At 43.5% G+C, this 258,954-nt stretch overlaps 2 protein-coding genes and 1 pseudogene across 6 annotated transcripts; 1 reads left to right on the forward strand and 2 right to left on the reverse strand.

Annotated features, from left to right (window-relative positions):
- Positions 1–2,234: 2,234 nt before the first annotated feature.
- LOC120517595 (CD44 antigen-like) lies at positions 2,235–47,996 on the reverse strand. 4 transcript variants are annotated; one of them, XM_039740007.1, is made up of 7 exons: positions 47,800–47,996; positions 40,452–40,614; positions 34,427–34,563; positions 28,710–28,808; positions 19,167–19,379; positions 5,890–5,968; positions 2,235–3,729 (listed from the first exon to the last, which is right to left on the reverse strand). In XM_039740007.1, the coding sequence occupies exons 1-7, from the start codon at positions 47,882–47,884 to the stop codon at positions 3,540–3,542; spliced, it is 966 nt and encodes a 321-aa protein (XP_039595941.1). In that variant the 5' UTR covers positions 47,885–47,996; the 3' UTR covers positions 2,235–3,539. The 4 variants fall into 4 exon arrangements, with proteins under 4 accessions (XP_039595941.1, XP_039595948.1, XP_039595955.1 ...); XM_039740014.1 differs by lacking the exon at positions 47,800–47,996 and adding an exon at positions 47,483–47,656; XM_039740021.1 differs by lacking the exon at positions 47,800–47,996 and adding an exon at positions 46,102–46,141.
- A 47,832-nt stretch (positions 47,997–95,828) lies between these two features.
- On the reverse strand, positions 95,829–239,828 carry LOC120523050 (CD44 antigen-like). Of its 2 annotated transcripts, XM_039744003.1 has the most exons (10): positions 239,477–239,828; positions 157,649–157,811; positions 154,515–154,651; positions 151,329–151,427; positions 137,524–137,718; positions 120,903–121,130; positions 114,362–114,586; positions 111,574–111,642; positions 106,320–106,398; positions 95,829–97,661 (listed from the first exon to the last, which is right to left on the reverse strand). In XM_039744003.1, exons 1-10 carry the CDS (start codon positions 239,559–239,561, stop codon positions 97,472–97,474), a joined length of 1,470 nt encoding a protein of 489 aa, XP_039599937.1. In that variant the 5' UTR covers positions 239,562–239,828; the 3' UTR covers positions 95,829–97,471. The 2 variants fall into 2 exon arrangements, with proteins under 2 accessions (XP_039599937.1, XP_039599945.1); XM_039744011.1 differs by lacking the exon at positions 111,574–111,642 and having other exon boundaries at positions 239,477–239,827.
- Positions 239,829–258,854: 19,026 nt separating this feature from the next.
- The window catches only part of LOC120519939, a 117-nt pseudogene continuing 17 nt past the window's right edge, over positions 258,855–258,954 (forward strand).

Below are 258,954 nucleotides of genomic sequence, written 5' to 3' on the forward strand. Positions count from 1 at the left end.
ACAACGGAAATGTGAGTGTGAACATCATCAGGGGAATACATATGTGCGCAGAATTATTAGGCAACTATTAGTGTGCAGATTTATTATGCAACTAAAGGAAAAATGAAAATTTTCCCATCTCACTTGTTTCTTTTCATCTGTTATAGTGAGAATAATAAACAAACACCTCAAAATTTACAAATAAACATCTCTGACATTTCAAAATCAATCAATCAATCAATCAATGACCAATATAGCCACCCTTCTTTCCAATAACAGTCATAAGCCTTTCCATTCATGGAGTCTGTCAGTTTCTTGATCTGTTGACGATCAGCTTTTTGTGGAGCAGTGACTACAGCCTCCCAGACACTCTTCAGAGAGGTGGATTGTTTTCTCCCCCGTAAATCTAGCGTTTAAGAAGTGCCCACAAGTTCTCGACAGGGTTTAGGTCAGATGAGGAAGGGGCCATGTCATTATTCCTTCATCTTTAAGGCCTTTACTGGCTGGCCACGCAGTGGAGAACTTCGATGCAAGTGATGGAGCATTGGCCTGCATAAAAATCATGGTCTTCTTCAAAGATGTAGACTTTTTCCTGTATCACTGTTTGAAGAAAGTGTCTTTGAAAAACTGGCAGTAGGTTTGGGAGTTGATTTTGAGTTCATCTTCAATGCAAAAAGGTCCAACTAGCTCATCTTTAAAAATACCAGCTCATACCAGTACCCCACCTCCACGTTGGAGTGGAGCTCTGCGCCCATTACTGATCCACAGGTCCATCCATCTGGTCCATCAAGAGTCACTCTCATCTCATCGGTCCATAAAACCTTTAAAAAAAATGTCTTCAGATATTTCTTGGCCCAGTTTTGACGTTTCAACTTATGTTTCTTGTTCAGTGGTGGTTGGGTTTCAGCCCTCCTTACCTTGGCCATGTCTTTGAGCACTGAACACCTTGTACTTCTGGGCACTCCAGGTAGGTTGCAGCTCTGGAATATGAAAGTACTGGAGGATAATGGGTTCCTGGTAGCTTCACATTTGATTCTTCTCAAATCTTTGGCAGCTAATTTGCGTCTTTTGTTCTCAACACGTTTCTTGCGACCCTGTTGACTATTTGCAACAAAATGTTTGATGGTTCTGTGATCACACACCAATATCTTAGCAATTCCAAAAGTGCTGCATCCCTCTGAAAGACTTTTTACAATTTTTGACTTTTCAGAGTCAGTTAAATCTCTTTTTTGGCCCGTTTTGCCTGAGGAAAACTAGCTGCCTAATAATTCTGCACACCTTGATATAGGGTGTTGATCTCCTTAGGCCACACCCTCCCTCATTACACAAATACACATCACCTGACGTGCTTAAATCCAATAAGCATTCAAGTTAATACAGCTTGGAGTTGGAATATACGCATTAAAAATGATGATATGGTCAAAATACACTGTGTGCACAATTATTAGGCAAGTGAGTATCTATCTATCAGTGCCTGCCTGTCTGTCTGTCTATCTATCTATCTACCGACTTGTTCATGAATCAAGTGAGTTAATTATTAATTTGATTTGTTCTTGATGGTTGTTTCGGGTGGCATGGTGGCGCAGTGGTAGCGCTTCTGCCTCACAGTTAGGTGACCCGGGTTTGCTTCCCGGGTCCTCCCAGTGTGGAGTTTGCTTGTTCTCCCCGTGTCTGCGTGGCTTTCCTCCCACAGTCCAAAGACATGCTGGTTAGGTGCATTGGTGATTCTAAATTGTCCCATAATAAAATTGTAATTCCGGGGTTTGTTTCCTGCCTTGTGTCCTGTGTTGGTTAGGATTGGCTCCAGCAGACCCCCGTGACCCTGTAGTTAAGATATCGCGGGATGGATGAATGGATGTTTCTTTAAAGTACATAATATAAAAATATCATTGTCTTGCGGTTTACACCTCAAATATCCATCCCCATATCTGAATATACGAGAAGTCCAGGGGACACCACTCCCAATTTTTTATTTTAGATTTCTTTCTTGAGGTTATTTTTCTTCATGTAGTCAATTTTGTGCTCCCCACTTGTGTGTATTCATCATATCTCAGCACAATTAGGAGTTTACACGGCACCGTCTACCTCCTGTCTATGGCAGAATTTGCCGGGTAGCTGTATTTAAGGTCATTTTGTTGATTTCATGAGAGGGTTTCCATTGCACAGTGAAAGCCTTCAAGACACTCTTATAAAAGATGGCACATGCATAATCTTGCTTTTATGAAATATTTAATTATATAGTACACGTTGTTCGATCTTAACCTCATTCCCAATTTTATAATGACAAATAGACCTCCTGGTTCACAATTCCCAAAGAAGGCACAGAGGCTGATTACTGAAAGAAGCTGGCGATTCCATATCCAAAAAAAAAACGAAAAGGAACTTTATTTAAAAACAGTAAACACACATCAAATAAAAGAAACAAACCCCATCGCCACCATTCGGGCACAACTTACTTAAGAGTATGCAGATCCGAAATCCGTGTAAAATTGTAAGTAGGAAAATAAAATATGCAAGGTGGTCCAACCCACCATTTTTTTTTTTATCATATTTTCAAATAGTATCAAGACAGTTTGAGAATAAAGCTGACGGCTGCTTTATAAAAACAAAATAACACCATATTATACTAACTACCCAAATCATAACAGCTAAATAAAAGCAGCCCAAAAATAACACAAATAAAAGTGAAGTGTAGATTGAGTGAAGGGTATTTTCCGGCACACAAGCGCCCCCTTCTGGACGGCGCGCCGCTGGCAGGTGGATGGACGAGTACAATACGTATTGAATAAACGACTTCTGGTGCAAATCCAAAGGCAGAAAACGTAACACAAAAAAACGAACAAATCAACACTCACTGCAAAATTCACCCTGACTGACTAACGATGCCACAGCGGGTACTATCAGCGGGAGTCTTGAAAAGATAAACCGAAATGAATTTTGTGAGGACCATCACTAATGACCATTCATCTTTATAAGGCACATCTTTGTAACACTGGGGGTACCCATGGCTTATTTAATAAAACGTATTGAGGAAATTTGACTTAAAATATCATTTTCCGACACTATGGATCAACTCTGTGACTTTTCCACCCCAAAAAGGTGAAACCAGCACTGAGATTTTGACAATGACGTGAGAGCAGTCGATGGACAGACGTTGTGGATCTATAGATTAGTCTGTAATGGAAAGAGCAGGCGCAGAAAAAGTGTGGCTGCATGGGTGGGAGGATGTCTCTCTTGGGTAGGCGGGCGTCTTTCAGATGGCACCCTTGGTGAAATTTCCGCTTTCTCTGGACTTGATAAGCGAAGTCATGCCTGATAAAAAACGCAAGAGCGATAGCGATGTCAGGAATGTCGTGAAAGGTTTTTCAGACATTTTGGTTAACAGTCCTGGGTCCTGCCTTCTACAAGCCGTGTAAAAGAAGGTCGGCGGGGCGCCTCTATAAATATCTTGACTTTAACTCTATAGCCCACCCCCCCCCCCCTTACAAACACAAACCCCTCCCACAAGTTGTTTCAGTAGCATGGTCACACGTCTCCTCCCGATGCGCGAGTCCACACAACTACACCTGATCTACTTGCTCATCAAGTATTATGACTGTGGAGTCTTCATTTGTGCCTCCATTCTCCATTATTTTCTGTTGGTTCATCAGAAGGACCATTTCCTGATCCCTTTCTTTCTGGGCTGTCCCCTCTTGATTGCCCTCAGTGGGTTGGCCTGAGATCACCAGCTTCTGCCTCTTCCTATTGTGCCTAAAAGCAAAAAGAAAAACAGAATTTCATCTCTTTGATGACTCGTTCTTGATGGCAGGTCACTTTACGTAGTCATTTGGAAGTGGAGTTAGTGAAAGTCCATGTCAGTGTGTATCCGCCAAGGAAAAACATTAACTGAAAAGAAAAGAAGGATAAGAACACCACATACCAGCTGTATAGCCTTCAGCAGGTAACATAAGTAGAGGGAAGGAAGGAACAAAGCCAGGGCAGATGGAAGGAGAAGAGGTGACATTAAGTGACAAAAAGCTGCCATTAGAGGTGATGAGGGGACAACTGAAAAAGTCAGTCTGTCTTTAAGACCTGGAGGACTTGTACATCCACTGACTCCCACACTACTCTTCCCTACACCTCCTTCCATCCCTAGAATCCAAAAAAACTCTCAACCTCGTTTATACTCCCTTACACTCCACCTCCTCTGCAGCAAGTATATATGTATATAAATACATACATTATATATATAAACTGCTCAAAAAAATTAAAGGAACACTTTGAAAACACATCAGATCTCAATGGGAAAAAGAAATCCTCCTGGATATCTATACTGATATAGACTGGGTAATGTGTTAGGAATGAAAGGATGCCACATCGTTTGATGGAAATGAAAATGATCAACCTACAGAGCCCTGAATTCAAAGACGCCCCAAAACTCAGAGTGAAAAAATGATGTGGCAGGCTGGTCCATTTTGCCCAAATTGAATTGCAGCAACTCCAAATTGGACGCAGCACTTTGTATGGCCCCTGTGTTCTTGTATACATGCCTGACAACATCGGTGCATGCTTCTCATGAGATGACAGATGGTGTTGTAGGGGATCTCCTCACAGATCTGGACCAGGGCATCACTGAGCTCCTGGACAGTCTGAGGTGCAACCTGGTGGCATTGGATGGACCAAAACATAATGTCCCAGAGGTGTTCTATTGGATTTAGGTCAGGAAAGTGTGGTGGCCAGTCAATGGTATCAATTCCTTCATCCTCCAGGAACTGCCTGCATACTCTCACCACATGAGGCCAGGAATTGTCGTGCACCAGGAGCCACTGTACCAGCATAGGGTCTGACAATGGGTCCAAGGATTTCATCCTGATACCTATTGGCAGCCAAGGTGCCTTTGTCAAGCCTGTAGCGGTCTCTGTGACCCTCCATGGATATGCCTCCCCAGACAATCATTAACCCACCACCAAACTGCTCATGCTGAATGATGTTACAGGCAGCATAATGTTCTCCATAGCTTCTCCAGACCCTTTCACTTCTGTCTCGTGCTCAGGGTGAACCTGCTCTCATCTGTAAAAAGCACAGGGCACCAGTGGTGCATCTGCCAATTCTGGTATTCTATGGCGAATGCCAATCGAGCTGCATGCTGCTGGGCAGTGAGCTCAGGGCCCATTAGAGGACATGGGGCCCTTGGGTCACCCTCATGAAGTCTTTCTGGTTGTTTGGTCAGAGACATTCACACCAGTGGCCTGCTGGAGGTCATTTTGTAGGGCTCTGGCTGTGCTCATCCTGTTCCTCCTTGCCCAAAGGAGCAGATACTGGTCCTGCTGATGGGTTATGGACCTTCTATGGCCCTCTCCAGCTCTCCTAGAGTAACTGCTTGTCTTCTAGAATCTCCTCCATGCCCTTGAGACTGTGCAGGGAGACACAGCAAACCTTCTGGCAATGACACGTATTGATGTGCCATCCTGGAGAAGTTGGACTACCTGTGCAACCTCTGTAGGGTCCAGGTATCGCCTCATGCTACCAGTAGTGACACTGACTGTAGCCAAATGCAAAACTAGTGAAGAAACAGTCAGAAAAGATGAGGAGGGAAAAATGTCAGTGGCCTCCACCTGTTAAACCATTCCTGTTTTGGGGGTCATCTCATTGTTGCCCCTCTAGTGCATCTGTTGTTAATTTCATTAACACCACAGCAGCTGAAACTGATTAACAACCCCCTCTGCTACTTAACTGACCAGATTAATATCCCATAAGTTTCATGGACTTTATGCTATACTCTGATTAAAAAGTGTTCCTTTAATTCTTTTGAGCAGTATATATATATATATGAGAGAGAGAGAGAGAGAGAGAACACACAGTACACATACATACACACAAACACACACACACACATTATATATATATAAATATATATAAAAGTTTGTTTACCTTTGCTTCTGCACAATAGCAATGCAGACAAAGCTGAATATTAGCACGGCCACGATGACAGCAGAAATGATCAGCCAGTCTGAAATAGAAGATAAAGAAGTTAAATGTCACACAAAAGTTGTCCATACAGAATATGAAGGCCTCGAGTACAATAACACCTATCTGGAGCTCAATCCAATGTCCCTGGACGATGCCCTTGGAACAGCCTGCTGTCATCTTATACTCAGCAGGAATCAAAATGAGAACCGTATTCCACCACTTACCGATTGGTCACACATAAGAGATGTCTGTTTTTACTCTGCGTGAGAATAAAAGTTTTGATGAAGACTCTACAACTACTTCATTCTTCAGGACTCAAATCGCTTACACCTGAACACCAGCAAAGCCAAGGAGCTGGTGGTGGATTTTAGGAAGACCAGGCCCCTCATGGACCCCATGATCATCAAACATGACTGTGCAGAGGGTGCAGACCTGTAAATACCTGGGAGTGCAGCTGGATGATAAATTGGACTGGACTGCCAATACTGATGATCTGTGTAAGAGAGGACAGAGCCGACTATACTTCATTAGAAGGCTGGCGTCCTTCAACATCTGTAATAAGATGCTGCAGATGTTCTATCAGACGGTTGTGGCGAGCGCCCTCTTCTACGCGGTGGTGTGCTGGGGAGGCAGCATAAAGAAGAAGGACGCCTCACGCTTGGACAAACTGGTGAGGAAGGCAGGCTCTATTGTAGGCATGGAGCTGGACAGTTTGACATCCATGGCAGAGCGACGGGCGCTGAGCAGACTCCTGCCAATCATGGAGAATCCACTGCATCCACTGAACAGGATCATCTCCAGACAGAGGAGCATGTTCAGCGATAGACTGCTGTCACCGTCCTGCTCCACTGACACACTGAGGAGACCCCACACTATTCGACTCTTCAATTCCACCAGGGGGGATAAATGTTAACATTATACAAAGTTATTGTCTGTTATACCTGCATTGTTATCACTCTTTAATTTAATATTGTTTTTCATCAGTATGCTGCTGCTGGAATTTCCACTTGGGATAGATAGATAAGATAGGAAAGGCACTATATAATAGATAGATAAAGTCACTATATAATAGATAGATAGATACATACATACTTTATCTATCTATTATATAGTGCCTTTCCTATCTATCAATCGTTCAGTTAATTCTGATCTCTCCCTCAAATGCCTTGTTCTCCATTTAGCTAATATATTTTTGTTCATGCTGGAGTATCAACATACCTAGCCAGGTTCACAAAGGATTTTTGCACTTAACCCTAGATTAACATGGTGCCATGCCCTTCATGCCCACCTTGTTTACATACAGAGCCTGTTATAAAGATTTTCTTTGGTGCAGATTTCTTCATTAGTCAAATCCGGCCAACTATAGAAGTACTGGTCACGCTACCATGAGTCATTCTTCCGTTACTTTAGGCATGGCTTCAGCGGAGATCCAGCTGAGATCATGTCCATTAATAAGGAGGGGTCACACACGTGCACATGGGAGGCAGCCAAAAGGACCAAAAGAAGGTAATTCCACACCAAGCCAGAGGGTGGCGGAGTGCAGTAAACCTCTCTCTTTTATTCCTGCAGACCAAACATCAGAAATTCTGCCTGGACCTGATGATGTCACTTCCTGTTCCGGCCTCGATGACATCACTTCTGCCAACCTGCCCTAAATACCAGTTAACTTCCGCTTGTCAACTCAGTTCTGTTTTGGACCTGTACACAACTGCACTACCAATTTTCATTTCTTTGCAGCCTTATTCGAGTATATGGGTGGCTGCCCCAAACCTTTTTCCTGTGTCAAGGCATTTCCTTTCACACCAGGAGCAAAGGAGAACTTCAAATGGCACACAGCTTGGTTAAACTACTTGTCACAGATTGCACTCCCAATTTCTAAAAGGTTTCAGTGAGCTGCTCTTAACTGGTTCAGGTCATATCTAACTGGTAGACACTTTTCAGTGACTTTAAATTCCTCTTTTTTGTCTACTGCTCCTCTTAAATATGGTGTTCCTCAGGGATCCATTTTGGGTCCTATCTTATTCTCTATATACCTTCACCCTATTGGAGCTATTTTTAGGAAATGTAACATTTCTTTTCACTGCTATGCTGATGATACTCAGGTTTATATTCCCGTCTGCAACTCTGCAATAAATCAACTGCAAGACTGACTTTCTGAACTGAGATCCTGGATGGCTGATAATTTTCTTGATCTGAAATAAAAACAAAATGGAGGTGCTTATAGCGGGTCCATCAGCTAAAGCCCAAATTGGTCTTGGACTTCTCGGCTCTCTCTCTGTCTTTTGCAAACCTCAAGTCCGCAATCTTGGTGTTATCTTTGACAGTAACCTCTCTTTTGAGAAACAAGTTAATTCTGTAGTCAAGAGTTGCTTTTTCCAGCTTCGTCTATTAGGTGAGATCAAGCCTTTATTATCTTCTAGGGATCTTGAGAAAGCTACTCCTGCTTTTATCTTTTCTCGCTTCGATTACTGCAACTCGCTGTATTCTGGGATCAGCAAATCTCTGATACGCAGGTTTACAGTTGGTCCAGAATGCTGCCACTCGCTTTCTGGTTGGGACAAGAAAGTCCGACTCTGTTTCTCCAATCTTAGCTTCTTTACACTGGCTGCTGCCTGTTAGTTTTCAAATTGATTTTCAAATCTTGTTGCTAGTTTTTAAATCTTCACATGGGCTCGCTGCTGCCTATTTATCTGAACTGTGTGTTTTATACCAGCCATCTAGAGTGCTGAGATCTTCTGGTCACTTGTCTCTTGTTGTCCCTCGTACCGAGTGTCAAACTAAGGGGGACAGACAGGGCTGTGGACCCCTAATCTGTGAAACTCTTTACTCGTCACATAAAGGAGTCGTCGACAATTCAAAACGACATTAAAGACTCGTTTCTATTCACTTGCATTACGTGACCTTCAGTAATACTGATGGCTTCCTCATTGTGATTACATAGCATTACCTCTATTTATTATTTGTTTTATCTATGTTCATTTATTTTATTTCTATTTATGTTATTCATGTTAATTGTACATTTTTCTTTTATTCTATTATTGTAAAGCACTTTGGCCACAGCATTCCTATGTTGTTTTAAATGTGCTATATAAATAAATTAGAGGTACAACTCATCATCATATGGTCCTAAATTGTCCCTAGTGTGTGCTTGGTTGGTGTGTGTGTGCCCTATGGTGGGCTGGCCCCCTGCCCGGGGTTTGTTTCCTGCCTTGCGCCCTGTGTTGGCTGGGATTGGCTCCAGCAGACCCCCGTGACCCTGTGTTAGGATAATGGATGGATGGACGGATGGACTTTGTATAGAAGGGAAAATGAAAATGAAGTCAGAGCTAAAAATTGCAGAGGTCCTCCAGCAATAAGTTCTTTAGCTCACCTCCTGGTATTAAAAGTAATCCCACCTGAATGGAGCATTAAGTTAAAGATTCCTCACTCCCACTCTGCCTGTCTTACTTTGTAATCTGAACATTTTTAATTTGAGAATCGTGTGAGCTTGTTGTGATGTGGGTAGATTAGCGTCCATAGATGTGCGCTGGTGTCATTATCTGAGATAACACTCTCCAGTATGTCCCTGGGACAGTGAAGGTCAGTCCCACGCTAATGGGAGTCTTGTGAACCTGCCACCGCCGATGACACTGCAGAGGGACAAGCCAAGCAAATGAGGGCACCACACAAAGCAAGAGGAAGGTGAAACAGTGCTCAGTGCTTTTATTAAAAAAAAAAATTAAAAAAACCAAATCCAATTAATGTTCAAAAGTGCCGTGTAAAATCTGTAATAAATAAATAATCCAGTAAAAGTGAAAGTGGAGATTAAAGTTCAAGTAGATAAATCCATTAAAAGGGAGGTTAAAAACCATCTGGCAGGACACTGTCCTCTTCTAAAAGCCTGATGCATCTTTCTTAAAACTGACGTCTCCTCTGCTTATCCCGTACGGGCGTCGCAGCGGAGGAGTCGCCCTGCCGACAGACTCAGCCAACCTGCCACGGGGTCCCTCTCCGGACTTGGGCTCGGCTCATCAAAGGCTGTGACGCTCATATTGGGGCTCTCAGTCCAAGCCTCCTTGACCCCTGCTGCATTCATTCCCTGTCTTCTGCGGCGAGTCATTTACACACTTGCTCAACCGGAGTGATTCATTTCAACTGCCCCGAGTGTCGGCCACACACTCCTCACCTCTCCAAGGGTTCACTTTCTCTCTCGAGCCCACTCTCTTCATGTCGTTGTCTCTCCATTGCGTCTTCCGGCCCTCTTCTCTTTCTTTAACCTCCACTCTAATGTCCGTGTTTTTTTATTGCACTTACTTTCCAATTGGCCTTTAAAATCCCTTGCACCCCCTTTTTTATGCTGGGGATCAGTCGAAGGTGCGATCACCTGATTGCTGCCCTAGGCTGATAATGAGACAACCAGACCGGCTGCACATGCCGGCTGGCAAGGCAACTCACCAACCTGAAGACGCGCCATCTTCTCAGACGATCGCTCTCACCAGCACAAGCACATCCATTATTGATTTATTTAAAATCGGCCACCTTCTTCTGAGCCGTGGACCCATATACCACAGTCCCATCTAATGAAGGTGGTTCAATTTGTATCACCATTGTGGATGTGGTGAAGTGTCCGAAACTGACGCTCACTCAGTATTTGTATCATTTTTATTCTCTTTACACTTCTGACTGTATACTGTTTTACAGTAAAAAATAAAAATGTGATTTTTTGAGCCCAAAAAAATGCAACGCTTTTTACATGTTTTTTTCGAGAAAAAAAATGAAATGCTTGCTGATGTTCTACAGATTGTTTGAAAAAGCTGAACACGTTCAATAATTTCTATTAATAAACAAGCAAAGAAGTCCAATCTTTGACACTATACACTAGTGTGAAAAACTATTTGCCCCCTTCCTGATTTCTTATTCTTTTGCATGTTTGTCACACAAAATGTTTCTGATCATCAAACACATTTAACCATTAGTCAAATATAACACAAGTAAACACAAAATGCAGTTTTTAAATGATGGTTTTTATTATTTAGGGAGAAAAAAAATCCAAACCTACATGGCCCTGTGTGAAAAAGTAATTGCCCCCTTGTTCAAAAATCACCTACCTGTGGTGTATCACACCGGAGTTCAATTTTCAGGCCTGATTACTGCCACACCAGTTTCAATCAAGAAATCACTTCAATAGGAGCTGCCTGACACAGAGAAGTAGACCAAAAGCACCTCAAAAGCTAGACATCATGCCAAGATCCAAAGAAATTCAGGAACAAATGAGAACAGAAGTAATTAAGATCTATCAGGCTGGTAAAGGTTATAAAGCCATTTCTAAAGCTTTGGGACTCCAGCGAACCACAGTGAGAGCCATTATCCACAAATGGCAAAACATGGAACAGTGGTGAACCTTCCCAGGAGTGGCCGGCCGACCAAAATGACCCCAAGAGCGCAGAGACGACTCATCCGAGAGGTCACAAAAGACCCCAGGACAACGTCTAAAGAACTGCAGGCCTCACTTGCCACAATTAAGGTCAGTGTTCATGACTCCACCATAAGAAAGAGACTGGACAAAAACGGCCTGCATGGCAGATTTCCAAGACGCAAACCACTGATAAGCAAAAAGAACATTAGGGCTCGTCTCAATTTTGCTAAGAAACATCTCAATGATTGCCAAAATACCTTGTGGACTGATGAGACAAAAGTTGAACTTTTTGGAAGGCAAATGTCCCGTTACATCTGGCGTAAAAGGAACACAGCATTTCAGAAAAAGAACATCATACCAACAGTCAAATATGGTGGTGGTAGTGTGATGGTCTGGGGTTGTTTTGCTGCTTCAGGACCTGGAAGGCTTGCTGTGATAGATGGAACCATGAATTCTACTGTCTACCAAAAATCCTGAAGGAGAATGTCCGGCCAACTGTTCGTCAACTCAAGCTGAAGCGATCTTGGGTGCTGCAACAGGACAATGACCCAAAACACACCAGCAAATCCACCTCTGAATGGCTGAAGAAAAACAAAATGAAGACTTTGGAGTGGCCTAGTCAAAGTCCTGACCTGAATCCAATTGAGATGCTATGGCATGACCTTAAAAAGGCGCTTCATGCTAGAAAACCCTCAAATAAAGCTGAATTACAACAATTCTGCAAAGATGAGTGGGCCAAAATTCCTCCAGAGCGCTGTAAAAGACTCATTGCAAGTTATCGCAAACGCTTGACTGCAGTTATTGCTGCTAAGGGTGGCCCAACCAGTTATTAGGTTCAGGGGGCAATTACTTTTTCACACAGGGCCATGTAGGTTTCTCCCTAAGTAATAAAAACCATCATTTAAAAACTGCATTTTGTGTTTACTTGTGTTATATTTGACTAATGGTTAAATGTGTTTGATGATCAGAAACATTTTGTGTGACAAACATGCAAAAGAATAAGAAATCAGGAAGGGGGCAAATAGTTTTTCACACCACTGTACGTACATACATACATACATACATACATATATATATATATATATATATATATATATACACACACACACACACACACATATATATATATAAATGTCAAAATAGTAGTATTCTTACAGGAGACTTACTTACTGTAACAAATAAGGACCAATTTTGACTGGAAAGAGATTGGATGGACCAAATTTTCTCTCTGGCTATACAAATTAAAATAGAGCTGTGGGAATCTTAATACATAAAACAATCTCATTTGTAACATCAAACGTAGCATCTTATCCTAAAAGCGTGATATGTTCTGCCCTCCTGAACCCGCCCCTTCCTGGTCACAACACTGATAGCTGGCTGTATCGCCATCTTGGACAAGTCTGAAGAAGACTCCCATTTGACTAAGATTTCATTTATTATTTCTTTCACGCAAACTTCCTTTTTTTTGACTAACATAATATATGGGGTTCACAATGGCGCCCCAAACCTTTTTATGCGTCTCTTGCTTTTCATATATATATATATATATATATATATATATATATATATATGAGAGAGAGAGAGAGAGAGAGAGAGAGAGAGAGAGAGAGAGTATATACATATATATTCATCCATTCATTATCTAACCTGCTATATCCTAACTACAGGGTCACAGGGGTCTGCTGCAGTCAATCCCAGCCAACATAGGGCACAAGGCAGGAAACAAACCCTGGGCAGGGTGCCAGCTCACCACAACAGTATTTATCATTCGCTTTGAAAGATTATCATTTAAGCTAGAGGTGATGGCACTCCTCAGAAACAAGCAAGAGATTATATATGAAAATAACCACATTCGTATCTTCCCTGATTTCTCTCCAGCAACAGCTACTAAATGCGCAGCCTTCTACAACATTAAACAGCGGTTACGGCAAGCCAACGTCAAATACAGCCTCTTGTATCCGGCCAAACTGAAAGTGGAATTGCAGGGTCAATTCTATGTCTTCGCTAGCAAGGAAGAAGCAGAAAAGGAATTAAGAAAGCTGATCCCGGGACTATTCTGATACATAATAGTGAGTCATGGTCATTAATGATATGGCAAGGATTAATAATCTACTGTCTGATCTATTTGTTTAAAATATGGGTTTTTATCATCATATATTCTCATTATTACTCATTATTAGTAGGACGCTATCTGTTTATGTTTTATTGTGCTTAATTAGTTTTCTTTTCTCTCTTTTTTTTTTTTTAATCATTTAATTATTTTCTCTCTACCCTAAGCGAGACTGTTCAACACCGTACCCTTGGTTTATTGTTATTACTATTATTGCATTAATGCGGATTCTGGACAAACACCATTCCCTGGGTTTATTATCCGGGTGTATTATCTTAATACATTAAGATTGCTGAAGATTATATATATTTTAAGTGCACAATTTTTTTAGACTATATTGGTAATAGATATCTCTATTTTTAACCCTAAAACGCCGCTACATGGGGGCTTGTTTTGCTTTGGACGTGCTCTGGCTCTGGGTATGTCAGAGGACTGGGACTGTGAAGTGGGTTTAGCCTCACTTGGGGAGGCAAAAGGGAGGGTGGGGGGTTAAGGGGAGAGAAAGAGAGCAGGCTTGATCTATACCTAATCTATCCTTTAATCTTTATAATTATAACTACCAACGTAATAATAAGCTGCATGGCAATAACTCTTGGGGAAATAGGAAATTAAGGCCGAAGCTGTCTCACTTCCAGTTAAGACTATAAAATGACATCAAAAACTCAGAATCAATGTCTCCATGATGGGACAGTTAACTTCGTGAGCTGGAATGTTAAAGGCCTGAATCACGAATTAAAGAGAAAGAAAGTACTCTCTCACCTAACAGGTCTAAACGCTAAAATAGTATTTTTACAGGAGACCCACTTACTAAGCAAGGATCAGTTCGCTGCAAAAGACTGGACTGGCCAAATGTTCCATTCTAGTTTTACAAAGAAAACTAGAGGTGTGGGAATTCTCATACATAGAACAGTACCATTTGTAGCATCAGATGTAGTATTGGATCCTGAAGGGAGATATGTAATGGTCATGGGAGACTTATCTAACTGTAAAATGATTTTGATAAATGTTTATGCACCTAATGTTGATGATAAGGAATTTATACAAAATTTATTTGCATCCATTCCCAATCTGAACACTCATAAAGTTATAATGGCTGGGGACTTTAATTGTGTTTAAATCCACTTTTAGATAGGACTTCTCCACAGGGGAACGGCATCTAACACCGCAAAGATAATTACAAAGTTTATAACTGATCACAACTTATCAGACCCTGGAGGTTTTAAACCCAAATTCAAGAACATATTCTTTCTACTCACCAGTACATCATTGCTACTCAAGGATTGATTACTTCTTTATAGACAATAACTTCTTGCAAATACAATGCTATTGTTATTTCTGACCATGCACCTATGATCTTGGAGCTAAAATTACTAAGCCCCATACACTCACCCGCAGATGGCGCCTCAACTTCTATTAGCAGACGAGAATTGTACAGAATTTATATCCAAACAAATCAAATTTTTCTAGAGACAAATACATCCTCAGAGATCTCTGCAGGAATACTCTGGGAAACTCTTAAGGCCCTCTTAAGAGGACAGAAATAAATTAGAAGCCAAGAAAGTAGCAGAGATAAAAAGCGAAATTACTAAAATAGATGAAGAACATGCCAGACTACCAAGCGAGACTCTACATAGGAAAAGGCAGGCTCTACATTCAGAATTAAACCTCTTGACAACTAAAGAAACTGAACAACTAATTTACAAATCCAGACATCATTACTATGAACATGGAGAGAAAGCTAATAAGCTTTTAGCTCAACAAATTCACAAGCAAGAAGTGCACAACGCAATCTCAGTAATCACCAACGAACGGAGATAAAATCATGAACACAAAAATATAATGCACACTTTCAGAGACTACTATAAATCCCTATATACTACTGAGTTTAAAGAAGACAATACACAATCTAATGCATTTCTGGATACGTTACAGATACCACAAATAAACACTTTTAGTGCAGAGGAACTTGATAAACCTCTGGCGTTATCAGAATTACTAGATGCTATAAAGTCACTCCAAGGCGGGAAAGCAGCAGGCCCTGATGGCTACCCTGCAGAATTTTACAAGAAATTCTCCGCTCAGCTAGCTCCCCTCCTATTAGCAACATTTACAGAAGCCAGAGATAACCAATCTCTTCCTCAAACCTTTCGCCAAGCACTAATCACTGTTTTTCCAAAACAAAATAAGGACTTATTACAATGTGCATCATACAGACCAATTTCAGTTCTGAATGATGTTAAAATACTCTCTAAAATCATAGCTAGAAGAATGGAGAAGGTGCTCCCCTCGGTAATATCACAAGACCAAACTGGATTTATTAGGGGCCGACACTTATCTTCAAATCTTCAACGCCTGTTTAATGTAATATACTCACCAACTAAATCAAACACCCCAGAAATATTATTATCATTGGATGCAGAAAAAGCATTCAACATGATTGAATGGAAATACCTTTTTACTACATTGGAGAAGTTTGGGTTTGGCCCGAACATTTGTGCATGGACTAAATTACTGTATACTAACCCAGAAGCTTCAGTTTGCATCAACAACATTTGCTCAGATTACTTTAAACTAGAACGTGGCACTAGACAAGGATGCCCCTTGTCACCGCTATTGTTTGCAATTGCCATTGAACCACTGGCAATACACTGTCGAAATACTGATCAGATAAAGGGGATTATCAGAGAAGGACTGGAACAGAAAATCTCATTATATGCAGATGATATGGTATTGTATATTTCGGCCTCCCTGCGTGGAGTTTGCATGTTCTCCCCGTGTCTGCGTGGGTTTCCTCCGGGCGCTCCGGTTTCCTCCCACAATCCAAAGACATGCAGGTTAGGTGGATTGGCGATTCTAAATTGGCCCTAGTGTGTGCTTGGTGTGTGGGTGTGTTTGTGTGTGTCCTGCGGTGGGTTGGCACCCTGCCCAGGATTGGTTCCTGCCTTGTGCCCTGTGTTGGCTGGGATTGGCTCCAGCAGACCCCCGTGACCCTATTCGGATTCAGCGGGTTAGAAAATGGATGGATGGATGGATGTATATTTCGGACCCAGAAAATTCTGTGCCTGCAGTCTTAACAGCTCTCACAGAATTTCAAAAGATCTCTGGTCTCAGAATTAATCTGAATAAAAGTGTACTCTTTCCTGTGAATTCTCAAGCATATAATATTAGATTAGATACCCTACCTTTTATCATTGCAGAACAGTTTAAATACCTCGGGGTAAACATCACAAGTAAACATAAAGCTCTATATCAACAAAATTCCGTCTGCATGGAAAAAATTAAACAAGACTTGCATAAATGGTCAACCCTTCATCTCACACTAGCTGGAAGAATTAACACTGTTAAGATGAATATTCTTCCTAAGCTCCTTTTTTTATTTCAAAACATTCCAATATACATTAATAAATCGTTCTTTAGGCAAATAGATTCAACAATAACCTAATTTATTTAGAATTCAAAACATCCACGCATCCAAAGAACGACCCTACAAAGACAAAAGGCAGAAGGCGGCATGGCTCTACCTAACTTCCAGTTTTATTACTGGGCGGCAAATATATATAGGCGATAAGAACCTGGACACAAACAGAAGAACATACACAGGCTTGGTCCGCAATAGAAGTAAAATCCTGCAGTACTTCTTTATATTCCCTGCTTTGTGCTCCAATAAACACACGTTATCGGCAATACACTAATAACCCAATTGTGCTCCACTCACTTAGAATCTGGAACCAATGGAGAAAGCATTTTAAGACGGAGAAGCTTCTATCTGTGGCACCTCTGCAAGAGAACCACCTCTTTCAACCTTCACAAACATATGCAGTTTTTAATATCTGGAAAAAATTTGGAATTAACTTGCTTAGAGATCTTTATATAGACAACGTCTTTGCATCCTATGAACAATTACATTCCAAATTTAACATTCCAGCTACACATTTCTTTCACTATCTTCAAATCAGGAACTTTGTTAAACAGAACCTTCCAGATTTTCCACATCTTGCACCCTCATCCATGCTGGAAAAAATATTGCTCATTCTCAAGGACTTAGACTCCATCTCTAAAATATATAAAATCATTTTACAATCCCTACCTTTCAAAGATCCAAGAGGACACTGGGAAAAAGATCTCTCAATTAATATATCAGAAAAGGAGTGGAAAGTAGCAATGTAGAGAATTCACCCGAGCTCCATATGCGCAAAGCATACAATTATACGACTCAAAATTATATATCGAGCACATCTGTCGCGACTAAAACTCTCCAAAATGTTTCCAGGACATGATCCAACCTGTGAACGTTGCAACCAAGTCCCAGCCTCACTAAGTCACATGTTCTGGGCCTGCACCAAATTTACATTATTCTGGACAAAAATTTTAATTACCTTTCAGACAGCCTTGGACTCACAATCCCTCCTAACCCATTAACAGCTGTGTTTGGGGGTCTTCCAGAGGGTCTTAAAGTGGAGAAAGACAAACAAATTGTGATTGCATTCACTACACTGTTAGCACACAGACTCATTCTGCTAAACTGGAAGAACCCAAACTCCTCTTTTGAGTCAGTAAGAAACCGATGTGTTATATTATTTGAAATTGGAAAACATCAAATACTCAGAGGATCCGTACAGACTTTTTTCAAAACATGGCAGGATCTAATCAGTAATATTTTAAAATAAGCTAATAAAGCACAGAGAATTTATTAATTTAGGTATGTTTACAAGCCTTAAATTTCACGCCGTTTGCCTTGCTCTCTCTCTCAGGGGTGGGGATCGATTTGTCCTTAGCTCAATTTTTCTTTTTGTAAAAACTTGAATGATTTGTATGGATTGCAATAAAATTAATAAAAAAAAAGTATATATATAGATTATATATATATATATATATATATATATTGTGAACGCTGGCCCCGGCACAGACAGACGGACAACATTTTCTCACCCATCACACTGTTTATTTACACTATGTACAATAATCATGAAAGTCACGTGCACTCACAACCCCAGTGCCTCCAGCACTGATTCCCCCAAGTCCAGGGCCCACAGTTCTGTGCCTTGCTTCCTGGCCGCCTCCTGTCCTCGCTCTCCAGCTCAGTCCGCTTCCTCCCGACTTCCACCAATGACTGGAGGGAGGCGGCCCCTTAAATAAGGTTCCCGGATGAGCCCCAGGTGTTCCGTCCTTAGCCACGCCCCAGCGTGGCGGAAGTGTCGGCTGTCTTCCTGGCAGCTCTCCGGGTGCCACACAAAGTCTTCCCCGGCACTTCCTGGTGTGGCGGAAGTGCGGGCTCCCGGATAGTAGGCACCGGGCGCCGCCTGGCGGTGGCCACGGGTCCCTACAGGGCTGGGCTTGAAGCCCTGTACCCGAGGCCCCTGCCTAACCAGGACGGACGCCCCACTCTGTCTGGAGGAGGCACTCGCCCTCCTCCGGTCCTCAAAGCGCCCCGGCCGGGCTCCAGCCCGACCGGCAACCGCGGGATAAACCGGCATCGGCGCCGCCTGGCGGTGACCACGGGCCCCTACAGGAAGGGCTTCCATGCCCTCAACCCGTGGCCCCAACAGAACCAGGACAGACGCCCCCTCGCGGTCTGGAGGAGGCACAAGCCCTCCTCACGTCCTCCTGGGCGTCCCGGCCGGGCTCCAGCCCCGGCCGGGGGCCACTATATATATATATGATATTATTTAATAATAATAATAATACATTTTATGTATATAGCACCTTTCCCAAGCTCAAAAAAAAAAGACTAACCTACGTAGTAGAGAGTTGAATTTTTTGAAGATGGTGAACCAGCGCCCTTCTCATTCAACTTCAACTCAACAATTGGAGAACTAGTGAGTTCAAAAACAGGAGGTGTCCTTGATGTGGTAGTAGTTACCAATGGGCTAGTTGTGGGAGAAGTCTCCTCTACTATTTCTTCAGTGGTAACTGCATACAGAGTAGTGTCATCAGTGGTAAATTTCTCTGAAAGAACAAAAATTGGATATAAATACTAAGAAATACAAATTCAGTATGGTAGCCAACACGAAATGGAAATGTCTTTCAGTTTTAGGCCAGTCACCATCTGCTTGGCATTTCTGTGTCCCCCATGTATCTACATGGGGAACATTGTCCTTTAACTTTCCAAAAATGTGCCATTTAATGTTTCCTGGAGACTCTAAATCAACTGTGTATGGGCTTGTGTGTCATCGCATCCCGTGAGACACCACTAATCCTTCCATACTTGCTTTTGGCCTTTGGTTGTTGTTGTCAGGATGGCACCCACATATGTTGCTGTGAAGGGTAATCTAAAGGAAGTCTGATTAAAATCTATGCACCTAATGTGGATGACATCCAAAATGTATTGCCATCTACTCTCAATATGAACACTCATAAAATTTGAATACATCTTATTGATTATTTTCAGAGACAAATGCATCTTCAGAGGTCTCTGCAGGAATACTCGGGGAAACTCTGAAGGCTTTATTAAGGGGAGAGATTATTTAATATCTTTCCCATAAAAATAAAATGAGAGACCAAGAAGGCATCAGAGTTGATCAGTGAAATTACCAGAATAGACTGAGAATACGCCAGGCCTCCAAATGAGGCACTTTATAGTCAAAGACCGGTTCTGCAATCACAATTTAATCTCTTGACAACAAAAGAAACAGACCACCTCATCTTCAAATTGCAACATCATTATGAACACGGAGCAAAGGCTCATAAGATCTTAGCTCAACAAATCCACAAGCAGGTTCTCAAGTCAAAGCTTTTCACACAGCTGGTTCAAACCAAGGACCTCTTTACTGTGAAGCAGCAGCTCTTCCTCTGCACCACCTGTGTGATCTGCAAGACACCAGCGTCTCCACTGTGACACTCACGTGTCTATCAAATATAACCAGCTGAAAATGAAACGTACAAACACACACATGCATGCAAACATCTTTATTTTGTACCGACTGATATTTGGACTTTGATTTTCCGTACACATTCACAACATGTCATTTGAACAATTTCTTTTTCTCTGGTTTTATTCTTGAAAATAAAAGCACACTTGTTTTGTTATACCCTTTGTGAAAGTGTTTATTTGATGTTTGGACTTCACGTCAACATTATGTTGTTACCCATCCATCCATTATCCAACCCACTATATCCTAACTACAGAGTCACAGGGGTCTGCTGGAGCCAATCCCTGCCTTTGACACTACTGACCATGAGACATTGCTGTTGTGGCTTCAACATCTTGTTGGGCTTAAAGGGGCCGCTCTTAACTGGTTCAGGTCAGATCTAACTGGTAGACACCTTTCTGTGACTTTAAATTCCTCTTTTTCGTCTACTGATCCTCTTAAATATGCTGTTCCTCGAGGATCCATTTTGGGTCCAATCTTATTCTCTATATACCTTCACCCTATTGGAGCTCTTTTTAAGAAATCTAACATTTCTTTTCACTGCTATGCTGATGATACTCAGGTTTATAGTCCCGTCTGCAACTCTGCAATAAATCAACTGCAAGACTGACTTTCTGAACTGAGATCCTGGATGGCTGATAATTTTCTTGATCTGAATACAAAATAAAATGGAGATGCTTGTAGCGAGTCCATCAGCTAAAGCCCAAATTGGTCTTGGACTTCTCGGCTCTTTTTCTGTCTTTTTCAAACCTCAAGTCCGTAATCTTGGTGTTATCTTTGACAGTAACCTCTCTTTTGAGAAACAGATTCATTCTGTAGTCAAGAATTGCTTTTTCCAGCTTCGTCTATTAGGTGAGATCAAGCCTTTATTATCTTCTAGGGATCTTGAGAAAGCTACTCCTGCTTTTATCTTTTCTCGCTTCGATTACTGCAACTCGCTGTATTCTGGGATTAGCAACTCTCTGATACGCAGGTTACAGTTGGTCCAGAATGCTGCCGCTCGTTTTCTGGTTGGGACAAGAAAGTCCGACTCTGTTTCTCCAATCTTAGCTTCTTTACACTGGCTGCTGCCTGTCAGTTTTCAAATTGATTTTCAAATCTTGTTGCTAGTTTTTAAATCTTCACATGGCCTCGCTGCTGCCTATTTATCTGAATTGTGTGCTTTATACCAGCCATCCAGAGTGCTTAGATCTTCTGGTCAGTTGTCTCTTGTTGTCCCTCGTACCGAGTGTCAAACTAAGGGGTACAGCTGTGTCACCTCGCCTGTGGAACTCTTCACCTCGTCACATAAAGGAGTCGTCGACAATTCAAAACGAGATTAAAGACTCATTTCTATTCACTTGCCTTCCGTGACCTTCAGTAATAATGATGGCTTCCTCATTGTGATTATGTAACATTACTTCTATTTATTATGTATTTTATTTATGTTCATATATTTTATTTCTATTTATGTTATTTGTTTGTTTTCTTTTATTCTATTATTGTAAAACACTTTGGCCACAGCACTCCTATGTTGTTTTAAATGTGCTATATAAATAAATTGACACTGACCTTGACATTCCCAGCCAACACAGGGCGCAAGGCAGGACACAAACCACGGGCAGGGCGCCAACCCACCGCCGGGCTATGTTGTTATTACTGTAACATATGAAAAAATGTTCTGCTTTTGCTACGTGTTCAGCATTTCTTGCCTCACATATTATATGTCATCCTACATTTACTCAGTCCGTTGTAGACATGGAACACACATGAAATGTACGTTTTTCAAATCATAGTATTTCATTACCTACATAATTCATTACAACTCATTATTAGATAAAATCATCAACATAGTCAAAGTACTTAACACCTGTCCTGAAGCCTCTGTCTTTATTAACAACATTATTTCAAACTAGAAAACAGTACTCGGCAAGGATGCCCCCTATCGCCATTGCTCTTTGCAATGGCCATTGAGCCACTGGCTGTTTACTTTTTGAATTGCATCAAAGGTAAAGGGGATTATCAGAGGAGGACTTGAACAGCGAACACCACTATATGCAGAAGACATGAAACTGCATGTACAGTTGTGCTTGAAAGTTTGTGAACCCTTTAAAATTTTCTATATTTCTTTATAAATATGACCTAAAACATCATCAGATTGTCACTCAAGTCCTAAAAGTAGATAAAGAGAAACCAGTTAAACAAATGAGACAAAAATATTATACTTGGTCATTTATTTATTAAGGAAAACGACTGAATATTACATATTTGTGAGTGGCAAAAGTATGTGAACCTTTGCTTTCAGTATCTGCTGTAACCCCCCTTACTAAACGTTTCCGGTAACTTCTGATCATTCCTGCACACCGGCTTGGAGGAATTTGAGCCCATTCCTCCGTACAGAACAGCTTCAACTCTGGGATGTTGGTGGGTTTCCTCACATGAACTGCTCACTTCAGGTCCTTTCACAACATTTCGATTGGATTAAGGTCAGGACTTTGACTTGGCCATTCCAGAACATTCACTTTGTTCTTCTTTAACCATTATTTGGTAGAACGACTTGTGTGCTTAGGGTCTTTGTCTTGCTGTGTGACCCACCATCTCTTGAGATTCAGTTCATGGATAGATGTCCTGACATTTTCCTTTATAATTCTCTGATATAATTCAGAATTCATTGTTCCATCAATGAAGGCAAGCCGTCCTGGCCCAGATGCAGCACAACAGGCCCAAACCATGATACTCCCACCACCATGTTTCACAGATGGGATGAGGTTCTTATGCTGGAATGCAGTGTTTTCCTTTCTCCAAACATAACGCTTTTCATTTAAACCAGAAAGTTCTATTTTGGTCTCATCCGTCCACAATACATTCTTCCAATAGCCTTCTGGTTTGTCCACGTGATCTTTAGCAAACTGCAGACGAGCAGCAATGTTTTTTTTTTGAGAGCAGTGGCTTTCTCCTTGCAACCCTGCCATGCACACCATTGTTGTTCAGTGTTCTCCTGATGGTGGACTCATGAACATGAACATTAGCCAATGTGAGAGAGGCCTTCAGTTGGGGTCCTTTGTGACCTCGCCGACTATTACACGTGTGCCTTGCTCTTGGAGTGATCTTTGTTGGTCGACCACTCCTGGGGAGGGTCATGATGGTCTTGAATTTCCTCCATTTGTACACTTGTATCTGTCTGACTGTGATTGGTGGAGTCCAAACTCTTTAGAGATGGTTTGGTAACCTTTTCCAGCCTGATGAGCAGCAACAACTCTTTTTGTGAGGTCCTCAGTAATCTCCTTTGTTGGTGCCATGATACACTTCCACAGACATGTGTTGTGAAGAGCAGACTTTGATAGATCCTGTTCTTTAAATCACACAGGGTGCCCACTCACACCTGATTGGCATCCCATTGACTCGAATTTCACCTTCAAACTAACGGATCATCCGTGAGGTTCACATACTTATGCCACTCACTAATATGTAATATTCGATCATATTCCTTAATAAATAAATGACCAAGTATAATATTTTTGTCTCATTTGTTTAACTGGTTTCTCTTTATCTACTTTTAGGACTTGAGTGAAAATCCGATGATGTTTTTGGTCATATTTATGCAGAAATATGGAAAATTCTAAAGGCTTCACAAACTTTCAAGCACTGTATCTGACCCGTAGTCCTTAACGCATTAGCAGAATTTTAAAAGATATCTGGACTGAAAATTTATTTGAATAGAAAGTGTCATTTTTCCAATCATCTCTTTAGCAAACACTACTACAATTGACATCTACCCATTTATTTTATGAAATCGGTTTAAATTACATTCACAAGTAAATATAAAAGTCTTTTTTAACAAAATTTTGCTATCAGCATGGGAAAAATTAAAAGAAAATGTGAACAGATGGTCTACCTTCCATCTCATATTAGCAGGGACAATCAACATTGTCAAGATGAACACCTTTTTCAAGCTTCTTTTTCTATTTCAGACCATCCCCGTACAGATTAACAAATAATTTTTTAATAAAAATAGGTTATTGAAATTCGAGCCAACGATGCATTCAAAGGGAGACTCTACCATGACCTAAAGAAGAAGGGGCCATGGCACTGGCTAACTTTCAATTTTATTACTGGGCAGCAAATATACAAGCTGTAAAGACCAGTGGCCTCATGTATAAATAGCGTGTATGCACAAAATTTTATTCCACCCACACTTTGAGATGTATAAAAACTAAACCTGGCCTAAAGCCACACACATTTTCATGGCAGCCTCACCCCATGTGTGCACAAGTGTCTGCTCGGTTTTGCAAACAGGAGGCACCCAGCGTCAAAGCAGTGCCGCTCTTTCTGTGTTGTCCCCCTTTTTTCAGATTTTGCATCAATAAGGTGGGATTTATAAGATACACCAAAGTTAATTGCATATTGGTAACAAATTGAATTCACTTGATTGCCTTTGCTTTTCCAACAGGTGGCATATCACAAATATTTGAAGTAATGCATTTGTATTGCTACAAATGTTTGTGATGTGCCATTTGTTGGAATGACACACTTTATGACTACATGCATCATGAAATACATTCCAACAGGCGGTGCACTGCAAACCTTAACTTTGTAGTAGAGAGTTACTTTTTCCTGCTTCGTCTTTTAGGTCAAACCTTTTTTTCTCTCCTAGGGATCTTGAGAAAGCTGTGAATGACAGGGAGGTCAGTGGAATGGTGAGGATGCAAGGAGTAGAGTTGGTGAAGGTGGAAGAGTTTAAATACTTGGGATCTACAGTACAGAGTAATGGGGATTGTGGAAGAGAATTGAAAAGGAGAGTGCAGGCAGGGTGGAGTGGGTGGAGAAGAGTGTCAGGAGTGATTTGTGACAGACGGATATCAGCAAGAGTGAAAGGGAAGGTCTACAGGACGGTAGTAAGACCAGCTATGTTATATGGGCTGGAGACGGTGGCACAGGAGACAGAGCTGGAGGTGGCAAAGTTAAAGATGTTAAGATTGGCATTGGGGGTGACGAGGATGGACAGGATTAGAAATGAGGACATTAGAGGGTCAGCTCAGGTTGGGACGGTTGGGAGACAAAGTCAGAGAGGTGTGATTCTGTTGGTTTGGACATGTGCAGAGGAGAGATGCTGGGTATATTGGGAGAAGGGTGCTAAGGATAGAGCTGCCAGGGAAGAGGAAAAGAGGAAGGCCTGAGAGGAGGTTTATGAATGTGATGAGAGAGGACATGCAGGTGATGGGTGTGACAGAACAAGATGACAAAGACATTAAACAATCTGGTTAAAAACTCCACTGCCATCTCTCCTAAGCACCTCCATGATTCCACAGGTATGCCATCTGGACCAACGGCTTTTCCATTTATGGCTACAGCATTACTGATGTGGTTTAAATGTGCTCCATAAATAAATTGACATTTAGGTCAATGTCTTAGATTTCCACCTTTGTTAGACGGGCAGCACAGCTAGTTGGGACATAAAAGAGCGCATTTTAGATCATATTATTTCACACTAAGGACTGTAAATTCATGGAACTGGTAGTCGAGCAGAATTTGATTCAAAGTTAATCAAAATTTTGTTGTGCACATATTTTTCTCTAATGACATGGCAATGTGGGTGCAATGCAATGTGCCCTAATTGGTGAATATTGAGGACAGTCTGGTTGCGTGGGTGCCAGAATGATGAAGAAAGTGCTGACTGTGACATAACAGGATATCCCATTGCAAGGAAGATATGCAAATATATTTGAAGTGCCTCTCTTCATGTGCGTCATCCACTCAAGAGAATATCCTCGCTCTGCCTTCAACGTTTTTGGTTAATGGGTTTTGCACGCACACACACACTAGTGAGCAATACTGCGAAACTGTACAGCAGGTATGTAAAGCAAGTAAGACAAACAATAGTATCAAGCTGTAAAGCAACTGGGGCGGCATGGTGGCGCAGTGGGTAGCGTTGCTGCCTTGCAGTTAGGAGACCCGGGGTGTGCTTCCTGGGTCCTCCCTTTGTGGAGTTTGCATGTTCTCCCCGTGTCTGCATGAGTTTCCTCCCACAATCCAAAGACGTGGTGATCCTAAATTGTGTGGGTGTGTGCGCGCACCCTGCCTGGGGTTTGTTTCCTGCCTTGCATCCTGTGTTGGCTGGGATTGGCTCAAGCAGACCCCCGTGACCCTGTAGTTAGGATATGGCTTGGGCAAATTTGTGGCAGATAAAATTTAATGTCAGTAAATGCCATGTTTTACAAATTGCAAGTTAAAATGTGAGGTTTGAATACCCAATGGGGGGTCTAAAAATCTAAAGTCCACCTTATGAGAAGGATTTATGAGTCATAATGGACTCTAAGCTATCGACTACCAGACAGTGTTCAGAAACCATTAAGAAGACTAACAGACTGTCAGGTTATATAGCGCCTTGATGTGTGGAGTACAAGTCACAGGAGGTTCTGCTCAAGTCTTTATAACACACTGGTGAGGCCTCATCTGGAGTCCTGGGTGAAGTTTGGGTCTCCATAAAGACATAGCAGCACTAGAGAAGGTCCAGAGAAGAGCGACTCGGCTGATTCAGGGCTACAGGGGATGAGTTACGAGGATTAAAAGAGCGGAGTCTTTTCTTGTTTAAGAAAAAGACAATTAAGAGGATACCTGACTATTAAAGTGTTTAAAATGTGGAAGAGAATTAGTCCAGTGAAACGATACGGTGACTTTAAAATGAGTTCATCAAGAACACGGGGGCACAGCTGGAAAGTTGTAAAGAGTAATGTTTAAACATCAGTGAGAAGTCAAGCAAAATCACACCTTTTAGTGGCTAACTAAAAAGATTACAATATGCAGGCTTATGAGGCAACTCAGGCCCCTTCTTCAGAACTCTGAATAACTGAGAAGACATAAAAAGAGCTCTCCTTGTTTGTAGCTGAAGAAAACCAAAACCAAGACATTGCAAAATAAAACAAAATACTCGCCAAAAGGACCTGTTAACTATAGGTTAGTCTACAGAGAGACCAGTTGATATGCCATATGAAAGGTTAAAGTCAGCTAGCAAGTCCAACATATTTTAGTCGTTCTTTATGGGGTCTAGACAATACACATCTCAAGGTTATAAAAAACTGAATTTACAGCCATCAGACGGGAAAGCTAAACTGAAATGAACTGTTACACGAAATTAAAAGGATGAAGAAAAAGCTAAATGCTAAAAATCGAAGCATAAAGCTGTATTAATAATGTGTAATTTGCATTAATTAATAATGTAATAATTATTTTTGAAATTATCTATAATAATAATGGATAATGTAATAAAAATGTGTAATAAGTCTCATTAATGTGTAATGTGTAATAATAATGTAATAATTATTTTTGTCATTATCTATAATAATAATAACAATAATGTAATAATTAATGATGTGTAATAACGCTCATTAATTTGTGATCTGTAATGTATAATAATTAATAATGTAATAATTAATAATTATTATCATTATCTATAATACTGCGGTGGGCTGGCGCCCTGCCCGGGGTTTGTTTCTTGCCTTGCACCCTGTGTTGACTGGGATTGGCTCCAGCGGACCCCCGTGACCCTGTAGTTAGGATATAGGGGGTTGGATAATGGCTGGATGGATTATCTATAATAATAATAATAATAGATAATGTAATAATAATGTGTAATAATTAATAATGTAATAATAATGTTAAAATTAATAATGCAATAATTATTATATATATATCTATAATAATAATAATAATGTAATAATTAATGATGTGTAATAACGCTCATTAATTTGTGATCTGTAATGTATAATAATTAATAATGTAATAATTAATAATTATTATCATTATCTATAATACTGCGGTGGGCTGGTGCCCTGCCCGGGGTTTGTTTCCTGCCTTGCGCCCTGTGTTGGCTGGGATTGGCTCCAGCGGACCTCCATGACCCTGTAGTTGGGATATAGCGGGTTTGATAATGGCTGGATGGATTATCTATAATAATAATAATAATAATAATAATAGATAATGTAATAATTAATAATGTGTAATAAGGCTCATTAATATGTGATGTGTAGTGTGTAATAAAATAATAATGTAATAATTATTATCATTATAATAATAATAACAATAGATAATGTAATCATTAATGTGTAATGTGTAATAAGGCTCATTAATGTGTGATGTGTAATAATAATAATATAATAATTATTATCATTATCTATAATAATAATAATAGATAATGTAATAATTAATAATGTGTGATAATATAATAACAATGTAATAATTAATGTAATAATAATTTAATAATTACTTTGCATGTGACCATAGAAATGCAAAAGTCCCAAAGTTGCAGTTTCAAGTCTTCTTCCTGTATTATGCTACCAATCTGACTTGTCGTCAATGAGCACAGAATGGACGCCTCGTCTTTATTTGCTTCGTTTTCTGGCCATGTGACAGGTGCCAGCGCACGTCTTACCTGTAAAGCCTGAGGTCTGTCCACCGTCTGTAGCAACAGTCCACGGCTCAGGTGAAGTTGGGACTAGGGTACGTGTTGCACAGTTAATTGGCTTTGTTTCTGCAAAGAAAATGTAAGAAAGTAAAATGGTGTGAGTGTCAGACCAACAAGACAGTCATTTAAAGCATTTAAAAAAAACATGTCGACCGTATCACAGACAAGTAGAGTTATATATGATATTGCAAAAAATAGATGACAAGGCCTTTGGAAGATTTTCTATTTATCACTGTGTAGTGAATTTCACTTTGTTAAAGTCCAAGGTAATGGAGTAATGGGATTAATTAAAATGAGTTAAGTTTACTCAAAATCCCCCTTCTTCTTGAAAACACTTTAACTGCTCTTTATTATTTTGTCAATTGACCATTTTTGCAGTTCTGCTATTATTTGCTCTGCAGTTGACTACTGATGAGAATGGACGAATGTCAATATATAATATAATTTGTCTTTTATTCAGCATCCACATCCAGCAGATTATACAATACATGGACTTGGCTGTGTCCCACATATGGCACCAAGACTGGCCGCCTACGCACTGGTGAGTAAACCTCATTCTTATATGATGAGGTGTAAACAGACCTAACCTAACTGGTCCTAACCTGGTTTTTGAAGGTCCCATTATATGCATCTTTAACACATTGACAGTTGGACCATTTGTTACAACAGAGGTCTATGAATACATCTCTCTATTATAAAAAAACATCCTGGAGAGAAACAGTAGGGTGACAAGACATGATCTTCACATGAAGATCACGGAAGACGCTTAAAAGACCCGCGATATGAAAGAGATTGGCCACGGAGCGTCTCACGGGGACCTTAAACATGAGACTTTGTGCCAAGAGATTGACCCTGCAGGACCGTCTCGCCATGACGTAGAACATGAGATTCTTACAAGACACGCCATACTTGCACATAAATAAGAGCGCGGGCAGCAACTCACTTAGTCGTGTAAAGGAGGCTTTGAGCAGACACAGATCAGGGCTCTCAGCGCATATGAAGTGTAGAAGGACAATACGTTATAAATGAAACGCAGACGACTGAGTGAAGAAGAAAGCAGCGCGGAGAAAAGAGACTCAAAAGCATTAGAGAGACAAAAAAGAAAAAGAATAATCGAGGTGCAAATTTAGAAAATAAAGAAAGTAATAATCAGCCCGGAACAAGTGGAATTGAAACGAACAAACACATCCAATTGGGCAATCCCTGGGAATTAAAAGGGACCTGAGTTGCCTCGAAAGCTTGCATATTGTAATCTTTTTAGTTAGCCAATAAAAGGTTTCATTTTGCTTGGCAAAGGGTAAAAGACAAAGTAGAACTTCATAAAGACGTTCACAAACGTTGGCGCTAAACACAAGCAGAGCAGGTTAGAGATTAAGAAAGCAGTGGAATTCAAAAGGCACAAAAAAAAAAGCTGCAATACACATGTGGAGAAAGTTAAAGAATATGAAAGTAGGAAAATTAGAAAATATAAAAAAAAGAAAGTAAAGATCGCAGGAGCGCAAACAAATGGAAATTATTACTGGAAAAAGGGAAAATAACCGCCAAAATGACCAGCAGGACAAAGCGAGGTCAGAAATAAAAGACAAAGAGTAGAAAACAAAGTAAAATGTTATAAAGAGGTTAAAAAACAAAGGGGGCCAAACACATGCACAGCAGGTTAGAGAAAATGAAAAGTGGAATTCAAAAGACTCGGGGGGGAAAAAAAAAAGTAGGCGCGAAATACAAGAGAAAAAACGACAGGGTCAAAACAAAGAAAGTAAAGATCACATTAGTGCAAAGAAAGAGAGATTATTACTTGGAGAAATAAAGAAAAGGCGAATAGAGATCGAATACATGGACACCAGGTGAGCTTTGAAGTTTAAGTCAGAGAATTTCAAAAACGGAGTTTACCTCACATGCTTTTATTGGTTACTTTGCAAAAAAAATGATTAACTGCTGATGATGAAGATCGTGTTGTCTGTGCTGAAATTCCAAACGGAGACACCTGTCCTGAATTACGGTACAAAGTCATCAAATGCACATCTCACTGACCTCATTTAAAAGATTCAGCACGTTGGGACTCCAAAGATTCCACATATTGTTTTTACAGAAGTTCTGAAATAAAAAAGATTGGCTCCAGCAGACCCCCGTGACCCTGTAGGTAGGATATAGCGGGTTGGATAATGGATGGATGTTCAGTACTTATTCCCTTTGTCATCTCACTTTATTACAAATAATTTATGGACTTATTTGTTTTGATTGCTTTCTAAATACTCGCAGATCTTAGCTGGCTTTCCATCCTTTTTGCACCTCCTTTTCTTCATGGGTTCAATACTTTCTCCCTGTGTCATTCCACTTTATTATACATAATTTATGGACTTACTTGTTTGGATTTCTTTGTATGTGTGGATTACTTGGGTTGTTACCAACAACTGGTGAACATTTCATGTCAATAGCCCCATTAGAAGTACAGTATATTTACTGAGAAAAACATTGACATGTTCAATGCTTATTTTCCCTGGTGTATACTCTCATTTTATACTTTCATTTATTCTTGCATTTTACACAAGAACTTATCACAGTACACTGCACCTACACGAAGAGCGCTATACCAAAATAAATGTAACTGAATTTAGTTATTCAATCATAAAAACCATGGTGTGTGTTGTGGGGTACAAAATCTGTAAATGTTTAACGATATTTTCATTATACTGCGGTGGGCTGGCACCCTGCCCAGGGTTTGTTTCCTGCCTTGTGCCCTGTGTTGGCTGGGATTGGCTCCAGCAGACCCCTGTGAACCTGTAGTTAGGATATAGCGGGTTGGATAATGGATGGATGGATGGATTTTCATTATATTTTGCTCAAGACAAAACAACAGATGAACTTAATACTTGCATGGACAGTTAAGATCCAAGGAAATCTATTTTCCTAAATCACAGTACCATTTGTTTGAACTGACCAGCAATTCAGGAGATTCCTCAGGCTATTTTGTTTACCATATATACTTGCAGAGAAGTTGGGACTTGATTTTATCGTGTGATTTCTGGTATTTTATAATGTCAGTCATATACGAGGTGTGGCAGAAAAGTAATGAGATTGATTTTTTATTTACCAAAGTTTTTATTTTTTTTCAAACATCAATGTTATCCCCTTCAAAGTAGTTCCCTTGGGCAGCTACACACCGATGGAGACGTTGTTCCCACTGTTGGTAGCAGCGCTGGAAGTCTTCAACCGGTATGGTCTTCAGCATGTCCATTACACTCTTTTGGATGTTTTCTAAAGTCCCGAAATGACGTCCTTTGAGGACATTTTTCAGTTTAGGAAAAAGTCACACGGACTGACGTCAGGTGAATAAGGGGGCTGGGGAACCACAGGAATGCCTTTTGAGGTCAAACATTCTGTTATGGAGAGGGCAGTGTGACATGGGGCGTTGTCATGATGGAGCATCCATTTGTCTGCAATGTCTGGTCTCACGTGAATGACCCTTTTTCTGAGCCTTTCAAGGACGTCTTTATAAAAAACTTGGTTGACAGTTTGTCCTGGAGGAACAAATTCTTTGTGGACGATTCCCCTTTTGTGACGCACAACCAAAAACACAACTTCGCTAATAGCAGTCACAAAAATCACGTAGTTAACGGAAGGAGTTGAAACTCGCACTGAGCTATGGGAGGGTACTGATACACGTGCTCTATCAAGGACAACAGCGCAGCGTTGCCAGATCGCTTGCAGTGTTGCCAGTCTCATTACTTTTCTGCCACACCTCGTAAGTCGAATGTGGAAAACTCACGCTATTGGTCCAAGGGATTACAATATGCTAATGCCATCTAAGAAAGTAACCACGGAGCACACGGCCTTTTTTTCTATGCAGGTGCAGCAATGCGCTGTATTAACGTGTGCTCCTAACCCCTCTGTCTCTGTCTCTTTATTGTGCCTGCATGACCACACAGTAATACCCAAACTATTTTGAAGTGATGTTTGCACCATTTTGTGTTTTTTGTATCTCACACCCTCACACACCTTTATCATAAGAGCAGCACTTAGAGACATAAGAGCAGAGACGTCAGGAGAAGGGAATAGAGCGATGTCAGAAGAGGGCGCTAGCAACATGCGGCCATTTCCATCTGATCATCAGAAAAGCATCTAATGAACAACTACGAGTGCTCGATCACAAGCCACCTGTGACATGCATCCTTGTCATCTTTACTTTTTCTAAAAACTATATACATCCAGACTTTCCTATCAGTCCTATTTTCTATTATTCTTTGTTTCACTGGTATTATTATTATTAAATATTATTATTTTTCCTGTAATAAATATAATACTGCTGTTACGTTTTTTTGCTTTGTCTTCATGTCTAGAGTCATTGAAGTAATAAGGTAGATTTCTTTGAGCACCTGGTGTAGCCGGAAGTTTGCCATACGCTTTGTGCTGTGAGGTTTATTAAGGCGGAGGGTAGGGAACAGGACATAAAATAAGGCATTTTTGGCTGATAAATGGCCTATAGTCAAGGATGCCGAGCCTTTGTATGTTTGAATATTTTCTTGGAGACCAAAAGTAATATTTAGGTCTGAGATCTCATTAAAAAACTAGACATTAAGCCCGTTACAATAACGGGCGCAAGAACAGTAGTGCATAAACATTAGTAGGAACAGTCGATATTAAATGGCAAGGGACCTTGTATGTGGTTGTAATATGCGTCACTGTATTGTGTGCCTTTAATTTTCTGTCTCAGTAATACTGGTTTGTATTTCCGTAAAATGCCTGTAATTTTCTCTGACAGTAATACGGTGGAACCTCGGTTCACGACCATAATTTGTTCCAAAACTCTGGTCGAAACCCGATTTGGCTGTGAACTGAAGTAATTTCCCCCATAGGATTGTATGTAAATACAATTAATCTGTTCCAGAATGTACGAACTGTATGTAAATATATATATTTTTAAGTTTTTAAGCACAAATATAGTTAATTATACCATAGAATGCACAGCGTAATAGTAAACTAAATGTAAAAACATTGACTAACACTAAGAAAACCTTGAACAACAGAGAAAACTAACACTGCAAGAGTTCGTGCTATAGCGCTACGAACCGCTAGCTAAAAACACTTTTTTAATGAGTTTTAGGCACAGGGAAAATAATGAACATTTGAAAAATCCATAATTTAATAAACAACCAAGAAAAGTAACATTGCAACAATGCAGGGACCTGTGTGTGTGTGTGTGTGTGTCTCTCTCTCTCTCTCCGCACACGTGCGGCCCAGCACATACGCACTTCACCAGAAGACCACACACACGAACACCTGGAAGCACACAGGAGTTTTATTAAAGAGGATTGTATGTTGTTGGTGCCGATAATAGCTAAGTCTCTTGAAGTGCTAGGAGAGTGACAGGTTGTGTTATTCCTAAGGCACTTGTGTGGTTTAAAGTGCTAGAGGTTAACCAGCTGTGTGTGTGTCATTCATAGGGCACTGTTGAGTTTCAGTGTGTACGCGTATGCCTATGAACCTGTATGTATGTGTAATCTTAAGGTGTGACAGTAGACCAACCCGGTAACAAATCTGTTAAGTACACTTACCCCTAGGTAAAGGGTAAGTAGAGGGTTATACCATGAAAATACAGTGTGCATTGTCAATAGGAACATTGAAAACAGGAAATCAGCCATGACTGACATACCAGGGCCAAGTAGAACATAAGTGAGTCACATTACCTGTAGCGTTGAAACAGAAGGCGTCGTATTTTTCTGTTTTGTTTGTGATAATGAAAGATCCAATTTTGCCAGGTAAACACACCTTTTTAGAGTCTAACTGGGTTATCAGAACTGTTTCGTTATCAATCCAACCATATCTATAAAAAAAAAAAAAAAAAAATTAGAAATACATGATTAAGATGTAAACATTGCCAGATTTGAACACAGATGTCATATATACAGTTGTGGTCGAGAAAGGAGCTGCACATCATCACTGGAATATGCCTGTTCGCCAAATTGGTTGTCCCCGTTTAATTCCAGTAAAAGATATAAAAAAGTCGAAAAAAAAAATAAGGCCTGCTGTGCGTCTCAATTCAAAGGAATTTTGCTTAAACAAGTTTGCCATCAGCCTACGTAAAGCTAGTAGTGCAAGGAAGGAACAGCAGTAAGGTTGCTCAAAGACTGAACTCCTCCATCCAACAGCAGTGGGATTTATAGGTCAGGGACCGGAAGGGGCGGAGTCAGTTGCCCTTACTGAGCGTCTCCCTCTGTGCTGCTGAGAGAATAAGAGAGGAGATGGTTAGCAATCAGCGGCCTCTCTCCATCCAGAGCAGTAGTACACACCTCAGATGAACCCGGAGAGTAGTCTGCAGATGTGCATGACATATATCAATAAACTAGCAAAATACCCGCGCTTCGCAGCGGTGAAGTACTGCCTTAAAATTTTTATTAAGAAGAAAATTAAACCTTTTTAAACTGAGGGAAAATATACCAATAATTATTTGTTAAGGATATCTTTGTATACCACATTGTGAGTTCGGCCCTCCGGTTGTAATATGACCAAGCTGTGCGCTGAGCTTACTCTTGAGCATGTAACGTACAGTTTGCCATGTGAACAGTAATCTTGTCTCAAATCTCACAGCTTGAATTGCTGCTGTCATCATCGGTTTGAGTTTCATGGTTTGTTTCAATTATGACAGTATTTGTAGGACTTGTGTTGAAGTGACATTCGGCATCTGTCAAGCGTTGTAAGCACACAACCGGTTTCATCGATAAAATCACATCCAGCTTTTGAGAGTTTAAACATTCATAAACATCAAAGTGTCCACTACTGAAAGCGTCACCTGTGAATCTAAGATGTTTAAGAGGCATTGGTGGTTGTCCAAAGGTGTAAAATATTTGGCCATTTCGGTACACTTGAAAGCAACAACTGAACAATTCAGCGCCAGCCATCAACTCACATGCAGATCCATAGGTGAAGGGCTTAAGCATTTCATTCTTCTAGTGCTCCTGTGTAGTCTAATTATCTCCTGTACGTCATCAGTCCACACCTTGAACCTGTCCCAGTCATTCAATACATAAGACACAATCTTCCTCCAGATATCAAGAGTGAGCCTGATATGGCCGTGCAATATGTAACAAAGAGAATGGAAAAGGCAGGTGGTATCTCTGGGCATGGAAACCACTCGGTAAGTGACAGTTCTTTGATCGATGGTGATCACCTCGATAGACATGTTAATGGGGGTACGGCTGGAATGATAAAGGAAATGGGGACCTGAACAATGTAAAGTAAGTCTAAAATACCTACACAATAACTATAATCGTAATAAATTAACAATAAAACAGCGTAGAAGCCGTGGATTAAACAAAAAGCCTGTAGTTATCAGCAGGGAGACGTGAATCCCGTGGCGTAGCAAGGAAGGGAATGTAGAGACCGGAGCGACGGACGGCCTTATATAGGCAGGCAGCCAACAACGTGGGAGGCGTTAGGATGGGGGACCCAACGCCGCCTCACACGGTGACCGAGCTGCAGGCTATGGACGTATATTTGTACGTAAGTAGGATTCAGTTAGCGTTGGGAACCCGTGTACCAAATTTCTTGAAGATGGGCCCATAAGTAACAAAGATCTTTGAAAAGTTCAATATGGCGGCCGACAGTGGCATCATACCACCGAAATAAGTACGTACATTGGTTTCGGTTAGCGCAGGGAAGCTGCCTACCAAATTTCGTGAAGATGGGGCCATGAATAAGAAAGTTTAACATGGTGAACGTTGTCAACCGTTATGACCGTTACGTGTAGAATTTCGAAATGAAACCTGTTTAACTTTTGTAAGTAAGCTGTAAGGAATAAGGCTACCAAATTTCAGCTTTCTACCTACATGGGAAGTTGGAGAATTACTGATGAGTGAGCGAGTCAGTCAATCAGTCAGTCAGTCAGTCAGTGAGTGTGGGCTTTGCCTTTTATTAGTAAAGATACGACAAAAGGGAAAATACAAACAGTATAAAAAGCTAAACAATCCCACAACACTAATGTTTGAAACCGATGTCTACTATTAAATGGCATGGCTTGCCCACTTGCTCACTTCTTCGGGACCACCCTTCTTTCTCACCTCCTATCATTTGTCTCCCAAAATCACAATAAATGCCTCGTTTATTTTTTGTATTGTATTCTTGTTCTGAGGTGAAAATTAAGAACTTCACTGTACTACAAACACACAACAACAGACTTGACGTGACCTGAGATCTCCTTTCTGCCACTCTGGGTCTCTCTCATATGTGAATCTTGTGGGACTTTTCTCTGCCTTGTACCACCCTGATGGATCTTCTACCCAACCAACTCTTACCACAGACCAAAATGGTACAAAGAAAGCAAGGAACAGTGAAAACCAACAAACTCTTCCTGGCAAGTGAAGGAACCAGTGTCTGTGATAATAGCATGAGAAGACACACGTGACAGACCAGAAATGTAAAAGGGAGAACGGGAGATGTATAACTGGACATGTGTAAACCTGCTAGAGGACACTAGAAGTAGGTGAACCCCTTAGAAGGCTGTGGATCTGTCTGTCCATCAAGGGAGGTCAAGGACTGGCCACACTTTCACACAAGTGCCAAGAGGAGATGGTGCACAATCTCTGACCAGAATAACAACTGAAGAGATGCCTTGAAGACAAAGCAGGCCAGCCAGGCTCTCAAAGTACCCTCAGCAGGAGGCTAAAAGGTCTCAGGCCAGAAGTTTAGTTGAGTCAGGACTTGGGGGAGAACTTGGAGTGAAGGCTGAGAGCTGGGAGGAACAGGTGACAGGCGGACACGGCTATTACCTGGCCGGGATGCCATCTGGATGGAAGGACCGAGGGAGGCAGGACAATACCTTCCCTGGGACGCTAGAGGACAGCCCTTACTGGGCAACTGTGGCACTGTGGATTCACGCAGGGAACGCTGGGAGTTGGAGTTTAGCAAAGCCCTGTTGGGTTCCATGGGGGCCGCCAGGGGGAGCTGAAAAGCCCTACATTGGGCTTTCACCACCCCTTGGAGTGATTCCAGGTTTATGAGCCACCTGGAACATTCCCAAAGGGCCAACATAAAAGGAGCCGCCTCACTCCATTCAGGGAGCCAGAGTCAGGAGGAGTGGAAGCAGAAGGGGACTGTGATTTGGATGGTGAGAAAGGGCTGTTAATTGAGCTGTACGGAGTGTGCTGTACTTTGGGAAGGGAGGAAGAAGCATTTCCTCAGCTATAAATCAACGTATGCTGTGCTGAATTCAGGTGTCTGCCTGTCTGTGTTAGGTTAGGGAGGCTGTAAGCACCCCAGTGGTCCACAAAGGGAATTCAACCTACCTGAAGGACAGGGACAGGGACAGGACTTGTATCTGGAAGGTCTGAAGAGCCCTCTGTATGTCATTTTTCTATTTTTCTCTGTACTCTGTGTGAACACTGTCCGCTCTCCAATTATCATACACCCCATGTACATATGAAAATTCATCTATTATTATTATATAGTGCATTTCACATCTATATCTATCTATCTATCTATCTATTATACAGCACCGTAAACATCTATTATTATTATTATATAGTGCCTTTCACATCTATCTATTATTATTATTATTTTATAGTGCCTTTTATATCTATCTATATATCTATCTACAGTGCATCTGGAAAGTATTCACAGCGCATCACTTTTTCCACATTTCGTTATGTTACAGCCTTATTCCAAAATGGATTAAATTCATTTTTTTCCACAGAATTCTACACACAACACCCCATAATGACAACCTGAAAAAAGTTTACTTTGCAAATTTATTAAAAATAAAAAAATTGAGAAAGCACATGTCCATAAGTATTCACAGCCTTTGCCATTAAGCTCCAAATTGAGCTCAGGTGCATCCTGTTTCTCCTGATCATCCTTGAGATGTTTCATTAGAGTCCACCTGTGATCAATTCAGCTGACTGGACATGATTTGGAAAGGCACACACCTGTCTATAGAAGGTCCCACAGTTGACAGTTCATGTCAGTGCACAAACCAAGCATGAAGTCAAAGGAATTGTCTGTAGACCTCCAACACAGGATTGTCTCGAGGCACAAATCTGGGGAAGGTTACTGAAAAATGTCTGCTGCTTTGAAGGTCCCAATGAGCACAGTGGCCTCCATCATCCGTAAGTGGAAGAAGTTCAAAACCACCAGGACTCTTCCTAGAGCTGGCCGGCCATCTAAACTGAGCGATTGGGGGAGAAGGGCCTTAGTCAGGGAGGTGTCCAAGAACCCAGTGATCACTCTGTCAGAGCTCCAGAGGTCCTCTGTGGAGAGAGGAGAACCTTCCAGAAGGACAACCATCTCTGCAGCAATCCACCAATCAGGCCTGTATGGTAGAGTGGCCAGATGGAAGCCACTCCTTAGTAAAAGGCACATGGCAGCCCACCTGGAGTTTGTCAAAAGGCACCTGAAGGACTCTCAGACCATGAGAAACAAAATTCTCTGGTCTGATGAGACAAAGATTGAACTCTTTGGTGTGAATGCCAGGCGTCACGTTTGGAGGAAACCAGGCACCGCTCATCACCAGGCCAATACCATCCCTACAGTGAAGCATGGTGGTGGCAGCATCAGGAACTGGGAGACTAGTCAGGATAAAGGGAAAGATGACTGCAGCAATGTACAGAGACATCCTGGATGAAAACCTGCTCCAGAGCGCTCTTGACCTCAGACTGGGGCGACGGTTCATCTTTCAGCAGGACAACGACCCTAAGCACACAGCCAAGATATCAAAGGAGTGGCATCAGGACAACTCTGTGAATGTCCTTGAGTGGCCCGGACTTGAATCCGATTGAACATCTCTGGAGATCTTAAAATGGCTGTGCACCGACGCTTCTCATCCAACCTGATGGAGCTTGAGAGGTGCTGCAAAGAGGAATGGGCGACACTGGCCAAGGATAGGTGTGCCAAGCTTGTGGCATCATATTCAAAAAGACTTGAGGCTGGAATTGCTGCCAAAGGGGCATCGACAAAGTATTGAGCAAAGGCTGGGAATACTTATGTACATGGGATTTCTCAGTTTTTTTATTTTTAATAAATTTGCAAAATTTCATGTTGTCATTATGGGGTGTTGTGTGTAGAATTCTGAGGAAAAAAATGAATTTAATCCATTTTGGAATAAGGCTGTAACATAAGAAAATGTGGAAAAAGTGATGAAGCGCTGTGAAGACTTTCCGGATGCACTCTATCTATCTATCATATAGTGTCTTTCACATATCTATCTAATTTGTCCCCAAGTGGAAATTAAGACTTCAGAGAAGCTCAATAATAATATAAGTAAGTATATAAGTATAATAATATAACAAGCCACACCCCCCAAACACAGAGAAGAACGTCTGTCTTGGGTACAAAGAGGGCTGCTGTGTCTGATAACAGGCTTGTAGGTGACAGTGACATGTGGTCAGATTGACATTTAAAGACATTTCTGTTTGGACAGAGCAGGTCCAGCTTGTTGTGTCCACAAATGAAAGGTGCTGATAGACGTTTGTTCCTTCCAAAGTTTCCCGAGTTGAAGTCAAAGGCATTCTACGATCAGAGAGACTCATCAGTGGAGTGTTTGTTGTCACAGAGTTTATGAATCTTTTCGTTGCCGAGTTAATAAACATTAACCGGGATGAAATAAGTGGTAATGTGGACAGATTTTGCCTTCAATTTAATGTCTGAATAATATGTTTCAATTTTAATTACCATGTGTTTCCTTTTTTACCTTAATGATGTTTTTAACCATAAGGTGCTCACCTGCAGGTCTGGAAGTTGTTCTGGTGGGCTACTTTCAGCTGCTCCTCATTTGCCAAGACAACGCCCAACGCCTGGCAGAGCCCATCCGCCTGATCATATGTAAGCTGGTATTGCCCCCTCTCCACGTGGAAAACACCCATATAACTGCATCCCATGATGACATCTAAAGATGAAAAAGAGAGAAGAAGCGGTAGATCTTAAACATGAGTATGTAATTTAGTGCAAGAAAGCAGTTTTCTCATTTTGTCTAAAATTTCCCTTTAGAAGAAGACTTTCCACTTTTCCCTGATGTCCAACTCTGGTTTCACCGATCCCTGTCACCTTACTGTTCTTACGTGGAGTTCCAAGGCACAGAAATCCCAAAAAGCTGCAAAAGTATTTCCAGTAATGCCCACTAGAGTGGCTTCTTTATATTATTTTTTAATGAAGCTACAAACATTGAGAAACATTAAACTACATACAAAACTTACAAAATTAAAAACGCTATATTTTTAGCAAAAGGCTAGAATAAAAAGTTTATTCAAAAGTTAGTATTTGTCAGTCATTAGCCAACCCACTATATCCTAACACAGGATCACAAGCAGTCAATCCTAGCCAGCACAGGGCGCAAGGCAGGAACAAATCACCGGGCAGGGTGCCAGCCCACCACGGGGCACACCAAGCACACACCAAGGACAATTTAGGATCGCCAATGAACCTAACCTGCATGTCTTTGGACTGTGGGAGGAAACCGGAGCAACCGCAGGACACCGACATGCAAACTCCACACAGGGAGGACCCGGGTTCACTGCAAGGCAATACCACTACCCACTGCGCCACCCCAGGGAGGAATGTTTTAGACATACATAAATAAAGACGCCAAGAAATTGGCATCAGAGGTAATTTACAAAGCTGGCCCTCTAGCTGGTTAACCAGCAGGAGGCAAAGAGTACAGTGGTGGCCAAAAGTTTAGAGAATGACTCAAGTGTTGTTTTTCACCAAGTTCTCCTGCTTCAGTGTTTTCAGATCGTTCTGTCAGATGTTTCTCTGGTCTACTGAAGTAGAATGACAAGCAGTTCAGAAGTTCCAAAGGTTTTTATTGACAATGACATGAGGTTTATGCGCAGAGTCCATATCTGCAGTATTGGCCCTTCTTTCTCTGCAGGTCACCCTGGCAGGCTGTCTGTCCATCAACTTCTGGGCCAAATCCTGACTGATGGCAGATATCCATTCTTGCATAATCAATGCCTGGAGTTTGTCAGAGTTGGTGGGTTTTTGTTTGCTCACCTGCCTCTTGACCACAAGTTCTCAATGGGATTGAAGGTCTGGGGAGTTTCCTGGTCATGGACCCCAAATGTCGTTTTGTTTCCCAAGCCACTTAGTTCTCCCTTTTGCCTTATGGCCCGGTGCTCCATCATGTTGGTCACCCAACCGTTCTTGGATGGTTGGCAGAAGTTGCTCTCGGGAGGATGTTTGGGTCCCATTCTTTATTCGGGGCTTGGGATCAGGGGGTTCGGGGACACCACCAGGGCAGAGCTTGCTCAAGAATTGGCAGCAGGCAGGTGTGAGTGAGGCAAAGACTTTTGCAGAATGGCCAGGTGGGTGTCAAGAAGGGCAGCAAAGAAAAACATCAGGAACAGACTGATATTCTGGGACTGGACTGCTGAGGACTGCTGGGGGAAATGTCATTGTCTCTGATGAATCCCCTTTCCAATTGTTTGGGGCATCCGGAAAAAAGAAAAGGTGAGCGGCGCTACCATCAGTCCAGTTTCATGCCAAGAGTAAAAGCATCCTCAGACCATTTACGTCATGTGGGGATGCTTTTCAGCCAAGTGAGTGCAGAGCTCACTCACAATTTGGCCTAAGAACACAGCCATGAAGAAAGAATGGGACCCAAACGTCACCTGAGAGCAACTTCTCACAACCATCCAAGAACAACAAGATGGAGCACTGGGCCAGAAGGCAAAAGTGAGAACGGAGTGGCTCGGGGAACGAACAACAAATCGAAATTTGGGGTCCATGGCCAGGAAACTCCCCAGACCTTCAATTCCGTTGAGAACTTTATTACAGAAGAGTGGGCTGTCCAGAAGTTGATTGGCAGACAGCCTGCCAGGGTGAATTGCAGAGGTCTTGAAAAAGAAAGAAGGGCCAAAACAAACGCTTGGATAATGACTGTACAGAAAAGGGGAGAATGGAGACATCAGTGGAGACCCTCAGGTGGCTGTCCTTGGACCCTCATTATTTTTTCTGATTTATATTAATGACATGGACTCTGGCGTAGACAGTAAACGTCTCAGATTTGTAGAAGACACTAAAATTGGAAGGATGAGGGGGCAGCAAAAAGACCTGGACAGCCACCTGGAAAATGGAGTTTAATGTAGAAAAGTGAAAAGTGGTACACGGGGGGCAAAAGGAACATCAGTTACAGTACAAAGACAAGATGGGAGACCCCGGGCTACAGGAAGCGACCTCTAAAAAGGATTTAGGGGTTTATGTGCCTTGCGCCCAGTGGCGTAGCTAGAGGGTGGTGGGCAAGGGGGGACATCGCGCCAAATTGATGTTACGAAATTTTAGAACGAAATGTTTTCCATTCTTAAATGCACTAAAAATTAAATAACAAACATTCGCATCTCCGCCCATTACTCCATCAGTATGAGGAGATCTTTTTCCTGTTTTTTGTCTCTTTCTGATTTCAAAGCACGTATTAGTTCTTTATACCCAACAGACAATAATTCATCCCCTCTACGACTCTAACATGCTTGACTCCCACCCAGAAACATTTCTGACGTTATTAAACATGTCGCACGACTGACATGAGGCGTTAGTGTGTCCTTGTCTGTCTAAGTTGTGACAAACGCCATTGCTGTGTGCCAAGTGATTTGTGTTTATGTGTTTGATAGAAAATTGATTGGGCCGTGGTGAAGTATTCAAGTAGATGGCTGCCAAACTCTAGACGTTTCCCCATCATATTCTCGTACGAATAAATTGTAAGTAATGCAGTTTTTATAAATATATAATTATTTTGCTTTATAATTTGCTATATACTTTCTTTAAAATCATTTTTAAATGCGAAAAACTATTTTTTTGTTACAAAAACTAATGACTAATGATTTTAAAGAACACGAGGCGGCGTTATCATTTTTGGAGACTTGTATGAAATTTTTTTCTTAAAATACTATTATTTTAAATACATTTTCTAAAATTTTCTTTCCCTTCCCCATTGCATTTTGGCAAACAGGAGGGGGCGCGAAATCTTCAGTTGTCCCCGGTGCACTGAAAAGTGTATTGTATTGTGGGTGGCACGGTGGCGCAGTGGGTAACGCTGCTGCCTCGCAGTTAGGAGACCAGGGTTCGCTTCCCAAGTCCTCCCTGTGTGGAGTTTGCATGTTCTCCCCGTGTCTGCTTGGGTTTCCTCCCACAGTCCAAAGTTAGGTGTGTGTTTGGTGTGTGTGCCCTGCGGTGGGCTGGTGCCCTGCCTGGGATTTGTTCATGCCTTGTGCCCTGTGTTCGCTGGGATTGGCTCCAGCAGACCCTCGTGACCCTGTGTAAATAGGATATAGCATGATGGATGGATGCTGACACCACATTTCCGTCGACTAAAGCAGTGCACAGAAATAATTCAAAAGCCCAATAAAATGTTAGGTTATAACATAAAAATCAGATGAATTTAAGTCAGGGGGCGTTATCCTCAAACTATAAAATGCACCACATCTGGAGTGCTGTGTGCAGTTTTGGACACCACAGCACTTGAAGCTGTGCAGAAGAGGTGCATCATGGGAGTAAACGGTGTGGCCATACTGAATTCAACCTGTTCAGGTGCATCATGGGAGTAAACGGTGTGGCCATACTGAATTCAACCTGTTCAGGTGCATCATGGGAGTAAACGGTGTGGCCATACTGTGACACGCTCAGGGAATTCAACCTGTTCAGGTACATCATGGGATTGAAGGGCGTGGGCTACTGTGGGCTACACGCTCAGGGAATTTCAAACTGTTCAGTCTGAACAGAGGAGACGGCGTGGGGACCTCAACCAGGTATTTAAAATCCTCAAAGGCATCGGGAAAGGAGACCTGGCAACATTGTTTTAGCTTAAGTGTGAATGCATTTAAATTAGATTAACTTTTAAATTACATTACATTAAATCAAATGTGTTTAAACGAGAGGACATTTAGGGAGACGTGCATTTAAAACTGCAGGCAGAAAGCACTTGTTTTTATGCAGAGAGTCGTGGGACGCTGGAACAAACTACCGAGACATGGAGTTGAAGGAGAAACCCTGACCACCTTTAAGAAGGACCTGGAGGAGATGTGGGGACAGCTGAGCTATTAGCTAAACAAATGGACTGAACGGTTGACACTCTTTTATCAAACTTCTTATTTAAATGAGATTAGATAAACTTTATTAATCCCAAGGGGAAATTCAGAAGCTCATCCATCAGCCCGAGTTTTGTGTTGTACACCAGCCGTCCAGAGACCTCCGGTCTGCCAGTCAGGTGTCTCTCGTGTTCCCTCATAGAAAGTGTAAAAAGTGAGGGTGACTGGGCCTTTGACAGCCCATGCAACACACACGTTTGTGGAATTCTTTACCTTTCTTCATCGAGGATGCACCTTTTATTTGATCTGTTTATAACTAGAATGAAAACTTAATTTTTATTCTAGCTTTTCGGGAGCTTCAGTGATAACTGGTAATCTTACCCACCTAGTCGCTGGTTTGTTTCAATCTACTGTGGCTGTGTTATGTGTTTTATTTTTTCTGCTTAACTGTTAGTTCTCTTTCATTATTGTATGGCCCACGTAAAGGACTTTGGCTACACCATTGCTGGTGTTGTCTTAAAATGTGCTCCATAAATAAAACTGACATTGACAGAATAATCCCAAGGGGAAATTCATGCATCCATCCATCCATTATCCAACCTAACTACAGGGGGGTCTGCTGGAGCCAATCCCAGCCAACACGGGGTGCAAGGCAGGGTGCCAGCCCACCGCAGGGGTAAATTCATGTCTGTTGTATTTCTTAAGATGAACAATAATGGCGGTTTTTGAATACATATTGATTATTATTTTCCATGATAATCAAATTAAGACAATCATCACGTAATATTAATGATAGAAACAAATGTTACAGATTTTATATATCTCTATATAGAATCCAGCGTCTGTCTGTCTGCTTTTCACGAGAGAACTACTTAAGGCCTTGTTCACACGGGCGTTAAGTCTTTGGATAAACGAACTTGCTCTGAACGTCCTAGACGTTTATGTTGCATTTTGTGGTGGCGATCGATTGACTTCTACACCGGCGTTCGTTTGTCTCTGTCTAACACAAAAAAACGCTCGATTTTAACGCCCGTGTGAACGGATTTAGATTTTTTTTTTCCCTATAAGGCCTTGTTCACACGGGCGTTAAAATCGAGCGTTTTTGTGTTCGTAGCGTCCGGTGAGCGCGGATCAAGCGCCGAGTGTTTTCTACACGTAGGAATCAATAAGAGTGTTCGTTTGTCCGGCTGCGCGTTCATACGGCATCAGAAAAACGTTGCATGCAGCTTTTTCTTGGCGTTCAAAACCCAACGAACGCAAGAAAACCGCTTCTAGTTCGTTTTCTGCGCGTTTATTTTACGCTGCGGTTTCAGTGCATAACACCGGTGTAAGCGCACACTCGACTACTGTTTCCTTACCTCAAAGTGACAAGTAGTCTCTCTTCGGGGCTAACACCAAGTCGCATACTGGTTGATCGGCGTGCAATGTGGCATTGCACCAGCTGAGCAGACAATCAAAAGTGGAAACCGACATCCGACAGTAATTAAAAAAACTTGCGCGGAAATTTTCGCATTTCTTCATAAAGCACAAAAAAACTTCCTTTAACCCGACGTTGTGCAGTCAGAGGATGAACCCAGTAGCGGCGGCGATTTTTTCTCTCCCTACGTCGCCGTATTACGAGTATTTTTAAAACAAGAAGATTAATATCTAACATAGCAAAATGGTCCATATTGAAAGGAGGCACCCTTTCATATCCAGTTCCCGACACTGCCTCCACAGGCTAACACACAAACTACAATTTGGGCTGCAGGCTGGCGTTAGACAGAGACAAACGAACGCCGGTGTTGAAGTCAATCGATCACCACCAGAAAATGCAACATAAACGTCTAGGACGTTCAGAGCAAGTTCGTTTATCCAAAGACTTAACGCCCGTGTGAACAAGGCCTTATCCTCATCCAGCTAACAATTATAGTTTGCTTGCAGACAGAGGCTGCGGGCCGAGGGGAGGGGTTAGCGTGACGTCAGGAGTGGGGAGCCGGGCAGGGCCCGCCTCGCTGTCTTGTTTCACTACTCCGAGGGCGAAGCCGCGGGGGATGGCTAGTCTATATATGGACAGCCCTGCCGGGATCCCCACTCCTGACGTCACGCTAACCCCTCCCCTCACTCCTGCAAACGAACTTTGATTGTTAGCGCAAAATCAACCAGAATGTTCGAGAAATTATAGAAAAAAAAAGTTTTAAATCCGTTAAATTGTTATCTGAGGAAAAACGGACAGTAATACAAACAGGTCTAAATATCTATAAGAAATTTCGCGCTTGGACCACGAAATTTTGAAAACCGTTTCTTACCGAGCACCTATGGGCCAAGGGTAAACTACATTCCGAATTTTCAAGTCCCAAGCCCTTATGGTTGGGGAGATTTGTAGTCTGAATCAACTACATGCTGTCAAATCAACGAACCACACACCGTGGCGCAACGTAAAGAGTTGCTGCGAGTGTGAACGCCTGATGAGCCCAGAATTTGGGCGAAACACGTGTCGCGTACTCTTTGCATTATTTGACAGTAAAACTATACATATAATCATGTCTTAAACATGTTTAAGCCAGACAGTCTAAAAAAGGAAGTTCACTGTCGCGGAACAAAAGGAATAACTCGATCTAAGACACGCCAACGAAGTAGGTTTGACCGGGAGAAGAAGATTCGCAGGCCCCGCGCACGAATGCATTTTCACACTGGCACGCACGTACAGAAAGAAGCGAGAATCGAGTAATTCTGTCAAACACAGCCCCCCATACATACCCGCCATCACTCAGCCCCGCGTTTACTTGTTAGCCATCCTGCCAGCTTCTCTAGCACTCAACTCAGACAACTCCCTCGTCCATTTTGGGGTGGTTAGCGGAATTACAGATTACACTCAACACATCCCATCGATCTCCCCCATAGATACCTCACGGCCAGGTGATGCAATAAACACATCGCATCTCCTCTCCAGGCAAGACTGGCAGCACTGCGCTCCGCCACCCTTCGAGCCGTTTACTTCTGGCAGCGCGTGTCGGCGACCCTCGAAGAAACTGAGAAAATATGTCACTTTGGAAAAAAAAATGAAAAGAGCTTACCTTTCAAATCGTCCGAAGTCGGAGTGTATCCACCGGTGATGGGCGACAGAAGCAGCAGCAGCAGCAGCACCGAGGTCCACGACATTGTCCGCGTAATTTCTGGGGCGAGTAACAGGTGCGCTCCGTGATGATACAACCTGCCAGTCAGCCGGTCAGATGGAAATGAAACCGCAGGGCGAATCGCGCGCGTATGACTGTGTGCGGGAGCGCGCGAGCTGCGAGACTTTCTGTAACTTTTTGCTGTACGTCCGCCAGTTCGTCTTCTCTGCGGTGTGAGTGGAAAGCGCGAGAGGCACGACAATGGAAGAAAACAGAAAGCGGCTGGGACGGGTGAGGCTCAGACCAACACTACTTCTTCTTCTTCTATGTGGGGTGAAGATGCTTGATCAAACCTTTCCATACTGATCAATCCAGCACCTCCTCCCCAATGAGATCCTTTTCCTACTTTCTAGGAATTAACATATTTTCTTCTTATCCATCTTATTTTTATTGTTTCTTTTTCTTCATCTTTTTCCACTACTTTATGGGGTCAATGTGCCTGATTAGCCTCCTCCATACAGCTTGGTCCAGCGCCTCCCCCCAGTCAGACCCTTTTACTATGCCCTTGGAATTTACATATCTTCTTTTTCTTCTTCTTTCTTCCACCTCAGTGCCAATGTGAAACTGGATCTAAACAAGTAGTTGCCAGCATGAGATGCTTACCCTGTGCTCTGAATGTGGATCCAAATGCCCCAGTTAAGTAATGGGGACACTGTGCTGTAAAACTGGTGTCCAGAGACATAAAACTAAGGGCCTAACTCTCTGATGTCCTTCAAACAGAGCAAAGTGTATCCTGATGTCCTGGCTGAACTGTCCACCACAGCCTAGACATTCTGGCTCCCTAATCACTGACTATCTCTCTCATCACTTCACCACCTAATAGCTCATGTGTGGTGAGTATAACAATGGCTGCTGTCACATCATCCAAGTGGGTGCGACACATCAGTGGTGGGTGAAGTGGCTCCACACTCACTGTGTAAAGTGCTTTGAGTAGTAAGAAAAAATAACATATACTGTAAATTGTAAAAAATTATTATTACGATAGATAGATAGATAGATATAAAAGGCACTATATGATAGATAGATAGATATGAATGGCACTATACAATAGATAGATAGATAGACATGAAAGGCACTACAGTATATGATAGATAGATAGATAGATATGAATGGCACTATACAATAGATAGATAGAAAGATATATAGATATGTGAAAGGCACTAAATGATAGATAGATAGATATGAAAGGCACTATATAATAGATAGATAGATAGATAGATAGATGGCAGTCAAGGTGCCGTTGTCTGGCCTGTAGAGGTCTGTGCCGCTGTCCCTCCATGGATATGCCTCCCCAGATATACCATCACTGACCCACCACCAAACTGGTCATGTTGAACGATGTTACAGGCAGCATAACACTCTCCACGACTTCTCCAGACCCTTTCATTTCTGTCACATGTGCTCAGAGTGAACCTGCTGTCATCTGTGAAAAGCACAGGGCGCCAGTGGTGGACCTGCCCATGCTGGCATTCTGTGGCAAATGCCAATCGAGCTTCACGGTGCCCAGTAGAGGATGTCGGGCCCTCAGGCCACCCTCATGAAGTCTGTTTCTCACTTCAGTGACTTTTAGTGAGTGGTAATAATGGATATAATGAGGTTATTAGAAATAAACTTGATGCATTTGGATTAAAAGTCAAGATGGAGGTAAAGAATTTAGGGGTAACTGTTGACTGTAATCTGAATTTTAAATCACATATTAATCAGATCACTAGGACAGCATTTTTTCACTTAAGAAACATAAGTAAAGTTAGACCTCTTATATCAGCATTGAAAGATGCTGAGAAATGAGTTCACGCATTTGTTTTCAGTCGACTAGATTACTGTAACGCACTCCTCTCAGGACCACCAAAAAAAAGACATAAATCTACTTCAACGAGTGCAGAATGGAGCTGCTAGAATCCTAACTAGGAAAAGAAAATCTGAGCACATCACCCCAGTCTGAGCATCACTACACTGGTTACCGGTGCCATTTAGAATTGACTTTAAAATTCTGCTTATGGTTTATAAAGCCTTAAATAATCTGCTCCATCTTATATATCGGAGTGTCTGACATGTTATATTCCAAATCGTAACCTTAGATCTTCAAATGAGTGTCTCCTTAGAACAAAACTTAAAAGAAGTGGTGAGGCGGGCGGCCTTCTGCTGTTATGTACCTAAAATCTGGAATAGCCTGCCAATAGGAATTCACCAGGCTGATACAGTAGAGCAGTTTAAAACACTGCTGAAAACACATTACTTTAACATGGCCTTCCCATAACTTCACTTTAGTTTAATCCTGATGCTCTGTATATTCAATTCATTATAATAACTATTCATGATGCCTTTAAGATCCGTACTGACCCCTACTCTCTCTTCTGGTTCTTTTCCTGGTTTTCTGTTGTGACGTCCTGCACTATCACCACCTAATCGAAGCACCGTGATGTCCTACATTGATGGATTAAAGGCCAGAAGTCCACATGACTGTCATCATCAAGTTCTTCCAAGAGAACCCTAAATCCAAAGAGGACTGATCATTTATGTGAGGTAGAATGCCCAGAGGGGACTGGGTGGTCTCGTGGCCTCAGACCCCCTGCAGATTTTATTTTTTCTCTCCAGCCGTCTGGATTTCTTTTTTTTTTTGTTTTTTCTGTCCTCCCTGGCCATCGGACCACCTTACTCTTATTCCATGTTAATTAGTGTTCACTTATTCTAATTTTTACTTTGTCTTTTATTTCTCTTTTATTCATCTTGTAAAGCACTTTCAGCTCCATTATTTGTATGAAAATGTGCTATAGAAATAAATGTTGTTGTGGTTGATTGTTTGCTCAGAGAGATTCACACCAGTGGCCTGACTGCTGGAGGCCATTTTGTAGGCTCTGCCAGTGCTCATCTTGTTCCTCTTAGATACTGGTGGGTCCTGCTGATGGGTTAAGGACCTTCTACGAGGGTCCCTGTCCAGCTCTCCTAGAGGAACTGCCTGTCTGTCTCCTGGAATCTCCTCCATGCCATGTAGACAGTGCTGGGAGACACAGTAAACCTTCTGGCAATGCCACGTATTGATGGAGAAGTTGGACTACCTGTGCCAGCTCTGTAGGGTCCAGGTATGGCCTCATGGTACCAGTAGTGACACTGACCGTAGCCAAATGCAAAACGAGTGCCAAAACAGATGACGAGGGACAAATGTCAGTGGCCTCCCTCCACCTGTGAAACCATTCATTCCTGTTTTGGGGGTCGTCTCATTGTTGCTCGCCCCTCTAGTGCACCCAAGCAGCTGAAACTGATGAACAAGCGCGTCGGCTACTTCACTGACAGATCAACAGCCCACAGGTGTCATTGACTTGATGCTATACTCGGATTATAAAGTGCTTCATTCATTTTTTTGAGCAGTTTATATTGACTGGGCAGAACATTCAACAGACCAAGAAAACCTGGACTTAGCCTGCGTCAGGGGTTTTATAAATCTGCGATTATCTCTTCATGGTTTCAATGCAGTGCCCTCTTTAATGTTTGGGGACAAAGACCCATTTTGCCCTGATTTGCCCCTCTGCTCGGGTCTTTGCGTACATTTCAGTCACACAACACTCTCTCTTGAGGGAAGAAGGCCAACCGGATGTGACTCGGACAGAAAGACAAGGTGAAGGCCCAGATGGTCAACTGTATAAGAGGACGCAGTGTGAGAAACAAACACCTTACAGGTCCTTGCTTGGCCTCTTCTTTATACACACACCAAATCCCGGTTGTCATCTGCAACAGGTTTTCTCTATGGACCTCTCTGTATTTGGCTTCACTCATCTTTTCCTCAATTGTGACCTGTCTTCCCTGTCCCTGCACCCACATGGCATGACGCTGCCACCACCGTGCGTCACCGTAGAGGTGTTATTAGCCAGGTGAGGAGCTTTGGTGCCAGGTCTTTACCAGATACAGTGCTTGGAGTTTTGCTCAAAGAGTTAAAATTTTGTCCCAAAGTTGGTCACAAACTCCGGTCCTGGAGATGCCGCAGTGGCTGCAGGTTTTCATTCTCACCCTTTTCTTAATTAGTGACCTGTTTCTGCTGCTGACGTGAATGAGCAAACAATCAGAAACAGACTTCATGAGGGTGGCCTGAGGGCCCAACAATGTCCTCTAGTGCAGGGGTCACCAAGTCTGGTCCTGGAGGACCCCCAGTGGCTGCATGTTTTCATTCTTAATGAGTGACCTGTTTTTACTGCTAATTAACGTCATCTGAATTCATTTTAATTGACTTGCTCACGAAGACTTGGACTCCATAATTGTTTCTTTTTCTTTAATTGGCAACCAAACAATAACGAGGTACAAAATGAGCCAAAGCAACTGGTGTCCATCATACAAAATCTGAAAATAAAGAAAGATGAAGGTCTCAGGAATGTCGATCTGCTCTGGTCCACAAACCATTTTAACAGAACTCTTAGAAAAGAGAAAATCAACAATTCCAGAAATGTCTGCTATTACACAATAAGAGCAGCAACAAGCCATGAAATTAAAGTTTAATTAACGACAAGACTTGGCACCTAATTAAGCAACTGGTTGGAGTGAAATTGGTTGGAGTTCCTTTGGCTCACTCACTTCACATTTCATTTCTGTTTAAGGAAAGAAAGGAAGCAATTCAGAGGAACAAAACAAGTCAATTAAAATAATTAACAGCAAGAACTGGTCCCCAATTAAGAGAAGGGTTAGAATGAAAACCTGCAGCCACTGCGGCCCTCCAGGACCGGAGTTGGAGACCCCAGACAGTTAAGATTTTTAAACAATGTGGATTGAAGTGGATTGAATCTGGGATGAGGGGCCCTGATACTTAAGCTTCATTAGTTTCGTGGTAGACCCACCCCTGAACATTTTAGACAATCCGGCCAGGAAAAGGCAAAAATCGCAGCTACTGCCAGCAATGTCCAATCTGGTCCTGCTGTGTCACATACAAGTGACAGTGACATAGAGCTAGGCAGGACATTGTAGCAAATAAGACATAACCCAAACCTGTTTTTATTTTGTTTGGTACAAACATGCAGACCCAACACTCTTACCTAACACCCTCTTGGCACAAAGGGGCAAAGGCCTTTTAAAAATGTCTACCTGATGTTCCTTATTTGCTCTGTCAGAAGAAACCTGATGTCTCCTGCATCCGTAACTTAGGTCTTTACTCTCCGTGCAATATGCTACGTAACAAGCCAAAGAGGAAGGTGAAGTTGACCTGATATCGACTTTTAGGTTTTCTTTTCTACCTCAATCCCTGGACCTGATTTCCTGTTGACAGATGTGATGGCACTGCACTGTGGCCTCCATGATTCTTGAAAGGGGAGAAATTTGAAACAACTATAACTCTTCCGAGAGCTGACTGTCTGAGCAATCAGGGTGAAGGGCCTCGGTGAGTGAGATATGTCCAACAACCTAATGGCCACTGTGGCTCAGCTCCCTGTGTGTGGTGTAGCGGGTTCACAGCTCAAGACTAAAAAGCCACTTTTTAAATAAAATGGTGGCGCAGTGGGTAGCGGCGCTACCTCGCAGTTAGGAGACCCGGGTTTGCTTCCCAGGTCCTCCCTGCGTGGAGTTTGCATGTTCTCCCTGTGTCTGCGAGGGTTTCCTCCCACAGTCCAAAGACATACAGGTTAGGTGCATTGGTGATTCTAAATCATCCCTAGTGTGTGAGTATTGGTGTGCCCTCCGGTGGGCTGGCGCCCTGCTTGGGGGTTTGTTCCTGCCTGGAGCCCCGTGACCCTGTGTTAAGATATAGCGGGTCGGATAATGGATGGATGGATAGTCGCCGCACTCTCAGCTTAGTGTGGCCGGAGCGGTTCCCAGGTGAATTTGTGATGCGGGCGGTCCTCGCTTAAGTGCACAGGTGAGGAGTCGTCCGCATCCGTAATTGATGCCGGGAGCTGCTAATTGCCAGACCTCATCCACATCCCCATGGTAAATGATATAAGCGCGAGGTAGCTAGGAGAGAACAGAAAAAGAACAAAGAGAAAGGAGAATGAACAGAGCTTATAGGAGAAGAAGAAGGCAGGAAGCAGGGAGGAGAAAGCCGGTGTGTGATCGAGCAAATGCTCACTCACTGTATGGAGCGGTTGGCAGCTGGACAGTGAGCCCTCGTGGGGTGTTTGGCTGGCACCCCAGGAGCAGTCGGTAGTGGTCGCTCCCGCTGAGCATTAGTGAGGAGCAGGAGTGACCAGAAGGAGGATGGCTTGCCGCATAAGACCCAGAAGGCAGCGGGAGTCAGGACTTGGGAAGTGAAAGCCTCAGCGTGGGGAGCCCAAGTCACAGTCTGATGATGCCCAACGGAGCCAGGGGTCGGAAAGGCAAACAGACCAGCAGATGAAAGCAGAGAGAAGGTCAGCTGCAGGTATGGGGGGCTCCCCTGGTTTTTAATAAAAGCACTTTGCACTTTTTGCACCGTCCCCTATCGTTGTGCCTCACTGTGCAGCTCATCGGTGACATTACCGACAGTGTCGGGTTCAGAGCTCCCAGAAGAGAGATGGGAGCATGGAGCGCAACCCACATCATCACAGTGGGGATGAGAGAAAAATCCAGAAGGGAAGGCAAAACACTCCACTGACCTGGGCTTCATGGCAGAGCGTCCAGATGACACATGAAGCCTGCTTGGAATTTACAAAAAGGCCCCTAAAGGACCCTCAGACCATAAAAAAAAAAACAAAATTGGTCTGGTCTGATGAAGCCCTCAATTCAAAGCCTCACGTTTAGAGGAAGCCGGGCAACCACTGATCACCTGTGCAATGGTGGTGGCAGCTTCATGCCATGCAATGGTGAAGACCAGGGGACTAGTCGGGGTCGAGGAAATAAATGAACGGAGCAAAGTACAGAGATATGCTGTGGCAGCGCTCTGGACCTTTAGAGAGGCAGGAGAAAGACCCTAAGATTGAAGCCGAACCAACACAGGAGAGGCTTAGGGACAACTCTGTGAATGTTCTTGAGTGGCCCAGCCAGAGCCCAGATTTGAACATTTCTGAAGAGATCAGAACAACCTGAGAGACAGCTGTGTGCATAGAACGTCCAGGATTTAGAAAAAGAAAAAGAAAAACAAACAGTTTATTTATGAATAATTGCCCACGCAACATTTCAGAGAAACCGGGAGATGATGACACCCTCGATCAATCAGAGAAATGCAGCCAAATCAGCGTGATGGGCCACCATCTCTGGGTCTCTCTACTGTAGGCATCTCTGGCTGAGCCCTTCAGTGGCTCACATCAGATCTCTCTTATTGGCAACAGTTTGTGCTACTTGGCCGATAGAAATCCTTCACCTCACCTGTGTGTCGCGTGGTGTCCCTCAGGGTTCAGTGCTTGGACCATTACTCTTTTTACTTTATATCCTTCCTTTGGGTCACATTATTCACAGACATGGCCTTAAATTCAGAAAGTTATATGTTAGGACAGACTCACTGACTGCATCACTGATCTTAAGCTATGGATTGGAAATCACTTTCGCAAACTTAATGCCAATTAAACTGAAGTGTTACTGGTAGGTCCAAACTCCCAACTCTCTGTTGATGGTCCACTTGTCCTGTTGTCAGAAATCTTGGTGTTTTGTTTGATTCCTCACTTAACTTTAAGCTACACATTGGGTCTCTTTCCAAAATTTCATTCTATCATCTCCGTCACATTGCCTGCATCTGTCCATTTCTGCCCTTTAATGAAGCTCAAACTCCGGTTCATTGTTTCATAATGTCTCGTATTGATGACTGTAATTCCCTCTTCATCGGCCTCCCTGCAAAATCTACACAGAAGCTACAGGACATTCACAACTCCGCAGCCACACACAGCGTTCAGCTCACGTCTCCCCTGTTCTCTCCCAGCTTCACTGGTTACTGGTGCCATCAAGGATTACATTCAAGATTCTGCTTCTCACCTTCAAAGCCCTACATAACCAGGGATGGACTGGCAATTAGGGCATTTGGGCAATGCCCGGTGGGCCACAGACTCTGGTCTGGTCATGTATGTACTGGTTACTGTTTGATATTAAAATTAATTTTCTAAACTACTAAACATTATCTGTCCAGTACTGCAATTCCGATAGTCCTATATTATATACCGTATTACGTCATCAAGTTGTTTTAGTTGTCAGTGCACAACATCACAGCGGACAATTCGGTCAGAACTGCCTTTTGCCGAATTCTGTTTCGATATACCGCTACATTTCATTTAGCATTATTGCAATTTATTTGATCTCATATCTAAAAATTCACTTCTTTAGTACTAATAATCAGTTTAGATTATGTATTATGCATTTTATTGTTCTCTGGTCGTCATTGTGAGTGATAATTAGTGGTTTTCAGCTACGATTATTAGTGTGATGAAATAGAATCATATGAAAAAGTTTGGGGACCCCTCTTAATTCTTTGGATTTTTGTTTCTCATCGGCTGAACTTCCTTTTAATATCTGACATGCCTTATGGAAACAGTAGGATTTCAGCAGTGACATTAAGTTAATTGGATTAACAGAAAATATGCAATATGCATCATAACAAAATTAGACAGGTGTATAAATGTGATCACCCAACAGAGATATGACATCAATACTTAGTTGAGCCTCCTTTTGCTCCTTTGAGCCTCTCGACGCTGTCCTCCTATAGCCTGTGATGAGTGTCTGGATTCTGGATGAGGTATTTCTGACCATTCTTCATACCAAATCTCTCCAGTTCAGTTCAATTTGATGGACAGCCTGCTTCAAATCATCCCATAGATTGTCAATGATATTCAAGTCAGGGGACTGTGACGGCCATTCCAGAACATTGTACTTCTCCCTCTGCATGAATGCCTTTGTAGATTTCCAACTGTGTTTTGGGTCATCGTCTTGTTGGAATATCCAACCCCTGCTTAAGTAACTTCAACTTTGTGACTGATGCTTGAACATTATCCTGAAGAATTTGTTGATATTGGATTGAATTCATGCGACCTTCGACTTTAACAAGGGCCCCAGTCCCTGAACTGGCCACACAGCCCCACAGCATGATGGGACCTCCACCAAATTTGACAGGAGGTAGCAGGTGTTTGTCTTGGAATGCTGTGTTCTTCTTCTGCCATGCAAAGGTCTTTTTGTTCTGACCAAATAACTCCATTTTTGTCTCATCAGTCCAAAGCACTTTGTTCTTAATGACTCTGACTTGTCTAAATGAGCATTTGATACAACAAGCGACTCTGTTTGTGACAGGAGTGCAGAAAGAGCTTCTCTCTCATCACCCTGCCATACAGATGAGCTGAATTGTAGAACGATGTACAGATACACCATCTGCAGCGAGATGTTCTTGCAGGTCTTTGGAGGTGATCTGTGGTTGTCTGTCACCATTCTCACAATCCTGCTCATATGCCGCTCCTGTATTTTTCTTGGCCTGTCAGGCCTGCTGGGTTGGTTTAACAGCAACTGTGCCTGTGGCCTTCCATTTCCTGATTCCATTCCTTACAGTTGAACCTGACAGTTTAAACCTCTGAGATGGCTTTTTGTAGCCTTCCCCTAAACCAGGAGACTCAACAATCTTTGTTTTCAGATCTTCTGAGAGTTGCTTTGAGGATCCCATGCTGTCTGTCGCTCTTCAGAGGAGAGTCAAAGGGAAGGAAGCACAACTTGTAATTGACCACCTTAAATACCTTTGACCACTCATGATTGGACACTCCTGTCTATGAAGTTCAAGGCTTAACGCGCTCATCCAGCCAAGTGATCAGCATTGAGCAGTGACAGGCATTCAAATCAGCACAATGACAAGGGGACCCACATTTGTGCACAGCCAGTTTTTCACATTTGATTTCATTTCATAACTAAATACTGCGTCACTAAAAATCTTTGTTCAAAAAACACCGCAGTACTCAGATGGTAAAATGAAAGACATGCCACTGTTGTCTTTACTGTTGAAAGGAGAGTCAGTTATTATGCAGGCTGAGAGGGGCTCACAAACTTTTTTATACGACTATAAAGTTATAAAGCACAGGATAGGAATTTTTCATACATCTATTGAAACCAAAACAAATTAACTTAAACTACATTCTGACACTAGAAAAATAAATATAGAGTTAGATAAATGTCGATAAAAGTTAAGTAGGTATAATAAAACCTGTAGCGGTGTGTCTCAGCAAAAAATATAGGAATAAATTTTATTAGTTTTTCAAAAAAATAGTTAGGGGGGGCGCGATTAAAACTGTTATGAAAACTCGGGTTGCTGCATCTCAATTTTTTAATAGTTACTAAGAGCCTGGGCCATTAACAGCACAGCCTTTTACACAGCGAGTATTGCATAATGTGTGTTGACGTGACAAACAGATTACATCTCAATAGGATGCACAAAATGCTGCACACTTGCAATGAAGAACTCCTTTGGTCGGCTACCTGTTGTTGTCACTTCTCAGGGAACTGGCAGACAAGCCAAGCTTCACTCCGTCATGCCAGAGGGGCACTGTATGTTGTGGGCGAAGTCGTGGCGAAGTGAGGCACCCAATCTTCAAAGAAAGGCACACGGCACAGAATCAGGCTTTACTGTGTGATGCACACATAGGCTCAGATCAAGTGAAATGAGCGCCCACTGATGGGCAAACCTTACTTTTATTACCGTTCTCATCTGCCCACACATTTGTCGTCCTCATCTGACTCCCATCATTCCATTCCCCTCCTTCCTGCCTCCAGCTGGTATTTCCCAGCCGAATGGGTGTAGCACCCTTCCTGTACATCACGCTCGCTGGACAGGCCCGCGCCCTGCCTAGTGTTTGCCACCAGTGATTCATCTGAAAGAGGGGAGTCTGCTCTTCACGTACCTGACCTTGGACTTCTAATATGTTGGGGGGGATTTCCAGCTTACTTTGACACTCCTCCTTGAACCGTCACCTTATCGTGGTGGAGGGGTTTGCGTGTCCCAATGATCCTAGGAGCTATGTTGTCCGGGGCTTTATGCACCTGGTAGGGCCACCCAAGGCAAACTGGTCCTAGGTGAGGGATGAGACAAAGAGCGGTTCAATAAACCTCTAATGAAGAATAAAAACCTTGGACGACGTTTTCCCTTGCCCGGACGGGTCACCGGGGCCCCCTCTGGAGCCAGGCCTGGAGGTGGGGCTCGATGGCGAGCGCCTGGTGGCCGGGCCTGCACCCATGGGGCTCGGCCGGGCACAGCCCGAAGAGGTAACGTGGGTCCTCCTCCCCATGGGCTCACCACCTATGGGAGGGGCCAAGGAGGTTGGGTGCAGTGTGAGTTGGGTGGTGGCCGAAGGCGGGGACCTTGGCGGTCTGATCCTCGGCTACAGAAACTGGCTCTTGGGACGTGGAATGTCACTCTCTGAAGGGAAGGAGCCTGAGCTAGTGCGCGAGGTCGAGAGGTTCCGCTAGATATAGTCGGACTCACCTCGACGCACAGCTTGGACTCTGGAACCAATCTCCTTGAGAGGGGCTGGACTCTCTACCACTCTGGAGTTGCCCCCGGTGAGAGGCGCTGAGCAGGTGTGGGCATACTTATTGCCCCCACTGGAGCCTGTGCGTTGGGGTTTACCCCGGTGGACGAGAGGGTGGCCTCCCTCCGCCTTCGGGTGGGGGGAAGGGTCCTGACTGTTGTTTGTGCGATGCGCCAACAGCAGTTTGGAGTATCCACCCTTTTGGAGTCTCTGAGGGGTTGCTAGAGGGCATACCTTCTGGGATTCCCTCGCTTTGCTGGGAGACTTCAATGCTCACGGGCAATGACAGTGAGACCTGGAAGGGCGTGATTGGGAGGAATGGCCCCCCCGATCTGAACCCGAGCGGTGTTTTGTTATTGGACTTCTGTGCTCGTCATGGATTGTCCATAACGAACACCATGTTCAAGCATAAGGGTGTTCATATGTGCACTTGGCACCAGGACACCCTAGGCCTCAGGTCGATGATCGACTTTGTGGTCGTGTCGCCGGACTTGCGCCATATGTCTTGGACACTCGGGTGAAGAGAGGGGCGGAGCTGTCAACTGATCACCACCTGGTGGTGAGTTGGCTTCGATGGTGGGGGAAGATGCCGGTCAGACCTGGTAGGCCCAAACGTGTTGTGAGGGTCTGCTGGGAACGGCTGGCAGAGTCCCCTGTCAGAAGTAGCTTCAACTCCCACCTCCGCAGAACTTCAACCACGCCCCGAGGGAGGTGGGGACATTGAGTCGAATGGGCCATGTTCCGTGCCTCTATTGTTGAGGCGGCTGACGGAGCTGTGGCCGCAAGGTGGTCGGTGCCTGTCGTGGCGGCAATCCCCAACCCGCTGGTGGACACCGCGTGAGGGATGCCGTCAAGCTGAAGAAGGAGTCCTATAGGACTTTTTGTCCTGTGGGTCTCTGGAGGCAGCTGATAGGTACCGCAGGCCAAGCGAACGCTGCTTCGGTTGTTGCTGAGGCAAAACTCGGGCATGGGAGGAGTTTGGAGAGGCCATGGAGAACACTTTGGACGGCTTCGAGGAGATTCTGGTCCACCGTCCGCGCCTCAGGAGGGGAAGCAGTGCAGTGTCAACACCGTATATGGTGGGGATGGTGCGCTGCTGACCTCACTCGACGTTGTGGGTCGGTGGGAGGAGTACTTCAAGACCTCCTCAATCCCACTAACATGCCTTCCACGAGGAAGCAGAGCCTGGGGACTCTGAGGTGGGCTCTCCCATCTCTGGGACTGAAGTCACCGAGGTGGTCAAAAAACTCCTTGGTGGCAGGGCCCCGGGTGGATGAGATACCGAGTTCCTTAAGGCTCTGGATGTTGTAGGACTGTCTTGGTTGACACGCCTCTGCAACATCGCATGGACATCGGGACAGTGCCTCTGGATTGGCAGACGGGGTGGTGGTCCCCTCTTTAAAAGGGGACCGGAGGGTGTGTTCCAACTATAGAGGGATCACACTCCTCAGCCTCCCTGGAAAAGTCTATTCGGGGTTCTGGAGAGGAGGGTCCGCCGGATAGTGAACCTCGGATTCAGGAGGAACAGTGTGGTTTTCGCCCTGGTCGCTGAACAGTGGACCAGCTCTTCACCCTTAGCAGAGTCCTGAGGGTGCATGGGAGTTTGCCCGACCGGTCTACATGTGTTTTGTGGACTTGGAAAAGGCATTCGACCGTGTCCCTCGGGAATCCTGTGGGGGTGCTCGGGAGTATGGGGTACCGGACCCCTGATAAGAGCTGTTCGGTCTCTGTACAACCGTGTCAGAGCTTGGTCCGCATTGCCGCAGTAAGTCGAGCCCGCTTCCAGTGAGAGTTGGACTCGCCAGGGCTGCCCTTTGTCACCATTCTGTTCATAACTTTTATGGACAGAATTTCTAGGCGCAGCCAGGGTGTTGAAGGGGTCCGTTTGGTGGACTCAGGATTGGGTCACTGCTTTTGCAGATGATGTTGTCCTGTTTGCTTCATCAGGCCGTGATCTTCAGCTTTCTCTGGAGCGGTTCGCAGCTGAGTGTGAAGCGGCTGGGATGAGAATCAGCACCTCCAAATCCGAGAGCATGGTCCTCAGCCGGAAAAGGGTGGAGTGCCCTCTCAGGGTTGGGGAGAGATCCTGCCCCAAGTGGAGGAGTTCAAGTATCTCGGGGTCTTGTTCAAGAGTGAGGGAAGAATGGAGCGTGAGATCGACAGGCGGATCGGTGCGCATCCGCAGTGATGCGGCTCTGCATCGGTCTGTCGTGGTAAAAAAGGAGCTGAGCCGTAAGGCAAAGCTCTCAATTTACCAGTCGATCTACGCTCCTACCCTCACCTATGGTCATGAGCTATGGGTAGTGACCGAAAGAACGAGATCGCGAATACAAGCGGCTGAAATGAGTTTCCTCCACAGGGTGTCTGGGCTTTCCCTTAAAGATAAGGTGAGGAGCTCAGAGTAGAGCCGCTGCTCCTCCGCATCGAGAGGAGTCAGATGAGGTGGCTCGGGCATCTGATCAGGATGCCTCCTGGACGCCTCCCTGGTGAGGTGTTCCGGGCACGCCCAACCGGGAGGAGGCCCCGGGGAAGACCCAGGACACGCTGGAGGGACTATGTCTCCCGGCTGGCCTGGGAACGCCTTTGGGATTCTCCCGAAGAGCTGGAAGAAGTGGCCGGGAGAGGGAAGTCTGGGCCTCTGCTGCTTAAGCTGCCCCGCGACCCGACTTTGGATAAGCGGAAGAGGATGGACTTTGACACATGAAAAAAAATATACGAGGGACGTTCAAAAAATTAATGGCCGAGGTCATCCATTAGAGTATTCATAGAAAAAGACAAGCGTTATATCTTAGTGAGCACTAGCAACATAAGGGTTACTGGGTGCAGTTTGGGTCTCCAGGCTACAAAAAAGACATAACAGTGCTAGAGAAGGTCCAGAAAAGAGCGACTAGGCTGATTACGGGGGGCTATAGGGGATGAAATTTAACCCTTAAACTGCCACACACTTGGGGGGTAATGCACCCCTGGACGCCAAATACTTTTTTGCTGCCCTTTTTAAAGTAAACGTCACAATTCACAAAGAACATGTAAATTTTAATGGAACACGCTTTTTTGTTTTCATGCAAAGAGCATCACAGTTACTGCAACACTGATCATTTTACACACTGCTAATGAACTGTAAAAATTATAAAAAAATAAAACTACTGCAACAATCTCTTATTCTATGTACAAGGTGCAACTGACGCCATTGATGACATTAAGTAAATCACCGACAGCGCCAACTGCACTTGAACTCGCTGCACGCAAACACACAGAGGCCATCGCTGATGTCTGCAGGCCAGTCTAGTGCAGCAGCTGAATCCCAAGGACGGTGGCGCTGCAGTTCTGCCAGGGTTGGCAGTGGTCATGAGCTGGCTGCTCAGTGAATATATGGCACTGACTGATCAGCTTCGGCGTGCTGGCAAATTGCACTGAGACGACTGTAGCTGGATGCCAAGCTCAATGAATGTACTGTGCTGAATATACTCGGCTCTGGCATGCTGACAAATTGCATTGGGAACCGACTATAGCCAGTTTTGGCGGTTTAAGGGTTACAACATTTACAACATTTATTTCTATAGCACATTGTCATACAAACAGTAGCTCAAAGTGCTTTACATAATAAAGAATAGAAAAATAAAAGATACAGTAAGAAAACAAAATAAATTAACATTAATTAACATCGAATAAGAGTAAGGTTCAATGGCCAGGGGGGACAGAAAAAACAACAAAACAAAAATAATTATTAATTTAATTAAAATAATAAAAACAATTAATGTCAGTAAATGTCAAGTATTACATGTGGGAAGTTAAAAATGTGAAGTTTGAATACAATGGGAGGTCTGAAACTCAAAAGTCCGCCTTATGAGAAGGATTTAGTAGTCATAGTGGACTCTAAGCTATCGACTTTCACACAGTGTTGAGAAGCCATTAAGAAGGCTAACAGCCTGTCAGGTTATATAGCGCCTTGATCTGTGGAGTACAAGTCACAGGAGGTTCTGCTCAGGCTTTATAACACAATGGTGAGGCCTCATCTGGAGTCCTGTGTGCAGTTTGGGTCTCCAGGCTACAAAAAGGACAAAGAAGCACAAGAGAAGGTCCAGAGAAGAGCGACTAGGCTGATTCAGGGCTACAGGGGATGAGTTAGGAGGAAAGATTAAAAGAGCTGAGCCTTTACAGATGATAAAGAGGAGACCTGACTGAAGTGTTTAAAATGATGAAGGGAATTAGTCTAGTGGATAGAGACATGTAATTTAAAATGAGTTCATGAAGAACACGTGGACACAGTTGGAAACTTGTGAAGGGGAAATTTCACACAAACATCAGGATGGTTTTCTTCTCACAGATGAACATCGATGTGTGGAATAAGCGACCAAGTAGTGTGGTGGACAGCAGGACTTCAGTGACTTTTGAAACTCAACTTGAGGTCTGAGCATTGAAAGCATACCTTATGAGAAGGATTTAGGAGTCATTGTGGACTCTAAGCTATCGACTCCCAGACAGGTATTGAGAAGCCATTAAGAAGGCTCACAGACTGTCAGGTTATATAGCGCCTTGACGTGTGGAGTACAAGTCACAGAATGTTCTGCTCATCATTTATAACACACTGGTGAGGCCTCATCTGGAGTCCTGTGTGCAGTTTGGGTCTCCAGGCTACAAAAAGGACATAACAGCACAAGAATAGGTCCAGAGGGCAGCGTGAAAAGAAACATGTGACGGACCACAAGGGGGAACTGGAGCAGCACCTCCTTTGGAAATGTGTAAACCTGCTAGAGGACACTAGAAGTTGATGAAGCCCTCAGAAGGCTGTGGCTCTGTCTGTCCATCTAGGGAGGTCAAGGACTGGCCACACTTTCACACAAGTGCCAAGAGGAGATGGCGCACAATCTCTGACCAGAATAACAACTGAAGAGATGCCTTGAAGGCAAAGCAGACCATCCAGGCTCTCAAAGTACCCTCAGCAGGAGATTAAAAGGTCTTAGGCCAGAAGTTTAGTTGAGTCAGGACTTGGGTGAGAACTCGGAGTGAAGGCTGAGAGCTGGCAGGAAGAGGTCATAATAATAAAAGAGTGAAAGAGGGAGATTACCGAGGGGGCCACAGAGGGTACTGGGGATAAAAGAAAGAAAGTGTGATGGGCGGCCACCGCCATTATCCAGGATGGAAGGAACTGGGGAGAGAGCATCAGTAGGACACTTCCATCCTCAAGACACTAGAGGGCAGCCCTCCTGGACAGATGTGGCACCATGGATTCCCGCAGGGAAGGTCATGATAATGAGAGAATGAAAGAGGGAGATTAGCGAGGGGGAAAGAGATGGTACTTGGGATGCAAACAAGAAAGTGTGATGGGCAGCCGTGGCCATTACCCAGCTGGGATGCCAGCCAGATGGAAGGACCCGGGGAGAGAGTATCGGCAGGGCACTACCATCCCCGGGACACTAGAGAGCAGACCTCCTAGGTGGCTGTGGCACCATGGATTCCCGCAGGGCACGCTGGGACTTGGAGTTTGCCTGGGCCCTGTTAGGTTCTGGGGGGGTGGCACCAGGGGGGCACTGCAGAGCCATTCGATGGATTTCCACCACACCTGGGAGTGATGCCAGGTAATCCTGATGAACCACCAGGTGCTGAATGAAAGTTGCCGCCTCACTCCATTGGAAGTGGACGAAGTTTGCCGGTAGAGGAGTGGAGGTGGCAGAGAGAGAGAGAAGGAGGAAGAGGAGGGCTGTGTGCTTGGTGCTTGATGTACTGTATGGAGACGGGGAGCAAAGGAAACGTGCTCCCTTGTGGAAATAAACGTGTGTTGCTTTGGATGTGTACCTCGGTGCCTGTCTGTGTCCAGGTTTAGGGAGCTGTGTGCCCCCCGGTATTCCACAATACACACAAATCATCAGTGCTATAAGTACACCTGCCTCTAGTACTTCGACATAAAACACAACATATTTTTGCCAACCTAAAAAGGCCAATTGCAGCCGCGTCCGGTTCTCCTACTGTAATCAGAGCACTCGTATTACAAAGAGGGGCATCTACCGTTAGCGAAAATGAAGCTGCTGCTCTCAGTCTCTGTGATGCTAGAATTGCACCCCGCAGGCTCTAAGATGTGCCCGGCTCTGACAGGTGGAGGGAACTGAACGTTCATCAAATCATAATCTTCTGATTTGTCCCTGGATGGGCAACCACTTCATCACAGAGTTCACTCACGCAGGCTTTTCACTAACCATCCATAGAGACGTGCGGCCTACTGGTTAAAAACATCACGGCTTCCAGTTCAGTGCCACACTCACTGGGTGACCCTTGGCCATTCACTTTTTATGACCATCTGTGTTCAGTTTGTACTTTAGTTCTGTAAATTGTAGGGCATCGCTTTCACTCTTCAAAGGCACTTTTAAGTTAAGTGAAATTTATTTGTTTAGCACTTTTAACACCACAAGTTGACCAAAGTGATTTAGAAAAATACAATCAACAACAGATAAGAAGAAAATAAAGAGTCAAAAACATAATACAGTCAGGTCTATAAGTGTTTGGACAGCGACTCCATTTTGATAATTTTGGTTCTCTGTGCCGCCGCCATGGATTTGAAATGAAGCGATCAAGATGTGACTGAAGTGTAGACTTTAATTCAAGGGGTTTAGCAGAAACATTGAGTGAGCCATTTAGGAAAGACAGCCATTCTTATACATGCACCTGTGATGAGGCGGGTTCGCTCCACGCTCCCATCTTGTTTCTGGGAGCCCTCGAACCCGACACCGCCGGTAATGTCACCGATGAGCTAGACAGTGACGCACAACAATGAAGCAAGGGGATGGTGCAAAAGTGCCAAGTGCCTTTCTTAAATATCAACAAAAGCAAAACTGGGTTCAAATAAATAGTGCAGAGCTTTAAATAGAAGTCATTAAATAAATGAAACATAAAAATAAGTGAAACTGTGGAGGTTAAAATCTATTTAAAAATATCATTTAAAAACAACAAGGTTAAAACAATGGCTGGAAGCAGTCTCTTTAAAGATAGATAGATAGATAGATAGATAGATAGATAGATAGATAGATAGATAGATAGATAGATAGATAGATATGAAAGGCACTATATAAGATAGATAGATAGATAGATAGATAGATAGATAGATAGATGTGAAAGGCACTATATAAGATAGATAGATAGATAGATAGATAGATAGATAGATAGATAGATAGATAGATAGATAGATAGATAGATGTGAAAGGCACTATATAAGATAGATAGATAGATAGATAGATATATAGATAGATAGATAGATAGATGTGAAAGGCACTATATAAGATAGATAGATAGATAGATAGATAGATAGATAGATGTGAAAGGCACTATATAAGATAGATAGATAGATAGATAGATAGATAGATAGATAGATAGATAGATAGATGTGAAAGGCACTATATGATAGATAGATAGATAGATAGATAGATAGATAGATAGATAGATAGATAGATAGATAGATACTTTATTAATCCCAAGGGGCAATTCCCCTACTCCAGCAGCAGCATACTGATAAAGAACAATATTAAATTAAAGAGTGATAACAATGCAGGTATAACAGACAATAACTTTGTATAATGTTAACGTTTACCCCCCCGGGTGGAACTGAAGAGTCGCATAGTGTAGGGTCTCCTCAGTCTGTCAGTGGAGCAGGACGGTGACAGCAGTCTGTCGCTGAAGCTGCTCCTCTGTCTGGAGATGATCCTGTTCAGTGGATGCAGTGGATTCTCCATGACTGACAGGAGTCTGCTCAGTGCCCGTCGTTCTACCATGGATGTCAAACTGCCCAGTTCCGTGCCTACAATAGAGCCTGCCTTCCTCACCAGTTTGTCCCTCTTCTTTATGCTGCCTCCCCAGCACACCACCGCGTAGAAGAGGGCGCTCGCCACAACCGTCTGATAGAACATCTGCAGCATCTTATTGCAGATGTTGAAGGACGCCAGCCTTCTAATGAAGTATAGTCGGCTCTGTCCTCTCTTACACAGATCATCAGTATTGGCAGTATGATGACCAAATGCAAACATTTTTTCAGAATGCTTTTCAAATTTATTTAACATTGTTTTGTCTTTGTAGAGTAATATTTTGCTCTACTTTCCCCTTTTGTATTATTAATATGTAACCTTTGTCAGATTGCCTCAGATCCCACAGACTTACCACTCTTTCTAACGTATTGTACTTTATAACTTCTCCACACCCTTCCTTTTACATCTATAACCTCAGGCAACTGAGTGTAGTAAAAGACAAGCAGGAGTTAAGTTACAATTTAAATAATGTCAGTCAGTGTCCAACCCGCTATATCCTAACACAGGGTCACGGGGGCCTGCTGGAGCCAATCTCAGCCAACACAGGGCATAAAGCAGGAACAGATCCCGGGCAGGGTGCCAGCCCACCACAGGGTACACACACACCAAGCACACACCAAGGACAATTTAGAATCGCCAGTGCACCTAACCTGCATGTCTTTGCACTGTGGGAGGAAACGGGAAGCGAACATGCGTCTCCTTACTGTGAGGCAGCAGCACTACCCACTGTGCCACCCTTATACTTCCATCAATTCTTAATTTATGAATGTGACCATCATTTCCTCCAACGTTTTATCTCAATCTTTTTATGTAAAATTTTTCCAGGTTAAAAAAAACAAAGGAGTAACTTGCCAAAGAACAGACGGTCAGCGGTTCTCAAACTATGGGGCGCACCCCCTGGGGGGGCACTGAAGCTGTACATTTTGGTCCCCCTGCTTTAAGACCACAGCTGTGTTGTCACGTAGACCCCTGACTCCACTTGGTCTGGACTGACATGCCGTGCAGGGCTCGTTCCTTCCTTGGACCTCAGAGTTTTGTCCCATGTGGTCGTCCAAGGAATAACAGGCTGGTACAACTGCAGCTCTTTGGGGTGCTAAGCTGGCTGTCCCCGCTAACTTGTCATAAACTGCTCCAAAAAATGAAAGGCACACTTTGAAAACACATCAGATCTCAATGTGAATAAAAATCCTGCTGGCTCTCTCTAGTGCTATTGACTGAAATGGTGATGTGTCAGGAACAAAAGGATGGAAATGAAAATGATGAGCCAACAGAGAGGGGGCTGAACTCAAAGACACCCCAAAAATCAAAGGGACAAAATGATCAGGCAGGTGAGTCCATTTGGCCGAAATTTCATTGCAGCAACTCACAATCGTACTCAGTAGTTTGTATGAACAACAGCCTAACAACGTCCTAATGAGACGACATATGGCGTCCTGGGGGATCTCCTCCCATATCTGGACCAGGGCATCACTGAGCTCCTGGACAGCATGAGGTGTCGGATGACCCAAACATGATGTCCCACCCAGAGGTGTTCTGTTGGATTGAGGTCAGGTGAATGAGCGGAGGTGGGGGCAGTCAATGGTATCAATTCCTCCATCCTCTCGCCACATGAGGCCGGGCATTGTCGGGCACCAGGAGAAACCCAGGACCCCCTGCATCAGCATAGGGTCTGACAATGGGTCCAAAGATTTTTTCCCGATACCTAATGGCAGTCAAGGTGCCGTTGTCTGGCCTGTAGAGAGAGGTCTGTGCCTCTGTCCATCCATGGATATACCATCACTGACCCACCACCAAACTGGTCATGTTGAACGATGTTACAAGCAGCATAACGTTCTCCACGGCTTCTCCAGACTCTTTCACGTCTGTCACATGTGCTCAGGGTGAACCTGCTCTCATCTATGAAAAGCACAAGGGGCCTGCCAGTGGTGGACCTGTCAATGCTGGCATTCTATGGCAAATGCCAATCGAGCTCCATGGTGCCCAATAGAGCAGGGGTTGCCAAGTCTGGTTCTGAAGGACCACCATGGCTGAAGGTTTTCATTCTAACCCTGTCCTGTTTGTGTTGTTAATTAACTTCTTGTGAATTCATTTTAATTGAAGATTTGTTCCCTGAATTTCTTCCTCGTTCCTCTTCATTGCTTCATTTCTTTCCTTAAATGCCACCCAAAATGAAATGTGAAGCTGAGGGAGCCAATAGAAGACCAACTAAGTCAGGGCCTCAAACTCCAACCAATTTCGCTCCAACCAGTTGCTTAATGAGGTGCAGTCTTGTTGTTAATTAAACCCGTTCTTTAATTCCGTGGCTTGTTGCTGCCCTCATTGTGTAATAACAGACATTTCTGGTAATTGTTAATTTTCTCTTTCTAAGATCACCGTTAAAATTTTTGTGGACCTGAGCAGATCAACATTCTTGAGAACTTCATCTTTCTTTATTTTCAGATATCGTGTGATGGACACCAGTTGTTTCAGCTCATTTTGTATCTCATTATTGTTTGGCTGCTAATTCAGGAAAAAGAAACAATTAAGGGGTCTGAGTGTTCAAGAGCAAGTCAATTAAAATTATCCATCCATCCATTATCCAACCCGCTATATCCTAACTACAGGGTCACGGGGGTCCGCTGGAGCCAATCCCATTGGTAGGAAACAAACCCCGGGCAGGGCGCCAGCCCACCGCAGTCAATTAAAATGAGATCAAAAGAAGTTAATTAGCAGCAAAAACAGGTCACTCATTAAGAAAAGGGTTAGAATGAAAACCTGCAGCCACTGGGGGTACTCCAGGACCAGGCTTGGTGACCCCTGCACTAGAGGACATTGTCGGGCCCTCAGGCCACCCTCATGAAGTCTGTTTCTGATTGTTTGGTCAGAGACGTTCACACCAGTGGCCTGCCTGCCTGCCTGCTGGAGGTCATTTTGTAGGCTCTGCCAGTGCTCATCCTGTTCCTCTTAGATACCAGTGGGTAATGCTGATGGGTTAAGGACCTTCTACGAGGGGACATGTCCTGCTCTCCTAGAGGAACTGTCTGCCTGTCTCCTGGAATCTCCTCCATGCCCATGGGAGACCCAGCAAACCTTCTGGCAATGCCACATATTGATGTGCCTGCCATCCTGGAGAAGTTGGACTACCTGTGCCAGCTCTTTAGGGTCCTGGTATGACCTCATGCTACCAGTAGTGGCGCTGACCGTAGCCAAATGCAAAACGAGTGACAAAACAGATGAGGAGGGAAAAATGCCAATGGCCTCCTTCTACCTGTTACACTATTCATTCCTGTCTTGGGGGTCATCTCATTGTAGCCCCTCTAATGCACCAAAGCAGCTGAAAGTGATGAACAAGCCCCTCTGCTACTTCACTGACCAGATCAACAGCCCACAAGTTTTACTGACCTGATGCGATACTAGGATTCAAAAGGGTTCCTTTCATTTATTTGAGCAGTTTATAAAATCGTAATTGGTTAGTCAAGGTTTCACTCTTTCGGTCAGTGTATGGAGCTCACCATGAGTGACGTCTTGACTTTATAGACCAGAGAGGAGAAGAGACACATTACCTGCATTGTGGTGGAGCATCAGTTACGGCACTACGGTCAAGTGGAGCGATTCCCCGAGGGTCATCCGGCTCGTAAGACCCTCATTATTGGGGACCCGAGTGGCTGGACCAGGCCAAGGAGTTGCCTGTGTAACACCTGGCTGCGGCAGATAGAGGGTCATTTCCCCAGGGTGGGACTGGACTAAGTGTCTGCCTGGGGGGGTTGCCAACCGGGATCCCGAGCTGTTTTGTTGTGTAGTGGGTGCGGCAACACACTGTACCAGTGCATGCTCCCCAACTTGACTTGATTATTATTATTATTATTATTATTATTATTATTATTGTCCAACCCGCTATATCCAAACTACAGGGTCATGGGGGTCTGCCTAATTGTTGAGAGGACCTGAGCGCTCCGACCAGCCAAAAGGGATGCCCATGTATAAGCTGGCTGCAGCAGATAGAGGGTCATTTCTTGAGGGTGGGATTGGACCGCATATCTGCCTTTGGGAGTTGCCCACCAGGATCCCGAGCTGTTTCGTCATGTGGTGGGTGCAGCAACACGCTGTACCAGTGCAGTCTCCCCAACATGACCTGGAGCAGAAGGGGCTCACTTACCCCAGGGATGAACAGGATTACAGCTTCGAGCTTCTGTTTCTGTTGGGATGTCAAACTGGGACTGAAGTTAAGGTCAGTTTCACAGGCGAAAAGAGAACGGGGCTGGCCAGAGTAAGGATCGGGCTCCCTGTCCCTCTGTGGTTTCAGCAGGTTGACGTGGTAGATTCGTTCACTCAGCCAATGATGTGGTTGTTTAACCAAATAATCGACGAGTCCTTTTCTCTCCTTAACTTCCATATGGGCCCAGTGAGCCAATAATTTGGACTGTGAGGTAGGAATGAGTAGCACAACACACTCTCCAGAGCGCAGCTCCCAAAGTACTGCCCCACGATCGTAGCATTGGGCTTGTGCCTGTTCCAAATTCATAATCTATCACGTAACTGCGAGATATACTTCCTAATGTTAGTGGAGAGGAGGGCCTTTTCCTCCCAACCTTCTTTTAGAATGTCCAATACTCCTTGAGGTTGACACCCATATAGTAATTCAAAAGGGGAGGAGCCCGATGAGGCGTGAGGTACCTCCTGATAGGCAAAGAGTAATTCTAGCTCCTCCCCCTTTCCCTATTAGGAGGTGCCCCAGTCCTCAAGCCTCATCGGGTTCCTCGCTGACCACCCCACACATTTGTTGTCGAGTCTGCACGAGACCGTCAGTTTGAGGGTGGCATGCCACAGTCTTGAAGTGTTTCATTTTGAGCAGCTTGGCAAATTCCCTGAATGTGATTTTTCCTTTAATTCTCGTTGAGACGTGTCCAGAGCTTGACTGGAGTCCATCTGTGGACATCATTTACAAAGGCCCACGTGTATCTGTGTATGGAAGGTCTCACAATTCACAGTCAGTTTGAGGGTGGCTTTAAGTGTTTCGTTTTTGAGCAGGTTAGCAAATTCCCTGAACGTCTCCGAGGGAAAAGGCGTCCCTTGTGAAATTAAGACTTCTTTAGAGATGCCGACTCACACAGAGACTCCTACAAGTTCCCATGCGACAGCTTTCGATTTGGCTGCTCTCAATGGAATGGCGTCAAGCATAGCAGGTAGCATAATCTACGAGGATGAGAATATATTTATGTCCTTGTGATGAGGGATCAAGGGATCCTACGATGCCTGCCCCAATTAGTTCAGGTGGGATTTCAGTTAGGGGAAGGGGAACCAGCAGAGCACGGTCTTATTTAGGAATCTGACACCCTGGACAGGAAGAGCAGGGGGTGCTAAAGCCTCACTTAGTACCCATACCACATTTATTGTTCTGCACTTTGAATTATCTTAATGGGCAGTAGGGGGCGCTACCATCTTAGAACATTTACTACAGTTTTGTATTTCTACTCCTATGACTGTTATTTCTGTTTACGGTGACTCTGTCTCGGACCCCAATGAGCGCCACTATTTTGTGTTATTCGTGTCTCTTGTGTCCATGAAAATGTCCAGATATTCCGTGGGAGACACAACGACGTTTAAAAGTGGCATTCGACTGTAGCATCCCAAAACTCTGCCTGTGCTTATTGATTTTTGATCTCCCAATATTTCACTTTGTGCTTTTATTTTTGTAGGTTTCTCCTTTTCATCTTCTGCTCTGTTATTTCCTGCTTTTGACCTGCGCTACTGCATGTTGCTCCCGGTCACTTTCCTTCTTATTGCTTTCATCGATGGGAAATCTACTAATGGAAAGTTGGAGCACAGCATTCTATTAATGTATACTGGGGGGGGCACTGCCATCTTAAAACTGCTGCAACATGTTTTACACTTTTGTGTTTTTATTGAGAACACTAGGGGGCACCTCACTCTACACATGCTTACAATATTTAATACACATACAACATTCACAGTCCTAGACTTTTGTATTCAATTAATGTACGCTAGGGGGCACTGCCATCTTAAAACACCTACAACATATTTTACAGGACAGTAGCGGCTCTTCACTCTATACATGCTTACAATATTTAATACACTCTTGTATTTCTACTAATGGTCAGCAGGGGATCATAGTACAACTAATAATAATAATAATAATAATAATAATAGGGCGGCATGGTGGCGCAGTTCGTAGTGCTGCTGCCTCGCAGTTAGGAGACCCGTCTGGGTTCGCTTCCCGGGTCCTCCCTGTGTGGAGTTTGCATGTTCTCCCTGTGTCTGTGTGGGTTTCCTCCCACAGTTTAAAGCCATGCAGGTTAGGTGCATTGGCAATCCTAAATTGTCCCGTGTGTGTGTGTACCCTGCAGTGGACTGGTGCCCTGCCCGGGGTTTGTTTCCTGCTTTGCTCCCTGCTTTGCTCCCTGTGTTGGTTGAGACCCCCATGACCCTGTAGTTAGGACATAGCGGGTTGGATAATGAATGCATAATAATAATAATATATTTTATTTATATAGCACCTTTGCCATGCTCAAGGTACTTACATAAAACATTTACTGTTCTAGACTTTGTATTCTATAAATGTACAGTAGGGGGCACTGCCATCTTACTACAGCTGCAACATGTATGTCGCTTTTTGTGCTTTTATTGATCTCTATATACTTATAATGTTTACTACACTTTGTATTTCTACTAATGAACAGCAGGGGGTGCTAATGTCTTAATTACCATCCAGCCCAACATTTCTTGACTGTACTTTTGGTGGGCAGCAGGGGGCTCCTGTTTGTGGCCTGTTGGTGTTCACTCGGCTGCTGCTGTTGTCATTTCCGCCCACAGCCTCCTCACATTTCTAGCGCCAAATGAAAAGCCACACGGGAGCTGACTTGTGGTGCATTATTAAGGCAAATCCGTTATAAAACCAGAAGAAGAAAGCCATGCAGCTGCACTTGCGGTTTTACTTTGGTTTCCTCAAGTCATTTGAACCGGAAGGCAGTGCTGCTGTGGCCTTATCTAATCAGCTGTATTTATAATTATCAATGAAACGTTACATTATATCGCGTGCCTCCATTATTGAACCCACTTAACTGCAGAGCAGCCCATCTTAGCGTCATTGGCCTCAAGGCAGAGAGACCAGCCCTGGATGGGATGCCAGCTTATGCCAGGGCAGTGTATACATTTGAACATACTCACATATCTCACGTGAAGTATTGTTCAGCATGGTGGCACAGTGGTTAGCGTCACTGCCTCGCACTATCAGGGATGTGAGTTCAGCCCTGTCTGCCTGTCCTCCACTTTGGGTTTCTCTGGCTGCACCAGTTCCAGTTTTAATTGTTCTTTTATTACTTTAATTTAATCTTACGGTCTTGCGTAATTCCATTGTCAGAATATTCTATTGGAATGCTAGTAAAATCACAATAGAGAGTCTTCTTCTTCTTTCGGCTGCACCCATTAGGGGCTGCCACAGCAGATCATCTTTTTCCATCTCTTCCTGTCCTCGTCATCTTGCTCTGTCACACCCATCACCTTTATGTCCTCCTGAAGGAAGAAGAAGAAGAAGAAGAAGAAGAAGAAGAAGAAGAAGAATTGTGTAATTTTTACACTATGGACCTGGGAAATGTATCTTCCTTCCATTTATGATGTATCAAGGTGTGGGTAGAGATGGTACAATAAAGCCTCCTTGGCATAACTTGATTTGTCTTGACCTAGCCATAGATAATCTGATATTGTCAGTTATCTTTATCATCACCATCAACAAAAGTGCTACACGTTATGCTAGATGGAACCATCCATCCATTATCCAACCCGCTATATCCTAACTAGAGGGTCAGGGGGGTCCGATGGAGCTAATCCCAGCCAACACAGGGAGCAAGACAGGAACCAATCCCGAGCAGGATACACACACACACAACAGGGCCAATTTAGGATCGCCAATCCACCTAACCTGCATGTCTTTGGACTGTGGGAGGAAACCCATACAGACATGGGGAGAACATGCAAACTCCACACAGGAATGACCCGGGAAGCGAACCCAGATGGAACCATGTCATCCAAAAATAAACAGATGACTCAGCAAACAAGTGTACAAGTTCCCAGCAGACGATTCAGTCAAACAGCAACAGCCTGAAGGTCCGTTTATTTCTGACCATTTCCATGAGAGTTACCTTAGGTCCTTGGGGACCAGGTCAGGTTGGGGAGCGATGCATTGGTATGGTGCATTGCCTCACCCACTACACAACAAAACAGCTCGGGATTCTGGTTGGCACCATAGATGGTGTGCCACTTGCTCACAAATTCCTCTAAGAAATGCCTCCTTAACCCTAAGCCTAACCCTAATACCTCCATCAGATCCATCGCTGCCATCCTCCTCAGTTTCCGGTCCAGACGGGGTGTTGCCATTAAGATAGATAGATAGATAGATAGATAGATAGATAGATAGATAGATAGATAGATAGATAGATAGATAGATAGATAGATAGATCTATTTATTACTAGTATTTACTAGTATTTCCAAGTGTTCCAAAAGTGCAGTGCCAATCCATAAATAAATAATCCAGTCAAAGTAAGCGTCTTTGTGGAAGTGAAAAGTCAACAAATAAATAATAAATATCCAGAAAAGCGAGGCTGAAAATCACACAGCCCAGATGAATCAGCCCATCCATTAAAATTAAACACAAGCCACAGCGCGTCTTTCTAAACTTTGACATCACCTCAGCGTAACCCAGGGGGGATCCTGCAGACAGAAGAGATGCCCTTCTGACATCCACAGCCCACCTTTAAAATTCAAGCTCAGGTCCCTGCTGCCATCCTAAACTCCCACAGGTTGCCACACTGAGCCTCGCTCCTTTGTCCTTACATGGGAGCCCATTTTCATCACTGGGTTGCTACTGCTACCTCATGCTGGAGTGACCCTCTTCAGCCCCCTCAGATGTCAGCCATACGTTCCTCCTCGAGGTTCTCTTCCTGGCTGCTTGCCTCCATTCTACCGCATCGGCTCCTCTTTACTCCTGTTCTCTCCTTTTCGTTTACTTTCCTTTTAACCTCTGATCCCTCTCTCTTGTTTCTTGCCCAGGCTCCTCTTTATTCCTTCCATCTCAAATAAAACCCACAGAAAGTCAATGAGACAACTGGAACTAATCACACACTCATGGGAAAGTGAGACAACCACCACTGCAACACTCCTAGTGGGCCGACAGAAGTCTCTCCTCAGTATAAGACACGTGGAAGACATCTTGGAGTTTGCAGAAAGGCACCTAAAAGACTCACGAACTGCGAGAAACACGATTGTCTAATCTGACAAAACCAAGATTAGTGTCAGATCTCGGGGAAAACCGGCACCGCTCATCACCTGTGCAGTGCCATTCTAACCGTGAAGCATGATGGTGGCAGCATCAGGGACTGGGAATTACTTAAAAGAAAAAGAAAATATAAACACATAACCCCAGTCCTCAAGTCCTTAGACTGGCTCCCGGTTGAGTTTAGAGTAGATTTCAAAATCCTCCTTTTTAATAAATAAAACTTTAAATGGCTGAGGTTCGGCTTACTTGTGTGAACTTATCATGTCTTACAATCCAGAACATACATTAAGATTTCAACATGCCGGTCTGCTTATGATCCTGAGGATTAATAAAATAACAGGGGGAGGTCGGGCTTTTAGCCACTGGGCCCCACTAAACTGTGAACTGGTCTGCCTGCTACTATAAGAGATTTAGCACACCCTGACTAGAGCTGCTGATTAACTGTACAGACTGCATCTCTGTTGCTAGTCATTAATATGATAGAATTATTAGTTATTAACCCTCACCTATTCTGTTTCTCTTCTCGGTACTCAAATGTGGCACATGGTGCCACTGCCCACCTGCCAAGTTGTTCTGCCTGCCTAAGATAAAGTCATCTCTAATGGAGGAGCACAGGAATCATTGGGTAGAGGGGTCCTTTCATCGGATTGGCTGGCCCAGCGCTGACTCAGCTGTGGAATGTCCAATAGGGGGAGGCAGCTTGATGGCTGAGGTCTCCAGGACTCTGAACAAATCCAAATTGTATTATGGGATATCACCTGCTGTTAAATTATGTTCTGTACTTGTAATATTTCTATTGCACTTTTATATTGTATTGAGGATTACTTGTGTTCTGTACCCTTTTATTTGACACCCACTGCACACCCAACCGACCTAGAAAGGGGTCTCTCTTTGAACTGCCTCACCCGAGGTTTCTTCCCTTTTTCCCTACAAGGGAGTTGTTTTCTTGTCTTCTTAGAGAGTCAAGGCTGGGGGGCTGTCAAGAGGCAGGACCTGTTAAAGCCCACTGCGGCACTTCCTGTGTGATTTTAGGCTCCACAAAAATAAATTGTATTGTATTGTATTGTATTGTATTGTATGTGAGACTTGACTGGGCTTGAGGAAAATAGATAGATAGATAGATAGATAGATAGATAGATAGATAGATAGATAGATAGATAGATAGATAGATAGATAGATAGATAGATAGATGTGAAAGGCACTATATAATAGATAGATAGATAGATAGATAGATAGATAGATAGATAGATAGATAGATAGATAGATAGAAAGAAGGCACTATATAATAGATAGATAGATAGATAGATAGATAGATAGATAGATAGATAGATAGATAGATAGATAGATAGATAGATAGATAGATAGATAGATACTTTATTAATTATTAAGGGATATTCACATACTCCAGCAGCAGCATACTGATAAAGAACAATATTAAATTAAAGAGTGATAACAATGCAGGTATAACAGACAATAACTTTGTATAATGTTAACGTTTACCCCTCGAGTTGCATAGTGTGGGGTCTCCTCAGTCTGTCAGTGGAGCAGGACGGTGACAGCAGTCTGTCTCTGAAGCTACTCCTCTGTCTGGAGATGATCCTGTTCAGTGGATGCAGTGGATTCTCCATGATTGGCAGGAGTCTGCTCAGCGCCCGTCGCTCTGCCACAGATGTCAAACTGTCCAGCTCCGTGCCTACAATAGAGCCTGCCTTCCTCACCAGTTTGTCCCTCTTCTTTATGCTGCCTCCCCAGCACACCACCAAGTAGAAGAGGGCGCTCGCCACAACCGTCTGATAGAACATCTGCAGCATCTTATTTCAGATATTGAAGGATGCCAGCCTTCTAATGAAGTATAGTCGGCTCTGTCCTCTCTTGCACAGATCATCAGTATTGGCATTCCAGTCCAATTTATCATCCAGCTGCACTCCCAGGTATTTATAGGTCTGCACCGTCTGCACAGTCACCTCTGATAATCACGAGGTCAAGCAAAAAGACAATGTCCCCTCGGGATTAATAAAGTGTACCAGACTGCTCCAGAGTGCCCTGGTCCTCAGATTGGGCCAGAGGTTACTTATCAGGACACAAAGCAAAGACAACACAGGAGTGGCGTAGGCACAACTCTAGGGACGTTTTTGAGTGTCCTAACCACAGCACTGACTTGAAATCAACCGAACATCTCGGGACAGAACTGAAAATAGCCGTCCACCGGTGGTCTCCATCCAGCCTGACAGAAGTTGGGAGGACCTCCACAGAAAATGCGTGAAGCTTGCTGTGTCAAATCTAAGAAAGACTCCTGGATGGAATGGCTGCCAAAAACCGATAAGCACTGAGTTCAGGCTCTGAGTACTTGTGTCAATGGGATAGTTCAGGTTTTTATGTTAATCAGCTTGCAAAGATCTCTCAAATTCTGTTTTCACCTTGTCATTCTGGAGTATTGAGTGCTAAGGGTGTAGATGCCACATGGGCTGGACGGGCATCAAGGCCGAGGAGGAAACAAAAAGCAGACCCGAAAGGAAGGATTGAAAAAAATGGATGGACAGCCCATAGTCACAGACCCTGGAACACTGAATTGCAGCAGTGCCTAGGACTCCCGCAGGGCTTCATGGGAATTGGAATTTGGTGCAGCCCTGTTGGGATCCATGGGTGCCGCCAGGGGGTGCTGCAGCTGCTTCTGAGTCCTAGAAAGCAGCTCTTCTGCCATACCCAGCAGTGCTACCGGAAATAGGTCATCAAACACGTGGAGCACGTTACCGGGTGGGCTATAAAAGGAGCCAGCAGTCACCGCTCCGGGAGCCAGAGTCGGGAGGTGGGAGATGAAGCTTGCAGAGGAGGAGTGGAGGAGAAAGAAAAGAGAGAAAAAGAAAAGGAAAAGTATTATGTGCTGTTGTGGCTGTGGGAAACGAGGTAGGTGTTTCCCACAAAGGTGAAGATAAAATCAAATCACCTGGTTTTTATTAAGTGTGCCTCCTGCGCCTGTCTGTGTCGAGTTAAGTGCTGGTATAGCGCCATTAGCTGTCACACCATGGACAAGAAAAGATATTTCTGAGGAGTTTTTGTTCCCCCAGCATGCTAGATGGCAGCAGTACCAGATATCCGTGCCCAGTGGGAAGCCAGCCGTGCATGCCAGGGGTCACTGGGTGCTGTGAGAGGGCGCAAGTTCCCTGTTATAATGCACTTCCGTGAGACCTGGAAGTGCTTCCATCGGGCCATCGTCCTGGCACCGGAAGTTATCCCGGGTCTGTAATCAAAGGGACCACACTCGGAGTTGGGAGGTAGATGGGCAACACTCGACTAGTGGAGGGCAGTGTGGTGGGGAGATAATTATAATAGAGAGAGAAAACCTGTATTTTTAACTTATTGTAACGTGTTTAAGCCGATTTGGTAAATAAACCATCCTGCGGTGGGTTGGCACCCTTCCCGGGATTAGTTCCTGCCTTGTGCCCTGTGTTGGATGGGATTGGCTCCAGCAGACCCCCGTGACCCTGTGTTCGGATTCAGCGGGTTGGATAATGGATGGATGGTTAATAAACCAAACTTTATTTAAACCCAGGACTGTTCTTGTGTGTTCACGTTGTGGTATGGGCCGTTGATGCCCCAGTTTCCATCACAAGGGATAAAATGAGTTGAAATGATTTTAACACAAGGCAGTAACAAAACCAAATGTGAAATAATGAAGGGTCTGAATACGCACTAACGCCACTGTAGATAATGAAAAGACAAAGCAGGAGCTATTTATGAATTCCACGTGGCCCTCTCGCTGTTTGTATACCACGGGTGTGTGGTGTGCTGGTTAAGGCTTCGGACGTCCAGCATTAAGGCTGTGAGCTCAGATCCCACTTCTGACACCTGTATGACCACAAGTCACTTCACCCGATTGTGTCACCAACTGTATCTCAAATGTCGTAAGTTACCTTGGATAAAAGTGTCAGCCGGATAAGTAAATGCAAATTACAAACATGTCTCCCATAAATGAGTTTCATCGTATCCCACGTGTGCACAGAACTCACCCACTCACATTAGAAATGGCCACCTAAGTATCTGGCGTGCGGTGGTCTCCTGTGGGGAAGGCAGACATGAAGCGGTTCAGTTGTGGGCACAGCAGATGTGCTCTGTTCAGGTTTTCTCACAATACTGAGCTCGTTCAATCCACCATACTGATCTGGAATTAATAAAGAGAGGATTAGAAACATCGGCCATCAAAAGGAGCCTCATTTTGCAATAACAACTGCATATTATAGCAAGCCTGAAAATTCTGCCCATGTAAACGATAATTTTATGTGGTAAGTGAAAGCGTTGTCATATTTAGGACTTTGTCGCATATCCCTCACATGCAAAGACTGCTTGAGGTCTGCGATTCACAGACATCACCAGGGGCTGAGGGTCTTCTCTGGTGATGCTCTGCCAAGCCTCTCATTCAACCATCTTCAGCTCCTGTTTGTTTTAGGGGGCTTGACCCCTTAAGTTTTCTCTTAAGTATATGGAAGGTCCACTCAAGTGGATTTCAATTGGGTGACTGGCTTTGCCATTCCAGAATTTTTCACTTTGTAGCTGTGACTCCTGTGTGTCCTCAGCAGTGTGTTTGGCTCATCATCTTGTTGTATCCACTGAGTTTGGAGGCCTTTACTCAACGTGAGCAGATCAGATGTTTCTACACAGCTCACAATTCCTTCTGCCACTGCAGTCAGCAGTTCCATCATCAGTGAAGAGAAGTGTGCCAGGACCTGTGCCAGCCATACTTGCTCAAGCCATAACACCCCCAGTGTCACCATGTTTAAGATGAAGTGGTCTGCTTTGGATCTAAGGCAGTTCCTTTTGATCTCCACACTTTGCCCTCACCATCACTCTGATGAGGTTCATCTTTGTCTCGTTTGTCCACAAGAACTTTACCCAGAATTCTGCAGGCTCTTTGAAGTCCTTTGTCACAAACTGTCATCTGGCCATCCTGTTTTTGTGGTCTCCATCTTGCAGTGTGTCCTCCTCTATGTTTCTGTTCATGAAGTCTTCTGCTGATAGTTGTCTCTGACACACACACATCGGCCCCCCGAAGACTGTTTCTGGTCTGTCAAACAGGCGTTTGGGGGATTTTTCTTGACCAGAGTGAGGATTCTTCTGTCCACAGCAGTGGGGATCTTCCCTGCCAACCATTCCCTTTGTGATAACTGAGCCCACCAGTGTGTTCCTTCTTCTTCATGATATTCCAGACAGTTGATTTCGGTCATCCTAAGGTGTCACTGATGGCTCTGATGGTTTGATTCTTGTTTTTCAGCCTCATGATGGCTTCTATGACTTCCACTGGCGCAGCTCTGGTCCTCATGTTGAACAATGGCAACTGCAGACTCCAAAGGGTAGAAGCAGTCCGAGGGGTCTTATGAAGCCACGAAACCCATCTGAGGAATCACAAACCCCTGTGTTATGATGTATAAAATCTGTACATTTTGGTTTCCATTATATTTTGTTCAAGACAAGACAACAGATGAAATTAACAAATTAAAGCAGGTTTTCTTCCCTTACACCTTACTTTTATAACACTTGTTCATAGCTTCGTGCTAATTTGGTTTTATAGCCTGGGAAAGGATGCTGAGCTGATACCTCAGGCTATTGATTACTTTATGGATGGACATCTGGAACAACAATTTGCTTTATAGCCTGGGACAGGAAGAACTACTGATACCTCCGAGTACATCAAACGTTTTGTTGTGTGGGAAAATGGACAGTGAATTAATTCATCAATCATTTGGACAGCCAGCCAATCAGGTGCATGTGTTTTGAAACCAAGGCTTGACATTTCATAATAAATATGCCTTGGTTTGGAAAGAAGAAGAGAGAAGCAAAGGGAGAAGAAGACCCTGGTCGTCAGAAAGGCATCATGAACATCGATTTCTAAATCAAACGCCTCCCTGGGACATTCATCCTTGTCATCTGTAACTTTTTCGTAAGCTTTTTCTAAAGACTATATATATTCAGACTTTCCTATCAGTACCTATTTTCTAGCATTCTTTGTTCTTGTGGTATTATTATTAATCTTGTAATAAATACCATGCTGCTTTTAACTTTCAATGCTTTGTCTTAATGTCTAGAGTGATTGAAGTAACAAGTTAGATTTCTTTGAGCACCTGGTGACAGCCGGATTTTTGCCATTATTTCTGTGCTGCGAGGTTTATTAAGGCTGAGGGTGAGAGCGCTATACTCAATAGAAGGGACAAATACGATAAAGAAGGTATTCTTGGCTGATGAATGGCTTATAGTCAAGAGTGCTGAGTCTTTGTATGTTTAAATGTATTCTTGTAGACCAAAAGTAATATTTAGGTCTGAGATATCACTAAAACATCGTATTGTTGTTCGTGCCGAAAATAAGTAAGTCTCTTGAAGTGCTGAATGACAGGCTGTTATTCCTAAAGCACTTGTGTGGTTTAAAGTGCTAAGGGTTAATCAGCGTGTGTGTGTCATTCATGGAGCACTGTTGTGGTTAGGGTCTGTGTGTGTGTTTATCTGTGTGTGTGTGTGTTCATCTTAAAGTGCAACAGTAGACCAACCCAATAACGAACTTGACGAGAACACTTACCCTTGAGGAAACAGGTAAAAGGGCAAGTGGAGGGAAATACAACGATAATACACCCTGCTATGCCAATTGTCCCAAACATTGTGGTGTCCCGAAATGGGGGGACTGTATAGAAAAAGTGTAATGTGACCAAAATGTCTGCAAATCCCCTTAAATGAAAGTCTGCAATGTGCCCTTTAACCCTTTAATTACAATGTCTGTACAGTTTGATTTGCTTTTTTAAACTGTGGAGCTGAGGGGCAAATCAAGGAGAAATGGGTCACAACATCATGTACTGTAACTCGGTATGTGACCAGAAGGCTGGAAAACCTAAAAAGGAATAGGGAGAAATAAAGTGTATGAAGGCGCCAGATTCCAGGGGCCTCATGTATAACGGCGTGCGTAGAACTCGCACTATAACATGGCGTAAGCACAAAAGCCGAAATGTGCTTACGCACAGAAAAATCCAGATGCAGGAATCTGTGCGTACTCCAACTTCCACGTTCTTCCGTTACATAAATCCCGACCAGCGTGAAAACTAACGCTCGTGCACGCGCTTTATGTAAGGCCCCAAATCCTCCCAGAATTACGCCTATTTGAATATGCAAATCAATATAAATCGCCCTTAAGCGCAGCCTTCTGTGAAAAGACAATGGGAAAAGCACGGGGAAAATATAAGAATTTCAGCGAATACCAAGTGGAGGCAAAGGAAAAACATACTATTTGTTCAAATAAACCGTGGAATAATCAACAAAAGGAAGTTGATCGAGTGGCATAGCGTGTTGGAGAAACTTGAAAGCTCACATTCACAAAATCTTACAGTGCCGGAAATATAAAAGAAGTCACATATCAAAGTCGCCGTGAAAAGCCGAGTTGTAAGCCCACCGTCTGAGTGTCATATGAAAGTTTATTAGGGTACGGAGAAAAAAGGCACACGGTGGGAAAAAGCACGAAATGTCAACTTCAATCTCGACATTTCCACTTTAATCACGTAGTTTATTTTGTCATTAAAGTAGAACATCATAAACTTCATCTTAAAATCGTTTAATTAACCAGCTTCTCAAATCACATCGTAATTAAAGTAACACGTTAAATGCTTTGTTTTGTATTTGATCTTCTACTCGTATGTGCTCTGTGTGTGTGAATCACTACTTGCTTCTTAAACTGGCTCTTTTCCTCCAACTGGACACAGAGTCCATTACATTCGTGATATTACAGCTCTCTGAATAACTAAAATACTGAGATGTATACGTGATATCATTTTCATGATGATAGGAGTTAAAGCACGTTATTAAACATGAGTTTCACTTCAATGAAATAATTTATTGTCAAAATTTGTCGCTGCGTTTTTAGCTGTGTTGTTATTTTCTCTTTCTGTTTTATATTCAATATATATTGGCGTGGCCGCCCCAAGAGTGCTTTTCTTTCCCCAAGTAACCGATCGCCACACAATCAGCTCTGTAATAGAAGTTAAGCCATCTGTAAGCTTAGCGCCGATTCTTCAAAATGTTTAAAGAACATTGAAATATCTTCGTAGTACATGTTTAATTATTCTATGCTTCACGACACTCCCAGAGAAGAATATAGATTATTTAAATGAAGTTAAAGTTTTATCTGTATAATATAATAAACATATTTTGCTGTATTTCACCTTAAAAATGATATCGTCATCATATGTAAATACGCGCTTTATAAAGTGGCTCAGGTTGTGCGATATTATAACTGTAGTGCAAGTTTACAGTGAGGTGATTGTACTTATAAGTCCTCACAGTTCTACAAGGAGCAATTGATTGAGTGCATTTAAAGTTCTTGGGATGAAACTGTTTGTGAACCGCGAGGTCCGTACAGGAAAGGCTTTGAAACGTTTTGCAGTGGCTGAGACAGCGTGTCCTTAAAGCTGTATACCGATAATTCTCTTTCTGATCAGCTGCTGCTGTGATTCCCACTCAGATACAGTGATATAAATACTCTGAGTGGTGCAGTGAGAGTAATATGGATAAAGATGATCCGCTGTGGCAACTCCTAACGGGAGGAGCTGAAAGAAGAAGAAGAAGAAGAAGAAGTGAGAGTAACAACGCTAAAGCAGTTCTGGTATTTGGAATACGCAACACTTCTGTGCGTACGCACCGTTTATACATGAGGCCCCAGGTCTTTTACGTCTGCTGCATTTTCCTTTTTCCCGATGACTGACTTGCTGCTCCAGCATAACGTGACGGAGATGACACCCAATGTAAAATGCTGACACTCCTTACATAAAACAATGTTATTTTAAAGTAACCCTTAAAGTGCTCGTATGCTGCTCCACTGCTGAAATTAGAGGAGGTCACAAGTCACTGCAGTTCACCATTTTGGCAAAGCCTCCTAAATGTTTCTGAATGGTTTTGTCAAAAGTGTCGCTTTGTTTAAATTGTTTTATTAATAGGTGAAGTTGCACTTACTGCGTAGGGTACACTCCATTAGCTTTAACCATGAACTAAACTGTGCTCCATGAAAAGATCCCAGAATATCATGCACTATTAGAGTAGTCCTCTTGTGGTAAACCACTTGGACCCGCTGCTGTTTGCCTATCAGACAAAGATTAGAGTGGAGGACACACTTCTCTGTCTGCTCGACAAGGCTTCTTCTCACCGGGATGAAGTTGGCCGCACTGTGTTTTTTAATGTCTCCACTGCCTTCAACACCATCCAGCCATCCCCATTAATAGATAAGCCTGTAGGGTCCTGATAATGTCAGGCAGACGTCTACTGAAGTCTGTGAGGAATTCCTCCACTTTTTCCATAACAAAATTAAAGATTTAAATAATTCAACTAACATAAATACATCATCTGTTTATACAGAGCATCCGGAAAGTATTCCCAGCGCTTCATCACGTTTTCCACATTTTGTTATGTTACAGCCTTATTCCAAAATGGATTAAATTCATTTTTTTCCTCAGAGTTCTACACACAACACCCAATAATGACAACGTGATAAAAGTTTACTTGAGGTTTTTGCAAATTTATTAAAAATAAAAAAACTGAGAAAGCACACGTACATAAGTATTCACAGCCTTTGCCATGAAGCTCCAAATTGAGCTCAGGTTGGTCCCGTTTCCCCTGATCATCCTTGAGATGTTTCATTGGAGTCCACCTGTGGTCAATTCAGCTGACTGGACATGATTTGAAAGGCCCACACCTGTCTATAGAAGGTCCCACAGTTGACAGTTCATGTCAGAGCACAAACCAAGCATGAAGTCAAAGGAATTGTCTGTAGACCTCCGAGACAGGATCTGGGGAAGGTTACAGAAAAATGTCTGCTGCTTTGAAGGTCCCAATGAGCACAGTGGCCTCCATCATCCGTAAGTGGAAGAAGATCGAAACCACCAGGACTCTTCCTAGAGTTAGCCGGCCATCTAAACTGAGCGATCGGGGGAGAAGGGCCTTAGTCAGGGAGGTGACCAAGAACCCGATGGTCACTCTGTCAGAGCTCCAGAGGTCCTCTGTGGAGAGAGGAGAACCTTCCAGAAGGACAACCATCTCTGCAGCAATCCACCAATCAGACCTGTATGGTAGAGTGGCCAGAGGGAAGCCACTCCTTAGTAAAAGGCACATGGCAGCCCACCTGGAGTTTGCTAAAAGGCTCCTGAAGGACTCTCAGACCATGAGAAACAAAATTCTCTGGTCTGATGAGACAAAGATTGAACTCTTTGGTGTGAATGCCAGGCGTCACGTTTGGAGGAAACCAGGCACCGCTCATCACCAGGCCAATACCATCCCTACAGTGAAGCATGGTGGTGGCAGCATCAGGAACTGGGAGACTAGTCAGGATAAAGGGAAAGATGACTGCAGCAATGTACAGAGACATCCTGGATGAAAACCTGCTCCAGAGCGCTCTTGACCTCAGACTGGGGCGATGGTTCATCTTTCAGCAGGACAACGACCCTAAGCACACAGCCAAGATATCAAAGGAGTGGCTTCAGGACAACTCTGTGAATGTCCTTGAGTGGCCCAGACTTGAATCCGATTGAACATCTCTGGAGATCTTAAAATGGCTGTGCACCGACGCTTCCCATCCAACCTGATGGAGCTTGAGAGGTGCTGCAATGAGGAATGGGCGACACTGGCCAAGGATAGGTGTGCCAAGCTTGTGGCATCATATTCAAAAAGACTTGAGGCTGGAATTGCTGCCAAAGGGGCATCGACAAAGTATTGAGCAAAGGCTATGAATACTTATGTACATCTGCTTTCTCAGTTTTTTTATTTTGAATAAATTTGCAAAAACCTCAAGTAAACTTTTTTCACGTTGTCATTATGGGGTGTTGTGTGTAGAATTCTGAGGAAAAAAATGAGGGATGAGGTAGAAGAAAGGAGGCAAGGGGAGAATGTTGAGAATTGTCTGCAACTGAAGATCAGCCAAACCAGGGAACGGCTTATTGAGTTCCACCACACTATAAAGCCTCCATGTCCAGTCAGTCACTATTCAAGTAGTGGGTTTGTTCCTGCCTTGCACCCTGGGATTGACCCTGTGTTAGGATATACAGTAATCCCTCACTATTTCACGCTTTGAATTCGTGGCTTCACTGTATCGCGGAATATATATGTAAGCATATCTAAATATATAACACAGATTTTTCGCTGCTTCACGGGTTTCTGAGGACAATTTGCTTCTGGTTCATGATTCTTCAGTTTGTTTGCCCAGTTGATTTCATACAAGGGATGCTATTGGCGGATGGCTGAGAAGATACCCAATCAAAGCACGGAGTTAAGTTCCTGTGTGCTGATTGGCTCAGCGACGGAGCACCGAATTCGATTCTGCTGCATTAGCCAGGAACTCTCGTTTCGCTCATTCAGCATCAACGTGTTTCGCTGTGTAAAGAGTTAACTGTTGTGTTTATCTTTGTGTGTAGTCAAGCCCTTCATTGTGGCTCCAAAACGATCGGCGCCTGCTACTGCTTCAGGGGCCGTGCTCAGGCGCCAACGGAAGATGTTAGCGACTGCCGAAAAGGTAAAAGTTTTGGGTATGTTGAAGTAAGGGAACAACTACACTGCTGCAGGACGCCATTACGACATCGATGAGTCCACGATTCTTTTTATTTAAAAAGGAGGAAAAGAATATAAGATTTACGGCCACAGTGTCCTTTAACCAGGGCGGAAAACGAGTTGTAAGTGGACGTAATAATGCGGTAGTCCGGATGGAATCTGCTTTAGGGATTTGGATTGAAGACAGCCGGAAGAAGAACAATGGCGGTGCTACACAGTCGCCTGAAGAGGCTCCTTTAGAAGAGCTGTAACTCTCTCCTTTGTTGTGCAGTAAAACTAAACTCGTCGAAATCAGACAAGTCGTCGTGTCGTTGTTGGTGAGTAACCATAATTAATTCTCTATGTACTTAGTACACGTACATACGTTTATTATAACTGTACACACATTTTATACAATTTTTTGTGCATTGTGCGTATTTATTGCTGGTGGCCTGTCTATCTTAACGGCTGTAACATATGTGATATCGGAGACGCTCTACTGTATCTTTAAAATAATATTTTGGTTTTATGTACAGCATTTACGTTATAGATTTTTCACTATTTTTATATCACCTAATCAATTACAATATGTTTAAAACTGCATTACATATTCAAACTCTTCAATGATATACGATACGTATGTTTGTGAGTAGTATATATACAGCGTGTTTACATGCATAATTTCAATGAATCTTACCTAATAACTAAGAGAATACCTTAAGGTGTATAACTGTGCGGGGAATATTTAGAAACAGTGTGGGAGAGTTTCTAAGGGCTTAAAATACAGGGTGGGCCATTTATTTGGATACACCTTAATGAAATGGGAATGGTTGGTGATATTAACTTCCTATTTGTGGCACATTAGTATATGTGAGGGGGAAAACTATTCAAGATGGGTGGTGACCATGGTGGCCATTTTGAAGTCGGCCATTTTGGATCCAACTTTTGTTTTTAAAATAGGAAGAGGGTCATGTGACACATCAAACCTATTGGGAATTTCACAAGAAAAACAATGGTGTGCTTGGTTTTACCGGAACTTTATTCTTCGATGAGTTATTTACAAGTTTCTGACCACTTATAAAATGTGTTCAATGTGCTGCCCATTGTGTTGGATTGTCAATGCAACCCTCTTCTCCCACTCTTCACACACTGATAGCAACACCGCAGGAGAAATGCTAGCACAGGCTTCCAGATTTTGTTCAGTGATGAGGCAAACTTTTATGTGAATGGTGAAGTTAACAAACAAAACCACCGCTACTGGTCTGACACTAACCCACATTGGATAGATCCCTTCAAGACTGTTGGAACAAAAAAATTGATGGTATGGTGTGGTATATGGGGTACAAAGATAGTGGGGCCATTCTTCATCAATGGAAACCTCAAGGCCACTGGATATGCGAAATTGCTACATGATGATGTGTTTCCCTCTTTATGCTGGCACGTTCCCTGAGTTTTTCCAGCAAGATGGTGCACCACCACATTATGGGTGTCAGGTCCGAGCATTCCTAGATGAACAGTTTCCTGGAAAGTGGATTGGTCGTCGTGGGCCAGTTGAATGGCCCCCAAGGTCTCCCGATCGGACGCCCTTAGACTTTTATCTTTGGGGTCATCTGAAGGCAATTTTTTATGCTGTGAAGATACGAGATGTGCAGCACCTGAAACTACGGATACTGGAAGCCTGTGCTAGCATTTCTCCTGCGGTGTTGCTATCAGTGTGTGAAGAGTGGGAGAAGAGGGTTGCATTGACAATCCAACACAATGGGCAGCACATCGAACACATTTTATAAGTGGTCAGAAACTTGTAAATAACTCAGGAAAGAATAAAGTTAAATTAAAACCAAGCACACCATTGTTTTTCTTGTGAAATTCCCAATAAGTTTGATGTGTCACATGACCCTCTTCCTATTGAAAAAACAAAAGTTGGATCCAAAATGGCCGACTTCAAAATGGCCACCATGGTCACCACCCATCTTGAAAGGTTTTCCCCCTCACATATACTAATGTGCCACAAACAGGAAGTTAATATCACCAACCATTCCCATTTTATTAAGGTGTATCCATATAAATGGCCCACCCTGTATATAAAAATAACCATACAAACATATGGTTACTACTTCATGGATTTTCACCTATCGTTCTGGAACGCAACCCCCGCGATCGAGGAGGGATTACTGTAGCAGGTTGGATAATGACTGACTGACCTTCTTGTATACGAAGTATAGGGAAAGTATTGGAATCATCCAAAAATGCGATGTTGAGATCTTAATGAATCTCGATGTTTAGACCTCCCTGAGTCCAAAAATACCATTTTGGAATTATGCACATGTGGGAGGTGAAAGAGTTAAAGATGCCAAGATTTACATTGGGTGTGACGAGGATGGACAGGATTAGAAATGAGGACATTAGAGGGTCAGCTCAGGTGGGACGGTTTGAAGTCAGAGGGGTGAGATTACGTTGGTGTGGACATGTGCAGAGGAGAGATGCTGGGTATACTGGGAGAAGGGTACTAAGGATAGAGCTGCCAGGGAAGAGGAGGAGAGGAAGGCCTAAGAGAAGGTTAATGGGTGTGGGGAGAGAAGATATGCAGGTGATGGGGGTGACAGAGCAAGATGACGAGGACAGAAGAGATGGAAGAAGATGATCTGCTGTGGCGACCCCTAACGGAGCAGCCAAAAGAAAAAGAAGAAGAAGAAGTGTGTGCGCGTGTGTGTGTGTAAACATGATAACTTGAGTACACTTTCACTTCATTCAACCACATTTTGCATCCAAATATTAGGCACAAAATGTAGATTTCTATCAACTGTTGGACTATTTCTGCTAGTTTTATTCATGCAGCTGCAGAGTCCGATTTATTCAACTTTACTTTTATAATGATTGTTCAATATATTATTCATTTGATTTGATTTGTTCTTGATGGCTCTTTAATGTACATAATATAAAAATGGAATCATTGTCTTGAGGTTTACAGACACCATCAGGAGTGTGTCTGTCTGCAGAGAGAGTGTCGACCTCATCGAGAGGTTTACTTACCTGGGCAGTGACATTCATGTGACTCTGGTGACTCTTCGTATGAAGTCAGTAGACGGATTGGGAGAGCATGGGGGGGTCATGAGGTTGCTGGAAAGGGGTGTGTGGGGCTCCTGATATCTCAGCAAAAGGACGAAGGTCCAAGTCTTTAGAGTCCTGGTGCTCCCTGTTTGTGAGACATGGACGCTATCCAGTGACCTGAGATGAAGACTGGACTCCTTCATGTGTGTCTCTTCATAGAGTCCTTGGGTTCCACTGGTTTGACTTTGTGTTGCTCATGGAGTCCCGAATGAGGCACATGACCTGCATGGTGAGGGAGGGTCAGTTATGGCACTATAGCCATGTGGCGCCATTACCCGAGGGTGATCCGACTCATAAGATCCTCAGTGTTGGGGACCCGAGTGGCTGGACCAGGCCAAGGTGTTGCCCACATAACACCTGGCTGCGGCAGATGGAGGGTCATTTCTGCAGGGTGGGACTGGGCCGCGTGTCTGCCTATGCCAACCGGAATCCCGAGCTGTATCATCACATGGTGGGTTTGGCAACTCACTGTACTCAGTGCCTGCTCCCCAACTTGACTTGACTTGGCCTGACTTGAGGTTTACTTCACAAATATCCATCCCCATATCAGAATATACGAGAAAGTCTAGGAGAGACCACCCCAATTATTATTCTTATCGCTTTTTCCTTATTTTTATTTTAAAATCGTTTAAATGAAGACGCTTGGCCTGTAGAGTTTTTTTTATGTACGGCGAGTGATAGTCGCGCTGGAATGCCTCTCTCTTTTTGAACTACTTGGAAACCCTCAACAATCACTACAAGGACGGCTACCGCAGCAACACTCCGCTAATTTGAGCTTTATGACGGAGGGGACAGATGACACATAGAAAGACCACTTGGAGTTTTGCAAAAAAGGAACCTCAAGGACTCTCAGACTTCGAGAAACGAGATTCACTGGTCTGATAAAACGGTTTGGTCTCAGTTCTAGCCGACATTGCTGGAAGAAGCCAGGGACAGTTTAGAGACTGTGCCATGCCATTCCAGTGGGGAAGCGTGGTGGTGGAAAAACAGGGACTGGAAAACTAGACATTGTTGAGGGAAAGCTGGAGAGAGCAAAGTGCAGAGATAATCCTCAACGAAAACCTGCTGTAGCGCGATCTGAGATGAAGGCTCACCTTCCAACAGGACCAAGCAAAGACAACACAGGAGCAGATTAGGGTTACCTCTGCGAATGTTCCTGAATTGCCCAGCCACACACTGCACTTGAACTCTATCAACTGTCTCTGGAGAAGACCACTGATGGCCTCCATCCAATCTGACAGAGCTTGGGAGGATCTGTGGAAAAAGATTGGCAGAAAATCCCCAAATCCAGGTGTGTGAAAACCTCCAGGCTGGCTGCAATGGCCGACAAAGGGGCTTCAACTAAGTGCCGAGTATTTGTGTCAGTGGGATATTTCAGGTTTTCTTATTTTTAATACACTTGCAGGAATTCCTAAAATCCCCTTAACGCTTTGTCATTTTGGGGTCAAGTAATGCTTGATGAAGGAAAAAAAAAATGAAATGATTTAAATGACTGCAGCACAAGAAAATGTGGTAAAAGTAATGGAGTCGGAATATTTTCTGCATTGGCTGGATACAAAGATGGCACCCTGGATTGGCAGGGGACGGAGTGGGAAGGGGAGGAGGTCCCATTTCTGGTTTGATTTTTAGTTTAAAATTTGTATTGTCTGGTTGGTTTTATTTTCAGAAAAAAAGTGCGTTGGGCGTTATGTTGGCACAGTGGGTAGCGCTGCTGCCTCGCATTCAGGAGACCTGGGTTTGTTTCCCGGGTCCTCCCTGTATGGAGTTTGCATGTTCTCCCCGTGTCTACGTGGGTTTCCTCCCGCAGTCCAAAGACATGCAGGTTAGGTGCACTGGCGATCCTAAATTGTCCCTAGTGTGAGTGTGTGTGTGCCCTGCGGTGGGCTGGCACCCTGCCCAGGGTTTGTTTCCTGCCTTATTCCCTGTGTTGGCTGGGATTGGCTCCAGCAGACCCCTGTGACCCTGTAGTTAGGATATAGCAGGTTGGATAATGGATGGATGGAAGTTGTGCTTTCCGTGTGTTACACTAACGGCTGCTTTACTACATGTGAACATATAGAAGATTATCAAGTTTGGTTAGTTTTGAGTGCTGCCCGGTAATAGGCAGTGGAACATTGAAACCTCTATATAAACTCGGCGATAGCGTCAGTCAAGATCAGTCGATCAATCCAAGGAAGAGCACTTTGTGCCAGCCAGCCAGCTGGCGAGCGACTGAAACCAATCTGTGCAATCGGTGAGCGTGTTAGTCGAGGTTAGTGAGGGGCATTTTGATCCAAATTTACTGATTCGATTCTTTCAAAGTACCCATTTAAGCGAATCAGTTGGTTTGATTCATTTTCAGGGCTCGTTTATGGGGGTCTCCTCTAATTACTTCACAAACCTTAAATTCAACAATTAATCCATTAATCTGGAATTTTATAGATTGTCACACACAAATGATTAGGGAGCAGCTAACGGACCCGACGAGCAATGCGAAGACAGGGGACTGCCACAGTGTACTAACTGATCTCTCTTTATTTTAACAGGAAAGATGAGAAAACAGCCCCTTGAATTCATCTCCATTCTCCAATCTACCTTCGTGAGACGTCCGGGCCACTTCCAGGTTCATCCACTTCCTCCAGTGATGACGTCACCATCCCATAACCCTCAGCACACTGTTTCCCCATTTACATTCCCACGGCATAAATTGTCCGTGTTGCCACTGCTGGCTGGCTGTCTGATGTAAATCTTTTCATGACTAACCATTTGCAAGCCTATTTGAGAAAACTACAGTATACGGGGACGGAATCCCCAACCCTTAACTTTGGTCTTTGTGTTTTCCTTTTGCAACAAATACAGTACGTACAAAACGAAACACTTAATCCATTCTGTATTCATCTAAATATATTGTTACTGTATTGAGCTTGAATGGTGAATGAGAGAATCCCACATGCATGGGATAAAGTGAATCGATTCTTTTGATTTATTTGATTTGCTTTGAATCAGGTGTATATGGGAAGTTCTTGGAGTGAAGTGCCCTCTGATAGCATCACTAATATATCATTTAGTAATCTGTGCATTAGCTGTATATCTACTCTCTTATATATAAAATCCTAAGCCTAAAAGTTGCAACAATTTTATGTGACTTATTTATGTGGCTTATTTTAAACCTACATATACAGTATATGTTTGTATCATTCTTTTCAGAATGCATTGAACTTTAATATGATGTTGTTAAATTTTCAGATTCTTATTCTGTTTTTAAATTATAAACTAAAAAATATTAAGAACACACATCCTGTAAGACGAGACTTTGTGGCAAAAGATTTAACCACACCCAGGGCTGGAAATAAAAGGCAAAGAGTAGGACAACTGCTGTCCAGGCTTCTAAATGTTTGAAGTGCCACGCAAGATGAAGATCTCTTGGCACAGCAGCAGCAATCCAGCAGCTGATCGAGCAAAGAGGAGGAAAAAAAAAAAAAACTATATTTGTTCCCCATTGTATCACCGCTTAAGAGGGGGTTTCGGTGGAGCGTCCGCGTCTTCTTGGTGTTCGTTTAGACCCCCTCTTCACAACGCGAGTGGCAGAGATGCGAAGTGGCTGGTGAGAACCCCTAGTACACATATATATATATATATATATATATATATATATATATATATATATATATATATATATACACACACACACACACACACATATATATATATATATATTTATATAATATATAAAAGTATATAAATATATAATCATTATTGCTCATTAGTTTATATTTAAATATTAATACATATATGATTAATTACATATAAATATATACTTTATTCTATATGTAACAAGATAATTCATATGCCATTGCCCTGTTTCTGTTAATGATAATACATTTAAGGTGCATAATTAAAATAAGAAGTTACATTACAGAATCACAAGTGAATGAGAACTGTGCAACTCATAATGATTAATTCACAAATCAAATGAACGAGAATCGTTAGAATCATTCTCGGCTGGCGACGTATTCACGAATCAAACGAACGAGAGACTCATTCTCGGCTAGTGACGTGTTCAAAAATCAAATGAACGAGAATCGTTAGACTCATTCTCGGCTAGTGACGCATTCACGAATCAGATGAACAAGAATCGTTAGACTTATTCTCGGCTAGTGACATGTTCAAAAATCAAATGAACGAGAGACTCATTCTCGGCTAGTGACAAGTTCATGAATCAAATGAACGAGAATTGTTAGACTCATTCTCAGCTAGTGACGTGTTCAAAAATCAAATGAACGAGAATTATTAGACTCATTCTTGACTGGATACGCATTTACAAATCAAATGAATGAGAATCGTTAGAATCATTCTCGGCTGGCAACGCATTCACGAATCAAATGAACGAGAATCGTTAGACTCATTCTCGGGTAGCGACCAATTTATCGATCAAATCAGTCGAGACTCATGAGTCAGGAAGCTCTTGCTTGAGCGCATTACACATCCACCATTATGCAGCGTCAGTGAAACAAAAGGTTATGACGACGTCACACAGGACACACATGCGCTTTAGCACTCGTCCTGTTGAGCTGCACTGAACAGATTCATTTGTGCTCACGAATTCTTTCATACTGTATGATTTACTGAAAAGAGTCGTCCAAAAAAGAACTAATCATTCAAGGGTGGCCCATCTCTATAGTCGAGGTCAATCAATCCAAAGAAGAGCGTTTTGTGGGAGCCAATCAGGTAGCTTGGCGACTCAGCGATTGGCTGCAAAGCAGGAGGTGTGAGGGATCTCTTCTGATCCCGGCTAGGCTCCCAATTATCTGACGTAAGCCGTTTTTTCCCTTTTGAATGGAAGGCTGTCCTTTTATCCCAATTTGTTGTGCCTTGTTTTTTTTCATTTTTGAGAGTGGCACAGCGTGGGTTATTTTTCTGTGTGTAGTTGGTTCTGTGTTCCCCACTGGTGCGTGTTCATCACAGCGTGACACAATTTGTGGTTTACCCGTCACCTTCTGTCCCCTGTCTATGACATATTTTGCAGGCCAGCTGTACTTAAGGCTATTTTGCTGATTTCATGAGTGGGTTTGAATCGCATACAGAAAGCCTTCAAGACACTCTAATAAAAGATGGCGCACGTGTAACTTTGTTTTTATGGAGTATTTAATTATATAATACACGTTGTTCTATCTTAACCTCATTCTCGATTTTATAAGGCAACATAATCCTTGCGATTCACAATTCCCAGGTCAAAGAGGCTGATTACAGAAAATCTGCTGGAGATTCCACATCGAAATAAACTTACAAGTAAAATAAAACAAACAAGCCCCATCCATGCCCACAGAGACTCCATTCAGGCGCAGCTCCCTTAACCAGATGGAGATAGAAATCCGTGTAACACTCTAAGTAGAAAAACAAAAATACACAAGGGTGTCCAACCCACATTTTGTTTTATATTTTCATATAATATCTAGGAAGCTTTGAGAATAAAGCTGACGGCTGCATTATAAAAACAACATGACACAATATTGTACTAATTACCCAATTATTAACAGCTATAAAAAGCAGCGGAATGTGATTTTATACAACAGTAAATTCTCTTTCAATAATTTACAAAATATGAATTTTAAAAAATACAAAAAAAAAAAACAATATAAAGAAAAGTGTGGATTGAGGAAAAGAAGTGTATTCTGATATTTTCCGGCAGACAAGCGCCCCCCTGTGGACGGCGCTCCGCTGGCAGGTGGATGGATGAGTAAAATGCATCTTGGATTAAATGACTTACGGTACAAATCCACAGGCACTTGGAGGACACAGGCAGCAAACGTTAACACAAAAAAACAAATCAACGTTCACTGCAAGATTCACCCTGACCGACTAACGATGCCACGGCGCGTACTATCAGCGGGAGTCTTGAAATGATGAGCCGAAATGAATTTTGTGAGGACCATCACTAATGATCTTTGTAACACTCGGGGGTACCACGTATCGAGGACATTTTCCGATACTCTGGATCAACACTGTGACGACTTATCCACCCCAAAAAGGTGAAACCGGCAGTGAGGTTTTGACAATGACGTGCGAGCAGCAGATGGACAGACATTGTGTATCTACAGATTAGTCTGTAATGGTAAGAGCAGGCAGGCGCAGGAGAAGCATGGCTGCTGGGACGAGAGGATGGCTCTCTCGGGTAGGCGGACGTCTTTCAGATGGCACCCTCGGTAGATTTTCCGCTTGATAAGCGAAGTCGTGTCATATTGGATTAAAAAAAATAAAACACAAGAGCGATAGCGATGCCAGGAATGTCGTGAAAGGTTTTTCAAACATTTTGGTTAACAGTCCAGGGTCCTGCTTTTCTGCAAGCCGCATAAAAGAAGGTCGGTGGGATAATTGCTCGGCGGGGCGCCTCTATAATATCTTGACTTGACCTCTATTAGACCCCAACCCTCCCCTTACCAACAGCACCCCCCCGCCCATAAGTTGTTTCAGTTCCACTGTTGCGCGGTGACACGTCACCACCCGATGGGCGAGTCCAACGCCACTACACCTTCTCAGCTTGCTCATCAAGTGTTATGTCTGTGAAGTCTTCATTTGTGCCTCCGTTCTCCATTGCTTTCTCTTGGTTCATCAGACGGACCATTTCCTGCTCCTTCTCATTCTGGGCTGTATCCTCTTTACTGCCCTGAGCAGGTTTGCCAGAGATCACCAGCTTCTGCTTCTTTCCATGGTACCTAAAAGCAAAGAAACATGAATGAGAGTTCCATCTCTTTGATGACTCGCTCTCGGTGGCAGGCCACTTGCATGTGGAGTTAGCGTTGGGCCGTGTCAGCGTGCATCCACCAAGGTTATTTCCACACTGAAAAGAAAAGAAGGTTAAATAACACAACGTTTCAGCTGTATAGTGTGGACCAGAGTCCAACGTGCACCTAGCATGTGTCTGAGTCTCATATCCTTCAGAGCTTATGCTCTGTCACACACGGGTGCTTAGGGGACCAACTTGAACTGGAATCTTGTCTGTAATATCAACATAACTTTTAACCCGGGGTGGATCTACCATCAGAACCCTCTTGATTTTTGTCCAGGGGCCTATGACAGCAAGGGACAATTTTACCAATGCTCCTGTAAATTAGAATTGGGGATCTCCTCCTCTCCTGCTTCTTGAGTCAAACGAGCTCGATAAAATGAGACTCCGCAGCCCAAAAGCTTCTTCTTTTGGCTGCTCCCGTTAGGGGTCGCCACAGCAGATCATCTTCTTCCATATCTTCCTGTCCTCGTCATCTTGCTCTGTCACACCAGTCACCTGCATGTCCTCTCTCACCACATCCATAAACCTTCTCTCAGGCCTTCATCTTTTCCTCTTCCCTGGCAGCTCTATCCTTAGCACCCTTCTCCCAGTATACCCATCATCTCTCCTCTGCACATGTCCAAACCAACCCAATCTCACCTCTCTGACTTTGTCACCCAATCGTCCAACTTCAGCTGACCCTCTTAATGTCCTCATTTCTAATCCTGTCCATCCTTGTCACACCCAATGCAAATCTTAGCATCTTTAACTCTGCCACCTCCAGCTGTCTCCTGTGCCACCGTCTCCAGCTCATATAACACAGCCGGTCACACTACCATCCTGTAGACCTTTCCTTTCACTCTTACTGATACTCGTCTGTCACAAATCACTCCTGACACTCTTCTCCACCCTTTCCACCCTGCCTGCACTCTCTTTTTCACTTTTCTTCCACAATCCCCATAACTCTGTAGTGTTGATCCCAAGTATTTAACCTCATCCATAAACTTGAATCCTCACCATTCCACTGCCCTCCCTCTCATTCACACACATGTATTCTGTCTTGGTGGTCCTACTGACCTTCATTCCTCTCTCCTCTTTTCTCATATGTCCACTTCTCCAGGTCTCCTCAACCTGCTCCCTACTCTCCCTACAGATCACAATGTCATCAGCAAACATCACAGTCCAAGGGGTCTCCTGTCTAATCTCGTCTGTCAGCCTGTCCATCACCATTACAAATAAGAAAGGGCTCAGAGCCGATCCCTGATGTAATCCCACCTCCATCAGACCTCACCACGGTCACACTTCCCTCGCACATATCTTGTACCACTCTTACGTACTTCTCTGCCACTCCCGACTTCCTCATACAATACCTCAGCTCCTCACAGTCACCCTGTCATTTGCTTTCTCCAGGTCCACAAAGACGCAATGCAGCTCCTTCTGGACTTCTCTAAACCTCCCCATCAACATCAACTCCGCAGGCCAAAAGCAAGAATGGGAAATACCATGCTGCCTTTAAACGGCTGGGTGTCCACATGCTGCACTGTTAAAACTATGATCATCTCTCCGTTAAGGAGCTCGACTCATTAAGTCACCCAGGATCCTGTGGGGGTCTTATTCTGGGTTTGTTTCAACCCGAGTCCTCACTCCATCATACGTATCCTGGACAATCCTCCCATAATCATCTGGTACTACTTTCTCTCTCATGTACCTCCAGAGATACTTCATCCATCCATCCATCCATCCATTATCCAACCCTCTATATCCTAACTACAGGGTCACGGGGGTCTGCTGGAGCCAATCCCAGCCAACAAAAGGGGCAAGGCAGGAAACAAACCCCGGGCAGGGCGCCAGCCCACCGCAGCCCTTCATCATATTTCCAAATCAACAAACACCATGCACAATTGTTTCTGATTAATCAATTTCGGAAAATAAAACAATACAGAATAAATACAGTAAATATTTAGAGGATCACAATCTTTCAGAGATTAACTCATTTTGCAGGAAAAGCCCCGTTAAATGAAAGGAAGTAAAATTCAACAGGAAGCAGGACGATGTAATAAAGACATGCAGGTTAGGATCATTGGCGATCCTAAATTGTCCCTAGTGTGTCTGTGTGTGCGTGTGTGTGCCCTGCGGTGAGCTGGCACCCTGCCCGGGGTTTGTTTCCTGCCTTGCGCCCTGTGTTGGCTGGGATTGGCTCCAGCAGACCCCTGTGACCCTGTGGTTAGGATATAGCGGGTTGGAAAATGAATGGAATTTCTATTATCAAAACCCATGCAAAACATTAATCGCCTTCAGTCAATCCTCAACTTTGCAGGGGTAACGTAGCTTGAAAATGGCGCGAAAGTCAAAGACAAGTAATAGAAATAGAGGGATTAGATTCCTGCAGCAAATTCACAAGCACTTTTAGATAGATAGACAGATAGATAGATAGATAGATAGATAGATAGATATGAAAGGTACTATATAATAATAAATTGATAGATAGATAGATAGATAGATAGATAGATAGATAGATAGATATTTTATTAATCCCAAGGGGAAATTCACATAATCCAGCAGCAGTATACTGATACAAAGAAACAATATTAAATTAAATAGTAATAAAAATGAAAAAATGAAAAAAATTTAAATAAAATTAATGTTAACATTTACTCCCCCGGGTGGAATTGAAGAGTCACATAGTGTGGGGGAGGAACCCTCCTCTGCCTGGAGATGATCCTGTTAAGTGGATGCAGTGGATTCTTCATGATTGACAGGAGTTTGCTTAGTGCACGTCGCTCTGCCACAGATGTTAAACTGTCCAACTTTACTCCTACAATAGAGCCAGCCTTCTTAACAAGTTTGTCCAGGCGTGAGGCGTCTTTCATCTTTATGCTGCCACTCCAGCACACCACCGCGTAGAAGAGGGCACTTGCAACAACCGTCTGGTAGAACATCTGCAGCATCTTACTGCAGATGTTGAAGGATGCCAACCTTCTCAGAAAGTATAGTCAGCTTTGACCTTTCTTACATAGAGCATCAGTATTGCCAGTCCAGTCCAATTTGTCATCCAGCTGCACTCCCAGATATTTAAAGGTCTGCACCCTCTGCACACAGTCACCTCTGATGATCACGGGGTCCATGAGGGGCCTAGGCCTCCTAAAATCCACCACCAGCTCCTTGGTCTTATTTTATGAATACTTTCCTCCTTTTTTGTGGATATAAAGAACCATTGATTCATTAACACCAACCTTGTGACTTTCGACATTCAAGCACAAACTTTATTTAACACCTTTAACTTCTGATTGATTTTGTATACTTGGGATTAGAACCCGAAGAACTTGGCTCACGCTTTAAGGGTAGAATTGCAACACAAAACATAACAATGGAAATTTACAATAAACGTACGGGGGAGCTGTTTACCCTACAAAGGTGGATTCGACCGTTGAAGCTCCTAGTAGGATATTAGATGCTCCTCATACTTACATGTATCATGCTTCTCATTTTTTTCTCTAGTGCACACAAATATACGTAGTAAAAATGTGGTTACTAATAAAACCGTGTGAATGCTGCAAGTTTGCGAAAGTTAAACATGCAAATGTTGAGGATTGACTTAAAAATCCTATTAATCAACTAACACTAGGATCCCTGAGGCCTACGAAAAAACTGGGCCACCTTAAATTCCTTCCTACCTCTACCATCAGCGTCTTTTGTTTTGTAAATCTGTCGATCAGCACAAGCAGCAAGCAGCCTGCTACCCCATCCCCAACCGACAGAGCTGAAGTCAGTCGCAAACGTCTCCCAGCTCAGGTCTCTTTATCGTGGTGCGAGGTGCCTGGAATTGTACAAGGTAAATAATATCTCGTTATTTGGAACACATGCATTTCAGGCGTGTCCCGTGTCTACAACAATCTTAAGTGTAGGATGATAGGAAATGCGAGGCAAGAAATGCTGAACAAATAACTAAAACAGAAACTTTTTTCATGTTATACTAATAATGACGTGAAGTGTATATAATGTGTGAAGATTTTAGTCCAACTATCAAATAAACATGTGCGCTTTTATTCAAGAATATAACCAAAGGAAAAAAAAAAATCATTCAGTTTACATGTTGCTGTCAATGAGTGACAAACCCAGGATGTTGGTACGTATTCTTGGATGGTGCAGAGGTAACAACTGCTGCCTTATAAACAAAAAGTTCTGGATTCGAGACCAGGCACTCCTTGTTTTGAGTAGTGAGCTCCTATTATTATTACTATAATATAATAAAATCATACATTTGATTAGAGTGTAAAACCCAGCGTAAATTTTGGTTCTTGGTAAAGTTAACCTTGTTTTTTATTATTCAGTTTTATTCTCTCAGTGACGTTCACGTGGTACAACGAACTTGCCTCTCCCTCTCTGAGTTGATGGCGTTTATCTCCATTCTTTTCACAACAGCAGCGAGGACCACAGTTGGTAATGCTCAGAACTATTTGTTGTACCGGCAATCAAATACATGATGTCCCATAACCGCTATCAGAATATCATGCGGCATTTGCACTTTGACAACAAAGACACCCGTGAAGAACGTGTGAAAAATGACAGCTTTGCTGCGATTTTGGACATCTTGCAACGTTTTGAGACTTTCTGAGTCGGTGGTCATAAAGCTTATGGAACCGTTTCAGGACAAAGGCAGAACCGTAACAACAGACGGCTTCTTCACATCGCTTTCGCTGGCAAATAGACTGCTGCACCGCGACACAACTCTGCTTGACACCATAAAGTAAAATGGGACTTCCACCTGCAGCTACAAACACTTTAGAATGCCACCAATTCGCCAAGCTAGTATTATATTTAGATCTGGCAGTGCCATGCTGACTTGTGTATCAAATCAAATGCATGTTTTTATTATATTATAGTAATAATAATATCTTGACTCGCATTTCCTTTCATCCTACACTTACACAGATTGTTGTAGACATGGAACACGCCTGAACTGCATGAGCGCCAAATAACGATATATTATCTACCGTATACAACTCCAGGCACCTCACACCCAGATAAACACACTTTTTGGCTGAATTGAGCTTCAGCAGTTTGGGAGGATAGCAGGCTGCTTGCTGCTTGTGCTGATCGACACATTTACAACACAAAAGACGCTGATGGTAGAGGTGTGAAGTAATTTAAGGTGGCCCGGGATTACAAGTTTTTTCATAGGCTTCATGGATTTTCTGGTGCTAAATGCCCTAGAATGACCAATCACACCCCTCTGAGGTCACCAAAGCAGTAATTTTCACCTTCCTCTTATGTTAGCTTTCTGTTACTATCTCTTATGTTAACGGGTCGGTTTTGACCCGTGTCTTTAATCTGCCATATTACCCTCAAAACAATTATTTATCATCCAATTTTTTTTTCCTTACCTCTTGGTTACTTTGTTACGCTTCCTTGTCCATTAAAAGAATGTTTTTAATATTTTTGCTGCGACCTCATGAGCTTTAACTTTAACAGCATACCTCTCATTTTCAGTTTTAAAAAATGATTAAATGAACCTCAAGAGAATTATTTAAATAAATAAAAGGTTGTTATGTTACCTGACTATTACTGAGGGGTATTAGAACACATCTCTTAAATAAATTTGTTATATATATATATATATTTTTATTATAATACTAGAAGACCACGTGCGCTTCGCTGCAGTCGCTGTAGTTGGAATAATTATGTATCTACATGCAACTTATAGAGCTTCTTTATATACAACATTTTTGGTTTGTCCTGCTGGAGCCAAAGTATATAAATTTTCTCTATGACTAATTCGTGAACATGCTACATAAAAAATAGAAACGGGAAAAACGGCAAAACTGCCGAGAACAACAGTAAATGAGATAAAGTAAAAGTCTACTAAACACTAAAGTACAAAAACGAAGTAGAAAGTAACAGTAAACCGCAACACCGCCGGGAACACCGGCACACCGCGTCTACTAAACACTAAGAAACACTAAGTAGAAACACTAAAGGAAAGAATACTATTCAGTAAGTACTGCGTCTAGTAAACAGTACATCAGTAAAGGAGAGAGGACTAAACACTAAGGAGAAAGAACGGCAAGACCACGTCAGCTGCGGAGCTCAGCTCGGAGCGAAATGAAGTGAATGAAATGACGTGAATGGGAGGGGAGAGGATCACGTGACTCCCCCACCCGCCTTAACTCTCAATCCCTCCACAAACGCAGTCTCTCGGATCCCAACTCTCCTTTATATGTATAGATTAATTACTATAGTAACATCTATGGTGTTACGGGTCAAATTTGACCCATATATATATATTTATTTCAAAGAAAAAGGCAAAAAAGTATTTTCAAAAATAACTTTAATATAAATGGAAAGCTAAACAAGTAAATCTCAAAATGTGGATTTGCCAGGTCAAACAAGCAACGAGCAATCAAGCAAATCAAACCAATAGAAATGAGGCACTTGTTCCAAAAAACGTCCTTGTGTGCAAGAACACGCGTGTGCATTTCGATGCATGTGTGGCAGAAAGTGACACTTTTAGTGTGTTCTTTGCAAATCGATTTTTTGCAGTAGAAGCAGAGTACGTTTGTCTTTCTGTCTTTATTGCTGGGGCAGACCGGACAGCTCTGTCTTTTAGAATCAGGTGGCCTCAGTGGTTTTGGTTGTGGCTGTGTAGGTTGATGTTGAGGCAGTGCTGGCCGAAGAGGATGCTGGCACTGATGCTCTTTGTGTTGCTGATGGTGTGGAAGGAGTGCTACGTGAGCTCTGCAGCTGTCTGACCAAGGCTGCAGCGGCTGGGTCCTGGGGCACCCACCCGTTCCCTTCGCTCAATGTGAACTTCCCAACTCCTCAAGAATCACTCTGCACTTGTTTTTTTCTGGGTGAGTTCCACCCTAGGTGAATGTGGGTCCACAACACAGATGCATTGTATGCAGGCACATCTAGAATGTTATAAAACACAACCATCGGCCATCTCCTGGTCATTCTCTGGCAAGCGTAGGTGGCAGTCAGCTTGTCCAGGTTGTCCACTCCACCTTTGTTTTTATTATAGTCCAAGATAATTATGGGCTTTTTGTTACTTGCTGATGACACAGCTGCGTTTTTGTGAAAAGCGGACATAAGTATCACACTCCGGTGTTATTTTGGACAGTCCTTCCATATAAAAGCGGTCGGGATTGTCCTTCCATCCCGTGAGTGCTACACAGGCGCGGAGTTTCACACACACCCGGTCCATTTTGCAATGCACGATGGGATTTGTAGTTACGTTTTTCCAGGTAAAAGATGATTTTCTACTCCAGACTGTGCGATATCTTCTTCTTTCTTACTGTATAAAAGTGGTCAGGATTGTCCTTCCGTCCCGTGAGTGGAAAGCGTAGCGGTATTCCGCTTATCACAGACTTACTACTTGCAGCTTGCGGTACGAAGCGACACGATGTGAGCAGAGTTCTGGTGCTCCCATCGTTCCCTTGCTTTTGTGCACAATGCGCTGGAAAAATAGACACAATGATGTCTCAAGAAAATAATTCATGTTGATGGAGTACAAATGCCTCACCGCGTAGTAAATATCAGGGGGGTTCACAAGAGTTTAAATTTCATCACAAAAATAACAGAAACTACGAGTACTAAAGTAATACCACTCAAATGCAATATAACCAAATTAATGAGTTTGTCTAAAATATCAAATTGATCTGCATATTGAATTGCCTTAAGAAGTGGTCAACTTAAAAGGCGGGTCAGCCTAGTATGAAACAACCGTGGTGGTGATTCTGTAAAAGCAAATTTTGAAGAAAGTGGAGCCCTGTCCTTCACCTGCAAAATTTCAGCAGGCAGCTCAGGTTTATTTTGTTTTACTGGGCCCACCATGGTAAGTTTCCACCTGAGAAGTTCTTGTCCAAGGTCATAGCTGGTAAAGAAATTGTGATATTGTGAGCCCACAGTCCAGTAGTCATATCACGGACTACACGTTTTCCTTGATTTTTCTCAGGAAGGCCACTTGCATGTTTGCCTGTGTAAATCTGCAGATTCCATGCATAGCTGGTGTTTGCATCACAGGCTGCCCAAATTTTTATGCCGTATTTCCCTGGCTTACTAGGCCTGTACTGCCGGAAAGGGCATTCTCCACGGAAAGGGACTAAAAACGTTCATCTACTGTTACCTCTGGCCCCTGGTTTGAAGATCAGTGGAAGGAGCTGCACCCACCTTTCCCAGACATCCCTGATGGGAGCAAACTTGTCGGATTTTTCTCTAATTTGTTTTGTTTGTTCAGGTAAGGAGACACACAGGCAAAGAGAGAAGCCCCTCCAAGTGGGTTTAGGATTTTTGTTTTGACCCTAACTATTGTTTTATAACCTTAAATTATAACTGAGTCAAAACTGACCCTACCAACACAAAGGTAATAATTTTCACCAGAGCATTTTATAATTTAGTACCATTTTTTTTTTTGTTTTATTTTAATTAAATACAGATTCCTGACAAAGTCAAAAAGCCTTGATGGAATAAACAAAATTAGGTAGTAGTTTTATGCATTTAAAAAGTAAACCCTAACACAAGAGGAAGGTTAAGGTGACGTCAGACCTATGGACACCATGTTTGGAGGACACATATATAAATACTGTATATAAAAAATATTGCTTACTTTCTCCTGTACAGAATAGCGATGCACACAAAGGCCAGTATTAGCACGGACAGGGCGATAGCCAAAATGATCAGCCAGTCTGAAAGAGAAGATAAAGAAAGTAAATGTCACATAAGAATTGTCCACAAGAAATGCGAAGGCCTTGAGAACAACGGCGTATATCCAACGGCTCAATCCAACACATCGGGGCGATCCCTTTGAATGATCTGCTGTCCTCTTATACTCAACGGGATACGTGGGCTCAAAATAAAAAGGAGTGGCACCACTTACCGACGAGTCACACAGAAGAAATGGCATACGAATAAACGTTTGGATGGTGACTCCACAACTACGTTGTCATGATGGTTCTTGAGGCACACTTAATTCTGCTCTCCATTTATCTAATGCCGGAGTATCACTGATCCACGGCCTGCTCATGTTCAGGTTCAGGTTTTTGGTGCCATGCCTTACTTACCCACATCACTTTACATACTGTACCTTTTATCTAGATTTTCTTTGCTATAGGAATATTCCTTTTGCACATTTCTACTTTACTCCTATCCAGCCCACTACAGAAGTTCTCATTTCACTAAAATGTACTTACCCTATTACTCTGGACATGGCTTCAAGAGTGACTGTGCTGAGGTCACTGCCGTTAACGACAAGGAGTCGCCCAAATACAAAGGAAAAGTTCAAATGGTGCAACGCTTGGTTAACCCTAATCCTACCGACTGGGGTCCGATTGGACCCCGAGCATGATTGTGCTAGCACTATAAAAACACGGAGCGTTATTGATAGCCGCCATTTTAGGTATTTGTTGCTTCGCCAACGGTAAGTCGAAATCAAATATTCTTTTAATATTGTGAATATTACTGGGTCGCCCGCAATTATTTTGTTGCTGGGGTCCAAACGGACCCCAAAATATTTGGCATTTTCTGGGATTAGTCACTGATTGTATAACTGCTAGTTTTTCTGCATTTTAGGTGTAACAATGTCAAACCGTGGGAGATATGCTAAATACAGTGCTGCTGGTGTCCTGAAGGCAATTTTCAATGACGACGATGACTCAGATTTGGAAGATTCGGACAACTCTAGTCTTGAAAATGACCACATCTCTGAACAGTCCCATCATAGTGACACAGAATCTTGTCAACCAACTACCGAGGTTCTAACCAGTGATATCCCTAATATCAGGAGAAAGTCCTTTACAGGCGAGTGGAACTTGTGGTGCACGTGGCCGAGGACATGGACGGGAACGCGGCATCAGACGTGGAATGGATCAAGGCGAGCCAGGCCCTGCACCAGATGTGCTAATTGGAAGAAATGGTACAGTCTGGCGGAAAGATGCACCAAATATAGGGAGGCGCAGGGTTCAGGACATAATCAGACAGCAGCCTGGAATAACTAGTGCCGTCACCTGTCACATCACGAAGAAAAGTGAATGGTTGGCCTGTTGTACTGTTTGGCAATTGTGTTGATGTTGGTGCTGTTGCTGCGTTCATCATTTTCATGGCAAAATTTCCAGATTGGAAATTATCTGAAGACAAGCGAAAAATATTTCTTTTAGAACTCAGACAGCAACTCGTTATGCCTCTAATCGAGCGTAGATCAAGTACGCCAACGCTTCAGGCCCCAATCCGGATAGCCATGAAGATGATGGGAGTCGAACCTCATGCTCGAGAATTGAACAAAAGGGACATTGCTGAAGGGAAAAGAAAGAGGTGTGCTTTTTGTCCAAGAGATGTTGACGAGAAAGTTCGTCAGGCATGTGGAAGTTGTAGAAGACCTGTATGTCTCAGCCATAGTAGACAAGAGATCTTTTGTGATGAATGCACAAAAAACTAAATGAGTGCATTTCTTCCAGTGTCGGAATTTTGAAACTCATTGCAAACATTGTCTGCCATTAGCTTTTTACGTACACAGTATCTCTAGCTCATATGTAACACGAACACTGGACATAATGTCGTTTGCGAAGGTACATTTGTTGGATTTCTTTATAATTCTTGAGTAAAAATGCTTAAAAAGTATTCTGGTAAGTTCAGTTTTGTTTTCTAAACAATAAACAGTATGTGTCACGCATTAACATCCGTTCAGTGACGATAACTTTCATCAACAATCCCAGAAACCTCATGGGGACCGTTCGGACCCCAGTTGGTAAGATCTGTATGTAAAATATGTTGGTAGGATGAAGGTTAAACTGCCTGTCATAGTTTACAGTTTCTAAACGCTTTCAGTACGTTTATGGGGGATTGTAACGCATCGCCAAAGACGACCATCGGTTGTGTCTGATCATTGTGCTTCAGCCATGCCACCTGCACTTCAGAACGGGTCACCAACCTGATGGATGACATGTTGCCCACGGATAGGCATGGCTGGCAACACAGAAATAAAAATGAGGTCACTAATAAAATAAATTAAGTTGTGAACGTTAGACGTGTAAATGTTGAGGATTGACTTGAAAATCCGAGAAATCCACTAAATGCCCCAGAATGGCCAAACACACCCCTTGTGAGGTCACCAAAGCAGTAAGAAAATGTTAAGGTGACACCAGACCAATGGACACCCTGTTTGGAGGACAAAGCACATTCAGACCTGGCCAGTCCTTGGATGGGAGATGGGAGTTGCTGCTGGAAGAGGGGTTGGTGAGGCCAGCAGGGGGCGCTTAGCCGGTGGTCTGAGTGTTGACCCCAATGCCCCAGTGCAGTGACAGGGACACTATACTGAAAAAAAAAAAATTCAGATGAGACGAGACTGAGAGGTCCTGACTCTCTGTGGTCATGGACATCGTTTGTAAGGAACAGGGTGTACCCCGAGGTCCAGGCTTAATATGCCCTCCATGCCCCCCATCTCTAATTGGCTCTGTCGCTCATCCCGTCACCACCTAACAGCTAATGTATGGTGAGCGTAGTGTTGCAATAATGGCTGCCATCGCATCATCCGGGTGGATGCTACACATTGGTGATGGTTGATGTGGCTTCACACTCATTGAAGAACTTTGAATAGTGAGAAAAGCGCTATATTAATGTAAAAACTGATTGTTATTATTACTGGATGTTTTGAAGATATCCGCATGTTCCTCCATCAGGTTTTCTCCTATAAATCCAGGCAGTTGCATAATGCAAGCTTTTTAAATGAGGCCCCCCGGTCTTTACTATTGTAGCCTCAACAATCAAACAAAAACTCAGATTAAGATGCATTATGCTCTCAATTAATTGTTCTTGTACTGCATGATATAATTCACCCAAGCATCAAATGTGCCCGAGCCAGTTAGACCAGTTACAGTGGGCTTTCAGTGACTGTTGTATGCAAAGTCACCACAAACGGAGCAGCCCCCTATTCATCCATCCATCCATTATCCAACCCACTATATCCTAACTACAGGGTCACAGGGGTCTGCTGGTGCCAATCCCAGCCAACACAGGGTGCAAGGCAGGAAACAAACCTCGGGCGGTGCGCCAGCCCACCTCAGGGCACACACTAGGGACAATTTAGGATCGCCAATGCACCTCACCTGCATGTCTTTGGACTGTTGGAGGAAACCCACGCAGACACGGGGAGAACATGCAAACTCCACACAGGGAGGACCTGGGAAGCGAACCCGGGTCTCCTAACTGTGAGGCAGCAGCGCTACCCACTGCGCCACCATGCTGCCCAGCCTTACTTTTATTCTACGTTAATTAGTATTGCCTCCTCTTATTCTTATTTTTGTCTTTTATTTTCTCTTCCTTCATCCTGTAAACACTTTGAGCAACATCATTTGTATGAAAATGTGCTCTAGAAATAAATGTTGTTATTTCTGTTATTGTTAATAGTCTAGCGTAGTACCGTATTTTTATGCTCAAACCAATTCTTGAATCTATTAGATGTCGTTATAAATAAGAGTACATTATAAACTATCCACGGGATTAAGATTTTCTGAGCCATTGTGACAAACTACATGGGGTAAGTAACAGATTAAAAACTCGTCCTCTGATATCAGAAACAAGAAAGTTTATGTAAAGAAGGCAAAATCTCTTGCTTGTTGAAATACAAATTGCTTTAATATTCAGAAAAAAATGTCAAAAATCCTCTGAAAAAAATCATTATAAAAATGTTTAAGGAAGCCAGTTGTTTTAAATCATTTAAGAAAAACTGAAATCGTTAATCTTTGAGCACCAAGTCCTTCCTTTATGACCGGGGTGTCCAACTCTGGTCCTGGTGGGCCGCACTGGCCGCAGGTTTTCATTCTGACCCTTTTCCTGATCAGTTTTCACTGCTAATGAACTCCTTTTCTCTTCATTTCCATAGCCCAGTTTTTAAGGATTCAGTCCTCACAATTGATTTGTTTCTTCATTAAACAGAAATGAGACGTGAAACGAGCCAACAGATGACCAGCTGAACTGGAACGTCAAACTCCGGCCCATTTCACTCCAACCAGTTTCTAAATGAGAAGCCAATTGTTGTTGTTAACTAAAGCTGTTATTGAATATAACATATAACATAAAACAGCTTTTCTGTTTTTTTCTTCTAAGACCACCGTCAAGTTGTTTTGGTGACCTGAGCAGACCAACGTGACCGAGACTTTCACCTTTCTTTATTTTCAGTTGAGCTGGTCATGTGGAAGATCCTTTTGTGTCTCATTATTGTTTGGCTGCTCGTTAAGGATCAAGAAACAACTAAGGGGTCCAAGCCACGTCAATTAAAACAGGGAATCAGCAGCAAAAACAACTCACTAATTAAGAAGATGGTTAGAATGAAAACCTGCAGCCAAGGTGGCCCATCAGGACCAGAATCAGACACCCCTGCTTTATGATGTCAGAGGCTAACTTTACTGGTGACTGGCTGAAGGTGGCTGGCAATCCTGGAACAATAACTGAGAACAACCTGACCCACCTGCTCATGTCTCTTTTATCACCACCAGGGGGCTCCCTTTTCTGTGAATGCTACCAGTTGTTGGGCTCTCAATGAAAATCACCACCAACTTCTCACCATCTTCAAAAGGCCATAAATTCCTGTTTTTCATTAAGGCAGGGCAGCTGTCATTTAAATCCTACACATACTTAATACGGGATACAATCCAGACGTTTTAAAGATACCAAGATATTCAGGTTTTAGTACCCGTTTATTTTAAGATTCTTAACACACCTGTGGAATTTCCTTCCCAGGATGTCATTATCGCTTATGTTGTTGGCAGACAGCATCCAATGGCCTGTCCTTTGTCATCTAAACAGCCATTAACCACCACCAGACAATACCAAACCCACCACCACAATGCCACACTGGCTGAAGAACCTACCTTGAAGGTAATGTGAGATAAATCTGACCGGAGATAAAGATGTATTAAAATAAGATGAATCTATGAAATCTGTGTAAATACAATGAAAAAGGAAATCATCAGAAACAAGCCCTGTAGCCACAGTACAATTTCAATGTGCGCATTTCCATTGTTAACAGCAGAATCAAAGTGTTCTAAAGTGAATTAATGAAGTTCTATATGACATCACTTGGCAATGCATTAAAGGTCACAATCAAAGTCGTCTAACCAAGAGCACCTCTGGAGTGAAGGGCGTATTCTGCTCGGACAGGACAGAATAGAGAAATCATGGAGTCCTAAACAGGTCCTGGTTAATCGCAAGTTAACCAAAATGAATGTTTTCAGTTGAATAGTGAATCGTCTATCAATCTATCTAATATAGTGCCTTTCACTCTATCTATCTATTTGTTATATAGTGCCTTTCACTCTATCTATCTATCTATCATTATATAGTGCCTTTCACTCTATCTATCTATCTATCTATCTATCATTATATAGTGCCTTTCACTCTATCTATCTGTTATATAGTGCCTTTCACTGTATCTATCTATCTATTGTAAGATATGGCCGGCCATGTACCCCGGCCAATACCTCCAGGACGCCAGATGGAGCCCTCCTTGCAGCGTAGAGGTGCCCCAAATGCCAGCAGGGAATTATGGACAGTGGTCTTTAAATGCACAGCCCTGCTGGATACCATGGGGGCCGCCAGGAGTCGCTGCAGGGAGGCCCAGGGACTATTTTCCCTACACTCCGGAAGTACGTCCCACTCACATGGACAGAAGAAATGATGTGCTTCCGGGATGAAGAAAAGAGAAGTTTTTGCCTGACCCGGAAGTGACAGAAAGTCACATGGACTGAGGGACAAACACTTCCGGGTCAAGGAGTATAAAGGAATCTGGGAGATCCCAGACAGACGAGCTGAGTTGTGAGGCAGGGTGGTTAAGTGTCTGGGAGATTGGAGGATTTGTTATTATTTATTGTTTTTGGAGTATTTGGGAGTGGAGGGTGCTTTGTGCACATTATTGTTATAATAAATATCATTATTGGATTTTTACCTGGTGTCTGATGTGGTGTCTGAGGGTGCAAGGGTGCGAGCATACTCTTAATCTGTCACACTATCTATCTATCTATTTATTATATAGTGCCTTTCACATCTATCTATCTATCTATCTATTATATAGTGCCTTTCACTCTATCTATCTATCTATCTATTATATAGTTCCTTTCACTCTATCTATCTATCTATCTATTATATAGTGCCTTTCATATCTATCTATCTATTATATAGTTCCTTTCACTCTATCTACCTATCTATCTTAAAGGCAATGTGCAGAATTTTTAAACCTCAGTACTAAATATGCTAAAAACTGCTAAGGCGTCCTTTTCAGTACATTTACAGCAATATAAACATGGGGACTTCATTAGAATACCCTTGAATGTAATTTTCATAGCAACATGGACTCTTTTGTTAAGAAAGTGTAAACCAATTAGCTTATCTTTTTATTGAGATACATTAAGAAGCCACATCTAAGTCACTGAACTGGCACTTCAGACGGCAGAGCCGATGTCTGCTGTGGTTGCCGTGGTGATAAACAAACACCACGCCAACAAGAGAACACAAATATTCTTATTCTTGGTTTGTTTATTTCCTTGGCTACTATCATGTTTGGTTTTGTTTGATTTTGTTTTTTTCAGTTCTAGATGATAATTCTCACAGAAGGTGTGCAGTGCACAGATGATGCTCTTCCTCTACATGTTGTTTCTTATCAGATTGCACTTCTTTGTCAGCGACTGCTCAGTTTTCAAGGTCAAACGTTTGCCAGTTTGAGGTGCTCTCGGGTTCACCTGCTCTGCTCCTTTTTACACAGCAACAAAGTGTCTGCTTTATGAGTCTTACTTTTTAGTCATCATAGTGTGTGTTCTGCATATACTGTATGTATACTGTATATATATAAAGAGAGAGAGAGAGAGAAAGATAGAAAGACAGATTTTGGTAAAAATGGTGCCTTTGCTTTATTTATGGCCTATTGAATTGTAATAAAACTTAAGAGGTTTTCAAGAAGCGTGTCACCTGTAAGATAAAGACTAACAAATCATACTGCCCATGGTGTGGTAATGCTCTACAAAACGCACTTCATAAATTAAAAACACATCAATGTGAGTACTGATGATATTGTAAATAACACAAAGTGAAAATCAGCAAAATGAAAACAAATCTATACATGAGAATTTACAAACATAAAAGTGAAACACGAGACGACGATGCAAATGCGCAACAAAACAAACACCACAAATACAAGACGGAGAATAAAGAAGGAAAACAATTGTTGGTTTTTGCAAAGCATGCATGACAAAGATGAAGGAAGTCACACAGACATGCAAAGAACCGAACGCTCCTTTAGAGAAACCAGTTAAGACTTCAGTATCGTGGCTCTGCCGTGAGGTCCGTTCAATCAGCACAATTAAGACAAAGTAAAGGAAACTGTCAGTGCAACGTATGCAGACCCAAACACCCGCCCTGAAGATGGAAATCATTTACAGGATTTCTGTACTTCAGATGTAAAGCTAACAATTCTTTTCATCAACTTCCATTACTGGGCTACGAGAGTCTTCAAGGGTGAGGTAACTAAAGAGTTCAGCCTTCCACCGAGAAACCCAAGAAAGCCAAGGTCGTTATTTTGAAACCAAAAGAAAGAACAAAATCAAATGAGATGTCAATTAGATGACAGAATGAAAAGAAGGAAATTCCTGCTCCCTGTTCTCCACCAACCTGTATTGGCCGCCTTGTCGTCTCTTTCCACAGAAGAAGATGAGGAGTTTGAGTTGATTGGGTCTGGTGGAAGAGCTTCCAGTCCCTCATTTGACTGCGTGATGTTGTCAGCGTCAATGTCCACGGAGGTGCTCATCCAAAACGTTTCGATGGGAAAGGACGTTGGTGTGTTTTGGGCAGTTGGAGTAACGAGATCCTCGGGCCCTTCAGTAACCAACTCGTCCCCTGCAGTGGTGTGAGGAGGAGCAGGGGGTCCGATCAGTACATGTTTAGTCAAAGTCTTACACCATATATTTGGGAATGGGAAGAAGATGAGCTTTGCTTCAGGTTGGCATTTTAAGACTTGCAGAGGTAAGCTTTTCAATAATACTAAGCTGTCTCTCGCCCTGAGGTACGAGCCGAAAACAAGGAATCCCAAAAGTAGTGAAAGGAACATTTCTGAGGGTCACAAGGATACGCCAAATGGGTGAAGAGCCTGGCTGCACAGATGTTGCTCTCCTTTAAACTAATTTTTAGGAACTGGTGTCCGTATTTACTTTTATCTTGTTCAGAACTTTGGTCAATGCTAGTCATTTTAAATGTGCTTTATAAATAAAGTTGAATTGATTGTTCTTTTATACCTTCTAAGTTTAGGAAAGGCTCCAAGGCCGGAGTGCAGACAATACAGTAATGCCCGCCAGCAGTCTAAGGGTACCATAAAATGGCTGACTCTGTAAGACCTGGTGCTGGAAGAGATTCTGCCATTGATCACAGATGTTACCCCTGACGTTACCCCTGGATGCCATGATCATTTTTTTTGACCCACTGCTGTAAACCACATGACCCCCTGCCTTGGATCCTATATGATCCTCTGCTCCAACCAACTTGACCCTCTGCCTTCACTTTACATGGCCCTCTGCCATAACACTACATGACACTCTGCCTTATATCCTGTATGACCCTCTGACTCAGAACCTACACAACCCTCTGTCTCCCCCCTACATGGCTCTCTCTGCCTCGGATCCTATACAGCCATCCCTCTGCCTTAGACCTTTTAGGACCCTCTGCTATGAACCTACACAACCTTCTGCCTCCACCCTACATGACCCTCTGCCTTCACTTTACACGACCCTCTGCCATAACACTACATGACACTCTGCCTTATATCCTGTATGACCCTCTGACTCAGAACCTACACAACCCTCTGCTCCCCCGTACACGGCTCTCTGCCTTAGACCTTTTAGGACCCTCTGCCACAACCCTACATGACCCTCTCCCTTGGATGCTATATGACTTTTTGCCTCAGAACCTACACAACCTTCTGCCATGACCCTACATGACCCTCTGTCTCCCCCCTACATGGCTCTCTCTGCCTCGGATCCTATACAGCCATCCCTCTGCCTTAGACCCTTTAGGACCCTCTGCTATGAACCTACACAACCTTCTGCCTCCACCCTACATGACCCTCTGCCTTCACTTTACATGACCCTCTGCCATAACACTACATGACACTCTGCCTTATATCCTGTGTCACACACGTGCGCATGGGAACCAGCTGAAGGGCCTAAACACTAGTAATTCTACGCCAGGCCAGGGGGTGGCGGAGTGTACTGACTATCTCTCTCAGTTCCTTGCAGACCTTTTCCGGGAAATCCCGCCTGTTGCCGGCCCCAAGGATGACATCACTTCCGGGCACAAGGACACCACTCCCAATTCTGGCATAGATGACGTCATTTCCCTTCCAGCCCTTTAAAACTGCCATCTTGCCTCAGTGCAGGCAGTTCTGTTCTGGACTCCGAACTAAGAACATCGTGCTATTTACAACTACTTTTGCAGCCGATTCAATTATACGGGTGGCTGCCCCAAATCTTCTTATCACACCTGTATGACCCTCTGACTCAGAACCTACACAACCCTCTGCTCCCCCGTACATGGCTCTCTGCCTCGGATCCTATACAGCCGGCCCTCTGCCTTACACCTTTTAGGACCCTCTGCCATGACCCTACATGACCTTCTGCCTCCACCCTTCGTGATCCTCTGCCTTGGAGCCTACAGGACACTCTGCCTTCACTCGACATGACCCCCTGCCTTAGACAGGACTTTATGACCCTCTGCCTCCACCCTACATGATCCTTTGTCTTGGATGCTTTATGACTTTTTGCCACAGAACCTACATGATCCTTTGCCTCTCCCCTACATGACCCTCTGCCTCGGATCCTATATGGCTGGCCCTCTGCCTTAGACCTTTTAGGACCCTCTGCCTCCACCCTTCATGACCCTCTTGCAGAGATCAACTGCAGATCATCTGGCAGGGAAGCAGTGCAGGCAGTTCTTTTAACAGCAGTCAAATAAAGTTATTTTAGTTCCATTTTCCGAAATTAGTGTTTATTTCTGCACGTCATTTTTGTTTCACATCTATCAGAGTAGAAACTTTGCACTTTCTTCTTCCATCAAGAAAAAAGAAACAGCTTGTAAACAGAAGTAAATCTTTCATTTTTTTTATTTCACAGCGTGTTGCGTGTTTCCGGGGGGGCTCATTTAGGACTTGTTTTGTATGGGGGCGACAGCACTTGATTAATCACATATACAAATTAGCCATGTGGAGCTGAGCTACCAGCTCACAGATCTCAGCATTACATATCTGGTGGCAGTGCAGGTATCCATTGACATTCATCTAATCGAGTAGCGTCTGATCGTACTTACGGCATGCCCGTAGTCTGTAGCTGGTGTCTTATCCTGTTTCTACCTGCAACACACCTGGCATATTCCAAACACAAACGATTGTGCTGCCAATCTTATAGGGGTATGGTACGTATCTAATTTATAAAACATACAATACAATCCATCCATCAATTATCCAACCCACCATATCCTAAATACTGGGTCACGGGGGTCTGCTGGAGCCACTCCCAGCCAACACAGGGTAACAAACCCCGGGCAGGGTGCCAGCCCGCCGCTGGGCACACACACACACACACTAGTGACAATTTAGCATCGCCAATGCATCTCCTAAACTGTATGTCTTTGGACTGTGGGAGGAAGCCCACGCAGACACGGGGAGGACATGCAAACCCAGGTCTCCTAACAGCGAGGCAGCAGCACTACCAATTTGAAATATCAATTTGAAATAATACCACAATGCCACAACGTAACCTGTGCGCAAGTCGATGGATACCTGTACTCGTGATATTCTCATTACGGTCAGCTAATCATTCTGTCAATCATTTTGTAACCCGTTTAGTCCTGAACAGGGTCATGGAGGGTCTACTGGAGCCTGTCCCAGACATCACAGGGCACAAGGTCAGAACAAACCCTGGACTGGGCACCAACCACACACAAACATACATACACCCCAATCACACACTAAGGACAATTTAGAAGCGCCAGTTCACCTAACCTTTGGACTGTGGGAGGAAACTGGAGCACCAGGAGGAAACCCACACAGACACAGGAAGGTCATGCAAACTCCACGTAGGGAGGACAAGGGAAGCGAACCCGGGTCTCCTTACTGCGAGGCAGCAGCCGCCCTGGTCAGTTAATGTACCCGTCAAATAAAAACACAGCAAATCTTTTTTTCTGTTAAACGCATGCTCTGTGGGAGGCTGGAGGGCCGAGCGGTGGGCCGAAGCAGAGTAGTACGCACACATGAAAGTTCTGCACATGGCTCGTACAGCTCTGTCAGGTCATGCCAGCCTTGCAAAGCATCATGGGGCGCGAGGAAAAAATAGTGTTTGCCTAAGCCAGCTGCACTACAGATTTCTAGGACAATATTCATGGGACAAGTTTAACGGCGAGTACAGCTTATACACTGCGAAAAACGCCAATGAACACAAGCAGTGAGTAAGCGGCAGACGTGTATAACGCCTTTGCTGTTGTACTTTACTCATTCCCCGTGTTTTCACACGACAAACACAGACCACCCTTGACAATTTTGTTCAATACGAGTGTTTGTGTCCTTGGCGTATTTCTGGGCGTGAAGGGCCGGCCATTCTATTACAGCAGTCGTACAGCAAAACAAGAAGCTGGCTTCCTTCCTGCTCGTATTTTTAGATAAATCAGTAGATTACGAGGCCGAGCTGCCAAGAACACACACATCAACCCACTCAATCGTGTTTAAATCAGCCTTCAGAGGGCCATTGTACTCGAGGCACGCAAATGAATACAAGTGAAGACGGTCCCGCTCTTTGAACACTCCGCTTCACAGTGAAGCTCTTATTTCGAGTTGTGCAGGCCATGGAGACTCGTTGAAAATCAGCTTTGGGTTTTGCTTCGGGGGGAAAACATTTTGTGCACTCGGCTGACTGCTGTCTTACTTTTAAGTTCTAGCGTGTTTGTTTTGCCAGAGTATTTGTATAAATCTTACAAATGCTTGATGGCATTGATTCTCCAAATGACTGCTCTTGTTATCTTGATGCTTTGAATCGAATTCCTGTGAGCTTCACAAAGGAAGCAGCAATGATGTCTGCTCTGTAAAAAGCACAATAAAAATGAAGCAAGACGGCCCAATCGATTATCTAGTAAAATGTGGAGCGAACCCGCGCTAGCAACAGGGTGCTACCCCTGCAAACTTTCTCATAATAAAAACAGTATGTTGGATTAATGGGCCGCGCTTTCCTCCTGAGACTCGTTGCTTAATGAAGTCGAAAGTTCATTCCATTATCTGCAAGTTCAAGTTCAGGACCTCTGGGGACGGGAATGTGTCTCAGCACAACTGGGCACAAGGCATCACGCAGCTCTGAATGGGGCACTAGGCTATAGGAGAACACACTCACACACAAAAACACACACACGCTCACAGAGACACAGACGGTGCCCTCCATAATGCTTGGGATAATTTTTCCTTGATTTGCCCCTCTGCTCCAAAGTTTAAAATTACAAGTCAGACCATTCAGACATTGTGATTAAAGTGTACACTGCAGACGTTCATTTAAGGCAGGGGTGCCCAACTCCGGTCCTGGAGGGCAGGGAAGTGTTTGGGGCACCACCTGGGTCACCCTTTTAATATTTACAAAGTCCTTGACCAGAAACAGGCGCTCAGTGGTGTGGTGTAAAGCAAAATGAAAAAGCAGGCTAACTGAGAGCAACCAAAATGATCCCCTTAAATCGGGGGTCCTGGAGGGCCGCAGGTTTTCATTCTAACCCTTTTCTTAATTAGTCACCTGTTTTTGCTGCAGATTAACTTCTTTTGAATTAATTTTAATTGACTTGCTCTTGAAGACTCAGACCCCTTAATTGCTTCTTTTACCTTAATTAGCAGCCAAACTATAATAGATAGATAGATAGATAGATAGATAGATAGATAGATAGATAGATAGATAGATAGATAGATAGAAGTGAAAGGCACTATATAATAGATAGATAGATAGATAGATAGATAGATAGATAGATAGATAGATAGATAGATAGAAGTGAAAGGCACTATATAATAGATAGATAGATAGATAGATAGATAGATAGATAGATAGATAGATAGATAGAAGTGAAAGGCACTATATAATAGATAGATAGATAGAAGTGAAAGGCACTATATAATAGATAGATAGATAGATAGATAGATAGATAGATAGATAGATAGATAGATAGATAGATAGAAGTGAAAGGCACTATATAATAGATAGATAGATAGATAGATAGATAGATAGATAGATAGATAGATAGATAGATAGATGAACACAAGTACTGATAATTAGACATGTCGTTGGGATGATTAATTAGCTCTAACTTCGAGCTGTGATTTTTAAACTATGAGTTGTGACCCTTTTTGGCAGCAAGGATTTCAATCGGTGAACGATCTCCACGGGGAATGGAGACCGTGTTCGGCTGCTGTTTCAAAGTGATTACGGATCGCAAAGATGGGGGTTTCCCAAAGGGACGGTGGTCCAAAGAGAACCAAGTGACAATCCGGCAGATATTCTCCAAGGAGAAGCGGAATGATGTTCGAAAGAAAAAAAAATGAAATCCCGTGGATTTTGAGGATTTATGCTGCTTATTCTACAAAAGCGATACTAAGACTGTCCTGACATCCCTGGATTTTCTAACATCCTGTTCTCCGCATTAACAAGCTCACTAGCCAACCTGAGAGTGAAGCTCTTTTCTTCCACAGCCACCACCTTTAGTCACCTCTGTAGAGTGACACTGTGACGCTGGGTGAGCCAATTCAACAGCCATGTCCCCAGTGTAATTTCCCCCTGGTCACAAACTAATGCTGTGTTCTTTAAAAGTGGGGCCGGGAGACATAGAAAGGGGCTACATCAAAACAGAAAGATCCTTAGTTAAACATGGCATCACATTTTAAACCCCAACACCAATAGCCATGCAGATGACACCATCCCAGCACAGAGATGAACACCACAGGCCATGCAGAGATGAGGCTAGCGTCATTTGAATTTGTCATCCAGGTGGCACAACATCCTCCACAGCATTACCGTGATGATAATGGCATCTCAATACCCATTCGAATCCCAAATGGAAAGCAGCCCGCTACTCAGAACTACAGGCACGACACAATCTCTACGAACGCACGGATGACAACCAGCACAACATCCTCTGGGAATCCACCAACCTTTGCTGCCAGCCACGATGCCGTCTTCATTTGTTGGCGGTTGAGAAGAAGAGTCGTTAACTTCTTGAAACGTCTGTGTGGTAACCTCCACCCCAGAATCCCCTCGGTGAGACATGTCCTCGGTCGAGTCTCCAGAGGGGGTGGTCAAAGGAAGGGTGGCAGGGAACGTCGTAACGTTATGCACAGAGAAGGACGAAGGGTCGGCGGTGGATGCAGATGGCTCTTCCCCTGTTGAAGCAGCACGAGCAGTGGAACGTTACACCCGTACCTGCAATATTTTACTATAAGAGGACTAAAGGCTTAGAACTAAACAAAGGAAAGGCATTAGTTAGAAAGAAATTTAGGACAAACGTGACATGGTGTGAGTAAAATAAAACAAGAAAAAAGACAACACAAATATGCAAAGCTGAAAAAGACACAGTTAGGCAAAACTTACATCCGGTCTTTTGGTTGCAACATGAAAGGCTCATCCCAGGTGTCCAGGTAGGTCAAATACTTCGTGGATATTTTAAATGATTTGTTTCACTGAAAATGTGTTCCTGGTGACGTTACATTATATACGGTATATGTATAACTTAAACCATCCGCACCATACCTTTTAGTAACGGAAAGAATCCCTCATTCGATAAAAAATAAATACAGAATCAAATACGGGCCAAATTCTAGAAGAGCAAACTCCAACAAATTTGATTTTGGTCCTGGACAATGTCCTATAGGCTAATGTTAAGAAAACCTCATTGCAGCCAAGTCCATTTCATCTGCAAAATTCATTACAGCGAAGTCATTTATCATAAAAAAGGAAGCAAAACTCAGACATTTATACTGTGCTTGGCCCAAACACGCAATGCAGGAGCTCAGAGGTTAGGCCGGCGTTTCTCAACCTTTACGTATTTGCGACCCGAGTTTTCATAACAGTTTTTATCGCGCCCCCCTAACGTTTTGATGAAAGGAGCCCACTAATACCAGTTTGTTCTTTTTTAATTAATGATATATCATAGATGCATATTTTATTATACCTACTTAACTTTTATCGACATTTATCTAACTCTGTATTTATTTTTCTAGTATCAGAATGTCGTTTAAGTTCATTTGTTTTGGTTTCAATTGATATTTTTGTCATATTTTTCATTCTTGTTTTCTTTTTTTCACATCTTCGCGCCCCCCCCCAGCTTGAGAACCACTGGTTTTCTGTGTCAGATTCCCTGGATGGCAGTTACTTGAACTTGTAAGTATTGTTTCTTTTCCTCCTCGACTCGTCCTACAGTCACGCAGATGCCCAATGCAAGTCAGTGAAACGCCAAGCAGAGCGCCAACCGAGCAAACAGCTCACACAGCAGTGCCCTCTCCTGGTGCTCTAGGTGAGTTAACTAATAGAATAATAAATGGAAGGGGAAAGCAATTATGCATCACATATAATACTGAATTGATTGAACACAATTATTTATTAAAAACAACCGACCTTATCAACCTGCAGCTAAATGAGGTTTGAACTAATTAATAACATGGGAAGGGCGCATCTTTCGTGACTGATATACTGTATGCTGCACATAGGATGGGCTTAGAGATGGACAGTAGTGTTGGCACATGGGGGAATTCAGAAGAGCAAACCCCTGATTTCTGGCGCCCAGCCCCTGATCTTTCAGTCCCAGATATGCACGAACAATCGTGGCAAGCTCCTCTTCTTGCCCATCATGTGCCATTCACTTTCCCATTTTGCCAAGTTCTTACTTATTTATATCATTTTAAGAAATTCATGTCTTTTAACTAATATTAATAGTTGAACTGACCCCCGTGAAACAAGCGCAAGAGTGAATTTTTCTCCTCCACCATATTTCCCTTGATAGCCGTTTTAACATTCATGCGACAGAACACAGACAGATGGATCAGTGCGACTCTGATCAAGATGAGAAGGATGTGCCGTGCTAATCTTTCAAAAAAAAAGAAATAAAAAATACTTGATCCCAGCAGCTGTGAAGTGTTTCTTGAATGAATCTGAAAGTCATGTTTTTATGTAAATTTCCAAACGCCATCAACATGACAATCAGTCCCCGCCGTTAGCGGAAAAGCGGCTGGCGTGATTTGAGAATTAAACTGTGCAGAGGGACACAGAGACATAGTTACAGTATCAGAAAGAGGGCAGGGTGGACTGTGAAGGTTAGGAAGTCAGCCATAGGACATTCTAGGTGGTCTTCAAAATAAAAAAAAAAAAATAAATCATCGAATCTTTGGACAATTACCTTCCCTATCCCAGTAAACAAAATGACCAACGGAATAGAAAAGTGTGACCATGCTGATAAAGAAGTGAGATAAGACTTTGTTTAATTAAAAGGTCTGAGCCTAGTTTTGTTAAACTTGACTTGCTTGTATGGAATACTAGCTGTACCCTGTGGCTGTGCCCACATAGTAATTTAAAAATCTATAGACGTTGGCACTGTATCTGATCGTGTTCAGCTCTGATGGGAGAGCGTCCCCCATAGTTGTGTGAGAAAAGCACGTGGCCGTGATATCTGTGCCAATCAGCAGCTACCCTCTAAAACACACGGAGCTCTGATCTCGCTCTCAGAAACGTCAAACGTTACTCTTTAACAATCTGTAGAGGGTAATGTCTGCTGAACAAACAGCTATCGCTAGCTAAGCAGAGGTGAGGTGCGCTCCAACATGTGGTGACTGGTAGAGCGACTCGAACAGAGGCTGGCGAGTGAATGAGGAAGACCCCGACCCACCCCCCGATCTCGGCCCACCGCCACTCTGTTGGATTTGCATGAATACTTCGGTACCGCAAGGAACTCTGGTACTTAGCGCAATGAGAGAAGTAGGAAAATCAACCGGAAAGTCCAAGCAAATTCTAGAAAACAGCCTGATCTAAATCCGTTAAGTAGTTCTCTCGTGAAAAGCAGACAGACATACAGACAGAACGCGCTTGGACCACGAAATTTTTAAAACCTATGGGCCAAGGGTAACCTACATTCCAAATTTCAAGTCCTCACGGTTCGGGAGATTTCGTGATGAGTGAGTCAGTGGGTTTTGCTTCTGTATGTGGATTATTTCCATCCATTATCCAACCCGCCATATCCTAACTACAGTGTCACAGGGGGTCTGCTGGAGCCAATACCAGCCAACACAGGGCACAAGGCAGAAAACAAACCCCCGGGCAGGGCGCCAGCCCACACACACCAATTTAGAATCGCAAATCCACCTAACCTTCATGTCTTTGGACTGTGGGAGGAAACTCCACGCAGGGAGGACCCGGGAAGCGAACTCGGGTCTCCTTAATGAGAGGCAGCAGAACTACCACCGTGCCACCCTTAAAGATGATTTGATTTTAATAAAATTTAGTAAAAAAAAATGAAAAGGATGAAAGAATGAACCTTGGTGAGTCTGAATCTGTCCTGTCGACACCACGGGGAGGACATCCTCATATGATGGCAGTACATGAAGCAGAAATAACTTTACAGATGTCAGATGACAGAGTGTGAAGGGTGACACCTTTAGTGGGCTCAGGCCTACACCGAAGACGACTGTGTGAATCCGAGGGGCCAATGGAAAGGCCTTTTTATACTGTAAGTTGTAACGGGAAAGCAAACAGATACGCGTGCTACCTTTCCTTCAAAACTCTGCAAACAGTATTTGAACAGTTTAGGAATCTTTACTTTTTTTTAGGACTATTAAGCCATAATAATTTCAGGACACAGAGAAGCCTGCGTGGATTCAAATAACTGCCATGATAGCTTGACTAAAGTTTAAAGTACGGCTTAGAAGGCGGCCCCTCGTTGATTTCCATCTGTAATCTTAATATCTGTCAACACTGCAGCAGCAATCTTCAATCCCGCTTATAACCTTAAATAAATATGTGAGGTCGGCACCATCTGTCAATCTCTCTGCACTTCATTACACAGGAAATGCTACTAAACACTAAACTTCACAAGTCATCTCAAACATGCCATGTGCCAAATGTGCCATGCGAATCTTTCAAAGGACAGATTCTGTAGAAAATATCAATTATTTGTCTCTCTGGCCTGCTTTAATGGGACTGGGACTTTTGTATAAAATGTTACACTACAAGTTAAAGTTTTTACCACTACACTCAAGTTCTTAAGAATTAAGAAGGTTAGTTAGCACGTACAGATATTTTTAGGAAGTCACTGCGCACTGGAGAGTTTCTGAAGGACCGGAAAATGGCAAATATCATCCCGTCATATAAAAAGGGTGACAGGGCAGATCCAAACAACTACAGGCCAGTAAGCTTAACGTGCGTCACAGGAAAATTAATGGAAGGAATTTTTAAGGAAAAGTCTGAGCAACACCTGGCAAGGGCAGAAGTTATTAGGAACAGTCAGCGTGGGGTCAGAAGAGGGAGGTCGAGTTTTACTCACATGAAGAAGCAATAAAATGATACGACCAGAGTGGATCACATGATATTACTTATCGTGATTTTTAGAAAGCATTTGATGAGAGGTGGGCATCAAACTAAAAGAAGTGGCAGTTCAGGGGTATGGTGGGTGCAGAATTGGCTCAGACACAGGAAGCAGAGGGTGATGGTGTGAGGAAGAATGGTGACCAGGATGGGGCAGTGCTGGGGCCGCTGCTGTTTTTAATATATAGAAATGATTTAGATATTAATATAAGTAACAAGCTGGTTAAGTTTGCAGACGATAACAAAATAGGTGAATAGGAAGATAATCTGGAATCCATTGAATCATCACAGACAGATTTGGACAGCAGACAGGCTTGGGCAGATTTGTGGCAGCAGATAAAATTTAATGTCAGTAAATGTAAAGAATTAAACATAGGAAGTAAAAATGTGAGGTTTGAATACACAATGGGATGTCAGAAAATCGAGAGTCCACCTTATGAGAAGGATTCAGGAGTCATAGTGGACTCTAAGCTATAGACTTCCAGACAGTGTTCAGAAGCCATTAAGAAGGCTAACAGACTGTCAGGTTATATAGCGCCTTGATGTGTGGAGTACAAGTCACAGGAGGTTCTGCTCAGGCTTTATAACACACTGGTGAGGCCTCATCTGGAGTCCTGGGTGCAGTTTGGGTCTCCATGCGACAAAGAGGACACAACAGCACAAGAGAAGGTCCACAGAAGAGCGACTAGGCTGATTCAGGGCTACAGGGGATGAGTTAGGAGGGAAGATTCAAAGAGCTGAGCCTTAAGGAGATGAAGAGGAGACCTGACTGAAGTGTTTAAAATTATGAAGTGAATTAGTCCAGTGGATCGAGACGGTGACTTTAAAATGAGTTCATCAAGAACACCGGGACACAGTTGGAAACTTGTGAAGGGGAAATTTCACACAAACATGATGAAGTTTTTCTTTACACAAAGAACGATAGACACTTGGAATAAACGACCAAGTAGTGTGGTGGACAGTAAGACGTTAGGGACTTTCAAAACTCGACTTGATGTTTTCTTGGAGGGAACAAGTGGAGAGAACTGGCGAGCTTTGTTGGGCTGAATGGCCTGTTCTCGTCTGGAGTGTTCTAATGTTCAATGAAACACACTGGTGAGGACTCATCTGGAGTCCTGAGTGCAGTTTGGGTCTCCAGGCTACAAAAAGGACATAACAGCACAAGAGAAGGTCCAGAGAAGAGCGACTAGGCTGATTCCAGGCCTACAGGGGATGAGTTAGGAGGAAAAATTAAAAGAGCTGAGCCTTAAGGAGATGAAGAGGAGACCTGAGTGAAGTGTTTAAAATTATGAAGGGAATTAGTCCGGTGGATCGAGACGGTGATTTTAAAATGAGTTCATCAAGAACACGGGTACACCGTTGGAAACTTGTGAAGGGCAAATTTCACACAAACATTAGGAAGTTTTTCTTTACACAAAGAACGACAGACACTTGGAATAAGCGACCAAGTAGTGTGGTAGACAGTAAGACGTTAGGGACTTTCAAAACTCGACTTGATGTTTTCTTGGAGGAAACAAGTGGATAGGACTGGCGAGCTTTGTTGGGTTGAATGGCCTGTTCTTGTCCAGATGTTTCTAATGTTCTGTAATCAAACTTATTTGCAGCCTAATGGCGGCCGCGAAGAGATGTCTTGTGTTTCAGACAGTGTGAAATTTACATTGTAAGCTCTAGATGTTTCCAGCCTTATCTGTATAGTGGTTATTTATAGTTAAAGTTAAGGTTTATTTTTAGTTAAGGGAGTGAGTGGTTCCTACTTTGTGAAAGGATTGCATTAATTAGAATTAATTGCATTAATTCCACCTCACATGCCCGAGACAGGCCGAGGGTTCGAGGAGTGCTGCCAGGCCCGAGTGTGCCTCACGACAAAAGAGGACATCATCCTGTACCTTACCAAGAAAATTAATAAGAGTTAAAGTGTCAGCACGAATCAAGTGCTGTAACCGTCACAGTGAGGAAAGCTCAGAGTAGAAATGGTTTACCGTAGAAGCTTCCCAGACTGAAGACCAGAGAAGAGTCTGTGTTTGAAAAATGAAACACTTTTAAGGGGTTTGCATAGCTAGTTCATTTGGCACATTTTCTTATGATCTCTGGGGTGTTTACTCTCAAAAGTCCATTTTGTTTAGTTAGATGTGAATATGTCAAGTGCACTGGACGAAAACAAGCTGCCCGAGACCCTTTGGGAAGGGTGGTCTCGCCATTGCGGTACCAAGCAATTCCTGGAGCTGTTCACATGAAGTAGGACTGTGAATTTTTTGCCAGCATTGAAACATGTCCGCTGTTAAGTCCAACGTGCAAAATGTCATGCGGTGTGCAAATTATTATCACTGTGTCTCTTCCAGGCAAGAATCCCTTCACGATTAGCACTTCAACCCACACCATCGCCTGTTATTTTGCAACTCTGAGCCTTACCAAGGATGGTATTTCAGTTCAATCGAGAAGACCATAAGACGTCACCCAGGCTCCAGACTCCAAACCAGGAAGGACGGACTCACAGTGTGAATGAATAAACACCGTTTAGAGTTTAAATGAAGCATTCCCTAATTGAGCGGCGTGTAACGGTTCGTTAGGATAAACTGCACACCAATGTCAATTTTTGTGTCGTCACACATGCGTGTCTGGGAGACAATTTCAAGATTTGTAATTCCACCCCGAACCAAGTGTGGGCGCTGTTTTATAACGCTTCTCCTCCACTTCTCTCTGCACATCCGGGGACTAACAAATTGAGGGCATGTGACATCACTGCCGGCTCCTGGACCCGCCCCTTCCTCCTCACTGCTTTCATAACCGGCACCCAGGACCGCATTAAGGTGGGTGCTATTGATGCTGCAGCATTAGGCCCATTCCTGAAATCGGCCCAGATGAAAACAGATGAGAATTTTCCTTTGCTATATTAACCTCAAAATAATTCTTAGAATGAAATTTGGAGTCCGATTTTCGGATGCCTGGACACAGCGTTACTTATTACACAGTTACTACTGTTCTTTGCGCTGTGACGTAACTATAACGTCATTGTGTTTATTGTTAACCAAAGATTTCAAGTTAATGCTATCAATTTTACGTTAAACAGTTTACTTAGTAATTTAGCTGCGTTTTTTGAAATCTCTTTGGGATTCTTGCCACTTTATTATTGTTCGGTAAGGGCCACGTAGTAAATTTTTCACCTTGAAAGTTAGTTGTGCAGTAAAAATCGATGGCTATTTAAATGGTTATCTGTAAAGATAAAACTAAAAGCCGGCCCGGCATGGATGTTTAGAATTTTTTTAAATCCTCGACAGTTTTCCGGTCTATTATGAAATTTAAATCGTGGACACATTTTTACTCTCAAGAGCCTGAACTGAGTCACTTTGACCCAATGTCCATGCAAATTCATTTTTTCTTACACTGTTTTGTAAGAGAATTTTGTGTATTTCATTGTTAGGTTTTCTGCATTAAGTGCACTTTTCAGACAATTGCTATTGAAAGTTGATGTTAATCTTGAGTTGTTACAATACTACGTCGTTATTATGATTCATGTTCAATAAAGTCTGGCTGGTGGCGTCGCTAGCAATTAAGGCTCGTTGGTCGGTCTGAGTGCGCGTGTACGGTGAGAGTCGAATACACGTGTGCCAATGCCGAGAAAAAATGGGCCTATTTTGTGCTGCAGCATCAGACCCAATTTCGTCTTTATCCGGCCCTGCCGGCACCACCTCCATCTTTCTTCAGTCTAACGTTAGACGTTCTCATGCGATTTGTTAAACCGTGTTTATTGTTTTTGCTCCGTATCATACATCGGTTTGCCTGAGGGTGTCCCAGCCTTTTATGTGTGTACTTATTTCCTGTTACAGTGCATGCGAGGTACCAATTCAGGCCGATGCTTGTGTGTGCTTCTCGATTTCCTCTCCATGCTCTTGCAGGAGCTTTTGTTGCTTAATGAGGCCGACTTCAGCCCTGTGTGGCTTTTTAACCAAAGCAGGTAGACATCTTGAATGATGTGTGTGGTTACAGTCCAGGCTGGAGCACAAGGACGCAACTGCCTTTAAACACCAGAGAACGTAAGATTATAAAAAGTGCCAGCGTACCGATGGGCTTTGGAAAATACAAATAACTCAAATGCCCTTAAAATTGTACTACTCAGTAAAAATAATGATTTAGAGTCAGCATAAATTTAAACTATTTATGTATTGTAGCTGTCTGAAGATTCTTCACCCTTCCATCAAAGAATCGAGATCATAACTTGTCTGTTAAACATCGTCAAGTGCATTTATAACAGGACCAAAACTCTTCATTTTTAAAATACTGAGTTCCAAACAATCGCCTGTCTTCTTAGTCCGCCTGAACATTGTCAGAGGAGACACACAACCCCACAATGTTTCATTTTGTTCACTCAGGCCTGTCCAGTTTTAACCCTTTGAGTCATATTTTAAAATGGATCAGATCCTTTGCATTCCAAGTGAAATGCATTACTAAATCAAATTATCGATTGAGGAGAAACTTAACTTCAAAGTATAAGTCAAGATTGGATTACATTATAAGTGAACAAAAGCTGTACTGCCAGATATTGTAGACAACAGCGTAAGTACAGATGGCCCTTCTGGTGTGAATAGGCAATGCTGCAAGATGCCCTCAAGTAGGGCTGGCATGGGCCTGACTGATAACTCAAATATTGCTAATTCTATATTGGGAATACCAGGGCTGGACTACCGAGGTGCAGTCGCTTCTTAAGCATCTTTATTTGCCCAGGAGCGTTGAATTGTTAAAGTTTGTGTATGGAAAGACAAATCTAAATGCACACTGCTAGATGTCCTCAAGTGGGGCTGGCATGGGGCTGACTGACTGGATGAATGCAAGCCTTGCAGACCCTGGGTAGGACAACCAGGGCTGGAGTGTGAAGGTGTAGCCTTTCCTTGTGTATCGTTATTGGTCCAAAGGTGGTAAAAATATGGACAGACATTTTATATATATTTATTTATATATATACTGTATATATATATTTATTTATATATATATATATATATATATATATATATATATATATATATATATATATATATATACAGTATATACAGTGCATCCGAAAAGTATTCACAGCGCCTAACTTTATTCACATTTTGTTATGTTACAGCCTTATTCCAAAATGGATTAAATTCATTTTTTTCCTCAGAATTCTACACACAACACCCCATAATGACAACGTGAAAAAAGTTTACTTGAGGTTTTTGCAAATTTATTAAAAATAAAAAAACTGAGAAATCCCATGTCCATAAGTATTCCCAGCCTTTGCTCAATACTTTGTCAATGCACCTTTGGCAGCAATTCCCGCCTCAAGTCTTTGTGAATATGATGCCACAAGCTTGGCACACCTATCCTTGGCCAGTTTGGCCCATTCCTCTTGGCAGCACCTCTCAAGCTCCATCAGGTTGGATGAGAAGCGTCGGTGCACAGCCATTTTAAGATCTCTCCAGAGATGTTCAATCAGATTCAAGTCTGAGCCACTCAAGGACATTCACAGAGTTGTCCTGATGCCACTCCTTTGATATCTTGGCTGTGTGCTTAGGGTCGTTGTCCTGCTGAAAGATGAACCGTCACCCCAGTCTGAGGTCAAGAGCGCTCTGGAGCAGGTTTTCATCCAGGATGTCTTTGTACATTGCTGCAGTCATCTTTCCCTTTATCCTGACTGGTTTCCCAGTTCCTGATGCTGCCACCACCATGCTTCACTGTAGGGATGGTATTGGCCTGGTGATGAGCGGTGCCTGGTTTCCTCCAAACGTGACGCCTGGCATTCACACCAAAGAGTTCAATCTTTGTCTCATCAGACCAGAGAATTTTGTTTCTCATGGTCTGAGAGTCCTTCAGGTGCCTTTTGGTAAACTCCAGGTGGGCTGCCATGTGCCTTTTACTAAGGAGTGGCTTCCGTCTGGCCACTCTACTATACAGGCCTGATTGGTGGATTGCTGCAGAGACGGTTGTCCTTCTGGAAGGTTCTCCTCTCTCCACTGAGGACCTCTGGAGCTCTGACAGAGTGATCACTGGGTTCTTGGTCACCTCCCTGACTAAGGCCCTTCTCCCCCAATCGCTCAGTTTAGATGGCCGGCCAGCTCTAGGAAGAGTCCTGGTGGTTTTGAACTTCTTCCAGTTACGGATGATGGAGGCCACTGTGCTCATTGGGACCTTCAAAGCAGCAGACATTTTTCTGTAACCTTCCCCAGATTTGTGCCTCGAGACAATCCTGTCTCGGAGGTCTGCAGACAATTCCTTTGACTTCATGCTTGGTTTGTGCTCTGACATGAACTGTCGACTTTGGGACCTTCTATAGACAGGTGTGGGCCTTTCAAATCATGTCCAGTCAGCTGAATTGACCACTGGTGGACTCCAATGAAACATCTCAAGGATGATCAGGGGAAACAGGATGGACCTGAGCTCAATTTGGAGCTTCATGGCAAAGGCTGTGAATACTTATGTACATCTGCTTTCTCAACTTTTTAAATTTTAATAAATTTCAAAAATCTCAAGTAAACTTTTTTCACGTTGTCATTATGGGGTGTTGTGTGTAGAATTCTGAGGAAAAAAATGAATTGAATCCATTTTGGAAAAAGGCTGTAACATAACAAAATGTGGAAAAAGTGATGTGCTGTGAATACTTTCCAGATGCACTGTACAGTTACGCATGTGCACATGGGAGACAGTTCAAGGCATAGGTGATGGTAATTCTCCACCGTTACAGGAGACGGTGGTGTGTAATAATCGACTCTCTGCAAAAAAGAAGATTAACGGCTCTATACCTCTTCCTTCCTCTTTCCTTCCTGAATTCCATATTGCCAGGAGACCCAACATCTTGGTTGGTCACCCTGAAAGTTGGAAGAAAACTCATTTTGTGTGTACACATGGATTTAAAATTCTCAGTTATACGGAGGTTGGCCAAAAGGTGCTCTCACAATTTGACATTGTCTGTTGTTTTGTGTTACTATAACTATAAATATATATATATACACACATACATATATATATATACATACATACATACATACATACATATATATATATATATATATATATATATATATATATATATATATATATATATATATATATATATATATATATATATATATATATATATATAGTGGCAGATTACTGGGGTCCTTACCTGACCAGGATGCCTGGAAGGACAGAAAAAGGACATGTATAGGGCATGTAGAGGGCAACCGCCCTGGATTAAGAGAGGACCACGGGAGAGCAGGGAAAAGTGGTTAACCTGTTATGACCCGTGGCCACCACCAGGGGACGCCTTAAGTCTCATGGAACCTGGGGAACAATTACTTCCACCACACCCGGAAAGATGGCGAAGGAACCTACCAGGGATGCCCGGTGTGCTTCCGGGGCAAAGGGCAGCACTTCCACCACACCAGGAAGTGCTGCCAGAAGGACGTCATTGGCCACCTGGAGCACATCCGGGCGGGAATAAAAGGGGCCACCTTCTTACAATCGGGGAGCTTGAATCGGGAGTAGGAGCAGGACAAAGCTCCCAGGAGGAGACAGGCTGCCAAGAACTGAGAAAGAGAAGCCTTATTGCGGTGATTATTTGCTGTGTGCATTGTGTGTGGTGTTCAGGACTGTAAACCTGAGTTTATTGATGAAAAATAAATGTGTGCATTTTATAAAGATGTGGTTTCCTACTGGTGGTGTCTGGGCAAGTCTCACTATATATATATATATTATATATATATATATATATATATATATATTACAGGTAGACTCTGAAAACTGGATAAACCTAGCATTAACCAGGCAAACCTTGCACTATTCAAAAGCCCTGGATAGAGCTGAAATTGGAAAAAATATTTTGGTAAAATCTGGCTTTATGCATGTGGATAAACCTATGATTACCAGGGAAAAGTTGAAAACTTATATTTTATTCGGGACAGACCCTCCTAGTAGGTACCTAGTAGATAGGTATATATATTTATATATTATCTCTATACTGTATTGTCACATACATGCAAGTAGCAGGCAGCTAAAGGGCCCGAGTTATTGTACTACCACAACAGACCAGGAGGTGGTGAGGTACGCTGGCTGTCTTTCTCATTTCCTTGCAGACCATTCTTGGGAAATCCCGCCAGGTTCTGGTGCCTTAGAAGACGTCACTTCCGGGTGAGATGACATCACTTCCAGCCCCAATGATGACGTCACTTCCTGTACGGGCCTTTAAAGCCGCCATCTTACTTACATCCATTCAGTTCTGTATTCTATGTTCAGTTTACATCCTAATTTGCAGCCGTGGAATAATATACAGGTGGCTGCCCCAAATCTTTATGATGTCTGTGTCTCATCCTTATCACAATATATATATATATATATATATATATATATATATATATATATATATATATATATATATATATATATATATATAAATAATAGTGTCTATGTATATACATACACATACACATACTAGGGGAGTGTGCCTCCCTGGCCACCTATGGCAGCCCAGCCCCACCTTGATAGCTCCCTTTACTTTTTATCGGTCCACAGGTATATTTCCAAATTTCTGTCAGAACTCTGGACATGAGATTTATTTCTAAATACAGCAAATTCTAAAACTATTGGAAATTGTCATCTATACAAGATGACTGGTAATCTACTTTCTGAAGTATCACCAGTATGCAACTTAAATACACAGAAGGGATACGACTTCTCCTGCATGATCACCAGTCATGATTTTGCCAGCAATTGAATGTTTATGCAGTTTTACAATTAGTAAGCGTGTGCCATTACATAGGCTTTATTTGTCAACTGCTAACACATAATTGATCTACTACTGTTGTGAGCACAGCTGATGTATATAAGGTAATTCGTTTGACATTTTATTGACATTGGTATTCTAAAATGATATACTGTAGAGATGTTGGGGCAGATGGCCGGCATCCTGGCCAAGTCAGGTGTCAGAATAGCACACAAACAAACCCACGAAACAATCTGCGCACGGTCCTCTTTAATGCTAAAAACAAGAAATTGACAGCAAAACACGAAACGCAGTGTACAGCATGCAGTTCGTGCTCAGGGATATCAATCCATCCATTTTCCACCCCGCTCAATCTGAACACAGGGGTCTGCTGGAGCCAATCCCAGCCAACACAGGGCAGGGTGCCAACCCACCGCAGGACACACACAAACATACCCAACACACCAAGGCCAATTTAGAATCACCAATCCACCTAACCTGCATGTCTTTGGACTGTGGGAGGAAACCGGAGCGCCCGGAGGGGAGAACATGCAAACTCCACGCAGGGAGGACCCGGGAAGTGACCCCGGGTCTCCTAACTGCGAGGCAGCAGCGCTACCCACTGCGCCACCATGCCACCGCTCGGCGGTATACATTGGACAAACTTCAAAAGGAATCGCAACACATATACAGGAACACCGCAGCGCCGTCAGAAGAAAGGACTCACTATCATTGATCTAAATCAACAGGACGTACATTTAACTGGGACAACGTACAAGTAAAATTTAAAGGCCAGTACGAAAAGTGCCAGAGAGCTGGCCGAATCCTGGTTATCAAATGAGAACGCCATCAACAGACACTTGGACAGAAACCCAGCATATGCAAACTTAAGAAGAACTTATTCAGAATCACGGGCGGTCCTAGCCTGTTTGGTGCCCTGGGCGAACACCCCCTCTGGCGTCCAAACCTCCCCCCAGCGTTCTAATAAACACTGAACAAAATCAGTGCAATAAAACAAACTACTGTATCACGGATTTTTCACTGGTTCGCTGATTTCTGCTGACAGTGGGTCTTTTAATTTATGCTACACGCTTCCTCAGTTTGTTTGCCCTGTTGATTTCATACAAGGGACGCTATTGGCGGATGGCTTAGAAGGTACCCAATCAGAGCACGTATTACATATTAACTAAAACTCCTCAATGCTATAAGATATGCATCCCGTGCGGAGCTCGATTGTTTGCTTGTCTCTGCCTCTCTCTCACCCTTTCTGACATTCTCTGCGCCTGACGGAGGGGCTGTGAGCAGAGGTGCTGTTTGCCTAGTGGATACGGACGGACGCACCTCTAGGAAATGCCGGCCGCTTTATCGCGGTTCTTCCAAAAGCGCACTTATTGATTTTTTGATGGTTTGCTTTAATCTCGCTCTCTCTCTCTCTCTGACGTTCTCTGCGCTTGACGGAGGAGATGTGAGCAGAGGGGCTGTTTGCACAAAGGCTGTTTGCTTAGAAGATCCTGACGCTTAAAAGCACAAGTATTGATTTTTTTGATTGTTTGCTTTTCTTTGCGAGCTCTCTCTCTCTCTCTGAAATTCTCTGCTCCTGAAGAGATCTATTTGTATTCTTTTAATTATGAGAAAGAACTGTCATCTCTGTCTTGTCATGGAGCACCGTTTAAACTTTTGACTAAAGGGTGTTATTTCATGTCTAGAGGGCTCTAATAATGTTAATAGTGTGGGAGAGTTTCTAAGGGCTTAAAATATATAAAAATAACTACACAAACATATGGTTTCTACTTCGCGGATTTTCATCTATCGCGGGGGGTTCTGGAACGCAACCCCCGTGATCGAGCAGGAATTACTGTATTGGAAATGTAATGTCTAACAGAGCCAAAATCAAATTTTACATTTATACTGCACCAAAATATTTCGTCATAGTGTCAAGAATTTTCACTTTAGTACCATCTCCAGTCATCAGTTCACCAGGTCACCAACAACTACATAAAGATTTGTCTCTCCGAGCTGCAGTCAGTTTATTATTTCGGGTTCACTTTCCCCGCCTGCCCCTCTCCACTACGCGAGTCATTTGCATTAGTAAGTTAGCACGCAAACATATAAATCCATACAAAAAAAACTCTTACTTACTCAAATCGTTTTATCAACCTGTTCAAAATCTCATTGGCGATATTTTACCGTTTTAAAGCCTGTAACGTGCACTCCAATGATGGCGAATTTACCAACGTGTGATAAAGAGCAGAGCGAGCACACGCACTGAGCTGGCGTCAGCTTGTTCTTCCTGTTTGCTGTGCTCTGCTCTGTGCTGCTCGCGCAAGGAGCGCCCATCTAACGATTTCGCACAACCCAGGAAAAATGAATTGTGACATAATGGGCTTGGATTGACAATATTATGAACGAAATGTGCTTTATTTGGAAGCCCACCGCCCCCCTCCCCTTTCGACAGGTTGTGCAGCAAGCAGTAGTGATGGGTCGTTCTTGAACGATTAGTTCATTTTGAACGAATCTTTAATGTGACTCGGGAAGAACGAGTCGTCTCGTGGGAGTGATTCGTTCAATCGCGCATGCGCATTTGCGCAGCTTCTTAAAGTTTCTGTATTGGAATTCATTCACCTGTTTCGAGTCTTCTGGTTTTTCGAGTCGTTCGTTCATCACGTGACAGCCCCATAAGCTTAACCTAGTATGCAGTCTGAGCCGGAAACAGAATTGAACGAAATGACTCAAAAAAAGATTTGTTCATTTTGCTGAACGAGACTCAAAAGGTCCGAGTCGGTAAAATGATACGAACTTCCCATCACTAGCAAGCAGGCTCACCGAGGGCCCTCGCGCTCGCTACCCGCATATATGGGTGTGATAGAATTTAGAAAACACATCGGTGCAAATGATACGTTTATATCATAATGTCCGGTGCTCTTGTGTTTGTTTGTTGGTTTTTATTTTGTGAGCTGGTTATTAGATACCGCGCCAGCCAGCCAGAGAATCCCCCGCCACCCTGTCCGGCATGCAGCGGGCGTACCTCGCAAATGGAGGGCGCCCTTACTCCCCGCAAATGGGCAATAGAAAAGCGATAGGTCCCCATGCAATCCCAAAAATGCGCTGGCATGATGTCGGGGCAGCATGGGCGCAAAAAAAAAAATTTTGCCGATGCCCAAGATGCCGCCCCCACCACGATGTCGCCCATATCAATGGCGCCACTGTTCATAATAAACAAGACTTTACACCCATTACCCCCCCTCCTGACCACACTGACTTACTCCACGTAATTGTTTGCTATATATTGCCTTTGATTCTTGTAAGTCTACGCATTGTCCTCTGATGAAGGGGTTGAAAGCTCAGGAATATAAAAACCTACTTTTGATACGTGACTCATTTTCTCCCTTTGTGGATCTCCAGCTGCAAATATGCAAACAGACCTTCTCTTCCATACATATATATATAGAGAGAGAGAGAGAGTGAGAAAATATCATGAATTTATTAAAGAAAAAAAAAAAAAAACTAACCTATATAGTAGGGCCTTGATTTGTTTGAAGATCGTGACCCGGTGTTCTTCTCATGCAGTGTTGACAGCATACTTGGGGTACTAGTGACTTCGTCCTCATTCGTCCATATTTCGGTAGAAGTTACCAATGGGATACTTGTAGTAGAAACCTCTTCTTCGCCTTCGTTATCCTTAACTGCATATGTGGTAGTGTCAGCTGTGTGAAATTGTCAAAAAAAAAAAAAAACAAATAAAAAAAGGACATAAACACCAAGAAATAAAAATGCAGCATGGTTGGCAGGGAGGCTAACATTTCCAGTCACCATCTGCATGGTTGTTTGCATGTCCTCCTTGTGTCTGTATGGGACACACTGTCCTTTAACTTTCCAAAGACGCGTATTTAATGTTCACTTAAGACTGGAGTGTCACTTCAGCCTATGAGACCACCAACCAGCCTTTCCATGTTTGCTCTTGGCCTTTGGCTATGGTTGTCAAGATGGGCTCTGCCTCAGGCTTTGAACCCAAATATCAGCCAATCTGGATGGATTTATATTATAACTAGCCAGAGTACCTGTCATAGAATAATAGAAAAAAAGTTTGCTCTCTCTTGCCATTACAAATACCTTCAGTGCCAGTCCTCAGTATCAGCATCTGTGTGAAAATCGCGTCACCGGCCTTCCGTCTCTTGTGCATCTCGTAACCTCATTGATCTCTTTGTCATTATTCTCATGGTGCTGTACTCACCTCCTGTCCTGTTTTAAACTTTGAAGGCGACTTTCTCAGTGTGCATCTTGTCACGCACGAACGCATAGGGAGCCGCTTAAAGACCCTACGAGTACCGTGGCATATCGTACCAGGGGGACAATGGCAGGATACTAACCTTTCTTTCTTTATTCCAGCAGAAAGAACGAAGCACCACCGCCGGGAATACACCGGGACTCGCTAAACAGAACCCGGCTACTTCCGGGTCCCCTCCTTCCCTCTGGTCCCCTTCTGATGACTTCATTACTCCCATCTACTACCACGGTTCCTTCCCAGCATTCCATCTGCCTGCTTCAGGTTCCACCCCATAAATTGTCCGTCTGTTACTGTCAAGATGTACTTGTAAATGGATGCCAAACTTAACGTCCACGACTTTACAGTATACGGGGCCGGAAAACCCCAAACCTTAATGTCTTGTCTGATCTCTTTATTACAGCCTTTATTCCTTCTCAGGAGTTTTACTCCCACACTTCCTCTTTCGTCGCATCATCCATCCATCCATCCATTATCCAACCCGCTATATCCTAACTACAGGGTAAGCCAAAATGACCAATCACGCCAAAGTGAAGCTGGCTATTCAGATTGCTTGAAGCGACTGGACACACAGACCTTAGTGTTTTATTATATAGAAGATAAAATGTCAAAAAAACAAACCAAAAAACTCACCGAGTCAAGTTGGGGAACCTGCACTGGTACAGCGTGTTGCCGCACCCACTACACGACGAAACACCTCAGGATCTCAGTTGGCAACACCCCAGGCAGACACGTGGTCCAGTCCCACCCTCCGGATATGACCCTCTATCTGCCACAGCCAGGTGTTATGTGAGTGACCCCTTGGCCTGGTCCAGCCACTTGGGACCCCAACAATGAGGATCTTATGAGCTGATCACCCTCTGGGAATCGCGCCACATGGCCATGGTGCCGTAACTGACGCTCCCTCACAATGCAGGTCATGTGCTTCATTCGGGACTCCGTGAGCAACACAACGTCAAACCAGAGGTACCCAAGGATTCTCCGGAGAGTCACACATGAAGGAGTCCAGTCTTCGTCTCAGGTCACTGGATAGCGTCCATGTCTCACAAACAGGGAGCACCAGGACTCTAAAGACTTGGACCTTCGTCCTTTTGTGCCACACACACCCCTTTCCAGTGACTTCATGACCCCCCATGCTCTCCCAATCTGTTCACTGACTTCATAAGAAGAGTCACCAGAGTCACATGAATGTCACTGCCGAGGTAAGTAAACCTCTCGAAGAGGTCGACACTCTCTCTACAAATAGACACACTCCTGATGGCCGTGCCCAGGAGGTCATTAAAGGCCTGATCTTTGGTTTTTATCAGGACACTCGCAAGCCCAGACACTCAGACTCCTCGCGCAGGCTCTCAAGCGCCCCAATCAGAGCCTCCATTGACTCCACAAAGATCACAGCAACATCAGCAAAGTCAAGGTCCATGAATCTTTCTTCACCAACAGATGCCCCCCATCCGCTGGGGCTTATCTGATGGCAAACGGTCACGTGCATGCAAATAGGGGACAGCTGAACAGCTCGAGTGACACACCCACACCACACCCTCCAGGGGTGGGCGCTGTGTCCCAGTGGCTTTTTTTCTCTTTCTCCCTCTGCAGACCAGATGACCGATCACCTCTGACGTCACTTCTGGTGTACGTCCACCTGAACCCGCCTCTTCCTAAAAACCGGAAGCTCTGCCATCTTGTCAGGTCTTGAACCTGCATGTGAAAAGACGCCTCTGTAATTACCAAATGTTGTTCTTTTGCTTTGCAGTTCAATTATATGGGGGTTACCAGAAGGGTACTTGTTTCTCCTACACAAACATTAGTAGATAGTGTCACACACGTGCGCATGGGAGGCAGTCTAAGGGCTTAACGTGAGGGTAAGACATGGAGTTTGGGGTTGATGAAGTAAACTAAAGCCTTTTCACCCTCTTCTCCAGACCACCAGAAGGAAAGCCCAGCTAGAGCTCCACCCACTTCTAATACCAGACCCCGCCCTATTACTCACCTCGCTTCTGGCGAGAACCCGCCTCTTCCAGCCCACCACCTATAAAACCCAACCCAATTCAGTCTCAGTTTGAGTTTGAGTCTTTTATGACTGCTCCGTTGGTGCCTTATTTTTCCTTGTTGCAATATACGGGGTGGACCCCCAAACCTTCCTCTCTGTTTTTGTCTCTTTTACAATTGATAAGATCCATTTATTCAGCACATTGTTGGTCTTCCATTTGCCCTAAGAGCTAACTAAATTCATCAAGGTATACACTCGGCAAGGTATCTTATTGGCTCATCTCAATTCCACCCCTTAAATGTTAATGTTATACAAAATTATTGTCTCTCTGTTATACCGTCATTGTTATCAGTCTTTAATTTAATATTGTTCTTTATCAGTATGCTGCTGCTGGAGTAGGGGAATTTGGGATTAATAAAGTATCTATCTATCTATCTATCTATCTATCTATCTATCTATTATATAGTGCCTTTCACTCTATCTATCTATCTATCTATCTATCTATCTATCTATCTATCTATCTATCTATCTATCTATTATATAGTGCCTTTCACTCTATCTATCTATCTATCTATTATATAGTATCTTTCACTCTATCTATCTATCTATCTATCTATCTATCTATCTATCTATCTATCTATCTATCTATCATATACACTGTGTGCACAATTATTAGGCAAGTGAGTATTTTGACCATATCATCATTTTTAATGCGTATATTCCAACTCCAAGCTGTATTAACTTGAATGCTTATTGGATTTCAGCACGTCAGGTGATGTGTATTTGTGTAATGAGGGAGGGTGTGGCCTAAGGAGATCAACACCCTATATCAAGGTGTGCAGAATTATTAGGCAGCTAGTTTTCCTCAGGCAAAATGGGCCAAAAAGAGATTTAACTGACTCTGAAAAGTCAAAATTGTAAAAGTCTTTCAGAGGGATGCAGCACTTTTGGAATTGCTAAGATATTGGTGTGTGATCACAGAACCATCAAACATTTTGTTGCAAATAGTCAACAGGGTCGCAAGAAACGTGTTGAGAACAAAAGACGCAAATTAGCTGCCAAAGATTTGAGAAGAATCAAACGTGAAGCTACCAGGAACCCATTATCCTCCAGTACTTTCATATTCCAGAGCTGCAACCTACCTGGAGTGCCCAGAAGTACAAGGTGTTCAGTGCTCAAAGACATGGCCGAGGTAAGGAGGGCTGAAACCCAACCACCACTGAACAAGAAACATAAGTTGAAACGTCAAAACTGGGCCAAGAAATATCTGAAGACAGATTTTTTTCAAAGGTTTTATGGACCGATGAGATGAGAGTGACTCTTGATGGACCAGATGGATGGACCTGTGGATCAGTAATGGGTGCAGAGCTCCACTCCAACGTAGAGGTGGGGTACTGGTATGAGCTGGTATTTTTAAAGATGAGCTAGTTGGACCTTTTTGCATTGAAGATGAACTCAAAATCAACTCCCAAACCTACTGCCAGTTTTTCAAAGACACTTTCTTTAAACAGTGATACAGGAAAAGACATCTTTGAAGAAGACCATGATTTTATGCAGGCCAATGCTCCATCACTTGCATCGAAGTTCTCCACTTCGTGGCCAGCCAGTAAAGGCCTTAAAGATGAAGGAATAATGACATGGCCCCTTCCTCATCTGACCTAAACCCTATCGAGAACTTGTGGGCACTTCTTAAACGCTAGATTTACGGGGGAGAAAAACAATCCACCTCTCTGAAGAGTGTCTGGGAGGCTGTAGTCACTGCTCCACAAAAAGCTGATCGTCAACAGATCAAGAAACTGACAGACTCCATGAATGGAAAGGCTTATGACTGTTATTGGAAAGATGGGTGGCTATATTGGTCATTGATTGATTGATTGATTGATTGATTTTTGAAATGTCAGAGATGTTTATTTGTAAATTTTGAGGTGTTTGTTTATTATTCTCACTATAACAGATGAAAAGAAACAAGTGAGATGGGAAAATTTTCATTTTTCCTTTAGTTGCATAATAAATCTGCACACTAATAGTTGCCTAATAATTGTGCGCACATATGTATTCCCCTGATGATGTTCACACTCACATTTCCGTTGTGAAACATTCAGGTTTCAGGTTTATTAACATTTTGGATTGACTGATAGCACTGTGTTTGTTCCATATTAAAATTAATCCTCAAAAATACAACTTGCCTAATAATTGTGCACACAGTGTAGTGCCTTTCATCACTATCTATCTATCTATCTATCTATCTATCTATCTATCTATCTATCTATCTATCTATCTATCATATAGTGCCGTTCATATCTATCTATTATATAGTGCCTTTCATCACTATCTATCTATCTATCTATCTATCTATCTATCTATCATATAGTGCCGTTCATATCTATCTATTATATAGTGCCTTTCACTCTATCTATCTATCTATCTATCTATCTATCTATCTATCTATCATATAGTGCCTTTCATATCTATCTATCTATCTATCTATCTATCTATCTATCTATCTATCTATCTATCTATGTAGTGTAGTAAGCGTCCACTAACATTAAACTTGTATCCAAATCTGTTGAGTGTACAGTTCTGTCTGATTGTGACACAAAACTAAACTCTGTAGGAGCTCCAGGCCATAATTACTAAAATTAAAACTGAATCTAAGATATAAAAATAAAATAGAAAAGTCTTTGTGACATAAAAACTAAACTAAAACTAAAAATACACAATGAAGAAAAACTGAAATTAAACTGAATTTCCAAGTAAGGTCAGAAAAAATATAAAAATAAAAACTAATATAAAAAGGCAGACTATAATAACATGGGTTTGGCCTTGAGGATCACTGCTACCTGCATGTGTGGGGGAATGAACTGCTCACGTTGGATAGTCCATTCTTTATAAATGATGAAGGACGTAACATGTAAGACGTTGCAGCCAGGTCAAGTCTCAACTCCTGCCCCATCCTTCCAATATGGCCTCCTGTCCAGGCAAGATATCTCTTGGGGATGCCCGTCCTTTCCTCCCTGGAACTTCCAATAGATAATGCACATACGATAATGAGTTCTGTCTTCTTAAGCCATCAAGAGGAAAGGCACTGGGCTTTAAAACATACAGAAACATTTCAATCCCGGCCTCTGACTCGCTGTGGGACTCCAAGACACTTCATTGCCATTGAAGTGAGACAATTTAAAAAACAACAATAAAAACAGAACACGTCATTAACCAGCCCCAGTGTAGCTATGTATTGTCAAGTGCCTTGGAATTGGTGGCGTTGCCAGCTTGCGGAAGGCCCCTGTGCCGCGTCCTGAGGTGGGCCCCTCCTGTCTAGTATAAATGTTAGTAATTTCTTCACAAACAGACCCTAGGGGCCGGCTGGGCAGTGGGGTCCAGGACCGCGTCAGTATCATAATCACACGCTGGTGACAAACAAACCGGCTCTCTAAATGGAGTTTGTAATAACTTTTTTAATTGCTTTATTACAGCCGCTGTAAGTCAGTAAAAATAAAGTAAATTGTGGGAATGGAATGTGGGACGTGTGGGTAGCGGTAGTAGTCGTACATAAATAAATGTTAAGATGTGGACCCACTTACTTTTTCAAGACAACTTTGTGAAGGAAGATCATATTTAAAATGTAACGTCAGCTAGAAAGTGGAAACTGTTCTGTGCTTTAAAATGAAGCCGTTTCAATGTGTATCAAATTAAAACGACAACACCGGATACTACGACACCATCGAACTGTTTACACAAGTTATGAGAAAATGGACGTCATAAAGTGGGGTGTCAATGGTTCCAAGAAATTTGCCTTGGTCGTATATATCGCTTGTTTGTCTTGAGTAGTTTCTCCATTTTGAGCGGTTTCGGCAGATAGCACCTGATCTGAAGCCATTGTATCGCTACTTCCAGACTCGGTAGTTCACTCACTGCACTGTCTACATTACCAGCTAGCGGCCGATGCGACGATTCACCAGCATCAGCATTCTCAGTTACCACCGCTGGCCCTCGCTCAGTTTTGAGAAAGGCAGACATCTCGGTAAGCTCGGCGTTTTTCAATTCCTATTGCAGGCGTGCCTGATGTTCAGCAGCACCACTCTTATAATGTTTGGCGGATCCGCCGCTATTGGGCGACTTGGCATCGTCTGGCGAGGGTATAAAAAGCGTCAACTCGTTCAAATATTCGCTGTTTCCCGACTATCCATCCATCCATTTTCTAACCCGCTGAATCCGAACACAGGGTCACGGGGGTCTGCTGGAGCCAATCCCAGCCAACACAGGGAGCAAGGCAGGAACAAATCCCAGCCAGGGTGCCAACCCACCACAGGGCATACACACCCACACACCAAGCACACACTAGGGACAATTTAGGATCACCAATGTGCCTAACCTGCATGTCTTCGGACTGTGGGGGGAAACTAACGCAGACACGGGGAGAACATGCAAACTCCACGCAGGGAGGACCCTGGGCAGCAAACCCGGGTCTCCTAACGGCGAGGCAGCAGCGCCACCGTGCCGCCCTCTGCTATAATTTACCGTTTACAAATTCGAATTTCAAAAACTGTTGAGATCAAATCAAAGTACAAAAGTCACAATTGTTTGCGATAATAATATATACAGTGGTGTGAAAAACTATTTGCCCCCTTCCTGATTTCTTATTCTTTTGCATGTTTGTCACACAAAATGTTTCTGATCATCAAACACATTTAACCATTAGTCAAATATAACACAAGTAAACACAAAATGCAGTTTTTATTATTTAGGGAGAAAAAAAATCCAAACCTACATGGCCCTGTGTGAAAAAGTAATTGCCCCTGAACCTAATAACTGGTTGGCCCACCCTTAGCAGCAATAACTGCAGTCAAGCGTTTGCGATAACTTGCAATGAGTCTTTTACGGCGCTCTGGAGGAATTTTGGCCCACTCATCTTTGCAGAATTGTTGTAATTCAGCTTTATTTGAGGGTTTTCTAGCATGAAGCGCCTTTTTAAGGTCATGCCATAGCATCTCAATTGGATTCAGGTCAGGACTTTGACTAGGCCACTCCAAAGTCTTCATTTTGTTTTTCTTCAGCCATTCAGAGGTGGATTTGCTGGTGTGTTTTGGGTCATTGTCCTGTTGCAGCACCCAAGATCGCTTCAGCTTGAGTTGACGAACAGATGGCGGACATTCTCCTTCAGGATTTTTGGTAGACAGTAGAATTCATGGTTCCATCTATCACAGCAAGCCTTCCAGGTCCTGAAGCAGCAAAACAACCCCAGACCATCACACTACCACCACCATATTTTACTGTTGGTATGATGTTCTTTTTCTGAAATGCTGTGTTCCTTTTACGCCAGATGTAACGGGACATTTGCCTTCCAAAAGTTCAACTTTTGTCTCATCAGTCCACAAGGTATTTTCCCAAAAGTCTTGGCAATCATTGAGATGTTTCTTAGCAAAATTGAGACGAGCCCTAATGTTCTTTTTGCTGAACAGTGGTTTGCGTCTTGGAAATCTGCCATGCAGGCCGTTTTTGCCCAGTCTCTTTCTTATGGTGGAGTCGTGAACACTGACCTTAATTGAGGCAAGTGAGGCCTGCAGTTCTTTAGACGTTGTCCTGGGGTCTTTGTGACCTCTCAGATGAGTCGCCTCTGCGCTCTTGGGGTCATTTTGGTCGGCCGCCACTCCTGGGAAGGTTCACCACTGTTCCATGTTTTTGCCATTTGTGGATAATGGCTCTCACTGTGGTTCGCTGGAGTCCCAAAGCTTTAGAAATGGCTTTATAACCTTTACCAGACTGATAGATCTCAATTACTTCTGTTCTCATTTGTTCCTGAATTTCTTTGGATCTTGGCATGATGTCTAGCTTTTGAGGTGCTTTTGGTCTACTTTTCTGTGTCAGCCAGCTCCTATTGAAGTGATTTCTTGATTGAAACAGGTGTGGCAGTAATCAGGAAATTGAACTCAGGTGTGATACACCACAGTTAGGTGATTTTTTAACAAGGGGGCAATTACTTTGTCACACAGGGCCATGTAGGTTTGGATTTTTTCTCCCTAAATAATAAAACCATCATTTAAAAACTGCATTTTGTGTTTACTTGTGTTATATTTGACTAATGGTTAAATGTGTTTGATGATCAGAAACATTTTTTGTGACAAACATGCAAAAGAATAAGAAATCAGGAAGGGGGCAAATAGTTTTTCACACCACTGTATTTACATGTGACGTCCTTCAAAACTTCTTCCATTCATGGCACGCCACTTTCCTGTAAGGCGGACTCCCGAAGTTTAAATTTATGTAGACTGCAGGCCTGCCGAATACGTAACATCATCTTGGATTGGACTGGACTGGCCTTGTGTGGGTGAAGATATGCAACTAAAATTGTGAATTATTAACGCAATGAACTGTGCAAGTGAGTAAAGTCATATACTGTATTTACACGACCCCCCCAAGCTCGTAGGCCCTTGTGCTTTGCACAATCTGCACAAGCCATTGCTATGCCACAGCTTGGAATGTTGTCCACCATACAGCACTGCAATATAAAAGCACAAGGCTGCCAGCTTGATCTCAGCTTGTCCCTCAAAGTGTGGGCCTCACCAAACCATTTAAGTTGCCTGCATTTCAGAAAAGGTGGCCAAAGCACGACCTTCAACCCTGCTGGCATGGCCAGCCTAAAGTTAAGCAGTGCTGGGCACATGGCAGAGTGTGCAGTTAACGTAGACGTTAGGACTTTGTCCAGATATCACCCGCTGGAAAGAGAGATGACAGAAGAGCTCAGGTCCGCTCTCTCAATTTCATGTTTCCTTTTCTCCCTCTAAAGCCAGTGAGCTGTTAAACCAAGATAACCCCGCAGATGTTTGTTTTATTATCATTATTTTACATTTTATATTAAATACATGGATATGAAAGAACTGACACCTTTCTAAGAGACAGATAGGCCTGTTTCCTAAAGGTTGTAACCTGATAAGAGTTACTGCTATCAAACAAAGTCAACAAAAAGAGAAAGATGGTGGCAGAGCTGCAGGTCAGTGTGCTTCACAGTGGAAACTTATCATCGTGAGCAACACACACGTGTGGAAAATGACATGCACACAAAGGGGAATGGACGTTGATCAAAAAGTGACAAGCTAGCTGGTGTCATTGTCACCACTCCTGCCCCTCACTTGGCAAAAATCTACTGTACATTCTCCATATTACAAGAAAGAAAATGTTCAGAGAAGGCCAAGAAACTTTTTTCCAGGATTGTTAAGTCTGAGCTATTAGGAGAAATTCAAGGAAGTGCCAGGACAAGAGTTTAAATCGACAAAGAGGGTAAACAGGGTTAATGTAAAATCCATTCTTCAATAAGAACATCTATCTTAATAAAAAGATATGCGTTTGTGTGTCCGTCTGTGTGTCTGTCCAGTTGCAATGTCTCAGTCATTTCAACAGATGGTGCATTACAAACATTAACACTGCTTTTACGAATCCCATACCAAATGCCATATAACAGGGACAGCTGCATTGTGTTTGTCATTATGGCAGATGGTAAATCACAAACATCTGTAGTAATAAAATGCATTGCGTTTGTCATTCCAGTTTGTAGCAATGTTGGATTAAAACAAATGTTTGTGATGTGCCACCTGTTGGAATGAAAAATGCAATGTGTACGCGCCTCTGTTATATGCCATTTTGTGTGGGAATCGTAAAGGCAGTGTTAAATGTTTTTGATGCGCCATCAGTTGGAAAGACAAACGCAATGCATTTTATTACTACACTAGCTGTGCTACCCTTCTGAGATGGGCTGAAATAATAATAGCAGACCTCAGCGCTAATGATTTTAGTACAACATGCAATGTCTGCAGTACATCTGTGTTATATGCTATTTGGTATGGGATTTGTAAAGGCAGTGGTGATGTCTGTAATGAGTTTTTATATTCCAGGAGTTACTTTTCAGAATTAAAACAGAGAGGTGAGAAGCTTTCAAATGATGACTTCTGTCACCAACAACACATGTGTTTACTGGGGCTTACTACCCATATAACAACTCGGAACAAAACAATAGACATACAAAATAGCTCTCTTTCTTTGTAGCTGAAAAAAACCAAAACAAAGGCATTGTAAAAAATATATATATATATATATATATATATAAACTGCTCAAAAAAATGAAAGGAACACTTTGAAAACACATCAGATCTCAATGGGAAAAAGAAATCCTCCTGGATATCTATACTGATATAGACTGGGTAATGTGTTAGGAACGAAAGGATGCCACATCGTTTGATGGAAATGAAAATGATCAACCTACAGAGCCCTGAATTCAAAGACGCCCCAAAAATCAGAGTGAAGAAATGATGTGGCAGGCTGGTCCATTTTGCCAAAATGTAATTGCAGCAACTCCAAATTGTACGCAGCACTTTGTATGGCCCCTGTGTTCTTGTATACATGCCTGACAACATCGGTGCATGCTTCTAATGAGATGACAGATGGTGTTGTGGGGGATCTCCTCCCAGATCTGGACCAGGGCATCACTGAGCTCCTGGACAGTCTGAGGTGCAACCTGGTGGCATTGGATGGACCAAAACATAATGTCCCAGAGGTGTTCTATTGGATTTAGGTCAGGAAAGTGTGGTGGCCAGTCAATGGTATCAATTCCTTCATCCTCCAGGAACTGCCTGCATACTCTCACCACATGAGGCCAGGAATTGTCGTGCACCAGGAGCCACTGTACCAGCATAGGGTCTGACAATGGGTCCAAGGATTTCATCCTGATACCTAATGGCAGCCAAGGTGCCTTTGTCAAGCCTGTAGCGGTCTGTGTGACCCTCCATGGATATGCCTCCCCAGACAATCATTAACCCACCACCAAACTGCTCATGCTGAATGATGTTACAGGCAGCATAATGTTCTCCATGGCTTCTCCAGACCCTTTCACTTCTGTCACGTGCTCAGGGTGAACCTGCTCTCATCTGTAAAGCACAGGGCACCAGTGGTGCATCTGCCAATTCTGGTATTCTATGGCGAATGCCAATCGAGCTGCATGCTGCTGGGCAGTGAGCTCAGGGCCCATTAGAGGACATGGGGCCCTTGGGTCACCCTCATGAAGTCTTTCTGGTTGTTTGGTCAGAGACATTCACACCAGTGGCCTGCTGGAGGTCATTTTATAGGGCTCTGGCAGTGCTCATCCTGTTCCTCCTTGCCCAAAGGAGCAGATACTGGTCCTGCTGATGGGTTATGGACCTTCTATGGCCCTCTCCAGCTCTCCTAGAGTAACTGCTTGTCTCCTAGAATCTCCTCCATGCCCTTGAGACTGTGCAGGAGACACAGCAAACCTTCTGGCAATGACACGTATTGATGTGCCATCCTGGAGAAGTTGGACTACCTGTGCAACCTCTGTAGGGTCCAGGTATGGCCTCATGCTACCAGTAGTGACACTGACTGTAGCCAAATGCAAAACTAGTGAAGAAACAGTCAGAAAAGATGAGGAGGGAAAAATGTCAGTGGCCTCCACCTGTTAAACCATTCCTGTTTTGGGGTCATCTCATTGTTGCCCCTCTAGTGCATCTGTTGTTAATTTCATTAACACCACAGCAGCTGAAACTGATTAACAACCCCCTCTGCTACTTAACTGACCAGATTAATATCCCATAAGTTTCATTGACTTTATGCTATACTCTGATTAAAAAGTGTTCCTTTAATTCTCTTGAGCAGTATATATATATATATATATATATATATATATATATATATATATATATATATATATATATATATATATATATATATAGTGATAAAGGCGCTATATAGCACCCAACCCGGCACAGACTACGCAGAGGCACGTGTTCACACTCAAGACTTTTTATTTTTTCCTCTTCAGCCGTGGGCACACGTCTTCCCCGTGTCCCACCGGCCCAACACAGTCCCAAGCACAAAACACACAGTTACCACCAAACCAACACTTTCCTGCTCCACCACTCCTCCCAGGCAACCTCGTCCTCTTCCTCCCGATTCTGGCCTTGATTGCTGGGAGTCAGGCCCTTTTATACCCCACCCGGGAGTGTTCCAGGTGCCTGACCAGCTGGTCTTAATTGCACCTCCGGGTGGGGCTGATAAACCGCCCAGTGTGGTGGCTGGTTCTCTGCAGCACCCCTAGCGCCACCTCATCTCCCAACCGGCTGCTGTGGTGGACTCCATGTCCCATGGAGCCACGGGGGAGATTGAGGAGGGATCCACGGCCAGGGAGACTGCCCCCAAGCGCCCGGGGAAGGTACTGCAATGTCCATGTTGGCTCCCCCGGGACGTATGCAGCAGAGGAGGCCCCAGCCGGGTATGGGACCCGGCTGTCCGTCACAATATATATATTCTCTATAAAAGGATCTGATGAATATTAGCCGCATAGATAAGTCTACAAAGAGACCAGTTGATATGCTGTATGAAAAGTTAAAGTCAGCAAGGAAGTCCAACATATTTGAACTGTTCTTTGTGGGGCTTTGACGATTTACACCTCAAGCTTATAATAAATTGAATTTAAAGCCACCATACATGAAAGCTAAACCGAAATGAACTGTTACACGAAACTGAAAGGGAGAGGAAAAGATAACAATGCTAAAAATCAAAGCATACATCCATCCATCCATTATCCAACCCACTATATCCGAACACAGGGTCACGGGGGTCTGCTGGAGCCAATCCCCGTCAACACAGGGAGCAAGGCAGGAAACAAACCCCGGGTAGGGCGCCAGCCCACCGCAGTCAAAACATAGCGCCTTATTAATAACGTGTTTCAGACTCAAATGAAACAGGAATAATGATAATATCACAGACTTAGACTGACATACAGAGCCTCCATTTTAATAACAGAAATTCCAGTCATTGTCTCATGAACCACCAGAGGAATAGACAAGCCTCAAACACAATATACAGTCCATTACTTGGCATGTGACTTTAGAAAGGCAAAAATCACAAAGCTCCAGTTTCTTCTAGCTGTATTATTCTACCAATGTGACCTGTCGTCAATGTCCAAAATGCGCCTGGAGCTACACAACCTCTTTCTTTGCTTTCTTTTCTGGCCATTTGACAGGTGCCAGTTCACATCTTACCTGTCTTAGCTGTGGTCCCTTCAGTGACTGCAGCAACGGTGCTCGGCTTGGGTGAAGTCGGGACGATGGTACGTGTTGCACAGTTAATTGGCTTTGTTTCTGGAAAAAATGTAAAATAATACAAGTGTCAGACCAACTAGACAGTTATTTGAAACATTTTAAGACACACATATCGGCCTTTATCAAAGTAGGGCCAAATGACTAGTTATTTGACATTTTCTATAATCGCTTGTCACAAACGTGCACCTTGGGGTGGTAACCCATTCATCCAACCCGCTATATCCTATCTACAGGGTCAAGGAGGTCTGCTGGAGCCAATCCCAGCCAACACAGGGCGCAAGGCAGGAAACAAATCCCGGGCAGGGCGCCACAAACCTGCACGTCTTTGGAGCGTGGGAGGAAACCCACGCAGACATGCATGCAAACTCCACACAGGGAGGACCCAGGAAGCGAACCCGGGTCTCCTAACTGTGAGGCAGCAGCACTACCCACTGCGCCACCGCGCCACCCTGGGGTGGTAAGTGTAAATGTAAATGTAATTCCTCGCTGATCCCCAACATGCCGCTGTTTCCGAACATCTCTTCTCTTTCTCCCTGCACAGCCCGGATGATTGACAGCCCAACCACCTCTGACGTCACTTCGGGTGTCAGTCCTCCACTGGACCCGCCTCTTCCTGCCTGGCCTGCTCTTAGTCACATTGAGACTCGTATCTATAAAGACGTCTCCGTTGCCCTTTTTCAGCATTTTTGTAACTTTTGTCAGTTATAGAGGGTTTGCCTGCGGGTGCCCCAAACCTTTACGCTTGTCTGTGTTTTTCGTTAACTTGATTGAAGTCTATGAAGTCCAAGGCAATGGGGTAATGAGGTTAATTAAAATCTGTTAATTGTATTCCAAATCCCTCCTCATTTTAATTGTTAGTTATTCTAAAAACATTTTTAACTGTTCATTAGGATTCGCTTGTCGATTGACCATTTGTGCAGTCCTGATATCATTTGTTCTGCAGTGGATGAGATATAGCGGGTTGGATAGTGGATGGATGGATGGATGAGAATGGCTGCATGCAGATAGGATTCTACTTTCATGCCATTTGTCATCTTATGCATCCTGCACATTGGCCACTATACCCAACCCACACAACCCAACACAATCCAGGGACTCTGCCATGTCAAACACATACCACACATACTGCACATGAAGATATTTCTCATCTTGTGCAGGCCAGAAGCCTGTCACTTGAGTTGGGGCTCGGCTGCCTAAGGTGAGGCCTATCAAGTGGTGCCAGACCTGTGTAGAGGGCAGGTCTAGTCTTTTGAGTTTGATCTTGAGGTCTGCGTCCATCTTTGAGTTCTGAAGATATCGTTTCTTACAAACCAGAATGCACATTAAGATGCAATGATGCTGGCCTACGTATGATTTCAATGATTTTTAAAATAACAGTGGAAGGTCAAGCTTTTAGTTACAGGGGGCCTCGAAGCTGTGGAATGATCTGCCTGCTTATATAAGAGATACCTTTTCGGTCTCATCTTTTATATTCAGGCTATTTTAGTCCGGCATACCCTGACTAGAGCTGCTGATTACCTGTACGTAACGTGTTTGTTATTTGTACAAAATTATAAAGTTAAACAACATTTATAAACTGCTGCTGACCCTTCTCTATTCTGTTTCTCTATATTGTGACTTTCTTGCCCCTACTTTACTGGAAAGCTGTTCTCTTGCCCATGGAAAAGTAATTTCAAGTACTGGGAGAACTGGAGTCATCAAATGGAACGACTCTGTAATCGGGTTGGCAGTGGACGGTCTGCAGGACTCTGACTGCATCTGACTTTGTCTTTGATTTTCTCTCTTACAGTTGACCGTGAACGGACTGGCGTTTTTGTTTCCCTCTCCTCCACTGTCAACTGTCCATATTTCAACAATTAACTAAGGGACAAATATGGTTGGTTTCCGAGAATATTAATCAGTTTCTACTTTGTTTTCACACATCTGTGTCTTTATGTCCATATCCATCCATCCATTTTCCAACCCACTGTATCCTAACACAGGGTCACGGGGGTCTGCTGGAGCCAATCCCAGCCAACACAGGACGCAAGGCAGGAAACAAACCCATCGCAGGACACACACACACACACACACTAGGGCCAATTTAGAATCGCCAATGCGTCTAACCTGCATGTCTTTGGACTGTGGGGGGAAACCCACGCAGACAACATGCAAACTCCATGCAGGGAGGACCCAGGAAGCGAACCCGGGTCTCCTAACTGCGAGGCAGCAGCGCTACCACTGCGCCACTGTGCCACCCCAATAAAATATGTGATCAGAGACATAAAAGTCCGATTACATCCGCTGGGGTACAATAAGAACAAAACCTGAAAGCATCCGAGGGCGTGAGTAGGTTTTAAAGGTACTATATGTCTGCTGTGTTTCTATGTGTGCCAACACTGCCACTCACCATCACACTGGAGCAGCTGGAATGCCACTGGGCACCAATAGCCCATGTAATGTAATCGTCATTCTTCTGCCGCACTCCGTGTAATGCGGCCACTGAGAACTTAAAAAAAACATCGACAAGGGGGGGCTTTCTTGAAGGCTTTTACTGGACGTCAGTGACGTGTGATGAGGTTCAGGGCTGGTGACTCCTTCAGAGTGACATTTACAGATATCCATCCATCCATCCATTATCCAACCCACTGTATCCTAACACAGGGTCACGAGGGTCTGCTGGAGCCAATCCCAGCCAACACAGGGCACAAGGCAGGAACAAATCCAGGCAGGGTGCCATCCCACCGCAGGGCACACACTAGGAACAATTTAGGATCGCCAATGCACCCAAACCTGCATGTCAAACAGGGAGGACTTGGGAAGGGAACCCGGGTCTCCTTACTGCGAGGCAGCAGCGCTACCACTGCGCCACCGTGCCACCCTAATTCTGTATTTAGTAACTTGTAAATGTACACTCTTATCTTATATTTGAATTTTACCTAAGAGCTTGTCACAGCAGAGTGAAGAGCGCTAAACCAAAATAAAAGGAGCTGAATTTAATTCTTGCAACAGGAATCACAATTATGGGGCATTATGAAATTCACTGAACAAATATTTAATGAAAAACAATCAACTTGAACATTAAAGACAGGAATCAGCCATGAGTGACACACCAGGGCCAAGCAGAACACGGAGAAGTCACATTACCTGTAGCGTTGAAGCAGTAGGCGTCATATTTTGTTTGGTTGTCCGTGACGAAGATTAATCCAGTTTTTCCACCTCCACACAGCTCATTAGAATCTATCCGTGGTATCATAACTGTTTTGTTGTAAACCCAACCATTTCTAGAAAAAAGCAAAAAAATACATATATATATTACTTTATGAAGATGTAAACGTGGCCAAATTGGAACACTAATGGCATACTGTATAAACCACACAGTATATGTACACTGGGACCGAGAACTGGAAAATGTTGGGGTGCCAACTCACTCATTGCCGGTTACTTCCAACAACTCGGAAAGTCAATGAAAATTAGGCCTGCAGTCTGCAGTCAGGGTACAAACGTCTAGTACTGCGGAGAAGGATCTCCGTCCTGCGGTACGTTTGGTGGAAGACTGAACTGCTTCTTCTGGCTGGAGTGCCAATCCTGCCACCCACCCCAAGGTTTCCCTGTAAATTGGAGGACCTGCTTGCAGGGCTGGATGCAGATTAACGTCACACCCTGGATGAAGGAATAACAGATTAAGGGTCTTGCTTAGGGTCTCCGGATAGGAAGCTGGATATCGCTGGTCCACGGTTCTTGAGGCTGATCCTCCGATTAGCTGTGACCTCCACCCAGTCTCACTTAGATTGCACAGGTGATGAACCAGCTGACTGGCTGCAGGAATCTGTGGTATCCGGGGTGAACTTTTCCAGGCTGGTGGTAAGGCTGTCCTCCTGGCATTGCAAGCAATCTTTGCTTCCATTTGGGAGACTGGCATCATCCCAACTGACTGGAAAAAGGGACTTGTCATCACTATCTGGAAAGGAAAGGGTGATTGCCAGGATTGTAGCAACTACAGGGGGATAACACTGCTCTCGGTGCCGGGTAAGGTCCTCAATAGGGTCATCCTCAATAGGATCCGTGATCACCTGCTCACCTACCAGCGACCGGAACAGTCTGGTTTTACGCCTAAGAAGTCTACTGTCAACCACATCCTGGCACTGAGGGCTCTCATGGAGCGCAGACATGAATATCAGTAGAGTTTCTTTGCAGCCTTTGTCGATTTTCACAAAGTGTTTGACTCAGTTGATCGAGCTGCCCTGTGGGATATCCTGAAGGTCTGATGGATCCCCTCGAGGTTGCTGGATATCATGGCCAGCCTGTACACTTATATTGTGAGTGCTGTGCAGAGTGGAGGAGGCAGGACCTCTGTGTTGTTCCCAGTTGATTCTGGGGTTTGTCAGTGGTGTGTTCTGCTCCTACTCTGTTCAATGCTTGTATGGACTAAGTGATGAGGGGCAGGGGGTCCACAGGCTGAGGGGCATCTGTTGGGTGAAGAAAGATTCACGGATCTTGACTTTGCTGACGATGCTGTGATCTTTGCAGACTCAATGGAGGCTCTGATCGGGGATCTCAAGAGACTGAGTGAGGAGTCTGAGTGTCTGGGCTTGCGAGGGTCCTGATAAAAACCAAAGAGCCCGGCCTTTATTGACCTCTTGGGCACGGCCATCAGCAGTGTGTCTGTTTGTGGAGAGAGTGTCAACCTTGTTGAGAGGTTTACTTACCTTGGCAGTGACATTCATGACTCTGGTGACTCTTCATATGACATCACATGGGGAGGGGGGGAGTCATGAGGTCACTTTAAGGGGGTGTGTGGTGCTCCCAATATCTATGCGAAAGGACGAAGGTCCAAGTCTTTAGAGTCCTGGTGCTTCCTGTCTTTCTATATGGTTACGAGACATGGACGCTGTCCAGTGACCTGAGATGAAGACTGGACTCCATCATGTGTGTCTCTCTGGAAAATCCTTGGGTGCCGTTGGTTTGACTTTGTGTTGCTCATGGAGTCCCAAATGAGGCACATGATCTGCATTGTGAGGGAGCGTCAGTTACGGCACTACGGCCTTGTGTTTCCCTGAGGGTGATCAGGCTCGTAAGATCCTCATTGTTGGGGACCCGATTGGCTGGATCAGGCCAAGGGGTCGCTCACATAACACCAGGCTGTGGCAGATGGAGGGTCATTTCTGGAGAGTAGGACTGGACTGCGTGTCTGCCTGGGGGGTTGCCAACCGGGATCCCGAGTTGTTTTGTCATGTAGTGAGTGCGGCAACACGCTGTACCAGTGCAGGCTCACCAACTTTACTTTTCTTGGTCTTGCTTAAGGACCCAACAGAGTAGAGTCACTGCTAAGCTTTTATGGGATTTGAACTGGCAATCTTCCAATATGGGAGCTAGCGCAGAACAATAGCTTCAGAGCCACAAATCTGCCTGGATATAAAAGGCACTATATGATAGATAGATAGAGAGATAGAGAGATAGAGAGATAAATAGATAGAGTGAAAGGCACTATATAATAGATAGATAGATAGATAGAGTGAAAGGCACTATATAATAGATAGATAGATAGAGTGAAAGGCACTATATAATAGATAGATAGATAGAGTGAAAGGCACTATATAATAGATAGATAGATAGATAGATAGATAGATAGATAGATAGATAGATAGATAGATAGATATGAAAGGCACTATATAATAGATAGATAGAGTGAAAGGCACTATATAATAGATAGATAGATAGATAGATAGAGTGAAAGGCACTATATAATAGATAGATAGATAGATAGATAGATAGATAGATAGATAGATAGATAGTTTAATATTAAGAGTTTAGAGAAGCTCAACAATGTATAACAAGACACGCACCCCCCAAACACAGAGAAGAAGTTCTTCGATAATCAGAGGGCTGCTGCTGCTGTCAATGGCAGGCTTGAGGGTGACAGTGAGATGTGGTCAGATCTGCCCCATTGTGCCACAGCTTGACACTTAATGCTTTAATAATTGGATAGATCAGGTCCAGCTTGCTCATGCAGTGTGCTGATAGACGTTTTTTCCTTCCTTTCCTTTGGTTGAAGTCACCGGCATTCTACAGTCAGAATGGCTCATCATGACAGTGTTGGTAAAATCACTTTTGTTGCTGAGCTGATAAACATTAACCGGGATGACGTAAGCTTTTCCCTCTAAGTGGTAATGTGGACAGATTTAGCCCTCAATTCAATGTCTGGATCACACGTTTCAAGTTTAATTATCGCACGTTTTCTTTTTTTACCTTAATGATGTCCTTTACCATGAGGTGCTCACCTGCAGGTCTGGAAGTTGTTCTGGTGGGCCACTTTCAGCTGCTCCTCGTTTGCCAAGACAACGCCATACGCTTTGCAGAGCCCATCCGCCTGCTCGTACGTGAGCTGGTATCGCCCCCTCTCCACGTGGAAAACACCCATATTACTGCATCCCATGATAACATCTAAAGAGGAAAGAGACACAAACAGAGATAAATAAGTGTATATAATTTAAATCATTTAAATAAGTGCATATAATTTAGTGCAATACAGGTTTTTTTTCTGAAATCTTTTCCAGTTTCCAGTTTTACCTGATATTCAATCAGTTTTATTAATCCCATGAACCTTACTGTTCTGCACACAGAACCCAAAAAGATGTTAAAGTACTTCAACCTCAAACAAAGCCCACTAGAGCAGGACATGCTGTCAAACCCTGGTTAGATAAACTTCATAAATTGCATAAAATAAGTAAAAGCTTTTATTCTTCACCAAAATCCTCTGTCACACATTGAAGCTCCATAGAGCACAATGGCAACGTGCAGTTGCCTAAAAACACAAGGCAGGCTGAGGTGAACACAGGCCCCTAAAAAGACCCAAAATAAAGAAGGACAGAGTAGGTCATAAATCCAGGAAAAACACAAGAACTTATCATAACCCCCCAAAGCACATTCAAAATGAACCACCAGGACCTGCGGGAGACCCTCCAATTTAGAGAGCAGAGGGCAGTGATTGGCAGGTGGCCCTACTCCCTGGCGGACCACCCACAAACTTCATGGAACACAGACAAGGCACTGCCTGGCAAATAGATCCAAATAAACGTAATACATACAAAAGAACCAAAAATAAAGGGAGACGATATAAAACATGAATTTAAACTCCAGTCCGGTGAGGAACCCTGGATGAGCCGTGATACTTACAACTGAAATTGTTTTTTTTTTAACTTTAAAAATCAAAAAACAAACAGATATCGCTAGCTAAGCGGAGGCGAGGAACACTCCAACACTTGGCGAGAGGTAGAGCAACTCGAATGGAGGCTGGCGCGTGAGTGAGGAGGGTCCGCCTGGCTTCCCACTCCTGAAGTCCACTCCGTCTCTCTCAGATTCGCGTGAATAAATCGGTGCCACGACTGAACTATGATAGAAGTCGCAAAATCAACCGGAATGTTCAAGCAAATTATAGAAAGTACTTTTGTAATATTTTGTAATATACAATCAAATTCAGTTATAGTCAGTTGGATGGGACTGACACTATTTGCTTATTATAAGTGGAATTCGCTATACCAAGGCCCTGCGGTGGGCTGGCATCCTGCCCGAGGTTTGTTCCTGCCTTGTGCCCGGTGCTGGCTGAGATTGGCTCCAGCAGACACCCGTGTCCCTGTGTTAGGATATAGCGGGTTGGACAATGACTGACTGACTGGCTATAACCAGGACATTAACTCAGTCTGTTAAAGTAATATGATTTATTGAAAAAATATACATTTAGTCCATAATGAAAACCCACATTAATAAACTATTTTCTAAGAAACTTTTTTGTTTTAAACTTTGTAATCTACAGTCACGCCTTTTAAAACACTTAATGCATCCAACGCTTGCTTTTTCGCGTCAGTCCCTTTTTAAAATGCCTTCAATCTACTGCAGGCGTTTTCAGCATCAAACAATGTTGGTAAACTGCGTTCTGGTAAATCCAATATGCCAGCGGCGTCTTCCTCCTTATCATCTTCATCGTTGTCTTCTTTTTGAACTTTATGATTTCGTTAGTAAACAATTTGTCATCTACGTGTTGATAGTCGTAATAATTAACATTATTAATTTCAGTATTGTCTGGGCGAACCCATTCAGATAACGGCAATTCATCCTCTTCTTCAAAAATATCAGATGTGGATTTCCTGAAGGAATTCTGTAAGGTAACAGTCGTCACATTGTTCCAGGTATCAGATAAGAAATTTATTTCATATTGAAATTTATTCTGCTGTGGCTCACAAAAGTCCAGGATGTGGTCAGGTGTTGTTCGTAATAACCAAGATTTCACTCGTCATAACTGGGCATTTACATGCGAATAGCTGATGTATCTTTCAAAAATAATTTTTTTTCATTATAACTGAGAAATCGTTATAACCGAGCTCGTTAAAACCAAGTTTGACTGTACAGAGATTATACAGCTAATGAATCTTTATTTATGTACTGCATCTCTGTATTCCCATCACAGCTCTGCCTCACTCACATCCACACTGGGTTTACCGTAAGCATGGAAGTCAAATTAAAACCCCAACAGCAGAGCAGGGGTGACATATTAGCAACGAGATAAAGCAAAATCCTTGGAAAGCCAATCCAGCCGTGTACACAGTAAATAAAAAATCCATATACTGTAGCTCACCAGAAGCCAAGCCTTGTCCCATCAACAATGAATGCAAAGCCCTTGAAAGGAAGTACAGACAAGCAGTCGACCTGACATCATAGACAGATCGATCTATCTATCTATCTATCTATCTATCTATCTATCTATCTATCTATCTATCTATCTATCTATCTATCTATCTATCTATCTATCTATCTATCTATTATTATATAGTGCCTTTCACATCTATCTATCTATCTACAACCACAACCCATCATCTACCACAAATTGATCTTCTTCTTCCTCGAATGCTTTTCCCACTTTCATGCGGGGTCTCGCTATCGGACCAGCCTCCTCTACTCCCATCTGCTGTACGTTTCCTTCCCCTGACACCCCTTTTTCCGTTAGGTTCCCCCTTCACACAGTCCATAAATTTACACTTTCGTCATCCTCTTCTTCTGCCCACATTGCTTATTTCTCTTCTCTTTACCTGCCAGTGCCACTCTGTCCTTCTTTGCTGTATTTTCCTTGAGATCTCCTCAACGTTGGCTGTATGTCCGATTCTCTCATTCTTGAGCTTATCAAGCTTTGTTACTCCACGCTTCCATCTCAACCTCCTCATTGCACCCACCTTTCTAACTGCTGTGGAGTCTCATTGACGTGGGCTTTAAGTATCCAAGTCTGGTACTGAGACCACCGGAAAAGTGTGTAAGCCTTCCCTGCATGTACATAACCTCAACTAAGAGCAGGCCTTCTGACCTGCCCCCATGTGGCCCACCATGGTAAACTGGGTTCTTAACACCGTGAGATGGCAGAGACAGAGAGAGCACTGGGAACAAACATAAAGGCAGCTGATTCTATCTGTGATGTCATCCTTGGTCTGGATTAAACTATAAAATGACCATATATTATTATTATTATTATTATTATTATTATTATTATTATTATTATTATTATTATTATTGGGGCAGCACGGTGGCGCAGTGGGTAGCGCTGCTGCCTCTCAGTTAGGTGACCCAGGTTTGCTTCCCTTGTCCTCCCTGCGTGGACTTTGCATGTCCTCCCCATGTCTGCATGGGTTTCCTCCCACAGTCCAAAGACATGCAGGTGAGGGGGATTGGCGATCCTAAATTGTCCCTAGTGTGTGCTTGGTGTGATGTTCGCAGATGACATTGTGATCTGCAGTGAGAGTAGACTGCAGGTTGAGATGAACCTGCAGAGATGGAAGTACACATTGGAGAGAAAGAGGAGTGACAGTCAGTAGGAGTGAGATGGAGTAGATGTGTGTGAACGAGAGGGAAGGTGGTGGACGGGTGTGACTGCAAGGAGTGGAAGTGTTGAAGGGAGGCAAATTGAAATACTTGGGGTCAACAGTCCAAAGCAGTGGAGAGTGTGGAGGAGAGGTGAAGAAGAGAGTGCAAGCAGGGTGCATTGGGCAGAGAAGAGTGGCAGGAGTGATTTGTGATAGAAGAGTACCTACGAGAGTGAAAGGGAAGGTCTATAAAATGGTAGAGAGAGCCGTTATGTTCTGTATGGTTTGGAGACGGTGGCACAGGAAGTGGCAGATATGAAGGTACAATACAATACAATTTATTTGTTGTATAGCCCAAAATCACACAAGAAGTTCCACAATTGGCTTTAACAGGCCCTGCCTTTTGATAGCCCCCCAGCCTCAACTCTGTAAGAAGACAAGGAAAAACTCCCTTGTAGGAAAAAATGGAAGACACCTTTGGAAAGGCAGTTCAGAGAGACAGCCCTTTCCAGGTAGGTTGTGTGCAGTACGTGTCAAAAAGAAGGGGGTCAATACAACACAATACACAGAAGAGATCACAAGTAAACCTCAATGCAGTATAAAAATAGAAATATTATAAGTATAGAGGAGAATTTAACAGTAGATGACATCCCATAATAGGATTTGGATTCGTTCAGAGTCCTGAAGACCTCGGCCATCAAGCTGCCTCCACCCGATTGGCCATTCCACAGCTGTCAGATCTGGGCCAGCCAATCCAATTAAAAGACCCCTCTACCCCACGATTCCTGTGATCCTCCATCAGAGATGACTTTACCTTTGGCAGGCGGGCACTGGCACCAAGTGGCACATTTGAGTACCGGGAAGAGAAACAGAATAGGTGAGGGTGAGTAACTATCATGTTACTGATGTTTTAATGCTAATGACTGACAACAGAGATGGAGTCTGAACTGTTCATCAGCAGCTCTAGTCAGGGTGTGCTAAACTGAAGTGGTGAGTCTTCATCCTGAGACCGAAGGGGCATCTCTTATAGTAGCAGGCAAGCCAGTCCACAGTTTAGGGGGGGTCCTCTAACTAAAAGCTCGACCTCCCACTGCTATTTTATGAATCCTTGGAATCCTAAGCAGACCGGCGTCTTGAGATCTTAATGTGCGCTCAGGTTTGTAAGTCATGATAAGTTCAGTCAAGTAAGCCGGACCTCAGCCATTTAAGGATTTATATGTTAAAAGGAGGATTTCGAAATCTGTCCTAGACTTAACCAGTTAGCCAGTGTAAGGATTTACTGGGAGTAACGAGGGTAGACTGGATTAGGAAGGAGTATATCAGAGGGATGACACAGGTTTAGTGATCAATTAAGAGAGGCGAGACTGAGATGGTCTGGGCATGTGCAGAGCAGAGATGAGGGGTACATTGGGAAAAGAATGTTCAGGATGGAAGAAGAAGACCAAAGAGGAGGCTTATGGATGTGGTGAGGGAGGACATGAAGGTAGGCGGTGTGGCAGAAAGTGATGTACAAGGCAGGGACAGATGGGAGACCGATGGTCCGCTGTGGTAACCCTTAAATAGGAGCCGCTGAAAGAAGAAGGAAAATGTAAGACAGGGCAGAGCCGACATTTTTTTTCTTAGTAGCCAGTGGGGTGTGGTGGTCCGGTAACATCACTTCAAGAGAGACCAATCAAATCAACAGGTAGGCTCAGTAATGGGATGTGCTCTCGAGCCCCTGGTGGTAGTAGTGGAGGAGAGAATGAAGACAAAACTGGTGGCTATGATTACATTAGATTAGATTAGATTATAAATTTTATTCATCCCAAGGGGAAATTTAGAAATATATGAACAATTATTCAGTTCGCAGCCAAGTGTGAAGCGGCGGAGATGAGAGTCAGCACCTCTAAATTCGAGGCCATGGTTCTCAGCCGGAAAAGGGTGGAATGCCCTCTCCAGGTTGGGAACACATTACGGCCTCAAGTGGAGGAGTTCAAGTATCTCAGGGTCTTGTTCAAGAGAAGAATGGAGCGGGAGGTTGACAGACGGATCGGTGCGGCACCCGCAGTAATGCAAGCTCTGCAACGGACCGTCGTGGGGAAGAGAGAGCTGAGCCAAAAGGCGAGGCTGCCGATTCACCAGTCGATCTATGATCCTACCCTCACGTATGGCTACGAGCTTTGGGTAGTGACTGAAAGAGCGACATCGCGGATACAAGTGGCCGAAATGAGTTTTCCCCACAGGGTGGCTGGACTTTCCCTTAGAGACAGGGTGAGGAGTTCAGTAAAATCTGGAATAGCCTGCCAATAGGAATTCGCCAGGCTGATACAGTAGAGCAGTTTAAAACACTGCTGACAACACATTACTGTAACATGGCCTTCTCATAACTTCACTTTAACTTAATCCTGATACTCTGTATGTTCAGTTCATCATAATAACTATTCATAGTGGCTCTAAAATCCATACTGACCCCTACTCTCTCTTCTGTTTCTTTTTCCGGTTTCTTTGTGGTGGCGACCTGTGCCACCTCCACCTACTCAAAGCATCAGGATGCACCAACATTGATGGACTGAAAGCCAGAAGTCTACGTGACCATCATCATCAGGTCCTTCTGTGAAAACCCTAAATCCAAAGAGGACTGTTTCACTTATGTTAGGTAGATTGCCCAGAGGGGACTGGGTGGTCTCGTGGTCTGGAATCCTTACAGATTTTATTTTTTTTTCTCCAGCCTTTGGAGTTTTTTTTGTTTTTTCTGTCCACCCTGGCCATCAGACCTTACTTATTCTATGTTAATTAATGTTGACTTATGTTTATTTTTTATTGTGTCTTCTATTTTTCTATTCATTTTGTAAAGCACTTTGAGCTCCATTTTGTTTGTATGAATATGTGCTATAGAAATAAATGTTGATTGATTGATTGAGTTACTTAGGAGAGACTCGGAGTAGAGTCGCTGCTCCTCCACATTGAGAGGAGTCAGCCGAGGTGGTTCGGGGATCTGGTCAGGATGCCCCCTGGATGCCTCCCTAGGGGTGGGTGTTCTTGGCATATCCCACTGGGAGAAGGCCACGGGGCAGACCCAGGACACGCAGGAGGGATTATATCTCCCTACTAGGCTGGGTACGCCTCGGGGTCCTACCAGAAGTGCTGGAAGAGATGGCCGGGGGGAGGGAGGTCTGGGCTTCCCTGCTTATAAGCGGCGGATAACGGATGGATTGATGGATGAACAATTATTATGAACAAAGCTGGCCATCCTGTCTCTGTGACTCACCAACAGGGAGGACTGCCAGCTAACACACCGCTCAGCAGAAGTGGGTCAAGAAACGCGACGGCGGCTCCTTCATACCAACAGCCATATGTCTGTATAGCGCCTCACAGGGACTGCTCTCTTATCTTTGGCCAAGTCAGAAGTTTTTCTTCTTTTTGTCTAATTCTTCTCTCTATTTAAAGGGGGGTTGCTGTTGTTTCTTTTGTAAAAAGCTAAATTTCCTGTGTGAGACAGATAAAGCGCTATCTCTATCTATCTCTCGATTGTCACAGTGCATGCTATTAATCACACCATGAATATACAAAGGGAAGGTTTCCAAATCGAGCAAAGAACTTTGACCGAGTTTTAGCATAATCAAATTTAGTAAAGGACAGTAATCTTCATCTTTCTTCTTGTTGTTTTCAGCGCCCGTTGCCTTTCATTTTCATGCTACGCCTACTCTCCTTGCAGCGAGCTGCCTCACCAGGAAACACAGAAGTCACCACAGAATATGCAGTATGCTGTTATTTACCCGGCACCGGTTACCATGGTGAGTGGCAAAAACCTTCATCATCCTCTGAGCCGCGCTGCGCTGCAAAAATGACAAGCCTGAAATGATCATTTAAGAAGGAGGCAGCAGACCACTGCAGTGTCATCATAACCGAAACTAACATGTTGTGATTGTGGCGTCTACTGAACGTATTTACCATTTGCAGCCATAAATACTGTCAGGCTGTGGCCAGGGATAAATCATACTGTATTGTCATCTCAGTGCTGAGTGCTCTTCTGCTCTGAATTTCTGTAGCAAAACCAGCAGACGTTCACACAACAGCAACGCTTATTTCTATGGCACATTTTCTTATAAAGGGTGCAGCGACATCTGGCCTGAGGAAGAGGCCTGAGTTGCCTCGAAAGCCTGCATACTGTAATCTTTTTAGTTAGCCAATAGAAGGGGTCATTGTGCTTGACTTCTCATTGCAAGGACAAACAAATGAAATTCAGATAAGAGGAACATTGAAATAAATAGTAAAACACGGACCACTAGGGGACATTGCAGCACCCCAAACCCCAGACCCAACAGCACAGACACTGATGCCAATACAGAGATTTCTCTCTATTATAATAAAAAAATCTTGGGAGATGAGACCTTTTATCCTGAGACGAGACTTTTTTAGCCGGGGACGAGATGTGACTTTTTCAGAGAGATACTTTCACATCCCGCGAGACGAGACTTTGTGCCAAGAGATTAAACCAAACCCATGGCCGGAAATAAAAGACAAAGAGTAGATGACAAAGTAGAACGTCGTAAAGAATACACGTACAGTAGGTTAGAGATAATGGAAGTACGAAAATTCAAAAGTCTCAAAAAAATAATAGTAAAGATCGCATTAGCACAAACAAAAGGAAATTATAACTCGGTGAAATACCGGAACAGCAAAAAGAGATCACATACAGTGCATCCTGAAGGTATTCCCAGCGCTTCATCACTTTATCCACATTTCGTTATGTTACAGCCTTATTCCAAAATGGATTAAATTCATTTTTTTCCTCAGAGTTCTACACACAACACCCCATAATGACAACATGATAAAAGTTTACTTGAGGTTTTTGCAAATTTATTAAAAATAAAAAAACTGAGAAAGCACACGTACATAAGTATTCACAGCCTTTGCCATGAAGCTCCAAATTGAGCTCAGGTGCCTCCTGTTTCCCCTGATCATCCTTGAGATGTTTCATTGGAGTCCACCGGTGGTCAATTCAGTTGACTGGACATGATTTGAAAGGCACACACCTGTCTATAGAAGGTCCCACAGTTGACAGTTCATGTCAGAGCACAAACCAAGCATGAAGTCAAAGGAATTGTCTGTAGACCTCCAAGACAGGATCTGGGGATGGTTACAGAAAAATGTCTTCTGATTTGAAGGTCCCAATGAGCACAGTGGCCTCCATCATCTGTAAGTGGAAGAAGTTTGAAACCACCAGGACTCTTCCTAGAGCTGGCAGGCCATCTAAACTGAGCAATCTGGGGAGAAGGGCCTTAGTCAGGGAGGTGACCAAGAACCCGATGGTCACTCTGTCAGAGCTCCAGAGGTCCTCTGTGGAGAGAGGAGAACCTTCCAGAACGACAACCATCTCTGCAGCAATCCACCAATCAGGCCTGTATGGTAGAGTGGCCAGACGGAAGCCACTCCTTAGTAAAAGGCACATGGCAGCCTGCCTGGAGTTTATAAAAGGCACCTGAAGGACTCTCAGACCATGAGAAACAAAATTCTCTGGTCTGATGAGACAAAGATTGAACTCTTTGGTGTGAATGCCAGGCGTCACGTTTGGAGGATACCAGGCACCGCTCATCACCTGGCCAGTACCATCCCTACAGTGAAGCATGGTGGTGGCAGCATCAGGAACTGGGAGACTAGTCAGGATAAAGAGAAAGATGACTGCACCAATGTACAGAGACATCCTGGATGAAAACCTGCTCCAGAGCGCTCTTGACCTCAGACTGGGGCGACGGTTCATCTTTCAGCAGGACAACGACCCTCAGCACACAGCCAAGATATCAAAGGAGTGGCATCAGGACAACTCTGTGAATGTCCTTGAGTGGCCCAGACTTGAATCCGATTGAACATCTCTGGAGAGATCTTAAAATGGCTGTGCACCGACGCTTCTCATCCAACCTGATGGAGCTTGAGAGGTGCTGCAAAGAGGAATGGGCGACACTGGCCAAGGATAGGTGTGCCAAGCTTGTGGCATCATATTCAAAAAGACTTGAGGCTGGAATTGCTGCCAAAGGTGCATCGAGAAAGTATTGAGCAAAGGCTGTGAATACTTATGGACATGGGATCTCTCAGTTTTTTTATTTTGAATAAATTTGCAAAAACCTCAAGTAAACTTTTTTCACGTTGTCATTATGGGGTGTTGTGTGTAGAATTCTGAGGAAAAAAATGAATTTAATCCATTTTGGAATAAGGCTGTAACATAACAAAATGTGGAAAAAGTGATGAAGTGCTGTGAAGACTTTCCGGATGCACTGTATATTGTTCAGATTTAAACTTTTAAGTCGGAGACTTCTAGATCGTCTAATTTGTGTTGCCATCAAGGAATAGTAGTGTTTCTTCCTATTGAAGAGGCGTATCTGCGAGAATTAAAAGATTTGCTGTTTGGTGAAAGTGAAATCCCGCGAGGGAAAATTTCAAGCCCCGTTAGACAAGAGCTAATGCAAAAAAGATTTGAAAAAGGCCGGCCCACATAACCACACACACGGTTCAAACATTTCTCATTTGTGTGAAAGCTATTGTCAGACACAGTTCGTGTAGAGAGGAAGAAATGAGATTCACTCGCGGGCAGTCATACGTTGTGTTGTCACGATGTAATTCCAAACACAGAATCTAAATTCAATGCAATGTTGACAAAAAGGTAAAAGCAAAAAGAGATCGAACATATGGACGTAGGCGATATGACAGACTGTGGTGGACTGGCGCCCTGCCCGGGGTTTGTTTCCTGCCTTGCACCCTGTGTTGGGTGGGATTGGCTCCAGAAGACCCCCGTGACCCTGTAGTTAGGATATAACGGGTCTATATAATGGATAGATGGACGAATGGGACAGAAGTGTGTAGATATTGTTTGGCTTTAAACATTAAATCAGAGACTTGTAGATCGTCAAATTCGTGATGCCATCAGGAAAAAGTAGAGTTTCTTCAATAAAGAGGCGTATCCACGAGAATGAAAAGATTTGTTGTTTGCGAGCGGCAGAGACGCAAAGTTTTTGGCGCGTAGCTCAGGCTGGGTGGGTTAGCGCAACAAATACCTACATGCACTGCACAGCTTCTGCAATACAACTCTGCCCTGCTCCGCTCCACCCATGAGAGTTTCGGCCGACTCCTCTACTGACTCTGACAGTCCGGGTGAAGCGGAGCACCTTCCTTAATGCCGGACCCAGGAGTCCAATCACACTGCATCCAGGTCAGGTGGAACCTCCCCCCAACAAAACTCCCCTCCAACTGGGATGTCACCACTCAGTGTACTGGGGAAGTCAATGCTCCCCTGTCTTTCCATTATAATGGTGTTGTGGCACCTTACCGGGTCAGGATGCTCGTCCACTCGCACCCTATCAATTAAAAACAGCATCCCAGCCAGGTAAGGAACCATCCATCCCAGCTGGAATGCCAGCCAGCCCATGTTACCTATTACAATACAAGAAAGAAAGAAATAATGTACGCTTACATGAGAAAGATTCAGTGCCCACTATACTGGATATTGAGATAGCTATGATATAAAATCCATCCATTCATCCATTATCCAACCTGCTATATCCTAACTAGAGGGTCACAGGGGGTCTGCTGGAGCCAATCCCAGCTAACACAGGGCGCAAGGCAGAAAACAAACCCCGGGCAGGATGCCATGCCCACCGCAGATGATATAAAATGCAATATTCAATCTCGATCTTGTTTTTCAGCCACCTAATGGCTCCTAGTCCTCGTGTTGAACAATGGCAACTACAGACGCCAAAGGGTAGCAGCAAGTCGAGGTAACTTAATGAAGCCATAAATCCCACCTGAGGACACATAAAAACCTGTGACGCCAATTCACTTTCAACATTAGAAAGTCAACATTAAAAACGTTCAGTCTCTTTGTTATTTATACTGTATATATATATATATATATATATATATATATATATATATATATATATATATATATATATATATATATATATAGTGACAAGACAGCCGGTGGCCTTGCCAGGTCTGGATGCCCTTCTGAGGAGAGGACTGGGGGAGAGGACGTGTCATCAGCAGTACCTCCCCCGGGACACCAGAAGGCAGACCCCCTGGGTTGCATCGGGGCCTTGGAGCTTAGATGCTCAACATTGCTGGGGCCCGTGGCCACCAACAGGGGGCGCCTGGATAGCTCTGGAGCTTTGGCAAGCAGCACCTCTGCCACACGGCCGTAGTGCCGTAACTGACGCTCCCTCACAATGCAGGTGATGTGCCTAATTTGGGACTCCATGAGCAACACAAAGTCAAACCAGTGGTACCCAAGGATTATCCAAAGAGACCCACATGAAGGAGTCCAGTCCTCGTCTCAGGTCTCTGGAGAGTGTCCATGTCTTGAAAACAGGTAGCACCAGGACTCTAAACACTTGGACCTTCATTCTTTTGCAGAGTCATCGGGAGCGCCACACCCCCCTTTCCAGCAACCTCATGACCCCCCCATGGTCTCCCAATCCGTCTAATGACTTCATAGGAGGAGTCACCAGAGACATGAATGTCACCGCCGAGGTCGACACTCTTTCTGCAGACAGACACACTGCTGATGGTCGTGCCCAGGAAGTCATTAAAGGCCTGGCTCTTTGGTGTTTATCAGGACCCTCACAAGCCCAGACACTCAGACCCCTCACTCAGTCTCTCGAGCGCCCCGATCAGAGCCTCCATTGAAGATCACAGCATCATTAGCAACGTCAAAATCAGATGCCCCACAGCTGCTGGACCCCACGACTCTGCCCAACACCCAGTCCATACAAGCAGTGAACAGAGTAGGAGCAGAACAGACCACTGGATCAACTGGGAAAAACACAGAGGGTCTGCCTCCACTCTGCATAGCACTCCCAGTACCAGTGTACATGCCCGCCATGATATCCAGCAACCTTGAGGGGATCCCGCGAACCCTCAGGATGTCCCACAGGGATGTTAACCCTTAACTGTTATTTAATTTAAATTCAGTAACTGTGTTGAAGATCATTTGGGAGCGATTTGAGAAAAACGTTGACATGGCTTGCTGCAAACTGCGCAACACACTGGCAGAATACAAAATCAGCTCATCCACAATGCAATGCCTTACCACATATAAAGCAAGCCTGACGCTTTCGGGGTCGGGTTGCAGCAACCTGCCATATAAAGACTGTAAAGATTGGTGGCCCGATGAGACCACAAAGAGAGAAGAGTGTGTGATGGCAGAACAAGGTATTGTACCAATCCGCGTGGTTGACGGCAAAGGCTTTCGGCAGCTAATCAGTTATATTTAGCCGGAGCATCACATTCCATCTAGCGGTGGGGCTGCATAGAAAAAAATAGATTTTAGTAAGAGCTGAAAAGCCAGCGAGCCACAGCCAACCAGTGCCGCACTTCTGGACGGGGCTACCAAGCGAGTTATCTCAGAGCATCGCGTCCGTACGATGACAGAGTGACAGATGTGATCTGTTGTACTAAAGATGCAAAACTTTTCCATCACACACGCCGACGACAGTTTGACCAAAAAAAATAAACTGCTGCCCCGTCGACATAGAAACCCGCGGGCGAAGTGGCTGTGCGTGCTCGTGATAATCTAAGCCTCTAACTCCACTTCCCCCTGGCGGTGTTCTACTTGTCGATGACGTCTATTTTAAACATGGCTATCGGAGGGGCTACTCCCAGCTAGTGGGCTGCACAAACGCAAGTGACTCGTGAGCAGGACAGTGGAGTCAGAGGAGGAGAAGGGTGTCGGACTCGGCCTACATCTAAATTGTAATGTAATGTGCTTAAATTTCCCATTTTACATATGTTAATTTGGTTCAAATCCATCCTCTTATGTTAGTTCCATTAAAATATGCCCTCTTTATAAACTCTGCGCACTTTGCCACTCAATGTTTGTAACTTTGTAATGCATTTAGGTCCGTGGCGATGCGCAAGTTTTAAATAACTAAAGAAACGCTGGGGCTTCGGAGGGTGGTGCGGGTGTGCGTGGCGTAGTGCCATCCAGAGGCCTGTGCATTCACATCTAGACATGTGCAGTCTGGTTTGATTGACTCGTTAGCACTTGGCGGGCTGTAATCAGTGCCAACGTACCTGCAGCGGCAATCGGGAAGGTAAACGCGTAAACGCTAGAAGTCCACTCCACCGGGCCCTTGAGAAAGACCCTTAACCTGCAATTTCTTCATCCTGAGTGTGACATTAATTTACATCCAAGACCTACAAGCAGGTTCCCCAACTTGAAGGGAAAAGTTGGAGATTGGTGGCAGGATTGGCACAGCAGCCATTGTAAAAAAAACCCTGCTAAGGTGTGAAATGCCAATCCGGGCGGCTCGTCGTGTGGTGGATGGGGCAACGTGTCATCAGCGCATGCTCTCAACCTTCTCCTCCGAGGCCCGTAATGATAGATGATGTGGAACTGTGAACTGCAGAGCTAATTGTGCTGCATGAGTTAATTCACATACAGGAAGCGGATATGGCGGATATGGCGTGTCTCTACGAGGGTTCAAGTAAAAAGTCGCTCTTTTGCAAACAACACGGCACCGAGTTATTTGAACCCCTGATGAAAACAACACGGGGCAGAGAACAAGGAGACTGGAGAAACAAGGAGCAGGAGCAACCAAGTGCTCCAAGTGGGCTTCTGCCTTAAGGCTGAGAGGTGGCAGCATGTGGGAGGCCAGAGAGATGCTGGGCATGGCGCCCCACAGACACTGAGGGACTGAAGACAAGGATGATTGTGTTTATCGACAGGGTTCTCTGCTTGCTGTGGAAACGCTTTGGATGAGCATCAGAAATAACGGGGGGCACCGTGGCGAGTGATGGTTTAAAGAGAATTTCCACCTTCACCTTTAAGACTTCCCAGGCCAGCTAAGAAGGATTCCATCCAATGTATCTGATGTCTGTTGCTATTCCTCCTCCTTTTAAAAGAAGCCTGATACGCATCCGGAGGGAGGACCCCCAGGGCTTATCTGCACTTCGTAGCCTAACCATCCCTATTGGGGCTTCCTAATCTGGAACAGCAGCGATTCTAATCTAACGTGCTCCTGTATTGCTGAAGTCTTCACCCTGCGATTTCATCTTCTTGCATCAGTTGTAAAACATTGGAATGGTGTGAAAAGTGATTAAGAAATGATTCATTAATGTTAATAAATACTTGGTTCATTAATTATCAATAACTGGAAATGCAGCCCTTTTGGGGTCTTTGGGTAGCACCAGAGGGCACTGCTGGGAGAGGACTACCCTGCATCTTACATGATCTGGGGGTGCTCCGAAAAACCTGGGCGTGACCCCGGAAGCAGTTCACAGGTCGGCATAAAAAGGAAGCCCACAGCCTTACTTCACTGAGTCAGAGCCAAGAGGGAGCGGGCAAAACTCTACAGGAGGTGGAAGAAGAGAAATTAGATTTGTGTATTGTGGTGGTGGCTGATTGTATAAGGAAGGTGCTGGGGGCGAATAAAAACCTTTACATTGAACCTGGAATTGTGTTGGGCATTATTGACTATGATTTGGGACTCAGTGGCACCCCTTTGTAGTTACACTATTAGTTACAATAGACAGATATGTATAGGTATAATAATTAATGATAGATAAGACAATGTTTAATAAACAGACAGCTAGATGGGAAAGGCACTATATAGATAGATAGATAGATAGATAGATAGATAGATAGATAGATAGATAGATAGATAGATAGATGAAAGGCAATATATAATAGATAGATAGATAGATAGATAGATAGATAGATAGATAGATAGATGTGAAAGGCGCTATATATGATAGATAGATAGATAGATAGATGTGAAAGGCACTATATAATAGATAGATAGATAGATGTGAAAGGCACTATATAATAGATAGATAGATAGATAGATAGATAGATAGATAGATAGATAGATAGATAGATGTGAAAGGCGCTATATATGATAGATAGATAGATAGATAGATAGATAGATAGATGTGAAAGGCGCTATATATGATAGATAGATAGATAGATAGATAGATAGATAGATAGATAGATAGATAGATAGATGTGAAAGGCGCTATATAACAGATAGATAGATAGATAGATAGATGTGAAAGGCACTATATAATAGATAGATAGATAGATAGATAGATAGATAGATAGATGTGAAAGGCGCTATATATGATAGATAGATAGATAGATAGATAGATAGATAGATAGATGTGAAAGGCGCTATATATGATAGATAGATAGATAGATAGATAGATAGATAGATAGATAGATAGATAGATAGATAGATAATTCTCTATTGTTCTAATTCCTGTAGTCAAGACAGAGAAGTTCTTTTTGTTAGTTTCTACTGCCTGCACCATGAAGGTTCATTTGCAGCTGGTCTGCACCAACTTATTTATGCCAAACCTCCGTGCAGTTTGTGTGTGTTTGTGTGTGTGTGTATGTGTGTGAGGGATGCTGCTCTGAACTTGTCACTGGATTTAGGGCAAGAAGCCTCTAACAGGTAAAAATGTATCTTTTGCAAAGGTCATTTTCTTTTCACTTACAGTGATACCAATACCAGAATACGTTAGCTGGCTTTATCCTAACTGCAAAGTTATAATTTATCGTTCTCGGAATCAAAGCACCCCCCCAGAGCCCCCCGCTCTTGGTTTGGTGCGTTGTTCCTTCTGGGTCGGCTTTCGGCAGCATGTGAAAGGAAGTTAAGTGGGTTCTTCTTGTTTTATTGAGTTCTTCTCCTTCTTCACCTCAGTTGCGCTTTCTGTTTGAGGTGATACTCTAGGTGTCTCTTTGAGGTTTTACACTCTGAGTCTTCTTTTCATTTGCATAAAGTTTACATCGGTGGTGTAGCTGGTGATCAGTCAATTCCCATCTTTACCAAGAAGAACTTATCACTTTTATATATGGACTCTCTCTGTCTTTCTCTTTATCTATCTTTATAGTTTTTAGCAAAGTTCATGGGCGCCAAAATTTAGAGAAAAGTCCTAGCAAGTTCACAAAGGCTTTGCAAGAGAGGCCAAGGAGTGTGACTCCTCAGGAATTTTAACACACGATCTTGTCCTGCTTTTTACTTTCTCACATGCATAGCATAGAGAAACTATAGGAATCGGGAAAAAATTCGACCTCGAGAATTAATCTCCGAAATTTTAGACCTTCCTGAGTCGGAAAAATGCCATTTTTGAAATGATGTCTGTCTGTGTGTCTGTCTTTGTGTAACGACGATCACTGGAAAATGCTTTGCCCTCAGTGAGTGAGATTTTGCACACCTGCTTTATATCAAAAATAAGGGTGTCCCTGGTCTTCGTTCCCCCAGCACTTCCAGGTGTGGTGGAAGTACGGAGGGCCAGGGCTCTTCAGGTATCGGGGCGCCCCCTGGCAGTGACCACAGGCCCATATAGGTTTGAGCTTCTAAGCTCTGTTCCCGTGGACACCAAAGCCACCAGGGCGGTCACCCCCTTGTGGTCTGGAGGAGGCATAAGCCCTCCTCCAGTCCTTCTGGGCGTCCCGGCTGGGTACCACCCCCAGCCACTCGCCACAGAGGTTAGATTACCTGTGAGTGTGACCAGACACTTGTCACTTAATTGAATACCGTATATTTCTGCCCTACCTACTAAAACCATCAGTTCATGCCTTTTTATTTCAGATGGCAGAATTTCACACCACGGAACTTAACCATGTGAGTGTGTCACGGGGCCCGTCTGTTTTAACAGAGCGAGGGAGAGGCAGGGAGCAGGCGCTGATTTTATAGCAAATTGCCACCTGGATTGAGATCTGAGTGCAGCCGTGCAGTGGGTGACACCTCAGCGCCACGCTGAACACGGTGAGATTTGTTTATGGTGGTGGCTGGAGTGCCAATCCCGTCACCCACCCCAAGTTTTTCCCTGCAGGTTGGAGGACCTTCTTGCAGAACTGGATGCAGATTAACGTCATATTCAGGATGAAGCAGGTTAAGGGCCTTGCTCGAGGAGCCCAGCGGGGCAGAGTCACTTCTGGCGTTTATGGGATTCGAACTGGCAACCTTCAGGTAGCTGGCGCAGATCCCTAGCCTCAGTGCCAGCACTCCACTAACAGAGCGAGGCTCAGGTTTGATGTCGAGGTGCTGGATCAACGTAAACCCGAGATCCATCAACCGTGTCAAACACGATGGAGGAAAACGAACCTGTGGCATATTGAAAAAAAAGAATATTCTCAGCTGGTTATACGCTGCCTTATAAATGGTTATATGTTTGTATGTGGGGTGGCACGGGGTTTGTTTCCTGCCTTGTGCCCTGTGTTGGCTGGGACTGGCTCCAGCGGACCCTCGTGACCCTATAGTTAGGATATAGCGGGTTGGATAATGGATGGATGGATGGATGTCTGTACGCCATAACAAAATGTGGCTAAACCTCTCCATTGAAATTAATAAGACCTGTAAACACACACATTCAATGAGCAGGCATTTAATATTTTAGATCTTTACCACTGGAGCCTTCACATCTCTTCTCTGATATTTGAAAAAACATTTCCAAGCTCTCTCATTTGTCCGTTTCTAACCTTAACTTCTTATTGCAGCGTGGGCAGGAAAACAGGAAGCAGTGCCAATAAGAAGAAGTGCACTCAGACGTGAGGAGTGAGATGTGAGTGTGCCACCGTGTCACGTGCGTAGTTTCTATCTGAGTTACAATTCAAGGCACAGGGCCCTCCTAACGGCAGGCAGCCTTCCAATGTAAAAGCCGGTGTGTCCTGCAAGTGATTTTAGCAGTAACTTCTATGGGCACCCACTGGAGTCCATCCTCACAATGTCTATAATACAGTTATATGAAAAAGTCTGGGAACCCCTCTTAATATTTTGGATTTTTGTTTCTCATTGGCTGAACTTCCTTTAAATATCTGACATGCCTTTTGGAAACAGTAGGATTTCAGCAGTGACATGAAGTTTATTGGATTAACAGAAAATATGCAATATGCTTCATAACAAAATCAGACAGCTGCATAAATGTGGGCACCCAACAGAGATATGACATCAATACTTAGTTGAGCCTCCTTTTGCTCCTTTGAGCCTCTCGACGCTGTCCTCCTATAGCCTGTGATGAGTGTCTGGACTCTGATGGAGGTATTTCTGACCATTCTTCATACCAAATCTCTCCAGTTCAGTTCAATCTGATGGACAGCCTGCTTCAAATCATCCCATAGATTGACGATGATATTCAAGTCAGTGGACTGTGACCGCCATTCCAGAACATTGGACTTCTCCCTCTGCATGAATGTCTTGTAGATTCCAACTGTGTTTTGGGTCATCATCTTGTTGGAATATCCAACCCCTGCTTAAGTAACTTCAACTTTGTGACTGATGCCTGAACATTATCCTAAAGAATTTGTTGATATTGAGTTGAATTCATCCGACCCTCGACTTTAACAAGGGCCCCAGTCCCTGAACTGGCCCCACAGCCCCACAGCATGATGGGACCTCCACCACATTTGACAGGAGGTGGCAGGTGTTTGTCTCTGAATGCGGTGTTCTTCTTCCGCTTTTTGTTCTGACCAAATAACTCCATTTTTGTCTCATCAGTCCAAAGCACTTTGTTCTTAATGACTCTGACTTGTCTAAATGAGCATTTGATACAACAAGCGACTCTGTTTGTGGTGTGAGTGCAGAAAGGGCTTCTTTCTCGTCACCCTGCCATACAGATGTTCTGAATTGTAGAACGATGTCCAGATACACCATCTGCAGTGAGATGTTCTTGCAGGTCTTTGGAGGTGATCTGTGGTTGTCTGTCACCATTCTCACAATCCTGCCTCTCCATATGCCGCTCCTGTATTTCTATTGGTCTGCCAGACCTGCTGAGTTGGTTTAACAGCAACTGTGCCTGTGGCCTTCCATTTCCTGATTCCATTCCTTACAGTTGAAACTGACCGTTTAAACCTCTGAGATGTCTTTTTGTAGCCTTCCCCTAAACCAGGAGACTCAACAATCTTTGTTTTCAGATCTTTGGAGAGTTGCTTTGAGGATCCCATGCTGCCTGTCACTCTTCAGAGGAGAGTCAAAGTGAAGGAAGCACAACTTGTAATCGACCACCTTAAATACCTTTGACCACTCATGATTGGACACTCCTGTCTATGAAGTTCAAGGCTTAATGAGCTCATCCAACCAAGTAATCAGCATTGAGCAGTGACAGGCATTCAAATCAGCACAATGACAAGGGGACCCACATTTGTGCACAACCAGTTTTTCACATTTGATTTCATTTCATAACTAAATACTGCGTCACTAAAAATCTTTGTTCAGAAAACACCACAGTACTCCTAGAAAATGAAGGATATACCACTGATATCTTTACTGCTGAAAGGAGAGTCCATTATTATGCAGGCTGAGAGGGGGTCCCAAACTTTTTCATTTGACTGTATTCTGGTAGAGCACCTGCTCAGCCCAGGCCCACCGACCACTTCAAATGGCGATGAAGTAAGCACCGAGTGTTACTGGCGCATGGCTCTCCCCTGACCAGGACATCCTGTGTATAAATTAACTTGCCTTATGGTGAGGAATGGCCTTGTTGAAGACCCCAGCTCACTGCCTCTCAAAGCCCATTTTGAGCTCTAGGCCAGGCACCCCTCAGGTTTCTTAGTCAGTATTAGAGTTCAATGACTTTCTCCCTTGGTGTGTCCCTTCCGTTACGTTAACCTAATGCAGAATTCATGGTGTGCGCCTTTTCTTCCACATACAGTATACGTATATATTACTATATTACTAGACTTCGACAACCATGCTAGGGTCCACTCACTGTCCGGAGTGCACACCCCTCCAGTTACATAACTGGGATTTGAATTGGTTTAAGTGCGCCATGTGCTCCTTAACTTTCATAAATGGCTCCCCTAATGGACTGACCAGCTCACACTCTAATCACCATTCCAAATTTTTGGATGCCACCCCCAGCTTCCCATGTCGCCCATAGCTAAATCTGCCACTGCCTCAGCTGTCCATTTCTTCCATTTAAGGAGAGGTCATGAGGCTTCTCAACATCTGTTCATAAAAACAAACATGCGATTGTTCTTGCCTTGTGCCCTGTGCTTGCTGAGGGAGGCCCACAACCCTGCTCAGGATTAAGTGGGCATAGACAATCATATTGTATATATGCACTGTACATGCCATGCTGGACGGACTGACATTTTGACTGGGATAGTTGGTGAAATCTTGACTGGTTCAGAGGCCATAATGGAGGGACAACGTGAGAGGAGGCACAACCCAGCCAGGACGGTTATTATTTTCTCACCCAGTCAGGAAAAAAGAATAAATAAATTGGGGATTCTGAACAGTTTATCCCCCAAGTATGACAGGGGTCAGTGCTCTTCTGGATTGGCATAGTTTTCGACGGGCGACCCATTCAGGGTCCTTGGGTGCCACCAGTGGGTGCTGATGGGAATATACCTCCCTGGTTTGGGAGGCTTCTTTATGACCCAGAAGTGCTATCATAAAAGGAACCCGTCCCACTTCAATGGCTGAGTCAGAGTCGGGAGGCAGAGGGTAAAACTTCACAGGAAGACCAGAAGGTGAAATTGTGTTCATTAATGTATGTGGGGTGGACTTTAAATACTGAAGGAAAGAAGGAACAGTGAATTAAAACAAAAAAATACATTTGGACCAGGGACTGTGTTGATGTAATTGTGTGTGGGGTTTGGGGCTTGCTGTCACCCCCTGGAGGTCACTATATATACATTATATATATATATATATATATATATATATATATGTGTAAATATATATGTTACTATTCATGCGCATCAGACGGTCATCATCTGGGTTCCTCCAAGGTAAGTAATACCACCGCTGGCCAAGAGGTGGCGCTGCCACTAACTGTGTTGCCTGACTTTGCCACCTCAATGCAGAGAAATCGCCCAGTGAGGGCAATGGACTCAATGCCATACGATCCTAGGACCTTAAAAGCCCAGCCGCACGGAAAGAGGTGTCTCTTGTTGAATAGAGAGCTGAAGAGACGAAGTTCCTTCCAGTTGAAAGAAGCCTTACAAGGCAGCTAATTGTTTGTCAGAACACCAGAATGTGACATTTTCTTTTGTATTTGAGCCAAAGAGCGCTGTTACATTTGGCAATTATAACTAAACTGAGAAAGCCGGGTAGGCACCCTGACATTTATCAGAGGTTTGAACCAATCATCACCTCAGACAACCACACTCTCTCTCTCTATATATATATATATATATATATATATATATATACTGTATATATACATATATATGTATTGTGTGTTTTCAGATGATTGTGTTTGTGTTTATTTATTTATTTAAAGAGTTTCTGTAATAAGCCACAGGCACACTGCAGATAGCTTAACGACTTTGATGGTGGCCGTTCCTTACTGGTGGCGCTATTTACTAATGGCTCTTCTCTTCTTCCCTGTGCAGACCGGATGATTGACAACCTGCCCACCCCTGTCTTCACTTTCTGTGTCTGTCCACCTGGTCCCGGCCTCTTCCTGCCTGAGTTGTATTTAACCGGTACTGTCGCCATCTCGGGCAGTCGACTTGCGTCTATTGAGACATTGCTATTGCTGAAAAGCACTTTACTATTTTGAATTTATAATATATAATTATATATTACATGTATATCTTTATACATATCTCTAGTATTATCTACTATTATGTATAGACCTCCTAAATATATCGCGTCTTTCTTTGAGGAATTCTCTGACTTAATGTCAATTTTAATTACAAACTATGACACACGGGCGGCACGGTGGCGCAGTGGTAGCGCTGCTGCCTAGCAGTTAGGAGACCCGGGTTCGCTTCCCGGGTCCTCCCTGCGTGGAGTTTGCATGTTCTCCCGTGTCTGCGTGGGTTTCCTCCGGTGCTCGGTTTCCTCCGCAATCCAAAGACATGCAGGTTAGGTGGATTGGCGATTCTAAATTGGCCCTAGTGTGTGCTTGGTGTGTGGGTGTGTTTGTGTGTGTCCTGCGGTGGGTTGGCACCCTGCCCAGGATTGGTTCCTGCCTTGTGCCCTGTGTTGGCTGGGATTGGCTCCGGCAGACCCCCGTGACCCTGTATTCGGATTCAGCGGGTTAGAAAATGGATGGATGGATGGACTATGACACACTCTTAATAGTCGGCGACTTTAACTTTCATGTCGACAATCAGTGTGATCAAAAGGTAAAAGAATTCATGAACCTCCTGGACTCTTTTGATTTGAGACGCTCGTTAATCAGCCTACACATAAAGCAGGTCATACGTTAGACTTAGTGATTACTAAAGGACTTAAAGTTGATATAAAGCAGATCACTGATATTGGTCTATCAGACCATTTCCTTCTACTATTTAATATAGAAATAAAGATAGAAAACGCTCATGAGAAGCATATTGTTAAAAAACGCTTCTTTGACTCGGCAGCAGCTTTAAAACTTACAAACATTCTAAGCAATCAGTCCGTTTATAGTGCCAGCTATAATAGCGAGGATAATGTAAATAGTAAGGTGGAAAGATTTAATTCTAAAGTGAGAGCTGCTGTTGACAGAGTTGCACCTGAAAAGACAGTTAAAAATCTTCTAGCATTGTTATACCATGGAAGACCCAAAGAGTGTCTGATTTAAAGAGAACATGCCGTAGAGCTGAGCGTCAATGGAGGAAGACTAAACTAACTATCCATTATGAGATATTAAAAGTTAAAATAACAGAATACAATAACACTAGTCCTTCTTGAGAGACGCTGCTATTTCTCTATTATTATAAATAACAATGCCAGTAATCACAGAGTCTTATTTTCTACAATTGATTGCCTACTAAACCAGGTAACTCAAAGGAATGCCTCCTAAGTACTTCCAGTAAAACCTGTGAGGCTGTCGCTGTATTTTTCAGTCAAAAAATTAATGATATTAGAGATAACATAGTATTTCTCCCCAACACTGCAGAAACCTCCAAAGCCCCGGTACTCCGTTATAAACAAATTAAATTCTTTCACCAGGATAGATTTACCTGAATTACATACCATAATCTCTCAACTGAAACCCTCCACCTGCGTCCTTGACCCGATACCAACCAGGTTTTTCAAAGAAATATCAGGCGTGCTAACTGATAATGTTCTGGACATAGTAAATTTGTCATTAGATACGGTGGTCTTTCCAGACTGTCCTAAGACTGCTGTAGTTAAACCCCTTCTTAAGAAACATAATCTTGACCCCTCTGCTTTGAAAATTTTAGACCCATCTCTAACCTGCCCTTCTTAAGTAAAATTCTAGAGAAGGCAGTCATTATGCAGTTAAATGACCACCTCAATAAACATGCTATTCTTGATAAATTTCAGTCGGGTTTCAGAACAAATCACAGCACAGAAACTGCACTCGTTAAAGTAGTAAATGACTTGCGGGTAAATGCAGACAGAGGCCATTTATCTGTTCTCATCCTCTTAGATCTGAGTGCTGCATTTGACACCATTGATCACAATATTCTTAGAAATCGCCTTAGTCAATGGGTGGGCCTCTCTGGCAGGGTCTTAAATTGGTTTGAATCCTACCTGACAGGGAGAAAATTCTTTGTTAGTTGTGGTAATTACAACTCAAAGACACATGATATCCAATATGGTGTTCCACAAGGCTCTATCCTGGTCCGCTGTTATTCTCAATCTACATGCTTCCGTTAGGTCAGATTATCTCAGGGCACAACGTGAGCTACCACAGCTATGCTGATGACACACAGCTGTACTTATCAATAGCACCTGATGACCCCGACTCTCTCTTGATTCACTAACAGAATGTCTGACTTGTATTTCTGAATGGATGAATAGTAATTTTCTCAAGTTAAATAAAGAGAAAACTGAAATTTTAGTAATTGGCAATAATGGATTCAATGAGGTTATCAGAAATAAACTGGATACATTAGGATTAAAAGTCAAGACGGAGGTAAAAAGCTTAGGGGTAACTGTTGACTGTAATCTGAATTTTAAATCGCATATTCATCAGACCACTAGGACAGCATTTTTTCACTTAAGAAACATAAGTAAAGTTAGACCTCTTATATCACTGAAAGATGCTGAGAAATTAGTTCATGCGTTTGTTTTCAGTCGACTAGATTACTGTAACGCACTCCTCTCAGGACTACCCAAAAAAGACATAAATCACTTGCAACGAGTGCAGAATGCAGCTGCTAGAATCCTAACTAGGAAAAGAAAATCCGAACACATTTCTCCAGTTTTGATGTCACTACACTGGTTGCCTGTGTCATTCAGGATTGACTTTAAAATTCTGCTTATGGTTTATAAAGCCTTAAATAATCTGCTCCATCTTATATATCGGAATGCCTGACACCTTATATTCCAAATCGTAACCTCAGATCCTCAAATGAGTGTCTCCTTAGAATTCCAAGACAAAACTTAAAAGAAGTAGTGAGGCGGCCTTCTGCTGTTATGCACCTAAAATCTGGAATAGCCTGCCAATAGGAATTCACCAGGCTGATACAGTAGAGCACTTTAAAACACTGCTGAAAACACATTACTTTAACATGGCCTTCTTATAACTTCACTTTAACTTAATCCTGATACTCTGTATGTTCAATTCATCATAATAACTATTCATGGTGGCTCTAAAATCCATACTGACCCCTACTCTCTCTTCTGTTTCTTTTCCGGTTTCTTTGTGGTGGCGGCCTGCCACCTCCACCTACTCAAAGCATCAGGATGCACCAACATTGATGGACTGAAAGCCAGAAGTCTACATGACCATCATCATCAGGTCCTTCCATGAGAAACCTAAATCCAAAGAGGACTGTTTCATTTATGTTAGGTAGATTGCCCAGAGGGGACTGGGTGGTCTCGTGGTCTGGAACCCCTACAGATTTTATTTTTTCTCCAGCCTCTGGAGTTTTTTTTTATTTTTTCTGTCCACCCTGGCCATCGGACCTTACTTATTCTATGTTAATTAATGTTGACTTATGTTTATTTTTTATTGTGTCTTCTATTTTTCTATTCTTCATTTTGTAAAGCACTTTGAGCTACATTATGTGTATGAATATGTGCTATAGAAATAAATGTTGTTGTTTTTGTTGTTGTTGTTGTTATTATGTATATCTATATGTATATACTTGTAGAAAGAAAAGATAGATGTGAAAAACACTATATAAGAGATAGATAGATAGATAGATAGATAGATAGATAGATAGATAGATAGATAGATAGATAGATAGATAGATAGATAGATAGATAGATAGATAGATAGATGAAATTTAATGTCAGTAAATGTAAAGAATTACACATAGGAAGTAAAAATGTGAGGTTTGAGTGCACAATGGGTGGCCAGAAAATCGAGAGTCCACCTTATAAGAAGAGTTTAGCAGTCATAGTGGACTCTAAGCTATCAATTTCCAGACAGTGTTTAGAAGCCATTAAGAAGGCTAACAGACTGTCAGGTTATATAGCGCCTTGATGTGTGGAGTACAAGTCACTGGAGGTTCTGCTCAGGCTTTATAACACACTGGTGAGGCCTCATCTGGAGTCCTGGGTGCAGTTTGGGTCTCCAGGCTACAAAAAGGACATAACAGCACTAGAGAAGGTCCAGAAAAGAGCAACTAGGATGATTCAGGGCTACAGGGGATGAGTTATGAGGATAGATTAAAAGAGCTGAGCCTTTACAGTTTAAGAAAAAGAAGATGAAGAGGTGACCTCAGTGAAGTGTTTAAAATTATGAAGGGAATTAGTACAGTGGATCGAGACTTGTATTTTAAAATGACTTCATCAAGAACACGGAGACACAGTTGGAAACTTGTTAAGGGGAAATTTCACACAAACATTAGGAAGTTTTTCTTTACACAAAGAACAATAGACACTTGGAATAAGCGACCAAGTAGTGTGGTGGACAGTAAGACGTTAGGGACTTTCAAAACTCAACTTTATGTTTTTCTTGGAGATAGATAGATAGATAGATAGATAGATAGATAGATAGATAGATAGGAAAGGCACTATATGATAGATAGATAGATAGATAGATAGATAGATAGATAGATAGATAGATAGATAGATAGATAGATAGATAGATAGATAGATAGATAGATAGATAGATAGATAGATAGAGATATGTATATATTCATTTATATTCATATCCATATCTTTATGTATATCCATCCATCCTCTTCCGCTTATCTGAGATCAGGTCGTGGGGGCAGCAGCTTGAGCAGAGATGCCCAGACTTCCATCTCCCCAGCCACTTCTTTTAGCTCTTCCAGGTGAATCCTGAGTCGTTTCCAGGCCAATCGAGAGACATAGTCTCTCCAGCATGTCCTGGGTCTTCCCCGGGGCCTCCTACCAATTAGACGTTCCCAGAACACCTCACCAGGGAGGCGCCCAGAAGGCATCCTGATCAGATGCCCGAGCCACCTCATCTGACTCGTCTCGGCTCTACTCTGAGCTCCTTTGACCGCATGTTGTCTGTTCACAGCAAAATCTTCCACATGCAAGCACCACACCTCAAATCAACTCCAGGCCTTTTATCTGCTTCATTGATAAGACATCACGACGGACTTGAACACACCTGCCCATGAAATAGCCTTTGAGTCAATTGTCCAATTACTTTTGAGCCCCTGAAATGAAGGGATTGTGTTCAATACTTTAGTTGCCTCACATTTTTATGCAATCGTTTTGTTCAACCACTGAATTAAAGCTGAAAGTCTGCACTTCAACTGCATCGGAGTTGTTTCATTTAAAATTCATTGTGGTAATGTACAGAACTAAAATTAGAAAAAAGTTGTCTCTGTCCAAATATTTATGGACCTAACTGTAGATATATAGATATATAGATATAATATTTAAATCAGAGTATAGCATAAAGTCAATGAAACTTCTGGGATGTTAATCTGGTCAGTTAAGTAGCAGAGGGGGTTGTTAATCAGTTTCAGCTGCTGTGGTGTTAATGAAATTAACAACAGATGCACTAGAGGGGCAACAATGAGATGACCCCCAAAACAGGAATGAAGGGTTTAACAGGTGGAGGCCACTGACATTTTTCCCTCCTCATCTTTTCTGACTGTTTCTTCACTAGTTTTGCATTTGGCTACAGTCAGTGTCACTACTGGTACCATGAGGCGATACCTGGACCCTACAGAGGTTGCACAGGTAGTTCAACTTCTCCAGGATGGCACATCAATACGTGTCATTGCCAGAAGGTTTGCTGTGTCTCCCTGCACAGTCTCAAGGGCATGGAGGAGATTCTAGGAGACAAGCAGTTACTCTAGGAGAGCTGGAGAGGGCCATAGAAGGTCCATAACCCATCAGCAGGACCAGTATCTACTCCTTTGGGCAAGGAGGAACAGGATGAGCACTGCCAGAGCCCTACAAAATGACCTCCAGCAGGCCACTGGTGTGAATGTCTCTGACCAAACAACCAGAAAGACTTCATGAGGGTGACCCAAGGGCCCCATGTCCTCTAATGGGCCCTGAGCTCACTGCCCAGCAGCATGCAGCTCGATTGGCATTCGCCATAGAATACCAGAATTGGCAGATGCACCACTGGTGCCCTGTGCTTTTTACAGATGAGAGCAGGTTCACCCTGAGCACGTGACAGAAGTGAAAGGGTCTGGAGAAGCCATGGAGAACATTATGCTGCCTGTAACATCATTCAGCATGAACAGTTTGGTGGTGGGTTAATGATTGTCTGGGGAGGCATATCCATGGTGGGTCACACAGACCGCTACAGGCTTGACAAAGGCACCTTGGCTGCCTTTAGGTATCAGGATGAAATCCTTGGACCCATTGTCAGACCCTATGCTGGTACAGTGGCTCCTGGTGCACGACAATTCCTGGCCTCATGTGGTGAGAGTATGCAGGCAGTTCCTGGAGGATGAAGCAATTGATACCATTGACTGGCCACCACACTTTCCTGACCTAAATCCAATAGAACACCTCTGGGACATTATGTTTTGGTCCATCCAATGCCACCAGGTTGCACCTCAGACTGTCCAGGAGCTCAGTGATGCCCTGGTCCAGATCTGGGAGGAGATCCCCCACAACACCATCTGTCATCTCATGAGAAGCATGCACCGATGTTGTCAGGCATGTATACAAGAACACAGGGGCCATACAAAGTGCTGCGTACAATTTGGAGTTGCTGCAATTCAATTTGGGCAAAATGGACTAGCCTGCCACATCATTTCTTCACTCTGATTTTTGGGGCGTCTTTGAATTCAGGGCTCTGTAGGTTGATCATTTTCATTTCCATCAAACGATGTGGCATCCTTTCGTTCCTAACACATTACCCAGTCTATATCAGTATAGATATCCAGGAGGATTTCTTTTTCCCATTGAGATCTGATGTGTTTTCAAAGAGTTCCTTTCATTTTTTTGAGCAGTTTATATATATATATATATATATAGAGTCACACATGTATAAGTAGGGGACAGTCTAGTGTAGCAACCTATATATGATGACCTGCAAGTTAAGGATTTCATTGCACCATAAAACAACTATAAACTTGAACTTATTCTTAGCCAATATTTTATTAACTGAAAATGAAATGAGAAAATCACATCTTATGCAATATAATGTCATTCTTGCCCAGGTATGCTGCAGTTGGGGCACAATCTGTTCAATTTTGTTTCTTGTCATCTCTTTAAATGCATTTAGAGCACCAATAACTTTGTCAGTTGTATTTTCTTTGAGGTGTTATGCCCACAGTCTCCCATCTATCAGTCCATCTCCTGTATTAGTGAGTTCACATATCACTGCTCTACGTACAGAAGGAAAATATTTCAAAAATCTGTTTTATGGATTTCCAGTTCCAGGCTACATTGAGCAAAATGCAAAGAGCCTCTTAATTGAAATTCATTACTTAGCCATTGCTTGATTTATATAATGTCTCCTAATAAAATATTAATAATATACTAAGTCAACAGATTAACTGTGAATTGAACATAAAGTGCTCAGAATGCCCAGAGCGAAGAGTAAACAAGAACCGATGGCAGGAAATTCCGATCATAGCCCAGAAGAAGAAGCAGAACAGTTAACAGCAGGCCATGAAGTAATAAAGCACAAATTATCGAGCTAATCAACATGGACAGAAAACGACATAAAGATGCCAGTTTACAAGAGGTGAGAGGTTATAAACAAACTAATGGCCTGTACTGTGAAGTAAATGCTTCCACATTATAAGAGAATGAAGGAATTGATGAACGAAGGAAGGACATAAGGAAGGAAGGAAGAATGTGCCACACAATGATGGCAGAATAACTGCACTGAAATGTTTAAGCTCTCTCGTATATACTGTATATATATATATATATAGCAAAATACCCGCGCTTCGCAGCAGAGAAGTAGTGTGTTAAAGAAGTTATGAAAAAGAAAAAGAAACATTTTAAAAATAACGTAACGTGATTGTCAATGTAATTGTTTTGTGACTGTTATGAGTGTTGCCGTCATCAAGGATTTGATTCTCATTATTTCTTTCAATCAGGTACTACCATAAATTGAGAAGTTGGAGTCAGAGTTAGTGATACCATTAACTGATGAGTCGGAATCTGAAACACCATAAATTGACAATTTGAAGTGGTACCCTAAATTAAGGAGTCAGAGTTCATGCTGGAGTCAATGGTATCCTAAATTGAGAGCTTGCAGTCACAATCAGAGTCAGCGGCATCATATACTGAGAAGTTGGAGTCAAAGTCAGTGGTACCATAACTTGAGGAGTCAGTAGTACCATAAATTGAGATGCTGGAGTCAGAGTCAGTGATACCATTAACTGGAGGTACCATAAATGGAGAAGTCAGAGTTGATGGTACCATAAATTGAGAACTTGAAGTCAGAGTTGGAGTCGGTGGTACCCTAAATTAAGGAGTCGGAGTTGGTGCTGGAGTCAGTGGTAGCCTATATTGAGAACATGCAGTCACAATCGGAGTCGGTGATACCATAAATTGAGAAGTCAGGAGTTGGAGTTGAAATTGTTGGTAACATAAATTGAAAAGTTGAAGTCGGAGACAGAGGTATCATAAATTGAGGAGTCTGGAGTTGGAGTTTGATTCAGTAGTATCAGAAATTGAGAAGTTGGAGTTGTTCGTACCATAAATTGAAAAGTTTGGAAGTTGTCCTTGGCTTTTTGTCTACCATTGTTGCTATCTTTCTGTCGATTCTGCGGTTGACTTTCCTCTTTGGAGGTTAGCTACAGTCCCATGGACCTTAACCTTCTTCCTAATATTTGCAAATGTTGTCACAGAAACATACATCTGCTTGGAGATGATGGTCTTGTAGCCTTGGCCTTTCACATGCTGGTCTGTCATACTCTTTCTGATCTCCTCAGACGACTCTCTCCATTACTTTCTCTGGTCCATGTTCAGTGTGAGACACACGATGACACCAAACAGCAGAGTGATGACTTTTCTTCATTTAAATCAGCTGAATGACTGATTGGAGACGTGCATGTGATATCAATTCAGGAAAATAGCTTGCTTGAAAGATCACTCGAATCCAATGATTTAGGGTCTTTTCTGTGGGTACCAACAAATGTGTGCAGGCTACTTTAGAATCTCTTTATAGAATAAGCAACACTTGATCTCTGGTTACACTTGCTTTGCTCTACTCAATGGAATATGAAAAGCTCGCAGGAAGATGGGGGACAATTGATTTTCAGTTGTCAAACTTGATTCCAACTCGACTCATTAAGCTTAAAAGTCAAGACAAAGGTAAAGAATTCAGGGGTAACTGTTGACTCTGACCTGAATTTTAAATCACATATTAATCAGATTACTAGGACAGCATTTTTTCACTTAAGAAATATAACAAAAGTTAGACCTCTTATAACTTAACAAGATGCTGAGAAATGAGTTCACACGTTTGTTTTTAGTCGACTAGATTACTGTAACACACTCGTGTCAGGACCACCAAAAAAAGACATCAATCGATTACAACGAGTGCAGAATGGAGCTGCCAGAATCTTAACTAGGAAAAGAAAATCTGAGCACATCACCCCAGTCTGAGCGTCACTACACTGGTTACCGGTGTCATTCAGAATTGACTTTAAAATCCTGCTGATGGTTTATAAAGCCTTCAATAATAAGCGCCATCTTACATCTCAGAATGTCTCTCACCTTACACTCCAAATCGTCACCTTAGATCTTCAAATGAGGGTCTGATTAGAATTCCAAGAGCTAAACCTAAAAGGAGTGATGAGGCGGCCTTCTGCTGTTATGCACCTAAAATCTGGAATAGCTTACTGATAGAAATTCACCAGGCAGATACGGTGGAGCACTTTAAAAAACTGCTAACAACTCATTACTGTAAAATGGCTCTCTCATAGCTTCAATTTAGTGTAGCCCTGATATTCTAATATTTTTATTGAATTATTTTTTTTTTTTTCTGTGGCTCCACAATCTTTACTAACCCCTACTTTTCTCTGCTGTTCTTTCTGCAAGTTTCTGTGGTGGCGATCTGCACCACCACCACCTGATCAGGGCACCATGCTGTCCCTACACTGATTGATTGAAGTTCACAGGTCCAGATGACCAGCATCATCTAATTCTTCCATGTGAAACCTGAAAACAATGAGGACTGATTGTTAGGGGGCCTCAGAACCCCTGCAGAATTTTATTTTTTTTCTCCAGCACCCTGAATTTTTTTTTGTTTGTTTTTTCTGTCCTCCTGGCCATTGGACCTTACTTTATTCTTTGTTACTTAGTATTGCCTAATCTTATTTTTATATTTTGTTTTACTTTCTTCATCTTGTAAAGCTACATCATTTGTATGAAAATGTGCTCTAGACATACATGGTGTTGGTGTTGTTCATTTCATTACTTTTCCAGAAGCAATGAGCTGTAGGGGGACCAATAAATGTGTATATGATTGTATATCCAAATGCAGGAAGTCTGTGCCGCAATAGTCAAGGACATACCAGTCAGGTGTGGTTCTTGCCCCCCTAACAATGTTGTGGAAGTTGAGACCCTTGAAATGGAGACAATACGTTTAGAGCTGTATATGAAGTGTCCTTTGGTATAGATAGATAGATAGATAGATAGATAGATAGATAGTGTGGTGTATGGCTGGCCGTTTATACCGACCAATATCCCCAAGCCGCCAGGTGGAGCCCTTCCTGCAGTATGGAGGTCCCCCAAAAACCAGCAGGGCATCATGGACATTGCAGTTTTTATACGCAGCCCTGCTGGATGCCATGGGGGCCACTAGGGGACGCTGCAGGAGGGAACAATGGTTATTTTCCCTACGCCCCGGAAGTATGTCTGAGTCACATGGACAAGGGGAATGACGTGCTTCCGGGGTGAAGAAAAGGACTTTTTACCTGACCCGGAAGTGATACAAGATCACATGGACTGGGGATTGGGAACATTTATGGGTCAGGAAATATAAAAGGATTGTGGGAGCTCCCAGACGGGGAGCTGAGCTGAGCTGGGTGGAAGGGTGGCAACGCGTCTGGGAGTGGAGGATTATAGTGTTTGTTGGTGATTAATATGAGAATAGTAGAGGAGAGGGTGCTTTGTGCACTGTGGCAACTTAATAAAGTCAAATATTGGACCTTTACCGGGTGTCTGGCGTCGTGGACAGGGATTCAATGGAGCGAGAGCGCCCCCTATCTGTCACAATAGATAGATAAATAGATAGATATGAAAGGCACTATATAATAGATAGATAGATAGATAGATAGATAGATAGATAGATAGATAGATAGATAGAATGAAAGACACTATATAGTAGATAGATAGATAGATAGATAGATAGATAGATAGATAGATAGATAGATAGATATGAAAGGCACTATATGGTAGATAGATAGATAGATAGATAGTTAGATAGATAGATAGATAGTTAGATTGATAGAAAGATAGATAGATAGGGGAAATTCACACATTTTGTTAGTGTCCCTAACAAAAGGCACTATAAATTGTATTATTGAGCATGGAAAAGAAGCTATATGAATAAAATGCATTATTATTATTATTATTATTATTATTATTATTATTATTACCCATCCATTATCCAACCCGCTATATCCCAACTACAGGGTCATGGAAGTCTGCTGGAGCCAATCCCACCCAACAGAGGGCGCAAGGCAGGAAACAAACCCTGGGCAAGGTGCCAGCCAACCGCAGGGCACACACACACACACACACACCAAGCACACACACGGGACAATTTAGAATTGCCAATCCACCTAACCTGCATGTATTTGGACTGTGGGAGGAAACCCTCGCAGACACGGGGAGGACCCAATGACATATACCGTAGACTGTAAAACAGACTGACTAAACCTTAACGTTTATCTGGGATACTCCAAATCTGGATCTCCATTTGTTTGACAAACAGTGCGTTTATACTACAGGCAGGGAAAAAGAATTGCAATTCTGAAGTATGGCGATTGCCGGATCACCAGGCTGATTAAAAAATCAATTTTTAAATAACAAAAAAAAATGTTCCAGCATAAATTATATGGTGTGATGAATTATTACAGACAGTTAATTAAGAGTTGTGTGCAGCTGGGCATGTGCTATTGCCATGGTAACAGTTTTGCGATGTAGGGCGCCAGCCCACTGCAGGGCACACACACACCAAGCACACACTAGAGACAATTTAGAATTGCCAATCCACCTAACCTGCATGTATTTGGACTGTGGAAGGAAATCGGAGTACCTGGAGGAAACCCAAAAGAAACGGAGAACATGAAAACTCCACGAAGGGAGGACCTGGGAAGCGAAATTATTATTATTATTATTATTATTATTATTATTATTATTACACATATAATGGGGTGGAGTGGGTGCTTGTATGAGAATTCACTTCTAAGGACTGGCATCTCATCCAAGTCTGACCCCTTGACTGCTGTCATTGCAGGTTACAGCAGATTTAAATAAATGGATGGGTGCATGGATGATTGGTTTATTAATACAATAAAGTCAATCCCCAAACAAAAGAATTTTAACAAACAACAAATTACTAACAGTTGTGGTAAAAAGTTTCCATCCACTCATATAATGGACATACATGTCAGGGCAGTACCAGAATGACTGTACAACGTACATCTCTACTACAAAAATATCAGAAATGTAGCACAAAAGCTTTCATTTATTTTGGGTTTCCTGAAACCATCACAGGGTCAAAATTATTAATACAAAGTGAAAAATATCCACACACCTCCTTCGATTATTAATGAAGTGGCGCAGAAAGTTCCAAAATGTGTTTAACTTGGCGCCTCTTAACTGCCTGTTGGTGATCAGGATTGACGACAGCTGGTAGCCTCACTGCGTTACCATAAAAGGTTTCGTTTGACGGCACTCCTCGGATAGACCATCGCACGTTACAATGGGAAATTCCAAGGAGCTCAGTGCAGACGTGAGAGAGAAGAGGGTAGATTTGCACAACTCAGAAATGTCACAGATTCAGATTTCAAGATCATCAGTTCATAAGTAGAAATTCTTCAGAGCTGTAGTCACTTTGCCAAGGACTGGAAGACAACCCAAACTGTGCCCATCAGCTGAGAGGAAATTGATCCGGATTGTCAGTTGCAATCCAAGAATCACAAGGAAACAGGTCTGCCATGAATTGTAAACTGCTGGAACACCAGTGTCACTGTAAAATAGTTAAGTGGGTTCTACAACGCCATGGCCTGAGAAGCTGCCATACAAGGACGAAGCCCCTGCTCCAAAATCAACAGCTCGACTAAACTTTGTGGTGGGTCACATGGACAAAGAAAAAGCTTTCTGGAAAAACATTTTATGGTCAGATGACACAACGATTGAGTTGTTTCACCATAATGACCAGCCAAAAGGTGAGGCATTCAACTCCCAGGACACTGTGCCAACTGCTAAGCATGGTGGTGGTTGTTGTTTTGCTGCAGGTGGAACTGATGCATTGGTAAAGATGGAAGATAAGCTCAGACATCTTCAGCTTAACCTCAGATCATCAGATAGAAGGTTTTAACTTGGACACAACTGAGTGTTCCAACAGGGCAATGACCCTAAACACACATCAGAGCTGGTTTTGGAATGGCTAAATCAGGTCAACATTGAGCATTGGCATTGACCTTTTCAAAGCCCAGAGCCCAGCTCTGTTCAAAATATGTGGACTGTGCTCAAAAGTCAGGTGTGTACCAGGCGACCAACAAATCTGGTTGAACTTCACCAATTCTGACAAAAAGAGCAGTCAAAAATCCAACCAGAATTCTTCCAGAAGCTAGTCGATGGCTACCAGAAGCATCTGATCGAGCTAAGAGACATTTAACCAAATATCAGGTGTGTTGTATGTATAAGTTTGACCCTGTAATGGTTTCAGAAAACCCCCACAATAAATTAACACCTGTGTGGTCGATTTCTGATATTTTTATTTTGCCATAAAGATATACTGTATGTTACACCCTCATTCTGTCTCAAGAAAACAACAGTCTTAGAAATCATCGAACGAACACCCACACTGCTGGGACACGCATGTGGAGTCGGAGTGTTGGAGACGGAAGCAATTATTGGGTTACAAGAATCAGAGTCGATGAAAATATACTACAAATTGTCACAACCGGATGGAGGTGGTACCCAGCTGGGACGCCTGAGAAGACAGGAGGAGGGCTGGTGCCTCTTCCAGACCTCGAGAAGGTGACTGCCCTGGAGGCCTCGGGTAAAGAGCTGGGAAGCTCGACCCTGTAGGGACCCGGGGTGACCCCAATACCAGGAAGACCCTAGACCTTAGCACTTCCGCCACACCCGGAAGTGCTGGGGGGAAGAGAAAACAGGGACACCCGGAGTGCTGTCAAGGAGACACTGGGGCGTGTCGGTGGGAGATTGCCGGGAACACACCTGGAGCACATCCGGGTGCTTATTTAAAAGGGCCGCCTCCCTGCACAAGGGACAAGAGTCGGGTGGAAGATTGGACAAGGTCTGGAGAAGGCAGGAGGCGGCCTGAAGAAACAAGAAGAGAGAGGGCATTGTGTTGGCCTGGACTGAGGGGTATTGGGGCTGGTGAACATGGACTTTTGTAAAATAGAGATCAAAAATAAACGTGTGTTTGGTGACATGAGCGTGTCAGCCTGTCTGTGTCCAGGGAAATGTTCACAATATAAAATGTAATATAACGTGTTAAAATTTTCAATTTTACTTTTATCAATTCAATGAAAACTTTTTCTTCTTCTAAGCTGTTGGTAAAAATGAAGTCTCTTTCTTAATTTTGAAGTATTATTTAATAAATAATATAAAAAAGTCACAGCATTCTTGCTAAAGGCTTTAAACACAGACTTTAACAGGTTAGGGTGCTAAAAAGTAGCCTGACGATTCACGTCAGCAGTAATGGAACACCTTGTGCTTAAGTATGTTATGTGCTTTCAATCAACTTAATAATTTAACAAGTCTAATTTCAAATAGAGGAGTCGGAGTCAGTGGTGCTATAAATTGAGAAGTTGGAGTCAGAGTCAGTGATAGCATTAATTAAGGAATCAGAATTGGAGGTACCATAAATCGAGGAGTCGTAGTTGATGTTACCATAAATTGAGAGTTGGAGTCCGTGGTACAATAAACTGACAAGTTGAAGTCTGGGTCGGTGGTACACTAATTAAGGAGTCAGGGTTGGCACTGGAGTCAATGGTATCTTAAATTGAGAACTTACTGTCACAATCAGAGTCGGTGGTATCTTAAATTGAGAAGTTGGAGTGAAAGTCAGTGGTACCATTAACTGATGAGTCGGAATCTGAAATACCATAAATAGAGGAGCTGGAATCAGAGCTACCATAAATTGAGAATTTGAAGTCAGAGTCGAAGTCCATGGTACCATAAATTGACAATTTGAAGTCTGGATTGGTAGTACACTAAATTAAGGAGTCAGGGTTGGTGCTGGAGTCAACAGTATCCTAAGCTGAGAACTTACTGTCACAATTGAAGTCGGTGGTATCATAAATTGAGAAGTTGGAGTCAGAGTCAGTGATAGCATTAATTAAGGAATCAGAATTGGAGGTACCATAAATCGAGGAGTCGTAGTTGATGTTACCATAAATTGAGAGTTGGAGTCCCTGGTACAATAAACTGACAAGTTGAAGTCTGGGTCGGTGGTACACTAATTAAGGAGTCAGGGTTGGCACTGGAGTCAATGGTATCTTAAATTGAGAACTTACTGTCACAATCAGAGTCGGTGGTATCTTAAATTGAGAAGTTGGAGTGAAAGTCAGTGGTACCATTAACTGATGAGTCGGAATCTGAAATACCATAAATAGAGGAGCTGGAATCAGAGCTACCATAAATTGAGAATTTGAAGTCAGAGTCGAAGTCCATGGTACCATAAATTGACAATTTGAAGTCTGGATTGGTAGTACACTAAATTAAGGAGTCAGGGTTGGTGCTGGAGTCAACAGTATCCTAAGCTGAGAACTTACTGTCACAATTGAAGTCGGTGGTATCATAAATTGAGAAGTTGGAGTCAGAGTCAGTGGTACCATAAATTGAGAAGTTGGAATCAGAGTTAGTGATGCCATTAATTGTTGAGTCAGAATCTGAAATATCATAAATTGAGGAGTTGGAATCGGAGCTACCATAAATTGAGAACTTGAAGTCAGAGTCGAAGTCCATGGTACCATCAGTTGACAAGTTGAAGTCTGGGTCGGTGGAACACTAATTAAGGAGTCAGGGTTGGCGCTGGAGTCAATGGTATCTTAAATTGAGAACTTGCAGTCACAATCAGAGTCGGTGGTATCATATACTGAGAATTTGAAGTCAGAGTCAAAGTCCATGGTACAATAAATTGACAATTTGAAGTCTGGGTCGGTAGTACACTAAATTAAGGAGTCAGAGTTGGTGCTGGAGTCAATAGTACCATAAATTGAGAAGTTGGAGTCAGAGTCAGTAATACCATTAATTAAGGAATCAGAATTGGAGGTACCATAAATCGAGGTGTCGTAGTTGATGTTACCATAAATTGACAATTTGAAAAAAAGAGTCAGAGTCCGTGGTACCATAAATTGACAAGTTGAAGTCTGGGTTGGTGGTACACTAATTAAGGAGCCAGGGTTGGTGCTGGAGTCAATGGTATCTTAAATTGGGAACTTACTGTCACAATTGGAGTCGGTGGTATAATATATTGAGAAGTTGGAATCAGAGTCAGTGGTACCATAAAATGAGGAGTCGGAATCTGAAATACCATAAATTGAGGAGCTGGAATCAGAGCTACCATAAATTGACAAATTGAAGTCTGAGTTGGTGGTACCCTAAATTAAGGAGTCAGAGTTGTGAGTGCATATGTATTCAAATGCTAAGAAAAGTCTGCTGCTACGAAACCCCTAAATAAGATCTGTTCCAACCAGTGAATTTCAGAAGTCATGTAATTAGTTGATTAGGATCCACCTATGTGCAATCCAAGTGTCACATGATCTGTCACATGAGGTCAGTTCTGAAAGGGCGCCCAAATCTGCAACCCCACTAAGCAAGCCGCATGAAGTCCAAGGAGCCCTCCAAACAGGTCAGAATCAAAGTTGTGGAGAAGCAGAGATCAGGGCTGGGTTATAAAAGAATATCCCAAACTCTGAATATCCCACAGAGCAACATTCAATCCATTATAACAAAATGTAGAGAACATGCCAGATGCTCCTGTTGTGGCGTGGCGGGTAAGGAGCTGCTGTAAAGTCAAATCCCAATCTTGTTTAATGGATTAACCTGGCAGCAGTTTATGCCCCTGCACTCCAATTTCACCGTTCGACATACAATTTTCATTCCTTAAGCATGGAATGTGCCAAGAAAGATGCTATATAAATCAGGAATGACTGTTTTAGTGGCCACAGGCTTGTTATTCATTCTCTGTTTTAACGCAAAGCTCAAATTTCTGGAAACTATTTTGTGTTAAGCATTTCCAGATGAGATGTCATTGCCCTACTGAGTCTTGTTGGTTGTCGACTAGGGTTACAGCGCTTCAAGGCTACCAAGCAAATATCTGTGCTTATGATCCCCAATGGTGGAGGAGGGGAGGTAGGGGGGGCATTAGAATGTTTTACATTTGCAATTACAATTAATTTAAAGTTGCAATTACAACTGAGTGGATGTTAGCAGAAGAGAATCTGGTGCCCAGAAATCTCGTTATGCAGTCTGTAGATTCAAACGTTGAACAAATGCATGGAATGTGCCTCCGTAAAACTTCAGCATTCCCCCATATAAGTAAGTGTGCCGGAGCGAAGGCCAGGCATGTCCAAAGAATTTACAGAAGGTCAAAAGGGCAGGAAGTGAAGGGCCTTAATGGAGAAGGTGCAAGCGTATAGATAACAAAACAAGAATGAGAGAAACACGGTGACCAACGGCAAAAACAAAATCGGAAAAAAAATGTAAAGAGTTCAAGCAAAATGTGCCAACTATAACTAATCATCCTTTCTCTAAATATAATAAGACGTCTGTTTGTTTGAAAGGTTCATCCAAAATGTGCACAAGGCTTTTCAATTCTTATTTTTAAAGCTCTCTACACTGAGTGCAACCTCCGGTCATTATGTCAAGTGTACAGGTTGTACATGCCACATGGGCTGGATGGGCATCATGGCCAGAAGAGGGTATGGTTCCTTACTCGGACAGGAGGCTCCTTACAGGCAGATAGGCATCCCGACCTGGGAAGGAGAAAGTGATCAGATCCGGAAGGGATGAATGGACGGCCCATTTAAAAGAGAAGATGTTGCTGGGAGTTTATTACCTTGGGTATCAGTGCCCCTGCGGTGGGCTGGCGCCCTGCCCGGAGTTTGTTTCCTGCCTTGCCCCCTGGTTTGGTTGGGATTGGTTCCAGCGGACCCCCGTGACCCTCGAGTTAGGAAATGGTGGGTTGGATGATGGATGGATGGATGGATGGATATCAGGCCCCAGAGAGAAGCCAGCAGGGCGTGCTGGGAAATATAGTCCGGTAGAACTGGCCTGCTGCGGTCATTGGGTGCCACAAGAGGGCGCTGCAGGGAGACAAGCTCCCTGTTATAATGGACTTTCACATGACCAAGAAATGCTTCCATCGGGTAGTCGCCCTGGCACCGGAAGTACTCCTGGGTCTGTAATAAAAGGGGCCGCACTGCCTTGTCCAGGTCGAGTCGGAGCTGGGAGGACGGAGAGCAACACTCAACTGGAGGAGGGCAGTGCGGTGGTGAGAGGTGAATCGTGGAGAGAGAAAATCTGTGTTTGTGTTATTGTGGTGAATAAAAACTATCCTTCTTTTGAACCCGGGACTCTTGGTGTTGGAGGTTTGGGCCGTGGACGCCCTGGTTTCCTTCACAAGGTAACATATCAGTTTTATAAGATACATCACGTAAAACACAAAACTGATTAACATGAATAGTATCCTAAAGAGCATCCTCAGGGTTCACATCCCGGGTCTTCATATTCTCTCCATGTCTGTGTGGGTTTCCTCCTGGTGCTCCAGTTTCCTCCCAAAGTCTAAAGACAGGCAGGTTAGGTGGATTGGCGATCCTAAGTTGGTCCCAGTGTGTGATTGCGGTGTGTGTGTTTGTATGTTCACCCTGCAATGGACTGGCACTTTGTCCAGGGTTTGTTCCTGCCTTGTGCCCTATGCTAGCTGGGATGGGCTCCAGCAGACCCCCACAGCCTTGTTCAGTACTAAGTGGGATAGAAAACATAATGCATAACATGCATAACATCACTGGCACACCTCCATCAAAAGACTACATTGTTCACAAAACATGGCTCCCTGACCATGAAAAGCAAGTCTGAAAATGGCAAGGGTCAGCGCAAAAGATCAACACAAAATGGCCGCTGCACAAAACTCAATATAAAAATGATAAGCAATAATAACATAAAAATACCAATGCAGACTTCGGAAGATCACCATCTAAGTTCTTCCCAGGCATGTTATACCACCCCGGGCAAGAGAGAGGCCACTGCTGCTAATGGTCTTGTCATTTCCTTCCTCCACAGTCACGAGAAACCGCCCAGTGAGGGCACCTGACCCCGCCCCTTTCAGTCCCGGAGCTTCAAACGAGTGACCGTCCAGAAGAAGGTGCCACTATCACCAGAGAAGACCTGACAGCAGGAGCTGAAAAAGTCTAAACACCACTCAACTACGTGGCATTTACTTCTGTTATTTTATTTTCCTCACGTCATCGAGCGTTGTTTTTGTTTTGGACTTTATTAGTAAACCGGGAGAGCCGTGTTGGCACCCCAAAAATATTCCCGTTTTGTTGAGACCCTCCCTCACTTGGGCAACCACAGTGTCTACGAGGTGTTTAACAATAAGGTATAAGGGGCAGTGTGGTGGCACTGTATGTGGCATTCCTGATGGCAAGCAGGGTTCGAGTCCCCATAGGGTCACTGTCTTTGTGGAGTTTGCACATTCTCCTTGACTCCACATGGCTGTTCACACAGTACTCCAAATCTACTTCTACCTCGTGAACACGCGCATGATAGGGAAAGTGGTGAGTCCAAAATTTGCCAGGTATGAGTAAGTACAGGAGTCTGCTCTGTGGTAGTCGAGAAATGCCAGCCAGGTGTTGTTCAGGCTACAAACAATAAAAAATGGACAACACAAAGGCTTAGGCAGATTTTAAATTTAATGTCAGTAAATGTAAAGAATTACACGGAGGAAGTGAAAAGGTGAGGTTTGAATGCATGATGGTAGTTCCTGAAACTTGAAAGTGCATCTTATGAGAAGGATTTAGGAGTCATAGTGAACTCTAAGCTATCGACTTTCAAACAGTGTTCAGAAGCCATTAAGAAGGCTAACAGAATGTCAGGTTATATAGCGCCTTGACGTGTGGAGTACAAGTCACAGGAGGTTCTGCTCAGTCTTTATAATACACTGGTGAGGCCTCATCTGGAGTCCTGGGTACAGTTTGGGTCTCCAGGCTACAAAAAGGACATAACAGCACAAGAGAAGGTCAAGAGAAGAGTGGACTAAGCCGAGTATAGGAGAGTGGGGTCTCAGTGATGGTGAAAGGCTGAAGGAGTTGACTATGGAGAATAAGAGATGACTTGATAGAAACATTTCAAATTATAAAGGGAACTGGAAAGGCGGACCCCAGTTGTTATTTTCAAATGAACACAAAGGCACAGATGGAAGCAGATTAGCTGTAAATTACACATAAATGGTGGGAATGTGTTACTTTTGGACATCACTTACACTTCACAGTTAAAAGTTATGTGGACCCTCCTCCAAATGACTTTGGTCTTTCCCACAGGAGTATAAAATTTAACACAAAGCCCAGGAAATTCGAAAGACAAACAATGGCAGTAGAATGGGGGGTACTGAAGAGCTCAGTGACTTATTTGAAGGTAGCACTGGCATAGATGACCAGCACTCACCCACTGGGAGTTCTGAAAGTCAAGAGTCCACCTTATGAGAAGGATTTAGGAGTCATAGTGGACTCTAAGCTATCGACTTTCAAACAGTGTTCAGAAGACATTAAGAAGGCTAACAGACTGTCAGGTTATATAGCGCCTTGATGTGTGGAGTACAAGTCACAGGAGGTTCTGCTCAAGCTTTATAACACACTGGTGAGGCCTCATCTGGAGTCCTGGGTGCAGTTTGGGTCTCCAGGCTACAAAAAGGACATAACAGCACAAGAGAAGGTCCAGAGAAGAGCGACTAGGCTGATTTAGGGCTACAGGGGTTGAAATTTAATGTCAGTAAATGTAAAGAATTACACATAGGATGTAAAAATGTGAGGTTTAAATACACAATGGGCGGTCAGAAAATCGAGAGTCTACCTTATAAGAAGGATTTAGCAGTCAGAGTGGACTCTAAGCTATCAACTGTCAGACCGTGTTTAGAAGACATTAAGAAGGCTAACCAACTGTCAGGTTATATAGCGCCTTGATGTGTGGAGTACAAGTCACAGGAGGTTCTGCTCAGGCTTTATAACACACTGGTGAGGCCTCATCTGGAATGCTGGGTTCAGTTTGGGTCTCCAGGCTACAAAAAGGACATAACAGCACAAGAGAAGGTCCAGAGAAGAGTGACTAGGCTGATTTAGGGCTACAGGATATGAAATTTAATGCTAATAAATGTAAAGAATTACAAATAGGATGAAAAATGCGAGGTTTGAATACACAATGGGCGACCAGAAAATCGAGAGTCCACCTTATGAGAAGGATTTAGGAGTCATAGTGGACTCTAAGCTATCAACTGACAGATGGTGTTCAGAAGCCATTAAGAAGGCTAACAGACTGTCAGGTTATATAGCGCCTTGACGTGTGGAGTACAAGTCACAGGAGGTTCAGCTCAAGCTTCATAACACACTGGTGAGGCCTCATCTGGAGTCCTGGGTGCAGTTTGGGTCTCCAGGCTACAAAAAGGACATAACAGCACAAGAGAAGGTCCTGAGAAGAGCGACTAAGCTGATTCAGGGCTACATGGGATGAAATTTGATGTCAGTAAATACCATACCATACCATACCATATTTATTTGTTGAGCGTTTAAGAACACAGCATTACAACTGACCGAAGCGCTGTACAGTTACAACAAGCAGGACTAAAAGCAAAATATTAAAAACAAACATTAAGAGAGAATTAAAACAGAGATACTAAAACAGGTCAGGGGACCAAATAAAATAGAGAAAATAGCAAAAGGCAAGCGGAAAATGAAACAGGTTAAGAATTAAAAGCCAATGTGAAGAAGTGCGTTTTAGGAGATTTGAATGTGGCGACTGAAGCGAACTCGCCTAACCACTAAGGGCAGGGAGTTCCAGAGCCTGGGTGCACAGACGGAGAAAGCCCTTTCACCACGAGCTTTAAAACGTGCCTTGGGAACGGTTAGGAGCCACTGATCTGCGGATCTAAGAACATGAGGGGGATTGCGACAATGGAGCAAGACACTCAAATAGACGGGGGCTAGACCGTTTAATGCCTTATAGGTTAGGAGGAGAATCTTAAAATCGATTCTGAATCTAACCGGCAGCCAGTGTAAGGTTTTCAAAATCGGTGAAATGTGTTGGATTCTGCTACTTCCAGTTAGAAGCCTTGCAGCCGCATTTTGAGCCAGTTGGAGTCTAGAAAGAGTGGCTTTACTGATGCCAAAAAGGCAGGAATTAGAGTAGTCAAGCCGGGACGTAATGAATGCATGGATTACTGATTCCAGGAGGTGGTTAGACAGAATAGGCTTGAGTTTGGCGATTCACCTGAGATGGAAAAAGCAGGATTTTACTGTGCTGTTGACTTGAGCATCCATTTTCAGGAACGTATCCATTTTGATTCCAAGATTGGAGACAGACGAAGTTACTGGAATGGGAAGAGAGTCGAGGCCAAGGGGTGGAGCCTGTTTGCAGTCGGGACTAAAAACAATGACCTCGGTTTTTGAATCGTTCAGGTGAAGGAAGTTTACAGCCAGCCAGTCCTTAATGTCAGATAGGCAGTCGAGGAAAGGTTTGGTGGAGTCAGTTGGCTTGAGGGAGAAATAAATTTGGCAGTCGTCAGCATATAGGTGATATGAAATTGCATGTTTTCTAAAAATTGCACCTAAAGGCAGGATGTAGATTGAAAAAAGTAGTGGCCCTAAAATGGAACCCTGGGGACCCACATGGGAGTGGGACTGATTCAGATGAAAAATCGTCTAGCATGACTCTGAGAGTCCTGTTGCAGAAATATGACCTGAACCAGTCGAGGGCTAAGCCAGATACACCAGCCCAGGATTCGAGTCGGAGATCATGATGTCGTGGTCGATTGTGTCAAAAGCAGCAGATAAGTCGAGAAGAACCATAACCACGTGGAGTCCTGAGTCCAATGCCAAAAGGGCGTCATTTAGGACACGTAAATGCGCGGTTTCTGTGCTGTGTTGGGGCCTAAAGCCTGACTGAAAAGATCCATTACCTGATGGTCCTGTAGGTGATGAGTTAATTGCTCATAAACTACTTTTCTAGTATTTTGACAAGAAAGGTAGTTTGGAGATTGGACGAAGATTGGAAAGAACGGCAGGGTCAAGATCAGGTTTTTTCACAATTGGATGTACAACTGCGTGTTTGAAAGCATGAGGAACTATAGCCGAGGATAGACTACTAGTTATGATCTTTAGGACATCATATCGAATCACAGGAAACACATCTTTCAGCAGTCTGGGCGGCACCACATCGTCCGGAGAGCCCAAGGCTTCATTGAGGCGATTTTTTCCAGATGGGGAGGAAATAGGTTCAAAGCTGGTGAGGGAACCATGTGCAGGAGCGACTAAATCAACAGAGCCGGAAGAAGAAATGGAGATCTGGAATCTAATGTTCGTGACCTTATCCAGAAAAAACGTGAGGATCTGATTACAAAGAGCAGTGGAGGCAGAGAGAAACAGTTACGGCTGGAGAGAGGACAGCATTTAGTGTTTTGTATAAGACACGTTGATTGCCAGAGTTTTTTGAGATGATGTCAGCGAAAAAACGGTTCCTTGCACCTCTGACCGCTCTCTGGTATTGGGACCACGCGTCTCTCATGCAGTCGAAGGTAACAGTGAGACCATCTTTCCTCCATTTACGTTCTAGCCGCCTACAGTTTTGCCTGATGGAGCGAGTTTGTTCGTTTAGCCATGGGTCATGCTTGACTTTGGATTGTCTCCGTTTGAGTGGGGCTACGACATCCATCACAGAACAGCAGGAAGTGTGGAAAGTTTGCAATAAAACATCAGCATCCGTGGATTCACATGATGTGGAGATTGGTGAAAAGCAGCTGCAAAATCTTCAGCAGCAGAGGGGAATGACACGGGAGGGACGGGTGGTGGTGGATTTACCATGCTCAACAGAGACCAAATCCAGATTAAACAGAACAGGCGAGTGATCAGAAAAGCTGGGAGGCAGAATGTCCAAGTCACTGATTCTGAGACCGCGAGAAAGAACCAGGTCCAGTGTGTGAACCTGTCCATGTGTTGGTCCGTTCACTAGTTGAGAGAGACCAAAGGAGTCAATGATGTCCAGAAAGTCTTTTGCTAGAGGATTAAGGGGACAGCAGACATGGATATTAAAATCACCCAAACAAAGGAAGCGATCATATCTGCAGGTAATATCAGCCAGGAAAGCTGCAAATTCATCTAAAACGTTCTTATTGTATTTTGGAGGGCGATAAATGATTGTGCACAGCAGCGGTGGTGAGCAGACTAGTTCAAACATACTGAGCTCAAAAGTTGAAGGGGAAAATGAAAGGGGAAAGGAAGGGCGGTTGCAAATAAAATCAGATTTAAATAAGGTCAATAAGCCACGCCGCGCGCGCTCGGCGTGTTGATAAAGGAACATCCCGGGGCAAAACTTCAGTGAGTGGGAGCGTCTCGCCCGGTAGAATCCAGGTTTCAGCGGTACATAAAAAATCCAGGCCATTAGAAAGAAAAAAGTCTTTCAGGATGAAAGTTTTGTTCACGACCGATCTGGCATTTATCAGCGCGAAACGAACCGGCTGGAAGGACGTTAACAGAGACACACCAGCCGTGGCGGCTGTCATTGTCACGATACGGCGTAGGTTGTTAAAGTTCACCCCCCGGCGGCGGTGACGGAGCGAGGCAGGGAGGTACATCAGAGCGTCCGAGGGTAAGTGACAATTCGGCAACATTACCTCATGTTGGGAGCCAGGAGAGTTGTTCCAAGAGAGGATCCGGGAAGCTCGGAGCCGAGCCCTGGTGCCACCGTGCTTACCCAGGCGGCGGCGTTTCCATCGGCGACCGGCCAAGCCGTAGGCAGTGATGAGGAAAGCTGGGACTTCCTCAAACAGTCGGCCGATGTGGAGAAATCCCCACACTCGTTCGAAGAACCAGAAGGGTGAGGCGATCATAAGAAATGACCGAGTCAAGAAGAGCATCATAGGAACAGGTAAGCCGAGGAAAAAGCAGGACTAATAAGAAACAAAAAAGCCAGAGCGGCTGACGGCGTGCCTCAACAGTCGGCGCCATCTTGAAAGTCCCAAAGTAAAAGTGAAATGTAAAGAATTACACATGGGAAGTAAAAATGCGAGGTTTGAATACACAATGGGCGGTCGGAAAATCGAGAGTCCACCTTATGAGAAGGATTTAGGAGTCGTAGTGGACTCTAAGCTATCAACTTCCTGACAGTTTTCAGAAGCCATTAAGAAGGCTAACAGACTGTCAGGTTATATAGCGCCTTGATGTGTGGAGTACAAGTCCAAGGAGGTTCTGCTCAACCTTTATAACACACTGGTGAGGCCTCATCTGGAGTCCTGGGTGCAGTTTGGGTCTCCATATTACAAGGAAGACACTTCACTGCTAGAGAAAAGTCCAGAAAAAGCTGACTATAGGAGTGTGGGGTCTCAGTGATGGTGAAAGGCTGAAGGAGTTGACTATGGAGAATAAGAGACGATTTGATAGAAGCATTTCAAATTATAAAGGGAATTAGAAAGGCGGACGGACCCCAGTTGTTATTTTCAAATGAACACAAAGGCACAGATAGAAGCATATTAGCTGTAAATTACACATAAATGGGGGGAATGCGTTACTTTTGGACATCACTTACACTTCATGACCAAAAGTTTTGTGGACCCTCCTCATAAATTAGTGCAGACTTTCCCACCAGAGTATAAAATTTAACACAAAGCCCTGCAAATTCCAAAGAGAAACAATGGCAGCAGAAAGATAGATAGATAGATAGATAGATAGATAGATATGCATTATATAATAGATAGATAGATAGATAGATAGATAGATGTGAAATGCACTATATGATAGATAGATAGATAGATAGATAGATAGATAGATATGAAAGGCACTATATAATAGATAGATAGATAGATAGATATGAAAGGCACTATATAATAGATAGATAGATAGATAGATAGATAGATAGATAGATACTTTATAAAACCCAAGGGGAAATTCACTGAAGAGGTCAGTGACTTATTTAAAGGTACCACTGGCATAGATGCCCAGCATTCACCCAATGGGAGGTCTGAAAATCAAAAGTCCACCTTATGAGAAAGATTTAGGAGTCGTAGTGGACTCTAAGCTATCGACTTCCAGGCAGTGTTGAGAAGCCATGAAGAAGGCTAACAGAATGTCTGGTTATATAGCGTCTTGATGTGTGGAGTACAAGTCACAGGAGGTTCTCCTCAAGCTTTATAACACACTGGTGAGGCCTCATCTGGAGTACTGGGTGCAGTTTGAGTCTCCAGGCTACAAAAAGGACATAACAGCACAAGAGAAGGTCCAGAGAAGAGCGATGAGGCTGATTCAGACTTACAGGGGATGAGTTATGTGGAAAGTTTAAAAGAGCTGAGCCTTAAGGAGATGAAGAGGAGACCTGAGTGAAGTGTTTAAAATCATGAAGGGAATTAGTCCAGTTGAGTGTAGCTTTCAAATGAGTTTGATGAGAACACGGGGAACAGTTGGAAACTTGTTAAGGGTTAATTTCACACAAACATTTACATTTAAAGGGTGGCACAGTGGTAGCGCTGCTGCCTCGCAGTTAGGAGACCCGGGTTCGCTTCCCAGAGTTTGCATGTTCTCCCCGTTTCTACATGGGTTTCCTCCCACCGTCCAAAGACATGAAGGTTAGGTGCATTGGCAATCCTAAATTTTGTTTGGTGTGTGCCCTGCAGTGGGCTGGTGCCCTGCCCGGGGTTTGTTCCTGCCTTGCGTGCTGGGATTGGTTCCAGCAGACCCCTGTGTTAGGATATAGCAGGATGGACACTGACTGACATTTTCATTTACTTATTTGGCTGACACCTTTATCCAAGGTGACTTACATTTATGATACAATCAGTTACATTTCTTTTGGTTTTCCAATTGGCACACAGAGGCAGGTCAAGTGTTTTGCTCATACTCTTGTGGCGTAAGTAGCGCGATTTGAACCCAAAACCTCAGGTTTTGAAGTCCAAAGCCTCAGCATCTACAGCACACATTAGGAAGTTTGTCTTCACACAGAGAACCACAGGCACATGGAATAAGAGACCAAGTAGTGTGGTAGACAGGAGGACTTTAGGGACCTTCAGAACTCGACTTGATGTTATTTTGGAAGAATTAAGTGAATCGGACTGGTGAGCTTTGTTGGGCTGAATGGCCTGTTCATGTCCAGATTGTTCTAATATTATAAAAGTCTAGAAGGTCCCAAATGTGTTTTACAGTAATGAGCAGAGAACAGTGTGGTAGCTCATTAGTTAGCATTCCTGCTGGTTTAGTAGCATCTCAAGGTTACCAGAAAAGAGAAGTAACAGACAAACAGAATTCCAAGAGAAAGTGGAGCCGTTGTCCAGAATGTAGGAAAAGTGTGCCTGAAGGTTTAGGCATTTGGGAGGATCTGCCTCACTACGGCTCACTAGTGTGCTGAGAAAAATGAAACTAATATTGCTGGAAGGTAATGGGAGGAGAGGGTGGAAGCCAAGCTACCATTCTTAATACACAAAAAGCAAGATTGGACAAGGGCTTATTGAGAAATATCAGTAAACACTAGCAGAGTGAAACAGAAAATACGAGGACGATTAGAAGCCAAATTCTTCTGCTCTTCTGGCCTGGAGGGCATGCAATATTTTTTCAAGGTTCTTATAATGAGAATTATTAAAACACACCCTGGAATTATGGCGTGTTGAAACAAATAAATGATATGGCTAAATGTATGAAAACATAAACTAAGAAATCCACCCTGAATGACAAAGCTGTATACGTGCGTTACCTCCTTCATGATAAACGTGAGAGCTGCCGTCTCAGGCTGAGTTCTCACATCAAAAGTGCATTTAGGACTGAAGCCAGAAAACTCGTCTTTACACAATGAGTTGTGCGACTCGGGAACAAACTACCGAGTCATGGAGTTGAAGAAGAAACCGTGAGAACATTCAAGAAGAATCGGGAGGGGGTATTGGGACAGCTTAGCTATTAGCAGAACAAACTGGCGACAAATGGACTGAATGGCCTCCTCTCGTCTGTCAGTTTTGTTCTTCTAAATCTTTCCCTGACATGTTATTCGGACTCTTGAAATGGTTTAAATTAGCAACATTTCTTCATTCATCTTTTTCCAAATGCACTCTTTCCATAACTGGAACTGGTTGAAAGTCCCTCGGGAACTCCAGCAGTGCAGAGTGTACATCTCTTGAGGAAGCGTTATGAAAACCGTCTACCCAAAGTGGTTGGCAGGGGATCATCACTTAGGTGTCCCCTGAGATGTCATCCTTGCAACCGCCAATCTCTGGCTTCTAAACCAGCCTCTAAACCTGGACTGAACCCAACAGTTTAAGGGGAGGAAGAGAGAACGTCAATGTGACAGAGTCCGGCCGGGCCAGTAGCCAAACCCAGATTCCTTTCATTTCATTTATTTTTATTTAGAACCACGTTGGGCTGGCCAACAGAAAAATGAGTACATCGGAGGACTGTGTGGGCAGCAACATGAAAACCTGATTGGATTTTGCAATAAAAAAAAAAAGCTCTCAGACTATCAGAAACAAGATTCTCTGGTCTGATGAAACCAAAATTGAATTGTATAGCCTTAATAGCAGGTCCAGCTTACTTGTCTGAACTTATCATGACTTACAAACCTGAGCGCACATTAAGATCTCAAGATGCTGGTCTGCTTAGGATTCCAAGGATTCATAAAATAACAGTGGGAGGTCGAGCTTTTACTTACAAGACCCATAAACTCTGGACTGGTCTGCCTGCTACTATAAGAGATGCCCCTTCGGTGTCAGCTTTCAAGACTCACAACTTCAGTTTAGGTCACCCTGACTAGAGCTGCTGATGAACTGTACAGACTGCATCTCTGTTGTTAGTCATTAACACTAAAACATACGTAACATGATAGTTATGATTTGTTACTAACCCTCACCTCTTCTGTTTCTTTTCTCGGTACTCAAATGTGGTACTTGGTGCCAACGGCCCACATCTGCCAAGTTGTTTTGCCTGCCTAAGGTAAAGTCATCTCTGATGGAGGATCGCAGGAATCATTGGGTAGAGGGGTCCTTTCATCGGATTGGCTGGCTAAGCACTGACTCAGCTGTAGAATGGCCAATAAGGGGCGGCAGCCTGATGGTCGAGGTCTCCGAAGAATCTGGACAAATCCAAATCATATTATGGGATATCACTTACTGTGAAATTGTGTTCTGTACTTGTAATATTTCTGTTACACTATTGTATTGTATTGAGGATTACTGTTCTGTGTATTGTATTGTATTGACCCCTTTTATTTAACACCCGCTGCACACCCAACCTACTTACCTGCCTTTCCTGAGGTTTATTCCATTTCTTTCCCTAGAAAGGGTTTTTTGGGAATTTTTCCTTCTCTTCTTAGAGAGTCAAGGCTGGGGGGCTGTCAAAAGTCAGGGCCTCGTAAAACCCATTGCGTCACTTCTTGTGTGATTTTGGGTTATTATAAACTGTAATAATAAGCATCAGAGCTGCAGGAAACGAGGCTCCACTCATCACCTGTACAATGTCATTCTAATGGTGAGGGCTGGTGGTGGCAAAGCCATTCTATGGGATTGTTTTCCAGTGGCGGGACCTGGAAGACTAGTCACAATCAAGGGAAACCTAAACAAACAAAAAGCACATAAGATATCCGTAATGAAAACCTGCTCAGAGTGCTCTGGACCACAGACCTGGGCTGCAGTTTCACCTTCCAATAGAGCGATGAACCAAAGCACAGAGAGCACAGGAGTAGCGTGGGGACAACACTGTGAATGTCCTTGAGCTGACCAGATATTAAGAGGTGCCCCTTAGCTTCTAAAGCAGACTGAAGACTCACTACTTCAGTTTAGCACACCCTGACTAGAGCTGCTGATTAGCAGTGCAGACTGCATCTTTGTTGTTAGTCACTGGTAATAAAATATAAGTAATATATTTAAAAACTGGTCCTAACCCTTCTCTATTCTGTGTCTCTTCTCAGTACTCAAACTTGATGCCACTACTCTACTGCCAAGTTGTTTGCCTGCCTATGGAAAAGTCATCTCTGATGGAGGAGCACTGGAATTGTCAGATAGAAGGGTCCTTTCATCTGATTGGCCGGTCCAGCACTGACTCAGATGTAGAATGGCCAATGAGTGGAGGTGGTGTGGTGGCCAAGGTCTCCAGGATTCTGACTGTGTCTGGCGTGTCTCTGACTCCCTTTCAACTAACTTGATGTGGACAGATGTTGTTAGAACAATAGAACATTAGAACAATCTGGACGAGAACAGGCCATTCAGAAAAAACAAAGCTTGCAAGTCCTATCCACTTAATTGTTCCAAAAAACATCAAGTCGAGTTTTGAAAGTCCCTAAATTCTTACTGTCCACCACACTGCCTGTTTTCTTATTCTAAGTGTCAGTCATTCTTTGTGTAAAGAAAAACTTCCTAATGTTTGTGCGAAATTTCCCCTTCACAAGTTTCCAACTGTGTCCCCATGTTCTTGATGAACTCATTTTAAAATCACCGTCTCGACCAACTGGACTAATTCCCTACATCATTTTAAACACTTCAGTCAGGTCTCCTCTTCATCTTCTTTTTCTTAAACTGTAAAGGCTCATCTCTTTTAATCTTTCCACATAATTCATCCCCTGTAGCCCTGAATCAGCCTAGTCGCTCTTCTCTGGACCTTCTCTTGTGCTGTTATGTCCTTTTTGTAGCCTGGAGACCCAAACTGCACCCAGGACTCCAGATGAGGCCTCACCAGTGTGTTATAAAGCTTGAGCAGAACCTCCTGTGACTTGTACTCCACACATCAAGGCGCTATATAACCTGACAGTCTGTTAGCCTTCTTAATGTCTTCTGAACACTGTCTGGTAGTCGATAGCTTAGAGTCCACTACGACTCGTAAATCCTTCTCATTGGGTGAACTTTCGATTTTCAGACCCCCATTGTGTATTCAGACATCACATTTTTACTTCCTATGTGTAATTCTTTACATTTACTGACATTAAATTTCATCTGCCCAAGCCTGTCTGCTGTCCAAGTCCTTCTGTGATGATATAACGGATTCCAAATTATCTGCTTATCTGCCTATCTTGGTATCATCAGCAGACTTCACCAGCTTGTTCTTTATATTCCTATCTAAATCATTTATATATATTAAAGATAGCAGTTGCCCCAGCACTGCCCCCTGCTGGTAACCACTCTTAACATCACCCTCTGCTTCCTGAGTCTGAGTCAATTCTGCACCCATCTACACCCTGAACTCCCAATTCTTTTAGTTTGACGCCCACACTCTCATGTGGCACCTTATCAAATCCTTTCTGAAATTCCAGATATATAATATAATGAGGTCCACTCTGCTTGTATCCTTTAGTTGCCTCCTCATAGAATTCCAGCCTGTTGGTAAAACACAATCTCCCTCTTCTGAACCCACACTGACTGTTCAGAATAACTCTTGTACTTTCCAGGTGTTGCTCAATTGTTGTCTTTCATTTACATTCACTCGTTTCTACTTTGTTTTTGATGTATTTTATCAACTCTGTATCTTCATACATGCCAATTCTGTATTTAGTGAGTGGTAGCATCAATTCCTGCATTCAAATTGAGAGTTATCACTAGGTCAGTTCATGAAGAGGGCTGTGCAATAACAAAGTCGTTTGTACTGTTGATGACATTTCTGAGGCGGCCATGATTGATTGCTCATCTAGCTCTGTGAAGCTAAGAACCCTAACGCCTAACCCTAACAACAACCCTAACCCTTCGGGCACTGCATCCACTGAACAGGATCATCTCCAGACAGAGGAGCAGCTTCAGCGACAGACTGAGGAGACCCCACACTATGCGATTCTTCAGTTCCACCCGGGGAGGTAAACGTTAACATTATGCATTGTTATCACTCTTTAATTTAATATTGTTTTTTATCAGTATGCTGCTGCTGGAGGATGTGAATTTCCCCTTGGGATTAATAAAGTATCTATCTATCTATCTATCTATCTATCTATCTATCTATCTATCTATCTATCTATCTATCTATCTATCTATCTATCTATCTATCTATCATATAGTGCCTTTCATATCTATCTATCTATCTATCTATCTATCTATCTATCTATCTATCTATCTATCTATCTATCTGTTATATAGTGCCTTTCACATGTATGTATGTATGTATGTATGTATGTATGTATCTATCTATCTATCTATCTATCTATCTATCTATCTATCTAACCTGTGTCCCGTTTTGTATATTGTATTTACCCCATTTTTTGATACTGAGTGTACACCCAACCTACCTAGAAGCGGATCTCTCCCACTCTGTATTGCTCTACCATTTTTTCCCTACTAGATTTTTATTTTTTTGGGGGAATATCATCTTGTCTTTTCAGAAACTCATACCTGGTGGCTACCAAAAAAAGACAGGGCCTTTAAAGCCCAGGCATTCCTTGTGTGTTTTTTGAGTTACTGTTGAAGCCAATCGCCCATCTGTGGAGAGTCCTGAACATAACTGTCCAGTGATGGTCCATCCACGTTGTTGTGATGTGAGATTTTGCATATAACTTGATAAATGTTTTGTATGTCTTTATTTGTAATTTAGGCAAAGCAATGTAATTTAGTGTTACTTTGGTGAGAGGCATTCATGTTTGCCCCCTTCCCCCCATTTACGACTAAGTCTCTTTGTAATTTTACGACAGGATTTGGGGGATGTGTCTTAAACCAGTTTGATGAGTATTTCTCTGCTAAAGTCTTTCAACACCCGCAAGGAAGCCAGGATGTCTAACATATGGTTTGGGGGGTGGCAGGTGTTAAGATGTTCAATTTCCCCCATTGGTCTGAGGTATGGCTGTTTGGAATTGGCTTGTCTCAGAGGCCTTTAAGTACCATGATGTCCTATTGGCTGTAGGGGTTGGACAGAAAACCCATAAAGTTGCTTGCTCAACCACATTCTCTCTCTTGCTAACCTGTGATGAGGTAGAAGTGTCTGTCTCTTACTAACATCTGATGAAGATCATCACATCATGAACTGACAAGAACAGCACAATGAAGAGCACAGCTTCAACCACATTGACGGGGCTTGAGGCCTGTTCTGAAGAAAGCTGAGCACCAATGATGTCTTAAGTAGAGACATTAAGTAACTAACAAGTCTGTGTGCCACTTGAATTACACATCACCATTTTATCAGGTTGTATGGTTGCCAATATCCAAATGTACTTTGCATTTTGTTATTATTTATGATAATTATCAGTAATACATTATTTTATGTGTAACTTAACTCCTGCTTGTCTTTTTACTACATCTAATTGCCTGAGGTTATAGATATAGAAGGGAAGGTGGGGATAAGTTATATACAGTGGTAAGTCTGTGAGATTAGGCATTCTAAGGCTACATATTAATAATACAATAGGGGAAAGTAGAGCAATATATATATTACTCTACCAAGATAAAACACACCTTAAACAGAATTTCCGAACTGTCAAAAAAATCTCCAATTCCAGGTATGCGAAGCTTGTCAGGTTAGACCCAAGTAGCCCCCCGGCCGGAATTGCTGCCACACAACGTAAGCACTGAGGAAAGGGTCTGAAACCTTGTGGCAATGAGATAGTTTGGTTTTTTATGTTTAATAAATCTCTAATGATTGGTAAAATTCTGTTTTCGCTTTGTCAATCTGTCATATTGAGAGTCACTTGATGAGGAACAAAGGAATTGAAATGATTTTAGCAGAAGGCTGCAAGATAACAAAATGTGAAGTAAGTGAAGGGGTCTGAAGACTTTGTGAAGGCGCTGTAAGCACATTGTATGACTTTGGCTTGTGATGGTCTGGTGTCACATATTAGGTGAACTCCTTAATTTCCAACAGCATATACTCTTAACGTCTCAGAAACCCAATAATATAAAGGTGGACACCAAAAATGGACAAATAAAGTTTGGCAATAAACAGAAGGCAACAAAGCTTAGGAATGCCATCATAAAATTTGACCAAAAAAAACGCCCCTACTCAGTATGTGAATAAGCACTGCAGTGAAATTATTACGCTTGAATTGCTAAATATGATACATTAACACGGCTGCCTACTTCACAGGAAAATACAAGTCAGCTGGCATGTCGTTCAGATTACTCACTTCCCTTTCTTTTGCTTCAATCTGGTTTAATGCGTGGATGATCCCAAACGTGGGAGAATTCCCTACAAAAATTCCAGATGGCTTAACAACGTTGTATGAGCTTGCATTTGACACACTGGATTGAGTGTAAAGAAATGCACTGGCGCCATGAATGCCACGGCTCAAGTCAGGGTAGTCAGTGGCTTAAGCATAATAAGGGCAGTGCAGAGTCTGAGTTGGCATTCGTAAAAAAAAAAGAGTCTTATTGAGAATCCCTTAACTTACATGACAAAATAAAATAAGGTGACATTATCAAATATAAAAACAATACAAGAGGCAAATCAAAAATGTGCTGGTAAAGCTTCATTTAAGAACATAAGATGTGGACAGCATGCAGGCTTGGGCAGGTTTGTGAGAGGTGAAAATTAATGTCAGTAAACGTGAAGTATTACACATAGGAAGTAAAAATGTGAGGTTTGAATACACAATTGGGGGTCAGAAAATCGAGAGTCCGCCGTGAGTGAGAAGGATTTAGGAGTCGTAGTGGACTCTAAGCTATCGACTTCCAGACAGTGTTCAGAAGCCATTAAGAAGGTTAACAGAATGTCAGGTTATATAGCGCCTTGATGTGTGCAGTACAAGTCACAGGAGGTTCTGCTCAGGCTTTATAACACACTGGTGAGGCCTCATCTGGAGTCCTGAGTGCAGTTTGGGTCTCCAGGCTATAAAAATTACATAACAGCACTAGAGAAGGTCCAGAGAAGAGCGACTAGGCTGATTCAGGGCTACAGGGGTTGAAATTTTATATCAGTAAATGTCAAGTATTACACATAGGAAGTAAAAATGTGAGGTCTGAATACACAATGGGAGGTCTGAAAATCGAAAGTCCACCTTTTGAGAAAGAATGGACTCGACACTTTCAACTGCCAGATAGAAGTCATTAAGAAGGCTAACAGACTGCCAGGTTATATAGCGCCTTGATGTGTGGAGTACAAGTCACAGGAGGTTCTGTTCAAGCTTTATAACACTCTGGTGAGGCCTCATCTGGAGTCCTGGGTGCAGTTTGGGTCTCCATAAAGACATAACAGCACTAGAGAAGGTCCAGAGAAGAGCGACTCGGCTGATACAGGGCTACAGGGGTTGAAATTTGATGTCAGTAAATTTCAAGTATTACACATAGGAAGTAAAAATGTGAGGTCTGAATACACAATGGGAGGTCTGAAAACCGAGAGTCCACCTCATAAAAAGGATTTAGGAGTCATAGTGGACTCTAAGCTATCAACTGACAGATGGTGTTCAGAAATCATTAAGAAGGCTCACAGAATGTCAGGTTATATAGCGCCTTGATGTGTGCAGTACAAGTCACAGGAGGTTCTGCTCAAGCTTTATAACACACTGGTGAGGCCTCATCTGGAGTCCTGAATGCAGTTTGGGTCTCCAGGCTACAAAAAGGACATAACAGCACAAGAGAAGGTCCAGAGAAGAGCGACGAGGCTGATCCAGGGCTACAGAAGATGAGTTATGTGGAAAGATAAAAAGAGCTGAGGCCTAAGAGTGATGAAGAGGAGACCTGACTGAAGTGTTTAAAATGATGAAGTGACAGTGCAGTGGATCAAGATGGTGACTTTAAAATGAGTTCATCAACAACACAGGGACACAGTTGGAAACTTTCACACAAACATTAGAAATTTCTCCTTCACACAGAGAACCACCGACACGTGGAATAAGTGACAAAGTAGTGTGGTAGATAGGAGGGACCTTCAAAAGTCAACTTGGACTGGCGAGCGTTGTTAGGCTAATAGGCCTGGTCGTGTCTAGATTGTTCTAATGCTCTAATGTCTGATTTGTGGAGAAACTAAAATTGACTTTCTTAATCTTGGAATCAGTGCTTGATGGAAACATCTGTCTCAGATATCAGAGAAGAGCGACTAGGCTGATTCATTTCTACAGGGGATGAGTTATGAGGAAAGATTAAAAGAGCTGAGCCTGAAGGAGATGAAGAGGAGACCCGAGTGAAGTGTTTAAAATGATGAAGGGCATTAGTCCAGTGGATCGAGGTGGCGACTGTAAAATGAATTCTTTAAGAACACGGGGGCACAGCTGGAAACTTGGTTTTGGTAAACTTCACACAATCATCAGGATGCTTTTCTACACACAGAGAACCACAGACACTTGGAATAAGTGACAAAGTAGTGTGGTGGACAGGAGGAGTTTAGGGACTTTCAAAACTCGACTTGATGTTATTTTGTAAGAATTAAGAGAACAGGACTGGCGAGCTTCGTTGGGCTGAATGGCCTGTTCTTGTCTAGAGTGCTCTAATATTCTAGTGTTTTAATTTTCATGAAGTCCATGAAATACATTACAATACAATACAATTTATTTTTTGTAGATCTCAAAATCACATAAGAAGTGCCGCAATGGGCTTTAGCAGACCCTGCCACATGACAGCCCTCCAGCCTTGACTCTCTAAGAAGAGAAGAAAAAAGAAACCTTGAAGGGAAAAAAATGGAAGAAACCTCGAGAAAGGCAATTGAAAGAGAGACCCCCCTGTCCAGGTAGGTTGGGTGTGCTGTGGGTGTCAAAATGACGTGTCAGCGCAACTCTTTCCACTTTACAGACTAACAGTTTTAAGTCAGATTTAGCCTCGTGGCATATTTCGGGAACTGTCGTATCTGACCTCGGCTCGAGAGTATGAATGGTGTTGCTGAATCCCACATTCTCAATTACAGCGGATGGATGAAGTTCCTTGCCCTTAAAATACCCAATAGATGTCGTTTTCCATTTTGCCCTATCACAACTGCTGGGGATTTTACTTCAAATTGTGCGTGCGGTTTGCTGCTTACTTGGCATAGCGCTGCAGGCTTGGTGCCATCAGAGTTTACGTCCAGGTGGTGTCGAGCGATATGCCGGCGAATATGAGTGGTATTCTCACAATTCTTGACTTTACCGTGGCAAATTTTAGTAAACATCTCAAGTTCTCCTTTTACTTTGTGAAAATCCAATGTGAAGTCCAGGCTTTAGATTTAACAAACCCCCTGTTCTCGTTTTCGCACCGTTTTTCAGGGCGTGCGTCCCATCAGCAAAATGTGTCCGTGTGCAGCAACCACGTATGGACGTCATTGGAGCAGCGGCGGCGGTGGCAGCGGTGGCGTAAGTAAGCGGTGCCCTCTGATTACGATCCCTACATCGCGAAACCGTTACCATGGCAACAGCACATGCCCAGCTGCACACAACTCTTAATTAACTGTCTGTAATAATTCTTCACACCATATCATTTATGCTGGAACATTTTTTTTTTTGTAATTTAAAAATTGATTTTTTAATCAGCCTGGTGATCCGGCAATCGCCATACTTCAGAATTGCAATTCTTTTTCCCCGCCTCTAATGTAAACGCGCTGTTTGTCAGACAAATGGAGATCCAGATTTGGAGTATCCCAGATAAACGTTAAGGTTTAGTCAGTCTGTTTTTCCTACGGTATATGCCATCGGGTCCTCCCTGCGTGGACTTTGCATGTTCTCCCCGTGTCTGCTCCAGTTACCTCCCACAGTCCAAAGACAGGCAGGGCAGGTGCATTGGCCATCCTAAATTGTCCCTGGTGTGTGCCCTGTGGTGGGCTGGCACCCTGCCCGGGGTTTGTTTCCTGCCTTGTGCCCTGTGCTGGCTGGGATTGGCTCCAGCAGACCCCCGTTACCCTGTGTTAGGATATAATGGGTTGGAGACTAACTGACTGTTTTTTCCTAAAGTTTTAAAGTAAAAGTGAAAATAATGCACATGTAACAATTCCCATGAAAATAACAATCTCTTTAACTTGTATATCCGGGTAACCAAACCTGGGGGCTGGTGAGCAAAGTGAGCAGGGAGTGGAGCCCCCTAGTTTAAAACAATTAAAGCCCTAATAGTGTCCACTGTCAATAAATAAATAATCCATAAAAGGGCGGCATGGTGGCACTGTGGGTAGCGCTGCTGCCTCACAGTTAGGATTTGCTTCCCAGGTCCTCCCTGCTTGGACTTTGCATGTTCTCCCCGTGTCTGCTTCAGTTTCCTCCCACAGTCCAAAGACAGGCAGGGCAGGTGCATTGGCCATCCTAAATTGTCCCTGGTGTGTGCTTGGTAGGTGTGTGTGTGCCCTGTGGTGGGCTGGCACCCTGCTCGGGGTTTGTTTCCTGCCTTGTGCCCTGTGCTGGCTGGGATTGGCTCCAGCAGACCCCCGTGACTCTGTAGTTAGGATATAGCGGGTTGGATAATGGATGGATGGATATATGCCATGGACTATAAGGAAACTAAAAGCAAAAAGCAGTGCACAATGAATCTACGAACAAGGGGCACATGCTGACATCAGAGAAAAGCAAACGAAGCAGTCAACATGGTGGCAGGGAAGTTAAAGAGGTGGAAACCACAGGGTCACCAGTTCAGGGTCAACTACTCAGTTTATGACAGTGAGCAAGTTAATAAGCCACACTGACCTGTAACCTGGAAAGGAGCTGCCCACCTTATTCAAAGCTGCAAATTGGGGGCCGCTTCTCTTTTAATGGAGTACCGTACTTGCGGCCCGTGCTTCCACCAGTCAAGTCAATACAGTGCAGGCCGCACAAATCAGGCACCGTTTGCTCCACTAGAGTCTGCCAAGATATCGTATTTTTAAAATGAGGAAAGACCCTAAAACCGGGACGGATTAGAGCGCGAGGTGTCACGCCAATCCGAATCAGGATGTGGAGCCCCTCTGGCTCTTCACCCACTCCTGAAACATGAGGAGGACTTCTGGTTTTGGCTGACAACCCTCAGTTTCAAAAATGAAGAAAGCACACGTGTGCTCCTAGGAAAAAGAAGGCAGCGGACTGACAGAAACATTTGAAAAAATCAGCGAGTCCTAATGATGAAAACGGAAAGGAGAAACTCGAGCTGTCAGGCAATAGGGCAGCAAGCCGCATCGCTGGCACACTTTGAATCAGGCAGTGGTGTGTGTGTGAGTGTGTGTGTTGTTTGAAGGTTCAGCAGCTTTTCTGATGGATTATGAGAGCCACGTAATTTTAAATCGAACTGCATGATGGCCTGTGCCACAAAGCAGTTTGATGTGGCGGCACCGACGCACTTCCTTTAAGATCAGTCTTGCAGACTTCAGCAAACAAACTGGCATCGGGCCAGTGCAGGACCACCGTGGGCAAACATGTTGTTTTTTTTTTTTTTGTGATTAAATATTTATTTATGCCCTGCGGTGGGCTGGCACCCTGCTCGTGGTTTGTTTCCAGCCTTGTGCCCTGTGTTGGCTGGGATTGGCTCCAGCAGACCCCCGTGACCCTGTACTTAGAATATAGCGGGTTGGATAATGGATGGATGGAATATTTATTTACTTCCTATTAACTGAAATAAACAGTCAAAAGTTTCAAATAACACATGTGATAGCAATGTAGTAAAAAAGGAAAAGCAAAAGAAAAATCCGATTCAGTACACGCTTGTAATAAAACCACAAAGTGCCTTGAGCATGAGAAAGGTGCTATATAAATAAAATGTATTATTATTATTATTATTATTGTCCCAACATGAAAATCACACCATAAAAAAACAAATTTAACAAAATCATAACCACCAACCATCTCAGGGGCTCTGGAATTTCAGCTATAGACATGTAAGACCACCAGAGACACTAGACAGAAAAATCAGGAGTGCTCTCCCCTCGACTTTCTCGTATACTCAGATATGGTGATAGATATTGGAGGAGTAAATCACAAGACAAAGATTCTATTTTTATACTATATACATTAAAGGACCGTCGACAACAAATCAAATACAAATTAATAATATCTTCAACAATTACTATAAAAGGAAACTTGAATAAATCAGACTCTGCAGCTGCATGAATAAAAAAAATTGCCGTGATAATTCTGATTATGGTGGACTTCAGGAAGGGAAAGAAAGCTGTTCATCATAAATGATGGACCTGTGGACGGACTCTCCAGTTTCAAATTCTTAGGGAAGAAACTTCTCTTTGGCTACACACACATCAATTACAATCAAAAAGGCAGAGCACGGCCTCGTCTTCCTCAGAAAACGACAGAAATGAAGGCTGCCCTGGACCTTCTTGTGAACTTCTATCGATACGCAGTGGAAAATGTAGCGCAGCTTGGTGTTCCAGTGCAATGGCTAATGTGAACACATTTGCCAGCGGTTGAGGATATTTACCTGACCAGGCGTCAAAGCAAGCCCTCCAATGTCATTGGAGACCCCCCTATACGGCACATCATTACTTTAAACTCCTGCCTTCCTGGAAACAACACAGGAATATTCATGCGGGCGCAGCAAGACTGAAAAACTACTGAATACTTGATCACGTTAATTAACCTCTCCTGTGTACAGTATTGTAATGTAATATATGTGCAATATTATTTTAAAGTTGAATCGATCCTAGAATGTTAGACACTGATTACAATGTGGCTTTTTTATACCTTTTAATATTTACAACATAGTTATTATATGTGCTGTTTAAGGAAAACTTGCTATTGTAATCTCATTGAATGCTGTCCTTAGTGAAACAAAGAAAGTCAGTTCTTCTTATCTTATCTTATCTTTCATTGCATTGTCTTGTCTTTCCTTTCCCCACCCTGGTCCATCCTATCTTATCTCATCTTGACTTGCCCTGCTTCATCCTGTCTTATCTTATTTTATCTTATCTTATGCTATTTTGATCTCTCCAATCCTACCTTGTGTTAACACTTCATATCCTGCCCCCTTCTTCTCGTCTTATCTATCTTGTCTGTTCTTTTCTTGTCTTTTCTTGTATTATCTTATCTTGTCTTATAATTTCTTACATTGTCTTGTCTTACCCTACCTTATCTTATCTTACCTTTCCTTCCCCACCCTGGTCCATCTAATCTTATCCCATCTTGACTTGCCTTACCCTATATCCAATTCCCTCTTCTTCTTATATTATATTATTTTGTCTTATATTGTCTGATTTGCTATTGCCTTGTCTTGTCTTATCTTACCTTACCTTACCCCACCTTATCATATCTGCTCTTGCCTTGTCTTATCTTTTCTTAGATTGTCTTGTCTTGTCTTACCTTACCTTATCCTATCTTATCTTGCCTTTCCTTTCCCCACCCTGGTCCATCCTATCTTATCCCTTCTTGACTTGCCCTGCTCCATCCTGTCTTGTCTTATTTTATCTTATCTTGTCTTATATGCTCTTGCCCTGTTGTCTTTTCTTGCATTATCTTATCTTGTCTTACCTTTTCTTACATTGTCTTGTCTTACCTTAACTTACCCTACCTTATCTTATCTTACCTTTTCTATCTCCACCCTGGTCCATCCTATCTTATCCCATCTTGACTTGCCCTACTCCATCCTGTCTTGTCTTATTTTATCGTATCTTATCTTGTCCTATCTCGACCTCCCTGATCCTACCTTGTCTTATTACTTCATATCCTGTCCCCCCTTCTTCTTATCTTATCTTAGCTTATCTTGTATGCTCTTGTCTTGTTGTCTTTTCTTGCATTATCTTATCTTGTCTTACCTTTTCTTACATTGTCTTGTCTTGTCATAACCTAACTTACCCTACCTTATCTTATCTTACCTTTTCTATCTCCACCCTGGTCCATCCTATCTTATCCCGTCTTGTCTTATTTTATCTTATCTTACCCTATCTCGACCTCTCTGATCCTACCTTGTCTTAATAATTCATATCTTGTCCCCCTTCTTCTTATCTTATCTCATCTTATCTTTTCTTACATTGTCTTGTCTTACCTTACCTTATCCTATCTTGTCTTATCTTTTCCTTACCCTGGTCCATCCTATCTTATCCCATCTTGACTCACCCTACTCCATCCTGTCTTGTCTTATTTTATCTTATCTTATCTTGCCCTATCTCGACCTCTCTGATCCTACCTTGTCTTAATACTTTATATCTTGACCCCCTTCTTCTTATCTTATCTTTTCTTACATTGTCTTGTGTTGTCTTTCCTTTCCGTGTCTTGCCCCTTCTTTTCTCATCTTGTCTTATCTCATCTTACCTTGTCTTGTCTTGACTTACCTTACCTTATCTTTTCCCTACCCTGGTCCATCCTATCTTATCCCTTCTTGACTTGCCCTACTCCATCCTGTCTTGTCTTATTTTATCGTATCTTATCTTACCCTGTCTTGACCTCTCTGATCCTACCTTGTCTTAATACTTCATATCTTGACCCCCCTTCTTCTTATCTTATCTTTTCTTACATTGTCTTGTCTTGTCTTTCTGTTCCGTGTCTTGCCCCATCTTTTCTCATCTTGTCTTATGTCATCTTACCTTGTCCTGTCTTGTCTTATCTTATCTTATCTCATCTTGTCTTATCTTGTCTTATCTCATCTTACCTTGTCCTGTCTTATCTTATCTCATCTTGTCTTATCTCATCTTACCTTGTCCTGTCTTATCTTATCTTATCTTATCCTATCTTGCCTTTCATTGCCTTATCTTATCTTGTGTTGCCCTGTATTGTCCTTTCTTGTCCTGCCTGTCCTTTCCTTTCCTATCCTACCCTTTCCTAATGTGTCTTTGCCTTTCCTTGTCTTGTCCTGTCCTGTCTTGTCCTGTCTGTATCTTAGGTGTGCACACTGCACACATCAAGGCGCTATATGATCTACCACTCTGTTAGCCTTCTTAATGTCTTCTGAACTCTGACTGGCAGTTGATAGTGACAAGTCCACTATGACTCCTACATTCCTCTCATGAGGGGTACTTTTAAGCTCCAGATCTCCCATTCTGAAAGCAGATGTTGGTGCTTTAAAATGCTCGTCATCCATGAGAAGCTGTTAGCAGATCTGCCAGCATGGACAGAGGAAATCCCACCGAAGACATTCACGGATGTTGTTGAGACTTTTCTTGGCAACTACAGAGCACCAAACTACGTTCAGCTGGTTGACAACGAGCTCCATGCCTACAAACCCATAAAGTGCAACACTTCTCTAAAGATCCATTTTCTGCATTCACATTTTGGCTTCTGCCCTGCTAACCCCAGTCCACCCAGTGATGAATGTGGTGAAAGGTTTTAGCAGGACATTGCAGAGATAAGAAAGTGGTAACAGCGCAAGTGTCACATGTCAAGTCATTTTCTAACCAGTCAATGGATTTCTTAATCCAGTCAAGTGTCACTTTAGGGGTCTGAAGCCTGTCTCACTTAGCATAGGACACAAGAAAAGAGCAAAACCCTTGACAGGGTGCCAGACCATCGCAGATCAGGAAAAGTGGAATCCATCAATGTTGGCTGACTACTGTTAGACACCAAAATGAGAAGCGGCAGAGACGGAGTAGAAATGGTAATCAGCAGCAAAGCATCCGTCCATCCATCCATCCTTCTACTTGAAATAATGCAATGTGCCAGGATCACTAAGCAAATAAACAGCCCAAGTTCAATAAAAATTTATTTCATGTTTCTCCAAATTCCTAAGAAGTGACAAGCAATCTGAAATCGTATTTATGCTCAGCTTGAAGCTATCTTTCCAGGAAGCAAAACATTAAAAAAGTATTGTTTTTCCAGTGTAAGCGGCTGTAGGCTTACCGATACGATGTCCCGTAAACAGGAAATGTTAACGTTCAACCATGGAGTCGTCTCCAGAAAGGTTCAGAGGTTGCACATTAGGTGGATAGAAAACAAAAAGGCTGGCAGCTGAAACTTCACCGATAACTCAGTCGACCTACCTTGGGACACGCTGCAGAACTGCAACACAACCGTAAGGCGCTTGAGCTTGGATTTCATTCTGGAGCTGTGCTTAGCAAACTACACGTCTGGTGCTTTAATTCTCCACTCCAAGTGACTATGTGATGAAATCACTAAAACTGCCAGTGCACACCTGGTGGAATATTAAAACAACAGCAACGTATCTTTATAGTGACTATAGTGGCGGAGTTCACCGTGGAAAGAATATATGGAAATGTACAAAACGCTGAACTCAAGTAAAACTGCTCCATATCATTCTCTAAATGTGCAATACAGACCTTACTGTAAGTCAACCAGTGCAACTTGTATATGTGACAAGAGTCATTTGTATATATTTGGAATGTACTTTTATTGCTATTCTTTTTCTTGTTTTATAACTCTTATGCCTCACACTGTGTCGACAGCACCTTCAGTTTCGTTGTTCCGTTGTAAAAGTGACAATGACAATAAAGATTTATCTATCTAAACCTGCCAATGTTCTCACCCAAGAAATAAGTAATCATCAGTACACATGGAACTGCTGATTACTGCGCAATGACGCTCTATTGAATGGCATTGAGCGATGACAACACTGTGGGACCAAGTCACCTAACCAGCCAGTGCTCCCATTCTACTTTGGATTGCACCAGATGGCGCTGCCAGGGGAAGACTACCTGGCTTCTTACATAATCTGGATATGCTCCAGACAACCAGAAGCAGTTCCCAGGTTGGTATAAAAAGGAAGCCAGTAGCCGAACTTGACTGAGTCAGAGTTAAGAGGCAGGATGGAGAGAAATTAGATTTGTGTATTGTGGTGGTGGCTGATTGTATAAAGAAGGTGCTGGAAGCGAATAAAAACATTAACACTGAACCTGGAAACGTGTTGGGCATTATTGATTATGGTTTGGAGCTCAGTGGCACCCCTTATGGTTACAGTATACTTTACAATAGATGGATAAACAGATGGACACAATAATTAATAATAGATAAGGCACTGTTTAATAGACAGACAGCTAGATGGGAAAGGCACTATATGTATGATAGATAGATAGATAGATAGATAGATAGATAGATAGATAGATAGATAGATAGATTTAAGAATCCCATGCCAAATGGTACATTACAGAGACATGAACTGCATTTGTCATTTCGATGGATGGCACATCACAAACATTTGTAGTAATAAAATGCATTGTATTTGTACTTTCAGTAGGTGGTGCATCACAAGCAGTAACACTACTTTTATGAATCCCATACCAAATGGCATATAACAGAGACACACACATGAATTGCATTTGTCATTCCAACAAATAACGCATCACAAACAGTAATACTGTTTTTATGAATCCCATAACAAATGCCATTATAACACAGACATATGCATTGGATTTGTCATTCCAAAGGGTGTTGCATCGCAAACATTTGTCATAATAAAATGCATTGCATTAGTCAATCCAAGAGCAATCACATAAGAAACATTAGCACTGCTTTTACAAATCTCATACCAAACGACACATAACAGAGCCATATGCATTGGATTTGTTATTCCAAAGGATGTGAAAGGCACTATATAATAGATAGATAGATAGATAGATAGATAGATAGATAGATAGATAGATAGATAGATAGATAGATAGATAGATAGATAGATAGATAGATAGATAGATAGATAGATAGATAGATGTGAAAGGCACTATATGATAGATAGATAGATAGATAGATAGATAGATAGATAGATAGATAGATAGATAGATACTGCCATTGGTATAACGGACCCCCAGTCGAGTTTCTTGCCACACTTTTTCTGAATGATTTCTTGTCTGAAAGTCCTCAGTTTTCTTTTAATTCTCCCCTTCCATACTATCTCCAGGGGGATCATGGTTTTGTCCTATAACTGAGCCTGTCCTTTTAATTAGCTTGTTGATCTGGTGGTCCTCTCTTGAAGTGATGTTAGCAGCCCAGCACACCACACTGGCCATCACAGAGTTGTAGAAGATGTGAAGGATGTCACGGCCCACCTTAAAGGAGTTCCTGACTCCTGAGATTAAAGAGTCTGCTCTGCCCTTTCTTCTACAGCTCCTCTGTGTTCCTAGATCAGTCCAACCTGTCATTGATGTGGACCCCCAAGTACTTGTAGGAGTGGACCACCTCCACATTCACTCCCTGAACAATGACCAGGCATAGAAGCTCTTTGGTGAAAGTCAATAAGCAGTTCTTTAGTTTTGCTGATGTTAAGTTGCAGTTAGTTCTCCCCTGACTCCTCTCCTTTGTCTTGCCCCCCTTATCAACAGACCCCATAAGTGAAGGACCACCTGAAAATGTCTTCAAGTGACCTGACCTGCTGTTATCTTTCTAGTCTGAGGAGTACAGAGTGAAGAGAGATGGAGGCAGGCCTGTTCCTTGTGGTAACCCTAATCCTAATCCAATAATGCTGATTTGGTGCCCTCTCGGACGTCATGTTTCCTGCATTAAATATTTAATATCCATCTTCAGGATGATGTGGTGCATTTCTATTGAAGCTAATCAGATTACTGTTTATAATTTGCACTGTGCTTGCCGTACCTTATTAGTAGCATGTAATGGTTATCATGAGAGCAATGCCACTCGTGTTATTGTGGTAGAAGTCCTGGCATGAAGTGAGTCCGACATTTATAATTTAACATCAATTGCCTGAATGGGTACGATGAGGGTCATTACTGAAACTGCTGATAACAATCTGCTGAAGCATGCAATAAACATCTACTGAGCCATTCACTTAAAAGCGAGGAGGACGAGAGTGGAAGGACGAGGAGTTGGCTAGCAAAGGGGCAGACGCAGGCAGACAAGCGGTTCTGCTTTTCGGTCGAGGGGCTTACGCTGGGTGTATTTCGGCAATGGGATGAGAAATTCTCATGATGGTGAGTCTCCAGATTCGGCCCCTTTGTGTGTAAAAGGGAGTCAGACTCCATACAAGTGTGGCTCCTAGCAAGACGTACGCAGCTCAAGACACATTTCATGCTTTATCCTCCTCCCATGTTATCTCTAGGCTTTATGACTCAGTCTCATCTTACTCATTACCCACTAAAGCTCATACTCCTTAAATAACAAATACCATGCCCACCACATTAGTCGCACATAGCGGGCTTCTGTAAATGTCACCACAATCTCACCAACGCTATCACACCCAAAGGCAAAAGAATCACCCCCCGAATCACGCCTGGCCATGTGCGTGTCCTTAGGCACAAAGCACTCAATTGGCGGCCATTAGGGTGAGGACTCTCCCTTCTTAACAGCCCGCCTAAAGCAGAACAGCTCATCTCCAAAGGACTTGCTGCCATTACAGATCGGCATGATATGGAAACGAGACTTTGACCTCCACCGCCAGTGAAAATGAATGAAAGCGTCTGATCATGAGATTAGCACAGCACGCCACTCGGACTGAAGGGTCTCTCTTTGTTTTGTTTCTACGTCTCAAAGTGCGGGGTACTGGCAGGCATCTCACCAACCGGGTGACAAGTAGCTTGTGCAAAGTTTATAAATCTCCTCTGAGCTTTGCTTTAAATAGATGGCAGCTTTGTATCAAATAAAATGCGGTGATTTTGAACAATGGCAATACTTTTCATCAAAGCGACAGAATCTACGGCATAAGAGAAGGACATGATGACGATAAGGAGCTGGGGGGGGCCACCCTGGTCACAAACCCAAATCAGAAAAAAGCACGCAATAATTGCGGTGACGTCTTTACAGACCGGAAGTCCAAGTGAACTAACAAAGAAGGCGGAGCTTTCGGTTTTGAGTCCTCCGGCAGGAAGAGGCGGATCCTGACCCTCAGAGGTGTGACAGTCGTCAATCATCTGGTCTACGGAGGGAGGAAGAGAAACGGCGTTCGGACACAGCGCCAACCCCTGGAGCGGAGGTAGAATTGCAGTCATTGGAGCTCTTCCTTATGAACAGTAAGGAAAGTAGGGAGTCATATTCTAAACAATTCATCCATCCATTATCCAACCCGCTATATCCTAACTACAGGGTCACGGGGGTCTGCTGGAGCCAATCCCAGCCAACACAGGACGCAAGGCAGGAAACACACCCCAGGCAGGGCGCACACACATATACACACCAGGGACAATTTAGGATCGCCAATACACCAAACCTGCATGTCTTTGGACTGTGGGAGGAAACCCACGCAGACAACATGCAAACTCCACGCAGGGAGGACCCAGGAAGCGAACCCGGGTCTCCTTACTGTGAGGCAGCAGCGCTACCCACTGCGCCACCGTGCCGCCCTCTAAACAATTCAATTTTACAAATATAACATGTTAAATAAATGCATGTTATTACAAGTGAAGAGCTTACTTAAATAAAATTAATGAAGAATGAAGAACAGAACGTTGAACAGTGAGAGCTGACGCTGTGGGTGCAAGACCACGCATTTTAACTGAACGGGTGTGTGGTGATTTATTATTATTATATTATTATTGTGACACCTTTAGGAAACATACAAGATTAGGATACGCTACAGCCGAATACCGACATTTTTTTACAGTTCCTCAGCGGCAGGGAATGAACAATCAACCCTGCAGTTTAAAGTCCAAACGACTCACCAAGCCACAAGGTGTAGCCCAGAATCCATTGCAAGGGGACGGTGAGAAAGTGCGTGAATCATAATAAGCGTGACTAGTGAGCCGTCATTAAGCTGATATCGGGAAAGTGTTCAAACCTCAAGAAGAAGACGGAGAACGAGACATTGGCACTTGTGAAGTGGGGGGAAACACTTCACCCACCACCAACGTGTACCATCCACCTGGATGATGCCACGGCAGCCATTTGACTCCAGTACTTTCTGGTGGTGAAGAAGAGAGAAAGAGAGAGGGAGACGGCGCTATGGACTGGCCTCTAGCATATAAGTCGATAAATATTTTGTGTGTCTGTATTTGAAAAGCAAATGTAATATTAGATAGCATTTCAGTAATTCATTGATGAGATCAGCGGTGCTTTGATCCTGCCGAGACTTTCGGATGGACTCGGGATGAGGAATTTATGGAGGAGAGATGGAGCATCAGACCAGCTTGGCAACGGCGACTGTGTTTGGACTAACATGGGCCTACAAACCACAGGTAGGCCATAAACTGACTAAACAAAGCAATGACAGGACGAGTTGTACCGGATCGCTTTCATCGGTGTCTACCCAGGAAGGGACTGGTACGCTAGTTCTATTGGTCTGTTTATGATTGGTTTTGAATCGGAGGTCATTCTGTACCCCAACGCCCCATTAGTTGGTAAGAATGATATAAAGTTGGTCACTCTGTCACCCTCTGGCCATGAAGAGAAGGCCATGATGAATTAAGACAACTCTATCCCGGCAGCCATTTTGCGGCAGGCATGAGGCCTGCTACAGTACTCCATTCTAAGGAGCAGTGGGAGCAAAGCAAGCGAAACTGAAGAGCTGCCTCTGTTATGGGCTGAAAATATTTACACAGAATTCTCCTTCCTTCATATTTTTGGCCATTTTTATCAATAATACATAATTAAATGTGTAACTTAACTCCTGCCTGTCTCTTTACTCTGTCTAATCACCTGAGGTTACAGACGGAGAAAGTAAAAGGGAAGGAAGTGCTGACGTACCTGATCAGGTAGTGCCAAATGTTTGGGATTTTAGATATTTTATTAAGGTCTGCTCAACAAAGGGGTCACTATTAGACCTTACTCGATAAAACAGATGGGGGTGATTGGGACGCTAGAATGACCAGGCCGCGATCAGCAACTCGGCCCCTCAACTCGTTACGAAAGTTGCACGGAGAGTCAGGACCACGTCTCATCTGAAGGACGACATGTCTCATTGGATTTGTTGTTTTAATGGGACTTGATTGCCATTTAACTTCCTATTGCGTTAAAACAAATCCTTCTGGGGATTTTGTGATCAGCAGGGCTTTCCATTGGTTTACAGAGAATTTTCGATAAAAAAATCTTTTCTTATCTATAAACGTCTACGCGTGGAAGTGTCTGTCCGGCCCAGAAGTGAGAGGCTACAGCATGAAGCTCAAAGAAAGCGACTCTGTCGCCAAAGTGAGACCACCAAGAAAAGAGAGAAACTCGCTTAGCTGCTAATACACAAGTGAGGCGAGCACATCGGTAAAACGAAACCACCAAGGAAAGAGAAACTCACTTAACCACTAATAGACAACAGAGGTGAGCACATCGGTAAAACGAAACCACCAAGGAAAGAGAAACTCGCTTAGCCACTGATAGACAACAGAGGCGAGCACATCGGTAAAATGAAACCTCAGAGGATAGAGAAACTCGCTTAGCTGCTGATAGACAACAGAGGTGAGCACATCGGTAAAATGAAACCTCAGAGGATAGAGAAACTCGCTTAGCTGCTGATACATAAGTAAGGCGAGTACTTCGATAAAACGAAACCTCTGTGGAGAGAGAAACTCACTTAACCACTAATGCATAAGTGAGGCGAGCACATCGGCAAAATGAAAATAGCCGAGCAAAGAGAAACTCACTCTTTCACCGGTAATGAACAAATGATGCAATTGATTGAAGTGCCAGAATCCATGGTTTCTAGGAACCCGGGCGTTTTACAGCACAGGCTTACACAGCTAGTATTTTATAAGAATTCTTCATTGACCTTTTATTTTTTTTGGTTTGGTTTTGCAACCTCAAGTTTAAAAGACTCTTCCAATTCTGGAGCTGTTTGCCTTAACCATTTGGGACTTGGCACTCACCCGAGTTCATGACACTTTCATGCTCCGCTGTCCCTAGAGATTCAAAAATATTTGACGGTCATAGAAATAGCCTGCTTATGAAATGTCATTCCTTTATAGTCAAGACTAGCCATCCCCGGCGGCTATACCCACATTTTAGTGAAACAGGACAGTGAGGAGGGACCCGTCCAGCTCCCTATTCCTAACGTCATGCTTCCCCCTCCCCTCAGCCCACAGGCTCTGTCTCAGATTAGCATGAATATATCGCTCCTGAATGCAAACTATGATTCTCAGCGTGATGAGAGAAGTCACAGAATCAACTGGAGTGTTCAAGCACATTATAGAAAAAAACCCAATCTAAATCCGTTAAGTAGTTCTCTCGTGAAAAGCGGACAAAAATACAGACACACAGACGTTGGATTTTATATATATACTAGCGGTCCCCCACGGCTCCATTTGCAGAGTAGTGAAACAGGACAAACTTTAAAAATCAATAAGGAAACAGGTATCAATGCTAAGCGAAAGGAAAGGTGCGCTCCAACACATGGAATGAGGTAGAGCGACTCAAATGGAGGTTGGCATCTCCCGGCTCCCTACTCCTGAGGTCCCACCTCCCCCTCCCCTCAGCCTCTCTCTTGGATTTGCGCAAATAAATCGGGACTGCAAACAAACTATGACACTTAGCACGATGAGAGAAGTCAGAAAATCAACTGGAATATTCAAGTAAATTATAGAAAAAAAAAAGATCTAAATCTGTTAAGTAGTTTTCTCATGAAAAGCGGACAGACATAACAGATTTTGGATTTTATATGCAGTATATAGAGATGTTGAAATTTATTTCTGCTAATTTTTAACAGTGGAGTATTATGGGGCTTGCTTTTTCATGGCGGAGTGGTGGCTCTAAGGCTAGGGATCTGCACTGGCAATCGGAAGGTTGCCTGTTCGAATCCCATAAATGCCAAAAAGGGACTCTACTCTGTTGGGCCTATGAGCAAGGCCCTTAACCTGCAATTGATGAGCGCTTTGAGTCGTGAGAAAAGTGCTATGTAAAGTATTATGAATTTTTGCTTTTGAAATTGAACTTGAACTTTATTGCCAGGCAATACAGTTTCTAGAAATTTCTCGTGGTTTCCCATCCATACACATAACGTGGACCATAGATTTAGACAATACGGAGTACATGACACCATCACAACATTATATACAGTAAGTACGAGCATTTAAAACAGTACAGTTAAGTAGAACTGCGCTCCTGTCCTGTCATATATTAGGTTAGGGTTTGGTTAGGGGATGATAGCCTTGAGGCTTGAGGGTAGGTGCGGGCACTTTAACAGAACAACTTAAAATATGCTGGGTGGTTACCCCAAATCTTTTTTGGCTCCTTTTTTCTTTTATTGGTGTGACACAATTATATAGTGCCTTTCATATCTATCTATCTATCTATCTATCTATCTATCTATCTATCTATCTATCTATCTATCTATCTATCTATCTATCTATCTATCTATCTATCTATTATATAGTGCCTTTCATATCTATCTATCTATCTATCTATCTATCTATCTATCTATCTATCTATCTATCTATCTATCTATTATATAGTGCCTTCCATATTATTATTATTATTATTATTATTACAACAAATGTTTGCAATGCAACACCCTTTGGAATGACAAATCAGATGCATATGTCTGTGTTATAATGCCATTTGTTATGGGATTCATAAAGACAGTGTTACTGCTTGTGATGCACCATCTACTGAAAGTACAAATGCAATGCATTTTATTACTACAAATGTTTGTGATCCGCCATCCATTGAAATGACAAATGCATTGCATGTCTCTGTAATGTACCATTTGGCATGGGATTCTTAAAAGCATAATGTTTCTGATGTGCCATCTGTTGGAATTGCAAATGCAAGGAATTTCAAATGCAATGCATGTGTCTCCAGTATGTGACATTTGGTATGAAATTTGTAAAAGCAGTGTTAAATGTTTGTGATGCGCCATCTGTTGGATTGATAAATGCAATGCATTTTCTTACTAAAAATGGTTGTAGAATGGCAGAGACACAGCAACTGGAGAGACATGCAGACAGACCCACAGACACATATCCTTTTACGAAGGTGGATGTCATTTTTTTTGGCTCTTATTGTAAAGTCATTTGCTTCGGGTTAAATAATATGTAACTAAGAATTTCATGTGACACTAATAACTCTTCGGCTTCCCTACAGATCAGCCAACGCCCAAAGCTGCTACGTCACAACAAGCTGGGTGAGCTACAGGTAAACCCTTGATGGGGATTCCTGTCCTGTGTGTAACATTTGACACTTAAATACATCCCCTCTACCTCTCACAGGAAAGGCAGTTGATAAGACATGCAGGTGTTTTAGATGTAGGAGAAAAATGTAATGCCAGAATTAAAAAAAAAATCAACTGTGCCAATGTCCAGGCCAGGCCAGAAACTGTGGAACATCCAGATACCCACACCAAGCTCAACGGCCGACTTTCCTGGCAAGAGTAACTTCAAGGCCTCTGGTAACGCTGTCTTTGGCAGGGGATTGTGACGCATTCCTGAATCACCTGGCAGACAGCCATGCCAATAACCATGAAATTCCACGGAAGTGAGGTGATTTCACTGACAGCTATGCCACTCTTTAGCTGACTAATACTGTGTAATATCTTTACACATGAATGCAGACCTCGAAACACAAACCCAATTCAAGTTCTCATGGAGGAGGAGGTTAGGAGCAGGCGCGGACACAGCACGTTGCCACACCCACCACATGACAAACCACCTCAGGACCCCAGATTAGGACCCGAGTGCAGCCATGCCATGGGTGACACCTCCACATCACACAAGTTCAGATGCAGTGGAACAGGCTGAGGTTTTTTATGGTGTCTGGAGTGCCAGTCCTGCCACCAACCAGTTCACATGGAGCCAGGACCAAAAAAACAAGGACAGAGCCATCAAAGTGACAGCAAATGTGTACACTGTAGGTATAAAATGACCTGGATTAAGGCTGGAAGTCTGTCTGCCATCTGTCACCGGCTCATGATAGCTTCTATTATCCGTCCATTTAATGGATCAGCTTAAACCTTATTTTTGGGATCTACGGCCCACCCCGGGAGAGCTGAGCACAAGGTACAACACGGCTCTGGATTGGGCCCCTTCCCATAATTCAGTTTGGTGCGAGTGAGTAAAATGTTTGCTTTATGAATTTACCCCATTTATTATCTCAACATGATTTTAATAAAATAGACAGCAGGTTAGGGTTAGAGTTAGAGTTAACATAGCACATAGCAAAGGGTTTGACATTGGTCTTGGAAATTCTCTGGACTGCACAGGAGGCCAAAGTAAACGAAATATGGACGACTCATTCATGGGAGGTACCAGACCTCCAGGTAGACAGGAATGCTGCTTCATTTCCAGACTCCTCTATGGTTGATTAGGGCTTGTTTTTTTAATTTTCCCTGAAAATTCAAGGGATATGAAAACAAGGAAGCACTGAGGAGAACTCCACTGGGGCAGCCATGAACCTGGCTGATTCAGAAGTGCCTCACAGGCAGGACCGCATGACACCAAAAGTACTCCTCCAAATCAACACTCTGGAAGCTGGGAGGTGGAGGACGAAGGAAGGGGCTCCTCTGGCATGAAGAAGATAGAGGAGGAGGAGGAGGTCAGAGAAATTACTGTATGGGCTGTGAGAAAGTAGGTGTGAACAGACTGAAGGTTAAGTAGATAAGGCATAGCCCTACTCAAGGTGGCAGCAGGGGCAGCAATTAGCCGAGACAGACCCAGACAAGCGTAACGTTTATTATATTACCGTGTGTATTAAACTTCTGGGGACCACCTTTCCATGTTACCTTCCCTTATATTCCATATTCCTCATAAAATCTTTAATGTTTGAACTCTGGCCTCTACTAGTTGTATTCTAAGTGCAGGACTTGTTCATGAGTGACCCACAGGGCAATTACGGCAAGTCTTTTGAAAAGTGGGAAGCAAGCTGGAATATCTGGAGTAGAACCTGACTAAACATATAGAGAGCATGGGACCTCCACACTAGCGGTCACTGAGCCTAAATGGGAACCCAGTCTGCTTGTGCTCTGAGATAGCAGCGTTAACTGCTGTGCCACAAAGATGCCCTTTTGTCAGTCTGTGATGTACATGAGCGGCACAAATAGGTGCTGATTCAACGAGGAGGGTCACAGAAACACACAGTTAGAATTATACAGTATATATATATATATTGTGAGGGACGGACGGCCGGCACGCCCAAAGAGTGGAAGGATGGGGAAATGCAGCTACTTTGGGACAGTGCCTCCCCCAGAACGGTAGATGACGATTTCCCTGCAGTGCCCCAGGGTACCAAGGGATATGGAGTTCGGCTTCACAGCCTTACTGGGTACTGTGGGTACCGCCAGGAGATGCTGCAGGGAGACAGGGGGAATTTTGCTTCCCATGTAGCCCCAGAAGTACTCCCAAGTCACGAGGACGGAAGCCCCGAAGTACTTCAGGGCTGAAGAAAACTCAAGCCCTCCATTTGACCTGGAAGTGCTGGCAAGTCGTGTCAGAGGAAGAACGGAAGCACTTCCAGGTCAAGGACTATATAAAGGACTGTTGGGAACCCAGCAAGCGAGCCGGAGTTGGGAGGGAGTTGACAGAGCTTGCTGGGAGGTGTGGAGGAGAGAATTGTAGTGATTTGTGTGTATTTTTAATTTAATCTACAAGTATTACTTGCCTGTGTATGGTGGTTGGGGTGCTTAGAGGCACAAAGGAGAGAATTAAATAACCTTTTTGTGCTTTTACCTGGTGTCTTGGATGTTTGTATGTTGGGTTAGAGGAGTGACAGTGCCCTCTAGTATCACTATTATATATTATATTATATATATTATATATATATATATATATATATATATATATATATATATATATATATATATATATATATATATATATATATATATATATATATATATATATATATATATATCCATTGTGGCAGCCTGGCCAGGACACCCAGGAGGACCAGAGGAGGGCCTGTACCTCCACCAGACCACGAGGGGGTGTCCGCCCTGGTTATGTTGGTGGCCTCGGGTAAGGGGCATGGAAGCCCAGCCCAGTAGGGGCCCGTGGCCACCGCCAGGCGGTGCCCGCTGCCTGAACAGCCCTGGAGCCCAGCACTTCCGCCACACCAGGAAGTGCTGGGGGGAAGACGACAGGGGACACCCGGACGGCTTCCGGGTACGCAGCCGGCACTTCCGCCACACAAGGGCATGTCTGCGGAGGAGTGCCGGGAAGCAGCTGGAGCCCATCCGGGTTCCCATAAAAGGGGCCGCCTCCCAGCAGTCGTGGCGAGAGTCGGGAGGAAGGAAGACGGAGCTAGAGTGAGGACGGGAGGCGGCCAGGAGAAAGGCACCAAGACTGGAAGAGAGTGGCCTGGACTTTGGGGGATCGGTGCTGGAGGCACTGGGGTGTGACTGCACGGTAGACTTTGTATATAGTAGTTGTAAAATAAACGGTGTGTGGTGAAATTATGATGTCCGTCTGTCTGTGTCCGGGCCAGCGTTCACACCATCCATCCATTATCCCACCCACAGGGTCACGGGGGTCTGCTAGAGCCAATCCCAGCCAACACAGGGCACAAGGCAGGAAAAAAACCCCAGGCAGGGCACGCACATATACACACTAGGGACAATTTAGGATCGCCAATACACCAAACCTGCATGTCTTTGGACTGTGGGAGGAAACCCATACAGACAACATGCAAACTCAGCCACCACAGTATATATATATATATATATACTAGCCGGCCCCCCGCGACTCTGCCAGCGTAGCAGTGAAACAGGACAAAGTTTAAAAATCAATGAACAAACAGAATCGCTAGCTATGCAGAGGCGAGTTACGCTCCAAAACGTGGCCAGAGGTTTGACCGACTTGAACGGAGGCTGGTTGCATGAATCAGGAAGGCTCTGCCCGGCTCCCTATGTCTAACATCACATGTCTCCCTCCCCTTGGCCCACAGCCTTTCTCTTGGATTAGCGTGAATACATTGGTACCGCACATGAACTATGATACTGAGCGCAAAATCAACCGGAATGTTCAAGCAAATTCTAGAAAAAAATCCCCGATCTAAATCCGTGAAGTAGTCCTCTCGTTCACTAGCTAAGCAGAGGTATGGTACACGCCCTGAGGCTGGCGCATGAGTGAGGAAGGTCCTGCCCACCTCCTCTTGGCCTGCTGCATATCTCTCGAATTCACACAAACAATTCGGAACTGCAAGTGAACTCTGATACTTAGTGTGATGAGAGAAGTCGCAAAATCAACTGGAACATTCAAGCAAATTCTAGAAAATAACCCAATCCAAATCTGTGGAGTAGTTCTCTCATTTGCTAGCTAAGCGGAGATAAGGTACACGCCCCAAAGCTGGTGCATGAGTGAGGACGGCCCCGCCCACATCCTCTTGGCCCACTGCATTTCTCTCAGATTCGCACAAATAAATCGGAACCGCAAGTCTATGACTATCGACAGTTCCGGGTTCAAGTTGCCGAGGACTGTGGAGCCAACCCGCACATTCCCGTCCATATAATAGAATGCCTGTCTAATCCCACACCCTTTGGCCAAGATGGACCAAATTTGGCCTAGTTACTCTCTTGTACCATAAGGACTAGATAGACTAGGATGTAAAATCTAGACCCTGGGGGGGGTCCCATTGATTTTTTTTTTTCATTTCCTGTGTGTTACAGTTTGCACACCAGTGCCACCTGCTGGCTCAGACTAAATGAAACACCTTAACAGACTGAAGCCAGGCTAGCAGGCTAAATGAGCAGAGCATAACATGACATACCTGGGCAATGCCACCTGCTGCTTCACCCTACTGTAATATAAAATGGAGTATCGTGCACTTTGGCTGGGTGATGCTGGGTGAGGCCTAAACGAGACTGGAAGGGCAGCGCAACACAAAGGATCGCTGTTTAAATTCTGCTTTGTCAGCTTTCCTTTATAATGTAAGCACTACTGTCCATGAAGAGGACAAGTCGGACATAACAGAGTTCATGGGGGACAACCCAGGAAGGAGTTACCACAATTCTGGAATCCATCCGGACCCCAAAAGAACAATATCTCGACATGGGATGGGACAGCTAGCAATGACAACCGGGCCACCATTTAAAAAAAAAACACATACACATACACAAACCTTTGCTTCCTTTCCTTAACCCATTCTACAAATATACACCGGGCAACAGCGGGCACTTGGACTGGCATACCGACAAACAAATTATTTTCAAAGTAAACACAGCTTGCTCAGCTGCTATCAGTACACAAATATTCTTGAAAAGAGCTGCCACACCCCGACTGCTCCTTTAAAACCTTTTATCAAGCGTGGATTCGATTACGTCAGGCGAATTAAAAACTCCGTGGTGACCACAAAAATAGAATGGATCTCACTTCAAGGGGAAAAAAATAATAATAATTAAATAAAATGAGAGTCCCCTTTCTAACAGTTGTGAACAGTAATCACTCTAAAAATGAATGGATTATCGGCTAGCAAGAAAGACAAGAAGACAAGAAACAAAGATGATTGTCGAAAAGAACTGAAAATTTAGATCCAGCAGGAAGGCGTCCATCTGTTATTACCTTCTACACTTTATAGCTTGGAGGACTTTAAATCACATTGGGGATTTAAGGCTACTTCAGAATACAAAAGGGTGACTTGTTATCAAGTGATATTTGCTTTGATTGCAGATGAAGCCTACAAGGCATTTTAAAGAGAGACAGAAAGAAGCAGAGAGCCATCATGAACACACCCTGCACAATTTCACCGCTGGCATTTAAGGACCCAAAGCAGCAGCGTATTCACCCAAGTGACATTTTCTGAAGTAAAGGGGGAAAAACAATAGGGGGCTTTGTTACACCCTTATGTTCTGTACAGGGGTGTTGGGGGGGTTAAAGTATATGTGACATTTCCTTAAGATAAAGAAAAATGGGGGCTTCATTGTTGCACCTTTGGAAGAAGCCATGTGTCATGTGCCACCTCGAGGTGTGTGGGCTGCTTCTTTTTAATGACTTCTTCTTCCACCAAGATTTGGCCTAATAAGATAGAAACTCTCCTTTTTGGTTTGATTGGGGGTCCTTTAAAGCTTGCCGAGCAATGTGAAAGAGGTCTGTGCTCCAGAATAAGGATAATCCAATCAGTCGTGAAGCTGGCCACCAAGCCTTTAAATCCACTTAAGTCTTGGATTGTCGGGAACTTGAACGCAGGCAGGCACGTTACACATTTTACATGCCATTTGCACTTGTATCCAAAGAAGTCAAAACCATCGAGTGTACAGCCGTCTGGGGGGGCTTGTTTAGGGACAAGGGGACAACATTGATTGTCACAAGCACATTCTAAATACATGAAGTCAGTATGACAGGTATATAAATCAATATCTGTGACTTTGTTTGAAACGAAGGAGGGCCAAGCTGCATGGAAGAGAGCTGATGAGGCAGAGGAGTGGGAAGAGAAGAAGAGGCAGCTTTTGAACAGATAGTGATCGTTCTTATCCATGATAATCAAATTAGAACAATCATCACGTAATATTTGTGATCGAAAAAAATATTACAGATTAAAAAATATATCTATACATTTATAGAAGATGTATTGATTAAGTCAGGCATCATAAAAAAGAATGAAGTTCACTGTCTCGGAAACAAAAGAATGACTCGATCTGAGACAAGCCAATGTTACCCCAGCCGTATCGCGCGCATGAATGCATTTGCACCCTGGCAGGCACGCACGCCCAGCGAGAAGCGACGATCGAGTCATCCTGTCAAACGCAGTAATCCCCAGCCCCATCCGCGCGATCATTCGTCAGCCAACCTGTTAGCTTCGCAAACAGTCGAATTGGAAGGAGACTGGCGGACAAGTACCGTTTATATTGGGGGGGCACACCCCATCGACCGCCCCCATAAATCCCTCATGGCCAGGTGCTGCAATAAACAAGTCGCTTTCTCCCACAGCATCTACTTTCACGCAAGGCAAAACTGGCAGCGGGGTAAAAATAAATAAATAAATCAAAAATTAAAAAGAGCGCGCAGCCCTGCGATCCGCCAGCCTTCGAGCCGTTTACTTCTGGCAGCCCGCAGGCAGTGCGTGTCGGCGAGCCTTGAGGAAATCGAGCATGTATGTCACTTTGCAAAAAAAAAAAAAAAGAAAGAATAAAATAAATAACAAAAGGGCTTACCTTTGAAATCGTCTGGAGTCTGCGCCAGAGTGAATCCACAGGTGATGGGCGACAGCAGCAACAGCAGCACCGAGGTCCACGACATTGTCCGCGTTATTTCTGGAGCGAGTAACAGGTCCGCTTCGTGACGATCCAGCCAGCCAGTCAGCCGCTCGGATGGAAATGGACCCGCTAGGCGGTTTGCGCGCGAGTGCGTGTGTGTGTGTGTGCGGGAGCGCGCGGGCTGCGCGAGAGTTTGGCGAACTTTTTTTTTTTAATTTCTGTAAGTCCGTCCGTCCTTTTGTCTTCTCTTCTGCCGTGTGGGTTGCAAGAAGCACGAGAGGCACTACAGGCACAGAAGAGAATCAGAAGAAAGAGAAAGAGACGGGGCGGCAGGGATGGGTGGCGCTCCGACCGACACACCCATCGAGCAGGGCTGGCCCGGAGGTAAACCGCTCTGCTTTCTCTTCTTCTTCTCTTTTCTTTTTTACCTCTTACGGCCATCTCAATGCCAACTTGAAATTGTATCTAAACCAGTGGTTCTCCAAGTGCTGTGGACCGAGCAGCAAAGATATGAAGAACCACCTAATGACCGACAGCAACTCATTACGATAAATCCCGTTTGATTTCCTGCATGTGCTCCCATAGAGTCACTCGTGGTGCAGAGAAGAAGAAGAAGAAGAAGAAGAGGCTGCACAAAGCACTTCCTTGATTTCGAGTAGATTCACAAGTTATTCACTTTCTTCACACTTATTATCCTGTACTGTGACATACCACTCAGGTGGCCATGATCTGTCCTATCCTTGGGACATTAAGCGGGACTTACAAAAAAAAAAACACACCCAACCCAAGACACTCACTGTACCTGAATCGTTGATAAATGGAGTCGTATCAACACTCTCACTTACATTACACCCTCTTGGCACAAAGGGGCACAGATCATTTTAAAATGTCTGCCTTATATTCCTTAATCAGCCCAGAGGGGACTGGGCGGTATCATGGTCTGGAATCCCTACAGATTTTATTTTTTCTCCAGCCGTCTGGAGTTTTTTTGTTTTTTCTGTCCCCTGGCCATTGAACCTTACTCTTATTCGATGTTAATGTTGATTTATTTTTTATAATTATGTCTTTCATTTTTCTATTCTTTAATATGTAAAGCACTTTGAGCTACTGTTTGTATGAAAATGTGCTATATAAATAAATGTTGTTGTTGTTGTTGTTAATTGCTCTGTCAGAAGAGACCTGATCTCCAGCAATCATCACTTAGTTCTTTACTTTCCTTGCAATACACTAACACAAAGTTCAGGAGTGTTCTCCCCTGGACTTTCTCGTATACTCCGATATGGGGATGAATATTTGAGGAGTTCTCCCCGTGTCTGCGTGGGTTTCCTCTTGGCGCTCCAGTTTCCTGCCACAGTCCAAAGACATAGAGGTTAGGTGTATTGGCGATCCTAAATTGTCCCTGGTATGTGTGTGTGTGTGTGCCCTGCAGTGGGCTGGCGCCCTGCCCGGGGTTCATTCCTTCCTTGCGCCCTGTGTTGGCTGCGATTGGCTCCAGCAGACCCCCCGTGACCCTGTGTTAGGATATAGCGGGTTGGAAAATAACTGACTGACTGACTGATGTACATTAAAGAATTATCAAGAACAAATCAAATCAATAAGATAGTGAATAATTATTATAAAAGTAAAGTTGACTCTGCAGCTACATGAATAAAAGGTAAAGTACAGTAGCCCAAAAGTTGATAGAAATCTACATTTTGTACCTAACACTTCTATGCAAAATTTGGTTGACCAAAGTGAAAGTGTACTCAAGTTATTGTGTTTACACAGACAGACAGACAGACAGACAGACAGACAGACAGACAGAATTCCAAAACCAGTATTTTCAGACTCAGGGAGGTCTAAAACGTTGTGATTCATCAAAATCTCGACATTGAATTTTTGAACGATTACAATACTTTGTATATGAGACAGCCAGGGCAGTCTAAAAGTGTACTCAGGTTATCGTGTCCACACACACACACAGACAGACATAATTTGAAAAATGGTATTCATCAGAATCTCAGCATTGAATTTTTGGACGATTACAATACTTTTCCTATATTTCGTATATAAGAAAGTCAGGGCGGTCTAAAAGCGTACTCAAGTTATCGTGTTTACACACACACACACACACAATCAGACATTATTCCAAAATTGGTATATTCAGGGGTGGCATAGTGGGTAGCACTGCTGCCTCGCAGTAAGGAGACCCAGGTTCATTTCCCAGGTCCTCCCTGTGTGGAGTTTGCATGTTCTCTCCATGTCTGTGTGGGTTTCCTCCCACAGTCCAATGACATGCAGGTTAGGTGGACTGGCAATCCTAAATTGTCCTCAGTGTGTGCTTGGCGTGAGTGTGTGTGAGTGTGCGCGCCCCCTACGGTGGGTTGGTACCCTGCCCAGGGTTTGTTTCCTGCCTTTCACCCTGTGTTGGCTGGGATTGGCTCCAGCAGACTTCCATGACCTTGTAGTTAGGGTATAGCGGGTTGGATAATGGATGGATGGTGTTTTTGGACTCAGGGAGGTCTAAAACGTTGAGATTCATCAAAAGCTCGACATTGAATTTTTGAACGATTATAATACTTTTCCTATATTTCGTATATAAGAAAGTCAGGGCAGTGTAAAAGCGTACACAGGTTATCGTGTTTACGCACACACAGACAGATACACAGACAAAATTCCCAAAACAGTATTTTTGGACTCAGGGAGGTCTAAAATGATGAGATTCATCAAAAGCTCAACATCGAATTTTTGGACGATTACAATACTTTGTATACGAGGAAGCCAGGGCAGTCTTAAAGTGTACTCAGGTTATCGTGTTCGCACACACACACACACACACGAGATTCATCAAAATCTCGACATTGAATTTTTGAACGATTATAATACTTTTCCTATATTTCGTATATAAGAAAGTCAGGGCGGTGTAAAAGCGTACACAGGTTATCGTGTTCACACACACACACACACACTCAGACATAATTCCAAAATTGTTATTTTCAGACTCAGGGAGGTCTAAAACGTTGAGATTCATTAAAATCTCGACATCGAATATTTTGGACGATTCCAATTTTTTCCCCAATACTTCGTATACGAGAAAGTAAAACAGGAAGGTGAAGTTGACCTGATGTCGAGCTTTGGGTTTTCTTCTTTCTTCTATTTTTTTTGCTATTGACAGATGTGATGGCACCGCACTGTGGCCTCCGTGATTCTTAAAAGGGTAGAAATCTGAAAGAACCACAACTCTTCCAAGAGCTGGCTGTCCAGCCAAACTGGGCAATCAGGGAGAAGTGAAGCTGACCAAGAACCTAATTGTCACCCTGGATATGCTCCTGAGAGCCTGTGTGGGAATGAGAGAAACTTCCAGAAGGACAGGCACCCCTGCCACCCTCCGCTGATCTGTGTCCAGACGACACATTGAAACTTGCTTGGAATTTGCAAAAAGGCACCTAAAGGACCTCCAGACTACGAAAAACAAACTTCTCTGGTTTGAGTAAACCAGCATTAAACTGGTCGGCCTCACGTTTTTAAGGAAACTGGCCACCACTCATCATCAGTGCAATGCCACTCCGACAGGGAGGCACGGTGGTGGGTGGCGTCATGTTGTGGATTGGTGGGGAGGGATGAAGGGAAACGTGATGAGCGCAAAGTGCAGCGATGTCCATAATGAGAACCTGCTGTAGAGCACGGTGGGCCTCAGACTGGGCTGTCACCTTCCAACAGGACAAAGCAATGACAGTGCAGGAGATACTTAGGGACATCTCTGTGAATGTTTTTGAGGATCCTGGACAGAGCTCAGACTTGAACTCATTTCTGAAGAGATTTGAAGATAGCTGACAGTCTCCAACTGTCCTGACGGAGCTCGATTGGATCGACGCAGAAGATTGGCATATCCAGGGGCCTTATTTATCAAAAATGTGCGTTTGGAACTTCCTCACGCAAAGATCGGGATTTATAACAGAACACTTGAAACTGGGAAGCGACGAACGTACAAAAATCATCATCTCAAACTTCAAAATTCTCTGCTACATTAGTAGCTCTTTCAATTGCACGTGAATAAAGTCCTTAAGGCCACCGTGGTGGTGACAATGTGGGGAAAACGTGTTTAAGTGGTGAGAAAGAAAGCTGTTTGTGGCAACCTGACACAAACCTCAATGAGTCAATAAGAAAATATGTGAATGGGATATTAACTGAGCTAACCTCCCCAGCACGATGAACGCGTTTATTAGTGAGGTCACCGGGAGCCACACGTCACCCCGACAGCAACGAGCACATGGCAGGAAACAAACCCCGGGCAGGGCGCCAGCCCACCGCAGGGCGCACACACACCAAGGACAATTTAGAATCGCCAATGCACCAAACCTGCATGTCTTTAGACTGTGAGAGGAAACCCACGCAGACACAGGGAGGACATGCAAACTCCACGCAGGGAGGACCGGGAAGCGAACCCAGACTACCCACTGCGCCACCGTGCCGCCAGATATATTATGCTTCTTATCGTATTTCATATTTCTTATGCTATGTTATTTTTTTTATTTTTTCTTGTTATTTCTTATATTTATCTTCTGTTTCTTTTGTTAATTTTTCTGTTTCTTATGATATTTCTGTTATGTTTCTTATATTATTTCTTATGTTTCTTTTGATTTTTCTTATGTTTTTTATGTTATTTTTTTGCTTCTTTTGTTAATTTTTCTGTTTCTTAGGTATTTCTTTTATCATGTTTCTTATGTTATTTATATTATTTCTTATTTCTGCTGCTACTTCACTCACACGAGGTATCCCTCAAGGGTCAGTTCTCGGTCCAATCCTCTTTAACATCTCTGTGCTGCCATTAGGTGAGGTTACTCGTCAGTGTGGTCTGAGCTTCCACTGCTGTGCCGATGACACACAACTTTATAGACATGTTGATGTAACTGCAGCATCTTCACCTGTGACTGACTGACTGACTGCACTCGGGAAATCAATCATTGGATGACAGATCATTTCTTACAACTCAATCCTGATTAAATAGAAATCTTATTAGTTGGTACCAAATCTGTCCTCTCTACCCTTCGTGACATCGATGGGATCCTGGTTGAACCCTCAGCATCAGTCCGTAATTTGGGTGTCATCTCTGATCAGCTCCTTACTTTACAACTACACATCAGCTCAATCATACAGACGGCTTTTTCTTCATCTCCATAACTTTGCTCATCTGCACTCTTTCCTCAGTGAGAACGACACTGAAACACTCATTCACACTCTCATCACCACCTGTCTGGACTATGGCAATGCATTGTTTTATGGCCTCCCGACTGAATACATCAATAGATTACAGGATGTGCAAAAATAAACTGTATTGTATTGTATTGTATTGTTAGCCTCAGAGCCACCACTTTATTATGCTTCTTATTTTTCTTATGTTATTTCTTGTTTTTTGGGTTTTTTTTTGTCATATTATGTTTCTTATGTTTCTAAGTTTCCTATGAGTGGCACACACCAGTACAACGGGCATTACAGCCGTCTACGTGGGATGAAAATAAAACTTCAATCAGCTTCTGCAGGTCATTAAGAAGCAGACGTGGTTGAAGTTGAGTGATGGATTAAGCTGGTGAAAGCGACTTTTCTCAGGTTTGAAAATGGAGTCAAAGACAAAATCAAGACCTGAACTTGTATTTAGATAGATAGATAGATAGATAGATAGATAGATAGATAGATAGATAAGGCACTATATAATAGATAGATAGATAGATAGATAGATAGATAGATAGATAGATAGATAGATATGAAAGGCACTATATTATAGATAGATAGATAGATAGATAGATAGATAGATAGATATGAAAGGCACTATATTATAGATAGATAGATAGATAGATAGATAGATAGATAGATATGAAAGGCACTATATTATAGATAGATAGATAGATAGATAGATAGATAGATAGATAGATAGATATGAAAGGCACTATATTATAGATAGATAGATAGATAGATAGATAGATAGATAGATAGATAGATAGATAGATAGATAGATAGATAGATAGATAGATAGATAGATAGATAGATAAATACTTCATTAATCCCCAACAGGAAATTTACAAAAAGCATTTCTCCTAAGATTTGCACTAAAAGTCCGACTAGGAGCCTCAGAGCAGGACACGAGACGTAGTTACAGGTCATCCTCCACCCCAGTGCCAGTCTGAGAATGAGTGACGTCACAAATGTATGGAACCCTGAGCTGTAAAGTGGTCCTCATAATGGTGTTTCATAGTTTCCTTGGAAACTGTGGTGATGTAATATTCTGTTACTAAGCCTATGGCTTTATCACAAAGATACTAGTAATAATAATTTTATTTACATGACACCGCCTTTAAACTGATGACCATGTGTCACCAACTTCCCAGGCATGTACACTTAAAGAATGCACTTAGTTTACGTGAGCTGGCTGTGTTATCAGGGGTCCAGACATGAGGTGTGTCTTCAGACTTCAGTGTGTGGTCAGGACGAAAGCTGCAGGTGCGTTCAAAAGACTTAATGAGATCCTCAGGAACCAAGATATTATTTTAAAAAAAGGAAGTGACGTAAATATATGGGGTTTTGATATCAGGAAACTGAACAACTTCAGAAAAAGGGGGGCAGAAGTGACCGCAGAAGTCACATTTACAAAAATCAGGCAGTCAGTACTGCAAAAAACTTGGGAATCCCCGCAGATCACTTACAGCCGATTCAGTGCGCATTCAGAGCCCCCTCACATTCGGCACAATTTATTGTGTTGTAGGTTTCATTTAAAATTGATAAATGTGCCATTTAGGACCATCAATCTACACTCAATAACCCATAATAACAAAGTCAGAGCAACATTTCAGTAAGATTTACAAGTTTATTTAACATGAAAAACTGAAATCTCAATCTCATCCTATCCTGCGAGTATCCATATAGGAGTAATGCCATTGTGTGTACTGAGGAGACTATGACCATCACTGTCTGTACTTGCAAACTGGGTGGAGATACCCGTCCTTCTCTCTCCTTCCATTCTGGCCTACCATCTTGGTAAGGAACCAGTTTACATCTGAATCAGGACGCCAGAGCATCGAGCAGGGTGTATACACACAATGAAGTGAAAATAATAAAACTGCTGTCTCTTTCCTTGCTGTCTGTTAATTGCCTCGCATTTGTTCATGGCTCCTTCCAAAATGGCTCTACAAGCTCTCATCGGCCTTCAGCACCGCCTGCCTTCCACTTTGACCTCATGTTTCAGGTGAAAGGTAGCAGCATCTGCGCTCGCTGTCCCTAAATCTGTAAGCTGATCAAAACTAGGATTTGAAGAGCTGCATTACAGGACTGACCCGAGCCTGACTGGGAGAATGGAAAAAGTAGTGACCATCATGACTAAAGCTGCCCAGCCTGCCCAACCTGCTGTTAGTCACCGGACCTCTCCAATGACTTGAATAGACATAAAGGGAAAGCTACAACTGTTATTATTAGACAATCTCTATCTATCTATCTATCTATCTATCTATCTATCTATCTATCTATCTATCTATTGTGACAGATAGGGGGCACTATCGCTCCCTTGAACCCTCAGACAATACGTTAGACAGAAGGTAAAAGTCCAAATATTGTTTTTATTAGAACAATATCATGCACAAAGCACCCTCCTCTCCACAATGCTCATAAATTAAACAATACACTAATCAATAAACCAATCCTCCACTCCCAGATGCATTGCCACCCTTCCACCCAGCTCAGCTCAACGCTCTGGTGTTTCTCAGTCTTTTATATTCCCTGACCCGGAAGTGTTTCCAATCCCCCAGTCAATGTGATCTCCTATCACTTCCGGGTCAGATTAAACGTCCTTTTTGTCACCCCGGAAGCACGTCATTCCTCTTGTCCATGTGACTCGGACGTACTTCCGGGCCATAAGGCAAATAATCGCTGTTCCTCCCTGCAGCGTCTCCTAGCAGCCCCCATGGTATCTAGCAGGGCTGTGAATAAAGACTCCAATGTCCATGATGCCCTGCTGGCATTCGGGGCACTTCCATGCTGCAGGGAGGGCTCCACCTGGCGTTGTGGGGGTATTTGCCCGGATGAACGGCCGGCCATCTATCTATCTATCTATCTATCTATCTATCTATCTATCTATCTATCTATCTATCTATCTATCTATCTATCTATTTTATAGTGACTTTCACATCTATCTATCTATCTATCTATCTATCTATCTATCTATTTTATAGTGACTTTCACATCTATCTATCTATCTATCTATCTATCTATCTATCTATCTATCTATCTATCTATCTATCTATCTATCTATCTATCTATCTGTCTTAACTGTTTTGCCTCCATTCCTCCGAGTCACAGATGGTTTAGGCCAGTTTTACATAGAAGGTGGAAAGCAGCCACAGGTGGGGTGCCTATCATTCCCGAGTCACCCACATGCCATTCCAGTTTAGAGTGACAAATTGACGCGTACACCTCCAAGATAAAGCCTTACGTATGTTACCAGCATGCCTCCCAAAAACTGAATGTACATTTTAGATGAATTATGCCCAAATATTAAAGGCACATCAATGAGAGGCCTGGTGGTCACGGTGTGTGCCCGCCGGTCCCCTTGCTGCAGTGCGTTCTAATTGACTTTGCTCCGAGATAAGCCTTTAACAGATTAACTGCAGCTCCAGAAGTGAAACATGTCTCCCCAACGTACACCGATAATCCGATTAGAGGACAGTATGGTAGAAGGTAAACAAATCCTGAAGCGGGTCTCCGTTTGTCTAATCATAAGGAGAGGATTTGGAGTTGTGATACGCCAGTATTTTTTCACATGGGTGCACTCGCAGGAGACGTCGTTTGGTTATTCGAGGTGCCCTCATGGTGTGTGTGTGCGTGGTGGGTGGCACATGTGGGTGTCTGGGTTATGTTTGTTTGTTAGCAACTCTGGAAAATAATCGGTTGTATGGCAAGGCAGCTCTGATTCTATCATTGTATAATACTGATAAAGATGTAATGCGTCATAGAAAAATTCAAAAATAAGTGCCGTGTTGCACATGTCCTCCATAAACTGATCTGCGAAGCAGCGGAGGAAATGTTGCACCCAAGGCGCCCACCCCAGCCCCCCCGCCGAATGAAGTATTCATAGCAACATAACAATAAAGAACTCCGATAAATGCAGGCTTCCTCTTTTCTCCTCTCTCTTTCCTTTAACTTGAGCGTTTCTTCTGCTGAAATATGTCTCGTCTGTTTCAATGTCGCCAAAATTAGAAATTGCGTGATTCTTTTGTCGCGGATGCCTCGTCCGTGAAACTGCATCTCATCGTGAAGAGACCCTCTCACTTGTCGAAGAGTCAACACGGTCCAAACTGAAGTGCCTTTATCAATGTGAGCCTCCAGATGTTTCGGTGGTCCCCACAGGTGTCCTCTTACTCGAATGCCTCCTCTACCTGCGGTGTTTCTTGCTTATTTTTAGAAAGGGCTGAAGAGAATGAATAAATAATAAATATGAAGCCGCGTCCCCTTCCGGAGATCACACCTTCACCCCGATGTCTGTGCACTACTACACCAAAGCGCGCCCCCCACGCTGCGCTCCTTTAAGCCCGGCAGCCTGGAGTTGCTATGGAAACCTGCAGCAGGGAGGAGGCGCGCACGTTTACCTGAGCTGCGCTCGTCAGCTGGCAGCGAGATGAAGGGCTCGAGTCCCGCCGCCTCACACGCAGCGCGTCGCCCGCTGTCGCCGCTGATGTCCCTTCATAAGGACTGGTGGTCGGTGTCTCTTTTGTCGCTTTTTTTTTCGTGGTTGCCGCGGATACCGCGGGCGGACTGAACGGGAGTCATCAGACGATGAAGGAGATTCAAAATGCTAGAAATTAACATTTCAAATCAATCAGCAGGAGCTTCAGAGTCACATCAGGTGAACGGAAGTGTAGAAGAAAAAAACAAAAAGAAATGCAACGGAAAAGATCAGCCTGGCCATTTTATGATGCCGGGGACATCCGAGCAAGTGCTGCCAAATAAAGGTGGGTGCTGGCGCTCTGATTTTTAACATCTCAGTGGTGGCCCCCTAAAAAAAGCAGAAGGGACTAAAAGATTCAAGGAGCGGCTCTGGGGCAGTGTGGTTGAGTGACTAGCTCAAAACCAAAAAATGTACAAGGGTGCAGTTTCAGTTCCTGCTCTGGCGTCATTGGTAGGACCCAGAGAGTCACTTTCATGGTTTGGTTGTTATCAATAAGGTTAATGACGGCTACATGGATGGACGGAGCTTCTGTTTAACAAACAGGCCAATCATTTCTTCACTTTGCTCTGTAACAATTCGTTACTTGAGCAGATTCTGGAAGTCTCCTTTCAGGTTCCACCAGAAGAATTGGCTAACAGGTTAAAATGGTTTGTTTTTTTTTTTGCTTTTTGGTGGCAGCCATATTACATGCACTTCAGAAGAGGTCATCCACCTGAATCTAAGCCTGTTCTGGCCAAGCCAGTACTTGGATGGGAGACCATCTTGGAAAAGCTTCTCTTGCTGCTAGAGGAGGTGTTGGTGAGGCCAGCAGGGGGCGCTTACCCAGTGGACTGTATGTGGGTTCCAATTTCCCACACAGTACAGTGATGGGGACATTGTGCTATAAAAACTGGCACCCTCTTCGAATGAAATGTAAAACTGAGCTCCTGACTCTCTGTGTTCATTAAAGTCCCCTAGGCATCCTTCATAAGAGTAGGGTGGTTAAATTCTGCCCTCCTAATCATCCCCTGTCTCTAACTGACTAACTATCTCTGTCACCGCTTCACCACAACCTGGTGAGTATTCTGATGTAAAAATGGCTGCCGTCGCATCATCCAGGTGGGTGCTACACATATAAGTGGTGGTTGAAGTGCTATAGAAATGTAAAGAAATAATAAATAAGGGACAGGCTGACTAAAGACCAATCGGTAACACTTTCATTTAGGTATTGTGTGATGGACGGTGCACGTTGCTAATTGCCCCTTTGTGATAACAGGACGACATGATCCAGCGATATGCTAGATGGGCGGCCTACCTGGGCTAGGACATACGCAGGGCATGCTGCGTCCTGTAGTCCCGTAGGGGCAGCCCTGTTGGGTTCCGTGGGGGTCCGCCAAGTGTGGGAGCTGCCGGGATTAGTAATTCTTAGTTTGTGGGGCTTCCAATAAGCAATGACCTAAAATCGAAAGTACTCCCGGGTCCAGTATGAAAGAAGTCACATGACCTCACCCAAGGAGAGTTGGAATCGGGTGGTAGAAGGTGCGAAAAGGAGGAAGCTGAGAGGACCGAAAGAAGGTAATTCCATGCCAGGCCAGAGGGTGGCAGAGTGCGCTCAACTTTTCTGTGTCCTCTCTGCAGACCAAATACGGGAAAACCTGCCTGATTTCTTCTGGCGGCCCAGGAAGATGTCACTTCTGGTTCTGGGACCCCGAAAGATGTCATTTCCGGTTCTGGTGGCCCTCAAAGTCATCACTTCCGGTTCCTGGGCCATCTTGAAACATCACTTCCGGGACCTGGTCTATAAAGATGCCACTTTGTCTTAAAAAATAAGTTCAACTTGAGAACCCGACCTGTGCTCGTCGGTGCTGATTTAAACCTTTGCAGCCAGGTATAATATGTGGGTGGCTGCCCCAAACCTTTTTGGTGCATCTGAGACTGAATTTGTTCACAAAAGGACAAAGCTCGTCTGGAGGAGTGGAAGGAGAAAGAAAAGAAGAGAAGAGAAGAACAATATTGTGCTTGTGTTCATAATGATAATAATAATACCCTGTGTGGAGTTTGCATGTTCTCCCCGTGTCTGCGTGGGTTTCCTCCCACAGTCCAAAGAAATGCAGGTTTGCTGCATTGGCGATTCTAAATTGTCTCTAGTGTGTGCTTGATGTGTGGGTGTGGGTGTATGTGTACCCTGCGGTGGGCTGGCGCCCTGCCCGGGGTTTGATTCCTGCCTTGCGCCCTGTGTTGGCTGGGATTGGCTCCAGCAGGCCCCCGTGACCCTGTAGATAGGATATAGCGGGTTGGATAATGTCTGACTGACTGATAATAATAATAATCCATCCGTGATCCAACCCGCTACTGTATATCCTAACTACAGGGTCACAGGGTCTGCTGGAGCCAATACTAGCCAACACAGGGCTCAAGGCAGGAAACAAACCCTGGGCAGGGCACATGCACAAACACCAAGCACACACCAGGGACAATTTAGGATCGCCAATGCACCTAACCTGCATGTCTTTGGACTGTGGGAGGAAACCCACGCAGACACAGGGGGAACATGCAAACTCCACACAGGGAGGACACAGGAAGCGAACCCTGGTCTCCTAACTGCGAGGCAGCAGTGCTACCCACTGTGCCACCCTAATAATAATAATTCACACATTTACATTACTATAGCACTTTTCTCAGTGAGAGGGGAGCCACTTCAACCACCAACCACTTATGTGCAGCACCCACATGAATGAGGTGATGACAGTCATTTTGGTGCCAGTACTCTCACCACACATTAGCTGTTAAGTATTGAAGTGGTGGGAGATAGATAGGCAATTAAATATAGGGGATGATTACTATCCCCTATAGTAATGGGGGTCAGAATGACTAGGCTGTGGTGGGCACTTTAGCCAGAATATCAGGATTCACCCTGCTCTTTATAAAGGATGCCCATTACCACAGTGAGTCAGGACCTCAGTTTTACATCTCATCCCAAAGGATGGCATCATTTTTTCAGCCCAGTTGTCCCCATTCACTGCCCTGAGCTCCATATTCAGACCACAGGGTGAGCGCCCCCTGCTGGCCTCGCCATCACCTCTTTCCAGATGCAAGCCAAGCTTTTCCAAGATGGTCTCCCTTCCAAGTGCTGGCCAGGGCTGAACGTGCTTATCGTCAGGTGGGTGACCAGTTCTGACATGCAGGTGGCATGGCTGACAAACAGTGACATTGTTTGATTCCAGTGAAGCGCTGCGTCATTCGACTATCACATGGCAAAGTTCAAAGCTATGACACAATTAACAAGTTTGGCAATGCATAGATGGCCTAACATTCAGGTGCATTCGAGGGCTGACTGGGCACTGTTCAGTAGGTGGCTTCTAGAACCTTCTCAATCCATTTCAAGGTGGTTGGCAGAGGCTATCCCACCAGAATTGAGCAAAAGCCTGAATGCAGACCTGGACTTGTTGAAGCAGGCTGACACGGCAGCCCCAATGTGGGCATTTGGAGACTCGACCTTAGCTTCAGGTAGATGACCTCTTCTGAAGTGCAGGGGTTATGGCTGCTCATCTCCCTTTTGCCGTTTGTGCTAATAAACCTCTTATTTAAACCATGGCTTGCGTTGGTGAAATTGTACCTGAGGTTTGGGGCGCTACAAACACCCCCTTGTGCAAAAACGCATCTATTCCTCATTTTTCCTCTTAGGTAACAATACAATTATATTGTACAGATTTTGAGAACAAGTGATCTGGAGATGGAGATCGAAAACAAAAGTGAGGGACCAGCATCACGTGATTGGTCCTCAGCTGATCGTGGTGATAAGCATGTTCGTGTCTCACAATGACTGTCACCGCTGCCCACCTGCCATGTGAGCTGACCCTCGAGCTGCCCCCACACCAGAGATGCCGAACAGGCGCCAACAGCAGCCGCAGCACACGGGAACAGATGTCTTATGTTGATTTATGCGTGAAACCATTGCCATGTGTGCTTTATGGAAAAAATATTCATCCGTCAAAGAGTTAATGGGCAGTCAGTTCCATCATCCATCCCTTATCTGAATGTGGTATTTCCATTAAAGGAGAATCTCCTGGTTTAAATCGCACAAAGCCAGGGCCAACCCTGAATGGGATGCCAGGATCACTTACTTTCTTAACCTTGGCACCACTACCCGATGAGGAGAACCCTTTGCAGCTCAAGAAATCTGTTCTGGAAAAAAAAATGATGGGGACAGAGGTGGGAGAAAAACAATTTTGGTTAACAGCCCTTCTCAACGCACTGCCGCCAGCTTTGTCCAGCCTTACGGAGCAGATGGATAATTGTAGCTTCCTCACTGATTTTAGTCTGATAGACAAACTGCAGTGGGCCCAGGTGGTCTACTAGAAGGGTGCTCATCTAGTCCAGGACCAGCCTGTCAAAGGTCTTCAAGATGTGAGACCCAAGTTCCACTGGTTTGTCATCACGAGGCGAAGAGGTGCCTGCAGTCTTTGAAACAGGAACAATGCTGGATGTTTTCTAAAGCCGTAGGGGCAACTGAGAAGGTGACAGAGGACACCACAGAGGTGGTCAGCACAGGTCTTAAGAACTCCTGCACTGACTCCATCTGCTCCTGTAGCTTTTCTTGTCTGTAGCTTCCTTAGTTGTCTCCTTACTTGGTCTTCAGTTATTCAGATGGATAATTGAATCTTCCTCCCCAATCCGATAGACAAACTGCAGTGGGTCTAGGTGGTCTACCAGAAGGGGGCTCATCTAGTCCAGGACCAGCCTGTCAAAGGTCTTCAAGATGTGAGACATGAACAGATTTGGTGGTCCCCTTAGAGCTCATTACTTCCCGAATAAGTCCCCAGCATACCTTGCAATGCTCTGAGTTGTCAAATAAAGTGTGACAAGAGATCAAATGTTGCTTATTCTACAGAGATCTTTTAAAATGGCCTGCACATACTGTATTTGTTGGGACCCCTGGAAATGATACGAAATAATTGGATTTCAAAGGATTTTTCAGATTAGCCGCTTTCTTGAATTCCTAACGCACGTTTAAATCAGCTTACTTAAATGGAGAGAAGTTGTCACTCTGCTGTTTGGTGACATCGTGTGTCCCAAGCTGAACATGGGCCAGAGAAAGCCAAGGAGAGAGTCGTCTGAGGAGACCAGAAAGAAAATGACAGACCAGCATGTGAAAGAGCAAAAGCTAAATGGCCACCATCTCCAAGCTGCTTGATGTTTCTGTGACTACAGCTGCAAATATTACAAAGACGTTGAAGGTCCATGGGACTGTAGCCCACCTCCAAAGAGGAAAGTCGACCCGAGAATGGGCAGAAGAATAGTGAGAATGCTAGAGAAAAGGCAGAGGACAACTTCTAAAGGAGATCCAAGCTGAACTCCGAGGTCAGGGGTCCATCAGTGTCTGATCACACCATCTGAGTGACAGTGGGCTCAATGGAAGAAGACCCAGGAGGACACAACAGTTAAAACAAAAACATAGGAAAGGCAGACTGGAATTTGGTAAAGAAGCCACACTGCTTCTGAGAGAATGTCCTTTGGAGAGATAAGGAATCGTCGGGTAGAGGTGTCCTTTCATCTGAGGAGAAAGTGAAGTTTTCAAAGTAAAGAACAGCATAGTTACTGTGAAACATGGAGGAGGCTCACTTATGTTTTTCAGCTGCTTTACTGCATCTGACATGGGGGTCTTTGAGTCTGTGCAGAGAACCTTAAGACTATCAAGACATTTTGGAGCAAAATGTCCTGCCCAGTGTCAGGGTACTCTGTGTCAGTTGCAGGTCATGGATCCTCCACCAGGATAAGGAGCCAAAACACACAACAAAGAGCACCCAAGAATGGCGAGAAACAAAACAGTGGACTACTCTGAAGTGGCCTTCTATGAGACTTGATTTGAATCCTGTCAAACATCTATGGAAAGAACGGAAGCAAACCATCCAGAGAAGCTCCCTTTCCAAGGACTGACTCCATCTGGTCCTGCAGCTTGTCCCGTGTGTGGCTTCCTCAGGTGTCTCCTTACTCGGTCTTTAGTTATTGAGAGTCCATACTGGTCGACTCATCGCTAGCGATTCCAGTTGACAATGGACTGGTCATTGGAAGAAGGTGGCAGTGGGAGGGGCAAATCTACTAAAAAAAACTGCTTCAGGGAGTTCTAACACCAGGACCACCCTGGATGGGATGCCAGTCTATTGCAGAGCACTTTCAGGTACACTCCCACCTTCACTTACTTTCCTGCACCATGTGAGGAGAAACCTTAGCAGCCCAAAGAAAACCATTGAGGACAAGAGCTATTAATGTCAGAGGTGGGAATAAAACTTCAGTTAGAATGTGGCAAATCTACAAAGTCAAAGTCAAAGCGAACTTTATTGTCATCTCAACCATATACAAGTATACAGTGTGGTCCCCGGCCGGGGCTGGAGCCTGGCCGGGATGCCCAGGAGGACCGGAGGAGGGCTTGTGCCTCCTCCAGACCGCAAAGGGGGTGTCCGTCCTGGTTATGTTGGGGGCCTCGGGTAAAGGGCTTGGAAGCCCAGCCCTGTAGGGACCCGTGGTCACCGCCAGGCGGCGCCCCGGTGCCTGAATATCCCAGGAGCCCAGCACTTCCACCACACCAGGAAGTGCTGGGGGGAAGAGTTAGAACGGCGCCCGGAGAGCTGCCGGGAGGACAGCCGGCACTTCCGCCACGCTGGGGCGTGGCCAGAGGAGGCATGCTGGGAACACCTGGAGCTCATCCGGGGACTGTTTAAAAGGGGCCGTCTCCATTCATTCGAGGCTAGAGTCGGGTGGAAGAAGGACGAGGCAGAGGAGAGTGAAGGCGGCCCGAGAAGAAGGCATTTGTGGCCAGGACTGTGTTTATTGGGGTATTGTGCACTTTTGGACTGGGTCTTAGTGACCATTTATTGTAAATAGTTTATTTAATAAACGTGTGGTGGTTTGAAGACAACATGTCCGCCTGTCTGTGTCCGGGTCGGCTCCACAAATGGTAGGAATCGAGGGGCTATGAGTTCCCCCACTACACTAGGTGACCGCATCCCTCTGGTGTGCTTTCCATTTGGACACCTGCTGCTTGGGAGCTGTGGCTTTGTTGGGCAGCCCCATTGAGGTCCTTAGGTGCTGCTGGGGACAGGCTCCCTAGTCATGGAGGGGTTACACTTGACCCAGAGGTGGTCTGGGTGGTAATCTTGTTACAGTGGAAGTACTCCTGGGTCCAGGTTGAAAGAGGCAGCTCCACTTTACGTCAGATAGTCGCATTCGAGAGGAGGTGGGCAACTCTTGATGAAAATAAATGAAGAAGGAGGAGGAGGAGGAGGAAAGGAATTATAAAGAATAAGAATTGTGACTGTGGATGTGTTATGGAATAAGAGTCAGCCATAACATACTTTGTACAATAAAAAATAGCCTTGTTTGACCCCAGGACTGGTGTCTGTGTGGTTGTGTTTGAGATTTTTGGCACTGCTTCAGCCCTACAGGCCACAATGAGTATTACAATTCTAAGCTCTTTTTTAAAACTTACATACCAAGCAATTAGAGAATTAGAGAATCTAATTTACGAAGAAATCTCCACAATATGAAAAAGAGCAGAGTGAACTGATATAAAGAACAAAAAAAAAAAAGAGGGAACATCGCAAGACAGTCAGCAGGGGTTATTCTTAGGATGATTTCAGGATAACGGCAGATAAATATGAACATCTTTTATCTCCAGCAAGTGTTTACTGCCATGGAGGAGTTCAGTTTTTATTTTTAACAGGCAGTGTTGGTCACTGATGGACCTGCTGTTGTGTGTGGGCGGGATGCAGAATTCTTTCCCAGACTGCTTTTCATGACGAGCGTGTCTTAGTACTTGAATGAAAATGGAAAGCAAAACAGCGACTTGTACAGCTGGGATCCTCAGGCATTGGACCGTGTCTGCCCAGAGCCAGCAGCTCAGTTACACATCCTGGGTCACAAAGCCAAGTTAAGTAGCATCGCCTCTTAAACAAGATGGATTCTGTCCAAGGGCACCTAACGTGGGGTAACTCAGTGGCACACTGGCATTCCTGTGAAGTAACCAGCCGGGGCACTGAGCGGGATTACTGCAGTTTCTCCATGGATTCATGTGCATTCCTTCCGTGGTCTGTCATCAATGAAGGGAGCACACAAGTCCACCAACAAAATGTTGGGGCGCCAACTGGGTTACCTCTTATAATAACTAAACAGTTATAATGCAATAATACAATACTATTTATTTTTGTAGAGCCCAAAATCACACAAGGGGGGCCGCAATGGGCTTTAACAGGCCCTGCTGTCTGACAGCCCCCCAGCCTGGACTCTCTAAGAAGACAAGAAAAAAGAAACCTTGAAGGGAGAAAAAATAGAAGAAACCTCGAGAAAGGCAATTCAAAGAGGGACCCCCCTCTCCAGGTAGGGTGGGTGTGCAGTGGGTGTCAAAATAAAGGGAGTCAGTAGAATAAAATACACAGAACAGAACACAAGTCATCCTCAATACAATATAATAGTACAATAGGATTATTACAAGTACAGAAGATGATATCCCATAATATGATTTGGATTTGTTGAGAGTCCTGGAGACCTCGACCATTAAGCTGCTTTCCCCTATTGGCCATTCCACAGCTGAGTCAGTGCTGGGCCAGCCAATCAGATGAAAGGACCCCTCTAGCCCACAATTCCTACGATCCTCCATCAGAGATGACTTTACCTTAGGCAGGCAGAACAACTTGGCAGGTGGGCCGTGGCACCAAGTGGCACATTTGAGTACCAAGAAGTGAAACAGCAAAGCTGAGAGTTAGTAACAAATTCTAACTCTCATATTACTTAAGTTTTAGTGTTAATGACTAACAACAGAGATGCAGTCTGTACAGTTAATCAGCAGCTCTAGTCAGGGTGTGCTAAAGTGAAGTGGTGAGTCTCCTGGAAGCTGAGACCGAAGGGGCATCTCTTATAGTAGCAGGCAGACCAGTCCATAGTTTACGGGGTCCTGTAACTAAAATCTTGGCCTCCCACTGTTATTTTATTAATTCTTGGAATCATAGGCAGACTGGCATCCTGAGATCTTAATGTTCAGGTTTGTAAGTCATGATAAGTTCGGACAAGTAAACCGGACCTCGGCCATTTAAGGCTTTATATGTTAAAAGGAGGATTTTGAAATCTGCCCTAAACATAACTTAACTTAACCCTCTCTCTCTGTAATAGGTGAGCCTGCTGCCACATGGCACGTGAATTTATGTTTATATTCCTCCCTCCACAAATGGGCACTCGGAAACAGAAATGATTCATTCTGTCACCAGCACTTTAATGATGACTCGTTCTGAACCACCAGTTATAGTAGTTGGCAACTTCAACCATGTAGCTTTGGTAGGAGGAGGAGGAGGTCGGGAGCACAGCCACCACCAGACTGCAGCGGGTAACACATCAGCACCATCCTGGAACAGTGTGCGGTTTTTTTAAGGTGGCTGGAGCGCCAATCCTACCACCAACTCCCAAGTTGGAGGACCTGCTTGGAGGGCCAGACGCAGGTTAACGTCATACCCAGGACAGAGCATTTGCAGGTTAAGGGCCTTACTTAAGGGCCCACTTCTGGTGCTTACGGGATTTGAACTGGCAACCTTCTGATTATTGTTGCAGATCTCTAGCCTCAGAGGCACCACTCCGCCGGGAACTATGACAAAGTCCCTTCAGTTTGTCTCTTGTTCCACTCGAGGAAGTAACAACCACCATGAATATGCCCAATCTCATCTGATCTTGGATGGTAAGCAGGGCCGGGCTTGGTTAGTACTTGGATGGGAGACCACCTGGGAAT

This window comes from Polypterus senegalus, chromosome 1, assembly GCF_016835505.1.
Source record: "Polypterus senegalus isolate Bchr_013 chromosome 1, ASM1683550v1, whole genome shotgun sequence".
NCBI classification, from domain to species: domain Eukaryota; kingdom Metazoa; phylum Chordata; class Cladistia; order Polypteriformes; family Polypteridae; genus Polypterus; species Polypterus senegalus.

What these genes read in the sequence shown, in the direction of transcription:
- LOC120523050 (XM_039744003.1), bottom strand. Translation starts at nt 239,561, where the DNA reads ATGTCGTGGACCTCGGTGCTGCTGTTGCTGCTGTCGCCCATCACCTGT. An exon ending in AACAACTTCCAGACCTGCAG is followed by an intron (nt 154,652 to 157,648) that starts GTGAGCACCTCA and finishes GCTTTTTTCTAG; the next exon opens with AAATGGTTGGGTTTACAACA. An exon ending in CGACAAGGCGGCCAATACAG is followed by an intron (nt 111,643 to 114,361) that starts GTTGGTGGAGAA and finishes GTATTTACACAG; the next exon opens with ATTTCATAGATTCATCTTAT.
- LOC120517595 (XM_039740007.1), bottom strand. Translation starts at nt 47,884, where the DNA reads ATGTCGTGGACCTCGGTGCTGCTGCTGCTGCTGCTTCTGTCGCCCATC. An exon ending in CTTCTGTTTCAACGCTACAG is followed by an intron (nt 28,809 to 34,426) that starts GTAATGTGACTC and finishes TTTTCTTTGCAG; the next exon opens with AAACAAAGCCAATTAACTGT. An exon ending in TTCAACTCTCTACTACGTAG is followed by an intron (nt 5,969 to 19,166) that starts GTTAGTCTTTTT and finishes CTTCTATTTCAG; the next exon opens with ACTGGCTGATCATTTCTGCT.